At 45.4% G+C, this 288,358-nt stretch overlaps 5 protein-coding genes and 1 pseudogene across 5 annotated transcripts in view; 2 read left to right on the top strand and 4 right to left on the bottom strand.

The window, feature by feature from the left end:
• AKNA (AT-hook transcription factor) overlaps positions 1-28,660 on the top strand; it is a 47,444-nt gene extending 18,784 nt beyond the window's left edge. Inside the window, exons 9-21 of the mRNA XM_054997227.1 lie at positions 47-201; positions 2,597-2,806; positions 5,994-6,249; positions 8,048-8,154; positions 9,698-9,945; positions 11,397-11,550; positions 18,003-18,173; positions 18,831-18,943; positions 21,193-21,306; positions 21,821-21,961; positions 24,455-24,571; positions 25,475-25,652; positions 26,635-28,660. Coding sequence (XP_054853202.1) covers positions 47-201; positions 2,597-2,806; positions 5,994-6,249; positions 8,048-8,154; positions 9,698-9,945; positions 11,397-11,550; positions 18,003-18,173; positions 18,831-18,943; positions 21,193-21,306; positions 21,821-21,961; positions 24,455-24,571; positions 25,475-25,652; positions 26,635-26,926 — 2,256 coding nt within the window. The 3' untranslated portion in view covers positions 26,927-28,660. The remainder of the gene's footprint in view (positions 1-46; positions 202-2,596; positions 2,807-5,993; positions 6,250-8,047; positions 8,155-9,697; positions 9,946-11,396; positions 11,551-18,002; positions 18,174-18,830; positions 18,944-21,192; positions 21,307-21,820; positions 21,962-24,454; positions 24,572-25,474; positions 25,653-26,634) is intronic.
• A 3,077-nt stretch (positions 28,661-31,737) lies between these two features.
• Positions 31,738-103,771, bottom strand: LOC129342305 (syntaxin-binding protein 1). Its single transcript, XM_054998002.1, has 19 exons — positions 103,648-103,771; positions 74,604-74,653; positions 72,027-72,108; positions 70,050-70,126; positions 68,944-69,022; positions 65,690-65,793; positions 63,457-63,605; positions 63,030-63,114; positions 61,459-61,589; positions 60,059-60,166; positions 57,124-57,184; positions 56,401-56,466; positions 55,097-55,177; positions 54,167-54,305; positions 53,322-53,431; positions 52,956-53,057; positions 50,889-50,974; positions 48,508-48,662; positions 31,738-34,937 (listed from the first exon to the last, which is right to left on the bottom strand). Exons 1-19 carry the CDS (start codon positions 103,682-103,684, stop codon positions 34,855-34,857), a joined length of 1,785 nt encoding a protein of 594 aa, XP_054853977.1. The 5' UTR covers positions 103,685-103,771; the 3' UTR covers positions 31,738-34,854.
• A 14,365-nt stretch (positions 103,772-118,136) lies between these two features.
• Positions 118,137-138,914, top strand: SLC31A2 (solute carrier family 31 member 2). Its single transcript, XM_054998528.1, has 4 exons — positions 118,137-118,671; positions 128,700-128,766; positions 134,161-134,350; positions 136,410-138,914. The coding sequence occupies exons 1-4, from the start codon at positions 118,663-118,665 to the stop codon at positions 136,576-136,578; spliced, it is 435 nt and encodes a 144-aa protein (XP_054854503.1). The 5' UTR covers positions 118,137-118,662; the 3' UTR covers positions 136,579-138,914.
• A 373-nt stretch (positions 138,915-139,287) lies between these two features.
• On the bottom strand, positions 139,288-240,895 carry NIBAN2 (niban apoptosis regulator 2). The gene is made up of 14 exons (XM_054998527.1): positions 240,499-240,895; positions 195,494-195,624; positions 168,666-168,794; positions 166,433-166,538; positions 162,154-162,321; positions 154,490-154,605; positions 153,568-153,672; positions 151,394-151,556; positions 150,517-150,704; positions 148,644-148,799; positions 146,322-146,438; positions 145,746-145,853; positions 143,883-143,994; positions 139,288-142,674 (listed from the first exon to the last, which is right to left on the bottom strand). Exons 1-14 carry the CDS (start codon positions 240,551-240,553, stop codon positions 141,950-141,952), a joined length of 2,379 nt encoding a protein of 792 aa, XP_054854502.1. The 5' UTR covers positions 240,554-240,895; the 3' UTR covers positions 139,288-141,949.
• LOC129342652 (ubiquitin-conjugating enzyme E2 C-like) lies at positions 184,649-185,171 on the bottom strand (annotated as a pseudogene).
• Positions 240,896-269,168: 28,273 nt separating the features above from the next.
• LOC129342618 (collagen alpha-3(V) chain-like) lies at positions 269,169-285,464 on the bottom strand. Its single transcript, XM_054998476.1, has 12 exons — positions 285,449-285,464; positions 285,247-285,300; positions 284,963-285,016; positions 282,311-282,364; positions 281,266-281,283; positions 279,539-279,592; positions 278,457-278,519; positions 276,221-276,386; positions 274,494-274,600; positions 274,281-274,361; positions 272,398-272,586; positions 269,169-270,241 (listed from the first exon to the last, which is right to left on the bottom strand). The coding sequence occupies exons 8-12, from the start codon at positions 276,339-276,341 to the stop codon at positions 270,092-270,094; spliced, it is 648 nt and encodes a 215-aa protein (XP_054854451.1). The 5' UTR covers positions 276,342-276,386; positions 278,457-278,519; positions 279,539-279,592; positions 281,266-281,283; positions 282,311-282,364; positions 284,963-285,016; positions 285,247-285,300; positions 285,449-285,464; the 3' UTR covers positions 269,169-270,091.
• Between the last annotated feature and the right edge of the window lie 2,894 nt (positions 285,465-288,358).

Raw genomic sequence — 288,358 nt, 5'->3', positions numbered from 1 at the left:
GGGAGGGCTGTTTTCTGTGCTCAAGTTGTTCTCACCTACCTTTCAGGCTCCCATTCCTAAGGACTGCCCCGGTCAAGTCCAGATTGCGGTAGAAGTGAGCTCCATCAGCGATGAGGCTGAGGAGTATGAGGAAGGCCTCCCGGAGCCCCTCTGCCTCAAGCAGCTTCAAGTAGAGAAGGACTTTGACAACCTCCTGGACCAGTAAGTGTGTGTATTTTGCGTACATAGGCTGATTCCGCACACGTTGGATAATGCACTTTCAATGCACTTTATCAATCGTTTGAGGTGGATTTTTTGTTCCGCACACAAAAAAATCCGTTCCAAATGATTTATAAAGAGGATTGGAAGTGCATTATCCAACGTGTGCGGAATCACTCATAATGAGAACAGTTAACACATAGAACACATTGCGCAGAAGTTAAGCTCGATGTGTTTTGTTAATCTAGACTGGCATATATTTCCTGCTGCCCGTATTTGACACAGAGTTCAGCATACTGTATGATCTCAGCCTTCATTTAAAAAAAATGTTTCTATCCCTTACAGCTGCAAAGATGGTATGGAAAGCTTGTGGTCAATGTCTTGAGAAATCTAGCAGGCAGGCAGAATGACAGTGCAATCCTAAGAAGAATTATTTCAGTCTAAGTCCATTTAAATCAATTGGCTTAGACCGGAGTAACTCTTTTTAGGATTGCGTTGTGATTGTTCCAGCTGGTGGAGGAGGCAAGACTTCATTGCCCTATATCAGGGGTGGCCAAACTGCGGCTTGGGAGCCACATGTGGCTCTTCTAGACATATTGTGTGGCTCCCAGAGGTCTCTGAGTATTGCCGTGGCCATACATTTTATTTTAGTTTATTTCCCTCTCTCCCTCCCTTTCCTCCCTCCCTTTCCTTCTTTCTTTCTTTCCATGTCTTTCACAGTTTCAATAAAAATGTTGGGGTTGCCAGGTTTGACTCAGAAAATACCTGAGGACTTTGGCGATGAAGCCTAGCAAAGACGTGACATCACTTTTGTGATATCACTTCCAAGTCAAAAAGATCAGGTGATGGCTCTTCCCAAGCTCCACCACTTCCAATGATGTCACTTCCAGCATACTGCACCAAAACCCTACGCCTTCCTGTGATGTCACTTTCAGGAAACTCCCCCAAACCCACCTCTTCATCTGAAGTCACTTCAGTGCATCATGTCCTGCGGCTCTCAAACATCTGGCATTTATTCTATGTGGCTCTTACATTAAGCAAATTTGGCCACCCCTGCCCTATGTAGTCCATCCTATGATCAGCAGAAGTACAATAAATTAATACAAATATGCTCTATTTGCATAATTTCTACAGCGGGTAAGATTCTACTTTTGACTGGTACAGTATTCAGGCTGCCTTGTTGCAGGATTTGGATTTTTAGAAGAAGTGTAGTTCTGGACTTGTTGATTCCATTGCAACCCAAAGAGGTTTGCTATAGTATTTCAGGGTTGGCTCATACATGGATGTACAGCTCTTACATTTCTCATCACCAAATGCTTGATGATTCATATCCAAATGTGTGAATTAATTCAACTGAAGAATGCTGCCTTTGAAGGAACATAGAAGTTCTCTCTGTTGAGGATGAATTGTGTTAGTTTGTTTACACATGCAAATTGCCACCTGATGGCTCCGTCAACAAGCAACAAGTGCGCATGTGTGAGCCAGCCTTTCCTTTTCTTTCAAGCTCCTTTGATCCAGTGATCTTGAGCAGTGGATAAGGAGTCTTTATTTCTTTAAGGAAAATATGGTGGAGAGATACTTGGCCACAGCCAATGTAGTCCTTGGGTATCCACCAACAGTTAGGGGAGATTATCTTTTGATACAGTAGAAGATAATTTAGTTAAAATAGGGGCAATCCATAATTTATGATACAGTTTATAATGGGGGCATTCCAATATCATATGGGATAGGGAACCAACCTTTTTCAAAATGCATTGGCAGAGTATATCTGAGTAAGGTAAATTACAGTTTCTTAATAATTAGTAAAGATTTGCCTTTCCCAAGTCTCAGTATATCATCTCTTGGTAGTCTGAGACTAGATAGTTTTTTGTCTATTTCTTGCATTCAGCAAGAGTAGAATTGGTCTTGATTTAGCTCATAGAGCAGACCTTCTTTCTTAGTGGAGAAAAAGGACCTTTAGCCTATGTTTAAATGCATGCAACCATGCTTTCGCTTTGATAGAGCCCTGGCCCAATCCTAATCTTAAGACTTTCCTATACATTTTGAGGTTCCCATAATACGTCTCAGAAAATGGCAAAGTAGGTGATCTAGGTTCTCATTCACTCAGAGAATCCCTATTGAAGCCCCATAAAGGAGCTGTGGAATGACAGTGTGTGAGCCAGCCTTGAAATTACTTGTTTCTGTTAGTGAACCATAGTCGGTACATGCAGTGCCATTACAATGGATTAGCTGGCACATGAAAACTTCCACTCTGTTGTACCATCATTTCTTATTTACTGTTTCCTGTATTCTCAGTTTTCCATGGGAGTGTCCTACTTGCAAGACCCTTGAAGGGACATTCCTAAAATCCAGGACTAGCAAACCCTTGTTTGTGTAACCCTTAATATCTTTTCACCAGTTACAGCAGCTTCAAGTCTTTGCCAGAAGCTATGAGTTTGGAACAGCTGCATCTACACAATCATAGCTTGTCCCCAGATGCCCAGATGCCCCAGATGCACAGTCATAGCTTGTCCCCAGACAGCACAACTGCAAGGGATGCTGGGACAAAGGACAAACATCACAGAAAGGTTTCTGAAGATAATGAGACCATTCGCATCTCATCCTCCAAGTAAGTCATGCAGGAGAGGAAACCAAATCTGAAATCCTGAAGTAGTGGATGGCAAACTGTGGGATGTTTCCTGGTGGGGCAGAGGCAGGGAGCGCAGGACCTCTGAATACGGAAGAAGGAAGTTGAAAGAGTAAATCCCAAGGTAGGCATGACTGAGATTTATTAAAGTATGAATGGTTGGGAATGGAGGAATTTTCCCTCTCTCATAACTGTCAAACTTGGGGTAACCAAATGAAATGGGTGGGTTGGAGTTTCAGGATACACAAAAGGATGTGCTTCTTCATGTCATGCAGAATTAACTTGGGACATTCAGTGCCACAAAACATGGTAATCGCCTCTGACTTAGATGGCATTAACAGTGGATTGGACGCATTTATGGAAGCAAAGGTAGCTATTGGCCACGACACTTAAATGGAACATCCATGTTCAGAGGCAGCATACAGCTGAATGCCAATTGTTGGAGGGCAAAAGTGAGGGAAGGCTTTTTGTTCTACTTGGCATCTTTGAGAGAGCATCCTTTGGGCTGCTGTGAGAGACAGGATGTTGGGCTAGATGAACCTTTGTAGTGATCCATCTGAGCTTTTCTTATGTTTTTGTATGCCAGGGGCAGCTAGGAATCACAAGTTTTTCAACTCCCCAACTTCCCTGAATTCACAATCACAACACAGGATCAGGAGAACCAAAGCTTCTATTAAATTTGAGAATCAGACTTCCTCTTACAAATTTAAGAACGTAAGAGAAGCCATGTTGGATTAGGCCAATGGCCCATCCAGTCCAACACTCTGTGTCACACAGTGGCCAAAACCCTGGTGTCCTCAGGAGGTCTGACAGTGAGGAACGGACACTAGAAGCCCTCCCACTTATTGCCAAGAATACCAAGAATACAGAGCATCACTGTCCTAGACAGAGAGTTCCATCTATACCTTGTGGCTAATAGCCACTGATGGACCTCTGCTCCATATGTTTATCCAATCCCCTCTTGAAGCTGTCTATGCTTGAAGCTGCCACCACCTCCTGAGGCAGTGAATTCCATGTGTTAATCACCCTTTGGGTGAAGAAGTACTTCCTTTTATCCGTTCTAACCCGACTGCTCAGCAATTTCATTGAGTGCCCATGAGTTCTTGTATTGTGAGAAAGGGAGAAAAATACTTCTTTCTCTACCTTCTCTATCCCATGCATAATCTTGTAAACCTCTATCATGTCGCACTTCAGTCGTCATTTTCTCCAAGCTAAAGAGCCCAAAGCACTTTAACTTTTCTTCATACCATTTAGGAAGGTGTCCATACCACAGTATGAAAAGTAATGTGAGAATTGGCTTACAGATGCAGGCATTCCGGATGTGACTAAAATTAGAAACAGTGCTTGTTTTTAGCTCTTCTTGTTCCATCAAATAAGTTCAGCAAACAAAGAGATCTTTACTTGTTTTGCTCTCTCTGGCTTTCCCTGAGTAGGGGAATTTGGACAAAGGAGCTGTTTTGCTGTTCTGTGACCTGACTGGTAGGCTGAGCTGGCAGGCAAGATGGAGGGGGGGGGGGAGTTCCCAGTATTAGGAGGGTGAGGCCAAAGAAAATCAGAGAGAGAGAAGAGGGGAATTCGAAGGGAAATAAAAGCAAATCTCAAGGAGCAGGAGAGAGAGGAATGAAAAGCTTGCTTGCTTTTTCCTTTTCCACAGTGCCCCCCCTCCCATTTATTTTTACCTCCATGGTATTTTGTCTGGGCTTTATATAAGTTTTATTTGTTATTCTCCAGCTTACATAAAATCTGGCTGTGATTCTGCGCCCTTGCAAAGACCCCTTTGCTATTCAGGCAAATTGAAATACAACTCTGATTTCAGGGGTCTGGAATGCTGCGGAAGGGTTTCCAAGCCTTCAGATGGGAGCAGCCTTTCTAGACTACTGGAGGCCCTGACTTTGGGAGCTCTTGGATGCTCCCTGAGAGGGCTATTGAAAACCTTGCTGGAGGCAGAAAGGGCTGCGGTGTGCTGAGGGATTCCAGAGGCAGGTTGAGAGAAGCACTGGGGCCCCCACTAGGGTGATGGGTTTTGTTCTCAGTTGGGGATCACTCTGAGCACCAAGCTTTCCATCCAGGGTTGCCAGTTATGTTTTTCTGGCAATCTCTTGTACCTTTATGATGGTATCTCTTAGTCTTCTGGGCTCTGTAGTGGCCTCCAGTAGACAGTCTTGATAGCTGTCGTCTTTACCAAGCTGCTAAGAGCATGCCTCAAACCAGTGAAAGGAAGCTCTCTAATGGACTATTTCAAGAGCTGCTGACTTTGTCACGACAAAAGTGTGGCTCAGGTCAGTGAGAGGCAGTGAGAGGTCCCTGGGACCACCTCTAGTAGCTTCAAAGCCTCTTTGACTCACCCGTTTTGTCAGAGGACTGAAGAATGAAGATAAGTGTTTATGTTAGGTGAACCTAGGCAGATCATGAGAGGGAGGGCAGGAAGGGTTACATCGGTGCTTAGTTGGCCCCTTCTTACATGTCCAGGGTAAGGCTGTTCTCCACTTTAGGGTTAGTTAGCAATTTTCCCCAGGCCAGTTTGGCTAGGGATCCTGATGGTGTTTTGCCATCTTCTGGGCATGGCAACAGTACAAAGGGAAACACTCAGATAGTCCAAGCTGCAACACCATACAAGTCCAGGAATACACATTCAATTAGAAACAATATTAATATCAAAAATTTTATATTGTGCAAAGTGTAAAGTGCGAGTGAATAAATATGAACAATATGAAGAATAAATACAATTTTATAAATAGATAAATAAATGATCAAGATTCTGTCTGAGTCCAAGTCTTATTTAACATGAATTCATCTTCCAATAAGGAACTTCACGAGCATATGAATGGAGAACAATAGGGTGACTTTCAGTCCAATGGTGGATGAAAAATGGGTGTGCCAACGGGCTTATGCGTGCATATTAAACAGTCCCGTTTCGTATCTCATACTTCTTCCTGGGCACAAATTAATTGGAAGGTCACCACTATCACAGTTCCCTTGTGTTCTTCCTCAAGCCATATGCATTAGAATTTACAAACGGACAAGTCTTCTGGGCATGGAACAAGAGTCACTGGGAGGCAGTTGTGAATTTCCTGTATTGTGCATGGGGTTGGACTAGATGACCCTAGAGATCCCTTCCAACCCTATGATTCTATGTTGAAAACCCTGACCAGCTTTTCCTCTCAAACAGGCAGTTGCCAAAGAGGATGCCTCCTGAGCTGTCACCAGAAAAGACCATCCCAGTGTCCTCCATCCAAGTGGAGGAATCCATTCCTCGGAGATTGGCTGAGGAATGCAGACCCTCTCCTGCAGTTCCCAGGAATTCTTCTGGCAGGCAACAGGTGCCACTCTCGCCTCAGGGAAGCACGGCAAGCATCAGGGGCAGCGCCACTTCGGAACGTGCAGCCCGAAAGTCCTTTCAGAAGACAAACGTGGCATTATCTGAGGTAGGTGCTTATGGATTAGGTGCTGGTTCTGGGGAGGGTGGGGTGTAATGGAAGGCTAGGCACAGACCCAGCACATTGGTAGTCCTCTACTGCTGCTGATTCTGCAATCTCAGAATCTGTGATCCCCCGTGAGGCCTTGAATCTTGAATCCCTGGTTTGCAGCTTTTCCTTGCCATCAACCGGAGATTCATGAGAAGGCATGCATTTGCTAATCCCATCCAACAGCATATTTATCAAGCCATCACTTGAACGATGTATTGTCGAAGGCTTTCACGGCCGGAGAATGATGGTTGTTGTGGGTTTTCCGGGCTGTATTGCCGTGGTCTTGGCGTTGTAGTTCCTGACGTTTCGCCAGCAGCTGTGGCTGGCATCTTCAGAGGTGTAGCACCAAAAGACAGAGATCTCTCAGTGTCACAGTGCCAAGACCACGGCAATACAGCCCGGAAAACCCACAACAACCATCATCACTTGAACATTCTGGCTTTAGAAGCATCTGTTCCAGTGATCCCCAGTGGGGTGCCCGTCGATTGGTTTCCTGGTCCCCACTTGCTTCTTCCCCGTAGCATTTGTTGCCAAACTAAAGAGCCAATCCTGGCTTTCCTCCACTGGATTAGGAAGAGCTTCAGAAGAGCCAAGAAACCTCATTTTTTGTCTGCAGGCAGCGTCCATTTGTAAACAGATGCCTCCATCACAGAAGGGCGCTTGGATTGGAAGCCTTTAATGTGTTGTGGAATCATCAAACATTTTGTGGGGTCAGAGTCTACTGTTTGTGTTTATACCCATTGTGTCCATGTCAAAGCACCATAGTCTATACTTTCTGAGGCTGATGTCTGGAGTTGGGAGACGGCTGCCCAGATCATTATGTGAAAACGGTTCTAGGGACTCGGACTAGATAGTAAAATGTGGGTGAGGGGGGAAGGAATAATGTAACAGTGTAAAGTAATTTTATAAATTATCTTTTTGTACCTTAGGACACCAAATTGTACAACTTTTGTATATATAAAAGCTTAGGAGCTTTCTGTGTAGCAGAAAGAGAACACATTCCTATACTTTTAATATATATGTTTGTTATAATGTCATATAAACATATGCCTCATGTTTGTGCCTTTTAATTAGTTTGTCTGAATAAACATAAATTTTAAAAAATCATTTTGATCGAGCCCAGTCCCTTCCCTGGCAGCCATTTCATTGTGGTGCCCATCGCCCCCAGATGTTAAAAGTATCTACAAGTTCAAGGTAGTAGTTTAATTGTATATGGACAAAGGCCGTCACAATACAAAGTTAAGAACAGTAAAAATAGAAATCTATCTTACAAGCATAAAATACAGTTATTAAAATAATAAAAATAAAATACAATTAAAATGGGACCTTAAGTTCACTGTTAGGTACCCCTGATTTACTGTGTCCCGCAGTGGCTCTCCAGGGTCTAGGGTGGAGAAAGTTCTTTCCAAGCCTTCTACTTGAAATCCTTTGGCTAGATTGAACTTGGGACCTCTGCAGGTGCTCTGCCTTTGGGCTCCAGCTCCAGGCAACATATAATGATGTGCATGCGCGTGACAGCTTTGAATATGTGAATTAATCATCACAGATGGGACTTTGGGGCCAATGATGGCCACTCACACTGCCCTTATTGGCTGATAAACTATGGAGAAAGGAGGACAACCTTGAACTCCTTAGAGGAATGTACTAGGTAGATGGACTTGCTTGTCCGAACCAGCACGTTGGCAGCCACCAATTGCTTGGAATGTCCTATTCCACCTGTTGCCATCTCTATTTAGGTCTTCCCTTTGTTTTTCAGGATTTACGCATTGTGTCCCCAGAGACAGACAGTGGATTTGTGGGGTCCGAAGCCAGCAGGGTCTCTCCCTTGGCACAGCTGCCAAAGCCACGTTCATCCCGCTGTAGGTATGAAGTTTTTGCTTTCCCACCTGTTTTTTTTCTTGGAGCTGCATCAGTTTGGAGCTGTGGCCTTCTTCTTTATGCCCCCTTCTACTTTATCATAAGCAATGTATAAAGAATGTTCTCAGATTTTGTACTGATATATGCTGTTTTGTGCTAAGAGAAAAAAAATCACCCAACACAATAAAACTACAATCACTGAAAAAAATGAGTAACAATTCATGTCTATATGGAATTTATCTGTTTGGCAAATCACAGTAACAGTCCATCACAGGATATTTTGTAAAGAGAGAAATGGGACAGAGATTTTAAAAAAAATGTTGGTAATCAGCTAATGCAAAACATAACCAGCTAGGCATCATGGTTGATTCTGCAGAAGTGGGAAAGCACTACACCCATTTTATATTTCTTTTTGTGCATTGTTAAACCCAATTCAATATTTAGATGGCTTTTCAACAAGTGAATAGTTGTTTGTTTGTTTAAATTATACCAGTTCCTAACAGAGATGTCTCTCTGTGTAGCTTGAGATGTGATGCCACCTTGGTGGACAGAAATAGAACTTTCATACTCAGAGACAATATACCACCAAGTAGCAGATGCTGGAGGCAACCAGAAGCTAATAGGTGGCATCTTGCAGTGCTTTGGAGCTTCTCTGAAGAAACTGTCTGGCCACTGATGAAGCAGCAACTAGATGAGAGGCTCTTAAGGAGAGACCAAAATAAGTACAGAAAGTAAAACACGAGCTCTCCAAGTAAGCAATTCTTGCCAATGTTATCTCAGTATTGATGGTCAATACGCCTGCCCGTCAGAGAGTGAAAGCAACGTGTCTGAATTCAAATACTGTGATGGTTATTTCCCTGTGCTCCTGAGGAAGCTGAGACACATATGTGTCTACGCGAAACAAACATTCAAGCTGGCCGTTTGTAGGGCCAAGGGGACTTAATATATTCTTGTGACGCAGAGAAAGCTGGAGGAACACTATTATCTGTCACCCAGTACCTTTGGAATTTACAAACTATGATGGGACAATATTTATTTTTGAGGCGTGGAGAAAGCTGGAAGATACTGTAATTTGCTACCCAGCACCTTTAGGAATTACCTACCCAGTTACTATAGAAAACAGACCAGAACTATTGGTTTATGTAAAACAGACCAGAACTATATTGAGTATATTGGTTATGTGTTGTGTTTAGACCAGAACTATCGGTTCATGTAAAACAGACTAGAACCACATCGAATTGAGTATATTGGTTTATGTGTTAGATTACACATTGGAATTCTACATCATTGTTTTTGTATACATCGAAATGCTGTACTATTGTTCACATTATATTGAGATAACATTGGCAAGACTTGCTTACTTGGAGAGCTCGTGTTTTACTTTCTGGCCACTGATGAAGACAAAACACCAATTTAGTCTGACCCAACTTGACACTTCTTAAGAGATTTACTTGGGGTGGAACCAATTAGAGCAATTGGAATGTAACTCTCAGCTGAGTCAAAGCTTCAGAGCACACTCAGTGATGCCATGTGTCTGTTTCCTGCCCAGGTCCCATAGCATGATAGGAAAACTTCCTCCAAAGATGCCTGATTCGGATGGTCTCCTTCAGCTGGCATCTAGGAGGACAGAATCTGCAGCAGTGGAGCCACCGGTGACTGATGTGTCAGCCAGGCATACCCTGCCAGAAGGAGGCACACAGAGACACAGTGTTCACAGCGGCAGCTCCTTCCAGATGGGCTCACCTCCCCAGTGGACAAACAGCATTGCCAGTGAGACAGAGCCAGGCACAGATAGCAGTGAGTATTTAGAAGAAAAAAGAAAATATCATGTTAATATTGCTAGGGAAGTCCAATTTCAGTGTTGGCTTCTGTGTTCGTGCTGATGTCATCACGCCACCCCGAGAGCACTCTCGTGCTTTGCAGCAGGCTGATTTGGGCCCCAAATGGGCCAAATTGGGCCTGTTTGGGGCCCAAATCAGCCTGCAGCAAAGTGTGTGTGCACCCCCCAACCTAGCTCAATGATGTCACTTCTCAGAAGTGACATCATCACGTGCGAGGGACGTCCCAGACCATCAGAAAGGTAAACGCTGGGTCCTCTCCCACCCACCAGGAGGGTAAGGGGACCTGGCAGCCCTAGGCTGCAAGTAGCACGTTTATCTTCCACATGTGTGTTTAAGGATAGAATCTTTTGCTGGAAGGGAATTCAGTCGAATACCATGAGGTGTACTGATGAGTAAATGTGTATTAGGATTGCCCTTCCTGTTGGAAGGCATGGTTGCAAGCGACTGGAGCTGCTGACGTTTGAACGGTAACCCTGTAACAAGTGTAAAACAGAAATTCAGTGGCACCTTAAAAAGCTAACACTTATTCAAGCATTAGTTCTCGTGAGTCAGAGTTCAGTTAAGCTCATGTTGCAATAAGTGCTGTTAGTCTTTGAAGTGCCACTGGACTTTTGTTTTACTTTGCCCTGATAGACTAGTGTGGCTACCCTTATGGAATTATTACAGTAATGGTGCCTTTAATAGAGGCCCTGTTTCCCACATTTAGCCTGCCTCATTGCTGAGATTCCTTTCTAATGCTCTGCTCCATCTGCCCCTCCGTCTGAAGTGAGGTGTGGCCATGGACAGGATCATTTTAGTTGTGGCACCTTGTATGTGAAATACCTTCTGCCTGGCATCAAACCTGTTTCCCTTCCATCCCAGATTATAACCTGTTTTTTGTGTGTGTTTATACTGAAGATTACCTGATTTGGATAGCCCAGGCAAGCCTGATCTCATTAGATCTCGGAAGCTAATCAGGGGTGGCCTTGGTTAGTAATTAGATGTGAGACCTTCAACGAAGGCCAAGGTTGCAGAGGCAGGCCATGGCAAACCACCTGTGTTAGTCTTTTGCCTAGAAGGCCACCACAGGTCAACTATGACTCGATCACACTGTCTACCACCACCACCATAGTGAAGATCATTCAGCAGTTTGAGTCCTCGTCTGACGTAGCTGAACCCAGGTGCAGGTTGATCACCTCACTGCGAACTAGTTTGATGACTTACACAAATCACAGAATGGTTGTGTTCCCTGACAATACCTTGGGTCTACTGCCTTGTAAAAGATGTGTTCCACATGTTGAGCTGGGGTGACTCCTCATGGGTGAAAGCGGGTGCATATATCCATGTGAATCAGCCAGCCCTTGGGATTACAGAAAGTGTCCCAAGAGATCCCAGATTCATTGCATATCCCTGTTTGCCTTTCACCAGCTCACACAGACTCTGAAGGTGAGGTTCACGGCAGAATCAGCACTTATAATGCCCATCCTGATGAGATGAGGCATTCTCCAAGTTTCTCTGCCACTTCACTGTCCCCAGCCACAGCTCCGTGGCACAGCCTTCTAGATTCCCGCTTGGAACGAGAGTAAGTATACCCTGAGGTGGGTTTATCTCTCGGGGGGGGGGGGTCAATTTGTGAAAGGGGCAGGGAATCCCAAAAGATTAATTTAGATGGGAAAATATAAACCAATCTTTCTTGCCCAAGTGTTTCCTTCTATCTTTAAGTCTCCCTGTCTTTTTAACCATTCCATTTTTTCTTTTCTATTTTTTTCTTCCTTCCTTCCAAGATTCATACCCTGCCTCTTCCATTCTATTGAACTGGCAAAGCAGCTATGCCGAACTCCTCTTCACTCCCCCTCTCTGAGGCAGATTTTCTCACCCAAATCTAAGTTGGCCTGCTTTGGCTGAGCAGCCCCAAGTAGCGTGTCTCTATTTGTGGTTTTAAAGTTCTTTTGTGTTCCACTCTGATAAGCGGTTATAATTTTGGCTTTTTAGCCCAGCCGAGAAACTTGATGGGGGAAAAGCAGGAGCCCTCTTATTCTGTATGGGAAATGGCACTGGAAACTGTATAACATTCAAAAAAATCAACAACATTATTGAATAAAGTGGAATAAGGGTAGTCAGGGAATGAAAAAGCTAAGGTAAAATTTGTTGGTAGAACAGAATACTCTTTAAGACATAGGCAAAATAGTTTCCTTTAAGTTTAATTTCTTGTTCATAACAGTGAGACACGTTTTGTTTAATACTTTGGTAACAACAACGTTTCTTCACAGAGTTCCCTTTTACAGCTCAGGTTTCCTGACATTAGTTCAAAGTATTTTCCCTTTACAACAGACCCAGGGTCATCCTCAGAGCCAAAACTCCCTTTAGACACTGGGCAGGAATTATTCTTTTTCACCTAAGAATAATTAACCTTTCTTCACTTGGCTTGAATGGGAGCCTGCACTTACTATCCAATCACTCTTTGCCAAAAACAATTTTGACACCCCGTTCTATCACGGCTGTGTAAACAGATTGTGCTGGCTTTTATACTTGGAATTCTTAACTAGAATTCTCCCTCAAAACAATGATGTTACAGTTAGGGCAAAAGATTTCTTTTTCCTCTCTCCAGAGAGGAATCTGTCTGACTTTCCCTGTCAAGACTGTCTCACACACTCTCCACAAAATCCTGTCAGCAACCAACTCTCATCTTGAATGCTGGTTCTGACTGGCCAGTCAGAGGGAAGGGAGAAGCATGCCAATCAAGTTCATATTCCAGGCAATTGTTAACCCCTTTCCTTCCAACTCTATGAGTGCTACACTTAGGAAACCTTCTTTAAAGTGCATTCCATCACAGCAGCTAACAAAAACTCAATATAAATACCAAAAAAACCCCAACCAATAGATAAGCCTGAAAACAAACCATGGCCGTCGTCACACGGGCATCTCTTCCGTTAAATTTACAGCATATAGCGTCCTACCTGTTATCGGCACAGTAACGTTTCTTTGGGTCACCTAACGGCTCTTCGCGCCACCAGCTGTCCACACCGAAGCACTCTGTTCTGTTCTCTCTAACCGTGCAGAAGCAGCTCCTCCCCCCCTTTTTTTTATTATTCTGGCGTTTAATTCCGCTATAACGGAATAACAGCATATAAACATTACGACCCTTTTGTTTTTCCAACTTTGAAATTATATAAATAGCCCTTTGCCCGCAGAAAACTCCCTGTCTGACGTGATCCCCATCGCTGAAGACTCTGCCATGGTGACTGAGTCACTTTTACTTCAGCAGAAAGTTTGCATTGTGTTATGTTGTAATGTCGTTATAAGGACATAATAAAATTTTAAAAAAGGGGAGTCGCAGGAAGAAATGGATTCTGGGATTGAAGGGAGGGCATAGGACGTTGCGAGGCGAAATACATCGATGTGAGGCATTCACACTGAGGCGCAAAATATCTCAACTATCAAGCAAAAAACAGCAATGAGGAAATCGCATCAGTGTTGGAATAAGGTAGGTGTTTGCCGGGAAATAGCGCCATTTTAGCGCTAAAAAAAAGCCCGTGTGATGACGGCCCATGTTTTAAATCCACAAGCAAAAGCCATGACTTTTTATTTATTTACTTTAATTTTCTCCCCAGTGGGGATCCAAAGTGGTTTACCTCATTCTCCTGTCTTCCTGTGAGGTAGTTTAGGCTGAGAGAGTGTGACTGGCCCAAGGTCACCAGCGAGCTTCTATGGCAGAGTGGGGATTTGAACCTGGGTCTCCCAGATCCTAGTCTGACACTCTAAATTGCAATTAAAACTGTAGCAGAAGCAGTGAAACTAACTCTTGGGAGCTGAAGCAATAGAAGTAGAAATAAGACACAGTGAAACAGCAGCAATCCGTCTTTACAATGCATTTGACTTTTGTGCTGACCTTGTCAGTTTCATACTTGAGCAGAGTCTGGGGCAGTGAAGGAAATGGCCGCGATAGAGGCATGAAGGATACCTATGTGATTGGTTCCAAGAGGAGGCAGATGGTCAAAACCTCCTCTAGTACTAGTGGGGGTGGGGGGAAGGAAAAGCATAATTTGTGCATGGTTAATCAGAGGGAGCTGCCTGAGTAGTAATCATTTGAGAGCTATAATGTACCTATAGATAGCACATTGGCAGGCTCAAAGCCGAAACCTGTGCTGCAGTTCATACCCAGTTGTAGGTAGTGGGGTAGAGGAGGTTTCTAGTGCCTTGTGTTTGGCTGTTCTCTGCTCATGTAGGGAAGAGCAATACAATAAACTATCTACAATGCTACTTCCTCTTATAGAGATAAAAGTAAACCCTCCCAGAGGATCAAGACCCATCCATCCATTTAACATTACTATACCAAACTGAATAACCAGCTTAAATAACAGGGCCCCTGCTTGATTGATCTTTTGATCTAATTCTTCTTTCAGAACATCCTGATAATTTAAGTTCAGTTGATAGCTGTGGAATTTTACCAATAAGAGTCTCATCCGAGGGACCTGCTCTAGCATAAAAATCCCCTCCTAGAAAAAACTTAGCTCTAGGGAATTTTATAAAGAGTCCTTCAAGTAGATGGTATAGTTCTGCCCAGTTAGAATAGAGAGATTGAACTGAGCTAGCTGGAAGGATGTAGGTAGAAATAACTACAAAAAACTAGACTATTATAATTAAAAGGACTGGTAAGGCCAAAGATGACTGCCAGTCAGTTTCTAAATCCTTGACATCAGGGGAGGTAGCTACTAAGCAAGCCAGCCCAGCCTGGGGGCGTCCCCCTCCCCTAATCCTTAATGTAACTGGATGTGTAATCTTCTTATATCCAGAAAAATAAAAGGGATGCTGCTCCCAAGTTTCCTGCCAAAGGATCACTTGGAATTCCCTTAGCCTATCTACAGGCTCTAAGTCCAACAAGTGACCCTTCCACCTCGCTAGATTCCAAGAAAGTACCTTCAGAATCCCATTCTCATTTTTCAGTAGTTAATTATCTAGGAGTGGTAGTGGGTTGAGTAAAGTTAGAAGGACACTTAAGGGTAAGCACTTGTGAAGGTGGAGACAGATCAGCTGCTAGGGAAGGCAGTGGATGTACAAGAGTGAATGAACATCTGGGTTGGGGACACTTGTGGGGATGTAGTCAAATCAGCTGCTAATTCAGAAACACCAACCAGTTGAGAAGTCTGACTGGAGCCAGTGCTGCTGGCCTTTGAGATTTTCCTCAATTAGCACCTGCAGCTAGTTAAATAAACCCCCACTGGAATCCTTAAATCATAAGCCTTTATCCACTTGCTTTCACATTGCTATCACAATGTGGAGTCTCCCAGCCTAACAGGCCTTTTTGCCACGGGAAAGAACAGCAGGGTTGCTGAGACTCTGTTACTAGGATACTTACTTCCTTAGATACAATCTGGGTAACAAGAGACAGAAGAAGGAAAGACGCTTCTTTACTTTACACAGGAAGGAACTGATAAGTTTACTGAGGGTTCCTGAGGAGCCCAGAATGGAGACACACCCCTGAAATGTCTTTCTGGTTATTAGAACCCCTAGATCTTTCCCCTGAATCTATCAGAGGCAGAGACTAGACTTAAACTTGCTGCAGTAAGCTGGGGTGATGGGTGTTTTGAAAAACTAGAGAAAGCTCTGCTTGTGTGTGCATGCCACAAACTCAGGGTGGGGGTACACTGAGGAAGAGTTCTCCCCTTGTGAAACATACTCTCATTTTGGTAATAGCTTAAGGGAGGGGCTATGACACAAGGCAATAATGTTTAGCTATGCAGAGTGACAGCAAGAAGCCTTTACCTCCCTCTGATATGATGTTACGTGACCATTATGTGCCCCAAACTGAATGGCTACAGGGAGCTAGATGTCATTGTGTTGAATCATGTGGTCAAGAAGAAGAAATCGTTCTCTTTCTGGGTGGGGAATGATATCTTTGATGCCCCTGCAATCTCCCATCCAGATTCAATATAAGCCTAACATGTGGACCTTTTTTTCTGTCTGAGACCTTGGAGACTCACCTGCATTCACAGAAGGCCATCCTAAGCCAGGAGGACCAGAGATTTGATTCAATACAATCAGGTTTCATATAGCCATGGTTTTTCAGGCCTGTCTTCCTATATGGGAACAGCCTTCCCAGTTCCAGTAATAATCTTCACATCCTCCCCATTCATAAATGGGGCTTGATTTTTAATTCTCCAGTAAGACTGTATTTGGCCTGCTCCTGAGGGCCCACTGAGCACTCCTCTTTATAAGTAACTATCCCCCCCCCACACACACACACCCTGAAATCCTGTGCCAAATATATTTAACCCTTTAAGGGTCATTCTCCATACTCTGATAAGCCTGTGCTTATCTCACCCTCTTAGAGTGAATGCCTGCTTGTCTCTCCAAGGAAGAGGGCATTCTGGCTGTGGCTGGCGGTGTAAGAAGCAAAGGAGTTGTTGTGAGCAAGCAATGCATGGCTAAAATGATCTGGGAATTCCCTGAGTGAAACAGATAACACCAAATAAATGGATTTCTGCCATCCCCTCTGATGGCTATACTTCCAAGTTGGCGATATACTTGGAACGGGAGGCCTGTTATCTCGGAATCAGATGGTTAGCTTAAATGTGTGTTGCCGGTTTCTGATATGAAAAGGGGCAGGACTCTCATGCCTTTAACTTCTCCAGGAGAACAGAAACGGAGGTTGTGCCCCTTACAAAATGGCACTTGGGGCAAAGTACACACGCACCATCTAAAACAAAGCAGGTGTGAGCCTGATCCTTCTGCAGTTTGATTCTGGTTTAACTCATGGTTTCATTAATGGAAGGTGGCTTATTAAAAGTGTGATGCTGGGAGGAAGGATCTAATGAGGTCAATCTGACCCTTCCAGTTTGCCTCAAATGAGGCATAATTGCCCTGATGCTCAACCAAACGGCATTTGCATGACATCATTGGGTGGCACCAGGAGGGGATAACCTAGCTGCTCTTTAATAAAGTGTTTCTGACTTTCTAAATCCAAAGGAGTTAGCTGTGTTAGTCTGTAGTAGCAAAATAGTAAAGAGTACAGTAGCACCTTTAAGACTAACCAACTTTACTGTAGCATGAGCTTTTGAGAACCACAGTTCTCTTTGTCAGATGCAACTGATGAAGAGAACTGTGGTTCTTGAACGCTTATGCTACGGTAAAGTTGGTTAGTCTTAAAGGTCCAGAGGAGTTAGCCGTGTTAGTCTGTAGTAGCAAAATCGAAAGAGTCCAGTAGCACCTTTAAGACGAAGAGAACTGTGATTCTCGAAAGCTTATGCTACAGTAAAGTTGGTTAGTCTTAAAGGTGCTACTGGACTCTACTATTTGACTTTCTAAATGTATCTGTTTTCCCTGCATGGATCTTTGCATTTGCTGAGTGATAGAGTCAAATTCAGAGAGATTCTGAAATAAATGTGATGGGATCTCCAGTTTTTTCTAATTGTTAAAAATCAGCCACTGGAACCTTGATTCAAATTGAGGTCACAGAGAGAGGAGGAATTAATCCCCCATTCACTATTTTCCTGATCTCAAATGGCCCCTCTGGCTGTTTTGACTATTCAGGGAGACATATAGGCAATGTAAAGCATTTTGGCTGTTTTTTCTCCGGTGGAGCGAAAGAGTAGCCCTTTAAGACCATTTGAAATCTGGGCAGTGGTGTAGAGAGAATATGAAGCATTAATCTTCCCCCTGCACAAAGTCCCCAGTCTAAGTAGGGATTCCACCAAAACTAATAAATAGGCTGAACATATTCCTCACTACCAATTTCCCCCAGAAACTGGGGGAAGGAATTATGAGAATTGTAGGGGTCTGATTACAAAGTAATCAAAAGGAGTTGCAGAATAAATTATCTGGCATAAAAGAGCATGCCGATGTTCTCAGTTCATGTAAGTGATCCAGATTCTAGAATTCAATATTATTATTATTATTTTTCTTCAGCACAGAAGTTGGAATGCTTTCAGCATACTGGGGGCAGAATATATACAGTTGTGTTCATGAAATACATGTCACATTCTAGCAGTCAGCTCTGGGTTTGTATTTATCCTCACTTTTCTGTCTCCATCCCAGCCAAGCTATTATGGCTTTGAAGAATGAGGTCTCGCAGCTGCGGCAAAGCCTGGAGGAAACTCTCCACCAGCCTCACGGCCATCCAAAGCAATCATCCTCCCCCCGTGCCTCTGTGGCCCGACTGCCGTTCCAGGGCAGCACTCGCATCCCCAAGAGTGCCAGTCAGATGGGGTAGGCAATTTAAGATTTTGTACTTGTTCTCTCTGCTGTTGTGCACTGTGAATGCTATGTGGCTTATGCCAGCTTTCAGAAAAAATGTCTCTTTTATACTTAGATTTTTGGAAATACACATTGAATCCCTATGAAAAACCGTGTTTTCTCTCCCTTAAGGATTGTGGGAATTGTAGCTGTTGGGTGTAGCAAAGGGAGAATTCTTTGAGAGATCTCTGGGAGAATTCTCAGAACTTTCTGCCAACATATGACAACCCTGAAGATTCTTTGCAGGGAGCCATGAGTCCATTAAGCTGTCATAAAACTGATGTAAGGTTGTAGTGCAGATATCTCCTTTTGGTTGAGGTAGTTCTACTGGAATTACATGAGAGTTGCATAATGGGCAGAAAGGCGTCTGTTGCAAACACAACATTCTGGGCATTTGAGCATGGCAGGAGTGGGGGAGTCGCAGTGGGAAATTAGTGGACAAAGAGAACACTAAGCACCCCCATCCCACTCTCCACTTCATCCCTCCAAATTGCCCCAGTCTCCTGCCACTCTGCAGTGGAGGAGCAGCCCCTGGGATTTTGAGTCCTGAGTATGGAACCACAGACACCGAGAACAGTGTTTACATATAAAGTGATTCCCCTTGTTCTGACTCCCACTGTCTTCCTGTAGCAAAACTTCAGGGAAAGATACTGTTGGATCTGAAGAGCCATGTTTGGAGACCAAACCAAAAAGATGGGAAAGGAGATCATCTTTTCCACCAAATGAGACCCAGCTGGATCTCAGTAAGTAGCACCATCCTGCCAAGTCCTTAACTGCCTGTTGCTTCTGAATCCACGATGACGAATGGAACCCAGTCCTGCTTCTGGGAGAGTATATGGAATCTTTAATTGGAAAGCTCAAAATTCTATTTTGCAAAGTAGAGAAAGAAGATGTATCCACCGACTAGTTGCAGGGTCCCCACTGTGGTGCCCATCAGCACCACGGTGCCTGCCAAGATCTTGCGTGATGCCCACCAAGTGTTGCTAGAAAGTGGGCAGGACCCGATTTTGCTCAGCAGGGCTTCAGATTGGCCATGGGAGATCTGTTTGACAATACAGTTTTTAAAAAATTGCTTCATCAACCACTGCCACCATAGCACAATAAACTTCATTGCATTACTGTGTGTGGGTATGCAAGAATATATTTGTAAACAATGGGGGATTCCGCATGATCAATTTTGATCGGACTTTCTGAGGAGTCATGCCTCGGTGAAGTCCTACGAATCCACTTCTCCCCGATTCCACATTAGGCTTTTGTTTCGCACATTTCATCGGCTCAAAGTCCATCATGTGGAATTTTTGACAGGATAAAAATCGATTCCTCATCGCTTTTTCCGGGGGAAGTGTTGAATGATGCACATCTTCATTTTTTTTTAATTCCCCCCCCCCAAAAAAAACATTGCTACACATAAATGTTGCATCAAACCAACACATTAGAAAAAAAATTCTCATAAAAAAACATTGCTATACATAAACATTGCATCAAATAAACATATTGGATAGGCCAGAGCACTTCCCGCCAATATTGTGGAAAAGTATTGGCTATTGACATTTGGAGGGAAAATTGTTACCAATGACCCCGCGTCTATCTTTCCCGCTTTCTTCGTGAGTGGTGTGGTTTAGTGATAGGTGTTGTGTTGAGGACGGTCTCTTTCTCCCTCCATGAAATGCCTAGACCACTAGTTGAATGCTGAAGTCCCTCCATCACACTTTCACTCTACCTCAGAAGCTGTCAGCTGTCAGCGAGCAACAAGTAACAAATTTGGCGTTGTAAAATGGACCCATTATTGGTCAGCTGTTGTCATGTGACACAGGATATGTTTCTGCATAGATTTGTAGAAACGTTGCAATGTTTTTTTACCTTTTTTTTAAAAAAAAAAGAGGGGAAGGGAAAGGGTAGTGGGTGTAGCTTAGAAAACATGATTGACCAATCAAATTAAGTTGATTCGAAGGGCGAAAGAAAAGAGCAAGGGTGGGGAGAACATTGGATAAAGAATTCCGCATGATTAAAATCCCTAATCTGCTGCGCATGGACAAATAAGTCGGGGGAAAGCAGGATGCAAAAAAACCGGACAAAACATGCAGTGACTTCGAATCTGCTGCTAGGATTGCCTTCCCATGTGTGGAAACACAAGAAAAAATCGAGGTCATTTAGAAGCTGAAGCAGGGAAAACCATTCGTGTGGAATCACCCAATGTGTTTGTTTAAAAAGACATCCTGTTAAACAGAGATTTTGCGTAAATGCTGAACAGTTATTATCGCAGTTATGCGTAATGTCACTCCCTGGCATGTTGTGGTTGTCTCCGCCTCTTGCAGCACCCATTTTGTGGTTGGATCTGCCTGTGTCAGAATTCCAAAGGTGCCTGCAGGCTCAAAAAGGTTGAGGACTCCCATATTAGTTTAATCTGGCATGGAGACCAGCTTTATTCTCATGGTGTATACAGATACACTTTTGAACAGGAGGCACTGTTCCCTCATGGTACTCGCTCACTGTTTCACTTATGGAACGAGGCTGGCTCCCTGATCCTCATGACACATTTTGACAGATGTAATCAATTCTGATTTGTCGCCTACCTGCCCATCTCTCTCCCTGGAAAATCATTGGAAAAGCTGGCAAGTTTTATTATTTTTCTTTAAAGCACAGCACAAATATTCATTTAATTTGTCATTTTTAAGAAAAATTAATTTCCAAATATCTGCAGAATCATGCAGCTGGGGTATTTGGGTTTGTGATGACACAGGTACTAGCCAATCCATGCACTACACAGCTAGCTTCTGCTGCAAGTTGGCTGAGCCTTTAGTGATGACATGGATACTGACCAATCAATGCACTGCACAGCTAGCTTCTGCTGCACTTTGGGTGTGCCTGTTTTCCTTTGAGCTCTGTTCTAGATAGATTATAAATCTGTAGACAATAGGATGAGTACGTTTCCAGACTAGACACACCTGAGGCTGAGGATCTGTGCTCTCTTTCACTTCCCACTTACTTACAGGCCCTTCAGAATCGGACTGCTCTCCACCAAGGCCTCAGGAAAGTAAGTCCCAGGAAGCTGCCTCTTCTAGGATAGAATCTCAGAAACAGTCCATCTTAAAAGGACCTTATACAGGTGAGAAATGTTGTTCAACTCTGCTTTGTATTTCTCAATGAACCCTAATTGCAAAGGACCACAGAAGTAGCAGTAGGGGAGCATCGAACTCGGAAAAGCATTCTCCTCCTCAGTGGTGCTTTCTGTAGGGGAATAGTGGCTAAGAAAACCATTGTGCCTCTGAAAAGAAAATCCTGTCCTTTATAACAGAACACATATGTGCCTTCTATCCTTTCTAAGAAGTGTAATTTTTGTGAAGGGCAGGGGCTAGAGATAGAACCATTCTGCAATACCTTGAGGAAACTGTGATGGTTACATAGGTATAAATGTTGTATGCTTGGGGCTAACTGTGATGAAGGACCACTGCAAATCCAACTCATCCCCTGGATAAACAGCATTCCTTGTGGCCCAGACCCTCTATGGATTGTGCAGTGGTCTTCTTTGCGAGATTGCTCCCCCTCTTCTTGCACTGGATTGGGGCCTGTGGAGTTCTCTGCCAAGAGTACTCATCAAGTTTCTCGTTTTGCTTTCCTAGGAACACGGTACCCCTTGTCTACACCTTTGTCCCCAAAACCAAAGGTTCAGAAACGTCCTGACTCCTGCCCCCATTGCCAAAAGATCAGATCGCAGCCTGTAGAAGAACCCAAGAGTGAGCCAAAGGCTTCGGAGACGGAAGGTAAAATTTGTCAAATCTTTATCCTGTGTTTGGGTCATATGTAGTAACCCCTTGGCATTTACTAACAAATGGATGGTGTTGCTTCCTTAAACCATTCTCAAAGGACCCTGAACGGTGTGTTCCAAACATTGGCTGAATAAAAACAGAAGGCATATTTGACTATTAACACCTGAAAAGGAGAAGGGGCCATAGCACAGGGACAGAGTACCTGCCTTGAATCATGAATGTCCCAGATTCACTGAGAGGCATCTCCAAGAAAAGGAATCTTGAAAGCAGGTGTTGGGAGATATTTCTCTGCCTGAGACCCTGGAGAATTGCTAGTTATAGAGGAGACGGTAATGGGCTAGATGACTTTCTCTTGTTTGCATAAGTTATTGCTGCAGGCTGATCGGCTTCCTGTGATGTGGGCAACCTTGCCTCTGTATCAACATCAGAAAGTGATTGACTTAATCACATCTAGAGGCTGATTGGAAAGAGAAGGGCCAGAGTAGTAACTCATGCAGAGGTACAATGGGCAGGCTCTTCTGTGATCTGGTAATTCTGCTGAGTCTCCTTACCCGGCGTGATTGAATAATGCAGTTATATCCCAAGCGGCTTAACTCTCCAGCCCTCCCAAAATCCAGGAGGATTGGCAAGGCTGGCTCCAGCATCGCCAGCACCTGAGGCAGCTTAAGGGCTGCCTCTGTGTGTGTGTGTGCACGCACATGCATACCAGACTGCATGATGATGTCACTGCGTGTGATGTCATCACGCAGGGCTGGTGCACGCACGGACGGGGGGCCTTCCAGCCCTCCCGTTCAGTTGCTTTGCGGGCCAGGAACAGCCTGGCCCTCAGAGCAACTGAACAGGAGGCTGCCCGCTCAGCTGCCCCACGCTGCCACCGCCAGCACGCACTCCTGGCCGCCGCCAGTAGCTATGTGGCATGCACCCCTGAAGCCTTCAATGTCTTGCTTATGCCAGCTATTTCTTGGCAAACTATTTTTGGGATTATAGAGAGGGTTGAAAAATGGTTCCTACATTATAGTTATGATGCATGACTGTTAAGCACTTCTTCCTGGAGGAAAGAAAGTCTGATCCTGCTCTTAACTTTTCTTATGGATTCTGTTTTTTAAGTTGCAAGAGCCTAGCAACGGCTGAACTATGGGAGCCGTGGAAAAATCCTTGAACAATTAAGCTCTGTTAATTAGTAACTACTTCTGGATTGCTTCCTGATTTCTTACTTACAAATCAGCTCAGTTTGAAAGGAACCTCTGTCATCTATGGAAAGTGCTAACAGTAAAGGGACTTGCAATGGCTCCTGCTTTTGAATACACCAATACTTTGAGCATGGCGCAAAACAAAACAAAGACATTTTGCTGGAAGCACCTTTTGAAAGAAGAAGCATTTTAAAATAATTTCTAAATTTATCTCTAGCCTCTCTTTATTATGAGGAAAAGAGTTCTGTTGTGTTTTCTTGCTCCTGGCATTGAGAATTCTCTGATCTGCTGTGTAGTCTGGATTTGATATCATTGTGTACTTATACTTCCCTTTCCCCATCATGAATTCTGTGGTTAGTCATGGTTGGCTGCAGACAGGTGGACTACTTTTCCTTTGTGTAAGTTATTGATTTGAGTGATGCTTAGAGATTTTATCACTTTAGTGGCTGCCAGTTTGCTTCCTGGCAAGTGTTGGTTTTTAAAAAGCTTTGTTAACACGGGATCAGGCTTAAGGCTATGGCCAAAAGAGCTGTGCCAGGAAAAAAGCTTTAAATGGTCTGCCTTCACCTATCTCAACTTGCCTGCCAGTCCCTGTTCTCAGCCCATTTTGGATGCCTCCCCTCAGTCAAAAGTAGAGACGGGTTCTTTTGGTAGTGGCCCCTCTTTTATGGAACACCTTCCAATAAAGAGTACTGTTAACAGCTTTTTAGGCAACAAGAGGGAATGGTTTTGATTGCTTAAGTTTTATTTTTGGCTGGATCTGGTTTTATGCCATTTGTGCCACCTGTTTTTTATAACCTTTGTGTTGCCGATAAGAGAGCCCTGTCACTTAAGTGGATCATTTTGTTGGGGTGATTTTATTTCCAGTTGTGAGCTGCTTCAAGCAAATATTGGAAGAAGTGGCCAACAAATACTCCAAAGAAAGATATGGTATAAAACTGTGGAGCATTCATGTTGAACCTCAAACCAGAGAAAGGAAAGGTTGAAATGAACCAGATCAATGTGCAACCAATCTTTCTGGACTGTGTCATCTGTACAACAACCCTGTAAAGTGGGCTAGTATTATTCTCATGATATGGCAGATGGGAAAGCTGAGAGCATGAGGCCACCTTGTGAAATTGCAGCTGAGGAGAGATGTGAACTGCAGATTTCTTAGTTCATAGTTTACCATTTCAGTTACTACTATCCTGGCTCATATTGCTTTTTGTTCTCTCCCCAAGGCTTTGATTTTCCTTGGTTTGGGGGGATGGGTGAAACAGAGCTTGGTGTATTGACTTCCTCACTCTGCATTTTGTAGGCTATCATCTCCCCTCCACTGATTCATCCAAATCCAGCCAGCATAGCACTCAAAAGAAGATGGGACTATGTCCGCTGTGTAAAGATACCAAGAATCACAGGAGCAAACTGGTGAATGGTGAGAGAATGCTTAGAGAGAAGGCCTATGATGATTTTGAACACACATTCTCTGGGCTGAAAAGAAATGCCCGAGTGCAGCAAATGTGTGTTAAACTCACTTTTGCCATACTTTTATTAGTGTCTGTCTTCTCCCATTGTTTTACCGAACCTTTCCTTTCTCTGATAGGGAGGGGAAGTTTTGCCTGTGAAAGCATTTCTGGAAAAGGCAGCAGGCTGGTTCTAGCAAGGCAGTATGGAGCACTTCCTGCTTGCCATGCCTTTAAGCAAAACCCACTTCACAGTCAGTCTCTGTACGCATGCTATAGACATGGCTTTTATCCGTATGGGAGTAACTCTATATTAATCTTTTTATCACAGGCTTCTTTGAAGAGCTTGTTCAAAAAGCTGGTAAAAATCCAAGTTGGGGGTCTTTAAGAAATCAACAAAGATCAGTCTTTCTGTTGCAATCAGCCCTTTCCTTATATTAGCGATAACTCCATACCAGGCTCCCAGTTTCCTTTCTTACATTCTTCCGAGAGGAAAAGTGTCAGGGAGACCCACAGCATGATTGTAGGGAAGGGTTCATTTGCAGGTGTTCCAGCTGGAGAAAGGTTGTTTGCTGAGCCATGACCCATGTGGTGGCAATACTGTATAGTGGAACAATGTGGTGTGTATGTTGGCGAACCTCAAACCCCCATTTCTAGAGAAATTCTTACCCAGTGCTTAAATTACTTGGAGGAGAGGTAGGGGGCCTTAGTGAAACCCCAAGATCCATGCCTGAGTTCCCCTTGCCTTCTAAACAGTCTCAAAAGAAATAGGGCAATTCAAGCACTTCCTCTCATTTTTGTAGGTTGAATCTCAGTTCCATTCAGGATAGTTTAGTTCATGGGTTTTTTTTAATTCTGTTTCTTGTTGCCTTCAGGGGTGGACCACAGCAGAGAATTCACCTCATCACAAGGCCACAGTGAAGAAGAAAAGCGCTGTAATCGACAGCAGCCGCAGCAGCCCGGGCTGTGGTATTGGGCTCTCCCATCCCCAGCTGCATCAGTTGGCTATGTCCCCACCGTTCCCTTGGCAACCTATCTCCCATCATCTGTAATGTAAGAACGGCTCACTCACTCTCAGTCAGAGACTTCTGTCAGATTAGGGCCTTTCCACCCCTTGAGGTGCCTGCACTGCACATACCAAGAATTGCTAATTCCTCTTGTTGTGGCGGATTGTGTAGGAAGCAGCATGAGGTGCCTAGAAGCTGGCTGGTGTACCTCCTACTATCAGGGTTCATGCCCAGGTTGTGGGTCATACCAAGACCACCACAACCACTGTATGTTTTCATTAGATGGGGTGGGATAAAGGGGGGAAAGCCCACCAAAAGATGAGAAGGAAATGCTAAAGGGGGAGTCTGACAGCTAGAGGTAAAAAAAAAAAGGGGAGAAGTGGAGCACAGACTGGAGGATGGAATTTATCTGTCACATTCTTATCCCAGCTTTCCTCGAGAGAGCTTGAGGTGGGTATAAAAGGTGTTTCTTTGAAATTTTATCCTCACAACACCCCTGGCCGATTCCGCATGGCTTACCTGAAGCCAGGATGTTCTGCAACATCCCGGCTTCAGGTAAGCCATGCGGAATCAGCCCCTGTGGCTGCCTGTGACTCTGCAGGGAGATTCCCGGATGGGTTGGGGCTCCCGTTTTGGTCTCACGCCTTAATTACTGCTACAAATTGCTCTCAATAGGGGACCAAACAATCCGAGACATTATCTTCAAAAGCTGTTTAAGAAGATCATTTGGCTTATTTACTGAAGCCCTCCAAATTATTTTGCCTTTAGAGCTTTTGCCTTGCTTTAAATGAGTCTGGAAAGAGAGCAGTTGAAGAGGGTAATGGGGAATGCAACAGTTTCTAGCAAATTCCAAGCATCTGCTTGGAATACTGGAAGCATCCTTGCTTCCAGTATCAGGGGACAGGGAAAACAATCTCTCTTTTCCATCAGACCATGGTGGGACCATGGATCCCATCACTACTGTACTAAATATAGTATTGTTGTCTGTAGTGTGAAGTTCATGGAATGTTTCTTTTTTCCTCTCCCAGCTACTGTTCACCACCAGCACCTACCTCAGCTTCCTCTCCAGCTGGTGTTCCTGTGAACGTATCCACCAGGGATCAAGCTACAGCACCAAGAACTTGGTCCTTGGGGATGCAACCCCAAGGCCACTCCTGCTCCTTGATGCTCAACTTGGATGAGATGCAGGACCTCAGCTGGGCTCTGAACCATGCCATTGAAGCCGCCAAAGGTGTGAAGCTCACCACCAAGCGGATGAGCAGGTCTCTAACATCAGAACTGAGCAAAACTCGAAGCCTGCGGGGGTCCTGCCTCTTCTAATAGCAGTGCACAATGGGACCCTGTCCCCACCCCTTTTACCAAGGAAACGTGGACCAAGATGCCCAACTTACAGAAAAGAAGTCTTCTTCAGGAAACATTTCTTATGTGTTTAAGTGCCAAAGAACAACACCACAACCCCTTAACCTTCCAGGAGGACATCCCCTTAGTTGTTGGGGGCTAACAAGGCCATGGGTATCATGGAAAGCTGCAACCAAATCTCGGCTGGAAGGCTGGCCGTTTCCACACGCTCTTACAGGGATGGCCCACTCACGGAACGCTGGCAGCTTTTCCCCAGGAATCCAGACGTCTCCATTTTCAAAACAGTTGCGGGCTGTTTGGCTTCCATTTTGTCACCACCTTTTCTGGGTTCCTGGAAAGTGCTCCTTGCTTTTCCACAGAGGAAACACACACACACACACACACACACACCCATTGGGAGTTTTCATTAGGTTTCAAAGGCACGTTGCCTTCCCACCACATGAAGAAAAAGCACAACCGTTTCCCATTTCTTGCACTACCTCCTGTCCTTGCTTTGTGCTGCTTCCACACAGAAGTGGGAAAAGGCCGAGTGTCCCCCTGATGTAACTTTCTGGTACAAATCACAAACTAGGCAGAATTTTCTAGGGCAGCAGAATGGCACCACACTTCCCCTGGCATCCCTGTAGGTAAAAACTTTGACATTTGAAGGTTAAAAAAAAAGACAATGCAGGATCATCTCAGGGATGCTGAAACCGACTCATGGCGTGTAATGCTGATCACTTTCTACCGTGTAGAACAGCAGGATTTGAGTCCAGTGGCACCCCTCAGAGATCAACAAGATTTTCAGAGTATTAGCCTTCAAGCATATACCCTGAAAATCATAGTCTCTAAAATGCCTCTGGATTCAAATCATGTTCTACTGCAGATCAACATGTCCAGGGCTTTTTTTCAGCAGGAACGTGGAGGGCAATCAAAACTACCCTCTGTCTGGAGATCAGGGGGTGGGGCCACTGGCCATGTGACCATTTTTGCCGAGGGCGATTTAAACTTTCCAGCTGACCCAAAGTGACATCATTGTGTGGTCCTGAGTCCCACCACTGAGTTCCACCACCTCTTTTTCCAGAAAAAAAGCCCTGAACATGACTAGCTACCTGAATCTACCCCTATAGGAAGAGGCGAGCCCAATATGAATACCTTCGGAAACTGGAAGCAAGGCCCTTTTTGTGAAGCAAGGGATAAGGGGGGATTTTTTTAAAAAGGGGAGGCACTTACCTTATTTTTTGCCTGTGAATCCTTACTGTAGCCTTAGAACTTCCCCTGTTGGGAATATCCTCTTCAGACTACTCTTGGTTTCACCTTTACCGCCATCATTCTTTGCCTTAAGCCCTTGGACTGCTCAGCAACAGCCGCTTTGTTCAAGTTCAGAGCAGACCCTGTTGCACAGAGGGTAATGGACGTGGCTTCTCTTTGTTGGCCAGTCAGTTATTTATTTGTAAGGAGCTCAGCGACCACAAAGGACACTCTTAAGGCACCAAGGAACCACTGCTGGTTGCCTGAAGGGAGAACATCTGCACTTTAGTTTGCATCAACTTTTCTCTTCACCGAGCCATACCAGAAACAATGGCTGGCATTTGTGGAGCAAGACCTATCTTGGGCCTGGTGCATGCATCCCTGTAAAGAGCAGGTCAGAAGAAGGTCCTAGAAATGCTGTTGGCCTGCATCTGCTCCCGCAGTACTTACCTCAGGACTGTTAAGCTATTGTGTGAGAAGGATGTGAGACAGAAGAACTGTTTTTCAAAGGGGGAGGGATGGGGGCACATTCTTTTTCAGGAGGGCTGTATATTTTTCTTAATGCTGGTTATGCCTGTGGGGGGTTAGCATCACAGTTTGGTACAGCCGAGCCTTCGGGGAGAATCTTGATCCAGCAAGAATGGGAGATTGTGGTAGAGGCAGGGAATGGGACCTAGAGTGGATGAAGTATTCCTTTTCCTCTTGCTGGCACCCCTGAGCTGACAGCAGTCTGCAAAAGTTCTGTGTGCACACCAAAGTAGGTGCACTGAACAACATCACTCCCAAACTTAGAACTACCCTCCTCCCCACACACACACACACACTATTTGGTTTAGAGAAAAGAAAAGAAAGCAACCAACTGGTGTTGTTTCCACCCTGGGCAGACTCTGACCTTTTTTGTGTGTGTTAGTATCACGGATTCCTTTCCTTCTTCAAATGCAGCTGGTGAGCTCAGCTCAGTTCGGTCCACTTCTTAACTGGTGCCTTCACAAAAAGGCTCTCTCCAAAGTTTTTGATGTCATCATCCTTGTTCCAGGCGCTGCTTATCAGGCCCTAAAAGAGTGTATCCTATTTTTTTTTTATTTAAATGAGATTTCCTTCCTGACTTTTCCGCTCCATATCTTAGAGCTAAACTACATGAGATGAATTACACAAGGACACTCAAGTGAAGGGAGATGCAATGCTAGTTGGGAAATGTAGTTTGTATTTTGCCTCTCTCTACAGAGCCAGCAAAGATCACTCCTCAGAGGGTTTGTTAATTTCCTCTTTGCCTGGGGAAGGTTCTGTCCATTATTAATTTAACCCTCTGAGGAATGATCTTTGCAGGCTCTGTAGAGAGGTGAAATTAACAAAAGCTCTGAGATGCGATCTTTGCAGATTCTTGTACAGAGAGATGAAGTTCAAACTACATTTTCCGGCTAACACTGCGTCTCCCTTCACTTGAGCATCCTTGTGTAATTCATCTTGTGTAGTTTCTCTCTTAATTGGGAGCTAAGCTACATGTGACGCCTGACACAGGTTGGACACTTGTTAGCTTCCCTCAAGTTTTGATGGGAAATGTAGGCATCCTGGTCTTGCAGCTGTAATGGAGAGCCAAGCTGTAAAACCAGGATGCCTACATTTCCCATCAAAACTTGAGGGAAGCTGACGAGTGTCCAACCTGTGCCAGGCATCACTTGTAGCTTGGCTCTGAGAGACATTTAAAGTTACAGGAAGGTTTATGCCCAAAAGCTTGAAGACTGCAAAAGAAAATAATGGTACTCTTAAGTTGTGTTGATTTCAATAGTAGATATGGAAGGTATCGTTGAACTGAATGGGACTTCTAGGTACTTAATTTTGACTGGATCATGTCCCCATTTTCTACTAACTTTTTTTCTAAAGGGGGCTTCTTAAGAAAAAGTCAAACCCAAAGGCCCAATAGCAAATTTCAAAAGATTAGATGAGCAGGGTACAGATTTTAAAGTTCATTTTATGATGGGCTGCAGAAAGCTTAATAGTGTCTATGGCAGCCTAGCAGCTACAAGGATGCCATAGAGAAAGCATCCTTTTCCAGGCCCCCAAAAGATTGTGAACGTTTATTTTCCTCTTAATAATTATGTGGTGTTGTTGTTTAAATAAACTCAAGGAAGATCTTCCATTAGACAGAAACCTTGAAGCCTCTCTTGGTGAGAAAAGCAGGAAAATGCCTAAATCAATCAATCAACAGCTGGCTAATTAAGACTACACCGCATAGGGAAGGGGCTCTGAGCAGTTTTAAGCAGACTGTAGCATATCAGCCATTTGATCAGTCGACTGCTGGTTTATGCCACAGCTACTGGCTTGCCAATCTCGTTGCAGACCGTTTTCTCCTGTGCTTGCTGTTGGGGAATGAAGTGGGCCGCTTGTGTCTAGGGCATTAAAGCACTTTCTTTTGCCTCGTGCACTTCTGGCTCCTGCTATGAATGAAAGCACCTCTCTGTGCCCTGCACCAGAGAGGGCAGCAATCCGTCCGGAGCTACTGGCTGCTAGGTGCTTCGTTCCCCAACAGGAAGCGGCAACTCAACAGCCAGCTAATCAGTGTAGCCTGTAGTAGCATGAAGGCTGGTTTGTTGACTAGCTACAGTCACATTTTTAGCTTTCAGTCAAGACTGGAAACCGCTTTTTAGTGGACGAGATTTTACCCACTCCTCATTTAGTGGCTGAACATATTTTGGGCCCCTGGCACCAGCTTCACCCAGCGTTCAGAGTGCTGTGCATGCAACTGGATCTGCCTCTACTCTTTCTTGAGCCAGCCAACCTGCACTGTTGTTGTTTTTTAAACCCAGGATGTTTGCACTGTGTGTGTGTGTGTGTCTGTGTTAGGCAGAGCCATAATCATGGAATGGTACCAGCTCCACGCATCATCTTTTTCTTTTTTGAAATGAAGAAATAGCAACCTAACCCCTTTCCTTTGAGAGGGAGAAGGGGCTATTTGTTATTTTGCTTAATAAATAATTTGTGTGGTTCTTTTTTGTAATAGAGCCATTGCTGCATTTATTTGGGACTGTATTTATGCATAGCTTGCCTGCCTATATTAAATCAAGCACTCTCTTTCCACCTATGGTCACCAATGGAAGCTCATAGCCACACTGTTGCTTGCCAACATCCCATATACAGTGGTAGAGTGCTTCTGAACCCGGAGGTTCGATTTAGCTATCCTGGCTAAAAGTCACTGCCCAACCAGTCTTCTTTGAAATATCCTCAGTCCTTTTAGAAACCCACTTGAGCTACAATAGCTTAATCTTGGGTACAGCCAATTCCAGTAGAGAGGGGTTCCTTTAATTCAGCTTCACTCCATTGCAGCACCCTCCCATCACCGTATCAAGTCCCGTTTTGAAAAGTTTTCCAAATTAAATCTCAGTCCTTTCTGTGCACTATTGCAGACATACATACTACAGCTTTTGGTCTGTTCCTACAGTTCTGCTGTTTCTGACTTGCATTACAATGTGTTTCTACCTGGCCTTTCCCTCTCTGCCCCCTTCCCCTATCCAGCATGAGCTACAGCCAAAGCTCTTCACTTCATGGACGGGACAGCAATTTTTTATTGACCAAGTGCTTTTTTTTCTTTAAGTACAGAAGGACAGCTATACAGAGATGATGCATTTTGTGCTTCAACATTTCCAATTAATTTCAAGGTTAAAACGAAATTCCATGACAATAGTAGTTTTTTTCTTTTAGTTTTTAGTTTTGTAAAATATAAATAACTGATAAAAACAAAAACAGATCTAAACAAAAGGAGACCCTGAAGCAGTTGCATTGATAAACTAAAATTAAAAGGGGAAGGTGGGTAGAGTGCAGGAAAAGAGAGCAAGTAATGAGCGACAACGACCAAACAAATCATCCGTGCAAATGAATTCAGCCTTTGCCCTAAGGGAATATACATACAGAAATATAGTATCCTGGGCAAGGAAGTAGGGAGAAATGATTACAAAGAAGAGAGAGAACATTTGTGAGTAGGGAGCATTTGTGGGCGGTTGCCTTTTAATTCTCACTGCCGGAGGATTTGAAGAAGAGAAGGGAATACCCATGTACCGGGCAGAAACAAAACAAAACAGAAAAGGAAGAGAGTTCAATCAAAACTCAAATCACAATAAGCTCAATGCAGCATTTGTGGAAGAACAAAAAAACAGACTCCAGAAAAACACTACTTCCAAGTTTGCAGTGACATCACGAAATATAGTTGTTTAATTCACAGACACACCATCGGCTGCAACCAAAGACACAGAGAGGCTCCGAAAGAGGAAAAACTCCTCCCCCGGCCATTGTGAAAACAGCAAATAATCCCCATAAAATTCGGAAAGGATGACATTTCAACTGTGCTAGTGCAGGAAAGGATCACACGGCTAAAATCAGTAAGGCAAAACCCATTCTGAAAGGGGGTGGGGGGTCACCCAGTTTTTCAAAACCCTACTATTTTTAATAAAGCAGGTACCCACTTCAATCTTCCCCACTTCATTTGCTGAGAGTTATTCAGCTTTGGGGTCTGCGCAAAGGTTGGCAGGTTTTTCCACCTTCATTCACTAATGAAATGTTTTTTTAAAAAACAATCTGCTTTCTTGGGGCAACCGCCCTACATTATTGATTCCCCCCCCCTTTCCTGCTTTTAACACTTCATAGCTGTTTGTAGCTGCAGGGGAATTAAAAACAAAAATCATCAGGAGACAAGAAAATGCTCACAAAATTCAGCATCGTGCAATCAGCAAAGCATCCTTTCGGGGAGTGCCCTCAAGATTATGAAAACTGCATAGACCACTCAGTTGATGCCACTGAAAATACAGACCAGCTTCCCGGTTGTCTGATCTTGAAAGCCCTTCCGCCTAACGTGCAAAAAGTACATATCCCACTATTGATTACTGAGGACCTTGGTTCTTCCTTGGTTCTGCCACATACACTGCAAGACCCCAGCACACTCGTTTGGCATGGGTCACGAGGATCTCCAGGTGGCCCCGTTTGACACACCAGAGGGGGAAAAAATGAGGCTGGAGGAAGAGAAAACTTTGATATGATAGAGAAATCACTGACTTAGGTGTACAAACACATTTTGGTCCTCCTGTCTCTTGCTCACACAAGTTTGGCAGGTTTTTCAAATAAGGTAAAAGCTGGACGTGCCTATACATCACGAGCGGCAGTCCATTTTTAAACTCTCCCGTTTGCTGTCTGCAACCTCAAATAGGTAGTTCAGACTACACGAAGGAAACAGGTACAACAGCACCTTGCAACATGATCTCTCTTCTACAACCTCAAGTCACGTATGCACATCCAGAAGTCCTCCTTCAAATGTGAAGGCGCGAGCTGCATGGAACAGAGCCTCTTGTCTTAAGATATGCAGGAGCAGAACTGGAGGGGGGAGAAGGGAATTAACTAAAGACTCTTTGAGATGGAAGCAGGTTTTACACTAGCTAATGTCAAATCTGCTCCCTTCCCAAGCATATACTGGGGATTGTATCTGAGTGAATTCTCTTAGAGATCTCTCCCTGAATTACAGTCCTCCAGCAGGAAGGAGGAAATAAATTATGCACTGCACATCATATCTAACTGGTGCCTCCCAGTGGGGAAGGGGCAGCAGCCGGGAAATCTGAGGCCCCTGCAGATCCTGTTAGGATTAATGCTTCCAGGATGATTGACATGGATTCTGCCTTCTGCCACCAGCCAGTGGAAGGAGCATCCCAAAGCCCTTCCACCAGCCAGTGGAAGGAGCAGAATACTCCTTCCTCTCAGTCATTCACCAGGAGACAATTCAGAAATGCTCCCTCCTCCCTTTTATGCTGAAGCACTCACTTGAAAGCTCATTTGCTAACATGCCTTGGGCCTGTTAAGAAGCAGGATTGGCCGCTGAAAAATGCCAGCAAGGAGAGAACTGTTTCTTTGTCAAAACAAGGCTTAGGGAAGGCTAGTCCAGGTATGCTGGAGCTGCAAACACCACTCAGTTTAACACAGTCCTCTAAAAAAGAGAGGAAGAAAAACACAAAAACAACAAGGGGGGAAAAAAACCACACACGCACGCACAAAAGCCCAACCATCTACACTTTTATGAACTCAAGAAATACAAAACCAAGACGACAATCCCAACAACAGCGGCAATGGGGAGGGAGAGAAAAGGAAAAAAAATAGATATAATCTATTTCTAAAATGCAAGCAAATTCCAACGCACAGAAGAGAGCATTCACAATTTGCAATCTGAGTTTAGGTACATGAGCACATAACCATAAATAAGTCACGAGCATTCATCCATCCAGGCAGAAAAATAAAAAATACACTATTTAAAAAAAATACTATAATTGCCAGGGATGAATCAATGGGGATCTTTGAGAAATGAGTTCGGTTTGGTGGTTTTATTTTATCAGATACATACGAAGATAATAGATATATTATAGAATATATTATTTTTTCCCCTTTAGACACAATGCATATTTTTTTTTGTTTCCTTATTTACCTTTGCTTCAAATGAATGATGAAAGAGAGATGAAGGAAAGGGAGGGGAGGTCCATCAAAAACACAGGAAGAGGGGTGGAAATGAATCCAGCGCTGGCAAATTAAAACCAGGGACAGCAATGACACCAGGAAGGTGGGATACGCTGAAAGGGGGTTGCTGCTTTTTTGATGCGAGGGAGGTGGGGAGAAAGGAAAGCTGGGCTCTCTTTTTAACTGCTGCTTTCTTCCTCCGTTTTGTTCAACTTCTTCAGTGTGTCCAGCACTTTCCGTGGGGTGAGGATATGAGTGGAGCCTGCAGCCGAGTGGGAAGACAAAAGAAAGGCGTTACCATTCCAAAAAGAGCATCAAGGGAGCAGGGAGGCGGTTATCAATCTACGGGGCTGGCTTTAGTGACCCAAAGTAGACTTTAAGGAGGGGGCTTGGAAGGGGGGCCGTCCCACCTATTGTCCAAGTGAGTGTGCCCACATGTACCCCAGTCACACCACACCCCTCGAGGACCAGCTGGCCCCTCAATAGGTAAAGCTTCTCAACATTTGAGATGGGGGCTATTGGCCACAGTGGTCACCCACGCCACAGGGACTATCACTCTGCATGCTACTGGCCCAGAAGGCAGAGAAGTGACCATGGTGCAGGAGGATTTTGTGAATACCCTGACAAATAATCCCCAACAACCCTCCCACAGAGATGCGCAAGGTTGCTGCCTTAGATACAATGAGAGGGGGGAGTCCACCTCCAGCTCCTGGAACCTTACCTGATGACACAGGGTAGCAAAAACATACTGCATTTTAATTGGAAGAAATGCTTGCCAACAAAACACAAAAAAAGTAAGCCTATGGAGCTACCAGTAGTAGATCTAGTGTAGAAAACTAGAAAGGAAATTTAAATTAAAAGCAAAATGTTACATGGAGGCCTCTCTGAAAACCAAGTGCAGTGAAGGAATGAGGTATGGGGCGTGTGGATTGCTGGGTCATGGTCGCCCATGCTGAGTGTGCAGAGAGGCAGGGCCGAGTGGAGCATGAGGCCCACGCATGCAGTGGCAAGGGGCAGCCTCCCAAGAAAGGAACAGCCCCTTTACCTCCCGTCTCTGGTGGGAAGTAAGAGCCAAATCAAAAAAAAAAAAAAGTGTTGTTCAGACTTGAAAATGTGCTCGTTTAAAGAGATGGAAGGAAAGGGGTGGAAGGAGTGTGGCAAGAGGAATATTGCTGGAAGCCAGAATTTAATGCATCTGAACAAAACTTGCATCCACAGAAAAAAGATCTAGGGAAACAAATTCCTTCAAAGACACCCAGTTGTAGCCCCTAAGGCAGTAGGACTCCCTCCACGGCTCACAGAGAGCCGCACTTGTCAATTTACATCGACCAAAAGAACCACGATTGGTGTATGCCCCGTATGCCATCTCCCCAAACATGCACATCCAGTGAGATATAATCTTAATAACAAATGTGTATAACTATAACCTTTTGGATGTCCAGAGTACCTCTGAGTATGTATGGTTGTCTCTTCCCACTACTGTTGAACCTTAGCCAGTCTTGTGTATCTGGACTGATGGGAAAAGCTTGCCAGTCAGACTGATGACACAAAACAGTGTGAAAGTGTCCATATTCTCTCTGTTAAAAATGCCCTTCCAGTTAAATTCTAGTGTTGCGAGAGATGAGATGGTTAGAACCTCTCTCTCTCTGCTAAGTGAGAACCACCTGCCAGCCACAACCCCCACGGAGAAATAGCCTTGCCCAATTTTCTGAAAGACAGGGCAGGCGCTATGTGGGGGAACAGTGCTCTGAAAAGCCACAAGTGACCTGTCTAAAAGGCACTTGGAGTTCTTGAGCCATGGAGTATCCCTGCCCTAAAGACCCCTCAGTTGTCTTACAGAAGTCAGCAAAACACTAAGGAGATTAAGAAAAACACTACAGCAATGCATACCTTGATATTCTGAAAAAAACCCACCAAAACTGCCCCTGGCCATGGTGCTCTTAGAACAACAGATCATTGTCCTACCCCAGCATCTTTGTGATACAAATCCAATATACCGGGCATTGGTAATGAAAGTAGCAACCAATGTAATGCTAGAAGCGTCAATCTGGACTACAGTGGACTGTTCCAACTTGTAAAGGGGAGACACAGCTCCATGACCTAGGTTCTGTGTATTATGTATTCAGACAGCATTTTTACAGAGCATTTTCCCTTGGTAAACAGTAGCCTAGGAACACTAAAATTGGTTTCTGGTAAGAGTCAGGGGGCGAATTCTTCCTCTCCCCAACCATTTTCCCAACTTCAACTAGTCCTGCTATTTGCCCTATATTAAGACAGTATTCAGGAACCTTGTCTGTTTTACCTGACAAGGTATATAACAACAACAACAACAGTAGATTTATATACCGCCTTTCAGGACAACTTAACGCCCACTCAGAGCAGTTTACAAAGTGTGTTATTATTATCCTCACAACAATCACCCTGTGAGGTGGGTGAGGCTGAGACAGCTCCAAGAAGCTGTGACTGACCCAACGTCACCAGCTGGCTTCAAGCGGAGGAGTGGGGAATCAAACCCGGTTCTCCAGATTAGAGTCCTGCCACCCTTAACCACTAGACAAAACTGCAGCTTTGGATGAATCCTCCACCAACCCCATACTATAGTCATGATCTTAACTGGAGCTGCCATTTCTGCTATTTACTGAGGAAAATAGTCTTGTTTAATTCTACCCCAGGTCACTCACGTATAAACTTAAACATGACTGGATGAAAGCAACCCCACAGCTGCTCGTGGCTCTCAGAGTTGATTAGGTCTTCTTCCAAATCTGCTTAATAAAATTTGGTGGTCCTTAACCTCCAACGATTCACTTGCCTGCATGTCAACTCCTCATCTGTAACCAGAGGGCTCTCAGAAAAACTAGAGACAAGGTTATGGTATCTTTGCTACATGCCCTATGGTTACAACTAGAACTAGGAAAGACAGAAGAATGGAGAAAAATTCTAGCACAACCATCTTGGAGAAGAAATGCAGCTTTTATTTTATTTATTCTTTGTCTGATTCCCTGATACAATCTGTAAATCACTGAAGGCAATTCTCACATCATTTACAACATACTCCCTGTGTGAGCACATTCTGCATTCTATACCAAGCATGCCATTGGAGGAACCACATGGGTGGACTTCACATGGACCCCAAGTTGCAACTGGAGAGTCAGAGGCAACTTCATTGTCTCAGGCTGTGAACACAGGAGGTCTAAGCAGCTGTCTGATATACAGCAGGAACTACAACTCGATGGTAAATACATACTTTGTATGCAGAAGGTGCCTATATTTCCACTGCAGAAACATCTCCGGTAGCTTGCCTGAGAAAGACCTTTAGCTAGGCCTTTTTTTCTGGGAAAAGAGGTGGTGGAACTCATTGAGTTGCCAGCACAGGGGGCAACTCCTGGTGGGAGGTGGTGCCTCTGGTACCATGTGCACACGCAAAGTGTACACATGCTTCTCGGACCGTGCAATGACGTCACTTTGGGTCAGCTGGAACAAGGGGAGGAGTTTTTTAAAATTTAAATCGCCCTCAGTGAAAATGGTCACATGGCTGGTGGCCCCACCCCCTGATCTCCAGACAGAGGGGTGTTCAGATCGCCCTCCGCGATTTAAACTCCCCTCTGGAGATCAAGGGGTGGGGCCACTGGCCATGTGACCATTTTCAAGAGGTGCCGGAACTCCATTCCACCGCGTTCCAGCTGAAAAAAAGCCCTGCCTTTAGCCAACATCTTAAAGAGATGCTGCCAGTCACGTTATTGGATGGAGACTTGGCACAGGTTAGCCATGTATGCTATATAATAAATCAAGCCAGTAAAAAGGATTGGGAGGGTGAGGTTGAAGGGAAGTCTTAATGGTGATCCATAGGCAGCAGTAAAGAAAGACGAGCCTTTGTATCAGCTAACTTGATTATGCCCAGGTATTGATAGGAAATACTCCTGGCTACAGCAAAATAGTTTGATCAAAGACCATGGCAGAAGAGAAGAGAATATGAACGGGTGTGCCACAAGGAATGACAACTCTACCATACCACCACGGAATTGCGACTTTCTGAAATGCTCTTTCTTGTGTCAAATCATTAAAACAAGCCTGCTCTGGAGAAAAACATTATTTCCTCCAGCTCTACAGGTCGCAGTTGAACATAATACTCAACATTTACCTGATCATGCATGATGCTTGCTTTTTAAAACGTCTCCATCCTTTATATTTCCTTCAATATATCCACTCCTCTTTATCCACTTACATGGAACATCTAAACAAAACAAACCTTCTTTCTGCTACAATGACATCGCCAGTCTTTTGCCCAAAAAGCAGTGTACAGTTGACAGCATATATGCACAGACTCACAAGTTCTGCCTAATGGAAAGAGCTCAGCAAACTTAGTTGCCCACTTTTTGCGCATAGCAGCAACATGCCTCTTAGTGTCTGGCAGAAATTCAGAAGATGCATCCCCTCCCACCAGCTGCATATATACCAAGTTAAAGGCACAGAAGCCCAGTAAAGCAAAATGAGTCAACACTGTTTCCTTCACTACAGCACCATCTTTTCATCCAAAGATGCAATTTTTTTAAATGATGGCTTTTTAAGAGGGCTGTCCATATTTTTCCACTCACCAGCTTACCATCTCCTTTTATTTCTCTGCCTTCGTCCCCTTGCCAGGAATTATATTTTAGGCAGCTAGGAGGAGAGAGACAAAAAGGATGGTAGAGGCAAAGGAAATAGTGGAAAGGAGGCTGGATTGCAAAGCAATCCAGTTTGAAAAGGTGTATAGGGGTGGCATGGCCTGATCTCCAAGGTCACAAATATGGCTTCCAGGGAACTGTAGTTGCTGACAAAGAGTGCAATTTTTTAGAAACAAATAAATCCAAGAGTGAGCTCCCGGGTTTTCGTTTTCTTTTTTTAAAAAAATAAATTATTTAATCATATAAACAATAATACAAAGAGCTCCCTGGTTTTCAAGCAGATGAGTGGTGCACAGTATAGGGGAACAGAGGCAAGAGCTGCCTTCTACTATGGTTACCCCTAACTTCCCTCTTGCCAAAGTGAAAGGAAAGACCAGATAGAGGCAGGTCTTCAGACTGATTAAATCAGACAGCAAGTAACACATTGACAAAAGAGAAGAACAGCAAACGTCTAGCTGTGTTTGCAGTAATGCATCTCACACTTTACATGACCTTGAATACTCTGAGGCTGCTCCACATTTTGAGAGAAAGCAAGACCACATTTCAGGTGCAAAATATAGCACATCCACAACTGAGCTGGTGGGGTTGTTTTCATTGCAATGACTCTGGACCAAGGATCATCTCAGAAGTTCAAACATGTGTTCCCATCAGTGGTTTGTACTATTGGTTTCTCTGGTCACATCCTACTGATGCAGGGTTTGTCTTTAACCAGCTGTGGTTAAATAACAACTGGAAGATCCAATAGCCATTGACAGCTCAGAGATAAAGAGCCAGTGTCACTAGATCTGGAATAGAAATAATCTATTTCAGGTTGTCCTGGCAGAAATAGATGGTTAGAGTGCTTTTTTTCAAAAGGCCGCAGTTTCCTCCACCCTTCTTGAAGGGACTTCAAGATAGCTACATGTCTTCTAAGCGAGGAGTCAAAGCAAAGAAGAACAGCAGCCCTTCATTGGCCAGTGAAGTGAAAAGATGCAAACAGAACAGAACAAGTATTTTCGCATCAGCTTTCCTCGCCTACATTCTACGTATGGTCCGGTCAACACAAGCAACTGAATGAGGTGGTAGAATGAACAGCACAACCTCAGACTGCACAAAAGGGAATCCAGTTTTTGTTGCTTCTCTCAATATATTTTTAAAAGAATCTTATTTAGAAGTAGGAAACTAGCACAACTGGGAGAAAAGTCCTACTCGGCCCCTTTACATGATTAAAAAAAAAAACTGAACAAGCGTTTTAACACAGGGGAGCGTTCAAACAGGCAGCCCCCACCTGTGGGACAATCCATTCTATTACCTGAGCACTCTGATCAGAATTCTGTGGAGATCAGCGGACTGCACTGGGAGGGGCAAGTCAGGAAAGTTCCATTCTGTCTCTGGAAAATGTAGTCTGGATCTAAACCATTGCATAGATTTCAATTTCCCCTCAAATATATGTTTTCTTCCCAACCCCCTTCCCGTCAGAGCTAAACTACACGAGACAAATTACATGAGCATGCTCAAGTGAAAGGAGATGCAATGTTAGCCAGGAAGCGTAGTTTGAATTTCCCCTCTCACTACAGAGCCAGCAAAGATGGCTCCTCAGAGGGTTTGTTAATTTCATCCCTCTACAGAGTGGGAAAGATGGCTCCTCAGAGGTTTTATTAATTTCCTCTTTGCCTCCTGGAAGGCTCTGTCAATTATTACCAAACCCTTCCAGGAACTATCTTTGCCTGCTCTGTAGAGAGGTGAAATTAACAACAAACCCTCTGAAGAGCGATATTTGCCAGCTCTGTAGAGAGAGGTGAAATTCAAACTACATTTCCCAGTTAACATTGTGTCTCCCTTCACTTGAACGTCCTCGTGTAATTCGTCTCGTGTAGTTAAGCTGTCAGAAAAAAATTGTGCCCCCCCCCATTACTTCAACATTTCTGGAAATTCTGCATCTCTACACCTGATATCATTCAGAACATGCAAGGACCAAAACACCTCTTCATTGGTCCCATAGTCCCCCTCTCCACTAGCTTAACCCTGTCCCATCACCTCTTTCTCCAAAACCTAGCCAATGAAGACAGGACAGTTGCAAATTCATTCTGGAGGCTTTTCTCACTTTTCCTCCCTTTTCACCAGTGGCCCTGACACAAGGAGCCCTAAGTAGGAAAACATCCTTTGGAGTATTAAGGACTCACTGTGTCTTGGAGACAGTTTCCCCAGGTTCCCTTGTGCCTAGGACCTAGGTGTTGCAATATTCAAGGTGCCAAAGGAAGGGAGGGAGACAAAGGTCTCCAGAGATTCACGTCCTTTCCCTGCTTGCTAAGTCCGTTTAGGAGAAGGGAAGCAGCAGCAGCAGGGGGTAGTCTTTCAATTATGAGCCAAGCTTGGAGAAGTACTCTTAAGGTTGTTGTATGGGCTGAAGGTGAGCATTCCAAGCCCAGAAACCACACATTTTGGAAAAGTAACAACTCCCATCCAAGGGACTATAACTCTGTGAAGGACCCTAAGCTCTCCAGCATAATTCTCAGCACCAGGCAAAACTACAGTTCCCAGGGGAAACGCCAAAACTCAAACTAGTTTAATTCTGCAAACAAGACTGCAAACTGGAGGAAGCTCAACAAACGAAAGTAATAATAATCATCTCAAAATGCTTTTTAGCAGGCCAAATAAGTGTTTCTCCAAATTTGCATTTTTTAAAAAGTGGGCTGCCATTTCCTTTGGAAACCGGTAGCTGATGGCATGAATATTCAGTAAGTTCTGGCTACGAGAGATTCATGGTATAGAACTTGATGGAAGCAGCATTAGACACATTTTCAAAAACTGTTATTAAAAATCCGCAAGCATTTTCTCACCCAAGAATCGAAAAAGAAGGAAAACAGAGAGAAGGAAGAAAGGAGAAAAAGAAAAGAGAGAGAAAGAAAAAGGTGACGTAAAAATCAAAGAAGCCCTTCCACACGGGAAAGGGTTTCTTCTCTATAGTAAGCTGCTTTTACTTTTGGTTTCTTTGGCTCTCATTCCATTGTTGGAGCCTGTTCCTCAAAAGATACCCTAGTGGAATCCCTGAAGTCGGGGTGCCTCAGATCCATGAGAAATTTGGTGGGAGTGAGAATGTGAGTAGAACCTGTGAGAGAACAGAGCGCGGGCTGACGTCTTGCACAGAAAGAAATCAAAGGAACATGCCAAAAAAGATTTAAGGCCTTAAAATATTATTTCACTGTCAAAATATTGGTACGCCGCAGGTGAGGATGTGGGAGGAAGCAAAAATGAGAAGAGACAGAGAAACGCATGGAAGGAAATGGGGCACGGTGGAGGTGAATGAACGGTCGGCAAAGCATCGCCATGCACTGAAACGCAACAGGCTGAGTTTTGGCAGTCACTATTGGGCCTCCATCATCAGCATTTTCAGGGTTGGTGGGCAGGCTTCTCTTGCTTTGGGGGCTCTGTTTCACGGTATCCAAGCACTGCAGGCCATCACCCAGCTATCAGTGGTTACGTGGCTGCGAATCAGCACTCTACTGGTTCGAATCTACTGGTTCGAATCAGCACTCTACTGGTTCGAATTCGCAGTGGCTGCGAATCAGCACTCTACTGGTTCGAATCCCACTACTGCCATGAACTCAGTAGGTGGCCTTGGGTAAGCCACCCCTCTCAGCCCCAGCTGGATTGTGGGGATAATAATAACACTAACTTGTTCACTGCTCTGGGTGAGGTACTAATCTGTCTAGAAGAGCGGTATATAAATGCAGTTATAATAATAATTATAATAATAATAATAATACGATTTATATACCACCCTTCAGGACAACTTAATGCCCACTCAGAGCGGTTTACAAAGTATGCCATTATTATCCCCACAACAAAATACCCTGTGAGGTAGGTGGGGCTGAGAGAACTCCAGAGAGCCGTGACTACCCAAGGTCACCCAGCTGGCTTCAAGTGGAGGAGTGGGGAATCAAACCCAGCTCTCCAGATTAGAGTCCCGCACTCTTAATCACTACACCAAACTGGCAGTTTGATGTATTATCATCATCATCATCATCATCATCAGTAGTAGTAGTAGTAGTAGTAGTAGTAGTGGTGGTGGTGGTGGTGGTGGTGATTATGATGGAAACGAGCTGTTCAGAGTCTGGAAATATTTATGTCAAGCTAATTAATTTGAGCATCAAGATTCAAGTTCAGTAAAAGCCAGTTTGGTGTAGTGGTTAAGAGTGCTGGACTCTAATCTGGAGAACCGAGTTTGATTCCCCACTCCTCCACTTGAAGCCAGCTTTCACTGCTTCTAAGAGCTCTCTCAGCCCCACCCACCTCACAGGGTGTTTTGTTGTGGGGATAATAATAACATACTTTGTAAACTGCTTTGAGTGGGCATTAAGTTGTCCTGAAGGGGAGTATGTAAATCAAATGTTACTATTACTATCACTATCACAGACCAACAAGATTTTCAGAGTATAATCGTTTGAGAGTCAAAGCTCTAAAAAGCTTATACTTTAAAAATCTTGTTGGTCTTTAAGGTGCTACTGGACTCGAATCTTGCTGTTCTACTGCAAACCAGCATGGCCACTCACCTGAAACTAATTTGAACACATATGTCTTTTTGTTCCTATAGCAGCTTAAATCAGCCATGAGGCATTTTCAGTTACGGAAACAGTTCAGGAAGAAATAATATATCCTCCATAATAGTACGACTCAAGTGGGGAGGGGGAGCACAACCCCGGGAAAGGAGCTACAGTAGCCTTTATCCAGATACCCCCCTCTGACATACTTCTATGGAGGACATATTATCAAGAACCAATGTGGCACAGCGGTCAGGGTGTAATACTAGGATCTAGGAGACCCAGCTTTGAATCTCTATTCTGCCACAGAAGCATGCTGGATGACCTTGAGCGAATCACACACTCTTAGCCTAAGTTAACTCGCAGGCTTGTTGTGAGGATTAAATGAAGGTATAAACTGCTGATAATTGAGTTTATATGCTACTCTTCTAGATAGATTAGTGCCCCATTTAGTGCAGTGAACAAAGTCAGTGTTATTATTATCCCCACAATGCAGCTGGGGCTGAAAGAAGTGGCTAATCCAAGGCTACCTGCTGAGCACATGGCAGTAATAATAATAATAACAACAACAACATTCGATTTATATACCACTCTTCAGGACAACTTAATGTCCACTCAGAAAGGTTTACAAAGTATGTTGTTATTATCTCCCAACACCCTGTGAGGTGGGTGGGGCTGAAAGAGCTCTGAGAGAGCTGTGACTGACCCAAGGTCACCAGCTGGCTTCAAGTGGAGGAGTGGGGAATCAAACCTGGCTCTCCAGATTAGAGACCTGCGCTCTTAACCACTGGCTCTCCAGTTTGGTGTAGTGGTTAAGAGTAGTGGGATTTAAACCAGCAGAGTGCCGATTTGCAACCCAACCTCTTAACCACTATGCTACAGCAGCTCGTTGATGTGAGCCACTTTGGGTTCCCACTGGGGATAAGGGCAGGGTATAAAGGAAGTAAATAATTAATAAACTATACAATCACTGAATGCCAGCAACGAGGCTTGCTCCCAATTAAAATAAAACTGGTAGTGGGTGGCCCTAGTTAGGCAGTTTGATGTATATTCTAGCCAATTTCTATAAACAAGCTGGCTCAAGCCATACTGATGTCTGCCCTTCTTCTAGATTTGGCCTGTGGGTCTGAGTGGGTCTGGGATATTGGAACATGTTAGAATATCCTCCTTTGTTACGGTCTAGTCTTGTGAGGCAAAACCTAGAGAGAAAGTACTCTAGTGAATGCAGCAAAGACATCTCTGTTGTCTTAAAAAGAAAAACGAAGTGGCAACAGTGAACTCCTAAGTCTGGCAAAAGGAGGTCCTGAGGTGAACTGCCGCCACCCAGAAAGAATGTGAGACACAGCACCTGGTCTTTGATGAACATTAAACACACATGCACCAATTGCAACCACAGAGCAAAGAAAAGCATTGTTAACATTAGAAGAAGCTACGTTTAGTTTACCTGACATAGAAACACACATAATTATAAAGTGAAGTGACGGACCAGATGTATGAGTCGTGAGACAGAGAAGGAAAGAGAAGGTCAGGGAAGACGGCACCATCTTGGCATAGGGAAAAATCCAATGAGCAGATGAGGGGCTAATTAGACATTAGGATGGCCACAGGCAGATGCTCGGTTAGGGAAAAGATGGATGTTTGTTTAATCAGCTCTAAGTACAAGTGAGACTGACATCAAGGGCCTCAGCATGGTTGGAACTTCTTGTCAGCACCCATGAGAAATTCAGCGGGCTGACTCTCGATTGGAGATGTTTGCTCTATCTCTCATTTCCCAAATGGGAGACGCTCCTGGAAATTGTGGTGACATCAGGCACAAGAAAACCGCATTTTGCTGCTGTCTTCAGGCTGCCTTACAATGGCCCACAGGCCTCTTACGAGAATATGGATGCTCTCTCAAACCAGTCTCCCATTTCCAGGAGGAAGAGGGAGGGAGGTGGGGCAGGGATGCAATGCCAACTCTTTCATGATCCAATTAAATCGATTGGCACTGTTGGTGGGTGAAGAGCTAAAAGCAGCTTAAGAAGGTCACACTTTGCTTCCTGACAGAACTGAGAGGGAAGGGATCCACAACTGGGAGGGAGGGTGAACAGAGAAGGAAGCCACAATTTGGGGAGGGGGATGGAGTGCCAAGGGACAGTCCCACACCTACCATGTCCATAACAACTTTCATGCCACCTTGTGCATCAAAACTGTGAAAAGACAAACAGCCCTCCCAACTGCTCTGTTTTTGTGAAGCCTCCATTTCCATAAACCATTGCAGTCTGGGCAAGATGACAAAATGAAAGGACCCTGCTACAGTCATAGTATAAACTCAGTTCTGGTTTTTCGGTCCACTTCTGGCTTGTTACCTCCTTCAGACATAGAAGAGAACATGGTGCACACACTCACCCATTTTGGCAAGTGCATTTATCTCAATGGGAAACTTTGGGTTCACATATCAATGAAAACCTACCAAAGCCTAAACAGAAATTAGCTCAGTTATTTCTCCATCTATTAGTAATTAAATTTGGATAATTCTGCATATTTTCATTATGGTTTCTGAGATATTGTTGGGAGGAGGGTTGGTGATCAGTAAAATTTTGATTGAACAATAGAACTTAAATTTGGGGTGGGGGAAGAAGATGCAAAGGGATCTCAGAGCCTTGGCTATACCATGAGAGCTTTGCCTGAGAACTGTGATGGCTGCCCTGATGGGGAGTTAAATATATATATTTAACTCATATATTCATATATATGAGTTATATGAGTACAATTCATATATATATAACTCATATATATGAGTTATAATGAGTACAATTCATATATATATGAATTGTACTCCCAGCCAATGGCTCTTGAAGCAGTTTAGAACATAAACTGAATTCAAAAACCAAGTAAAAAAGACAATAAAACCACCACCACCCTCTCTATATATGAACACAGCAAACAAGTTTTGAAATCCTTTGGGGAAAAAATTCAAGGCCAGCCCAATGGTAAAAATCACCATAGATCAGCAACCTTGAAGTAGAGGAGCTGTGGCTCAGTGGCAGACCATCTGCTTGGCATGCAGAAGGTCCCAGGTTCAATCCCCAGAATCTATCATTGAAAGGTTCAGCTTTGTAGAAGACATCTACCAGAGACCATGGAGAACCACTGCCAGTCTGAGTAGTCGATACTGACCTTGATGGATTAGTCATCTTATTCAGTGTAAGTCAGCTTCATGTGTCCATGTGCAAATCAGGTAAAAAAATTACATGTACAGCAAAGGAGAAATGGCCAAGTGCACCAATTGCCTCAAAAGCAAGAAAGGGAATGCTTTAGCAGCCATTTTGAATTAGGGCCCTCACTAAGAAAGCAGACGACATGGTAACTTTCCACTGCTTTTCCCATAGCACACTAATCAGAAGACAACAACTATGGTATATTTTTCGCATCTATGCCAGCCCTTGGGCCTATGATGACATATTTCCCTTTATCTGTTAGCCACTAAAGGAAATTTTCCATAGCCATTAGATAAGAGAAGGGCAGGGAATGATAGCTAGGCAAAGAGGCCGCTGGTCTTCATCCTCTGGAGCACTCTCGGGTGAATATTGCTTAAAAGTGTTAATTATACTCCTTTGCCCTCTCTTCTGCCTTTCTCTTCCGTCGGATATTGGACATTTCAGTTCCTACTGCTTATCTGGCTGTTGAAAGTCTCTGAGTCTATCTGCTGCTAGGCAAAGAAAGTTGGAGAAAGGCAGGGTTTTTTTCTGGGAAAAGAGGTGGTGGAACTCAGTGGGTTGCCCTCGGAGAAAAAGGTCACGTGGCTGATGGCCCCACCTCCTGATCTCCAGATGGAGGGGAGTTTACATTGCAATCTAAACTCCCCTCTGTCTGGAGATCAAGGGGTGGGGCCACAAGCCATGTGACCAGAGGTTCCGGAACGCCGTTCCACCACTTCCCAGCTGAAAAAAATCCCTGGAGAAAGGTAACCACAGATTCCTCCTTCATTGTATATGTGACAGAGATTTCTCCTCTTCCAGCTTCCTCCCATTGTTTGGTGGGAAGCTCTTCGCAATTCTCAACAGAGCTTTCCCATGATGGGACATGGTGACAGCAGGGTCTCATTCTCCAGGGTCAACTACCACCAACTGCCTGAAGGACAGGGAGAAATCTCCCTCACACCTTTCTGTAGCATAGGCTACCTCTCAAGATGTACTCAAAGGACACATTCACTTAAAGAGACAGTGACTTGGCTGACAACATTTCTGAACATCTCCAGGTCCATGTAGCGATTTCATCAAGTCATTTTTCTATAGCAGTACACATTTGTGTGAAAAACATCATCGTCTAGAGAACTCCACAAATTGCCCTATTATAGAATATGTGGTTTCACACAAAATGCCTCATTGAGTGATAATGGTATAGTATAGTCATTCACATGAGGGCAGAACATGTAAAAACACACACAAGGAGTTGGGAAGGAGCGTAGTGGGTGGGAGAGGAACAAATATGTGTTATGTGGAACTTTCTAGAACACTCATCTAGGGACTGGATTTTTGCCATGGTTAGTATTGGGGAGGAGGGAGGGGAGAAAGAGAACACACAAAGACACGGAAGCGCAAGATGCAGTTTGCGGAAACAAGATGCAGCAAAGCACGACTCCGCTTACAGCAATCGCAAAATGACTCACCTATTAGCACCTCCCACTTCCCACTGGCTTGTGTCACCTCATAGGCACAGCGCATCTCATTCAGGCCCACACCCCCCAGGATAAAAATGATGAGGCGTGGGCCACTCCTGTACTCCCCAGGAGCCTTGTTCTTGTGCCAGTGTCCGTAGCGGGCACTGAATAGAAGGAAGGAAGAAAGATGGTATTACTACTATTACTACAACTACTACTACTGTTATCTCAGTCCAGTAGATGTTTGGGCTGGAATTTTTGGTCCCTCACTGACTCAGATTTTATCCAAGAGTCAGCACAGTATTGTCTTGATATGTGGCATGTTTCAAGTAGAGCAGCAGTTTGCAACTGTCCAGCTGTTATCCTGTCTGTGCCAGTATCACCCAGATGTTTTGTTAGTTCTTCTGGAATCCCCTCCAAGCACTCCTATCAGTACTAGAATAACCACTGCATATTTCTCCCAGAGATGTTGAACTTCAAGTCATAGATCTTGATATTTCGTTCTTTTTTCAATCTCTTTTTTCTCATTTCAACTGTCATATGGGATTCCCACATCAATCAGTTTGGCCTTCTTACTTACAAGCACGTACCAAACTTTTCTTTGGCCCCAACTCCTCCCTTTCCTCTTCTCCTCTTCTGTAATTTTCCTTATACAAATGTGATTTCTTCTTCATAGCATCTGAATAAGAGAGCTGATTCCGCACATGTTGGATAATGCACTTTATCAATCGTTTGAGGTGGATTTTTTGTTCTGCACACAAAAAAATCCATTCCAAATGATCTATAAAGAGGATTGGAAGTGCATTATCCAATGTGTGCGGAATCAGCCCTCTGACTCACAAAAGCTCCTGCTGGAACAAACACTGTTAACCTTTTAGGTGCTACTGGACATCTGTTTTATCTTAGCGGCACAGAAACATTTCCAGTAAATAAAAGCAAATAATTAACTGCCTGCTTTTGTAAACACAGAAACTTACAGCTAAATGGTTGTTCCAAAGAAGAAATGCCCAATGGCCTTCCTTCTGTACTACTGTGCCTTTGCAATAGACACAAGAATTCCCCCTTTGGCAGTTGCCTGTCCTTCTTCAGGAACCAGTTCCCATGTGCAGTAGACTTGAACCACACTCAAGTGTACTGCAGTACAGCCTGAAGTTGTTCTTCTGCCTTATCAGTTACTTGGTGCTGTGCTTTAGGGAGAAGGTGTCAGGGCTTGCTGCAGCTGCCACTGGGTGTGGCACTGGGCAGTCTGCTCCTGACGTCACAGGGGGGCCAGGGACTCTGCAGGACCCTGCTCTGTGGAAGGAGGGGCGGTATACCTCACCCAGACTCCCTCTCAGTCCACTCGCTGGCCTGCTCAACCTGGCCTGCTTACCCTCTGCATCCTCCTTCATCTCCTCCTTCCAGAACTCTCCTCCAAGCCTCCACCCTTGCATCCTACTGCTCTCACTCCACATCATCACTCCTCACTCACACCCACCACCTCAGAGCTTTTCCTAGCCACCTTATATAGGGCTTCCTTTCCTCGCCCCGCCCTCCTTCTAGGCTTGTTCCCTCTCCTGACTTGGCCCAGCTGTGCCTTCCCTCAGGTGTTTCCCTCCTACCACTAATCCCTTCTTGGCTTCCTTGCCTTGCTGGCAGGGTGGGGTTGAATGCGAGCCATCCCCAGCTGAGGTCTCCTTGGCCTTGCTCACGAGGAGCTGCCCCAGCCGGCTTCTGTGCTGCTGAGCCTGCCTGGCCTTGCTCACGAGGAGCTGCCCTGGCCAGCTTCTGTGCTGCTGAGCCTGTCTGGCCTTGCTCGCGAGGAGCTGCCCTGGCCAGCTTCTGTGCTGCCTGTTCATTGATGCTGGGAGGGGCTACCCATCTCCTCCCCCAAAATGCCTGTGGCAGCTCCACCTGGAGGGGCTTGGCTCCTAGCACCTCCTGAGCCAGGCTGCTGTCCTCTAGCCAGGGTGTGGCTCTGGGCTGTGGTGGCTGCTTCTCCTCCTTGGAAGGTAAGGGCTCTGTCTGGGCTGTTGCTGTGTCCCTATTCCCCTTGCCTTGGCCCTTTTCCTCTAGCCTGCTTAGCCCCCTTTCTCCCCCATGGTGGGTGGGACTAGCTGGCTTCTCCCTGCTCCCTCCAGCCTTCTGAGGCTTTGGCCTTTTGCCCCTTCCCCCTGGAGTAGGCAGGGTCTGGCTCTGTTTGCCAGACAGAGCGGCTGAACTGCTGTCTCCCGGCTGCCCCCTGCCACTGTCTGTCAGCAAGTCCGGGGGCTGGGCTGCTGACCCCGGACAGAAGGAACTACAATCCTGGCCACAGCTATTAAAATAGACAAGAAACCAGGGGATGGTATCCCCAGGCATGCCTTACAGTTAATGTTGTCTCTGGTACAAAGTGAGCTGCTTCTTCCTACCTGACTGCTGTAGTGCTGAAAGAGGCTGAGGACCGGGTGGAAATATAAGGGTAGTGTTTTGTATCCAGTTTATCCTCAATGGCATCCTGGAAAAAGAAAGGGAAGTGAGCAGCATATGGAAAAGTTCTGCACGTGCCATGTGTTGTTTCCAACATATCTTTAAGAATGTAGGCTAAAAGCCCACCTGGATCAGACCCAAAGGCCTGTCATCTAGTCCAGCATCTTGTTTCCTTCCAATGGCTAACTGGAAACTTCTAAGATCTTCAATACGTAGCCCAGAGGTATACTGCCTTTGAACATGGAGGTTCCATTTAGCTAGCATGGATAATGGACTTCTCTTCCACAGATGTGTCTAATCCCCTTTCAAAGTAATCTAAGCCAGAGATCATCACCATGACCAGTAACAGCAAATTCCTTCAGTTAATTCTTCGATGAATGGAGAAGTACTCCCTGCCTGTCCTGGACTTATTGCCTATGAACTTCATTAGCAAGTCCCAAATTCTCATATTGCAGTATTTTTTTTCATTTTAGTTTTATTATTTTACTTCATTGATACACCACCATTCTCCCCAGGGGGACTCAAAGCAGCTTGCATCATTCTCCTCGCTTCCATTTTTAACTTATAATAAACCCTGAGAGGTAGGTTAGGCTGAGCGTGTGTAACTGGTCCAAGGTCACCCAGCAAGCTTCCATAGCAGAGGGGAGATTCAAATCTGGATCTCCCAGATCTTAATCTGATACTCAACCTCTACACCATACTGGCTCTCTATAAGAGCGCAACATTAAACAGTACAAGATGAAAACTCTCTGTTCGTTTTCTCCACACCATACCTACAATTATGAACCTCTGTTATGGTCCCCCCATTAGTCAGCTTTTTTTCTAAATTAAATTAAATTCTAAAGTCTTTAGCCATTCCTTGCAGGGGAGATTCTCCACCTCCTTTCAGCTTTACAGATGACAACCAACTTTGTTCCTTTAAGTTGTAGCCTTCTCTTCCACACTAAATGAAAAGATGCTCTACCCAGAAAACTTCCACTTTCGCTCTTCTTGAGCTAACATGCAAGGTTCCCTCCCTGCACAGAAAAGCAGGGCCTGTTGCATTTTCAAAACAGGAAAACATTTGTGGTTGAACCTTTGCAACAAAAGATGGTCTGATGTCCTAACAAGGAAAAGAAATACAAGAATATTTTAAAGAGTCTTGAAGGGTCAAAGCAGCTTTGAGTATGGCAGTGATCTGCAGGTCAAAGGAACTGCCTATCACATCCGCAGAAGTCTAGTTATAAGCCATTCTGTGTCCCCCCCCCCCCCATAGCGGAGAAAAGCAGGGTATAAATATCTGAATAATAACAAAATATCTCATTACTGTATCTAATAGCAAAAAAAAAGATAGTTCATTCAGGCCATTCATGAAAACAAGACAGACAGACCACCAATGGACACGGTGGGGATTTCTACATACTTGAGGGGCTTCCCAGGTACACAGAATGATACAGCCTTTATAAATTAACCAAAACAAGGAGAGAAAACAGCCTGCCAAGGACTGAACATGATGCAGGAAGCCTGATGGAATCTTGAAAGTAGAACTTTGAAAATAGCTAGGTCAGTTAAGAGGAGAGGAAAGAGAATAGAAGGAAGAAGAAATTGGCTTGCTCCAGCCCCTGAGAGGGTTTAAAGAACTTCACAGGGGCAGAATTCCTCAAGTGTTTCTCATTTCTTACAGATACGTGAATGAACAGATTCTCAAAGAACAAGAAGGTCACTTTCATGCCTTGCATAAGGAAATGGACCTTCAGTCTGATCCAGCAAGGCACATTATTTTTATGAACTTAAGAAAAGGTAGCCTGATTTTATCAGATCTCAAAAGCTAAGCAAGGTCAGCCCTGGTCAATATATGGATGGAAGACCTCCAAGGAAGGCCAAGATACCACCTCTGAACATCTCTTGCCTTGAAAATTTCAGCAGAGGCTGATGTAAGTTAGCGGCAACTTGACAGAACATGCACACACACAAGAAGAAACCCACCCACCCCAGCTCCATACTCCTGTCTCCTTCCTCCCCAGCCTCACCTCCATAATGTCCTTGACCACTGGGGTCCATCGGGACAGCTGGTAGGTCTGTTCACTGATACGCTCCTTCCGCTCGGGTTTACTTCTGCGGCGCAGGGTGGACTGTACACAAAGGACAAACCAGGAGAATTTTGAACAAGACAAATTACTCGTTTTTACCGTACGGGCAACCCTTTTGCTTCAACAGCAGGCCACTTAGGAGTATCTTCTCTCTGTGTTTCAGGCACAATTCAAATTGCTGTTTTTTATCTTAAGTGGTTGAAGACCAGGTTTCTTTAATATTATCAACTGTAGCTTCTCTCAGGCACTGGGTGTTGAACCCCGTGGCCAATGTTAGATGTTCAGGGACCAGGTTGGGAGACTCACGTCCGTGATTATGGGTACTCCAAGGTGGGCCATATTGGTAATGATCTCACTGTCTTCAGGTGGGATCTGGGCATGTTGAATCAGCTTGTTCAGGTTTTCCTCAGTGATTCCTAGAAAAAACAACAAAGGAGAGCCATTCTCCAAACTTAAAATCCTGTCCAAAAAGTCAGACTGTTTAGAGAGACCACAGGCTTTCCTAAGTCAAATGTGACTTCCAAAAATCCAGCAACATTTTTGCCCCAGAACTCCAGTTATGTGGGTGGAGAACCTTAGAGAATCACAGCTGCTTTGTATGCACAAGGACTAAGGTTCAGTTCTCCACATCTCCACTGGAAAGATCACAGCAGGGAAGACCTTTCTCACCCCAAACCCTGAAGAGCAACAATGAATAAGAGTAGATGAAATTGAGCTAGATGGATCAATAGCTTGACTCCATATAAGGCAGCTTCCTATGCTTAAAACAAAATAGCTACATGGATGCATGCAGGGACTGCAGCTCAGTAGTATAGCACATACTTCATATGCAAAAGGTTCCAGGTTCAATTCTTGGCGTTTTTAGTTAAAAGGGGGTTGATTCATTGATAGTTAAAAAGGGGTTCTCCTAGCAGATAAAGACCCTTCTGATTGAGATCCTACAGAGCAGTTCATAGTCAGAGAACACAAAACTAAACTTGATGGACTAGAGGTCTGCCTTACAATAGGGCAACTCCATGCCTTCGGAACTTTTTCAGGATATTTCTTTTGAGCTGCTATTTCAATCTCTTCTTCTTCTGTATCTTTGGCTCTCCTGCCTTTATTTCCACATCCAACTCTACCTACCACAAAGCTGCTGCTGTTCCACCTACCATTCTTGAGGAAGATGTACAGCAAGATGATACGGATCTTGTCATAGGTGGTGACATTTGCATCGAGCAAGATCGGGACAATGGCCCGCATGGGGTCCTTGATTTTCTCACCCTCTGCATCAGTACCCATGGCCAGGTCCTGCAGGGAACATCAGTATCCATGAACATTTCTTTTTTTCTCAACTTCATTTATAGCCCACTTTTCTACCCAGCAGGGACCTAAAGTGGCTTACAACATTTTCCTCTCTTCCATTTTACCCATAAATTTACTCAGGAATGAATACTCGAGAGCAGAAAAGGACTCTTAAGATGTGTGAATGCTCAGCACCTCCACTTGAAGAAGTGTGAATTTAGTGTTCCTAATCCCTCTAAGTTCAGATTTCATGGAGGGGCTGCAACTCAGTGGTAACATATATGCAGAAGCACCATGGGGTCCAGGTGAAGAAAAGAACTTTCTGCGCCTCTGACTCCAATCACAGCGGACATAACAGAGCTACCTAGTCTAATTGCCAAAGTCAGAGCTTCATAAGTTAATGATTTCATTTGTTATTTATTTTATTTTCTAGCCTATTGCACACCTCTCTCCTTGGAAAGAAAGACAAGCATGTTGTAAACCTTCCCATAATTTCTTTGACATGACTTCAAAAGCACAAGGGCGAGCCCAGCAGGAATTCATTCTGCCTTGAAAGACGGAGAGGGGAAAACGCAGCCCTCAGCAAGGCAGCCAAGCTGCTCGTTCAAAGCCTCCTGCAAAAATCTGTCAAATTATGCAGAGATTTACAATTCAGAGAAAGCACATGTGCAGTCAGAAGAGCCAGCGAGCACAAAGAAGATGCTTGCCATAAGGTGTCCCCGTCAGCACGAACTGTTCCCACCGTGCACACAAAACACATTTGTCAGCGTTTCCTTTTTTTTTTTTTGCTGACTTACCTGTTCTACTCTGCAAAGCTTATCTACAGTGCCTTGGTAATGTTTCATGCAGTCCTCAGCCAAGTGAAGGTGAGTGGAGTACTATGGAGACAGAAAAGAGGCAAAGTTGCTCCCATCCCAGAACAATTAATAAAAACTTCAATGTGAGGACTCAGAAGGACCCATGCAAGTGCCTGGAAGATCTGCTAAGCCCAGGTGGGCCTCCCAAGGTGATACTCATCCCGAGGAACAACCCCGAGAAACAGCCAGAAACAGTTCTGATTTCACATGGCCAAAAGTGCATCTTTCCAATGGGACTAGCAGTGACTCAGAAGTAAAGCACAGGCTTTGCATGCAGAAGGTCCCAATCCACTCTCCAGCTACAGTATCACATGTAGCTGGGGTTACGGAAACCCAAAATCCTGAAGAGTTGGTGCTGACAATGGAGGTAAATAATACTGAGCTAGGTGAACTAATGGGTTGACTCAGGGAAGACTTCAGAAGCATGGACAAGCCTAAGCTATCCTCTCACCAGTTCCCAGTTCATTGGTCCCTCAAGAGGATGCAAGTCTTGAAACCTTAGGAAAAGACCTCCTGTGGGTCATCACACGTTTTGAAATCCCTAAATCAGGTTTATTTTATTTATTTAAATATATATGTATTTCTCATCCTGCCACCAAATATGGTCTTTAGTTAAAAACATCATCCATTTAAAAAAATAACCAGAAAAATAAAGCATTTTTTAAAAGCAATCATTCTTCATTAGGTCAAGAGAAAATTAAACACAGATGCACAAACCCAGTCACAACTAGAGATGGGCACAAACCAAAATACGAACCAAAGTTTGTGACAAACCGGGCTGGTTCAAGGTTTGTGAACTGGCAGTTCGTCAGAGACCATTTCTGATGAACCGCCAAAAACTTTAGGCTGGTTCATTTGGTTCGGTTTTTGGTTTGTCACTGCAGACAGCCTGGCGCCGATCAATCAGTTTCCTAGGCAACAGGGGACGGACCTCCTGCAGACCTTCCGCTGACCCGGAAGTGGCCTTCTGCTGGCCCAGAAGTGACAATTTGCTGACCTGGATGTGAGGTTTTCATGAACCAAACGAACCGGTTCGTGAACCGGGGAAGGTTGGTGAAAGTTCGTGGTTTGTGAAATGCGACGAACCACAAACCGCACAGTTCAGGTTTTTTTCGGTTCGTGCCCTTCTCTAGTCACAACTCAGCGCACCAAAACAGCAATTTTGGAGCACAATGGTGAATACAACATGTTTTGAACAGTCTTTTGTAAGGGCGATTCAGTCCTTGCCCTGCACAGGAAGTTACCTTGCTGAGTTCCTTCTGATATTGTGGCATCTTCTTCAGCATCTGGGAAAGGTCTCTCATGGTTGTCTGCAAATTAAAAACAAAAAAAGGAGGTGAACCTTACCTACATGCCCTCTTCAGGTTGCCCCTAACTGGTTACTGCTGGGTTTAGAATGATGGAAACAACGGACTTTGGGTTGCAGTTTTTGATTAATACTGCAATAGTAACCAAACCGAAAATCATTTAAATGGGCTAATGTAAAATATTAGTATATCAAACTTCAATGGTATCCATCTCTGGCTACTTCACTCGATAATCAGGATAAGTGAACATTCCCCACCTTGCCTCTTTTTATGCACATTTTTAATTCTGCCAACAGCTTCAGTCCTCTGTTCCATTTTGCTTTGTAGACTCGTTTCTGTTGTGTATGCATACAGTACAATTTTGAGATTTATATAAATTTAGGCATATAATGCATGTCATTTGATAATGCTGAAAATGCATTTATATGTTTATTTGATAATGTTGAAAATGCATGTGTGGGGGTGGGATTTGGGCGGAAGAAAAAGATAGCAGAAAAATAAAACACTGTTGCTTTCATTTGCACAAGGGAGAAGCAAAATCAAAATGGGAATCAAGACAGAAGGGAAGAGGAATCTGAAATCATCTCAACGTAATAAGCAAGCACCACCAGTGGAAAAATATTCATAGTACCCATTAGGTATCAAGTCGTGCTCTCTTACCTTCTCACCGGTGTTCATCCGTTTGCTGGAAGAGAAGTCCTTCAGAGACCGGGTGACCTCCCTGGAACAGAAAGAGGTCCAACTCAGCCAGAAAAAAAACTCCTCCCTATTCAAATTTCTTTTTCTTCTCTTTCTCTTTTTTGGGGGGGGGGGGAGGCATCAAGTTACAGGCATCATATGGCAACCCATTAAGGCTCAACACATTCAGAGGTGGTGTGCTATTGCTTGTCTCTGCCTACTGACCCTAGACTTCCTCGGTGGTCTCCTATCCAAGTACTAACCAGGGCTTCCAAGATCTAATGGGGCAAGCCCAATGCATGCAAATTCCCTAGGAAGAATGAACTCACCGGGGGGGAAGGGGGGCTGCCTGCAGCTGCCAGGCACTGTACACTGTTACAAACTATACAATTTTCAATTTAATATTCCAGAGACCTCTCTGAATTTTTAACATGTAGACACCCAAATATACTTTAGGGTGACAACACAGCACAGACATAAATCTACTTACAGGCAGGGCCGGATCGAGGGGGGCAGGGGGTGTAGTCTGCCCCCAGCACCACCAGGGAGGGGGCGCCGGGAGCAGCTGCCAGCTGCCAGAGGGCGCGGGCAGCAGCGCGAGCAGCCTCACAGCCCCCTGCGCTGCCTTTCACCTGCCCCGCAGGACAGGGGCGGCTGGCTTGCCGCGCACCCCCCTGTCCTGCAGGGCAGGCAAAAGGTAACACTGGGGGCTGCGAGGCTACCGGTGCCATTCACCTGCCCCGCAGGACAGGGGGTTGCTGGCTGCCCCCTCTCCTGCGGGGCTGGCGAATGACATGGGCAGCCACACTGCCCTTTGCCTGCCCTGCAGGACAGGGGGTGTGTGACAAGCCAGCAGCCCCCTGTCCCGTGGGGCAGGCGAAAGGCAGCATGGGGGGCTGCGAGGCCGCCCGTGCCATGCACCTGCCCCACAGGACACATCATTCACCTGCCCCACAGGAGAGAGGGCAGCCGGCTGCCCCTCTCCTGTGGGGCAGGTGAATGACGTGGGCGGCCACACTGCCCTTTGCCTGCCCTGCAGGGCAGGAGGTGTGCAGCAAGCTGGCCACCCCCTGCTCTGCAGGGCAGGCGAAAGCAGCACAGGGAGCTGCAAGGCAGCCCGCGCCATTCACCTGCAGGGAGGCGAATGGTGTGGGCGGCTTCCCAGCTCCGCACACTGCCTCCACCGTTCTGCCCTGCGTGATGATGTCACCGAAGTGACGTCATCACGCAGTGCAGGGAGCGCGCGCGAGGAAGTCGGCCTAGGGTTGCCCCGGGCACGGGCAACCCTAGATCTGGCGCTGCTTACAGGCATCAATTTCATACATGTAAGGGAGCCCAAAGATCAAACCAGATGTGAATTGAAAGCATAGTAGTTAGGATCTCTTGTGTGTGTGTGTGTGTGTGTGTGTGTGTGTGTGTGTGTGTGTGTGTGTGTGTGTGTGTGTGTGTGTGTGTGTGTGTGTGTGTGTGTGTGTGTGTGTGTGTTTAAAATGCTAATTAGACACACATCCCTTTGCTTGGAAGGAAGCATTTAAGTCTTTCCTCCTAGGCCACTTTCACGATTTCAGTAGCTTCTTTCAAGGGGCAATCCACTCTGTGGGAGAAAAGCAAGAGGATCTCTCTCTCTCACTCACTCACTCTCATGCACAAAAACACACACATCGAGGACTCTTCTCCAATCTTAAAAGCAGTCAGGTAAGACTGCTAATTAGCTTTTCCAAAAAGGTCAAGTTTTGTTATGCTGAAAAATGGCCTGGGCCACGTTCTGACAGAGAGGGAGAAACATGCAGGCAGTGTGCTTTCAAACTACCTCATGAGAAAGAAACACAGGGCTCCAGGGGTTGGCCTCCTGGGCATTTTGCCAGGGGCACACAGCCACTCACTGCCTTTGGAAGAGCCTACTGCTGCCCACATGAGCTAGCAAGGATTTTGGCCACCTTCCTGGGAAATAGTGGCTCAGCTTTTCCTTATCCAGGAACCCACCAAAGGGAAGAAACAGTAGGTGGATGCTGCTGTCCCTACTGTAGTGGAAGAACACGCCAGAAGATACTTTGCAATCCATTCCACAATGTCTCAAACTAGTCTTGAGTAAACACTGTAAAGAGGCACAGGATCTGCACAGAATTCCAGTGAGTTCTTGTAAGCAGGTGGATCTAGACTTGATGGTCCTATGGCCTAACCACTTCAGGCAGCTTCTGCCTCCACCCCTTTCTTAAAGTCTATTGTAAATTTCTGATACATATGACCTATAAAACCTATATAAAGAACGCTAAGTACATCCTTTAGTCACAAGACAGGATGTTGCAATACACCAAGAAATTTAGGGTTTCAGCAGGTCAGCCGAATTGAGCAAAACCCGAGAAACATATCGTGCATTATGTATATCCTAGAGCTTCGATGCTTTATATAACTGTTAAGATGACTAAAAAGACCACTTACTATTTATTATTGATGCGTATCTTGCGTGCGTATGGATCTCATACTTTTAGGATGTGTCAAATTTCTTACCTGAGCCAACAAATTATAAAATGGGAATCCATTTTCTATATTAGTTTCAGGTGGGTAGCTGTGTTGGTCTCCAGTAGAACAGCAAGATTCAAGTCCAGTAGGACCTTAAAGACCAAAAAGATTTCCAGGGTATAAACATTTGAGAGACAAGCTCCCTTCATTAGATACCATTATCTGACAAAGGGAGCTTGACTCTCAAAAGCTTATATTTTGTGGGTCTTTAAGGTGCTACTGGACTCAAATCTTATTTTTCTATATTGTTAATTACAGAAGAGGAGTTTCGTGCAGCTTAATTGGCACAATTAACTGGCGCAACTATTAACATTTCCTATATCATTAGGCAACTTCAGAGATACGGTCATCTCCGGAAGGAAAAGAAGGAAAAGAAGTGACGGGAACCAGTTCTTACTGGGACACCTCCGCAATGTGTTTGTGGCGCAGGGTTACCCAGAGATCATCATCTTCATCCAGCAGCACCTCCTTCACACGGGCCTCCCCGATGCCACTTGTCTCGTACCTGCAGGGTGGCAAAGAAAGGGAAACCTGGTCATTTTCAGTTCTGCACCTTTGATCTGCGAGGGCGTTTTTTTCATCAAGCAATGAGAATGTATCAACCCCCCCCCCCCCAAAAGAGGAAAGAATCCTGGTGCACCAGATCACTTTATCTATCACCATGTTTCACACAGTGGCCAGATACCTTCACAATGCCCCCAAACAAGACACAAAGGTAATAAACTCTCCTCTTCATCAGCAACCAATATTCAGAGATTGACCACTTTTGTACACAAAGCTTGCATTTAGTTCTCCTGGCTAACAGTCATGTTTAGAACAATCCTTCCTGATTTTGTCTGTCACTTTAAAAAAATTATATCTAAACTACAGGATGTCACCACACCTAAGAGATGCTTGTCCAAGGATGCTCTTTTGCTATTTCAGGTGACATCAGTTCCCCCACATGACTTACGCTGGTCCCTAGCCACTCTACCAAGAAGTTGTAAATAGTCTGCCTCTCCCATCCCTCAAGAAAGGAAAATGGTTTTCAAAGCCGTATGAAACACAGAAAGATATTCCACACATTGATGCTATTGCTACATCTCTGTTTGTGATACTCCAGCGATGCCAAAAGGCCACATGCTGATAACAACTTCAACTATTATAATCTAACTGGGGAGCTAGTTAGATGCACTACTGACACTGATGGGAGAATAGCCTAGTCCTCAGGAATACAGAAGTCTGTCACTCCTGAGAAATCCTTTCTCAACGTTATCCAGAGTAGACCCGCCACAGGCTGTGGACCTCTTAAAGATGAGTCTCAGAATCACAGAAACAGGATCCTGGAACTACATCTTTGAGCCATGCTCTCATCTTGAAAAGGGGACTATTGTAGGGAAGAGTCAGTATGTGCAAACCCTACATACACAATATGTGTACACAGGGCAATGGGAGCTGGGGGGACAAACACACTGGTCCCACCTCTTGCCTAGAATTGAGTTCCCAGGCCACACACCAGGTACCACACATTCCGTAAACAGGTATGTGTACAGGTGCTGCACTCACGGTGAAGTGAATGCCTGAAACTGTGAGCCAGTATATTCGAAACCAGGAAGGGCCAGGATCTCACTCCATCCTTTTTAAGAATTCCCCTTCCAGTGAATCAGATGGGTGCTTGTGCACGCTGGCAGCTGAAACTATTTATATATTTGAAAGTATATGACATCCCACACTCCTGGCACAACGTTCTCAAGGCGACTTTGACATAAAAATTAGAAGCAAAGAACTTCACAACTCTCAGCATGGGAGGGCTCCTACTTGTAGACGTCATTCTCGATGGGCAACAGGTCATAGCTCATGGCTTGGAATGTCAGTTCGTGCAGCACTGGAGAGCTGGGGTCAAAACCACGGTCCAAGATGACGAGCTGGGAGCGAGCTTTGTCTGGACCCTGGGGGGTTGGGGAGAGAAAAATGAAACAGAGTTGTCCTTTTGGACCTCCGGGAGGTTGTAAAGTTTGGCTTCATGTCAGCTGGAAGACTGTACAACACATTAAGGGGTAAACGACACATAATATTGGTTTTCTTCCGATATTTTCTGGGCTTTTTTCCTGATGCCACAGAAGCATTAGGAAGGCAGGGGAAGAGAGGAGGTAGTGGCAGAGAGGGATTCTTAACTGTTTACTAGGGGTGTGCACTTTGGATTTCCAATTTGGGTTTTTAACCCGACTCAGACCTGACTCAGAATGATTCGGTAATACTGAATTGGCCCCAGCATTGCTGAGCCGATTCAGAAATACCGAAGCAAAGCTTTCCGAAAGCTTCAGAGTGTTTCGGAAAGCTTCAGGTAGAGCAACAGCAGCCGCGGCACTTTTCTTGCTGTTTCAAGCTTCCCACTGCCTTTTTTACCCGATGGGAGGGGGGAGGGGGTTATAGCGAGTCACTCACTATAACCTCCTCCTTCCAGCGGGAAGCTTGAAAGCATCACTTTTCTTGCTGTTTGCAAACCACTGGCAACTTTGCTACTAAAAGTCTACATGGATATGCCAGCCTTTTCCCCCCTCCATGGAAGAAAACATGCAGCCACATTTGCTGGAAAAAAAGAGAACTTGGTTAACATAAAAAACATGCAAGCATGCTGTGTTCAGTCTGTTATTTCTAATTACTTGTTCATAACACACACACACACATCATTTAAAACTAGGTTTGCTGTTCCCAATGAAACGTGGCAATTGGTGATTTCTCATGTTCCCATAAAATTCTAACAAAGCTCAGTTCCCAGCGAAAGTCCTGACAGTTAAACCAGCTCCAAGCTAGTTTAGCTCTGATGCTGCCTCCTAGAATTGATATTCAGAATATTTCTGCCTTTGAATATAGAAGTTCACTTCAGTCACCGTGACCGGTAGCCACTGATGGATCTTGCCTCCCCAAATCTGTCCGATCTCCTTTTAAATCCATCTATGCTCACGGCTATCACTACATCCGCTGGCAGCGAACACCAGAATTTAACTACTCATTGAGTAGAGAAGTATTTCCTTTATTTTAATTGCATTTTATGCCATACATTTTAGAACGTTTCTTTTAATCATTATTCTCATTTTAACCTGGTGCCATTTAGGTAATGTTTATATCACCTCTGTTATTTTACCTTGCTAGGATGTTCTGGTGTATTGTCTCACAGCTTGTATGGTCGATCTTGTTGACTGCTTGTTGTAAAACACGTTGTAGATATTTATATGACAAGGAGATCTACAGAGACTTTAAATAAATAACTGTGCCCTGTTGGATTCAGTGTTACCTGGTTAAGGAATGGTCTCTTGGTCCAAAATTCTGGAGCCAGTACCACCAAGCTAGATTGACTGTTCCATTTACACTCAGAAGACCTCACTCACCTCGCCCATGGTTGGGTCATCAGCCTTGTAAGCATCCAATTTATCCTGGATCAGCTGGGCCAGCATGGCATTATCTTTGTAGTCTCTGCCAAAAGGGACATAAATTATATATTTGTGGCATCTCCAGTTGGTATTACTTCTTGGCTACATTAAGGTGACCTTTAGGCAATGAACAGAACCAACAAGTAAACTGCATTTAAAGAATGATGAACCACCTTGCTGGATCTGATCCAAGACCCACCTCGTGCCCAACTTGCAAAAGAGGCTATACAAATCCCTATACAAATCCCTACAGGAAATTCAGACAGAAGACACGAAGATATTATTCTTCCCCCATTTGTCCAGCAAATGATTGGCTGCTCCTTTACATGGCGGTTTCTTGTAGCTGTCATGGCTAACAGCTGTAACTCTTTGGTCTCCAACGTACCCTCTGTATCGGACCGCTGGGTATTCCTTCAGAGTAGCACAGAGGGTTGCAATCTGCTCTGCCAGGCGCTCCAGGATGGGGTTTTTCATCTGAGCCTTGTGAGGGCTGTAAAAGCTCTGGAAAGAGTCAGCGGAGTCCAGAGAGTAGACCTAACACAGGGTCCAAAAGACAGGGAGGAAAGATAATAAGCCTAGATGCTCTGGGCTTCAAAGAAGAGGAAGTAGCACAGCTGCCAGCAACCTCTCTGCCACATTGACCTATGGTGGATGGTCTTGTTCACCCAAAAAATTAATTTTTTGACCCCAGACACCACTAGAGGTTACCAGAATTTACTTCCTAAAAGGTATGGGAGCTCCAAACAAGCTAAAAATATCATGCTTTTTAACTTAGAAGCTAGTTATTGGGGTGGGGGATTGAGCAGATGAGGTTATTCAGCAATGAAAAAATCCTCTGCATGTTCTAAGGCTTTTTGCCCCTTCCCCCTTTTGCACATATCCCTGGGCACAGAAAAACAGTTCATAAGGTCTGGCTCAAAATGTTCCATGCTTCCCACTTAGGCCTGCTCCACGATGCCAGAACACACATTTCGATTAAAGCAATACAGAAAGTGAAACATTAGTCCATCTAGGTTTCCCCTCTCCATTTCTTTTACCAATCCTTTTTAGTGATCAACATACCAGGCCAATGATCAACAAGACAACAAGCATTAGGAATGTTTAAAGAGAAAAAATAGACATAGATTGCACCTAGCCTTATCCCCACTGAGTTATATATGCACAGCATATTTAAACAAAGAAGTATTCTGCCTTGTAACTCAATCCACTGCACTCTGAAATGGACCAGTCTAGTAAGAGTTTTCCTGCATTGTGACCAAGTCAGCTCAGGCCTGGATAGCTCAGGAGAGCCTGATCTCATCAGATCTCAGAAACTAAGCAAGGTCGACCTTGGTTAGTAATTGGATGGGAGACCTCCAACAAAGACCAAGATTGCAGAGGCAGGCAATAGAAATCTACTTCTGTTAGTCTCTTGTCTTTAAAACCCTACCAGAGGTTGACATAAGTTGACTATGACTTAAGGGTATGATTTCATTGCATTTCATGACCAAGTCGAGGTTGCTGCATTGAAACGGACCCAGGTTCCTAGAAGCCAGCTATGAATAGGGGCTGTGGCTCAGTAGCAGAGCATCTGCTTGGCATGCAGAAGGTCCCAAGTTCAATCTTTGGCACCTCTGACTAAAAGAATCAGGTAATAAGTGATCAGGTAATAACCCCAACACCTGCAGCCTGAGATGCCATGGACTGAACTTGGTTCCTCCCTGCATGTACCATGGCCCTTCTCCAGTGCAGCTGAATATGATTCTGCCCATGACCATTAGTCCATCTAGCATAGCATTTTCCCAGAATATGATCCGTAGGCACATAACAGAGTAAGCAGCAGCCACAGGCCCGAGAGTGAGAAAGTTTGATTCATTTCTGCATCAACGTCCTCTGCTCACCGATGAGCGTAATGCTCACTCCAAGCAACAGAAGCATCAGAGGGGGTGTTTGCTGTGGCCAGCAGGGGGGCAAAAGCAACCTGTTGCATTTGGTATTTACAGCTCTGCACACTGCTCCTGCCATCTGTTCCCAGTCACAGTCCCCACCCACCCCTCGCCCCAACACAGGAGGGGGGGAGGTTGTGCAGCAGATGGTTGAGAAGCTTCTTCCCCTGCCCTGTTGAGCAGTGATGGGCCAAGGATCTAGCCAATGGCAGGAGAGGAAAAGCAGAATGGATGGAAACAGGGCAGCTAAGCACAGAACAGAGGAAAGGCAGGGAGAAGAAAAGGAAAGCAGTTCCCTCGTACTAGAGCTATTAATTTTGTCTGATATTGCAAGCTAAGACATAACCCCTTTAAATCTCCCCCTTTGCCTTGAAAAATATGAAAAAATATGGGGACCCTGAAAAAAATATGGGGTCCACAGCCAGGCAGGATTCCCAAACCCATAATTCTGTAGCATTGTCTCTTTGCAATTTGTGGGGGGCTCCCAGAAGATTGCTCTCTCTCTCTCTCTCTCTCTCTCTCTCACACACACACACACACACACACACACACACACACAACATTACTTATTCAGACAAGAACATTACTGGTAATGACAGGGTTTAGGCAGACCTAGCTTTAAACAGCTCGGCCCCCTGCCTCCTGACTAGCTTGGCCACAACTGTTCATGTTCTCCCACCCCCTCAAGCTCACCTGCGACTCATAGGGCAGGAAAGCAATGTTGATTTCCGTCAGGGTCTTGATCACTTTCGCTGCACGGGATTTCACCAGCTCGTTGAAGAGTGCATCAGGGCATGCTGGAGAGGGAGAAGACACCATCATTTGGATACTTGCACAACAGAGCAGTTCACTGTTACCACCACACCTTTGAGAAAATCCACAGAGAAACGGTGTCTGCTAAACATTGCCATTGACTGGAGAGAGAGCCAATGGGAGTTTTCTTCTCCCCAGAGAGCTGGAAGTGGTTCCTAAGAGCACTGCTGGATCAGATCAGTAGTTCAAGCAGCCCAACACCCTCAATCGCACAGTGGGCAGCCAGTTGCGGGGGGCCAGGGGGAAACAGAAAGCCCGATAAACACGACATAGAGGTCAAGGCCTTCTCCTAATGCTGCCTCTGAGCAGTGGAAGTCTGAGGTTTATTGTCTCTGAACATGGAGGGTCTCTTCAATCATCTCTGCTAGTAGCCTTTGATGAACTATCCTCCATGAAAATAGATCAAGATGGGTAGCCATGTTAGTCTGTCTGCAGCAGTAGAAAAGAGTAAGAGTTCAGTAGCACCTATAAGACTAACAAAATTTGTGGTAGGGTATGAGCTTTCTTGAATATGTGAAGCAGTGAGCTGTATCTGAAGAAGTGAGCTCTGACTCACGAAAGCTCATGCCCTACACCACATTTTTTGTTCGTCTCACAGGGGCTACTGGACTCTTGCTCTTTTCTGTCCATGAATCTGTCTAACCTCAGTTAAACGCCAGCAACGCTAGCTGCCATTGCTACGTAAACTGACATTGAATGCCATAATTTACTTACTCATCTGGAGTAATACATATTTAAAATAAAAAATAAAAAAATTGGGAAATTGCTGCTTCCTTGTCCAATTTTCACCTCCGTTAAAATATTTTTTTTCTTTTTTAAAATTGATTTTCCACATAGATTATTTAAGTAATTAACCTTGATCTAAACAGGTATAAGCTCTTAATTAATAAACACTACTGCAAAGTAAAAAAGAAACCCCTCAAACTGTCAATACATGTTTACATTACCATAATGAGTTAGCCAAGTAATATAGATAACAAGTACCACAAAACTCAATAAATCAAACAGTCCAGAAATAACAAGTACCTCAAAAATCTTAAAATAAATAAATGGGAAACTACTGCTGTTTGCTTATCCAATTTTCACCTCTGTTAAAATGTTTTTTTCTTTTTTTAAATTGATTTTTCACAAATGTTATGTAAGTAATTAAACATTAACTAAACATGAGGAGGGTTAATAAACACTATAGCAAAGTTTAAAAAACCTCAAACTATCAATACATGATTGTATTACCATAATCAGTGAGCCAAGTAATATAGATAACAAGTACCACAAAATTCAGTGAATCAAACAGACCATAGATAACAAATACCTAAAAGATCAATAAGCTGAACAGACTACAAAACATATGTAAAGCAGTATCTTCAATAAACCTAAGGTAAAGTCTAGACTTCTACCCCCAACTCCCCAAAAAGATTCCAGGAAAATTTATCTCAATTTTCCCAAACTACATAATTATACACTGTTTAAAGAGAGTATAAATAGTCCAAAAAAGAATTTGTCTGGGAGGACAGAACATTCAAGCATAAGCATCTATACTAGCTCAAAGTAAACATAAGGTCAAACACCCTCTTCAAACACAATGAAAAAAAAGTTCATTTTCAAGAAACTTATCAGCTTCTGAACTCTTATTGCTTAGAAAGTGTTTATAAGAAGTCATTTTTGTCAAATATATAAATACTTTAAAAATTTATTTAGGAACATTCATGGCCTACCATTTCTACCAATATTGTCTCCCAAGACAGCTTATAACATTTTATAAAAACTAGAATTACAAAGAAATCAAGATTAGACATGGGCACGAACTGCATTACAAACCAAAAAAACCCACGAACCGCCTGATCGTCTGTTCACAATCCAGCGGTTCGTGAGGGTCCATGGCCAATGAACCAGCATTTGTTGGAAGCCCAGTTTGTTGCGTTCTCCTGCGGTTCGTGAAACCAGACAGTCAGGCACCATCAATCAATTCCCTTGGAAACGGAGCTGGGGGAATGCCTGAACTCTGTCTGCACTCCTTCTGTCGCCCTGGAAACCAGAATCGAAGCCCAGCTTACCTTGATCGGCAGGTCTTCCTTCCAACCATGGAGCTGCAAATTGGTTACAATTGATTACATGGGAGAAGACATCCGGGGGAGGGAGGGGGGTGTTCTGTAGCCATGGACACTCGAATCTCATCCCTGCAAACCCTGATAGGCAGTTCTGACGGCCAACCCCTTGTACACTGGGCCAATGTCAACTGGTGACTCTAATTGTATTGAGTGGGAGTTTCCTGAGGGCCTTGGATTGGAGAGGGTATAATTCCAAGATCCCTGTTGTAATCTTGACCAAACTTGGGTGCTGGCTGGAGGAGAGCCTGCTAAACACTCCCTGTGAATACGGGCTCTCTAAGTGCAACAGGGGCCGTTCTGAGCCCCACGAACCGCGAACCAGTTCAGTAACAGGAAATGTTCGTTTTGGTTCATTTGTTCGGGTTCATCGGTGGCAGCGAACCACGAACCACAGGTTCATTAATTTTTGTTTGGTTCGTGCCCATGTCTAATCAGGATAAGAAAACTTGGTCTGACAGCTCCTTTTCCTCTCCAAGATGAACTATCCATACAATGGAAGCGTAAACTGGATAGACATCAACAACTAGCCCACAGGTATCCCGGTCACTTTCCAGACTGTTGCATAAACTCCACACTGCGCAAAAGCACTGTGCAAAAGCAAAAAAGAACACACAAGAGCAGACTGCAATGCTAAGCAATAACCTCTAAGTTAACAGAGAAAGTTCCAGGAAGAACCACTTGTAATGAGTCAGTTAACGTCAGCAGGCACAACATTGCACATTAATGACAGCAGATGCTGCGTGAGGGAAATGAAAAGGACTGCTCTAGGCATCACTCACAAAATAACGAGACAGACGTTTGGTCTGTACCACTTCAGTCAGCAGGAGGAGGCAGTCACATTTTTAATCCACCCCTGCCCCTCTCTGAGTACTGTGAAGGAGCACATCAGAGAAAGGCCTCCGTTTGACTTCTCTCCTGGATGTATGTGTGGATTTGTGCCTTTAAAAACACAACAGTGGGAACACACAAAAATATAAACAGGAAGACGACAGTGGGTGGACACAACTCAATTCCCAGCATACATACAGTCGGTGAAGAAGACGTGGGCAGCCCGGTACTTGGCAGCTGGGGGATCTTTGAAGTCATTGATGAGTGAGCGGACAGACTAGAAGACATAAAGAGTAGTATTAATACATTATTCATGGGGCTCTTACCCAATTAAGGATCTCTCAAGTGATTCACTGCATGAGGTTTAGCTGATTAATTGATTAACTCCACGTACAATTGCAGATGAACAAAAGCATCTGGTGTGGAAAGCATCCCTTGTTGTTTGATTATCCATGAGTTAGTCATACTAGGCCACGGCAGCAGAACAGAGCCCCCATGTACAGAGGCAGTGTATCTCTGAATACTAGATATCGGGGAATGGCAGTGTCATGTCTGTGTGCCCCTACATCCATGCCATTGTTCTATGTGTTGAACCATTGCTAATGCTGTACCTTGATTTCATTTTGCAAATTCCGTAATCACTTTTGTTTCTCCCTCTAGCAGCCTGAGAAGAACGCAGTTGTCTTATCTTTTTGTTCTTTTAAAGCTCACAGAAGTGACCTTGTACTGGCCGTTTCCACACGGCTTACCTTGTTCCGGAAAACAGCGAAATCTCGCGCAAAATCGCACGAGAAGATGCTGTTATTGTGTCTTGTCACGAGATTTCGCTGTTTCCCGGAACAAGGTAAGCTGTGTGGAAATGGCCACTGTCTGAAATGTTACAGTTTACTTCCATGCATTCCCAGACCCTTTCCCGCGCCTCTTATGCTCTTAAGGAAAAACTAGGTAGGTGAACCTTTTCAAACACATGCATGTACAATAAGCCATCCCCATTCATAGAAAACTAGCATGGGAAGCAGGCTGAGCAAGAGCCATTCCCCCTAGGGATTTATCCGCCGCACTTGCAGGGAGTTTTATTAATGTGCATTCAAAAGTGGTACTTCGCACAAGAGGGTTTGAAGGGCGAGACAGGTTTCTAAGGGCCAACTTGCCACCTGTATCTTACTGGACTTGAAGTACAGTGCATCAAGGAAGCTGAAACCCTCGAATTGCCAAATGAACAGGCACCTCCTAGACTCCAGGAAAGTTCAGTAGCCATGCCACTTCTCCTCTCCCGCACAGAACTTTACAGGCAAGACACCTACCGTATCCGACGGGGTGATGAGGTACACGGCCTCCAGACTGGGCAGTGGCTCTCGGCGCTTGTTGATGTCTTCCACAACTGAATAAGAAATCACAAACAGGTTGGATACAGCAGATGTCAACAGGGCTAAAAGCCAGGAAATTCAAAGGCCTGTAATTAATTTCCTCCAGGGATAGGGATCCTGTTCCCTCACTTTCACCCTCCACTCCCTTCCATCTCTTACCTGGACATGGGGGGGAGGTACAGGAACAGGCCTCCTGGGGCAGTGCGACGTCACTTCCTGAGAGTGGTGTCATTGCACCAACCCAAGAGTGCTCCCACACTTTGCAGTGGACCGATTTGGGCCCCAAATGGACTGAATTGGGCCCATTTGGGGCCCAAATCAGTCACCTGCAAAGTACACACACCCATGGCCCCATAATTATGTTACTTCTTGGAAGTGATGTCATCATGTGGGGGGAGCCCACGCACGCACTTTATGTACACACAAGGAGCATAATAGGACCACTGCCCCCCCTTTCACTGGAAGAGTAAGGGGCCCTGGTAACCTTATCCAGGGACCAAAATCTTACAGCCTGACTGAAAGTCTTTTTGCCCATCCACTGCTCTCCTCCCTACCCCAGCCCAAATCTAAGGCTGACAAGGTCAAACAGAGGAGGGGAGAGATATAGCTCATTGAAGAGGCCCACCCTTCAGGAGTCTGGTCTGCCATCTTGGTTCTCTCTCAGCATGGGGCCTCTCCAGACTGGAAGCAACGTATGCTGTTTTCATCACACCCCACAAGATCCCCCTGTGTCATTGCAGAGGATTCTGGGATGCAACTTGTGCTGCATCTCCCCACATTCTGACAAATTCAAGTGCCTGGGGGCAGGAGGACTCCTGGACTCATGAGCAGGGAATGCATTGAGGCAGGGGAAAGGTCCACCCCAGCAGTCCACCTCTTTGAAGAGCTGCTGCCCCCACTACAACTGGTTAGCAGTGTCAGGGGTGAGAGGCTTAGTGAGAGGCAAGCCTCAGCTCTGACCAGTGATTGGTCAAGGCCCTGCCTCTCACAGGGAGATGAACGCATGGGAGAGGACGGGGTGACTATCAGGCTCCCTTTAAAAGTGGACATGAGATGGCTGACAAAGACAGCACACAGCTACCATACCCAGGCTGTGAGAGGCAGCCTTGACAGGAAGAGGAACAAGGTGCTAGAAACCCCTTCAGATTCTGAGGCCAGTGAGCAACATCAGGAGGTGGGGAAAGCCTCCAACACCCCCTCTCACATTAAGGAAAGGCCTCTATGCCAAGTACGGCTGCCAAGCCTCTTGCTATGGCAGGAGAACTCCCACTGGCACCTCGTGTGGCCCACTGCTGCTAAGAGTGGTGGAAGGAGAATTTTTTTTAAAAACATTGGTGTCACACATGGTGTGGGGAAAACCTGGAAGTGATATTACATTGCTCAAGGAAGCACCAGAAAAAAGTGTTGTCACTCTAGGCATCACCAGATATCTTTATGGTTTTACTATAATGGTCTCTGGCAATTCTTAGAGCAAAATGACATCACGGCTGGGTTTTTTTTTCTGGAAGTGATGTTAGGGTGCATGCAACTTCCGTGACCAACCCCCCCCCCCCCAAGCTCCTACCATTTGCCAGGCAGAGCAAGGCACATGGTGTCTTGGTGTCCCTCAAAAAACTAAAGCTATGTCTGGCATTACATAGATACACACATGCTCAGCGCTCATGGCCATTTTGGGGGTGCTAGTCCAAAGAGCAGAAATTAGGTAGCGCAGGCTTAAGTGATACAATAAATGAAGCAAATTGATCAAGTGGTTCAGAATTTTTTTTTAAATTGTGCTACTGTTTCTGGGGAGGCTCTCTCTCTTCCCTGCACCTGTTCAGACCATCTTTGATGATTTCCACGAAGAGAGGAAACTGAGGGACACGGACAATGCAGTGGGAGCAAGACGGGGAAGTCTCTGATTGCTCCACTCACTTGTTATCCCCTCAGTCATGATGTCAGTCATCTTGCAGCAGGAAGAGAGCATGCGCATGCTCAGCTGATCTACCACGAGTACCTGAAAGAGGAAGAAAGGCAGGGAGGGAGCTCACAAAGAACAGGCCAGTACTTGACTTGGTGTCTAAACTAGGATTTCAACAAATCCGGACTCAGAATACCGAATTTAAAAAAAAAATCAGAATTCCAAATGGATTCTCTAACCTGGTTCAGTTATATTAGAGAAATTCAGTAAAACTCGGAGAAATTAATCTAGGGGCTATCTGCGTCTGGGGGTCATTTTTCAAGCAAACTTCACCAAATTTGGAGGGAACCTACTCCCAACTATCCTCTAAAGATTTCCTCCTGCAAGTTGCATATAGATTGGACCCCAGGGGTCAATTTTATGGGCCCCCAAAGAAGGTGCCCTGGGTAAGCCTGACAGAACCAAACTGAAAGGGCCCCCCTCAAGCACCAAAGAGCCCCTGAGCAATCTGCCCGGCCACTTTCCATTGTTCCCAAAGATGGGAAATTTTCCAAGTTGTTTCCCAGGGGCACAAACACACCGATACAAGGCTGTCACAGCCAAGGCATACTCCCAAATGCAAGCTTATCCCTAGGAAAGTGTAACAGAACCCAACTGAAACAAGGGAACAAAATCCCCCAGAACCAAAGTGAAGCAAGAGCACCAACATCACAACAGAGAACCACATCCATTCCACCTAAACTGAACTAAAGCAAGGGACACTGTTGCAACTTAACCCAAAGGAACCAGTGTCATTCACAGCAGCCAGGCACTGGGTTCAGAACTGAACAAAGCAGTACTCAGCCACAAGCACAAGGCAACAGCAGGCAAGCACAGTTGTATAAGCTGGATCCCACTTGGCCTCAGGCTGAAAGTGAGGGCCAAACTACAAGTGACCAATGACACAGGTTGAACACTTGTCAGCTTCCCTCAAGTTTTGATGGGAAATGTAGGCAGCTTGGCGAAATGTTGGACAAGTGACAGTTGAAAAGTCCCTTGGACAGCAGTCGGAGAGCCAAGCTGCAAGACCAGGATGCCTACATTTCCCATAAAAACTTAAGGGAAGCTGACAAGTGTCCAACCTGTGTCGGGCGTCACTTGTAGTTTGGCCCTCAGAGTGAGGAGTACTTTTGTGAAACCCAAGTTATCCTCTCTCTGTGCAGCACCACACTGGCTCAGGGCCTCGAGGTGCAAGATGCGCAGCTCTTCATCACCGGCCATCCCTCCCACCCCTGTAATGAGGAAAGTTAACATTAGAACAGCGTATTACATAGTACATAACACAACAGCCTTCTCTAGCTTCATTTAGGTGTTTCTGTGGGTTTGCTTCTGCACATGGAGGCTGTTTTCACACGGCCACACCCCTGGAAGATCGCACGAAACAGCAGAAAAGCGTCTTCCTAGCGCAATTTCCCAGCACAATCCCATTTAATGTCGCTTTTTCTGACATCATCGAGTTATTAAAGGGGATCGTGCTGGGAGATCGTGATAGGAAGACATTTCATGCTGTGAGTTTGCACAATCTCCCGGGGGACGTGTGAAAACGGCCAGAGTATCACTCATATTTCTACTTTCCTTAACTCTCTGAATCTTTCTATCCTGTCCCAGTGGCAAGAACAACATTTCTGGTGCCACCGTTCTCAATTTTCTGCACAGATTTGTGCCAACATAGGATAGTTTGGGGCATGTGGGGGCTGGGGGAGGGGTCCAGATTGGAGTGTGCATTTTATGTTGTACAAACTGGATCAGCTGTCCATCCTGCTGGCTTTCTACCTAACTTTTAAGTCTTGGGAAGAGCATTTGGACCTCCCTAACACTCCAAGCACATTGCCTGTGCTGTAGTTTGGTTCTGTTGGGCTTTCCCAAAGATGGGCTTGCCTTTGGGAACATGCCTTGCACTGGTGGTTTTGTGCCCCGAGAACTGCCTTGGAAATAGTCTCATCATAGGGGAAGAAGGAAATAGTCTCATCTTGCCCCAGTGTGTTTCTGCAGTGGGAGTCAACTGTGACTTTTCCCCATAGGAAACAATGGAGTGGCTGGGGCCCCATAGCACTGGATCCCGGGGTCCAACCTACATAAAACTTGGGTGGTCTTTAGAAAACAGTCAGGAATAGGTCCCCTGCAAATTTGGTGTTTGGTTGAAAAATATCACCCCCCAGCCCCCTGGATAGTCCCAGATAATTTTCTCTGTAGGGAATGATGGAGAGTGGCTGGAGGAGACCTTCTTTGGGTGCCAAATCCAAATTTATTCAGTTAAAACATTCGGAACACTGAATTTGATTCAGTATTTTCTAATTTCATTCGGAAAAGCCAAATCAGCATAAATTCATTTTTTTTCCTGAACCTGAACCACACACCTGTAGTCTAAAATGAACCTACATTTGGCATGGCCTCCTTCCTTGTTACCCCATAAACAGACAGCACCTTCATGTTTAAACAACAAGAGAATATTCTCATGACCAACCCACAATTGTGATGTTTTTTTAACTCAGTCTGAAATGGCCGTCATATTTTCATACTTTTACCCATATCCCTAAGGGCAAGAAATGTACCTTCCATTCTCCCTTCTTCTTCACCTTCTTTATCACATCAGCCATTATTTCTGCAAAAGAGGGACAACAAAAATAAAAAAAATTAAAATAGTATAATTAAAAAATATTCAAATTCACATCCGGCAGCACCATTCATCCAGAGAGTGGTTTTGCCCCTTGGCCACTGCCCTTCGTCTTCTGCTTACAGCACCTCCCAATGTTAAAAATGCCCAGAGAAAAAGTTTTAAAAGTTTTGTACAATGCAACTATGGATGTCTTCATGAGATTCAAAGATGGAAATAAACATATAGGGCTGCAAAACAAAAACCTTACTACAGCCTACCTCAAAGGCAACGAATGAATCTTCATCCGCTATCCTCTCTGCAAAGAATATTCTATAGTTGCATGAACGTTCAGCGTTTGACATTCAAATGATTTTACAGAAGCAGACAGTAGGCTATACCACCACACTTGTAGTATCAGCCAACATTTCACAGGATACATGCAGAGGAGCCTCAGAGACTGCACTTGGCTCTTGTTACCATCATTCATGTAATCAAGTATTACATTTTGATACCTATGCTTGAAATCAAATTTGGTTCTCAAAACCAAAATTTATAAATTTGAAGAATTTCAACACTTTTGCAAACTTTTGTTTCAACACTATTTTATCCATTTTTAGGATAGCGAACCGAGCAGCTGGGGAAGCTCAGATAACTCTTTGCTAAAATATCCACAGCTTTTAGTAATGCTGCAATCCTTATTCACACTTACTTCATTATTAAAAATATTTAATATGTTGCTTTAGGGTATTGACCCCCCCCCCATCCATGCACAATAGCTCCCCAAAACCATGCAAGCTAGACAAACGGAGGATGGCATGATCCAAACCCAACAGTCTCACATACACAACAAACCAGCAACAAAGTAAAATCAAATTGGATCCTATTAAAATATTCTCACCAATAAAAAGATCAAACTGTCTCACAATCCTCATTCAAAGTAGCCCAAATGCTTGCAGAAAAGGAAAATTAGCAGACAAAGATCCAGGCCTGGCACAGGCGAAGGCATTCCACCATCTTGGAACCAATACCAAGACGGCCCTGACATATGCCACCACATGCTAAAACTCTGTACACATAAGAAAGTAGGGTTGCCAGGTTGCTTAAATCCCCCAACGGGAGACTGGGATGTTGGCACTTACCCTGCACCGGCTTTGGAGTTCTCCCTCACGTGTGCACACAGCATGCGCATGCTGCTGGCATGCATGATGATGTCACTTCTGAGAAGTGATGTCATCACGCGAGTCAAAGGGCAGCCCAGGTGTGCATGCGCAAGCTCCTCAAAGGGCTGGATCACCCCCCTGCGGGCCTGATTCGGGCCAAAACGGGCCCATTGTGGGGTGCAGGAGCGCACCGCGGTGGGGCGCAGGAGCAGCAGGGCACGGGGGTGCACCACGCTGCCCAGGGGTGCCCCCCCCACTGGCCAGGTAAGTGGGGGTGTGGCAAGGAGGTGGGAGCAGGGGATCCCCTGCCCCTGGTGGAGGAATGGCAAGCCTATAAGAAAGACTAGTCTAATGATCTTAGCATCCACGCTGACTAACATGTAAGAGCCCCTGAGTAAACAAATGGTATAACAAGGTATGGGAACATTTAGCTCTTGAAAAGATCTCAGATAGCTTGGCAGATCCAGAACCTCATAAATCGGGTTCCAGCTTCTTTGACAAGTGGTTTCCTTTAATTGAAAAAATGTCATTCAACTCAAGTGAACCAAAGTATTGAAACAACCACATTCTTTGTATGATATTATTGTATTACTAAATCTTTGCTGTTTTCTTCTCATCCATCTCTTTCTAGTTTGATATAATATATAAATAAGAAATCTGTTATATTGCCATATTATTAGTTAATGTTTATATATTTATTTCTATGTATATTTACTTTTTATATATGATTCAAATCTGTAACAATCACTTAAATGGTTAAATTTGTAATGTTCAGATGGTATCGCTAAATAAAATGGTTTTTAAAAAATGTAAGAGCCCCCGAGCAAAGAAAGTCTTACTTCTGAGTAAGCATGCACAGATCACACGGTAAAGGCTTTTCCAGCTATGACCGGATGGCAAGGGAACTGTTTTATCAGTCACAAAACGAACACAAATCAATAACCCACACAGTAAGAGAACACTAAAAACTGAGTATTAAATAGCTACAGAACACCCAAGATATTACATAAAATCAGCCGCCAGTGCCACTACAGGAAATATGTCCACTGTGCTTTATACTCAGAAGGCTTCCTTGATATCATTTCTAATATTTCTATTAGTCTTCATCTGAAGAACCTCTCACTGACTCCAGCGTTCTCCATTGCCTTTTCTTATTTCTGGGACACACCTGATGCATTAGGAATTCCAGTTTTATTATTCCATTATAATTTATTATTTCCATTATTCTAGTTTTCTATTTCATACAATCCATATGCATTTTCCTCACAGCTTTTTAGTTACCTCAGTCCACATGCACCTTTCTCTCTCTGTACACCACTAAGTATTTTTGCTTTGATAAAACCTGGGCTCATTCAGAGGGGGAACACACAGGAATGCAGTTCCAGCAGTTCCCCAAAGAGGACACATGTCAGGTGGCCCCGCCCACCTGACTCTTGGCCATTTGGAGCACGTTTCGGCCTGCATTGGGGCCAAAATGGCCTGGATCGGACCTCTGATGGGTGGTGGATCAGTGTCCTGGTCAGCAGCGGCCAGATCCTGACCATTTTGGGCCCCTTTTCAGCCCCTTTTTGCCATTTTGGGCCCAATATCGGCCCTGAATGGCCAGGATTGGGTCCAAAACAGCCAGGATAGGTGATGTCAGGGGGTGTGGCACATGCAAATCAGTTAATCTAATGAAACACTTCCGATGATGGCAAGGGGTGTGGCATATTCTAATGAATTATGCTAATGAGTTCCTCCAGCTCTTTTTCTATGAAATGACCCCTGGATAAAACACTGCAAAAAAGCAATCTTGGGGCAATGTTGGTTATATTTATATTCTTTGTGTGTGGTATTTCACTAATGAGCAGGAAAACATACACACACTGGTAATTAACCACCAGTGATGGGGTTGGAAATTTTTCCAATGCTACATTTTTCCATGGAAATGTGTCCATCCCACATATATAAACATAGTTTGTTTATCTGTAAATGTCAGGGTTGTTATGCTACAAATCAGTCATGTCAGATATGAGTCAGGGACTAACTCCAGTGCTTATATATGGTCCATGATTGTACATGGTGCATTTGCTATCTTTGGCTAACATTATGTAAGTTTTGCAGTATTTAAATATTTAAATCTGAATAGGCAAATTTTCAAGAAACTGTTCCTTGGAAACCCCACATTCCGGTAACTAGGAAATGGAGACTGGGAGAATGTTGTATGCCACTTTGGGTCCCCGTGAGGGAGAAAAATGGGGTATAAATAAAGTAAATAAAAGAAATAATAAAAGAAAAAGATGTACACGACTAAAGAGGAGCAGCACTTCATCAGAGAGAGAAATTCCAGAAGAATAAGTAAAATGGGCTAACTCCTATTGACGGCAAGCAGGCAGAGAAAAGGCTAGTGAGAGAGACTGTTCACAAGTAGGTAGAAGGTTATGGCCCACTGGCATGTTGCACCAAATGTCAGAGAACAAACAGGAAGGGAGGGAGAAAAAATGATAGAAGGAATCCACAGTAGAACGTGCCCAGTGTAACTGCGGTGCCATCCTCCAAAGCTTGCCTGAAGCCACACATCAGTGCGCTGCCTCTCTCGTGTTCAGTACAAAGGCTCTAATCTGACAAATGAAGGAAGACATTAGATCTTCATTTAGAAACAACCGGCTTGAAGTGGCTCCTTATAATCCCAAGCAAATCACATTTCACCTCCCATTTATGGAGAGTTTACGTAAGCAGAGATGGGAACCTTGCCCCAGGCCTGGCTAACTAGATTCATGCCACTTGCACCCTCTTCTTTGGCCTCTGACAGGTGCTCCCAGAAGGATAACTTCCAAACAGTATTTGCTGCTGAAAAGAAGTATTTATAATTTTTCCTCAGGATTGGGTTGTAGAAGAAGTTAAGATGGAACAAGAAAGATTCACAACAATGTTCCATTACATTTGATAGGCATCACAAAACAGCACACACAGAAAAGGAACAGTGGGAGGGAGCACACATGCCCCAGATTAGCTAACATCAACGTTAGACACCAGAATTAAGGCACAGTCTCTAAAAATATACAGAACTGGCTATGTCATGGTAAGCATAAATCAAGTGATCACCTCAACAAAAAAAAAACCCTGATAGGTTTTAGTTTGATGTTCCCAACTGCTACAGCCTAAAGTAGTCTTTTTTTCTAATCTTAACTTCAACAAGAGACAGCTTAGATTTTATCTTAGCTGGACACATTTTTATCTGAATCAGGCAGTGATCAAAAATACTCCTGACATTTTAAGGAACTTGTACTTGGGGTTCCCATTCCCTTGACAGGGGTGAGAGATCCCTCACTCCCAGCCTCTGCCACCCACCACCTCTCACCTGGCCAGCGGGGGAGGGGGAGAAGGTGCAGGAACGGATCTTAGAACCCCACAGTGTGCTCCAGAGCACTTCCGTGTTGCCATGGGAATGGCATCATTTTCAGCACAACGTGGAAGTGCGGGGTTGCACCAAGGAGCTGATTCAATAGAAATTGGCCCCCAACACTTGATTGCGGGCCGATTTTTACCAAATAAGCCCCTAATGTGACCCATCACTTCTGTGTCTTGCTGGGAATGACGTCTTTCCCAGCATGATGCAGAAGAATTCCAGAACATGAACATGAGAGAAGTACTCCCGTCATGCCCCCCATGTCCCCCCCCCCATTCCCCACTTTGAGCCCAGGGGGACTTGGCATCGCTACTTGTATTTCATGCACCTTACACTACCTAATCTATTTTTCACAAATTCCAAAACATGCCCCCAGATTTTTATCTGTCTCTTCTTGCAGCCTTCTTCTTCCTCTCTAAGTGTTTTGCCAACATTGCTATGCCAAGAACAAACGTACACTTAAAAAGCTGAGCAAAAGAGATGTGTCTCCAAGACTGTGTTTCAAGAACCAAAAAGTCAGGTATTACCATGAACAGCTACTGGATAAATGGACTAGTTGCATAGAAGAGAACTGGAGAAATTGACTAGAGGTCTCCATGACTGCTGGACTCTGGTGCACAAAACCATCTACCTGGAGCTACCACCATCTATACAACTACCATAACCTAAGCTCTCAGCCTGTCAAGAGATTTTGTTTGGAAACCTCCGATACTTAAATGACTACGTATGGTGACATCAATTCTGGTTACACTGGAAGCGACATCATTGTGTGGGGTTGGGAGTGCATGAGCCCTTCACACCAAGGCTGAGTCTTAAAGAAATGTAGCCCTTTGGAACAATTCTTAAAGAATTGGCCCTTTGCACAATGCTATTACTTCTGGTATAACCAGAAATGATGTCATCGCATGGGAGACTGTGTGCAGCCATTTGCTTAGGCTACCTGGTAATGGGGGGTGATCTCTGGGCAGCCTAACTCCTCCTACCAATCTCCAGTGATCACTGGGCAGAGAGGCCAATCACCAGAAGTTTGCCTAGTACTGGCAAGCACCTAGCAAACCGAAGTTCACCTTGGGCCAGTCACACACACTCAGTCTAAACTACCTCATGGTGTTTTGACTATAAAATGGACGGAACCTATGGTGCACTGATCTCCTTGGAGATAGTGAGACAGAGTCCATTCCAGATCTTTTCAGATGGACAGATGCACTCTTGATTCCTAAATCCTGCGTACACTCTACCACTCAGCACTGCTCTAGAACAGAGATGGGCACGATCCAAAAAAAATTAACAATCAAGCTGATTGTGGATCGCCACCGGCGACGATCCCAATTTAACGACCCGCACCAAGCATCTCCTGTTCCCGATCCGTGGATCGTGGATCATGGAGGCAAAAGCGGAGGGGCGCCCCGCTGTTCCCAGCAATACAGGAACGGTGGGTGATGCCAGCGGCATCTGTGTTTGTATTTGGCCGTCTGTGTTTGGCCGTCAGAGCTGCCTATCAGGGTTTGCAGGGATGAGATTGGAGTGCCCATGGCTACAGAACACCCCCCTTCCCCCTCCCTCCCCTGGGTGTCTTCTCCCAACTGGTGACTGCTTTGCTGCTCTGTGGTTGGAAGGAAGCCCTGCTGATCAAGGAAAGCTGGGCTTCCACTGGGGTTTCCAGGGCGACAGAAGGAGGGCAAACAGAGCTCAGGCATTCCCCTGGCTCCGTTGCCAGGGAAATAGATTGCTGGCACCTGAGTGTCTGGATCCCCGATCTGAGCCCAATCGCCCTGATCTAGGCCCCTCCCGATCGCTGGATCGTTGGCCGTGGACGATAACGATCCGCCGGGTCACGATTGCACGATAGCCATTATCGTGGGTTTTTTTCGATCGTGATGCGGATCGTGCCTATCTCTACTCTAGAATCTTCCAGATCAACAAACTGACTTTTGATTCTATGGATATGGCCTAGGGATTAGGGTTGCAACTCCAGCTTGGGAACTTCCTAGAAATTTGGGAGCAGTGCCTGGGGAGCGTGGGTCTTAGGAAGTGGCAAGAGTTCAGCAGGGATATGATGCCACACGGTCTGCCCTAGGAAGTTGCCATTTCCCCCCCAAGGGAGCGTATCTCTGTGGCCTGAAAACAGGGATCCCAGGTGCCAGCCAGTGGCAGGAAATCTCCCGGTGGTTTACCTGCCTGGGTTTCCAGCTGCCTGGAGATCACCCACCACTGGAGGGCACCCTGGGAATGCGCACAGAGCGCACCCTCCCAGCAGCCGCGGCAACATCACTTCCAGAAGTGATGTTGTTGTGCCAGCTACAGAAGTGCTCCTGCGCTTCATTTGGGGCTGATTTCTACCACAAAGGGGCTGGTTCTCAAAGAATCTGTCCCACGCAGAGCGCAAGACCACTCCCACAGCTGGTATGATGACATCACTTCCGGAGGTGACATCATCTCATCGATGTCGGGAGTGCATGTGTGAAGAGTAGATTCTCGGTAAGTACCGGTCCTCCCCTCCCTCCAGGAGGGTACAGGGACCTGGGAACCCTACTTGGAGATCAGCTGTAATTCTAGGGGAACTCCAGGCCCCACCTGAATGCTGGCAACCTTACTGAGGGCATTTTCACAGAAGAGCAAGCTTTTAAAATGCACTTTGAATTCTTTCTGTCTATTTTGCATTGTTGTAGTTTAATAAATCTTTTAAAAATACCCCCCAAAGAAAAACAATGTATGAATTCTGTTACTGCAGGACAAAGCCAGAAGGGAGCTTTTTAAGAACAATAAACATAATTGTAGCCACTGTTAAGTTTTTTGCCTGGCATTCTTTGTTCTCCACCACTTTGTAATGCAAACCTTTCAAAGCAGCACCCGTTATATAAAGGGTGGAAACTCCTTTCTGTTCAATTCAACAAATACCTTCCTCAGCCAGAACTGAAGAGAAACACTCCCTCCCTGCACTTAGGTCTGTCAACCCCAAGTTGGGGAATTCCTGGAAATCTGGGGATGGACTCCAGGGAGGACGGGGTTCGGGGTGAGACGTCGGCAAGGTATGCCATAGAGTCTGCCTTCCAAAGCAAGTCCTCTGTGGCAAATGTCTTCTAGGCCTAATCTCCACAGGCGATAGAATGAGGATAGAGGACCCCAAGATGTCAGAGTAGACTGTGCCTCCTCAGATTGCTGAGGAAGGGAGACACGTGCCATCCTTTAGTGTAAGGAACCAGGAGTCCAGTGGCACCTTAGACACTAACAACTTTTACAAAAATACAGCTCCCTGCAAATAGAAAACTAGGACATCACGGTTCTCAGCTCAGCCTTCAGTCTGCTTTGCTCATTTTCCACTTTCAGGACAGGAACCTTTTTTTTATACACAAGCAGACGTTCAGAATTGTCTCCCTCCTCCAGTTGACAGATGGCAGGAGATAAATACAGTAAAGAAATATCAACATGTGATGCTACTGTACAGTGAATCAGCCCATTGGTCCACTCAGGTCTTTATTTATTGACTTCATTTATACCCCACCCTTCTCCACAAAGGGGACCCAAACAGTTTACCTCATTCTCATCTCATTTATTCTGATCTGCAACAGCCCTTGGGGTCACACACAGGGAACACTCTTTCACCTGAGATCCTTTAACTAAAGATGCCATGGACCTACTGCATGAAAGCAGGCACTCTACCGTGGAGCCATGGCCCCAACCTGCAGTTGGAAGTGGTACAGTTAGGGGTGCCAGCCTCCAAGTGGTGACTGGAGATCTCCTGGAATTACAACTGATCTCCAGGTGATAGAGATCAGTTCCTGTGGAGAAAATGGCTGCTTTGGAGGGTGAACTCTATGGCATTATACCATTCTGAGGCTCCTCCCCTCCCCAAATCCTGCCCTCTCCAGGCTCCACCCCCAAAATCTCCAGGAATTTCCCAACCTGGACCTGGCAACCCTAGGTACAGTCCAGTCAGTGATCTCAGAACCACCTCATTCTGCATAGATCTAGCTTCCAAAGAACAACAAATGCTGCCAATGCTCCTTTCCATTTCAAACACTACTGCAGGGCAGGGCTTTTTTTCAGCGGGAACACAGTGGAACGGAGTTCTGGAACCTCTTGAAAATGGTCACATGGCTGGTGGCCCCACCCCCTGATCTCCAGGCAGAGGGTAGTTTAGATTGCCCTCCGCGCCGCTGAGCGGTGCGGAGGGCAATCTAAACTCCCCTCTGTCTGGAGATCAGGGGGTGGGGCCACCAGCCATGTGATCATTTTCGCCGAGGGCAACCCACTGAGTTCCGCCACCTCTTTTCCCAGAAAAAAAACCCTGCTGCAGAGTATCAGTTTTGTATTGCAAGGGTGCGAGGATCTGTATCCTCTGCTATGTCAAGCAAGAAGAGTTCCACTCCCCTGCATAACAGAGAAAGCTACAACAGCAACAACCAGACACCTAAAAACTGAGGCCAGTTCTGAAAAAAATGGAGTTCCAAGTGAGTCTTTTTTATGATGGTCTCCTTAGCTATCTTTTTCAGAAGCTGTCAGGGGGTAGGATTGGGCAGGACTCCCCCTACCTCTCCCCAGTATTTAAAAATTTTATATGATCAACTCTTGGAGGCAGAAAGGGGGGTGGGGAGGTATCTGCTTCTGCAATCCTACCCTCCTGTGTGTGTTGATCATATGCCATTTGAACAGCCATACAGGACTGTGTTCATCCGAAGTCCTTGGACATAAACCTACTGAGTGAGATAGTGAGTTTCATTATGTCTGGTGAATACATTACATTCTCCTTTTTCTAGGCCAGATTCTTGCACTTTAACAGCCTGAGGGGCAGATGTTCAGAAGTACTAGCAAAATACTACATTTGCAATCCTGTAAGTTTCAAAAAGGCCTTAGCCAAGGTTGGAGGAAAAAAATCAGCTGTCAGAAATGAGAAGTTTCTCACCCCGTCTGATGTTGATTCCTACAAATTCTCAGGCTGCTGGGAATCTCTCACAAGCTTACAAATAAACCCAAAGTGATTAGACAATCAAAGCTTTCTGTAGCTTGTCCATCCTCATACACTTACATTACTCATTTGCAGACATGTAAAAAAGACGGTTTAAAGGCGACCCGGTCTGTCGCAATTAACAAAATTGTTGCTTCCCCTAGTCACCTGGAGGAAACTCCTAACTCACCCCTGAGGACCAAAGGAGTAGGTATGTATAAGCTACTCTCTCAAAAGAGGAAATCAAGAAACTGCACAGCTGGGAAGACCACCTCCATTGCTCCAAGAAGTCCCACCTCCCATGCAAAAGAAGATCTATTGTTTTTGTAGGGGAGCAGACGGGGAGCCTTGCTGCCCTCATCTAGCAAGCCAAAACTAGAAGGGCTACCTAGAGTACACATTTGGGTAACGAAGTATGTTCATTAGTCACTGCATTAACAACGTAACTTGAGAATTCCTGAGGAGACATCTATAGCTACTTCCTATTTGCCTACTCAGGGGAGGCTTATTGGGCATCTCTCAAGGCCCTATGGCCATTGGAAGGTGCCAGCAATTGCATCCCCCTCTCCCCACCAGGTGGTGGCAGTACATCTATCTTGGAATCCTCTGCTCTGCCCTCTTCTCTTCCCACCTTCAGCATGCACATCACCCACCACAGGTGGAAGGATCAACTCCGCCTCTTCCTTCAGAGATAATGAAACGGATCTAGAGATGCATCAGCGAAGGCAGATGGATTGTGAGTTTTTGCAAAATTTCTCCACCCCTCAGCAGAACCTTTCATTCCTGAGAAAGTTGGTTATCAAAGTCACAAGACAAGACCGGCACAAATTAATTCCCACATGGGTTGAGGAGCTGAATGAAAGAGGAGAAGGCCTCCCTCTTCAGAGCAGCTAAGCCAGTGGAAACTACAAAGTAGAGATACTGCCACTAGGCCCCCATACTCAATGGCTGTGAGCGTGTTAATATTCACAATTACCACAGAAAGCTTCTCCTAAGCAATGTACTTCTGGCTGAAGCAGCATCCGAGGTAATAGAGACCACAAGTTTTACTATCTATAGTAGACTATGAAATCGGCAGAGTGGGAAGAAAAGATCAGGAAACAACAAGTGCTGGAAAGGAGAGGTCAACCATATATTCCTCTGGACAGAGCCCATTCCACATTCCTTCCTCCCCCACCAGCCAGGTAAATGGAGGTAAGGGGTGGAGGGTGAAAGCAGGGAATCCCTGCCCCCACCAGGGGCAGGGGATCCCTAGGTACAGCACGTAGCCCCACTGGTTAAAATTTTATTTTCATGTTTAATCCTAGCAACCTGGGAATTTGAACATTTTCTGTCTAGCCCCCAGTCAGGACCTGCCTTGACCTAGGAGGAAGTTTCCTCAGCCAAAGAGGAAGAGTCCTCAAAGGTGAGGAGTCTACATGGTTCCAGAAGCTCCCTGTCCCCGAGAGCCTCCATTGGAGGACAACTTTTCTTGACCGCAGAGGACTCTTTGACAAGAATTTGTGGAACAAGCAGATGAGGGACCTCTTGAGTGGGCCCATCCACCTCCAGCTCCCCCCAGAGTCTCTGCCAGAATCCCATGAACAAAGAAGGCAGAGAACCGAGCCAAAACCTGGATCAGGGAGAGGAGTACATGCTTGCAGCTTCAGGCATCCGACGCGCTCTGTCGCTTGCAGGAGGGCAGCACCACTTTTTAGAGTTGTTGATTTATTAGATTCCTATGCTACCTCTCCAGAGACCTGCCTGAGGCAGCTAACAATTAAAACAACAGAACATCAATATAAAAACAAGAAGCTATTAGAAGAATTTTGCAGTGGTCCCAGCTACAAGAGCCAATTTGGTGTAGTGGTTAAGAGCAGCAGGACTCTAATCTGGAGAATCAGGATAGATTCCCCACTCCTCTGCTTGAAGCTAGCTGGGTGACCTTGGGTCAGTCTCAACATTCTCAGAGCTCTCTCATCCCCATCCACCTCACAGGGTGATTGTTGTGAGGATAATAATGACTTTGTAAACTGCTCTGAGTGAGTGTTAAGTTGTCCTGAAGGGTGGTATATAAATCAAATATTATTATAGGAACAGGCAAGGCAAGCAGCTCCCTTTTAAAGGTTTTCAGCTGAGCTCTGAAAAGAGAAATCATGCCCTCAAGTCATAGTTGGCTTATGGTGACCCCTAGTGTGGTTTTCATGGCAAGAGACTAACAGAGGTGTTTTGCCATTGCCTGCCTCTGCAACCCTGGTCTTTGCTGGAGGTCTCTCATCCTATTACTAACCAAGGCTGACCCTGCTTAGCTTCTGAGATTTGACAAGATCAGGCTCTCCTGGGCTATCAAGGCGCAGTTGAGTTCTAGACTTTGCTAAATCAACAGCTCTCCAACTGGCTCCTACCAGTCCTGGAGAGCTCCCTGCAGCGAGGTGCCTGTTACCCAGCTCCGACCGCAAGGGACAAACCTGGCTGGGCCTGTTCTTCCTCCCAATTCCACATTCCTGCAACTCCTCCCAGGCCCTTGCAGCACTGGTTCAATTCTCGCTCCTTTTAAAAAGACTACACGAGCCTATTAATCCCCATCATAACCCAGCCACAGCAAATCAGCCAGAGGGTTCCCATGATAGGCAACTGTATAAAATGCAGAAGTAGATGAGAGTAAGAGATTCAGTTCCTCTGCAGCAAACCCGACCTGGCCCAGTCAGCCGTCTCCTGTGCTGCGCTCGTGAGCCTCAGAACTGCACTGCAGCACCACTGGAGTCATTCACAGCTTCCGGCTCAGCAAGCCCGTTAAAAATTCACCAAAGGGGGATGGGGGGTTGGGTTGGAAATTTGGAGGATGAGATTATAAGGAACAGCTCGTTCTATGTATAAGTTTGAAGGCATGAAAGTAGAGGCTTCAAATCTTTTCTCTCCCTCCTCCCAACCAAAATTCATTTTAGGTGTGGGGGGGGGGACTCTTTTAAAAGGGGGGATTATCTTCTCCTAAAGTAGTGGAGGATAAAAACCAGCTCAGCCTTGGTGGGATACGGAGAACGTTCAAGAGCAACTTGATACCAGATTGATTGAAGATACTTGCAAGGAAAGGTAAAGGGGACACAGGTAAATTTTAGTGGTGTTAATGAATGATGCTTTTCCTGCACTGAGACCATGGGAATGTGGGAACAGTACTTGCCCCCCCTCCCCAACCACCACCATCATAGGGTACAAATGGTTTAGATGACAAGTGGCTTTCAACATCACGTACAAGTCATGTGCCAATACTTGTTGTGTGGTGTTGTCAGGCTTTTTGTCTTAGCACTGGTTCTGACATGCAATGCAGAAAAAAATATTGTTCTCACATCCTAAGGCTCTGGCCTGGATAGCCCAGGTGAGCCTGATCTTGTCAGATCTCAGAAGCTAAGCAGGGTTGGCCTTGGTTAGGAACTGGATGGGAAACCTCTAACAAAGACTAGGGCTGCAGAAGCAGGCAATGGCAAGCCTCCTCTCTTAGTCTCTGGCCATGAAAACCCCACCAGGGGTCACCATAAGTCTGCTATGACTTGAGGGCACTTCACACACACACACACACAGCCTGAGAGTGTACCTTCCATTTACTGTACAGTGCACCAAAAGCCGTATAGGATCCTAAATGCCTTTTCTGCTCACGGAATAATAATACAATAATAACATTCGATTTATATACTGCCCTTCAGGACAACTTAATGCCCACTCAGAGCCGTTTACAAAGTATGTCATTATTATCCCCACAACAAAACACCCTGTGAGGTGGGTGGGGCTGAGAGAGCTCCAGAAAGCCATGACTAGCCCAAGGCCACCCAGCTGGCTTCAAGTGGAGGAGTGGGGAATCAAACCCGGCTCTCCAGATTAGAGTCCCACACTCTTAACCACTACACCAAACTGGAAGAGGGACACTGTGTTTTTTGTGGATTCCCCCTTACTGCAGCCTCCCACCCCACAGTTTTCCCCATTGAGTTTATATTGTTTTTCCACATAGGATAGTACATATAACAACAAACTTCAAGATTTGAGTCCAGTGGCACCTTAAAGACCAACAAAATTTTATAACCTGGAAACCTTGTCAGTCTCTTAGGTGCTATCAGACTAAAATCTTGCTCCTCCCCTGCAGACAAACACAGCCACCCACCTGAAAGAAACTCCAAGTAACTCTACCACTCACCCTTCCCCACTCACAACATAGCCCATCAACAAGAGAAGAAAGTAAGAGCAGCACAAATACAGGCAGAGGAGAGATGAAAATATAAAAATAAACAAGTAGAGCGATAATGGAGGGGGGAGGAGACAGTAATGTGGGTCCAGCTAAGCAAGGAGTGGAGAAGGTTCTCTGCTCAAAGAAGTACCAGAAAACTTGCCAGATGGAAGTGGAGGTCTCAGAAGCTTCACGTTTGTTGTATGCAATTCTTCCCCCTATGTAGAGATCTAGAGTATCATTGACCCAATCATCCACAGAGAGAGGAATACGAAATTTCCAGTGCTGCAAGATAATTAGGCTGGCAAGCAGGCTGCTCTTTGAATCCATAATGTGTGATCTTTGGGAAATGCCCATGGAGATGATATATAGCCTAGGATTCAATTATTTTTATTTAATTATTTATTTATTATATGTATAGTCTGCCTTTCTCACTGATATTCAAAGTGGATTACACTGTGATGCACAATTTGGTAGATATTGCACGATTAATCCAAGATGTAACATCTTGCCAGAAGTGTGCACTGTTGGGGCACCCCAAGAGCATGTGGACCAGATTGGGTCTAGGTGTTTCTAAGATTTGTGCACATGTAGCCTTTCCTCACACATGAGTGTTTTCAAAATTACTGTCCTTTAATGGCAATATAATGTGGCACAGACTCTGTTTTCAGAAGGAAAAACACTTTAAGCCCCAGAGAGGGTGTGACTTAAGTTCTAGGTTCACACACAGCTCATGATGGTGACCAACGTCTATGCAGAACTCCTGTCCATACAAATAGGTTGTCAATCCAGAATGGTACAACTGCTCCATTCATCTGAATTCCAGCACTAAGTGGCAACATCAGGGGAAGGCCATGGCCTCTAACAGTGTGATCCTAGACAGAGTTATACCCTTCTAAATCCACTGATGTCAACAGGCTTACAAGGGTATAACTCTGCTTAAGATTGCATTGTATGTTGGCCCTCCAGGGCAACTATTTTGGCCAGTATATGAAATAGGACACCAGACTAGATGGACCACTGGTCTGATCCAGCAAGGCTCTTCATCATCATCATCATCATCATCATCATCATCATCATCGTCATCAATAATAATAATAATAATAATAATAATAATAATGTTGTTTATAGTTTGCCTTTCTCACTGAGACTCAAGGCGGATTACACAGTCTGAGATTAGTACAGTCAATATCAAGGACGTTTCCATAAACAATGCCATAGGGAAAATAAATACACGTTTACAAAGACATAGCATTAGCAGGAATCCAATACAGAGTTGAAGAAATGCTGAAACAGATCATAAGCAATACTAGGACTGACATTGGACAACATGAAGCACAGGTAGGTCATAGGAGCACATATTTAAAACAGATAGTACTTAAGGCATCATAGTGGTGAAGCATCTGAGTCCCCCTCCCTACAATACAAAATGCAGACTTTAAGTCATAGGGAGATTTTTTTTCAAACTGGCAAGATTTTGGGGGCGCTGAGTTCAACAACCAACTTTCCATCGGTGTGATAAGTTGGTCAAACTGCAGAATGCATGAAAACCATTTGAACAATCGCTGCCCCCATTTCCTTTCCTTTGAGGGCGATACCTTGTTAAATGCTGGTGATGTGTTTCTACTTTCTAGCATTGCCATTCTTCAGAGTTCAGCTTCCTCCCCAGCATCTCTACAATGTAAATCTCAAAATGAGTGGATGGATGTATCTCGTACCTAAGAGCCAAACCAGAGGAGGTGCCTGCAAGCTCCTCGGCTGCAGCTACATGACAACAGTTTTCCATTTGCAGCAGCAACAGAACATCTACTGGGGGGGGGGGGGGTTCTGTGCTTTCCTTGGTATCCCCTTGTGCCCACCATGGCCAGCCCCTGCTCACCGCCAGAGGGCTTCTCAAAAACTGTAAGTATATTGCTACAGCAATATAGGAACTATTTTTTTTAAGCCAGCAAAAAAGGCCACAGATGACACAGTGGGGGGAATGGCATGGAACTAGGAGATTTAATAGTGAAATGGCACCAATGTGGTTGGGGAGCTCCAAAAATCTGCACTATCCTACCCCCATGTACCACAGAGCAAGTTTAGGAATGATTTCAGGAAAGCAAAGGAAAAGCCATAAGGTGGACAATTGCCCAACAATGCCATCCTGACAAGACAAGACAGAGACGGTGTTGGTTGGGAATGCCAAGATCCTGAAGGGCATGGTGCTGCCCACTTTATAATGTAATGGTGTCCAGCGGCCTCAGTTGAGATTAGGGGTGATACTGGATCCAGCTTTACTGCTGGAGAAGCAAGCTGATGCCGCCGCAAAAAAAGCCATTCTACCAGTTCCACATAGCTCAGAATATGGCCCTTACTTTCATTCAGCCGATCTGGTCCACATAGATCCACGCAATGGTTACCTTGGAGCTAGACTACTGCATGCACTGTACATGGGTCTGCCCTTAAAGACAATGCAGAAACTCCAGCTGGTAGAGAATGCAACTGCTGGGGTACTGTTTATTTATTTATTTTATTTGACTTGTATCCTGCCCTCCCCACGAATGGGCTCAGGGCAGCACTAGGCGCCATCTGCACATCACTCCCGTTCTGCAGATAACGCATTACTTACTGATCAGTAACTGGGAAGAATTCAAGATTCTAGCCATCACCTACAAAGCCCTTAAAGGAACTGGACCCACCTACCTGCAGAAGTACCTCTCCTGCTATGCTCATCTGGGCAAAGCCACCTGAAGGTGCCACCATTTTCTGTAATGGCTCCCACATACTGACTCTTGAGAAAGCCCCCACACTTGCATCATTTCAGAAAATGGGCAAACCATCATTGTTCAAGAGGGTATTCTTGTAAAAGGAGTGGAGCTGCAGTGAAATGGATCAGCACTGGAGGTGACTTCTCTTTGAGATAATGTTTTCCAGCACTGTCCTGTTGCCTTAGACAGTTATGTTGGTTTGATTCAAGTCCAGTGGCACCTTAAAGACCAACAAGATTTTCAGGGTATGAGCTTTCAGATACTGTTTCCAGATTCAGATACTTTGTTGGCTTGTGTTCTTGCTGTTGTTTTCCAGTTCATCAACCCCGCCCCACTGCAGCATTTTGTTTTTATTAAGAATATGTCATCATCATCATCATCATCATCATCATCATCATCATCACCACAGCCCAAGTTTCTAGCTCTCATGATTTCAAGGGCCAAGATGTTCTACCTGCGCTTCACGTTGTCTAATGTCAGCCCTAGAATTGCTTATGTTCTGTTTCAGCATTTCTTCAACTCTGTATTGGATTCTTGCTAATGCTATGTCTTTGTAAACTTGTGTTTATTTTCCCTATGGCATTGTTTATGGAAATGTCCTTGATTTTGACTGTACTAATCTCAGACTGTGTAATCCTCCTTGAGGCTCAGTGAGAAGGGCAGACTATGAAGGAAGGAAGGAAGGAAGGAAGACAGACAGAGGCTCCAGAACCTTTGGACTGCATCACTACCCACAAGAATGGTGAGTTTCTGGCCTTTTGTAAAACAGGGGATTACCACCAGAACACCCTTCCCAATGCAGTTGTGATCTCTTGTCATAAGACCAAATTCCCAAAATGTATCATATACCATAATTTCTTTAATTTTTTTATTTATGTTATTTATACTCCTCCTTTCTCACTGAGACTCAAGGTAGATTAGACAGTGCAAGTAAATACAATAAATGGCTAGGAGATTCAATAAACAATACAGTAGGTAATTCCGTTCCAGAATGCTGGGGGAATTATGTTGTGGAGCTATTTTTTATGCCGCTGAACTTGGATTGGATCTTGTGATTCTATGATTTTATTGTTTTATTGTATTTATTTGTATGCTGTAATCCGCCCTGACCCCACCCGCGGGGAGGGCGGGCTATAAATTTAATAATAATAATAAGCAGAAATCTGACGCAGAGCTGAAACAAAGCATAAACAAATTGACATGACCTATTAAATGACATGGAGAAACTATCCTTTAGAAGCATAATTATAACAAAACACAATACGCAGTAGTATATTCAACAGTCCCTCTCCCTACCATCATGTCATGCATTCTCTTGCCAACTCCTGCCAATAAGGCATCTCAAGGGCAGGAAATGTATGATGAGATTGGACGTTTCAGGAACTGAAAAATCACAAGGGAAGGTTGGACACAGTGTTGCTATTTGTGTGCAAGAACCTGCAATCTCTGCCAAAAGATAGACAGCTTTTGACCTCGCTTTATTCATATACCTATCAGTTACCGTCCTCAGTTCAGGGTAATGGTTATTACATACAAAGCCCTTCGCAGCCTTGGTCCAACATACCTACGGGACCACCTCTCTCCCTATGTCTCTCCACAGCAGCTTCGCTCATCTGAACAGGGTCTCTTGCAGGTGCCGGCCTGCACATGGGCGAAATTAACAGCAGCCCGTGCACGGGCTTTCTCTGTGGTGGCCCCTACCCTATGGAACGGCCTCTGCCTGAGGAGGTCAGGAGAGCCCCCACCCTCCTGGCTTTCCTCAAACAATGCAAAACTGAATGATTCAAAAAGGCCTTTTTTCTCAGCTAAGAGGGTGGTATTGTAGGAAAGAGGTTCCAGATGTTTCGCTAATGAGTTAGGAACCATAGATTTCACCATTATGTTGCCTTACATATTATATGTTGCTTTAAATATGTACTCCTATATAACCTATAACAGATGGACATCCTCCATCTGTTGAGCTCCACTGTAAATGCTCTGGTGAAGTTGAAAGGGAGGTGCCTTGTGTATGCATATAGTGCATTTTATTATGCCGCTGAGTATACATGTATGTATACATATATGTATTTTAAATGTTGGGATGTTTATATATTTATAATTTTAAACTGTGTAATTGTTAGATATATTTTAAATGTATGTAAATTGTAATCCACTCTGAGCCTGCTGGTGTGGGGAGGGCAGAATATAAATCTAATAAATTAAATTAAATTAAATTTTAGGCATGTGTACCCCATACCAGCAGCCAGCATGTCTCTTCAGAAAGCTTGCAACAAGATAAATCAACAAAATATCAAATGCATACTCCTTTGGGGGAGGGGCCGTGGCTCAGTGTTTTAGCATCTGCTTAGCCTGCAGAAGGTCCCAAGTTCAATCCCGGGCATCTCCAGTTTAAAAGGATCAGACGATGTAAAAGGCCTCTACATGAGGCCCTGGAGAGCTGCTGCCAGTCTGAGTAGACAATACTGACAGTGATGGTCCAAAGGCCTGGTTCCGTATTCAGCAGCTTCACGTGTTCATGTGTGTTCTTCATAAAAACTGCTAATGCCGGACTTTTTGTAATTGAGCCATTTGGGTCTACATTCCATGCTCCTTATTTCCAGAAGATAAATACAAACATCCCATTTGCAGATGTTCCTAATTATGAAGACGTCTTCACGATTTCCTTTTCACGGGGAATCCTCTAATAATTTTGCTCTCTCTCTCCTGGAAAGAGAGCCTCCACTAACATCTTTTAATATAATTCCTCTCTTTTTTACAACTAGGCTCACAATAGTTACTTAATTAGGTCATGCCCCACTCTGAAAGGTGAACAAATTACTTTGAGAGTGGCCGATGATCCTGTTTGTCCATGATCAAAACCCTAATTATATTTCAATAAAGAATTGCAAAGGAATCAAGACAGCTCAGACCTCTAAAAAACCAGAACTATCCCATTCAAAGTGAGACAAGCAAATTTTCAAAGGGTCACCAATCATCAGTTGTTGTTCACAGCATTTTTGTCATTCTTGGTGGTTACTCTTTTATGCCACTGATGCCAAAATAAAGCTGAAACATCATTGTAAACTTAAGAAGGACAAATATGCACAAAGAAAAAGAAAAGAGGACAAATTTCAGGAGCCGTGGATGATTCTCACAAGGGATCAAAAGTCAAAATGGGAATATTCAAATGGAACAAAATTCAGCTTCATCACCAATATGAATATCATTTCTCTGGGGGGGGGGCAGAATCCTTCCAATGACCTTTGCCTTCAGCCTCTCTTAGAAAAGGAAGCCACACAGCCGCAAACGGAAGTGAGGAAAGAACAGCGGGTGAGTGCATGGAGGGGAAGGGAAACCTGCACTCTGAGGATGCGGAACATCAGGAAGCCGCAGCTGAAGGGACAGTGATGGCAAATCACATGGGTAAGGCCAATGTCTCAGAGAAGTCCCTACAATCTACACACATCTCCCTGAGGCCATCATCAAACCACAACATAAACTGCATTTCAAAACAGGATGTACACAGGGGTGTGTGTATCTATGAGCACAAAGAGGAAGCTTTGAATGGGTAATTTAGAATGCTTGAAACAAATCATCTGAACATACAGGGACCTGCCATTGGAGTTTGATTTTGCATTTGAGGTGCCATGCAACCAAGAAGTAAATCTGCATGGCAACTGCACTACTTTGTACAAGATTCATGTGGGAGCTCATGTTACTGCATGTTCATGCATGCAAAAAAGGCCTTGAATGGAGAAAGCTAGCATGCTGGGGGGAAAGGCCAGGTTAGAGCTATGACATGCTAGCTTTCTATATAGAGGAAATATTTATTTTTGGATGGAGCAGCATCAAGTGATGTGTGTCCTGATGTGCAGTCTGAAGCAGTATAGTGCAGACAGGGCTTTGCCACTTTCGCTGAGAATACTACCTAAGTGCAACTGGGCTAAAATCCTGCTGTCTAGGGTCAAACTACAAGTGACCAATGACACAGGTTGGACACTTGTCAGCTTCCCTCAAGTTTTGGACTTGGCGGAATGTTGGACAAGTGACAGTTGGAAAGTCTATTGGACAGCAGTCAGAGGGCCAAGCTGCAAGACCAGGACGCCTACATTTCCCATCAAAACTTGAGGGAAGCTGACAAGTGTCCTACCTGGGTCAGGTGTCACTTGTAGCTTGGCCCTTATAAGGCAGTGTTTCCCAACCTGGGTTCTATGGAACCCTGGGGTTCTTCAGGACATCTTCAGGGCTTAGGGTTGGCATGTCCTGCAGGACCCAAACTGGGGGATGAGGGTATTGTGGGGGGGGGGCACATGCAATGATGAGCTTTTCTCATACATGCAGAGCACAGGTGCACTCCAGAACACTTCTTTGTCACACACAGGGCAGATTTGATAAAAATCAGGCTTACCAAACTAGTGTTGGGCCCAATTTTTATCAAATCAGCAGCCCCACGGAAGGGCCTTCACTTCCTTGTTTGCCGGGAATGACATCATTCCCAGCACAAGGAAGTGCTCCAGAGTGCACAGGAGCATGCTGCAGGGCTTCCGGGCCTGTTCCCTGTAACCTCCCCCCCTACTGGCCAGGTAAGCAGTGGGGGAGTGGAGGCTGGGAGCAGGGGATCCCCCACTACCACCAGGGGAATAGGATATCTATCAGGGGTTCCATGAGAAATAATAAAGATGTTGATGATGATGATAAATGCACTTATGTACCACTCTTCTAGACAGGTTAGTGCCTCACCCAGAGCAGTGAACAAGTTAGTGTTTTTATTATCCCCACAATACTGCTGGGGAGCTGGGGCTGAGTGGAGTGGCTTACTCAAGGTTACATATTGAGCCCACGGCAGTAGTGGGATTCAAACAAGTCAAGTGCTGATTCCCAGCCAAACCACTGTGCTACAGCAGCTCACAGAATAATTTTTTTAATACCATAAAAAATTCCAAATATCTCTCAAAATATCACAGTTATCTAAACTGACATTTGCCGGTGTGTAACAGCTCTTTACAAATAAATTTCCTTTATAACTTAGCAGTAACTGAATTGTACTGAATTGTGCACTCCGCCATCAAGTTTTTCTCACCTGTAAAAGTTTTTCTGGCCTGTAAAAGTTTTCATAGGTACGGGTTCCTAAGGATCTGAAAATTAATTCAGGGGTTCTTCTATGGAAAAAAGGTTGGGAAACTGGTCTAAGAAGCATAACGCTGTGTCTTAAAGAGGCAGACAGAACTTGGCTTGAACTGGGGCTTAGCTGCTGAGCCTTGCCAGTTTGGTGTAGTGGTTAAGAGCGCGGGACTCTAATCTGGAGAGCCGAGTTTGATTCCCCACTCCTCCACTTGAAGCCAGCTGGGTGACCTTGGGCTAGTCACAGCTCTCTCAGAGCTCTCTCAGCCCCACCCACCTCACAGGGTGTTTTGTTGTGGGGATAATAATGGCATACTTTGTAAACTGCTCTGAGTGGACATTAAGTTGTCCTGAAGGGGGGTATATAAATTGAATGTTGTTGTTATCGCTGAAAAAAATAATAAGTAATAAATGCTCAGAGTACTTCTGAACATAGCTAGAACGCAAAGCCCTTACCAAAGTCACCTCCAACCATCATTTACCAAGAATTACAGGGCAGAGTTTTTAGGTGGGAGATGCGGCTTACAACAAGTTGACTTCAGAGCATGTTCAAAAATTAAACACTGGTAGAAAGTAGCTGGATATTAACCAAGGTGGTCCCCTCACTATGAAACTTGGAACTTGAAGGTATCTGCCTCCATTTCTACTACCTTGTTGTTTTAATCAGTGTCTGGGGGAGTTTTTAAATGAACATTTCATTCATGGTGAGAATGGCCACATTTTCTGAGGAGCAGAATACAGCAGCCCAAGAAATTTTACTAGCTTTGTTGCTTAAAATCAATCAAGTTTCTAGTTCTTGAGGAACTGAAAGCAAGCTTTGAAATGCATTAATAGCTCTTAGTGGAATCTCCAGAAACCAACTGAGAAAGACTTCGAGAAAACAGAGGAAGGAAACATCAGCATTAAACTTAATGGCACCGCTGGATCAGATCAAGGTAAAGGTGCAAGCACCAAGTCATTACTGACCCATGGGGCGACGTCGCATCACGATGTTTTCTTGGCAGACTTTTGTTACAGGGTGGTTTGCCATTGCCTTCCCCAGTCATCTACACTTTACCCCCAGGAAACTGGGTACTCATTTTACCAACCTTGGAAGGATGGAAGGCTGAGTCAACCTTGAGCCTGCTACCTGAACCTGGCTTCCGCCAGAATCGAACTCAGGCCATGGGCAGAGCTTGGGCTACAGTACTGCAGCGTACCACTCTGCGCCATGGATGAGACCAATGGTTCATCAAATCCAGCATCCAGTGTTCCACAATGGTTATCTCAATCCCCGCTGAAGGCCTAAAGCCAAGATATGAAGGCCAAGGCCTCCCCCCCCATCACTGCCCCTCCCCCCCATCACTGCCCCTACAGATGCTGACATTAAGAAGTACAATGCCTCTGAACCTGGTTCTATTTAGACATCACAAGTAATAGCTGATGACTCCTTCCTTCATTAATTAATCTAACTCCATTTTTAAACCATAAATACTAGAGGCCATTGCTACTTCCTGTAGCAGTAAGTTCCATATGATAATTTGGTTGTGTACTCCACAACGTGATTTTAAAAAGGCAGTGTTTCTCCTTGATAACAGGATTTTTTTTTTCGTAATGTGAAAAATTCATAGTTCAGAACAAATGGTAGATCACATTTTCAACATGTGCATCTTTCAATCAACTCAGGACAACTTATTCTGTCCTTATAATAACAGTGCAGAGCCCCGTGGCGCAGAGTGGTAAGCTACAGTACTGCAGTCCAAACTCTGCTCATGACCTGAGTTCGATCCCGGTGGAAGCTGGGTTCAGGTAGCCGGCTCAAGGTTGACTCAGCCTTCCATCCTTCGAAGGTCGGTAAAATGAGTACCCAGTTTCCTGGGGGTAAAGTGTAGATGACTGGGGAAGGCAACGGCAAACCACCCCGAAACAAAAAGTCTGCCAAGAAAATGTCGTGATGCGACATCCCCCCATGGTTGAGAGAGAGAAAGAGAGCCACTGGCCAAAGTTTCACAAATGAATGGGGAATTGAACCCAACCAATCCAAGCCATTACACCACACATATATACCCTCTCAGCTGGGCACACCAAATCAGAAACCACAGTGCAAGAACCTACACAACAAAAGTTTGCCTAAAAATTGCCCTGAGGCAGTTATGCAATAGATTTCCCCGATTGTATTGCATGCCTAGCCTGGCCGTTACTGCTGTGCCATCCTGCTCTGGAATGCCACCATGGTCATGATGAACTCTGAGGTCTGTTTTGAGAGCGTCCAGCTGGCACGGGATCTCAACTCAGATCTCTAACAGAGACATCTTTGCAAACCAGAGGGACACTGGGACTGATACATCAGTACCGAGGGCGAGGCTTTGCATGAGAAAGCCCTGGTAGCTTAGTTGCATCCCTCCTTTGACCAATCAGATGAAAATTTGAAAAGGATGTTCTATACACATCAGCCTCAGAGGAGAGAATCAAGGGCAAGGAGGTTGTAGCGGAAGGGCTCTCATCCTCAGATAAAGGCTCCTGTTCTAGTAACAATATGCTCAGCTAAGCCAGGGTTTTCCACAATTCGGTATGAAAGATAGAATGCCCCTGAGCATACACAGAAGAAAACTGTTGGCTTAGGCAACTGAAACAAGTGAAATACATCTTTCTAAAAAAATAAATGATCCAACTTTCCATCAGAAAGTCTTCGGCCTCCATTCTGAATCCAGGTCTTTCCTGTCCAACCCTCATGTACTGAGTGAAGCCAGGATGTCAAATTATGATGGTCATAGATCCAGAGGAGTTAGCTGTGGTAGTCTGTAGTTGCAAAATAGTAAAGAGTCCAGTAGCACCTTTAAGACTAACCAACTTTATCGCAGCATAAGCTTTTGAGAACCACAGCTCTGACGGAGAGAGCTGTGGTTTTCGAAAGCTTATGATGCAATAAAGTTGGTTAATCTTAAAGGTACTACTGGACTCTTTACTAAATTATGACGAGGGATTCGAACCCAGGTCTATCTATTTTGCTATGAAGCTCAAGCCAGCCCTTCACTCTGCTGCCATCTCCTAGCCTAACCATTTTAACAGGGTTGTTGTGAGGATAAAATGGTGGGGAGGCCACATACACCACCCAAGTGGGGTAAAAATCAAATATATTGCGAGATGATTTAAAGCAAATGAATGAAGGGGAGAGACTCCAAGATCTAAACAGGTGCAACAATTATTACAAGACTCAACTCATAACACTTGTTTTTTTAAAAATTATTTCATGTACCCATGATGAAGAGTTAATCATTCAAAATATGCTAGAATCCCTAGAATAAAGAATTTGTCTCCTGGCACCTGCTATAAATTTTCATTTCTTGCTTCCTTTCATTGCCTCTATGGGGTATTTTGTCACTTCAAGGCAAAATAGCATAAAAATTAAGATCCAGTAGCCTACAAATCTGGCTAGACCCAGCATTAAATAGTTTTTTTCCTAAATACAAAGTTTCTAAGGACAGCAGTATAAATTACATATTGTGTACATAGACACACAGCAACATATATCTGGGCAGAAGCCTCCAAACTCAAATCAACAGAGAAAAAGACAACAAGTCTACAACTTTACTACCTTGAATGCATCCTTTGCAATGATACAACAAAACACACAAACACACACATTGCTACACTGGTAATAATAAAACCAGAAAGCTGGAAAGGGCCAAGGGCCATGTCACTCGTATTCCCCCGCCCAAGGCACCTCTATCTGCCAGACCCCAACTCAAGTTGACCTAGTTAACTGGGCAGAGACATCGTGCCTCAGAATACCAGTTGCTGGTGTGTATCTGATGGCCCTATGGCATACTAATAGGGTTGCCAGCTCCCAGATAGTGGCTGGAGATCTCCCGGAATTACAACTGGTCTCCAGGCCACAGAGATCAGTTCACCTGGAGAAAATGGCTATTTTGGGGGGTGGACTCTATGGAATTATGCCATGCCGAGGTTCTTTCCCTCCCTAAACCCCACTTTCTCCAGGTTTCTTCAGGTTTCACACACACACACACACACACACACACACACAGAGATCTCCAGGAATTTCCCAACTTGGAGCTGGCAACCCTATATACTAAGCAGTAACATTGTTACTGGCATACTAAATAGTAACATCATTTCATAATTTTTAACCCGCCTTTCCACTCTCAGGTGGGTTACAATGCAGTATATAATATTTCTGTGTGTTTTTAAAAAACAATCAGTCTAAACACAAACAGAAAACCCTTAGCTAATGTAGCATCCACAGCAAGAAAAAAAGCAGAAAATCATGTTCCTAACCAAATATAGTAGAACACATAGTAGAAGACTGGGTGCTAGACCAATATTTCCGTCACACAATGAAAGTCCCACCACAAAGAAGACCCAATCAGCAATTAATATCTCCTAAACTCCAATGCCAGGAGCAGGGGCTCAGGTGACAATATCAATGAATGGGCAGATTAATCCAGGGATCAGAAAAATGGCCTGCAGTTACCATTTGTTCTCATCCCACCCCACCTTAAAAAAAATGCTATTGAGAAATAAAATGCAGTCGATTAGAAAACTCCAGAGAACAGATCTTCATGTTTGGTCCTCTACCAGCCGGCATACCTGAGGGGTTGTCTCTCCCCGTACGTGCCCCGGAGAGCGCTTCGTTCAGCGGGAAAGAACTTACTAGTGATCCCTAGCCCTAGGGAGGCTCGTTTGGCCTCGACCAGGGCCAGGGCCTTTTTGGTCCTGGCCCCAACATGGTAGAACTCTCTGTCTGAAGACACCTGGGTCTGCCAAGATCTTGTATCATTACGTCGAGCCTGCAAAACGGAGATGTTCCGCCAGGCATATGGTTGAGGCCAGCGTCAGGACCATCATCCAGCCTCCCACCGGTCTCCAGTATTCGACTACAGCTCGCCTGCCTGTCCTTCTCCTCTTTGTATGCGGGGGTAGGGGGGAGGCAGGAATGTGTAGCTGACCATCTGAGGTTTTCGGGTATTTAGTATTTTAATTGCTGGATTTTATTGTAAAATTTGCTATGCAAATGTATTTAATGAGTGTTGTACCCTGTCCTGAGCCCGCTTGTGGGGAGGACAGGTTAAACACCGAATAAACGAAACGAAACATAGTCTTTTAGGAGTAAACAACCAAGCCTCATCTCTGTTTTCCTTTCATTGTAGAGATTTATAATGGAGACTGAACTACTACAGCAATCCCACTTTTCCCCCATTAAGGTACAGAATGTCCAGGCACAAATGCACACAATATGCTGATGCGTCAAAGACAGCAGCCATATATAACCCCATGTGCTGCTGGCTTCATGGTCACGATCACCCATTTGTTTCCAAGGCATCTCTCTTTTGCAAGCTCTAATGAGGAGCATTTCTGAGAGAAGAGAAAGGGCAACACTCTTCCCAGTTCCTTCCCCGCATCCCAGATTCCTCAAATATAAATACTACAGCATAAAAGCAGGGGAGATTCTGTCCTGCCTTGAAGGGGAGGGATTATTTTGCTCGTCCTCCTTGTAACACCTGACTACCATGCAATCTGCAATCCTAAACAGAGTTTCTCCAGTCTAAGCTCATTGAAATCAATGGGCTTAGACTGGAGTAACTCTTCTTAGGACTGCGCTGTTCAAAGCTGGAAGAAAGAACAAACAGAATATGGTGTAGCGATCTGGATTAGCTCTCTGGGCAGGTGATGTCCTGGAACAAAAGAGGCCATAAATATAAGAGGATCATTCTTCCCACCCACCCCTGTCACAAGTCACATCACGACACTCTTCCAAGCTCTAACCACAACTGCAGGGCTGAGCCAGAACTGAAAACACAGGAGATGCTAATTCCTGGTTGCTGAAATCCTCCCATACCGTTACATTTAAATCTGTTTCCATCTATATTTTGCTCTTATTTCTAGAGCAAAGCAAAACAAATAGTATTAACCAGACGTTTAAAGAAAAAACCCCTCAGGAGTATTTTGTTTACATCTACCTATTAAATAGGATTTAGCAGAACTGGTTTAAGGGGGGGCATAGAAAAACCACAGTAAGCAAACCTCCATTAAAAGTAATGACCACTTTAGCCAGTATTCCTTCCTTCCCCCACCCCTATTTATATGCAGATCCATCATAAACAGGGAGGATGCAACTCCATCGTCTAAATGAAAGGATTCTGCACTCTTATTTTCTCACCTGACCAGTATAAACTTATAATCTAGCTATATTTTTTTATTTTTAAGATTCCCTAAACAATAAAACCATCCCGTATAGTAGCAAACAAGCCCTCCCTGCCATAGATTATTCCCTGAACATTTTTAACACACAGTGATCACACACGCCCCCAAAAGAAGCAAAACACTGCTATATTTTCCTCCAGAACCGTGTGCAAAGCCTCCCCCCACCTCCCAGTCAATCAGAGTAATCGTATGAAGAAAACTAGAGCTTCCACTTGAAAGAAGCCTTTCTTGAAATGTCTGTTATTTTCAATTCTAGTCCATTTCACTGCCGACTTCGCATTGGCATTTCCCTCACCCCCAATTTGGGCTGTGCACTGCTTGCTTTATGGGAGGAATAAAAGAAAGGAAAGACAGGAGATATTATTAAGAGGCGGGCGGGGAGGGGGAGGAAAATAACGACCAGAATCCTTTGCACTGACACTGCAGGATTTGGAATAGATCTTCTCCAGAGCGTGTGCATTGGGGAGGGGGAGAAATTGTAGCGTGGATTTCTGCAAGCGGCATCAAAACGAACCGACAATGAGATTGTGATGATTTCTCAGCCTGAGCTGAGAGCAAAACATTCTGTATTTCAGGGTGCCAGGTATAGGCTTCATGTTGGAATATGTTTACTAACTCATAAATCCCACCCTCGCCATTCTCTTTCCACCAGCACCTTTTACATCCATACAAGTATACAATTTCACGTCTTCCAATGTAAACAGGAAAATATACTGTAATCGTGTCTCTCCTCTCTCCCCCTAAAAGATCAGGCAAAGATCCAGAACTGGGGGACGACAAGGACAAAACAAGGCTGCCCCCTCTCGCGCCTTAGCTCCTCCTCTACCCAGCATACTGCAGAAAAATGCCAACAGCAGCCACCCTCCGTCTACCCTCCCCCCCCAACCCACCAGGGGGTTGCATGGATTTCCTCTTTGGCTATCCTAGAGCTCCGGTAGGCTCTCCGCTGCCCCCAACGAGGCGTTGATGATTTCTGTCCATATTCAGATTTATCCATCATTCTCTCTGCTCTGCCCACCCCCCTTTTCCAACCCATTAACCGAGCTGATCGTTAACAACGTTGCCATGCAATGCTTCGCAGCTCTGGGGTTTTCATGTTCGCTTTCCATAGCAGAAGCGGCTCTCGGGGAGCACACAAGCAGCGACAGACAATCCTCGGCGCGATCCAGGCACCCATCGCTGCAATCGCAACGGAGCGACCCTACACATCTTTTTTTGCCAAACCGCCATTAAATCAGGGGAAAATAAAAGGGTCGAGTCTTACTTTCCCCCACGACAGCCTTCAGCCCGGCGGGGGCCATGGCGCCCCGGCTGCTCCTCTGCGGGGCGGGAGTCCCCTTCCTGCTGCCGCTGCTTCTGCTTGCTCAGATCCCCGCAGCTGCGCTCCGGCTCGGCTCTCAGCTGACTGCAAAGGGCGGGCAGCAGAAAGGGATGCGGAGGGAAGAGGAGGAGAAGCCCCGGGCAGGGCGTGGCCGGATTGTGATGCTGATGCTGATGCTGATGCGGGAGGCTGGTGGTGCCGAGGCGACGTCACGGCGCGGCGGGCCAATCAGCGAGCCGCCTGCTCAGCATCCCTGCCTGGCCTCTGGCTCTGCCCATCGGCCGGCGCCGTTAATGGGAGGAGCTGCCGGCGCGGAAAAAGGGAAGGGAAGAGGGCGAGCGCCGCCAGCCCTCTGCGGGACAGATCGGCGGCCCCGCCGCGCCGGAAAAAGAAGAAACCGGGCGTAAACAACTTTAATGTGATCGTGCAGCCGTTTGCACCGGTCTGTTCTTTTTCGTCGCAGCTGTCTTACATACGTCCGCTAGACATTTAAAATATAAACTTAAAAAAAAAAGAATGGAGATAAAAGGAAAGCGTGTGGGGCTGCAGCTTTAAATTATTTTTTAGAAACTTTAAATCGATGGCTTTAAGGAAAGGTTAGACAGATTCCTACAGAATAGGCCTAAGGTCCGTCAAAGGCTAAAAAATCATTATCAGCAGGGCTTTTTTTCTGGGAAAAGAGTAAGTTTTATTCATGCACCCGTTTAATTAACTTAATTATTATTTATTATCTTGTTTACTTACAAAGTGTATATCCCATTACTCAGCCCAATTGAGGCCAACAAGATGACTAACAATGAAAAAGAAGAACATTATAAAATACATAATAAAACCAATCATAATCAAAAGTAAAATGCATACTTAAAAACACAGAGCCTTAAAACATTGGGCAAGAAAGAGGGGTCACTGAGGGCACACCCAGGGAAACAAAAAAGTCACCTGTTGGTAAAAGACAGTGATGGAAGGGGACATATATCCTTGGGGAGGGGCTTCCATAATTTTAGAGCTGTGATTGAGAAGACCCTCCTTCAAGTTCTCACTCACCTCACCTCAGCAGGCAAGGGCAGTATTTTCATCAGACAATGAAAATACTGTTGCATATGTGGTCCCTTAAGGTATAACGGTCCCAAACTTTATAGGACTTTAAAAGTCAGCACCAGCTTCTTGAACTGGGTCTGGAAAAGAAATTGGGATCCAATGGAGACAGGCCAAGGCTGGAGTGATATGCCCCCAACAACCCACTCCAGTCAACATCCTGGCTGCAGCATCCTGAACCGAATGAAGTTTCAAATGGCAGGCCCATGTAGAGCACATTGCAGTAATCTATATGCTACCAGGGCATGCATCACAGTGGCCAGATCTTTTCTGCCCAGGAAAGGCTGCAACTGGCTCACTAGGTGAAGTTGGTAAAAGGCGCTCCTGGCCACAGGTGCCATCTGCTTATCCAGCAATAGGCCCAGGTCCTGCAATACCCCCAAGCTCCAATTCTGCTCCTTCAGGGTGAGTGCAACCCCTTCCAGAACCAGAAACAAATCCCAGGTCAGTGTTACTGCTCACCAGTAGTACTTCCATCTTGCCAGCATTAAGTTTCAGTTTATTAGTTCGCATCCACCCCAAAACTGCCTCCAGGCAGTGGTCCAGTCTCTATAGCTTCCCTAGGATTCATTGGAAGTACAAGATAGAGGGGAATGTCATCTGCCTTTTGGTGACAGCCCAAATCTGCAGATGACCTTACCCAGCAGATTCATGTAAATGTTAAAGAACATAGGGGACAAAATAGAACCCTGCAGCATTTCATAAACCAAAGGCCAAGAAGCCAAGCAGTATTCCACTCCCCGCCCCCCAAGCACCCCCCGAATCCTATCTTTCAGGCAGGACTGAAACTTCCGCAAAATGATGCCTCCCAGCCTCACCTCCGAAAGGCAGTCCAGAAGGACACCATGATAAATAATATCAAGAGCTGTTGAAGGTGGCCAGGAGCTCAGATAGGCAGGGACATGGCTTTGGGAGGGGGGGAGGGATTGTCAGCTAATGGCATTATGTCATTTCTAGGGAAAATAGTGATGTCACTCCACTCTAGGAATCACCAGAAACTCTGGCTATTTTTTAAATTTTCCCCTACCAGAAGCAGTGGTGGGCAATAGGAGCTGGGGGTGACTGATTTCCCACTCCCAGTGGGTGTATGGCATCCCTAGCGAGAGGTCCAAGGGAATCAGTAGGGTCGCCCTCCCCCTTTTCATCTTGTGCAAATTATCCACCAGGACAACCAAGTGTTTCAATCCCATGTTCTTGCCTGAAGCCATACTGGAAAGGATCTAAATAGTTCACTTCATCCGGGAAATCCTGTCCAGTCAACCACAAATTCAATTGCCTTGCTCAAGAATGGCATCTTTGAGACTGGTAGATAATTATTCAAGTCTCCTGGGTCCAGGGTAGGTTTCTTTAGTAGCTGATGTACCACATCCTATTTCAAGGCTGGGGCAACCACCTCTCCTCTCAAGGAGGCATTAACTACCTCTCGTACACAGTTGGCTGGCCAGCCCCCACCCCACTCCTACAGATTTAAGCCCAGGAAGGGCTAGGGTCATATGAACAGGTAGTAGACTTCTAACATCTGAATCTTATGCATAAATTACCAATCCTAGGATTGATCAGTTATAATTTCTTTAATCAAGTGACAGCCTGAAAACCTATAATAAACAAATACACAAATAAATACCTATGGTAAGATATAAACAGACATGGTGGAGGCTGCAAATGTCTATGCATTCCAACTGTTCTTGGTCTGGCCAGTTATCGTATACATCCTTGCTTCAGGACCACAACTGCAGTGTAAATCAAGGGCAGCCAGAGAGCTGTCTCCAGCTGCCTGTAATCCTGAGAAAGAGCAGGTTTAGGCAGTGATCTATGCTACAAGAAAAGTCATGCTGTGAATCACTTGGGAGGAGTTGCCAGCCCCTCCGAATGCAGCTGCAGCTAAGGGACGCACGAATCTCTGCTTCCTCCAGGATGCTTTAGTGAGCTTGCTGCTTGAAGGCCCCTCGGATCATAAAGTAGGGAGGGAAGTGGGGATGGGGGGTGGGGGGGAAGGATATTGAATGAATGGACAGAAGGAATGTGAGAGAGCCATACAAACAAAATACGGACATGCACAGAAATGTAGATGAATAAATATAGGAACCGGAGAAGGCAATGGCAAACCACCCCATAACAGAAAGTCTGCCAAGAAAACGTCGTAATGCAACGTCCCCCCCATGGGTCAGTAGTGGCTTGGTACTTGCACAGGGGACTACTTTTACCTTTTAAAAAAAATAAAGGAAAAGGTACTTGGAGCAGCCCCTATTGATGCTCTGGCTTCTGGGGGAACATGAAATGGCTGAAATGGGGAGAGGAATCAGTATAATTTGTACAGGCACAGATCAAAAAACATTTATTAGGGATCTGCAGCATTTGACTAGGCTAAAAGCACTTCCCATTCATTCTGCCAGGATACTTGACAGCCCCTTATGCTGTCTTAGTAATCATTACAACCACATACCTGTAAGGCAGGACTGCATTGTATGCCTGTACTGGGGAAGAGGAAGCAAGATGGAGATCAAGTAAAGGCTTCCCCCAGTGCTGTTTTGAGACCCTGTGGATGTATTCCTTTTTGTCCTGCTTTAATGATCAAAAAGCAAAAAGCCCCATGGCGCAGAGTGGTAAGCGGCAGTACTGCAGCCCAAGCTCTGCTCGCGACCTGAGTTCGATCCCGGCAGAAGCCAGGTTCAGATCACCGGCTCAAGAATGACTCGGCCTTCATCCTTCCAAGGTCGGTAAAATGAGTACCCAGTTTCCTGGGGGTAAAGTGTAGATGACTGGGGAAGGCAATGGCAAACCACCCCGTAAAAAGTCTGCCAAGAAAACGTCATGATGTGATGTCCCCCTCCCCCCCATGGATCAGTAATGACTCGGTGCTTGGATAGGGTGCTTGCACCTTTACCTTTAATGATCAAAAAGCAAACACAGGATGCAAGGGAAGGGACAGTTTAACCCATCTCCCTCCCCTCCCATTTTTGCTCATTGAAATGCCTCCATCCCATGCTGTTAATAGTCCTGGCCGGGGGAGGGGGTCACCCTGACTATCGGGAGCACCAGTGTCTACAGCAATAGTTCCCAAATGGTGTGACTCAACAGAACTGGAGCCCAAAGCAGTCACCCCGCATGGAGGACAGGAGCTGTCTCTCTGCATGATTTGCTGATCTAGGCTTGCCTCCATTTGAATCAGCTTCCAGTAGGGGCGGTATATGCTAATGTGTTTTGTATCAAATGGGTTTGGGGTGGGGGGCATATTCAAATCCTCCAGCTGCCATGGAAGCTTGCTGGTGATCTACAGCCAGGCACTTTCAGCATTAACCTACCTCGCAGTGTTGTTGTGAGGATAAATGGAAGAAAGGAGAATGGTGTAAGCTGTTTTGGGTCTCCATTGGGGAGAAAGTTGGTATAAAAGAAGCAAATAAATTAAAAATGCAATCAACTTACTTAATCATACTCAACCAACGCAGGTCTGTACAACATCCATCCTCAAAGGAGGCAGCCACTGCAGCCCTGAGTGAGTCATTGCTTGGGCCAAGGAGAATGCAGGCCCAGATCAGTGACTCATACAGAAACACTAGTTTGTCTTTCGGTGGGCAATTCTTTATTACAACAATTAAGAATTAAATGTACATTGGCAATATAGGAGTGGATTCAATTTTAAGTCAAAAAGAAAGTTAAGACATTTGGGGAATTCTGTTATATAGTCAGCACAGACTCTCTCAGGTGCCACAATAATCATAACTCCAGACTGCACTGCAGTAATTATTGATGGTGTAGCTGCTTTTTTTTAAACATCACGCTTCCAACATTCACATAGGGACAGCCAGAGTAACCATCATCCATGGGAGCAACTTGGAAATTTACCAAACTGGAGCACATAATTAAGAAAAGAAACAGTACTTTAAAGCAATATATTTGGCAATTTGTCATGTATATATCCGTGGTCATACCTGCACGATGAGTTGCCCTACCCTGTAAAAGCAAAAGTAAACACCATACTGCTGAACAGGAGAGAACAGATAGCAGCCCAGCCTGCAAACTCGATCTCAAAGCCAAGATTTCCTTATTGAATGGTAGAAAAGCAATCTCGGATCAGACCTCTGGTCTGCTGAATGTGATATCCTGTTTTCTAGAGTCCCTGACTAAATGCTTCCAGGAAACTTATGCAACACCCTCCCCCCACCTCACACTGTTGCACCCTAGCAACTGGTATTCAGAGATATATTGCTTCTGTACATTGAAATAGTGAGTTGGATCCAATTAGCTTTTCTGCTGGTGAAAACAGAAGGAACCGTCCTCTTTGACTGGCCAAAAAGGCTACGCTGCAGACCATAGGACCTGCATGTGCAAAAGCCACAAGCAACAGAGACTTTAATAAGAAAAGTAATTGAGCAAGGTTGAGTGAAAAAGCAGGCTGAATCCAACCCAGTTTTTGTTGTTTTTAAAAGGCATCTAAATTAAGGGCTGTAAATTCAACAGTATAGCAGGAAGATCCACAACTGCATTGTATGAAGGACTATCTGAAGAAGAGAGATCTAACTATTGAAAGGTTATACCCTGAAAAACTTGTTGGTCTGTAAGGCTCCATTGGACTCACATCCTGCTATTACCTTTTGCTGTCCCAAATTTACTGTCCATCAGTTTCATTGGGTGCTCCCCACCCCAACCCGCATGGCAAGTTCTACCATGATAGCTTTCTATCTTCTTCCTCCACACCAGGGCTCATTTCAAGGGGGAATGCACCGGAACGTTCCAGTATTTTCCCCAAGTCAGGTGGCCCTGCCCACCTGACTTTAAAACATTTTGGGCCATTTAGGCCTTGATTGGGGCCAAAACAGCCACAATCGGGGCCAAAACAGCCCGGATCGGGTCAGTGCCGGGCAGGGTTCTGCCGGGTTCTGCCATGTTCCAGGCCCAAACGGAGCCCAAATGGCCCCTTTTTGGCTGGGATCAGGACCGAAACCACCAGGATTGGGTCGGTGCCTGGCGGGGGACCCCTCCCCTGCCTAACACTGACCCAATCCGGGCCATTTTGGGCCTGATGCAGGCCAAAACGTGCCCAAAATGGCCATTTTGAGCCATTTTGGGCCTGTTTTGGCCTGGATTGGGAGTAAAACAGCCCTGATCGGGCCACTGCCCAGTGGGGGAACACTCCCCCATCTGGCAGCAGCCGAATCCTGGCCATTTTGGCCCGATCAAGGGGTGTGGCATATGCTAATGAGTTATGCTAATGAGTTCCGGCAGTTCTTTTTCTACGAAATGACCCCTGCTCCACACGATGCACAATTTTATACAACCTCCATCACATCATTCCCTGGGTTAACCCTGCGCTGAAACCAAGACATACACTTTCTCAGCTAAATTGACCATCTGGAATTTTCCTACAGGGCCCCTTTGCCTTGCATTTGGGACAGGGCAGAATCTCCAAGAGACGCAGCTTGTTCATGTTATTGATGGCCGGCGACAGGGAGTGGGGAGGGAGCAACCCTACTGGATGGGAAAGCAACTGGAATCAGCAATAAGGCTCCTATCCCTTTCTCTAAGCTCCCCCCCCCCACCCACTCCTCACCATACTGTTCTTGTCTTTTTTCTTTCCTTACTAGGGCAAAAAGCCGGGCAGGAAGGGGCAGCTTTGATCAGGGAAATGGGATTTGGGATTAAAATTTTGATAGCTTTGTTGACGTAAAACAAAATTTGACTGAGATTTTCTGAAACATTTTTTAAAAATATATGGTTTTAATATTTTGAAAATATTTATTAATATTTAAAGGTAAGACAACAAACACAGGTGTACCCCCAGTCACACACACACCATCTCTCTTGCTTCAATTTACCCTTCCCGCTCCCCCATAACCCCGTTCACCCTCAGCACTATGTAAATTAATCTGAAATCACTACCACCCCCTAGTGGCTGAACAGCACACCATCGAAAACATACACGGGGAGAAAAGGCAGTTATTATCAACCCTTAGTAACTTATTTTGGCTATGTCCTTGGCCTTGAATGAGCTAACCCAAAACTAAAAGCTGCAAATACTTTCATGAATGTGGGAATGTCGGCATGAACTGAGGAAGTCCCCACTTCAAACCTAATCTCAGCCACCAATTCTCCAGCTAGCCTTTAAGCAGGCCACAGTTCTTTCCCCCTTTGGGTTGCCAACTTCAGGTTGGAAAATTTCTGAAGATTTGGGGGTGGAGCCTGGAGAGGGCAGGGTTTGGGGAGGGGAGGGAGCTCAGTGGGGTATAATGCCATAGAGTCTTCTCTCCAAAGCTGCCATTTTCTCAAGGGGAACTGACCTGTGTGGTCTGGTGATGTTGTAATTCCAGGAGATCTTCAGCCACCACCGGGAGGTTTGCAGATGTATGCTGCCCCCCTCAATTTGCTGTATGCAAAAGGGAGCTAATCATAGATAACATATTTGGAATACCTGAAATGCACTACATCAGTGCCATTATTATTATTATTATTATTATTATTATTATTATTATTATTATTATTATATATGCAGATGCTGTGATACGTGGACCAGGAATACATTCATTTAACTTATTTATAGCCCACCTTTCTCACTAACAAAACAGATTACCAAGTACAGAAAAAGTATATGTATACAGCATAGGACATTCAATGAAAAATGCAGTAGGATTAGGAATGCAAAATTAAATGACCAGCAGACTGCCCAGGCCAGCAAAGTGTAAGCAATGCAGAATATGAGCTTATAAGAGTACAGGGCAATGCAGTATCCATTCCGCACTGCCTTATGAAGGCACCCTTCTGGACCATTCTGTCCCACTACAGAGATAATTCCATTACAAGAATGCCTTCCTGAACATCCATTTTGCACTTTTTGTGGAATGATAGTACTGTGGAAACCTATCACTGTGCTGTAATCATTCCTTGGAAACCCCCCTTACTACAATCCTATATGATTATCCATTACAGCACAGTGGAAAAGAGCAAGAGTCCAGTAGCACTTATAAGACTAGTAAAACTAGGGGGCACTGCTGGCATCACTCTCTACATTGGACAAACTGGCCATTCCCTTCAACAAATAATTAATGGACATAAGTCTGACATCAGGAACCAAAACATTCAAAAACCAGTGGGGTAACATCTTAACCTTCCAGTACATTCAGTTGCTGATTGAAAAGTAGCAGTTCTCCTGCAGAGGAATGTCAAAGGAAGATTAGAAAGAGAAACAGCTGAATTGCAACAGATAACGAAGCTCAAGACAATGCATCCACCTGGACTGAATTGAGACAAAGGCTTCCTGTCTCATTACCAGTGCTAATTTCTCCACACCCACTATGCCTTTGCATACCCCAGGGGTGGATTTAGGGTTGCTGACGCCCAGGGTAACCCAAGTCCGGCCCCCTGCATGCATGCACAGCACGTGCACGCTCCCAGCGCTGCGTGATGACATCATTTCTGTGATGTCATCACGCAAGTGCGGAGCGTGCCTCCAGCGCAGCAAGCCGGCTGCCCCAGCGCACGGTGCACTGCGGAGCTGGTGGTGGCAGCGTGGGCAGCTGGGAGGCCACCCTTGCCATATGCCTGCCCCACTGAGGGGGTGGCCGGCTTGCTGCATGCTCCCTGTCCTGCAGGGCAGGTGAATGGTGTGGGCGGCCTCCCCCCCCTCCACTCGGCTGCCCGTACTGCTGCCAGGGCGCTCCTGGTGGCTGGCAGCTGCGCCTGGCGCCCCCTCTTTGGCGGCGCTGCGGGCAGACTACCCCCCCTGCCCCCCCCCCCCCGTCGATCCAGCCCTGGCATACCTCACCCTATTCAATCATGCCTGCCTTTGTCATTCACCGGCTATTATCATTCAGCTTCTGTAATCACTCCACTCTGCAAGATATAAGGACAGATGGACGCACATTCTAGCTGTATCTGAAGAAGTGAGCTCTCTCTCATGAAAGCTCATAATTTTGTTAGTATTGTAGGTGCTACTGGACTCTTGCTCCTTTCCACTGTGTCATAATGGATAGTCATACAGGATTGTAGTAAGGGGGGAGTCCAAGGAACGATTCAGCAAGAGCAGTTGTGAAAGAAAAACCGCAGGAGAGATGGCAATTCAGTTAATGCTGGGGTACAAAGACACATGATATTTTATTTTTCATTTATTTAAGGTTGCTGCCCGGGGGGGGGGAGAGCTCTCCCATGTGGCAGGCTGTTCCAGGCCATTTTGGGCCAATTTGGGTCTGAAATGGTCCAGATCCGGCCACTGCCGGGTGGGGGAGTGCTCCCCTGTGGCGGACCAGCCCATTCTGGGCCGAATTGGACTCCCCCCTGGAGCACAGGAATGCTCCCAGGGTGGCCACACCTGCGTAATGACATCACTTCCCAGAAGTGACATCATCATGCAGTCCCGGGAGCGTGCACACACGCATGTATTTAGAAGTGCACTACCTCCTCCAGGGAGCTGCTCCAGGTGAAATTCCCCCAGCTCTTTCCCCAGAAAAAAGCCCTGCCAAGTATGCTGTTATTCTCCTGGGGCTGCCAGCTCCAGGTTGGGAAATTCCAGAAGATTGGGGGGTGGAGCCTGGGGAGGGCAGGGCTTGAGGAGGAGCCTCAGTGGGGTATAAGGTTATGCAGTCCACCCACCAAAGCAGCCACTTTTCTCCAATGGAACTGATATCTGTAGTCTGGAGCTCACGTGTAATTCTGAGGGGACTCCAGGCAATCCTACCTTCTCCTCTGGAAAAGATTCCTTGTTCACCTTGAGGTCACATTTGGCTTAGGTCTCCTTGGCCTCCCTGTGGGAGACTCCCGTTAGCAAAGAGCCACCTGTTTCTGCTTCACTCATGGATTTCCTGGAGCTGAAGGCTAACCGTGCACTTTCTCCTGGTCACAAAGGGTTGCCAGGCCAAATATTACACAGAACAGGATAGCTATGCAACAAAAGAGGTAGAACCATCTTTCTTAAAGCAAGGAGATCTGGGGTATCTGCTGCCATAAACACAACCCAGTATCTGGTTCCCCATAGTGGCCTTCCAGATGCCTTCAGGAAAGCCTGTAACCAGGTATGGGGCAAACTGTGACTAGCACTCACAGACACACCATTGCTGACCATGGAGTAGGTTGCAAACTTTCAGGCAGGGTCTGGAGTTCTCTGAGAATTGCAACTGATCTCCAGAGTCAATGAATCAGTTACCCTGGAGAAAAGGGCAACTTCAGAGGGTGGGCACTGTGGCATCACACCCCTCCTGAACAACCTCCCCCAAATCTGCCATCCCCAGGCTTACCCCCTAAATCTCCAGGAATTTCCCCTCCTGGAGTTGGCAACCCTGTCCTGGAGGTTTCCATGCACATTACAGTGTTCACTGCTGGCTCTGTCAAGTGTTGCTTCACTCCCCCACCCAGCAGTGGCCTCTTTCATTATATGGTGACAGCAGCAAGAGTACTATATGCAGCGAAATGGAAAACAGATACGAGCCTTGATGTGTCAGAGCAGATAGATAAGATCTATGAATATGCATCAATGGCCAAATTAACTACTTATGTATGTACGTAATAGACCAATAGCTGAATTTGGAGGAAATGGAAGGATTTCTTTGACTATTTAGGCTAAAATTAAGATTAATTAAGGTAACTCGATACAAAATAAGATAAAACACTGAGAAATGATTAACTAAAATAGTTGATATTAAAGTTTGAGCATAAGTAACCAAGGAGATGGAAGGACAGCTATTACACAATTAAGCTTTGTCATTATATATATATTCTGATTGTATCTTTTTATTAGTTAAATTTAATTTTAAATGTAGTGCTTGTATAAGTTTTTATGCACTTTCTACTCTTTTATCTTTTAAAATAAAATCTCTATATCAAAAACAAGCGTTGCGTCACACCTGCATTTGAGATTGTAGATTTATGGATATATGTTGCTGCTTATCCTATGAGTCCATCTAACTCCATATTTCCTGTTCTGACTTACAGCAGCTTGATCTTCTTCTGCATGATTTGTTTAAAATGTTGTTCCAAGCCATTTTCCAGATTCGTTCACTGAGTGAGACATGCTTGCAAAGGTCCTTATGCAAAAAAGAAATAACAGCAGCAGCCCTGTGAGATACATGAATATACTCAAAGGCTTCAAGCTGCAAAAAACAACCTGGACTGCTCCTGGTGTTTTGTTTACAGATGGGGACAAGCGATGCAGCATCAGGTGGGCTGGCTGCAGTCTGCTGCAAAAGGCTAAGCTTCCAGCAGCTGCGGAGGGGGGGGGGCAGGGCTGCCGCATCCCTTGCCTTTTGCAGAGAAATCAATCCGGATGGACAAGAGAGCTGGGAGAGAAGCTGAGGAAGCACCTTCGCCCAGGATGGGATGCTGAAAGAGGAGGCCCACAGGTGTCTGGGTGATAGGGTTGCCAGTTTCAAATTGGGAAATTCCTGGAGATCTGGGGAGTGAAACCTGGATAACGTGGGGTTTGGGGAGGGAAAGGACCTTGGCATGGCATAATTCCATAGAGTCCACCCCCCAAAGTAGCTATTTTCTCCAGGTGAACTGATCTCTGTGGCCAGGAGACCAGTTGTAATTCCGGAAGATCTCCAGCCACTACCTGGAGGCTGGCAACCCTACTGGGTGAGGCTACTTAATTCTGAAGAATTGTCAGGATCAAAAGAGAAAGGAACCCCATATCCACAAAAGCATAATGGACAAGAGTCTAGGGTTGCCAGATCCAGGCTGGGAAAGTCCTGGAGATTTGGGGGGGGGGGGAGGTTGAGCCTGGAGAGGGCAGGGTTTGGAGAGGGGAGGGGCCTCAGAATGGTATAATGCCATAGAGCCCCCCCTCCAAAGCAGCCATTTTCTCCAGGGGAACTGATCTCCATCACCTGGAGATCAATTGTAATTCCGGAAGATCTCCAGCCACCACCTGGAGGCTGGCAACCCTAGACAAGACAGGGACCACTGCTTTACACAAACTGGCATAGCATAATTGCTAAGAGAGTGTGCTGTGATCCAGAAGCCCCCTGGTTCAAATCTCACCCCTGCCACTCACTCTCTAGGGGTTCTTAGACAAGCTATGGCCCCTCTGGCTAAGCCCCTTTGCCATCCTTAGTACACACGTTTTCATTTGTTAGCCACCTTGGTGAGGCTATGAGGTCAAAAGGCATGATATAACTTTTTAAAAATAAAATAAATAAATACAAGAGGGAGGAGGAGTATTCTGGCCTACCTCATAAGGCTGTTGTAAAAATTAAAGGATAATGTTCCCTGAAATCTGTAAAGTGCTATACAAATTGCTAAATATTATTAGCAGGTGTGCAAGCATTCCATAGTACACTGCAAGTGGGCCCCGTGTTAGCAAAGCTTTTGCTGCCTAGCTTGGAAAAACATTTGGGTAGATACAGGGGCATGCACCAAGAGCAAATGATGTGGCAGAGTGACAAAGAACCAGTTTTGCATGCAAAAGGTTCCCAGTTCAGTCCCAGCCATCTCCAATAAGAAGATCTTAGGTAGCCGGTACTGAGAGAGAGAGACAGACCCTGGAGAAGCATTGCCATTCAGTTCAGACAGTACCACATGGACTACAGTCTTCCATGCTCAAGATCCAGTGCAGTAGACATTGTGTTGGAAATGATTCTAGGAGCCCCAGCTTGAAATGCCCTCCCAGGCACAAAGTTCACAGGGTGACGTAGGACTAATTGCCTTCCTTCCACATTAGTATACCTTGCAGAGTTGTTGTGAAGATAATAGGAGGCCAATGGTAACTCCAAGGAAACGAGGAATATCCAGATGCAATACTAGTTAATGGTAGCTTTGGTGGTGGTGGAAAGTGCTATCAAGTCATCGCTGACTTAAGATGACCCCTGCTGCCGTTTTCAAGGTGAGAGACTAACAGAGGTTGTTTGCTATTGCTTACCTCTGCATTGGGTCCCATGGAGGTCTCCCATCCAATTACTAACCAAGGCCAACCCTGCTTAGCTTTTGAGATCGGGCTTGCCTGGGCTATCCAGGTCAGAACACTCATAGCTCTATCCCACATGGGATCTCATTTTCCTTACAACAACTTGACAGACTACTTAATAATGAAACCAATACCCACCCTCGCTAGGTTCCTGATAATCTTATACACAAGCCATTTCCACTAAAGCCCAGTATGCTCCTATGTTCTCTCCATCTCTGTCTTAAAACGTCTTTATGGGATAAATCCCTGAGAGAGATTCAGTGGTCCAGCCACACAACATTGTAAACTGGAAATTCTAGATGTATTGTTGCCATGTCAGTCTCTGGCAGTCTAGGAGTTTCTCTACTCAAGACATCTTACATGGGGACACTCAATTGAAAGATTTTACACTTGTTCTCGCATTGTGGATACACATGCACTGCTAGGGAGACACTTGAAGACCCTACAAAAAGTCGGTCACTCGAGCATCCCCGTGTAAGATGTCCTGTATAGAGAGAATCTAGTACTTTGAAAGTTAACAAAATGTATGCCAGTTTCAATGAGTGAAAGATACCTATTAGTTTTAAAGCTTTGCAAATTTGGATTTATATACCAAATTACATGGTTTATTCAAATGTCTTTGAAATTGACTATACTGACAAAAACTGTGTAATCCGCCTTGAGTATCAGTGAGAAAGGCGGACTATAAATAACTTAAATAAATAAATAAATCAGATGCATGCAGCAAACATCCACAGCAAATGTATTTATGCTTAAAGTCACAAGTAACAGCATCTGACGAAGAGAGCTGTGGTTCTTGAAAGCTTATATCTCAATAAAGTTGGTTAGTCTTAAAGATGCTACTGGACTTTTTACTAAGTAACAGCAGTAGCTTGAAACTTTAAGTATAAATATATATCTGCTGTTCACTTCATGCATTTAATGAAATGAGCTCTGATTTCCCGCACATTTGCTGGACTATCCATAGCTACCTCTTTCATATCCAATGGGTTTCGAAGGAGGAGACTTGGTTTTAGGATTACACAGTAAATTTTCAGAGGAGTTAGCCGTGTTAGTCTGTGGTAGCAAAATCAAAAAGAGTCCAGTAGCTCCTCTAAGACTAACCAATTTTATTGTAGCATAAGCTTTCGAGAATCAAGTTGTCTTCGTCAGACGCAGTAAATTTTGTTAGGTCTTGAAGCACCAGTGGACTTCTGCGTGATCTGAAGACAGCAGGTAAACGCAGCTACCCTTTGGGAATTCACATACTTGCTGATTTGCCCTCGGGTAAGGTCCAAATTCAACGCGCTGAACCAGCAAATACAAACAGCTAAGGGCCCGCTTTGCATTGCACGAAAAACTAGAAGGCCAGCAGCCACTATTCCTTCAAAGTGGTCCAGAGGCACCATCCGGGCTTGCAGAGCAAAGCGCTCTGGGAGATGTAGTTCGCAGGGGGCCATTGACCCCTCCCTCTTTTAGGAGGCGCAAAAAGCCAAAACAATCGAGCCGAACTGTCAGACTGCAAGGACCAAAACACCGGATCCTGCTCCTTCACGCCCAGTCTCGGCTTGGTTACGTTGCAACATCTCGCAGACTGTAATTGCCTGCTGGAAATCCTTAAATATAGGGAGTGAGCCGTAGGGCAGTTGACGCCCCCACAACCCACTTACTCCAGAGCAGACTGTCCAGAAGGCTGCATTCAGCCCAGCGCATCTTTAGCAAGAGGGTTCTGCGGGTTGCTTGCCTGAGGAATTCACCCTCTCCTACGGATCTGCGCTCCAAATCTGCCAGGAGTGGAAAAAAAAGAGCAACTACAACGCCCAGGATCCTCCCCGCGCTTCCCACGTGGTTCCTCGAAAAAGACACACTGTATCTTTTCATTGAGACATACGTTTGGCCATAGGAGGAACTCGGGCGTGGGGAGGAAAGTTGGAGCGCGCTGGCTGCTCGGCAGCGGGCCTTTGCAGCGCGGCGGAGGGGGAACGGGGCAAGACAGCAAGATGATGCCGGTAAGTATGTTTCAGAGGCGAGGGTTCGAATGGCTTCAGCTGAACAGGGCGACCCTCAAGGGAGTTACGCCTAAAACCATTGAGTGCGGTGGGTGTAACTGCACAGTAATTCTTGCCAATCCCACGTTCAAGCTGATGACAGCTGTCAGCAGATCTCGTAAATGTTGAGTTCAGCCATTTATTTTAATTTGCAATAAAATAAAGTTGGGATCCAAGCCCTCTGCTTTCCTGGAAGTACCTTCCTTTGAAATCAAAGCGGTTTTGAAGAAACAACTTGATCGGTTCGGTACAACGTGACCTCGATCGACGTTCATCTTTTCTAGGGCCGCCTTGCAAACCAAAATGATACCAATGGCTTTTAAAAAGGGCAAGAGTCCAGTAGCACCTATAAGACTAACAAAATTTGCGGTAGGGTATGAGCTTTTGTGAGCCGCAGCTCACTTTTTCAGATACAGCTAGAACGTGAGTCCATCTGTCTTTTTATCTTGGAAAGGGGAGTGATTACAGAACCTTTAAAAAGGTTTGTTGGTTTTTTTTTAAAAAAACCCTAATTTTAAAAAAGCTTCCCAAGTTTTTGTTTATTCCCTGATTGTCATGTCAAAGGAGCTTTCCTTAAAAAAAGATTTGAGTTCAGTAGCAGCTTAAAGGCCAACTTGATTTTCAGGATATGAGTTCTCTAGAGTCAAAACTTCTCATCGTCAGATACAAGGAGAATCTGAAAAAGGGAGCCTTGACTCTCAAAAGCTCATATCCTGGAAATCTAGTTGGTCTTTGCTACTAGACCTGAATCTTGATCTTCTACTGCAGACCAACACGACTACTCACCTGTAACTAACTTCCTTAAAACAGTTTTAGAAACTTGGTTTAGCTTCTGAAAAATGAATTATACAACCCCATGTTTTGTGCATTCACGACAGAGCTGTACATGAATGTCTGTAAAACTTACCCCCTTTTAAGGGTGTATCTGATCACATTGTTAGCATACCCTGTAGTAAAAAAACCCCTCTGGTCACAGTCCAGTTGAACAATTTAAAGTTCCTTTGGTTTCAGTGAAAGAGATTTGCATATGTACCTGTTGATTCTGACGAAGGGAGCTTTGACTCTCGAAAGCTTATATCCTGGAAATCTCATTGGTCTTTAAGGTACTATTGGACTCGGATCTTGCTCTTCAACAGCAGACCAATACCTACCTAAAACTACCTAATAGCATTATTAGAAAGTGATATACAGGGATGGGTTCAGGTCTTCCTTCTGTCATTGCACCCAGCGATTTACTTTGAACTGACCATGCTCTAAGTACTGTACAGGAGATACAAGAGTTGTCCAGAAGATTTTGTTTATCTATTATTTAAACCTTGCTCATCCTTTAGAAGATGTAGAGTAACTGACATGGCAGGGGGACGCTTCCAGTCAGAAAACAGTCAGATCTTTGCTTCAACAACCCAACGGCACCAGACACACCCAGCCTATTCTCTGGCCCAGCTGTCTTCCTTAAGAATTTGCGGAAACAAAAGTTGTTTGTGCAAACAGATGGCAGCTGGGTTCTTTTTCGGCCCGATTCTATCCATGTAATTAAAATAGTTATATGCCACCTTTCTCACTGACCCCAAGGAGGCTTACAAGAAACCTGACCCACAGGAAGCAAACAAAACAGGAAAAAAGAGGGGCCATGTTTCAGTGGTAGAATGCCTGCCTTACATATGGGAGGTCTCAGGTTCATTTCCCAGCGTCTCCTGTTAAAAAGGTCAGATAGGAGGTCTCTACCTGAGACCTTGGCAAGCTGCTGCCAATCAGAGTAGACAAGCACTGACCTTTGTAAACCAATAATCTGACTCAGTGGCTCTGTTCACATGTTACCGTGAACACATTTTTTGCTGGGAAGGGGCCGTGGCTCAGTGGTAGAGCATCTGCTAGGCATGCAGAAGGTCCCAGGTTCAATTCCTCGCATCTCCAGTTAAAAGGATCAGGTAGTCAGTGATGTAGAAGACTGCTGCCTGAGTTGTTGGAGAGCTGCTTCCAGGGAGAATAGACTACACTGACCCTGATGGATCAGTGGCCTGACTCAGTAGCCCTGATAACTAATGACAGTGAGCTCACGTACGATACACCACATACATTTGGTTTTTCTTTATGCACGCATCGAGTAATTCTCATATTACATTCAACGCAGGTAACAGCTCAACAAGTGCTTCAACCTCCCCAGTTTCTTTTGCAAAATGAATGCACATTACTCTTTCTTACAAACAGATGGACACATGCACGCACAGGTTTAAAATGCTTTCTCTGTAATGTGAAGAGGGCCAGAATAAGGCTGCTGCCTGACAAAACCAGCCTTATGTTAAATATTAAATTACATTAAAATTATATTTAAATAATAGTGATTGATTTTTAAATTCAAACAGGCATTAGTATTCAGGAATCTTGCTCTTCTTGACCCTTTTGGAATATAAAATGGGTTATGAAACCAAAGACATAGGAGTGAGATCATACTATGATTTTGGAGATAGATTGACAGGAAGAGAGAGAATAGCTGATTCCGCACACATTGGATAATGCACTTTCAATGCACTTTATCAATCGTTTGAGGTGGCTTTTTTGTTCCGCACACAAAAAAATCCGTTCCAAATGATCTATAAAGAAGATTGGAAGTACATTATCCAACGTGTGCGGAATCAAGGAGGCATCCACTAGTAGAAGATTCTCTTGGGTCAGTAGAAGGCTGTTTGTGACAGAGCAAAGCACCACTGTTAGTGGAACGGAGATGGGATCATCCAACCATTTTTATTTACTGATTAGATCCAAGGGTTGCAATCTTAATGGCATACAGCCTAGAAGGATCAGCATCTCCTGTGTAAGTTTTCCTGCCAATTAATATCTGCATTTCAAGCCATGCTTTTGGGTCCCCCCAGTATCAAAGTAGTAACTAGAGGAACAGCTTTCTCTGTGGCGGCAATTGGACTGTTGCAATACTATCCCCCCAGTTGACTGACTCGTATACTTTTTGTTAGGTGCCAGATAAAAACTGTTTATTTGCCCTCTTTTTTAAGTAGCATTTATGATGATCTTTGCCTTGACCTGAATAGCCCAGATAAGCCTGATTTTGTCAGATCTCAGAAGCTAAGCAGGGTTGGCCTTGGTTAATAATTGGATGGGAGACCTCTAACGAAGAAGACTAGGGTTGCAGAGGCAGGTAATGGCAAACCACCTCTGATAGTCTCTTGCCATGAAAACCCCACTAATGGTTGCCATAAGTCAGCTATGACTCGAAGGCATGATACACACACACACACACACACACACACACACACACACACGATGATCTCTGCAGAGATATCTATTAAACAAAGTGTTTTCTTTGCTACTGCTTTGTTGTATTTTTTTCTGCTCCTTTGTTTATTTTAGGCTGCTAATCTGGGTTTTAATTGCCATTTTAATTTTCTGCCTTGTGAATTATTTTAATTGCTGTTTTATTATTAACAATTACTTTTTTACACTTTTGTTTTATTGATTAATTGCTGTTTTATTATTAATAATTACTTTTTTACACTTTTGTTTTATTGATTATTACAAATCGCTATGCATATTTTAGAGAGGGAAGCTGCTAAAATGTTACTTAAAAGAAGCACACTTGGATTCTTACAATAGGCCTGGAAAGTAGACCAGTATTATCATCCATACTGCAGATGAGGGGCTTGGGTTTAGAGAGAGGGTTCTGTGAAAGGCCACCTATTTAAAACATTTATATCAACATTTAAAACATTTATATTAAAATGCTTGAGGCATCTTACCACATTAATTTTAAAGAATGCACAAAGAGAGCAAACAGCATAAAAGCAATCCAAGAAAAGTGGCATCCAGATCAGAGACTGAAGAAAGGAAGGAAAGAAAGAAAGAAAAAGAAAAATATCAGATTTCAAACCCCTTTATAAGGAGCAGAAGGCATAAAAGAAATACCCCATGGTAAAACCAGCAATTCCCAGGAGGTCTTAAATGGAAAAAAATAAACCACACTCTTGGAGCAACACCACAAAGGCCTGGGAGAAGAATATTTTTTCTCACTGTGTAAAATACTATAAAATGTGGCACCAGGCAAGACCTGGTGGGGAGGGAGTGTCAACATCTTAGAGTTAGAACTGAGAATGCCCAGTGTCTGGGACTCACCAGTCTTGCTTCTGATAATGGGGGCACACAGAGCAGAAACTCCAAGGATTATCTTAACCAGCAGGCAGGTTTGTGGTTGATGAGATTTGAATCAGGGGCATCTCTTTACTGTGCTAGCTTTTTCTCTTGGTACAGGCATTTGGCTTACAGGTTCTTGCCAATCAACTAGAAAAAAGAGCTGTAAAATTATTTTCATCTCACCCTGCACTCATGGAGTGGTTGAAAACCACAAGGGGAAAAAAAATCTTAGTTCACTTTTTTCTGCTCAGCTGATCTGCTTGCAGTGTTTACACAATTATCCTGCTGACCTTAAATCACAGCTTCCTGCACTTACCTCATAAGGGCCTCGTTGTTCATGCTGAACACCCACTAATTTGGCACCACACCCAAGCCAATCCCATCTTGCATGCACACCTTGCCAACTTCCATTGTCATTCTTGGTTACTTGGGATCATAAGAGCAGGGATTAATCAGTGCCAAGGTTTGGCCTCAGAGTCATTTTGGTACTGAGGCTCAGGAACAAAGACAGTCCAAAAGACAATACATAGTTAACATGTGGAACACATTGCTGACAACCACTAACTCAAATGGCACTAAAAGGGAATTAGACACATTCACGGAGGTAGATAGACCTATTAGCAGTAATTAGCCATGACAGTTATATGGGAGCTTCCTATTCAGTGGCAGTATACCTCTGAATATCAGTTGCTGAAGTGCAACAGGGGGAGGCTGTGGCCAATCTTCCCCATTGGTACACCTTCCATGAGCATCTGTTTGTCCTGTGTGGGGAACAGGTTGCTAGATTAGAGGGTCCATTTATCCAGTCAGGTCTTTTCTTATGGCAAGTAGTAATAAAGGCTGCCTGAGCATGTGTAGAGTCTGCTTTGTTAATTACCATTCCACAACAACTTCCATTTGCCCTGGCTACTCAGATAGGAATAGCTGCCTGTTTGATACCTGATTTAGCTAACAAGCACCTTTCACTATAACAACATTCGATTTATATACCGCCCTTCAGGACTACTTAATGCCCACTCAGAGCGGTTTACAAAGTATGTTGTTATTATCCCCACAACAAAACACCCTGTGAGGTGGGTGGGGCTGAGAGAGCTCCAGAGAACTGTGACTAGCCCAAGGTCACCCAGCTGGCTTCAAGTGGAGGAGTGGGGAATCAAACCTGGCCCTCCAGATTAGAGCCCCGCGCTCTTAACCACTACAGTGGCTCTTTGCAGCATACACACAAAACAGCATGTGTGAATTTAGGACTTTCTGGTCAAAAGGCAAGCCAAAGGCATCAAGTCTAGTCTCTCTTTTTCTGTGACCGAACTGTAGTCAACATCGAGCCTTGTTCCTTAGTTATGCAATGGTTTAGTTCCCCTATTTTAAAGTTGTGTTTTTAGTCAGAGTTTCAACACTGTATGGGGGGGGCAGGGCGGGGCAGTGAGGACTTCTGCTCCAAGACACAACAGGAGTATGAAATTCAGCACAAGGAACCTGTGGCCTGCTGGAATTTCTGCTCTTTGAAGCAGCCCTGGTGATTTGTAAAGATGCCAACCTGATCCTGAGGTCAAGCCCATAGCTAGGCCACACAGAAGCAACAATTGCTGGGTGGATCAAGATATCAGGTAGACACCTGCTATGATGAAAATGCCACCTGCCCTGTTCAGAGTTAGATGACTTGTTCGGAATCAGATGACTATGTTGCCTACTCGGGTTGCCGGAGACTCTCCAGGGTTTCAGGCTGAGCAAGGTCTTTCTCAGCACCTGCTTTGAGATCCTTCAGTTAGAGAATCCAGGGACTGAACTTGGAATCTTCTGCATGAATAGCAAGTTCTTTGTCAGCTCCAAATGTGTATTCCCCCAGATGGACACTCCCCAACTATTCCTGAGCACCCCCCTTTTCCAAACATCCCTTCTGTCTCAATCTAGATGTTGCAGAAGTTGAGACTTCTGATCTCAACCATTCCAGTAGCTGGGAAGGGCCAGGAGATGGAAACTAGGGTGGAGCTTGACCAGCAAGGAGCCATATGAAAGCAAAAGCTTTCGGTTGGTTCCTGTGCCTGGAAGTCATCATGAGCCAAACCCATACTTGGGAACTAACATGAGGTAAAGAAGCTGAGTAGGGAAACAAGTATGACAACAGTCTCCTACCACTGCCACCACCCACCATTCCTCTGCCATCACAATGCAGTGTGTGGGAAAGTAGCTATGGAAGAACCATAAACATTTCTCATACAAGAACAGGTGAAAGCACATTCCATAAGGTGGTATCTTAACATCCGCAGGTGAGACAGGCAGTTAAAAGGATACTGTTAGCTCCTGAACAATAAAATCCCAGCAACTAGCCACAATGTCTTGCTTTCATGCAAGAGAATGTGCAACCTGCCTACATATCCAGTCAGCTGACAACTCTATTCTCATGTCTTGAGGAAAGCCCCATGTGAGGATAAGCTTCCCTTTGCAGCTTGATTCTGTGTAAGCTTACTTAAAACTCAACTTTCCTACTGAGTTCTTTGGGACTTATTACCAAGTAAGCATTATTTATAAAGATACCTTAGATCTATGCACTGTCCAAAAATAACAGGTATCCAGTCCCAAAATAAAGATGTATTAGGAGGAAAGGGTAAGGAGGCGGAGGTACAATCAATACCCCCCCCCCAAAAAAGAGACAGGATAGATGCATCTTAAGCGAGACTCAAATGCACTAACCAAAAGAATTGTGTCAAGTAAAGGACATTCAAGGAGAAAGGAGGTGCAAGAGGGAAGACCGGAGCTGCAAGTCATCAGAGTAAAGGTAGTGCTGATAGCCAAAAGGGTCATGCTGATAGCCAACCTGGTGGGGGGGGGCAAAAAAGTAAAGAGAGCTTATTATTCATCCCCCAAGAAACTCATAGTTCAATAGCAGAGTTCCTGCTTTGCACCCCAGTGAGATCCTGAGTTCTGTCTTTGGCTTCTCCAGTTAAGGATTTCCACTAGCAAGTATTGCTTCTCTTTGCTCTAGGGGAACTGCTGGCAGCCAGTGGATAACCAGGTGGGTTTGAGCCCCTGTAAAGGAAGCTTGGTATGTTTCTGAGGAAAAGGCCTCCAACATTAAGGAGGGAAACTTGAAAGCTAAATTCTGGGGAAGGGTGATGATGAAACCCATATTTAGGGCGCTGATGGTCCCCCTCCCAGCTGTTCTGTGATCACATGGAACAGCTGGCCAAGACCCCAGAGAGCTTCTGGTGGCCTGAGAGCGCTGAGCACTGTCTTCATTCAACAGGACAGTAGGGCAGTTTTTAATGCTCAGCCATTAAAGGAAACATTCAAGAGGTGTGCTAAAAAAGGTATGATTGGAACTGTGTCAAAGTAGCCAAGGTGATCTAAAAGCTAATGGATGCACAGGACTGCAAGCTCTGCCTCCTGCACCATTAGCTGCTGACTTGAAAGCTGAATGGAAGCAAGAGAGGACACAATCGCAGGGCCCCTCTGGCTAATGGGAGGGCAAAAGAGATGACAGAATCCATCTCTCTCACCCACGAGATACAAACCATGGGCCAAGCTACAAGTGACGAATGACACTTGAACGGCAAGTGAACACACTCACATATATTCCTCCCTGTTCACTTGCCCTCCACTCGATCAAGTGAACAGGGAGGAATACATGTGAGGGCGAAGCTACAAGTGACGAATGACACTTGAACGGCAAGTGTATTTCTCCCTGTTCACTTGCATTCCACTCAATCCACTTGCCGTTCAAGTGTCATTCATCACTTGTAGCTTGGCCCTGAGTCTGTTCATTTGCCGTTCAAGTGTCATTCGTCACTTGTAGCTTAGCCCCATAACTTGGTGAGGGCCTGGGGGGGAAACTAGGAAAAATGGTGATGGGGAGTTATCTGTCTCACCCCCCCAGACCTTTTTTTCACTTTTTTTTCTGGCAAAAACTTTGGAAGATTCGGGAGAATGCTGAAAAGAAACTCTTGTGAAATACTTTCTCATTTAAAACAAGTAAAATGCTTAACACAAGGGTTTTCATATTCAAAATGTATAGCTTGAAAAAGTCTAAGGAGTTTTTCCAGTGGAAAGAAATGAGAAATTTGGGTGAGCACTCTGTGTGTGTGTGTGTTTGTGTGTGTGTGTGTGTGTGTGTGTATGTGTGAAGACATACTCTAGGCATACACAGTATTTGCAAATTTTTTTGTTTAAATGTAAATAAATTTTGGTAGTAATTAATATGCTATAATGTGTTTAACTGTATTTTATTGAAGAGTTTGGTGTTTTCAATGTTACAAAGTTTAGATTCATATCCAAACATGCAGGCAGTCTTACCTATTGTGACACTATGAAAGAATTCGTCTAAATAATACACTTTGTTTTTGTTTACTACTGTATTTGTTTTCTATCTTCAACTTTATAATTTTTTTCCTGTCATATGGCACGGCAGTTTGTAACTCTCTCTCAAGTATTGGTTGTACTTGCAATTTTTGTTAAAGAAAATGAAGATATTTATACTTTTAAACCTCACAAATATGCCAAATAGTATGATTTTATATGCTTGTTAAGTTATAATAATGTATTTCATGCTGTTAAATCATTAGAATAAGTTTTGGATTGATAGGTAACTGAATACTGTATATATTTTAACCCCACCCCCCGCCCCAATTCAGTTTTTTTCAGAAAGATCCTCCCTGAGCCCGCTGGAAATGTGGGGAGGGTGGAATATAAATTGAAAATAAATTAAATAAATAAATTTACCCCCCACCCTGACTTCAAAATGTCCAGAAATTTTACATCTCTGCCTGGTACGCTGTAATAACCTGAGACACATTCTCCTATCATAAGAGGAGCTAACTGCTCATATGATGTAACAAGCAGCAGACACTAGCCTCCTGTTATTGGACCTTGGTTCGTACTAGAGGCTTATCTGTCATAGTAACTACACATCGGCATGTCTGTGGTCCTCACAGTGTTCTCTTTCCAAACAGTGCTATCAGTGTCTCTTCAGAGAGAAAAATCCTTGTAGTTATTCATGTTTTCTTTCAGCCAGAGAAACTGGTCTTTGGAACATTCTGTAACTGAAAAATACTGTGGTCTGATGCATTTCAGTAAGAATTGTACCAGAGAATTCAAATTATTTCCTGCTGGAGCAGGAAATATTATAATGCAATCCCCTAAAAGGCTTTAGTTAACCTGTCGGATCTTACTAGAGTGATAACTTTCACTAAAGGAACTAGCAAATTGCTAGCCTCAGTACTAGAGCCAGTGTGGTAGAGTGGGTTAGAGTGTCAGATGAGGACATGAGAGATCTGGGTTTGAATCTTCACTCTGTCATGGAAATTTGCTGGGTGATTTTGGGCCACACATTGTCAGCCTGACCTACCCCACAAGGCTGCTATGAACATAAAATGGAGGAGAGAACAAAGTAAGCCGCTTTGGGTCCCTACTGGAGAGAAAGGTGGGGTATGAATGAAGTAAATAAAGAAAAATGACTGTTTGAAAAAGAGGTGATTTGGGAAAAAGTATGATGATGATTCTCAAATTTTAGAAAATGTTAAAGATTAATTTTGTGTTTTAAAGCAACTTTTGTTACATTTAATAAGCATACACTATAGAGTTAAAGTCATTTGAATTTTTTTTCCACATTTGAGGTTATCATTATACCTGATGACACCATCTTGGCCTCAGGCATGTTCTGTGAAAATGATATGAAAATTAGCTTCAATTAAAATATTTAAGTCTGCCTGGGTGCAACAGCTCAAGATATGGTTTCCCAGTGTTTTTTTTAAAATTTACATCCTATTACAGAATGGGAAGAGAATGAATAAGTAGCTAGCCAATGAAGACTGGGATAATTAGACTCTTATGTTTGGTCTTGTCTCTCCTACCAGATGTATTTCTTTTTCTCTGACAAAGTGGTTCTTCTGTTTGACTTTTGGAATGTCCACAGCCCTGCAGGTAAGAAAAACAATCTTATCTTAAATTGTGTAAGTGGATGGGTCCAACCAGATATATCTTGAGTACAAGATTAGGTGTAACCTGAAACTTCCTTCAGTTTTCTGAAGCTATGAAAGGTCTCTCTGTGTGGCTTCTTGAAGTAACACTTGAGTGCTTGAACTTCACTTTTTTTATTTTTGCCAAGGGCAAAATATGAAAGATTAGAAAAAAGAACAAGACCCATCAAAGTGAACTTTACTTACAAGTAAACACCTGAGATTGCACTGTGTGCCTGTGTTTTAAATATGTGCAAGTTCTATTAACGCTCCTGCTTTCCTTAGGACTTATGTGCCCTGTGCAATTATATAGTGCACTAGGGCCAAGCTACACATGACGAATGACACTTGAACGGCAAGTGGATTGAGTGGAGGGCAAGTGAACAGGGAGAAATACACTTGCTGTTCAAGTGTCATTCGTCATGTGTAGCTTGGCCCCTAGACTCCACCCCTAATCTAGTGAGCCAATCAAGGATCTGAGGGGTGGAGTCATATCTATTTCAGGGCAATGTCCAATTTAGCACATGGTGGTCTCTCTTCCTTAGTTTCTAATAGATTGGTATGACTATTCCCTGATACCAAGGTCTTTGTCAATTGACTGAGCTTATATTGCTGACCCCCCCCCTCTATTTTGTGGGTTATAATTTGCGCAGTGCATTGTACTAAAAGGAATGTGCTGCTGGGATATACTTTCTAAACACATGTATATAAGCCTGCCAGTTTGGTGTAGTGGTTAAGGGCAGCAGGACTCTAATCTGGAGAGCCAGGTTTGATTCCCCACTCCTCTGCTTGAAGTCAGCTGGGTGACCTTGGGGTAGTCACAGTTTCTAGCTCTCTCAGCCCCACCCACCTCACAGGGTGATTGTTGTGGGGATAATAATGACATACTTTGTAAACCACTCTTGAGTGGGCATTAAGTTGTCCTGAAGGGCAGTATATAAATCAAATGTTGTTGTTATACAATTTGTTCTTTAAAGTGGACTGCAGAATTATGGACATTTTCTCTTGCAAGTAACTTGAGTTCATAAGATAACCAAGTGGGGACATAATGGAAATTTAAAATTGTGGTTTGGCTCCTATCAGCTTTTTCACTTGACTTCACCCAGTTCCCTTCCTTACTTCAATTCCCATCCACACGAGTTAGTCACCAGCATTGCCATTTTAGTGGTCAAAAGGAGCCCCATCCTTCTTTTTTTTATCAGCGGAAAAGTTGGTAGGATCCAACTGCATGTAGGGATGGGGAAAGGGAATTGATCATTCCCCCCCATTCTTTGATCCCCATTGGCTGGGGTCACCCCATGACCTTGACCGGCAGTAGATTCAAGTCCTTCGCACAATACAGAACAAATGCATGGAACTCACTGGCCCAAGATACGGTGATGACTTCCCCTTCAGATGGCTTGAAAAATAGATTGGACAAATTCATAGAGGAGATGACCACCACTGGTGCACCAAGCTGGCAATAGACTGTTCCTTCTTGTGTGGAGATGCTGCCCATTATGTGGTACAGGGCTGGTGAGGAAGTTTTCATTTGCTGCTAGGGCTGGGTTGGATGCCCTCCAGGCCAAGGGGCAAACAACTCTTGCTAACGATATATTGTTGAAGACTCTCATGGCCGGAGAACATTCATTGTTGTAGATTTTCCAGGCTGTATGGCCGTGGTCTTGGCAATGTCAATTCTCTCATTGACACTGAGAGAATCCTGTCTTTTGGTGCTGCACCTCTGAAGGTGCGAAACGTCAGGAACTGCAATGTCAAGACCACGGCCATAGAGCCTGGAAAATCTACAACAACAGTGTAGTCTTGCTAACAGTGGAAACCAGGGCTGTTTCCATACTACTCACCTTCAATCAGAACTCTGCAGAATGTTGCGAACAAAACCCGGAAAACAGCATTTTCTCGCATGAGTTTTGCGCAATGTTGCACAAAACTCGCACAAGAAAACACTATCTTCCGTGGTTTTTTCGCAAAGTTCCAAAGCGTTCCGATTGAAGGTGAGTAGTGTGGAAACGGCCCAGAAGGAGCTGAAAGGGAGAAACTGTCACCTACGCAAGGGCTTTCCTAGCTTTGCGGCATATTTGATTGATTGATTTGCATCCCAGCCCTATTTATATTGTAAGAAGATAAATGAGTGAAAAAGAGTGTATGTGCGCATATATGTGTAGAGTTGCATAACTTAGATTGCATGCCTTTGGGACCCCCCCTCCCCCCAATTCCCATTTGTGTTAAGCTGTAGGCCCAGGGCGGGACTCGATTGGAATGTTCAGAATAAGCCAATGAGAGAGCAGCAAGTGGGAGAATGTTGGGGAAAGGAGACAGTTGGGCTAAATCAAGAGGGGAGGGAGCCAGGAAATTCAGCCTGGAAAAAGTGGGAGACGATTTGGAGCACAAGGTGGGAATTTACCTTAAAAAAAGAAGTGAATTAATTAGTGAAAGGCTGGCCTTGATCAACACACAGAGGCCTTTGTCACAGGGCAACTCGTTGTACCTGTTTAAGCCATCTGGAGCCATTTCCCCTGTGGGCACCATGGCTTAGATCCCAGAGATTTATTATTTCAATAGTGCCACGTTTCTCTGGCATAAGGCGCTTTCTGCTGACACGTGAGGTGGCTATGGAAGGGTCCTAGTTAGGGTTGTCAGCCTCCAGGTGGTAATTGGAGAAGTCCTGATATTACAACTGGTCTCCAGGCAACAGAGATCAGTTCCCCTGGAGAAAATGGCTGCTCTGAAGGATGAACTCTATGGCATCATACTCCACTGAGGCCCCTCCCCAAATCCCACCCTCTCCAGACTCCCCCCCCCCCCCAAATCTCCAGGAATTTCCCAACTTGGACCTGGAAACCCTAGTACTGGTGAAAAAGGGGTTAGCAGAATGGCTCTACAGGAGTCAGACCTAGGGTTGCCAGCCTCCAGGTGGTAGCTGGAGATCTGGAAATCCAAATGGTCTCCAGGCAACAGAGACCAGTTCCCCTGGAGAAAATGGGTGCTCTGAAGGGTGAACTTTATGGCATCATACCCCACTGAGGCCCCTCCCCTCCCTAAACCCAGCCATATCCAGGCTCCACTCCCCAAATCTCCAGGAATTTCCAAACCTGGACCTGGCAACCCTCTGTGTTGAATGAAACAAGGGGGAGGTGGTGGGCAGTGGTGGCATTTGCTGGAGGTTAGATCAAGGTATTTGGGGAGGGGTTGTGGGGGAGTGGAACAGAAGATCGCCTAAATTTGGAAGACGACTTGGAGGCTGGTAAGCTTGAGGGACGCCACTTGCGCCCTCCAATTGATCGCAGAACCCACCCCCAGCTGTGATAGCACAGCAAGGGGATCCAAAGCGAACGAGACTGGCATTTCATTTGCTGTGTGCGCTTTTGGGATTGAAAGGCATCATTTCTGAGAGGCGTCTGCCAGAGAAGCTGTGGGTAGGCCATCTTCAAACAGGGAAGCACTCTCGCAAAGAAATCAATCCAGAAATGCAGTTGCTGCAGTGATTCAAGGAGGCAATAGATTCAAGGACCTTGACATTTACAGTCTAAAGGAAGTATGCCCCTTCCCAGGTTAAACAGAGCAGAATCTGCTTGTGGAACAGGCCCTGCCTGCCATGCCCTCCCAAATGCACATTTTGCTCTACGTAAACAAGACCTTGGAACGGTTGTCGCCAGAGTAGTGTTTGTTAACCACACACAGGCAGCCACAACCAATCCCCACACGCCGAATTAACAACCACATTGTGCAAGCTCTCTGCATAAACAGTGAGCTATGCAAATGAAAACCATATCTGGAGTTTCTGAACATTAGAGACAAAAATCTCTACCCCAATAAATGACTGCAGACTAGGGTTGCCAGCCTCCAGGTGGTGGCTGGAGATCTCCTGGGATTACAACTGATCTTCAGGTGACAGAGATCAGTTCACCTGGAGAAAAAGACTGCTTTGGAGGGTGGGCTCTATGGCATTATACCACTCTGAGGCCCCTCCCCAAACCCCACCCTCTCCAGGCTCCACCCCCCAAATCTCCAGGAATTTCCCAGCCTGGACCTGGCAACCCTACTGCAGACACAAAACTTTTGTTATACCAAGTCAGGCAGATTGGTCCACATAGCTTAGTACTTTCTACTCTGCATGGCAGCTGCTTTTCCAGGATTGCAGGCAAAGAAAAGGCTTTCCAAACACCTGTCTTTTAACAGGAGATGCTGAGGACTGAATCTGAGAAATTCTGTCTGCAAAACAAAGCTACCGCCCCAAATATCTTCATGTAGGCATAGCTGAAATGTCATGCCTGTATTTCTGCAGCATCCCTCTCCATTCCCTTTGTATAAGAAGAATGGGACTATAAGAATCCCTAGCTAGAAGTTAGGGAACAATACAAATTGGGAAGAGGCTGAGCAAATATGTTAGGTGGTTATTACAACATAAAGCTTTTCATTTTGGAATACTTAAGTGCATTTTGCTCTAACATAAACAAGACCATGGAACGGTCATTGCCAGAGTAGTGTTTGTTAACCACACACAGGCAGCCACAACCAATCCCCACATGCCGACTTAACAACCACATTTTGCAAGCTCTCTGCATAAAGAGTGAGTATGTCAGGTGAAAATGCAGATCCTAGCTTGCTTTGAGGCTTAGAGAGGGCAGCAAGGCAGGCAGAGCAGCATCTAGGCTACAGCCACAGAGCCAATGAGAAGCTGCCATGACTTAACTGGTACACCAACCAAATTCTGTCATTAGGGATCGTTGGGGGGAAAGTATGATTGCATGGTTGATTGGTGGTACAGTATCACAAACTGTATTCAGTGGTCATGGCCCAAAACACATGGGGATCAGTTTGAGATTCTGCCCTGAGGGACTTCATGTAGAGATGATGGTATGATTGCATAGTGGCTGGACAGCTGCCCCCCATACTAGACAAGAAGATCTCAGCATTTGGGAGGGCCCACTTGTATCTAACAGGTGGCCACATACACAACATGCACGCAAAGTTAGAGCATACAGCCTGAACGCTGCATTACTTACAGCTGAATACGGCTTCTGGGAAGGTGACATTAGTTGACAGCAAACCTCTAATAGCTGAAACGTGGTCATGGACAAAGCAAGACGTTCCAGTTCAACCCCCCAGAGTGAACATTGTTGATGTTTGCTAGATTACTTTGAAAGTGCACAACCACAACTCTTTAAAATGTTGCCAGTCACTCTCAGCCTAAACTGACCTCACAGCCTTGTTGTGAGGGCAGAAATGGGGAAAGTGAGGTTGGAAGCCACTTTGGGTCCCCACCGGAGAGAAAAGCAGGGCACAGCTCTCTCTCAGCCCCCCACGTGCCCACCCACTACAGTAGCTGACCGCAGCTCTTGGTCTCATTGCTTCCCAGGGATGGCGCTTTCGGTGCTGGTGATGATGCTGCTGGCAGTGTTGTACGAAGCCATCAAAGTGGGCAAGGCCAAGCTGCTTCTGCGCACGATGCCGGCCATGGCCCCCAGCCTCAGCCAGGAGACCTTAGAAGAGCCAGAGAGGGCATCCATGAACACAGGCGTGGAACGACTAGCCGGCACCCCCCAAAAGTAAGAACATATGAGTGGGGTGGGAGTGAAGAGATGATTTCCTGCCCCCCCTCTGCGGCACCTAATTAACCATCCCTCTGAGGAGGCTGCCTGTTGTGGCTCTGCATGAGTCATGGCGTTGCTTCCTTCTGTTCATGAGGAACATCCAAATCAGCAAGTTATGCAGAAGCGGAGGGCGACCAGCTCCTCACTGGGCAGGAAGAGGGCTAATGTGCAGAACACAAAGTAAGAGCGAAGTGGGCTTCAGCCATAACAGGCGGAAATGTTTGCTTTCTGCATAAATAGAGCAGCCATCTTCAATCTCTGTATGAGCCAAACCAGCGGTTTAAGTAGGGACGGGGGAGGTGCCTAATAGACATGGAGACGCCCAAGCTTTCAGTGGTATGGGACCATTGCATTCAGAAAACGGAATCAAATTCCTGTTTGAAACAATCAGCCTCTTGCTCCACTTCATTCATATTTGCCTGCTCTGTCCCAAAGCCAGTCAGAGAAAGGCCTGTCCTGTCTTTGCATCGCCAGGGATGGGCTTGAGCCAGGATCTCCTGCGTGCGAAACACAGGCTCTGCCCGATGAGCCACAGCCTCACCCCCAAGACCGTAATGGAGTTTTAGTTAAATAAAAGTGATACTTCCTTTTCTTTTTTAATGCGGTGGACCTTTCTGTGGAGGATGGCTGTACTTTGGGCCAAGTTCAGCCAAAGAATCTTGCAGAAGGAGACCAGTTGAATGTTAAAGGAGCCTCAGTTGTGAAGTAATGTAATGCTGTTATGATGGCCTAATCTCCTAGAATGTCCAGTCCCTTGATAACTTTTGCAGCATATTCAAGCTGCAACCAGCGGGATAAGAACTCCTGCCCCATTGTGGTATTCTACTAACCTCCCCTCCTGTTAAAATTAGAATATCGGGCAGAAAAAGGAGGACGAACAAAGGACCCTTCCAACCCCACAAGCTGGATGGCGCACACCCTCCCCTCTTAGAGCGTTCAAGTGACAATTAGCAGATTAGATGTTCTTAATGCTTTCAGCATCAAGAAGTGGCTGGCATGTTTGAGGTTGGCATGTACCCATTCCTAATAACAACAACAACAACAACAACAACAACAACAACAACAACAACAACAATAAACTATTTTTAAATTAACATGATCCATTACAAATACAAAACTTGCTCTTGGGTAATTAGCTGTTTAAAAAAATCTGAAGAAATGTATGTGGGTAGGAAATGTCTTTTGCCACCAGCTGCTTGTTTTCCTGTCTGGAGACGCCTGCCGGTGACCATGGAAAGCAGCGCTCCTCTGCCGGCAGGTATGGCCCCCTTCCCTGGCCTGTTGCAGGGCTCAGGAGTTTTGCCCTTACTAATAAGGACATTGGGCTGAAATTAATAAATGAAGCTGCACCCACACACAGGCAGTCTAGGATTCATACAATATTTAACCACAGTCCAAAAATTTATAATATTGGGAACCCATCATGTTTGTAAAGAGTCCAGTAGCACCTTTAAGACTAACCAACTTTATTGTAGCATAAGCTTTTGAGAACCACAGCTCTCTTCGTCAGATGCATGCATACAATAAAGTTGGTTAGTCTTAAAGGTGCTACTGGACTCTTTTACTATTTTGCTACTACAAACTAACATGGCTAACTCCTCTGGATCTATAATCATGTTTGTGAACTGTGGCCATCACAGATGAAATGTCAGGATCACTATTAGACATGTAGACTGCTTGCTTTCTCCTCATTGGGGACCCACAGCGGTTTATAACACAGTTCTCCCTTTCTTCATTTTATCCTAACAACCATCTGAGGTGGGTTAGGCTGAGTGAGTAGTCCAGGGTCACCCAACAAACTAGCAGGTTAGCATTAAGATTTGAACCTGGATCTCTCAGACCCTAGTCCGACACTTAATACCCCTGCTTCACGCTGGCTGTCACCTACAATACTACTCATAGTTCACATGTTCTACTGCCAAGTCATCAGCTGTCAATTTAAACGGGGATGAACTCAAGCAGGCATGAACCAAAATCAAGATAAGGTCTAACGCTTGGTCTTTTTTTTAAAAAGGTGGTTCCTGTGGCACAGCATCCAGACCCTGCTTCACGTAGTCCAGGTGGTCCTCGGGTACCTGGTGATGCTGGCTGTGATGTCTTACAACATGTGGATTTTCTTGGGTGTGATTGTGGGTTCAGCCATTGGGTATTACATAGCCTACCCACTGCTCAATGCAAGATAGCCTGGGTTGGCTCGGCTCCATACAGAAGCTTCAAACAGCACAGATTCTGTGTCAGAAACTCTTGATGAGGTTTGGTGTCTGCTGGGGAAAGGGGGACGTCTCCCCGACGTAGGGTGTTATTCTCTCACCTTCCCTAATCTCCCCCTCCAACCTCCACCTTCAGGGTACTTACAACTTCTGATTCTTTAAAATGATACTATTCCCCTTTCAGAGTGATTTAAATATATGTATTTTTAAAAAACTGAAGGCGTCTGTACGGCCACATCAATGACATTTGATGGCTAGGAGAGCAGCCACCTGTCAAGTTAGCAGCTCAGCAGCTCTCCAAATTTTACAAAAATTTTACAGCCTTCTGGTTGTTGTTACCAAGAGTTGGCAGGATTTGAATCCTGGGTCTTGCCTGCTTGCAAAGCACGTGGCCATCCATTGATCTGTGTTCTTTTGCCCCTTCCCAGCTTATACTGGAGGAAAGATGCACCTGCGTTTGGCAGGGAGAGAGTGGCAAAGAGCCTCACCACCTTGCTTTGTGGTGGAATCTTTGGACTCGATTGGACAAGAGTCAGCAAAATATATGGGAAAGGTAGAGCCAAGCTAATGTGTGCAGGATGGGAACAATACAGACAATCTGGCTTTCAGCTAATTGCAGACCTCAGGTTCCAGTAAGGATGAGGTGCTAATAGGGGGAACTTATAATAATATACAAAAAAGCCCAAATCATGGTCTGAGCTTTCCAACTAGTGCTTTCGGGAGTGTGAGGAAGCAGTATACGTTGCATGTTGGACACGCAATATCCCAAAGGGCTATCCCAAAGTGCCATAAGCCCTTGAGTGTGGCTCTTTGCTTGCACTCAACTCTTTAGTGGGGAGGAAGTCTCATCTTGTTTCTGGCATGGATTTCAGCCTGCCTTGAGAAGATAACATGAGATGCGCTCACTCGAGATATCCCACTCTAGATACCTTCCATTTTAGTCACAACTGGAATCACAAAGTTTATTGATCTGCATGACCAGGCTGCAGTGAACCTGGAGCAGTTTGGGGGCGGGCAGGGAGTGGATGGGATTCGAACTGGAATTTCCCTAAAGTCTGTACGGTGGTTCCGTTTCAAGGAGGACAAAAATCAGACAAGATGCAGGAAGATGCAATAAGATGTCCCAAGTTTTTTTTTAAAAAACGCAATTTGAACTGGAGCTTCATCACAAAAAGTCGGATGGTTAACCCATCCACCCCTGTGTGTTTCCCTTATTGAAATACACCCCTCGGAAGTAATTTGCTGGGGGTGAGGGGAGGCCGGCATACCCTCATTTCACGTCTTCTGCCCCTGCTACGGCTAAGAAAGCAGAATGGGGAGAAGTCAGAATTAGTCTAGACCAGCTAAATCAGATTGCAGAGATATGTTAATAGAAGCAAAGCTCCATCTGAACTGGGGCTCTGCATGGCATCTATGTCAACCTTTTAACACTGGTGGAAAAATCTGCCCACAGAACTGTCAGCGTCTCACCTATATGGGGCTGGTGTGATCCGAAGATGTTTGCTGCATAAACATCTGCCCTGCTTTCGGCTTGTGTGCAGAATCAAAGGGGGGAAGTCTAGCCATGAGGACGGTAGCCCTTTACAGTTGTATGCTATTCCCAGATCACCCGATCAATTCATAAACTTCATCATGCCCAGAGATAAAAAGAGAAAAGGGAAAGTTTCCACCTCTGAACAGGATGAATTAGAGGCCAGTTTTAAAAGGAGAAACCAGAAAGAAGACATGAAAACCACCCCCATCTGATAGGCACACTCTTACTGGGCATCAGCAGCTCGTCTCCAAATGGGCATCAACTAAGGTTGCCAACTCTGAGTTGAGAAATTCCTGGAAATTTCGGGACAGAGCTTGGGAAAGGCAGAATTTGGGGAAGAGAGGCAGTTCAGCAAAGATACGATGCCATAGATCCCACCCTGTAAAGCTGCCATTTCCTCCAGGAAGAAATGGTTACTGTAGTCTGGAGATGCCCCTTTGTGGAGGTTGGCAACCCTACGGGGTGGAAATGGTAGGTTTGGGCAATAGAGAAAAGAAGGAGGCTGGTCTAAGAATGAGAGAATTCTTAGGAGAGTGACAAGATCTTTGAGAAAGCAAGGTTCTAAAAAGAATTAGAAGTATGGTTTATATCTTCTAAGTCAAACCCATTGTTTTTAAAGTTATGTATCCAGTTGAAGTTATGTATCCAGTATGAAGTTCTCTTGTATCCAGAAGTTCCGGGATTGGATAATTCCTCCCTATTAGGAATATTGTCAAGTCTCCAAAGTTGTGCCTGATGATATAATTAAAGCGGAAGAGCAAAATGAGGCCTTGGATTAATGTGTCTGGCATTTTCATGAGATTAGGGTGAAAACTCGGTAAAACCTAACGAGAACAGAGTTTCAGGTTTCCTGCTGGAACAAAGCACAGGCTCTGCTTACATCATGTCCTGCTCTGCTTGGATGAAAAGCCTGGAAGAAGAGTGTTAGCATTTGGCAGCAAAAGGGAAATGTTTTGATCCTGGAAATGGCTGAGCAGCAGCATTAGAAGCAACTGTAAGGTCACCTGCCGATACGTTAAACAAGAGATGGTACATCTCAACCATGAGTCTTACCTGCCCCACCACCAAGCATTATTGTTTTAAAAAACTGCAGCTGCTGTATCAAACTACAAAGCTATCAAAAAAAGACAAGATGGAATTTGCTGACATTAAATAAAGCTGGGTTTTTATTATTAATATATAAGCACTTTTTTAAAACATTTGGTATAACATTTGCAATAAACTATCTCAGAAGAGAAAAAGAGGCTTTGGTTCTCAACATTAAGGCACTTTTTATGGAGATCAGAGCCCAACTGGGCAATTTTTTCCCCTCCGCTCAGAGCCCCAATAATTTTCAAAACAGAAGATTAAAAACATTGAAACAGTTACCTGGAAATTGGAACACTGCCATAGTTTGAAGGGAGAAAGCAGGGGGGGGGGGAGAGAGAGAAAGCAGCTTGGCTCACGGCCTGCTTTCCGTATCACCAGAAGGTTCTACAAAACTGGCACGCGGATATACTTTTACGAACGCTTCAGATTTTGTTTGCGATCATTTTCAGGCCTGCGCCCCCAACACTGCAGAAGCCAGGAGGTCTATCCATTTTTGAAGTTTTTAAATTCATGGTGGGGAACTGGGCCACAACACCAGGTCAATCTGCAGCCATCCAAACCAAACTGTTTCAGAAAAGACCATACATTTGTCCTGCATGGCCACCTTCCCGTTCTTTGCTTTTCCCTCATGTAAACAGAAAAATGTAGACACAAGAGCCACTGCTTCAGCTGTCAAGGCTAAACTGACTGGCTGGCTGGCCCTGCTTCAGTCTCTACTTTACAGCTTGGTAAATCCATCCCCCTACTCGACTTCCAAACATGCAGCTCCACATAGGGCTGCTTCAAGTGTGACTCCTTCCCATCTCACACAAGTGTAGAGAGAAGTGGTACATATAAATGGTCTCACCTGTGTACGCTTGCAGTTAAGTCAGCTATTATCACCTTGGGTCAGACACATGTTACTGCTCTGAAATATAGCTGGGTCATATTCAGATGGTGATGTCAGAAGTAACTCTTGAAATGAGGTTCCGTGACTGATTTGTAATCTCCTTCCACTACCCCACTTACTAAAACCTCTAATTTTTGCTTTATTTGCCTCAAAAGTCAAGAGGTGTTACAAAAAAAAATGGACCAAGCGTAACAGAAAAGCAAGTCTTGAAAATGTAATGGGGGAGACAGGTCAGAGCTAGTTGTATCCAGACGCCCTGCCCCACTTGAGGTAAAATGTGAATTACATGATATTTGCAAACTTAGTGCTATTCAAACTGTAACCTTTCTCCCAAGTGAAAATCCATTGCACAGAACTGGTAGGAAAGAAAGAGGGTCTAAGTTGCACCGAATAAGGTTTTATCCAAGGATGCCAACAAATATCTCTAAGCTTACGCCTCCTTGTCAAATATTACTGAAGTGTTGAGCAGTAAGCTTTCAGCATCCCCAAGTATGTTCCCAGTGCAAGGAGAGGATCCCTTCTTCCAAAGTAAGCCAGCATCAATAGCACCGCAAATGTGCACAGGCGAATGCAACCCAACAATCTCATCAGGCTAGAGTTTCATATTCAACAATCACATACCCGCACCCTGGTACATCATCTTAGTGGGCTGCTTTGAAAGTGACACTTTCCCCCACAAACACCTATTGTATTCATGGAAAGGTTTGAATACACACATTCCAAAAGAAGTTACAGAGAACCTGCCGAGTTTCTAGCCAGAAAAATATGCATTAACAGAGTGGGGAAAATCAACACCCAAGTGTCCTCCCTGAATTAACCAGTAGGTATCATTTTGTTACTTGTACATATGCAAGAAGTTGCAGAACACATTTGCCTCCTCTGCAAACCTAAGCCCAAGATGCTCGCCGGTATAATAAAAATTCATTCTTCAACAACCTCACAGCTCCAACTCACCTTCCAACATCACTTCCTGTTTCAACCCCTCATTTAAACCTAAACCTCTCCTTTCAACGTTAAATTTTACTTGCTGTACTTGCTAGTCCTTTGGCTCCTGCTCACTCCTGGGACGTTTGAAGGGGAGACAGAACCATTGCCCCACTTGCCACTTCCAAGATGCCCAAAGCTCCCAGACAAAGCACGTTGATTTCACGGCCCAGAGAAAACTGAGGTACGAGATGGCAGCATCCGTACTAACTAGGGAAGGGTTAAGGGGAGAGGGCAGAGAGTTTCCCCATCCCTGTAATAGTTCAAATTGGGTGTGCTTGGAGGAAAGGAAATGAGAATTGTTTGCATAAAGAAGCTTCTATCATCAATAAGAGAGCTACCAAGGAGAAGTTACATAGGACCATTTGGTTATGGGACCAAACCAGATTGGTGCAAACATTCAGCATTGGCTGTACAGACAAGGATCCGGCTGCTGCACTCTGCTCTGCTGCTGCTCCAGGCATTCTCAAGCATCGGGGAGGGGGAAGACTTGAAGAATCAAACTGGTAAAACAAAGGTGCAAAGAAGGGGGTGGGGGACAGGAAAGCAATCCATGCAGGGCTACTGCGGCCCAGAAGGGTGAGCAACAGCCGGTTCCCAAGTGGCAGTTGGCGCACCTTGCCGCAAACAAGATCATTTGTGGGGGGGGGACTCCATCCCACCTTCCTCCAAAAGGCAGCATCCCTCCAGGAGGCTCAAACACATGACAAAATAGGGATGCTACTGGACCAGCCGAGGCACAACTCCACTGCCTACTCTTGCCCTCCCACCCCCCCAGGGTCACTGACTCCAGTCTGCCTTTGGTGCTAATGTGGCCAAGAGAAAGCCCTCTGGCAAGAGGGCCTGGCTTAGAATTCAGTCTGCACCCCCTCATTGTCTTCTGTGGTCCCGTGGCTACTTGCTGCGGGAGGCTCTACTTCCTCCTCACAGGCCCGGGCTGACACCTCCTCCCCCGTCTCCTTGTCGCTGGGCTCAAGGCAGTCCTTCTGGACTTCCCCAGGGGGTGCTGGGGATGGCAGTTTGGCAGGAGAGGCTGGTGTGGTGGCAGCAGCGGCCTCCCGTTCCTCATCCTGTGGAGCACCAGGGAATCCTGCAGGGCGATCCTCCTCCGCCGAGGCTTTTTTCTCTTTCTCCTTCACGGTGTCTTTGCTCTCCTGAATGATGGTGCCGTTGCTCAGCTGCTCCTCAGCCTTCTCGCTGACGGTGACTGGAGCTTCTACTTGGAACTCCTTCACCAACATCCCACGAACCTCCTTCACACTGCTGGGAGAGCCCTGCGTCGGAGGGCTAGGGCAGCGCTCTGATTCTTCTGGCTCCGTCACTTCTTGGGACCCCTCCAGGGATGTAACGTCATAAGGCAAGGCCCCCTCGTCAACATGAATGACGGATACCACTTGCTTGGCCCGACGCTGTTTTTCGTCTGAAGGATCTGAGTCCGGTTGGCCTCCGAACTCCTCTCCCCAGTCAATGGGTGTCCCTTCGCTGAGCAAATGCAGGTTGGGGTCGCTGTTGTGCATCACAATGCTGTCACGGTAAAGATTGTGCTTCCTCTGCACAGCTGCCTCCTTCACAGCTACAAGGGTCAAAACCAGACATATATGCAGAACATTAATTTGTGGCCAGGCAATATTTCCATATCCTTAAGAAGCCGGTAGGGTCTGGCCAAGAACCACTTTCAAGAACCATTTAGTACCAACAGCATTCATATAATCCTTTAGAGAAAGCCAAGCCTTTCACGTATATTGGGAGCTGGTACAGCATAACGGCTACAAGAATGAGCTTTGGTCCTGGAAGTTACCGGTTCAAATCTTGTATCTGCCACAAACTCATTAGCTAGCCTTAAACAAGCTAAGATCTCCAATCCACTGCCCCCTTCCTCCCCAACAGTAGTTTGGGGATATACTGGCCTACGCTACATAACTATTTGTAGGGATGATCATAATAGAGGGGAAGGACATTGAACTCTGAAAGCCCTCAATAAATAGCAAACTTCACTGTGCTGTCATGACAACCCTGCAAAAGAGGTCAGTATCACCATCCCCCACAAGCTGGAGGCCACGGTCTTTAAGGGGCCAAAGAAGTTGGTTTCCCTCTCTTACTCTGCATGTTATCTGCCCACCCATCCCCTTTCTGTGACTGATGCTCAACTGCCCTCAATATTTCATGACTCCTGGAGCATGCCCAGTTCTCAATCCCCATTCCACCACAAACTCACCACAAACTCTAGGCCTGGCCTTGGGTGGCTGTTAGGATAAAACAGGAGAGTCCAATGTAGTAATAATAACATCATTCGATTTATATACTGCCCTTCCGGACAACTCAATGCCCACTCAGAGCAGATTACAAAGTGTGTTATTATTATCCTCACGACCATCACCCTGTGAGGTGGGTGGGGCTGAGAGTGCTATGGAAGAGCTGTGACTGCCCCAAGGTCACCCAGCTGGCTTCAAGCAGAGGAGTGGAGAATCAAATCTGATTCTCCCGATTAGAGTCCAGCTGCTCTTAACCACTACACCAAACTGGCTCTCATGTGTGCCATTCTTGGAGAAAAAGCAGGTATTTATAATGTGTTTTTGCTATCTTGTCCAGCTCAAGCTGGGGGTGGGAAGCAACATTTCCCAGGTAAGAATCCATCATTAAATCGTCCACTGCATCCTTCTTCTGAGTGCTAAACCTATATAACAAGACAGTCCCAAAGCTGTATCTCCCCCTCTACAGCTGTTGCTCAGCATCTCTCCTGCATGTAATTCTCAGGAGGATGAAGGACGACTCTGGCCTCACCCATCATGATGTCCTTCATGACCGACTGCAGCACCACCTCCTCATATGTGTTTTCCACCAGTATGAACTGGGCAAAATCTTCAAAAATCAGCTCTTGGAATTTTGCTAAATCCTGCCAGGAAAAAAAAAACATACAGGCATTGTTAAGAAACAACAGTGCAGAAGGGGAGCACAGGCTGTCTAGAAAATGAAGCCGGTAATAGAACAGCTCTCCCAAAGATAAGAGGAAAAAAACCCCAACATATAGATATATAATTGCCTACCTTATGGGGTAGTTTTAAAGTCTACAGTGATAATGTACATGAAGCACTTTGCACATTGAAAATGCTATGCAAATCCAGCTGTTAATATAGTGATAAGCATCAGCTCTAATGATGGATCATTTACAGCATCATCTGTACAATCCAACTGTTTATAATTATTAGAGACGGGCATGAACCAGCAAAAAAATGAACTATGCGGTTCGTGGTTCATCATGTTTCACGAACCACGAACTTTCACGAACCTGCCCCAATTCGTGAACCGATTCGTTTGGTTTGTGAAAATGTCACTTCTGGGCCAGCAAATCACCACTTCTGGGTCAGCAAAAGGTCTGCAAAAAGCCCAACCCCCGTTGCCTAGGAAATTGATTGATTGGCACCAGGCTGTCTGCAGTGATGAACCAAAAAATGAACCAAACGAACCGCCCTAAAGTTCATGAAGGTTCGTCAGAAATGGGCTCTGACGAAAAAAGAGGGGGTTTGTGACTAACTTAGAATAAGTGGGACTCTAGAAATGATATATACTTGTGGCGGAGAAAATCGGAACTCAACTTGTAGTGTAATCTAGGTGTTTTTATTATTTTTATTTTTTTCTCTTCCTCTCAATCTTATAGATATATGTATTGTTAGTGTGTTATGTTTAGAAATGTGTTTTTTTTCTTGTTCTCTGTGTTTGTTGTTTACTGTCTTGTGGTGTGTAGTTTATAGTTTAAATAAAGAAAAAAAATTGCATGAAAAAAAGAAAAGAAATGGGCTCTGACAAACCGCTGGTTCGCAAACCACGAACCGGCCTGGTTCGTGATGAACTTTGGTTCATATTTCAGTTCGTGCTCATCTCTAATAATGATTCATATATACCAATATAAACAGTAGAGTTTATAGAGTTATTAAACCAGTATTATGAATCAATATAAATCTTTTGTTAATGGTGAAATGAATTGACATATTGTCAATGTTTTTTAAAATACTGTTATTTAAACTTTTAGTTGTTATGCTGCCAAATGCAACTCAAAGAAGCTCCTAAGTAAACAGCAGCAGGATAGCGTGTCTACATCCTTTGCATGCACATGCATGCTCACACGCATGCACACACACACACAATTTAAATTGTTCACAGGTCTTCAAAATACATTCTCCTGATGTTGAGTCAAGGGGAAGGGCAAGAAGCTGTGGGGGGAGGGCAACAGGGGCCCATCCTCAGCATCCCACTTAGCAAAATCCTGGCTTCTGACATTTTGCCCTTAAGAGCTAGAAGCTCGGCTGTTTCATTCCCAGTTTAAAATGAAAAGAAAGGATTCTCATTGTGCTGAGTTCCTTCACTCCAAACAAAGTCATGCCCTTGTTTGCAATCTAACCACAAGTAGTGCTTCTGAGCTCTCAGAGGTGTCTTTGACTTCCCACCATTCAGAGACTCAATGGATCTTTGGGCTGGGCCAGCAAGGCAATTCTCAAGGAATCAGGTGAAAGGGAGGAAAATGGAACCCTGTACATTAAGACTCTTTTCTGTCCGCAAGCCCTGTCTGGGGGGTGGCTCCAAACCACCCTAGAAAGGGGGCTTCCTTCACAGCTGCACCCTCTCATCTAGCCAGAGACTTCGCCTTACCCCCTTGCAAGTGGGAGCCAGTTTCTTCAGCAGGAAGGGGATGGTGATCTGCAGTAGGGCTTCCCGAAAGAACTTCTTCCGCACTGTGCTGCTGTCGTAGTCATATTTCTGGGGAAAGAAGAAGAAAGGAAAGCCATTTCACTACTGTGGACCCAGGTGGGGAGAAAGGAAAGCAAGCAAGACTTCTCCACACAGGACATCATTAACAACAACAACAACCGCAGCAGCATCAACAGCAGCATCAACTGATTTATATACCGCCCTTCAGAGTGGTTTAAAGTGTGTTATTATTATCCTTATGACAATTACCATGAGGCGGGTCAGGCAAAGAGAGCTCTGGAAGAGCTGTGACTGACCCAAGGTCACCCAGCGGGCTTCAAGTGGAGGAGTGGGGAATCAAACCCAGTTCTCCAGATAAGAGTCCTGCTGCTCTTAACCACTACACCAAACTGGCACGGAACCTTTGCAGGCTTCCTAAATGGGAACACCATGTCTTGGGGAACGTCAGCAGCTAGAACGACTGTCTGATCCGGTACCAGCACAACAATAGCTAAGGCCTGGCAGGTAGAGCCTAACCTTGAGCACACGCTCTAGGATGCGCTGGATTGTCTTGCAGAGCTCTTCCTTGTTCTCTGTCTTCCCCAGCTCCTGATGAAGAAGAGTCTCAAAGGTGTAGACAGCATCATCCATTTGCTACAATGTGGGAAAAAAAGGGCAGTGGTGAAGAGCGGCCATAAGGTAGCCCCACGGTGCAGCTGAATACGAGTATCGAAACATCCAGAGCCAATTCCTGAAGTGTTTAGAGGAAACCAGCAGAGCAAGTGGGATGTTGCATTCAACAGCTGCATCATCATATACCCGGCTCTGGGCAAATCCTTGGTGGATTAGCAGCAGTAGCTCAGAGCGAAGGGCTCTGGAGGAATTGGTAGACTTTAGGGAGAAGGCCCGTCACTGTGGAAAAAGCATGGCTGGAACAAAAATCTCACCCTCCAATGCATGCTTTTCAGACCACGCAAGCCCAAGAGGCTGGGGCTGAGGCCTCACGTGATCTAAGGCACAAACTACGCACAGCTGCCATCAAAAAATGCAGCCCCATATCCAATTCTCTTTTTCATCTCTGCATTATCTAATGCAACTGACCTGTATCCAGATGTTGCAAAGTTGCGCATGCATTTCCCTTACCCCTTTGCCAGTGGCAGCCAATAAAAATTGCAGGGATGGGGAAAACACAAAGTAGCGAGACCACAACATGGGTATGTTGCACGGAATGTTATGAAGGGTGTGTTGCAGGGGATGTCATGAAGAGAAGTGGTTACAAAGGTCCCACTTTTGGCAACTACTTCCTCCCACCACATGGAAGGGTGAATAGATACAACTGGATCCTCTGGATCTATTCTGCTAAAGGCAGTGGATGTCCTGTGGCAAAAGAGGAGCAGCTCTTGTACCAGGAGAAAGCCCCTTGCATTGAAGAAAAGGCGCTGGTGTTAGCAGAACAGATCCATAAGACCCAGCCCAGAGAATCCCTACATCTTCTCGCTATTTCCCCCATGAGTTAAAAGAAAAGTGTTGAGAAGGCAGAGATAAAAACTACCAGAGGGGAAAGAGTTAAAAGCAACCACTTGCCACCTACGCCTGCAGTTTGTCCTCGGTCCCCTTGCACTCCTCCTCAAAGCATCACAGAAAGGTGTTGTACACAAGTTGTATGAACCCCTCCCACCATTAGGGGGTGATGGTGGCACATTCTGTGCACATTGCAGGGTGAAAGGGAAGGCAGTTCAGTGCCAAGTGTTTGCCCTTATCAGTCAATGAAACTGTTCTTGAACTGAAGGGTATTTTTGTGAGGAGGAAGTCCTCGCAAAATACCCGCACCCCAGTTAGGCGCAAAGTAGATTCTCCCTAAAAAGGTAAAGTCCTGGGACGTCCAATAAAGCCAACACACAGAACCCTGGGTCATACAAAGTGCAATTCAGTCCCTGCAGTGGGTTAAGCGACTGAGGCTCCTGCAACCTTGCTGAAGGTAAGCAGGGGTGGCATAGGACAAACCCTGGCAGGGAAGCCCCCGTGAGTTTCATGAGGGAAGAAAGGCAGGATACAACTGCAAGAAATAATATTTGCAATCATGTTAGTAGAGCCACGTTTTGAAGCCAGTAGCACCTTAAAGGCCAAAATACTTTTCCACAGTACAAGCTTTCGCGAGTCAACGTTCACTTCATCAGTAACAGGTGCCGTATCTGATGAACTGAGCTTGGACTCGTGAAAGCTTCTACTGTGGAAAAATATTTTGGTCTTTAAGATGAGACCAGACTCATATTTTGTTCTACTCTTACAGCCTGACTCGTCCCCACACCTGAAACTACTACCATGTTAGCAACGCTCAGACTACTACAACTAGCAATAAGACTACTACAACTAGCAATAAATCAGTTGTGGTGTCAGGCACCAGCTTCTAAGGGGACTGGGATACATTCAGAGGCTGAGAGCCAAGCTACAAGTGACGCCTGACACAGGTTGGACACTTGTCAGCTTCCCTCAAGTTTTGATGGGAAATGTAGGTGTCCTGATTTTACAGCTTGGCTCTCCATTACAGCTGCAAGACCAGGGTGCCTACATTTCCCATCAAATCTTGAGGGAAGCTGACAAGTGTCCAACCTGTGTCAGGTGTCACTTGTAGCTTGGCTCTCAGTTTACTGGCAGCTATTAACCATGGGTGCTAAGTGGAGCCTCCATGGGAAGAGGCAGAGTACTAAAGACCAGTTTTTATGGGACAGGCAAGGGAGGGCCCTTGCACCATTGCCCTGCCTTTGGGCTCCCCAAGGGCCATCGGGCAGGCAGCAAGATTCTGGACAAAATGGGACTTTCAGTGAGATCCAGCCAACCCGTCCTTCCAGCGTTCCCTACCTGTCTCATCAGGATCTGGGCTCGCTGCTTGAACACCGAGGCGCTGGACACATCAAACCGCTGCTGCAGCCCTTCCAGCTTCAACATGTCCATCTTCTCGTAGCCGGGCTGCATCTTGACCGGGTGGAAAGCCAGCTGGGAAAGCTTTGCCATGTACTGACGAGGTTAAAAGACGTAAGGGAAGACTGATAAACCTTCAGCATTCAGAGGCAAGTCCCACGTACCCAGAGCCAGGGACAGGCCACAGCCAGCTAATGCGTAAAGACAGGCAAGCGAAATGGGAGCTCAGGTAGCCCTCAGAGCGAGCTTGCAAAACGGCCAACTAGAACTTCCGTCTTCAGAAGGAGTCGACCTCTGAATAGCAGTTTCCGGGGCTAAAGCAGGGAAGGGCTGGCGCCTTCATGGCATCCGCGGGGCACGGGAAGCGTGGGAAACAAGATATGGGCCGGGTCTTGGTCTGACCCACCGAGGCCCTCAGGATGTTCTTAATGTGCCAGAACTTCTCTCTTCTATGCAGGTGGAAAGGTGGGGCAACTAACGATTTAGAGTTCCTATGGGAATTTTGATGCAAGCGCTCAGATTCCCCCTTAGGCAAAAATTCCACGGGTTTTCACAGTCAGGGCAACAGACCCAGTGCAACTTCCAAAGAATTTTTGCACCGAACCAAGGTTCACGCTGGATTCTGCATCAGGCAAAATCTAGAAAAACGTTTCTTTTTCTCTTGCAAATGGCCCTTCAAAATTCCTTCTGTTTTTACATTTAGGAAACAGATTTCTGAGGTTCCTTCCCTGGCTGAACATTTAAAGGCTAGATATGCCTTCAGACAGCAACACCTCTCAACTTTGGGGCAGGATTGCACATCCCTAAATTTGCCGTGGTGACTTGGGAGACTCAGAAATCACCCGGTCTGCTCAGAAGACCTCCATAACCTCTGGCTCCAACAGTTATCCCCAGTCTCAGAACTGAAAAGGAGGTAATGCCAACCATCTCCAGACCCTCCCTCCTCCTCTCCATCTCCCACCCATGTCGCAGTGAAGTGCAGACAGAGCAAATCCTTCCCAGCCTTCTCCCACTCCCCAAAATATATCACAGCAGGCAATGCATGAACCCCAAGTGGCAACTCTCCTGAAAGCATTTAGTCCCTGGAGGGGAGGCAGCCCTGTTGTCCTGGCAATGCATTTGGGTGGTTTCTCTTTCTTGGCCACTAGTGGCAGCAGGGGCACCCCACCAGCAAACTGCTGCCCAGCTCCACCAACAAGGGAAAGTAGCTGGCCCCCATTGTTGCCGGCCCACAGCTGCAGCCAGTCAGGGGTTCAGAGCCTGGCGTCCCCAGAGACTTTGCCTTTGCAGTCCTTTGGGAAACTAGGTAAAAAACAATCTGGAGAGCCAAAAGAGGAGTCCAACACCAATACATTGTTTATACAATTTTTGTGAGCACGCACTGGCTTCTCATCCTGACTTGATTACAAACAAATGCCCAAATCTAACAGTCAATTTTGAAGCGTCTACAGAGCTTTTTTGGGTAACCAGAGAAATATGACCAAGAAGAGCAACATAGTGATTCCATACACTCCAAGCTTTGAGAATAAAACCCAATACCATGGGCAGAGTTTGGAAAACAAGAGATTTTCAAGATCCTGAGTAAAACACCTACATGCATCCAGCTATAATGGATGAATTACCCATCCCAACCAAAACACACAAATGATCGTGCCTGTACTGTTACTGCACATTCAAGAGTCTCACTTCCCTTTCCTTTTGATGTAGGCTATCTGGCCTGTCCATCAGTTCCACTGAGCAAGACTCTGTCCCTCTGGGCCACTAGTCCCCATCTTGTCCTCCCCCACCATGATCCTCTGGTAAAGACCCTTACCTCCCCCAGCTTCTCCATGCCCCCTTCATTGACGATGTTCATGTTCATGTCGGTGACCTCCTTGAAGAAGACCTCTCGCACCTCGGCAAAGCCCTGGCTGGTGGGAATCATCAGCGCCTCCAAGATGGAAGGGATGTAAGGCTGGACGTGGTTTCGCACACAGATCTCAGCTTTGGAAAGGACAGAAGCTGGCCAGGGAAGGAAGCAGCAGGGAGGTTAGGAAGGAGCTGGCTGCTGAGCATGCCACGCGCAACGCATGCCTAAGCAGCTCCCAACTCTCTATGGCAAAGCCGGGTTGGTGTTTTGCGCGGACTGTGAAACAGATTTTGCTCAGTTCTTCTTTACATCAGAATGCACACATGTTCAGGGGAACCCATGAAGCTGCCTGACGCTGCATCAGACCTTTGGTCCATCAAGGTGAGCACTGTCTACTCAGGCCGGCAGCCGCTATCCAGAGTCTTATTTTTTAAATACTGTTTTATTGAAAAGAATGTTTCCAAATTAATAAAATGACAGCAAAGAAGAAAAAAGGAAAATCATATCTACCAAAAAAGAAACAAACAAAAGAAATAAGGAACAATTACCAATTTTCTCCATGAAAAGATATGTAATTATTACATATTATACCCTAACTCCAAATTTACCCTTACCATTAATATTATACCTTAACTCCAAATTAATCCTAAATGACTACATCTCCTTCCTCTCTAAAACATTTTTCTCCACCTCCTAATCTTCAAATGCACAAACCATCAGTTCATTTCTCTCTGTTTCCCACAAAAAGTCTGTAAGGCTTTTCCCGGTCACAATATATTTATCTAGGGACTTTTCCCCTAATCAAAGATATACGTTTGGCCATCTCGGCATCCTTCCCTACCTTTAATTTTGCTGGCCAAGTGCTCCTTGGATTGGATGATTTGGTCCATATCTGTGCGGATGGTGCTCTGCATACCGGGACGCTGATGCTCGCATTTCGACACAGCCGCATCGTAACTGGCTTTCGTCTGGTCATAAACCATCCTATATACAGCATCAGAGACCTACGGGGGTGGAGTGGAATGGGGAACACGGGGATAAAAGGGAATATTTCTCTGTGAAACAGGGAGAATCTCCAACTGTCTGTACAATGCTCTGGATTCTAAGAAACTCGAGTTTTGTTATGGCTTACGGCCACAACAGGACATGAGTTGAACCAAGGGCTAGCTGGAATTCTGCACCTGATATGCAAATCTGCCTGCCTACTGAACCAAAGCTTGTAGTTGGAAACAAGGTATGTCCACACACACACACACACACACACACACAAGAAGCCAGCCCAAGGGAGAGTTCTCAATTCCAAGACAGTAAATATGAAGACAAGAAGCTGCCCTATACAGAGTCAAATCATAGGTCCAGCTAGTCCACCAGTGTTCACTCAGCACCTCCAATGCTCTGGGGTCTCTTTCCCAAGTCCTGCTCCCAGAAGTCTGTTAACTTGACATGTCAGGTACTGAACCTCAGACCAGGTGTGTGGAAAGAAGGTGCTCTGCTTCCCGGATCTAACCCCTCTGCCAGAATGCAAGTATTTATTTAAAGGGGATTTTCAGCAGAGCTATTTTTAAAATCAACTCTTATGGAAAGACCATTATTAGTTTTCCAAATAAGCTCCTGCTCGAGGTTGACGTTCTTTGCTAGAATTATCTTCAGGAGGGCTAAAAAAGTTTTCAATAAACAATCTCTGGGAGGGACAGGCCACAGCAAAAGGGCCAGCTCCGTACTCTGCATGCTGGCACCATGGAATCTGGCAGGTTGGAGACAGACGGATGGTTTGCGCTGCAGTGACAGCCGAGCTCCAAGAATCAAGGAGAGCTTTGTTCAATCCAGTCTTCTGGGTAACGTGGGATTAAGGAGGGTGTGACTCAGTTGTATTAGTCAGCAAGACAACCAAATCAAAAGGAGGGCAGGACAGACATTGCACAGAAAAGGAGGAATGACTGTGTGCCAAGGGATGTCACATCTGAACATCCAGACTATGCCACTTAACACCACCCAAAGTCTTGTTTTACATAATTGATTCCGCTTCTCCAAACCAGGGAAGACCAAGTACGGACTTTGCCTCCAGGAATCCTCTGCCTCTGGAGACATTTCTACACACTGCCCGTGCTGGTGAAGCTTACTTCCATAGATAAGAGGATTAGGGACTCATTAAAAAATTTTTTAAAATGTTTTTAAAAGTAAAGTTATGCAGGATGCTGAGAACGCACAATGTTGTCAGTAATACAAGACTGCTGTGGAAAGTGGCAGCGCTACGCTGAATTCTCTCTTCAGACTCATACAATACATCTTACGTCAAGTACCACCACCGTTCCACCACGTGTTTCTCCAACACATGTGACTAGCTGCCACTAGTAGCCACTCAGCAAAATGATAAAGTAGAACTAGAACAGGGGTCCCTAACGTGGCACCTGTCGGGAACCATGGTGCCCGTCAACTCCTTTCCTGGCGCCTGCCACTTAGAAAGTGGGCGAGGCCAGGTGAGACTTTTGTCCAGCAGGGCTTCTGACTGGCTGTATAGATTTTTTAAAAGCTGCCACTGCAACACAAGGATCTTCACTGTATGACTGAAGGTAAGCTGTGTATTAAGCAAGAGAATATTTTTAAACAATATGTTCATTTTAAAAGGCATCCCTTTAAGCAGAACTTCTGCCAGAAATGAGGAAGAGTTTTGCATGACTTCACACCGGAATGTTTTGTGGTTGACTTTGCCTCTCGTAGCAGCCACTTTGTGGTTGCGCCCACCACCTTATGTCATTATTCCAAATATGCCCACAGGCACAAAAAAGGTCACAGACCTCTGAATTAGAGACTCTGCAGAGGAAAAAGACTAAACAGGGTTGCCATTTTCAGCAGCGGCCCCAAGTTTCTTACTGTGTGTAGCTCCACCCCAAATTGTATACTGAATGGCAAACTTTCTGTTATACATGTTTTCATTGGGACTGTGAGTATTGCACAAATCCAAGCAACTCCCCAGCAATGGGCTCCAGCACATGCACAGCACACACACACACTCACCTGGATCCACACTCTGTGCCTCTCCTGGGCTTTGCCCTTCAGCCGAGGGCCAATCATGTTTTTCAGCTCGGGAAGGATTTCCTCCATCACCAAGTTGCTCAAGACCTGGATAGACAAATTGCACAATTTTAGCAGGTGCACAGTCCACAGATACCCTTCTGCCTTACCCAAGTCTTCCTTTCCCTTTTGTTCTTCTCCCCAGCTACTGCTTCTTTACTGATTTCCCCCTCCCTTTCCAAAGCATGACATTGGAGCAAGCCAGCTTGTCCCAGGACAGACAGCAAACCAAGCAGGTTTGCCGATCAAAGCTTCTGCATGCAAAGAGGGGATCTTTTAGCATTTACAGCTGGCAGCTAAACACACACACTGGCTATAATTTCAATGGAGTAAGAGCCAGAAGACTGGCCACTGACTCACTCGCAAAGGAACCAAGGCACGGCCAGAATGCCTTTAACCTTCTCTCATGGCGTAAAGAGAAAAAGGCTCTGGCAGCTCACCGGATGCCTGCCATTTCCCTCAACCTTGGCTTCTGCCTCAGCATGAAGAAGGGAGGTTTTGGCTAAAGCATCTCCAGCTGCCCCCTCACCTGGCAAGGAAGAGCCCTTTGTCTGCACCTCCACTTGGGAGAAAGGGGGCCAGGGGCCAGATTAGCCTCTGGAAGCCAGGTTTTGCCTTCAGAACTCTAGCTGCCTATATTCCAATTCAGGGATCCTCTCGTGGGCAAATGACACATTCTGGTTTTTTTACGAGTCCCCACTCCACAAATGTCTTTCACTGCAGCTGCTGTGCGACCCACGGGCTATACAAGCTTGTTACTCGTTTTGTTTATGGTTTGCTTGTCAACATTTGTCTCCCACATCCCCTCCTTTCTAGGTCTGGCGTGCCCCGGCCTCCCACTCTCAGGGCTCCCTCCCAGTCTCACCTGTGCTTCATTGCCACAAAGCATGTCCCAGGTACCATACTGCTCCTTGGACTGGCGGTACATGCGGACAGCATCTGTGAATGCCGGAGCTTCCACCTTGGAGTCCTCTGGAATCCCTGGAAGAAATGAACAGGTGGCTGAACATGCTGGGCTGGGGAGAATTGGGATTAATCCAGAGGTCCTATTAAGACTGCCAGAACTTCAGGCCAATCTGCTATTTCCATTACGGGGCACTAAAGGATAAAATCTTGCCTGCACATTGTGGCGGCTGCCACGTTAAGGCTATTCTGCATCATGCCCCTTGGTGGCATTGAACTCACAAGTAAGCCCTGCTGGCACAGGGGAACTGTGGACAGGGCACATATTGCTACAGCAACAAACACCCAGAAATGCAGAGCCAAGCTAGAAGTGACGAATTACACTCGATCGGCAAATGAACATGTGATTGAGTGGAGTGCAAGTGGAGCGCGAGAGAACAGGGAGGAATACTCGTGAGTCTGTTCGCTTGCCATTTGAGTGTAATTCGTCACTTCTAGCTTGGCCTGCCATTGTCAAAATCTACATGGGAACCAGGGCGCATCACTGAATGCTCAACTGCCTCGTGGTGAGATTTGAAGGAGCAGCTGCATGGCAGTTCCAAGCCACCGATCCAGTAGAGCAAAGGGTTTGCAGCAAAAGCGAGAGCAGCCAAGGAAAGAGTTAACACAAGGTCTCTGGCAGCTGCTTGCCCAGCTCAGGAACTTTGCCTTAAATCCACAAAGGAGCCATCTGGAAGCACAAGCTGCCGGAAGTGAGGTTTGAAAAGGAAATTGCCACATTTTGAGGGGTGGGAAGGGGAGAGAAAGTGACTAAAAATAATAAGACCGGATGAATCACAGACAGAACATGATTGCTCAAATCTAAACACCCCCATATGGAGGAAGGAATCGTGGTATGTGCCCTCACTGCCTTCATGGCCACCCAAGATTCTCTCAGAGTGATTCACAGGAAAAGCAGATCCCAAAGAAAGGACAGAGTTGGAAGCTGGGGGGATACAGAGAGAGATTTCTGCAGAATGACTCTTTTTCTGGGGTTGGTTTTAAGCCAGGCGACTGTCAGATCCCGCAGGGGAGCTGGAGAAGGGACAAGGTTGCAGCAGCGAGATTTACAGCAGAGGAGGCGTGACCCGCTCTGCATAGTTCCTCACATCAGGAGAAACGCGAGGGGCTGACTTTTCTGGCTTTGTTTTTTACGACCCGACAATTCAAACCCAGAGTTGGCAGCAAGTGCTGTGGAACTGGAAAATAAGGAGGGGAGGAGGGCAAAGAAGACTCTCGCCTTTGAGAACGGGGCCACAGCACGCCTTGGCTTCTCTGCAAGATGGTAGGGAAAGAAACGCGCACACAGGCCACTGTCTTAAAGAACAGAGGAAAGAACTTGGGGATGGCCTCTGGAAGAGAGGCGCCACAGCCCTCAGAGAGAGCAAATCTCTCTCTTCCGTGGGGAGAAGGAGTAATGCAGGATGTGACCAGGACTCCTGGGATTACCATGCGATTGCCTGCCAAGCAGACTCCAGATGCTGCAGCCCAAGCGTGCATGTGCGACGCATTAAGTTCCAGGTGAAGCCTTCCTTCAATTCTTCTACCCCACCCCTCTCCCCAGTCCATCATCACTTCCTCCAGCTTCAATCAACGCGAGACGTGCAGGGGAGGAAAAACAGCATTTCTTTTAGAAATTGCTCCTGTTTTGGCAGGTGAAAATATGGATCTGCTGCAAAACTCATGTGCCCATTTCTTGGTCATCAACTGGTGGCTGAGCACACACTCAGCACGTACAAAACTCCCAGCGGAAGTCTCTTTTTCAAGAATGTAGGGGGAGGGGGAGAGATTCTAGAGCCATCCCAGTGAAACCCTGCACAAGGCTTCCACTATTCCCCAAAGGCGCCTGAAAGAAGCTTGAAAATGCTGAAAGAGGACCACCACCTTCCTTAAATGATACCTTTTCACGGGAAGGGAGATTTCTGACCCATTTCCACCAAGAAACACTACACAAGTCTTCTGAGAAGGTATAGTCCCTGAGTAGGACCCTATGACAGATTATTCTCAATGGCTCCTACAAGATTCCAGTGCAGAATGATCAACTCTCTCATACAGGTTGTAAGATTGCTCCAGCCAAGAGGCTGCCATAGATTAGATGCAGGACAGTCTCGCATTGCTTAAGTGGACTGCACCAGGCACAGTATCTGGCAGCTTTCACTTTCAAAAAAGTCAAACAAGATTCTACTCCTACAGGCTGAGGAAGGCAAAGCTGAAAGCCCGCAGGCTATTCCTGCAGTCCATGCATGACATGCTTGGCTTCATTCTACCACTGGTCTCTAGGCATCTAAGCATGGGAAGACAAGGCCCTTGATAAGAGAGCCACAAGGGTGTAGCTGTTGACCCTTCTGACCTCAATGGGTTGTTTCAGCCTGGGATAAACTGGTTGTCCTAGTCTGGGATGTCAGCAGAACAATGGACCCCTATACTCAGAATCTGCAGGCCCCCTTTCAAAGTGCATACTAAATGGTTATTTCTTGAATTAGAAACTAGAGCTCCAGGCCTGACCCACATGCCTTGCGTGCAAAAAGTCTTCAGTTCAACCTCCAGTTAAAAGATCTCAGATAGCAGTTGTCAGAAAAGACCTTTCTCTGCTCAAGGTTCTGGACAGCCACTGCCAATCAGATAACACTGAGCTAGAGAGAAAGAAATGATCTGATGCTTTAAAGCAGCACGGTGTGCAGTTTGCTGCAGAATTTCAGTAGCAAGGAAGGTCCCGCCACAGAATTAGGTGAACTCGCATTTAATATGTTTGGGGGCCAAGATCTCACATACTGGAGCCCCAATAAATCAAACTGAGGGTTTACCTAGTCCAGAGGACAAATGTGGCTTCCCCTTGTTCCTGCACCCCAGCAGCTGGCAGTCTAATGTAGACTGCCCTCTGACATCAGGTTCCATTTAGCCAATGTTAATATCCACTGACAGAGTTATGAATTTGGCCATCACTACACCCAGTCTCGATGAGTTCCACGAGTCAATTGCCTACTGTGATGCAGCAAGACAAAGGGTGGCCCCGGCTATGCAAGCAGCCCCCTCCAAAACCAGCAAAGCTTTAAGTCAGAAAGCTGAAGAGGCACAAGCACTCCCCTTCTTCATCAAGAGCAAGGCATCCCTGCTCTCTCTTGCAGCCGACGCCCGGGGAAGGCAAGGCAGACCAAGCCTGGGATTATTCTCAGACACCTGACGTTCGACCTTGGTTATGCAACAGCCAGCCGAGCACCGGGCTCCGAGAGGAGAGTGGCAAGAAGCCATCCCAGCCAAGCGTTTCATTAACCTCGATGGCAAAGACAGGAATTTTTAATTTAAAAACACAGCACTGAAGAGGAAACACCCAAATGCTACAGATTGGGAGGGGAAAAAGAAAAAGGACAGGCTGGTTACTGTTCGCTGGGCGGAGGGCTCTACCCAGCTGGAGGTAGGAGAGAAATTCCAGAGGGAGGCTCCCCCAAGGGACAGGGGAGGGTGGTGGGTGACCTTTTCCTCAAAGAGCCATTTTAATGCTCCCCCTCCAACATTCCAAGCAGGCCCGTGAGTGGGAAGCCAGCCAAGGGAGGGATCCAGCAGGATGGGTGGGACCCCCGCCCCCCCCCCGACACACACAATCGATACCCTCTGCCAAAGAATACCCCACCCCAGGCAGGGCAAGAGGCCCAGCCTGCAGAGGGGCTCCCCATCGTCTGAACAAGTTCTAAGGCCCATGAAAGCAGGGGAAGGTTGTACAACCAGGTAGGGCAGAGTTACTTTGAGAGGAGGTGAAAGGGGAGGGGGCAGCTGCCGGTAAGGAGGCCTGACTGTTTGGATTCTACTGGAAGCTCAGGTTACAGGAAGCTGAGGAAATTGGCCCAGGGAAAGGAGCACTAACAGTGAATGGGGATTCTTCAAAGTGATGAGCAGCAAAGTGATTAGCAGCATAAATCAAATGTTATTATTATCAAAAGCATTTGTATGCCACCTTTCTACCCAAACAGAATCCCCAAGGCAGTGAACACTAATACATTTACGTGCATGCAAAGAAAAAACAAAAGGCGGACTAGGAGGCAAAGGAGAGGACACAAAGGTAAACAGAGATGTTCAAAGGTCAGTTCCCACACAAAAGTCCAATCCCATAGGTGACCTGCCTCTTTCTCTTCTATGCAACTTGAGGTAGCAACCTTGTGGGTTAAGTGGTTCTATTCTCAAAGCCACTGAAAGATCACGGCTCAGTAAAAATTTTAATCTTGCTCTCCCCTATTATAGTTAGAATAAGAACTGTAGGTTGGGGTGACTAGCATTCAAATCTCTACTCAGTCACTGAGAGCTAAGCTACAAGAGACAAATTACACGAGGACGTGCCCATGAAGGGAGTCGCAATGTTAAGCGGGGAGGCTGGATTTTAAGAGATCTGAAGGCTTTGTCAATTTCCCTTCTCTACAGAGCCAGGGGAGATCACTCCTCAGAGGGTTTGTTTATTTCCTCTTTGCCTCCTAGAAGGAAAGATGAAATTGACAGAGCCTTTGGGAAGCAAAGAGGAAATTAGCAAACCCTCTGAGGAGCTCTCTTTGCTGGTTCTATAGATAGGGGAAACTGACAGAGCCTTCTGATCTCTTTTAAAGCTCAGCTTCCTGGCTAACATTGTGACTCCCTTCACGTTAGGGGTGTGCACCCTGAAAATATTTGGGTTCAGAAATATTCAGAAATACCCCAAACCCAAAGCAGCAAGCCGCTTTGGGTTCGGGTATTTGAATCGCTTCGGAATGCTTCATAAAGATTCAGAGCATTCCAAAGTGATTCAGGGGGCTGGGTTTTCTCCCAGCACCCCTCATCCCCCCCCCCCCCGCATAGCCCCCGTCCTCTCCAACCCACTTACCTGGTCCTTTAAAGGACCAGTTTAAGCAGGTCCCTTTAAACTATCAGCTGTCAGGCGGTCGGGGGACACCCCCCCCGCCTGACAGCTGATAGTTTAAAGGGCCCTTTCCTGCTGCTTACAAGCAGTAGGGCCCTTTAAATGGCCCAAACCTCACAAACCCGAGCCCCAGCCCCCCTACCACCTGCCAGCTGATACTGTAAACGTACCTACCACTTGCAAGCATCAGGGAAGGGCCATTTAAATGATCAGCTAGCAGGCAGGGGGGCTCCCCCTGCCGCCTGCCAGCTGATAGTTTAAAGGGACCTGCCGCTTGCAAGCAGCAGGAAAGGGGCCCTTTAAAGTTGCCCAGAAGCTTCCTGAAGCAACTTGAATGCTTTGGGGAGGCTTTGATTTGGGATTTCCGAATCAGGGCCACCATGCTGGCCCCGATTCGGGAATCCCGAATCTTTACAAATAGGGTCTGATTCGGGTATTTTATCAGAATCGGAAACCCGAAGCGCACACCCCTCCTTCACGTGCTTCTCCTTGTGTAATTCGTCTCTTGTAGCTTAGCTCTATGTGATCTTGGTACAGCCATATTCTCTCAGCCTAGCCTGCCTCATAGGGTTGTTGTAAGGATACAACAGAGGAGACGACGACCTGTGGCTGCCTGAAACGCCAGTGCTGTATATGTTTGAAGCAGAGAATGAAATCCTAGAACTATTACTCCAAGCATCTAGTCCACAAGGCATGCAACAGGAATACTTTCTGAATTGGGTCAAGAATGGGAAAAACAGTTAAGCAAATACAGGAAAAACTTCATAGCTGTAGCAAATTATAACCAGACTGTTATAAATTTTTTCAAGAACTTGGAAAAAGTTCTTGAGCTGAGCTCAAAAACGCTACTTAAATAATAATCCCACCCACACCTTCTAAGTCTCCCTATGATACAACTTAGTTCTCGCTATTCTCACACCCACCACATTAGAGAAGGTTAGGACAGAAGGGGGCGGGACATCTTCACACGGTGCAGAACTTAAAAGAATTCATCGCCACAAGATGTTGGGACAACAACTACAATAGATACACTTTAAAAGAGGATTAGACAAATCCATAAAGAAGAATTCCCTGGCTAGCTAAGCCTCATAATGCCAGTTGTTGGGGGGAGGCGGTAAAAGCAGGGGGATGCTTGCTCTCTAGCTTGTGGGCTTCCCCATGGTATCTGTGGCTGGCCCCTCTAGGAGACAGGATGCTGGACTAGATGAACCTGCGGTCTGATCCCGATGGGTTTCTCTCATATTCCAGGATGCCCTATGAGGTTGGCGGCGGTGCAAGGAGAGTTAAACAAATGCCTCTCTAGTCCAGTGGAGACTGCATCCAGCCTGCAGTTCTCCCTACAGCCAATTTATCATCACAGGGCTAAACCAAGGAGGGGGGGGGGGGTAAGTTGAAACCCACTGGCATTTCCCACAGGCATCACTATTTCAGATGTTCCCACCCCCACTGACCTGGCCCAGTCCCGGCCGCCATACGGGCCAGAGGAATAAATGAAAGGATTGGCATTCCTCCATGGGTATCTGGAACAGCCTGCTGAATTAGCATGGTCAAGCTTGGATACAGACCACAGTTCGCTTTTGTGCCATCTTTGAACCATCAGGGGTGCATGATGCAAACCCCTGGAAAAGAAAACCCCGGGGTGTGAGCACAAGACATTCCATGCCCAATGGGTAATGGTTTTGGCCATTGCCCTGTTTTCTTTTAAACTGGTTCCTTAAAATAAGCAGCTGGCTGTTTAAAAACAAAAAACTCACACACAACTTGGGACATAGCCATGGAAAAAACCCCTCTTGCTTCACCTGCTGCTTAACTCCCACCCCCAGCCTGTCAGAATTCTCAACCTGTTGCATCAGACATTTTTTCCATACAATTTTTTTTTAAGAAAGGGCAGCCAGACTTCATTGCAGCCGGCAAAAAGTAACTCAAAGCCCACAGCAAGTCGAGGTTCTTCTCACATGGAGCCATGTGCCAGGAAGAACCACTAAAGCATGTTCAAATGTCTAAAGGGAACTTTTAAAAGGGGCAGCGTGGTGTAGGGGCTGGAGCAGAGGACTGCGACTGGGAAGACTCAAGTTCGAAACCCCACTTTAGTCACAGAGTTCATTTAATGACTTTGGGCCAGATTATTTCAAAGGATGTTTGGCAGAGTAAAGTTGTATCTTGGAACCATCCAGGGCATGTGCCTCCAGCTTTGGCACACACCCACACTCAGTCAAAACATCATGCACATCACTGAGATCCTTGAGATACTTCAACATACAGCTTCACATGAGTTAGCACAGTAACAACAGCCCTGTTGGGCAGGCTAGGATCACCACCACGATGTGGCTGAGAGTGGCTTGCTCGAGTCCATCTGGTGAGAGTTTGCAGTGGAGGAGAGATTTGAAGCAGATATCTCCCACATCGCATCCTGTTCTCATAATCACTATCAGCTCCCTAGATCTTTATGCACAAGGGTGCGACAAAAATCAGTGCAGGATTGCCGCACAGCACACACTGCAAGTACAGAATTTAGAGTTAACCACAGGCTAGTTTGCATCATTTCTGTCCAGAGAGAGTTGTCTGAAGGGTAAGCCCCTTACCCCAAGTCCTCCAGCAGGAATTCCAGATATGTTTCCTATTGAACAGAGAGCTCCTTGAAGGAGAACAGAGAGAAAAAATGGAAGCGCTGCAGCTTTCGTAAGGCCTGGGCACCACCCCGCACATACCATTGTTGCAGTGGCGCACACAGTCCTGGAAGACCGCTCGCCATTTCTCATGTTCCTTGCCAGTCATCACACAGAAGTAGTAGTGCCGGGCAAAAGGGTGCCAGAGGATGAGAGGAAACTGGGTGGGGCACTTCAGTAAGGCGGCATTGCCAGATTTGGGCGCAGGACCTGGAAAGACAGAAAAAGTGAGTGGCAGGAGGTAAAAAAAACCCGCCAGGATTCCAAACAATTTATTCTCATTTTCAAAACATATTACACAATTCAGTCCATTCTGGAAAAAAACAGACAGCAAAACAGAGCCTGGCTACGGGACCAAAGCGCGCACACAAATGCACCCTACACACACAGAGAGGTTGCCTGCTGTCTCTCAGAATAATTCACTGACCCAGCCTTGCTTCATTCCACAGCCAATCAGTGACTTCTCCTCCTGCATCTCGGCATCCTCTCTCCTGATGAAAGATTAGCAGGATGATCCGGCCTCTACAGAGGCTAACAGTTTCATCTCCGCATGTCACTGATTTAGGAAACCAGCCAAGGGCAGCAACTCAGGCAGCAGTACAACAGGCACCCCCCTCCAAGGGCAAGCAGCTCTGCCATACCTCTGCATCAGCTGGAATCAATCCAAGGACTGTCATTGCAGAAAGGTGTCATGACTTACTAACCCTCAGAGGAGGGTGCCTGTTGCTTCACTGCATGAGTCACTGCTCTGGGCTTGCCAATTAGGAGGCACCATGCAGTCATAGATTTAGGACCCACCAAGACAACATTAAAGTAATTGACCTGATACGACCCTCACAAAAAGTTAACAAAGCTCTGAAGGACCTGCAGCCAGAGGTGCAAGTAACTCAAGTAGCATTGTATACTGACAAGCTGCTGGCCTATTTCTACAGCAGGGGAGGCCCAAGATGGTATGCCATGTGCCAGGAGACACGCAGATGGGCAAGCCATCCCAAACATCTGGATTTCACTACTGGTGGCACATTTCCAGGAACAGACACATCTGGAAGCCTTATGGTCAGAGAGAGCCAGACACTGCAATAGGAGCAGGTGAGGGAGCTTTGCTCAGGGTTGCCAGACTGCAACTCACAGACACGATACAAGGTGGTGCCAGAGGAAGAAGAGATGAACGATATTGCCCTGAAAATGAAAGAACCCGAGACTAGACAGGCTTCTGGTCTGGTCCAGTCATTTTCCACGCGAGGTAAAAAAAGGCAGCTGCTTCCTGAAAGGCCTGCAAACATCTGCAAGAGATTAACATCCCTTCCGCACTCCAGGGCAGCAATTGTCAACACACTGACCATAAATACAGAGGGGTGCTTTGCCGTACAATCCAAGCTTAGGGTCAGGCTCAGCATTAGCATTGTGCCCAGCTGCCCCAGTCTCTAACTATCCTGCTACACCAGTCCCCCCTCTCCCCCCACACCCTACTCTTCTACTTGTTGGTCCAGCTGTAATGGCCTCATCTAGGGACTCTCATCTTGAAGTAGGGATCTCATTTCAAGTGGGAACCAGCTGTGCCTGGACAGCTTTGCTCCGACAAGATGTTTCACCGTTTTGTTCGTTTGTTTTGCCATCAAGTCACAGCTGACTCATGGGAACTCCTGCTGGGGTTTTCAAGGCAAGAGATGTTCAGAGGTGGCGTGCTATTGCCTGCCTCTGCATAGCAATCCTAGAGCTTTTTGTGGTCTCCCATCCAAGTAATAACCAGGACCGACCCTGCTTAGCTTCCGAGATTTGATTAAGATCAGCTAGCCTGGACTGTCCAGGTCCGGGATTTTACTTTTATCTCCTGAGAATTGGTGGGGGGGGGGGTGAGGGGAGAATACCCACACCCAACATTTATAATAATACTAGCCAAAAAAGCCCACTGTAGGAAAAAATACAATGGGCTCTAGAAAGCAGGGGAGGGGTGGCAGGTGGGACAGGCTGGAGAGGGCTGAGAAGAGCTGACAGGTGAGGCAGGCTGGGGAAGGCTGATAGATGGGGGCTGAGGAGGACTGACGGAGGGGGAGCTGGAGGGGCTGAGAGGCAGGGGCTGGGAAGGGCTGGCAGGCAGGGGAGGGCTGAGGAGGACTGATGGAGGGGGAGCTGTGGATCGCGGCTTTGGAGGTCAGCAGGTGGCTCGCCCTTCTCTCCCCTCGCTGGCTCAAACAGGCTGCTGAGGGTGGCCAGTAGCTCGCCCCTCCCACCTCCTGCCCAGCTCAAGTGGGGCTGGGGAGGGCTGACAGGGGGATCTGGGAATCGGGGCTTTGGAGGTCGGCAGGGGGCTCACCCTCCCCTCACCAGCTCAAGCAGGGCTTCAGAGGGCAACGGGTGCCTTGCCCTTCTTGCCCGTCCGTGTCTCAAGTGGGGTCGGGGAGGGTGGCGGGCGCTTCGCCCTTCCTGTCCCTTGCCCGGCTCAAGTGATGCTGGGAAGGGCGGCAGGTGCATCACCTTTCCCGTCCCTTGCCCAGCTCAAGCGAGGAAAGGGAGGGTGGCTGGCGGCTTGCCAAGGCGCTCTTGCACTGGGTACCCAGAGGTGCAGGGATCGCGGCAGGGAGGAGGTCAGGTGGCAGGCCAGCCATGAAGACTCATCTTTCATCCCTGCTAGGGGCGCACAATTGGGCCTGTGCTGTGGAATCAAGGTGAGTCATCGTAAACACGCTTACAGAATTACATAGTAAGATAATAATAACATTTGATTTATATACTTCCCTTCAGGACAACTTAACACCCACTCAGAGCGGTTTACAAAGTGTGTTATTATTAACCTCACAACAATCACCCTGTGAGGTGGGTGGGGCTGAGAGAGCTCTGAGAGAGCTGTGACTGACCCAAGGTCACCCAGCTGGCTTCAAGCAGAGGAGTGGAGAATCAAACCCAGTTCTCCAGATTAGAATCCTGCTGCTCTTAACCACTACACCAATGTACTCATGCTCCAGACAGATATGCATCAAAACTTGTTGATGCGCTAAGAACTCTTTTGGCTGGGTCATTTCTCCCCAAGAACGAGGGTTGTGAAGCTCTGGAGCCCCCCCCCCTCTCCACAAAGCCCCCAAGCCTAGAGTGGGTCGCAGCTGTCCTTCCCACCAACACTGCTCTGCTCTAGATCTTAAATCTGCTTAAAGAGAATCAGACGCTTTTTTGCAAAGTTCATTTGAAGCACGAGACGTTCAGAAAAGCAACACCCTTAGGATGCCCCTGTTGAACCGATATAGATAAAAGCACATGACAATAATCAATACTGAGCAATACTAGGCCAAGCACTTGTATTCTAGATGAACTTTCAAACTTTGCATAAACCGTCTGTGTGTTTTTTCTGTGTTAGGTAATTCTAACAGGTGTGCTTTAATCTTTTGACAGTTAATTAAAATAGTGGACTCTATTGAGATTAATGTTCCTCTATAAGAGATTCAACCAATAGTGATCTCTCAATTTAACTTTTTCTGACACTTCTCAGAGAGTTATAGTTTTGTTTTGCAAGTTTGAGTAGAACGTCATTTTTTACTAATCGGAAGATTATACAATAGAAACTATGAATATTCAATGAAGCTTCAGACCAATTATTGTTTGTTTGTGCTATCATGTGAATAGACCTTAGATATTTGCATATGATGACTTATAAAATTGCAAATTCAGATAGAATGTCAGAGCTCTGATGAAAGAAATCTCTTGAGAGATTTTAGGTGAGAACTTATTTTTACCTATGCATTTCATAGAAACTTTGATTATGTTAAACCTGGAATTTATTAAGAAATGTTAGCAAACTTATTTCTTATTGCCTTTTTGTGTTCTGTTTTTATAGGATTTATATTAATAACCATTTATATTTTAATTACTTGCTTCATTAAAAAACTAGGGTGTATTTTCATTAATGTGAAATAAACTCTAGACAGGTGTCTGTGTGTTTGATAAAGAGTTGCAAAGCAATATTGAACCCTATATAAATAAATGTACTGATAAACAGGTGGTTCAAAGAACTTAGCTGTTTGACAGGTCTGAGAACTAATTGCTGAAAGCTTTCCAAGAGAAAAGATACATCTTTCTTTTGGCTAGCAGAAGCTTAGTTTCATACACGGGCAAAGTCTCGTTACACCCCTAAATCCAACTCTCGCCAGAAAGAAATCTTGACGCTGCTTTAGCAACAGGAGACTTGTTTAGCCACTTCCTGCCTGGAAAAAAGGTATTTTCACCAATTGCTTTACGGCAGCTTGGCAGAACTAAGACAGCTGACCCAAGCTGCTTTCACGGCTGTAGCCAGTTGACCATGATTATCTAAAGGACTTAGGAGTGCCCTTACCTGGCAGGCTGTTGTTGATCAGTTCCAGATACTGGTCCACGGAGGTGAGAACTTTGTAACCAGCACTGTTGACTAGAATTCGGGGCTGCAGCCCCCTCTCATAAGCCTGGAGGAGAGGAAAGAATCCACACATGTTGTTTCATGATTGGAATAGATCCAGAGGAGTTAGCTGTGTTAGTCTGTAGCTACAAAATAGTAAAAAGTCCAGTAGCATCTTTAAGACTAACCAACTTTATTGTAGCATAAGCTTTCAAGAACCACAGCTCTCTCTGCAGATGCATCTGATGAAGAGAGCTGAGTTTCTTGAATAAAGCTGGTTAGTCTTAAAGGTGCTACTGGACTCTTTACCATGATTCTAATGTCTCTGAAAAGGAAAATGTTCATGACAAAGTGACCTTTATCCTACCACTGCAAAGTCTGAACCCTTTCTACTACTTAAAGAAGCTCTTCTGCTGAAGGAAGGCCTCAAACTTTACTAAGTGGAGGGGCAGGATACAGGCCTCAGATTCTCTAGTCTAATGAAATCTGGGCCCTGCACTCTACATCAATTGTAATTTGTATTTACATCCGACTGTTAGCCAAGTTAGTCCACTAGGGACTGATTTAGCACCATGAAGAGCCATGTATCATTTGGTTAGGCATATGCAATGCCTGTTTATGTGTATTATCTGCTACAGCCATATACATCTCTCTGGGGGTTCTACAGCCATGCCTTCTACCATTTATGTTTCATGCAGGGCTCATTTCAAGGGGGAACGCACAGGAACGCAGTTTCGGCAGTTCCCCAAAGAGGTCCCATGTCAGGCGGCCCCGCCCACCTGACTCTCCGCCATTTTGGGGCCGTTTTGTCTTGGATCGGGGCCAAAACGGCCCGGATCGGGCCTCTGACGGGTGCTGGATCACTCTCCCACTCAGCAGCAGCCCGATCCTGACCATTTTGGGCCCCTTTTCGGCCATTTTCAGCCCCCTTTCTGCCATTTTGGGCCCAGTTTTGGCCCTGAATGGCCAGGATTGGGTCCAAAACAGCCAGGATAAGTGATGCCAGGGGATGTGGCATATGCAAATCAGTTATGCTAATGAAACATTTCCAGTGATGGAAAGGGGCATGGCATATGTTAATGAGTTATGCTAATGAGTTCCTCCAGCTCTTTTTCTATGAAATGACCCCTGGTCTCATGTATTTGATTGTTGGCTTTTGCAGCATATTGTGCAATAGCGCGTTCTAATAATCCTTTCAATTCATATCAGTAACGTCCAGGAGTCTGCAATTTCCTACTGACATTCCTGTACCCACCAGGGTGATAGGAACTTGTAGCTGCAGAGGACTTCCATTTAGGAGATCGAATTATCAGCCCCTTTCCTTTCAAGAAGCTTCTATTGAGTCCCTTCATTCCACTGATCATCTAGCTCAAAAGGGCTGCAACTGACAGCCGCTCTCCTGCAGACAGATAAGACACCTTCGCCAGCCTCATTGCCTATGAATCCTTTGAACTGGAGATGTCAGGAATTGAACCTGGGACACAGGGATGTCTTAACCACTAGGCAAACCTAGATGATTGCCTAGGGGGCCAGATTTTGAGGGGTTTCCAAAAAGGCAAGAGGAGCCTCTGCTAGTGGCTCAAAGGGAAGCTCAGTATTAACTGGCTTCTACAGTCTCCGTATATATTGACTCTGGTCTTCTATAGCCACCATGATGAACCATGGAGGGCTTTTGAAGAGCTTATCTATATTTACTTTTACATTGCTCTTTCTGAATGCCCAGTAAGTCATTCATTACAGACTTTTCTCTCTCTTCTCTCTTGAACAGAGGTTGCCAAAGTCATAATTTGTCTAAAATGCCAGAAAACTTTGGCCTGGCCCTGCAGGGATCATATACGCATTTAGCTACAGATTTTTTGAGCACTTGCCTTCAAAAATGGGAATGTTGACGGAAAAACCATGCAAGATGCTGCAGCCTGCCAGCGCCTTCCACTCTGCGGTGGCAGCCAGGCCAAATTACTGCACTGGAGAGTTCAAAGCAAACTTCTCCCCAAGTGCTATTCACTTACAGGAGGACCTCTTTGAGCAGCTATCACTGGAGTCCTCTTTGGAAACACAAGAGCACTCAACAAGTACTCAAGGACCATAGCCGCTGGTTTTCTGATAGACGGGCACCTCTTGGCACACAGATTCCCTCCTCACCCCACCAGGAAGCACAACATGCCCTTTGTCAAGAAGAAAGGGAGTGGCTCACCAGTTTGTTTTCATAGAGCACTAGCCCATAATTGTGTGGCACAACACTGTAGCGGTTTCTCCACTTCTTGTTTTCTTCCATGTACTGGAAAAGGTTTCCTGAGAAGATGGTGCGATCTTCCAGAGGAACCTAGTGAGAGAAAGGGGGGGGGGGAACAAGAACACTGTGAGCAAAGAGCAATACAGGTGTAGCAAGGAGAATCCAAGATGGCTTTTAGGATGCTGCACAGAATTTATCACTAAACAGGACTGTTAACATTGTTGATTAGATGAATTCAAAAGCTGTTCTGCTGGCTCGAAAATGGCAGCCTCCATTAAATGGGTAACAGCTCCCCTCTCCAACCACCTCCCCTTTAATATCTGAAGAGCTGATGCTTGGTGATAAAATGCCTTCATAGAGCCAAGCTACAAGTGATGAATGACACTTGAATGGCAAGTGAACAGACTCACATGTATTCCTCCCTGTTCACTTGCGCTCCACTTGATCACTACATGGAGCGCAAGTGAACAGGGAGGAATACACGTGAGTTTGTTCACTTGCCATTCAAGTGTCATTCGTCACTTGTAGCTTAGCCCTTAAAAGAGGCATTCCTTCTGGAACAAGGTGATGCCTCTTACAGGAGGATACCTGTTGAACATGCATCATCTAAAAAAAAAAAGTGTGGGTAGTTCTTCGAAAGCACCGATTTATTCACACACTAATGTATGCAGATGCCATCATGACAATGTTGAAACGAAACCCCTCAAGCCTCATGATTAAAATAGACGGTGACTGCTTTAAACTGAGCGACAGTAGCAGTCACCCTATAATGGCAAGGTTGCTTCCTCACCCAGCAGCAATGACCTTTACTCCAAGCAACCTTCTCAGCTCTTAAAATGGGATGACCCAAGCTCTCCTAGAAGCCATGATGGCAGTGCTTCCATGGCAAATGTACAACCTGCCCCTGAGCACCTATGAATTAACACATTTCGGCCCCTCACCATCTTCTCATTCCTTTTATGATGTATAGTATACATCAGCCTTGCAAGAAATTGTTTTTAAAAATTATTAATATAGTGGCTTGGTGGGGGAGAGTTAGAGAACCAGTTCTCCAGTCTGCAGACGCCTCCCTGCCTGAAGAAGACTGTTGCCGACAGTAATCATCCAAATGGCTATTTTAATAGCCTAAAGGCTACACTCTGAGGGCCAAGCTACAAGTGACGAATGACACTTGAACGGCAAGTGTATTTCTCCCTGTTCACTTGCCCTCCATTCAATCCACTTGCCATTCAAGTGTCATTCGTCACTTGTAGCTTGGCCCTGAGTAGCTGTGTCCCACACAGGATGGCAACAGACCCATAAAATGTATGCATAGACTTAATGCAGCGGTCAGGCTAAGCCATGGTTTGAGCATTCAAATGTGCATGGTTTTCAGCCATGTTACTTTCCATCTTTTTCTGAAGTTGGGAAGTCCAGTTTGGGCTGCAGCACAGCAACTTCTGCAAGCGCTACAACCAAACACCCCTGAAGGGTACAGCAATTTGAACCTGACATGGATGCATGGCAGGCAGAAACCATAGTATACAACCCCAGTTTGTCAGGGCTTCCAATTTTGCCAGTTAAGTATGAATACTGGTTTGCCAACCCAGATACTATGACAAATATGCCAAACCAGAGAAGCAAATGAACGAGCTGGGTATTTTACCAAATCACAGTCAAACCTCCTTGATACAGCGGCTGAATTTAGACAAAAACATTGGTTGCACTTTGGGTCAACGTTACTTGTAGCCTACTAGTATACTACATCTGATAAATCTGTAACAACCAAGGACAGATAATACTGTCCTACCTTATAGGGCTGTTGCAAGGATGAACATGCAGGCTCCCAAACACCTGAAATAGCAGTGGAAAAGAACAAGAGTCCAGTAGCACCTATAAGACTAACAGAATCAGTGGAAGGGTATGAGCTTTCGTGAGGCACAGCTCACTCCTTCAGCTGTGGCTCATTAAAGCTCATACCCTGCCACTAATTTTCCACTGCTAGAGACAGATTAACACAGCTACCTATCTCGATCTACCTGCAATAGTGTCATAATTCTAGCTACTATCAAAATATCCCATGGCAATGAATTAAGTGAAGATTGATGTAATTTGTTGTAGTTTTGCCACCCACTGATTTCAGTAGACAATATCATGAATATGATTTCATATTCAGGTTGCACTAGAATTAACTGCCTCCTGATATTTACTACAAAGCTGTTCTTTTTTTTTTTGTTAAAGCAGTCTTAGGAAATTCTGGAAGTCTCTACCCATGCCTCCCCATGAGTCAGGAGAATTCACTTCCTAGACTGGCATGTATGACTAAGGAGCATGAACAGGAGCAAACCAACCAACACTATAAAAATCACAAACATCAATCCCAAGCCACATTGTCAAAAATAGAAGTCGTCCAATGGACTCCCTTCTGTTCTTCCCAGTTCCCCTTTTCATACATGCACAAGGGGTTTTTTTTTTAGTGGGTGGGGGGTTGCCCTAAAGAAAAAAAACTGAGAAAAATGGGGGAGAGGGGAAATAAGCCAGAGGCGAAATCATCAAATATATTAGATTTACAATGCAATCCTAGTAGAAAAGAATAAGAGTCCAGTAGCACCTATAAGACTAACAAAATTTGTGGTAGGGTGGGCACTTCCATAAGCCACAGCTCACTTCTTCAGATACAGCTAGAATGTGAGTCTATCTGTCCTTATATCTTGGAGGGTGGAGTGATTACAGAAGCTGAATGATAATAGCCAGTGAATGACAATGGCAGGAGTGATTGAATAGGGTGGCTTACGCAGAAGGGTGGTGGATGTTGAGAAATCAGCCTTGGTAATGAGACAGGAAGCCTTTGTCTCGATTCAGTCCAGGTGGATGCATTGTCTTGAGCAATGCAATCCTAAACAGAGTTATACGGTTATTTTCAGAGGCCCTCTTTCAGACACCTCTGCCATCTGAAATTAGACAGACAAGTACAGGCTTTCTCAATCATGGCACCAAAGTGACAGGATTCCCAGGCCAGGGAGAGCCATTTGTTCTCCCACCAATGGATGAAGACTTCTGTTTTGCTGCTTCGTTGGGTGTTTGCTCAGTGACCCTCCTTCCTGTGTACGTCAATGTGTTTTGTTGAATTGTTTTTATATATGCATTTTAAAATTAATTTTAATGGGTTGACTGTGTGCCAGCTTGGGGACGCTGAACTGGATGGAAAGGCAGCATAAGAACATTTTAAATAATACATTCCTAGTCCACTGAAGTTGGTGGGCTTGGAAGCGTGCAACATTACTTAGGATTGGACAGTTACTTTGAAAGGCAGAAGAACATGCTGGGCCTCCTCCCAACAAAGAGCCAAGAACCAACCCAACATACTGTAATCTACATATGATAGGTTTTTTGCACATGCACACATACGTGTGCGTGTGCACGCACACACACACAGGTGCATTCTGACCTACAAGAACAGAAAAATCTGAAGCCAAGACCATTTGTGTTGGTCTTTGGTGGCTTGGTGAGTAAACCACCTCATTGCACAGCAGGGACCGAATACTTCTCCCCCATACAAAATTTAGCATGCCAGGGAAAAGGAACGATAAACCCCTTCCAGTGGCAGGCTTCTGTTCTATACGCAGAGATTTAAATGGGCAAACACTCCGGTGATGTTCCTGCAGCATGAAGTGGTCCCCAGCCCAAACACAGGTCCACTTCAAGGAGAATTATGAATTCTTCTTTCCCCTCATCCATCCCTTCTCCCCCCCCCTCATACTCTCTTACACACACACAAGAGAGAGAGAGAGAGAGAGAGAGAGAGAGAGAGCAACACTCACTCAGTAATAAGATGGCATACACAACATCTGCCCGGGCAAGGTTCAACCTTATCCATAAGGGCAGGACACCCAAGAGTGCTTAAGAAAACATGGATGTTTCTTCGCTGCAGGTACCCTGCAACACAACACAGGCAAAGGAAGAAACAGGAAGGACACCACGCATAGGTACCCTCAGCTGTTTATGCACCTCAAAATTAAAGCATCTGTCCCATGCTAGGCACATGCATACAGGCACACGCACATACGCGTGCACAACTCTAGGTGGCAACTCCAGATTAGCCTGTCAGGAAGGAGCTGCAGGGAAGACAGAAGTCAAGAGAAACACGTTCGAAGCTCAGAGCATCAATTCTCCCTTCGCTATTTGGATCCTTTGCCAGTCACAGCTAGGAGCACATTGCAGACAGCAGCGTGTATCCAGCTATCCATGGACATTTCCCCACATTCCTCTGTTTCTGACAGAGCATTCCTGGGGCCGTGGGATTCAGGCAGAGGAAAAGTCATACGGGTTGGTGGGCTGGAGCGAGGATGGACAAGGGGATGAAACCCACCCCTTGCCTCAGCAGAGCTGTGTTTGCAGAAGTGGAAAGAGGCGTGATTTCACCCCCTTGTCCTCCCCCTCAATCCACCTCCCACTTACCTACCGACATATTTCTCCATGCAGGTCCTGCAACCCTGGGAATGATCTTTTCAGGAGTCAGAAGTTGCAGGAACAGAGGGGAATGCATGAAAGCTCTCATTCCTGTGCGCAGAAGTTGCAAGATTCAGCCCCCCTGCCCAATGATGCATATATAACAGAAGCGCTGTGGGGAGGGATGTCTAAGATCACCAAATTCACAAGGGTCTTTAGGGAGATTCAAAAAACTGCAAGAGGCTTTTCTGACACAAGTTTGCCAGAGTCTAACAGTCATGGGATCACACCACCTTGTGAAAGCATCACGCATCCAGCAAAAGTCTTCAGAAATATGGGGAAAGACCAGGCTTGGCTGTTTGCAGTGGTAGGTGAAGGTTTCCCAAGGCATGAAAAAGCACAGTCTTGCTTGGGAGAGGCCTCACAAGCCAGTCCTTACAAATCAGCATGAAGCAGCAAAGGAGGGCTGTGGGGAGAGGGAGGGGGACCAAGAGGCCAGCAGGTAGGAAAATGTGGGTAAGTAGATTTTTCAAACGTTCAAATGTGGTTCAAACAGCTGCAAAAGAGTTTCCATTGTTTAGGAGATTTTCAGAACTCTTGCAACATATATATTGCTCTAAAGGGAGCTTTGCTTCCCTTTCTGAAAAAATAAAGAGGGCAGAGCCTCCACTCAACAACAAAAATATTTTAAAAAGCACAGACTTCTCTTCCATTTATCCCCAATGGAACTGGAAAACTGGGGAAGACAAAAAAGGAGAGAAATAAAAAGAGAAAGACGTCTCCTATAAAATATTCTTGGATGGAAATGCTTTTTTTTTTTTAATTTTTATTGGTGAGTATACTTTTCAAATTCAATACATACATTCCCTCAATATCTAATTAACCCTATCCCCCACCCTTTTCCTCCCCCCTCCCTATCGACTTCCAACAGCTTTCCAACCCTTACCCCCTCTTATTACTTGATAATTCCCTTAGTCTAAGCACATTCTAATTTTTTTTCCAGGTATTCTATCATATATATCAAATATCCTATCAATATAGCATGCTTCTATCAATTATACTATCAAATATTCTATCAGTATAATATACATCTATCAATTATACTATCAATATAGTATAAATCTTATACCCCTCAATATAGACCAGTATGATATAATATAATATAATATTATATTATATAACAAAAGTCTTAGTTTAAACATATTCTATTTCTTTTAAACATATATTCTATCAAATATACTATTGTCATTATAATATGTATTAACACCCCTACTGTGCACTCTGCCACCTATGTGGCACCGCACACAGCACCATACTGCACATTCATTATATAATATACAATCTAATCTACCAACATAATAGTATATATAATATGCCCCATCAGTATATTTGTTTAACTATTCCCTTATTCATATACTCTGATAAAGGTATTACTTATCATAACCTCCCTATCTTATTCTTTAAAAAATCAGTTCTAAATTTCATCCCTCTTCTGCTATATTATAATCCAAGCTTAGATTAAAATAGATATAAATTCTTAATGGTAAAGTCACTTCTCTCTTCTGTTTATAATGTCTTATTTCAAAAGTTCTCAAACTGCCACAGTTCTCCTTTCACATCCCATTTTTTTTCCAAAAATTGTTTCAGTTTCGCCCAGTCCGCCAAATACTGTCCCGGATCTAGGTCTTTAAGTTTTCTTGTCATTTTATCCATCTCTGCCATGTACAGCAATTTGTAAATCCAGTCCTCTACAGTAGGTACTTCTTGCACTTTCCATTTCTGCGCATACAGTAATCTTGCTGCAGCTGTCATATAAAATAACAATGTTCTATTTTGCACTGGAACATTCTCCATTCCCAAATTTAGTAGCAGCAGTTCTGGGTTCTTATTTATTTGGGTTTGTAACACCTATTATATCTCCCCAGTACTGCTTCGCTACTTCACAAGTCCACCACATATGGTATAATGATCCTTCGTGCTTTTTGCATTTCCAGCACTTATCTCACTTTTTAGCGTTCCCCAGCGCAATTTTCTTCGGTGTTAGGTACCATCTGTATATCATCTTGTATACATTTTCTTTAATATTCGTACACGTTGTAATCTTAATTGTATTCTTCCACAAGTGCTCCCATGCCTCCATTGCTATTTCTTTATGAAAATTTATTGCCCACTTCACCATCTGTACTTTCACTGTTTCATCCTCAGTGTACCATTTTAGAAGTATCTTATAGATCTTTGAGATTTGTTTCTTGCCTTCTTGTAGCATTACTTCTTCCAATTCTGTATTTTCCATTCTTATTCCTCCCCTTGAACAGTCCGATTTATAAAGATCCCTTATCTGTCTGTATTGAAACCAACTATAGCAAGGAGACAATTCTTCTTGTGACTTTATTCTTAATGTTGAATATTGTATTTGTGTTATCTCCTTATAAGTTAAACGTTGCTGTTCGTTCTCGACAGTTCTCGGGTCTATTACTTCATACGGGACCACCCAAGAGGGGATTTGATCTTCCAGATACATCTTATATTTCTTCCAGATTGTGAAGAGGCTTCTTCTGATATAATGATGCAGAAACAGAGAGTCCGCTTTTATTTTATCATACCATAGGTATGCATGCCATCCAAATATTTTCTTATAACCTTCCAATCAATGCCAGAAGCTTGCGATTTTTCAACGTTATCCAATCCTTTATCCATGCCAAACAGACTGCTTCATAATACAGTCTTAGGTTGGGCAGTTGCAAGCCACCTCTTTCTTTCACATCCTGTAACACTTTCATTTTAACACATGGTTTCTTGCCTGCCCCCACAAAATTTGAAATTTTTCTTTGCCATTTTTCAAATTGTTTAGAGTCTCGAATAATCGGAATCGTTTGTAACAGAAACATCACACGAGGTAGAACATTCATTTTTATTGTCGCGATTCTGCCCAGCCATGATAAATTCAACTTGTTCCACTTTATCAAATCTCTCTCTATTTGTATCCACAATTTCTCATAGTTGTTCTTAAATAAGTCTATATTTTTTACGGTTAGTTCAATTCCCAAATATTTTACTTTGTTTGTTACCTCGCAGTCCGTTAATTCCATCAGTTCTTGTTGTTTCTGTTTGGTCGGGATGGAAATGCTTTTATTCCTTCACTCAACACATGTAACATGAAAATTTTTATGGAAGACAATGTACAGCGTTAGATAATGGTAATCCCCGTATATATTGAGACCAGTAATCGCCAGGGTGGCGCCTGTGGGTGCCTCGGCACCTGCCTACGTGTTTCTTGCTTCTTTCTCAAAGCATCCCTTCCTCCAAGCAAACAGCCAACCCTGGCTTTCTTCAGCATCACTGGAGCAAGAACTGCTTCAGAAGGCATCGCCTTTGTGTCTGTGGGGAGCACAGGCTTGGAGACGGTTGCCTCCAGCATAAGAGAATGCTTGCCCTGGAACCAGCTGCCATTATGATTCCCTCCAGCCCTCAAGGCAGCCAATTTGTGTGGGTACCCACTACCTCAGGGGGTCTCCAGCTTTGCTAAACCTGTGGACATTTTTTTAAAAAAACTGAACACCGCATAGTGGATGCAACAGCCAAATGGCTGCCATGAGGACTGAAGCCAGCCAAAAACCGTTGAGAGAGTCTAAGCAATGTGTCATCTTCTAATGGAGACAGTTGCTTCCCAGTAAGTCTTCCTGTAGCCCCAAAGGTGAGGCCGCCTGAAGCATATCCTGCTCCAGTGAGGCGGGGAAAAGCCAGGATTCCTTAAAATAAAGGGCCAAGAGATATTTTGGATAAGATGACATCCGAGGGCACCATGGGACCAGCAGAAGCCACAGTGGGAGGGAACCACTGCGTTACCCTCTCCCAAAACTTCCACAGACTCAACAAGTGTGGCACTACAACTTCAGATTGAGTTCAACTGCTCTCTTGCAAAATTGCTCTGATAGAGGAGATACTTTTCTTAACTTTGCTATTTTATTTAAAGAATATTTGGTCTAGATAGAAGACCTTGCTTGAGGGCATACTAGCCAACTAGGCATAGCTGCTAATCAATTTCCTGACTGGGCAGCCTCCTGCATCTGTATGTTCATATTTATATTTTAAATGCATATCCTGCAATCGGACTGATGTACTCCAGTGCAAGAACAGAAACTGAGGTCAGAGACCTGGTGGGTTGTGTGCATCCTCTGCCCCTGTGAACCTCTTCAGATAAACTGGCCTACTCTCTACCTCCCTTGCATAAAAGGAGTTCTGTGCTTTCCCAGATACTTACGGAACATGCTGCAATGAAACAGATGCCCATAGAGCAGGGGCGGCCAAGCTTGCTTAATGTAAGAGCCACATAGAGTAAACATCAGATGTTTGAGAGCCACAAGACATGATGCATTGAAGTGACTTCAGATGAGGAGGGAGATTTGGGGGGAGTGACCTGAAAGTGACGTCACAGAAAGGGGTGGGGTTTTGGTGCAATATGCTGGAAGTGACATGATTGGAAGGGGTGGAGCTTGGGAAGAGCCATCACCTGACCTTTGACTTGGAAGTGACATCACAAAAGTGACATCACCTCCTTGCTAGGCTTCATCCCTAAAGTCCCCAGATATTTTCTGAGTCAGACCTGGCAACCTCAACAATTTTATTGAAAATATGACAGACATGGAAAGAAAGAAGGAAGGAAGGAAAAACGGAAAAGGGAGGAAAGACATGGAAAGAAGGAAAGGGAGGGAAAGACATGGAAAGAAAGGAGGAAAGGGAGGGAAATAAACTAGACTAAAATAAAATATATGGCCACAGCGATACTCAGAGATCTCCAGGAGCCACACAATATGTTTAGAAGAGCCACGTGTGGCTCCCAAGCCACAGTTTGGCCACCCCTGCCCTAGAGGGTAAACGAAGTAGACAAACATGGGGGAAAGGACTGTCAACAGCTGCTAGCCACAACAACTCGGCAGAACCTCCAGGAGAAATCAATGCAGCACACCAGATATTGGAGGTGCAGCACTGGGTGAGGGCTTCTCCCAGCCCGGCTTGTGAGCTGGCTAAGGGCATCAGGTCAGACACTTCAGGGAAAAGGAAACTGAAGCTGAACTTTTGGCATAATTCAGCCAAGCTCAACTGGAGAGGTGAAGACGGTAAGAAAAATGAACTTTCCTCGTTTTCACATAACTCTGGGCCAGAGACCACAATTCTTAGAAAACTCTTTGCCCTGCCATGTGAAATAAATACATGTGTGAAGGATTCAACCTCACTTCATCTCAAGTTGCCCCTCAGTTACTCTGTACCAGCAATAACTAAATTGTATATTGGCAGGTGACTAGTGAGGTATGCACACTCTCTCTTTCAGCCCACCACATTTTCTCAAGTTACATCTCCCATGCAGGAGGCTATGGAATGGCTTCCAAAATGAACACTTCTCTCTGCTCCTTAAGCTAAGCAAGATCCCTTCTACATTCTGATGCAGTTGCGCCAAATGCAGAGACATTTGTCAGCTGAGACATAGGACCACTCTATAAACCGACCAACAAAGAGCTCCAGGACGTGGAAGGTGTGCAAAATTTAGCACTACCAGCTAGTAAGGACTTAGTGTTTTCTTTAGCCTGTACGCCCAGTACCAAGTAATGTGTTGTGATAAACTTACCAAATCTGCAAAATGAACTATATAATAATAACAATAAAGGAAGAATATAATCAATTCAGAAGTGTTGTTTGTAATTAATCACATTTTCTTTAGCCTGTATGTTCAGCACAGCTGTATTGGAGTACCAAAGGAATGAAATGCAAATCTGCTCTAAAAAAGCTGTCGGCATTTCCCTTCCATGTTTGTTGTGGTCTTATGCGCCAATTGAAAGCACATGACATACTATGATGATGCACAACCTGTATGGTCCTATGCATTAGAGGAGCATTGCCCTTTATAATCCTGCTTTTGCACGTCCCTCTGGTGACTCAGTGAGCAGACAGATTTCCAAGAATCTCTACCTGCGACACCAAGATCCAATTCAATCAGGCAACCCTGACGGTAGGAATCAATGCACACTGGTTTGCACCACGGCACAGTCTGGAAAATGCACTAGAGGCCCATGTGCTGCCAGCTCCCGATCATCCAACTGCCAAGGGTGTCACAGGCATGCAAGCACTTGGGGATCCCTCTGGATCAAAGGCTCAAAGGAACACTATGCATTATTACACAGACTGTCTGCATCTAGGCGTCGCTTGCCTCTCAGCAGACAGACACAACTGCAATTAAGCTCTTAGGGTGTTTACACTGAGGAAGGACTGAAGATCAGCTGGAAATAAACATGGCTTTTAAAAAAAAAATGGGATGAATTGGCCAACAATGCAAACAGAGAGGAACTGTTCAGCAGCTTCAGGCTTTCATTTAGCCTGGCAAGATGAAGACTACAAGCTGCTATTCCTGCAGGAGTATTTCAAGCACATTTTGACACACAATCTATCCTTGCAAGCCAATAAGAAAGAACTGCCTATCTGCCTGAACACACCTATGCTAATAATCCGGTGCATATTAGTAAACTACGAGCCCCGTGGCACAGAGTGGTAAGCTGCAGTACTGCAGTCCAAGCTCTGCTCACGACCTGAGTTCGATCCCGGCAGAAGCCGGGTTCAGGTAGCCGGCTCAAGGTTGACTCAGCCTTCCATCCTTCTGAGGTCGGTAAAATGAGTACCCAGTTTCCTGGGGGTAAAGTGTAGATGACTGGAGAAGGCAATGGCAAACCACCCCGTAACAAAAAGTCTGCCAAGAAAACGTCATGATGCGATGTCCCCCCATGGGTCAGTAATGACTCGGTGCCAGCACAGGAGATTATCTTTACCTTTTACCTTTATTAGTAAACTAAATGAGAGGACCAGACTCTTTTTAACCTTTCTGGTCGCCTGGAGGCAGCTGCCACACACCACATGTAATCTAGCTACCTACCAAGATTGTCCTTTAGCTGAGCTTGCATGAGCATCATTGGTTTTTAGGGATTACTCAGTAAAGTTTGCCTTACTCCTGTACAAGTCTCTCACAATTAAAATATAAATGCAGGAGAACCACATGAAACTATGGCTGATTCCGCACATGTTGGATAATGCACTTTCAATGCACTTCATCAATCGTTTGAGGTGGATTTTTGTTCCGCACACACAAAAAAACATTCCAAATGATCTATAAAGAGGATTCGAATTATCCAACATGTGCGGAATCACTCTGTGTCTTTTTCCGGCAATATCCCAGAGTTCTCCGGGCTGTACATATACAGTGCATGTAGCAATGCTCTCTGTAACATACAGCATCCATCTTGGGAAGGTGAAGTGTGTATTCTACTGAAGGTTCACGCGTACCTCAAAAGGTCAGGAGCTAGAAGAGTGGCCCCAGAAGCACAGAAAAGTAACCAAGGGTGATTTATGTATAACAGCTTTCATGAAGGAAGAAAAAAATCAAGTTCCTAGTAGCCCTGATTACAGATATTGGCTGCTGAGCTTTGTATCAGGCCTTATCCTCATGTTTTCAAGCCTCTCCCACCCCTGGGGGTGAGGAGACAGAAGCGGGTTATAATTCATGCTGAGATGCAACAGTCAGTCTCCATTAAGAGGGTGCAATTACAGTACAACTCTACATGAGGCGTGACCTAGTGTCCCAATTATGCCCCATGCAGAAATGGAGTAGGAATACTCGCCCTGCAAGATAGACAAATGGATATAGGTGTCAGGGCTTGCCGCGGCTGCCACTGGGCGTGGCACTGGGCGGTGTGCTCCTGACGTCACAGGGGGGCCAGGGACTCTGCAGGACCCTGCTCTGTGGAAGGAGGGGCGGTATACCTCACCCAGACTCCCTCTCAGTCCACTCGCTGGCCTGCTCAACCTGGCCTGCTTACCCTCTGCGTCCTCCTTCATCTCCTCCTTCCAGAACTCTCCTCCAAGCCTCCACCCTTGCATCCTACTGCTCTCACTCCACATCATCACTCCTCGCTCACACCCACCACCTCAGAGCTCTTCCTAGCCACCTTATATAGGGCTTCCTTTCCCCGCCCCGCCCTCCTTCTAGGCTTGTGCCCTCTCCTGACTTGGCCCAGCTGTGCCTTCCCTCAGGTGTTTCCCTCCTACCACTAATCCCTTCTTGGTTTCCTTGCCTTGCTGGCAGGGTGGGATTGAATGCGAGCCATCCCCAGCTGAGGTCTCCTTGGCCTTGCTCACGAGGAGCTGCCCCAGCCGGCTTCTGTGCTGCTGAGCCTGCCTGGCCTTGCTCACGAGGAGCTGCCCCAGCCGGCTTCTGTGCTGCTGAGCCTGCCTGGCCTTTCTCACGAGGAGCTGCCCTGGCCAGCTTCTGTGCTGCCTGTTTATTGATGCCGGGCGGGGCTACCCATCTCCTCCCCCAGAACGCCTGTGGCAGCTCCACCTAGAGGGGTTTGGCTCCTAGCACCTCCTGAGCCAGACTGCTGTCCTCTAGCCAGGGTGTGGCTCTGGGCTGTAGTGGCTGCTTCTCCTCCTTGGAAGGTAAGGGCTCTGTTTGGGCTGTTGCTGTGTCCCTATTCCCCTTGCCTTGGCCCTTTTCCTCTAGCCTGCTTAGCCCCCTCTCTTCCCCATGGGGGGTGGGACTAGTTGGCTTCTCCCTGCTCCCTCCAGCCTTCTGAGGCTTTGGCCTTTTGCCCCTTCCCCCTGGAGTAGGCAGGTTCTGGCTCTGTTTGCCAGACAGAGCGGTTGAACTGCTGTCTCCCGGCTGCCCCCTGCCGCTGTCTGTCAGCAAGTCCGGGGGCTGGGCTGCTGACCCCGGACAATAGGCAGGGCTTTTTTTCAGCTGGAATGCGGTGGAACAGAGTTCCAGCACCTCTTGAAAATGGTCACATGGCTGGTGGCCCCGCCCCCTGATCTCCAGGCAAAGGGGAGTTTAGATGGCCCTCTGCGCTGCTCAGCGGTGCAGAGGGCAATCTACACTCCCCTCTGTCTGGAGATCAGGGCGCGGGGCCACCAGCCATGTGACCATTTTCTCCGAGGGCAACCCACTGAGTTCTGCCACCTCTTTTCCCAGAAAAAACGCCCTGGATATAGGGAAGGACAAGGTAGGAGATCATGCAGACACAGAAGGCAGACTTAGCCAAGGGGCTTAAAAGGAATTTTACTTGATTCATTTCTTGGGGAACACCGGCAGTTCCCAGGAACTGCTGACAGTTAACACTTGACTCAGAGAGATCTGGCCCGCCAAATCAGTGTGCTGCACCCACCCACAGTTTATGACAGCACTTGAGAACAGAGACATCCCCTGATCTTCTGGAACTGACAAGGGGAGAGCAGGTACAAGCGAGCAGTTTAGCCCCCGATTTATGGCTCCTCTCAGTGATTCCCCAAAGCGCCGAGAGGCAAACCCTTGGGGCAGCTTGATAGAGAGCAATTAATTCCAAGTATTTTTCCCATCTCCTCAGTATCTATAGAAGTGTTCAATTAACAAGGTTCCCACCTTCTACCTCCAAGCTACATTCCAAAAATTCAGATTCACAGATGTCTGTCTGTCTGTCTGTCTGTCTGTCTGTCTGTCTGTCTCTCTCTCTCTCTCACACACACACACACACACACACACACAGTTTGAAGAAGCATTCAAGGTTTGCCACTTCTGTGGTTAGAAACAGAGATGGGCATGAACCGCATTACGAACTTCAAAAACCCACGAAAATGGCGATCACGATCCGGTGGTTTGTGATTGTCCACGATTTGGAAGCAGAATAGGACAGAAGTGTAATGAATAAACAGTTCAATAATCCTGCATCCTACCTACACATTGCTGTGGCAAGAGAAAGAGAGAATTCTTTCTAAAAAGCTGCTGTAAGAACATTTCCATTCCTCCAATTTTAAGGCATGGAAACTCAGGACAACTTAACATGCCCTTGACTTTCACCAACCCACTCTTCTGTAAGTCTCTCCAGTTGCCCCAAGATACCTGAAAGGGTACCCTAATCTGTGTCTCATCAGACCTGTCTGGCATCATGGGAGGAGCCTTTCCCACACCTCTGAAATGTATCTATCACCATCGCTTCTGTCTCATGAACAAGGGATTGGTTCCAAATCTTTCTCCTCAAATATCCCAGTTGAGCATTCAAGGTAGGGGAGTAGGGTTTTCCCCCGCTAGCAGAACATGCCCTTGACTCAATTCCCAGGAGAACGCCACAAGTCACCTCAGGATAACTCTATCCCCCTCCCTCTCACCATTGTCCCAGAGGCTGTGTTTATACTACCACCATAACCTCTCTGATTCTCATAGCAGACATGACAGCTCAGGTTCATTCCACCCTCTCCCTTCTTCTGAATGCTATTTGGAGAAGCCTCTCTGTAAAATAAACTTGAGGATACTTCAACATACAATGGCCCATTAAAACGGAGACCTTCTGCCAGGCTGCAGTGAGGGAGGAAAAGAGAGCACACACCAAAAGCAGCCCACAAGAAAAACAGGGACTCCCCAGCTGGAGTGTCACTAAGGAGACCAGGTTCAAATGTTGACTGGGCCATAAAGATCACCTGGCGTCCTTGGACCACTGACCCTCAGCAAACATCAGTCACCTGCCACGGATGGATGCCAATAATGCTGCTAATCTAATGTTCTTCAATGTGGATGAGTCCAGTGGTCCACCTGACAACAAAAACAACAACAACAAGCAAAAGACGGTGTTACCTGGAACAGTGTACATATTGCACTGACACCTGGCTCAGGTCTCTGACGGAAACTTGTATCAGCTCAGCAAGGCCAATCAATGATAACATGTGATCTTTATTTATTATTGATTGTGTTGTGTGTAATTTGAATATAACAACAACAGCAACAGCACTTATATGTTGCACTTCTAGACAAATTAGTGCCCCACCCAGAGTGGTGAACAAGTTAGTATTATTATCCCCACAATACAGCTGGGGAGCTGGGGCTGAGAGGCTTACCCAAGGCCGCCTACTGAGCTCATGGCAGGAGTGGGATTCGAACCAGCAGAGTGCTGATTTGCAGCCAAACAGCTTAGCCACTGTGCTACAGCAGCTGTAATCCAGTATTCAACCAGCTACTCTAGACAGTCAACAACAGGGCACAGCAGACAAGGCCTTCCCCTGATGTTGCCTCCTGGCACTGGTATACAGGTTCTGAATGCGAACCTTTCCTGTAGAAACCAAGGCTTGTGGCCACTGAGAGACCCCCATGCATCTGTCTAATCCCCTTTTAAAGCCGTGTATGCCCAGAGCCATCATTGCATCTTCTAGCAGTGAATTCCACATTTTAATCACTTTTGTATAAAGAAATATTCACTTTTGTCCATCTGGAATCTACTGCTCATCAGCTTTACAGAATGCTCTTGAAGTCTAATATTTTGGGAGAGGGAGAGAAAGTTCTCTGCCCACTCGTTTGACCCTGTGCATAATTTTATAAACCTTTATTTATTTATACATTAAATGGCGGGTCTCAACGCCAAATAAATTTAAAAGCAACCTATAATACTAAGTGGCATTTGTAAGAACGTACAAGGAAAGAAGGAGAAAACAGCCACCACCAGGGTGGAGACGGGTCAGGGGTCCTGGCTTTTCGCATGCTTTGCATAGGATTCATGGAGATGTTTCTTGTAGGCTGCTTGGTTCTTCCACAGCTCTGATGCATCTGTTCAAGGGACTCTCAATGTTGGGTTCCCCCAGCAGGCTCTGGATGGACAGCAGGATGGTCCGGACATCGTAGAGCGCTGACCACTGGTCCTTCAAGATATCCAGGCAGATATTCCCTTGCAGATCCGCATTGGGATGGTAGCAGGGGGTGAGGAACTTGACGGTGGGAGCATTGTAGGGGTACCCGCTGGGGAACTCCAAAGAGTTTGTAGCACAGGTCTTCATACACCGTCCCAGGGGCCCCGTCGACGGTCCCGATCCACTTGAAGAGGTTGTCCGATTCAGGGAAGTCCGAGATGCCACGGTCGCCGGAGACCATCAGCGTCATGAGCTCCTTCTGCAGCCTGCTGCAGACGGACCCGCAGGCGGTGCCTGCTCTGGGCTCGGCGGCCTTGTGCGGGCGGCGGTGGGGTTGGCGTTCTGCAAGGCCATGGCTGCCTCCTTCCTGCCTCTATAAACCTTTATCATGTCCCCCTTCAGTCATCTGTTTTCTAAACCAGAAAGCTTCAGACTCCTCAGCCTTTCCTCCTAGGAAGGGTGTTCCAACCCCTTAATCACCTCGGTTGCCCGTCTGTACATTTTCTAGCTCTGCAATGCCTTTTTTGAGATGGCCAGATGCAAGGGTCTCATCAAATGCATGCCCCAAATCTGTTTATTCTGTGCACATAAATGAAGTTGCTTTGTCTGGAGTGCTGTGTTCATGCTGTAGTTTTCCCACTTGTGGGGCATTTAATGATAGCGTTGTATACTTAGTGGGCAGTCACGGATTAAAAGTTAAAAACCACCAATTTATATAGTGCTTTAGATTAAACACACTGGGGTGAATCCAACCAGCTTTTCTGGCAAAAAAGAGTGTAAAGGCCCCACTGAGCACCCAAAAAGGTTGTTCTGGGGCTCCTGAGGATGCCCTTCCGCAGCTGTTCGGTTCTGTTTAAAAATATTTTCGCCAATGATGCAGTCTAGACAATTGGGGATCACTCAGCCAACATAATGACACGAGGATGCCATGTAACACCTCCTTTTACATGTTCAGGGTACAGGTAATTCAGACTGTCGGGTCATTCCCACAGCTTCTCTTTCACACAGACATATATGTGATTTGGGCCCTGAATTTTTCAGGTTACTGATCCTTGGGAACAAAATTGGAAGGAATGCATGTCCACACAACATGAACACATATGTTGCTAAGCAACATGTGAACTGCCCCAACTAGATAAAGTTGCATAACATTGTCATGACGCTGCGTCAGTGGTAGTAACATTTCTTGCCCACGCTCTGAATGGGCAAATATTAGCTGAATTTACCAAAATGAATTGCAGAGCTCAATTCTCAGCCCAGAAGCAAATCTCTTGGCCTTCCTTGCTTCTTTCTCCTCCAGCCATGTTTGCAACTGAATGTTCAAGTTTCCATCTCCAAGCTTTGCTTCATTTTCAAATTTACTTTCTCTTATCCTGAAAGGGGAGTGGGTTTGAGCCAAATCTCTAATTTTGAGCCAGCAAAGAATCGAAACCCAAACAGACACACCTTGTCTACCCCCGAGGCATGCCAACTAACAAGCTGAGAAAACAGCGACACCCTAGCCAATTTGAGATTGCTTAGAATTTGAGTTGGCCATCAGCCAAGAGGAGTGGGCATGGCCTTGGTAACTGTATCCAAGCACCGACAAACACTCAGTAGGGTGTCGGCTGGCACTAGGTAAAGGCCAGAACATACCACCACCTCCTCCTCACTTCTTCCAGAATAGTTCAAGAACACCAACTGAGCAATGGCCTCATTTTTTAAAAGCCACTCAGTTTTTTTCATACTAAGTTAGAGCTAAACTACAAGAGACAAATTACACGAGGACATGCACGTGAAGGGAGTCATGGGAAGCTGAATTTTAAAACAGATCAGAAGGCTCTGTCAATTTCCTCTTTCTACAGAGCCAGCATAGATCTCAGAGGGTTTGTTAATTTCCTCTTTGCCTCCCAAAGGCTCTGTCAGTTTCAACTCCCCTTCTAGGAGGCGAAAATGAAACAAACAAACCCTCTGAGGAAGGATCTTTGCTGCTCTGTAGAGAGGGGAAATTGACAGAGCCTTCCAACCTGTCTTTTAAAACTCAGCTTCCCGGCTAACACTGTGACTTCCTTCACATGACTGTCCTTGTGTAATTCATCTCTTACGGCCAAGCTACACATGACGAATGACACTTGAACAGCAAGTATATTTCTCCCTGTTCACTTGCCCTCCGCTCAATCCACTTGCTGCTCAAGTGTCATTCGTCATGTGTAGCTTGGCCCTTAGTTTAGGAGACTCACCAGCACAACCAATGATAGCTCAAGGCCAAAGCTGAAAGCCACAGCATGGTCCTAACAAAGGGGCACTTCCCTACAGAGTTGCAAATTATGGCCAATCTGGGACTCTAAAGAGTGACACGCACAGGCTGAACTCACAGGTGCGAGCTGCCATTTATTTATTTGGAAAAATTATATGCCCTCTCTCCTGAGAGCTGCTCAAGGTAGCTTACAACAAACAATAAACGAGAATAATTAAAACACAAAACAAAGCCATTCAACACAGGATGGTAGGGGTGTGCAAGCCAAAAATTTTCGGCTATAGCCGAAAGTAGAAAGCCGAAAGAAGATTCTCTATCGTTAAAGCCGAAAGCCGAAACAAGAATCTCTTTCGGCTTTCGGCTTTCGGGATTCTTTCGGCATTATTTCGGCATTCTTTCGGCTTTTTTCTAAGGGAAAATGCCTCCGTCTTCCAGGACGCCTGGAGGAGGCATTTTCCCACCGAATAAGCCCAAAATTGGTGGGGACCTTCCTCTAACCCTTCTCTAACAACCACCCAAGTTTCAGACAGATTGGACTTTGGGGGGCCATGTTATGGCCCCCCAAAGCAGGTCCCCCCATCCTCCCATAAGAAAGCGAAGGAGCAGCATATTGTTAGCATGCTGCTGCTAATCTTTCTTCATTATTTCCTATGGGGAAAAAATGAAGAGGCAGGCTTCCTTTGCCAGGGGTGGCATTATTTCGGCATTCTTTCGGCTTTTTTCTAAGGGAAAATGCCTCCGTCTTCCAGGACGCCTGGAGGAGGCATTTTCCCACCGAATAAGCCCAAAATTGGTGGGGACCTTCCTCTAACCCTTCTCTAACAACCACCCAAGTTTCAGACATATTGGACTTTGGGGGGGGCCATGTTATGGCCCCCCAAAGCAGGTCCCCCCATCCTCCCATAAGAAAGCGAAGGAGCAGCATATTGTTAGCATGCTGCTGCTAATCTTTCTTCATTATTTCCTATGGGGAAAAAATGAAGAGGCAGGCTTCCTTTGCCAGGGGTGGCATTTTGCATGCAAAATGCCCCCTTACCCTCAGGGGCCCTTCTCCCACCCCTCCTCCCACCCCCCACCAAGGCTCAGCCTGCTCCCACTTGGGGGGGCCATTTCATGGCCTCCCCAAGTAGGTGCTCTAATCTCTACCACTGACAGCTGGGGGAGGCTTGTGTTGCCAGGGGTGGCATTTTGCATGCAAAATGCCCCCCAACCCTCTGGGGCCCTTCTCCTACCCCTCCTCCCACCCCCCACCAAGGCTCAGCCTGCTCCCACTTGGGGGGGGGCATTTCATGGCCTCCCCAAGTAGGTGCTCTGCTCTCATCTCTACCACTGACAGCTGGGAGAGGCTTGTCTTGCCAGGGGTGGCATTTTGCATGCAAAATGCCCCCCAGCCCTCTGGGGCCCTTCTCCCACCCTTCCTCCCACCCCCCACCAAGGCTCAGACTGCTCCCACTTGGGGGGGCCATTTCATGGCCTCCCCAAGTAGGTCCTCTCAGCCCCTAAAGTCCACCCCTTACAGCCCCACACAAACCCAATTCCCCCCCAGCTGCCACACACAGACCCAAATCCCCACATTAGCCCCTCACAGACCCAAATCCACCCCCACCTGCCCCACACCCATAACCCCAGGAACAGGCTGGCAAAGGCCAGCCCTCTCCCTTTGTTCCCTATGCTGGGAACTTCTAAACTCTCTTTCCCTGGGCAATTCTGCACAGCCCAGGGGTGCCACAATGGTGGGCACACTTCTGAGTGCCAGCTGGTCCCTGTGAAAGAGCACCTGAACCACAGACACCCTCCCTCAAATTCCCCCACCACCTACAGAGATGGCTGGCCAGCCAGCCCCATTGTTCCCTATGATGGGAACCAACTGCACAACAAAGAATAAAACAAGAACAACACAAAATAAAGTTTTAAAAAAATTATTTTCTCCCTTCCAAAGTACAAGTAGGCAAAGCATTATGACACATTACACCAGCAGTCCCCCACACAGAAAAATTAAAACAAAACTCACTTAACATCAGAGAATCACAAAACACGATTCCTGTCAAAAACACTTTATTTCTTGAACAGCTTTAGGTTACACAGCAGGGGGGAACACCAAAGGGCATGGCAGCACTATCTTACACAAAAATAACACAACTCACTTAACATCAGAGAATCACAAAAGCACAATTCCTGTCAAAAACACTTTATTTCTTGAACAGCTTTAGGCTACACAGCAGGGGGGGGACACCAAAGGGCATGGAAGCAGTATCTTACACAAAAATAACACAACTCACTTCACATTAAAGAATCACCCCAAAAAATTGCTGTCAAAAGCACTTTATTTCTGTAACTGCTTTAGGTTACACAGTAGGAAGGCACCACAGAGCAGGAAAGCAGTGTACTACACAAAAATAACACAACTCACTTCACATCAGAGAATCACACAAACACAATTGCTGTCAAAAACGGTGAAGTGGGTTGTATCATTTTTTGTAGTACATTGCTATCATGCCCTGTTGTGCCCTCCTACTGTGTAACCTAAAGCTGTTCAAGAAATAAAGTGTTTTTGCCAGGAATTGTGTTTTTGTGATTCTCTGATGTTAAGTGAGTTGTGTTATTTTTGTGTAAGATAGTGCTGCCATGCCCTTTGGTGTTCCCCCCTGCTGTGTAACCTAAAGCTGTTCAAGAAATAAAGTGTTTTTGCCAGGAATTGTGTTTTTGTGATTCTCTGATGTTAAGTGAGTTGTGTTATTTTTGTGTAAGATAGTGCTGCCATGCTCTTTGGTGTTCCCCCCTGCTGTGTAACCTAAAGCTGTTCAAGAAATAAAGTGTTTTTGACAGGAATCATGCTTTGTGATTCTCTGATGTTAAGTGAGTTGTGTTATTTTTCTGTGTGGGGGACTGCTGGTGTAATGTGTCATAATGCTTTGCCTACTTGTACTTTGGAAGGGAGAAAAAAAATTTAAAACTTTATTTTGTGTTGTTCTTGTTTTATTCTTTGTTGTGCAGTTGGTTCCCATCATAGGGAACAATGGGGCTGGCTGGCCAGCCATCTCTGTAGGTGGTGGGGGAATTTGAGGGAGGGTGTCTGTGGTTCAGGTGCTCTTTCACAGGGACCAGCTGGCACTCAGAAGTGTGCCCACCATTGTGGCACCCCTGGGCTGTGCAGAATTGCCCAGGGAAAGAGAGTTTAGAAGTTCCCAGCATAGGGAACAAAGGGAGAGGGCTGGCCTTTGCCAGCCTGTTCCTGGGGTTATGGGTGTGGGGCAGGTGGGGGTGGATTTGGGTCTGTGAGGGGCTAATGTGGGGATTTGGGTCTGTGTGTGGCAGCTGGGGGGGAATTGGGTTTGTGTGGGGCTGTAAGGGGTGGACTTTAGGGGCTGAGAGGACCTACTTGGGGAGACCATGAAATGGCCCCCCCAAGTGGGAGCAGGCTGAGCCTGGGTGGGGGGTGGGGGGAAGGGTGGGAGAAGGGCCCCTGAGGGTGAGGGGGCATTTTGCATGCAAAATGCCACCCCTGGCAAAGGAAGCCTGCTTCTTCATTTTTTCCCCATAGGAAATAATGAAGAAGATTAGCAGCAGCATGCTAACAATATGCTGCTCCTTCGCTTTCTTACGGGAGGATGGGGGGACCTGCTTTGGGGGGCCATAACATGGCCCCCCAAAGTCCAATCTGTCTGAAACGTGGGTGGTTGTTAGAGAAGGGTTAGAGGAAGGTCCCCACCAATTTTGGGCTTATTCGGTGGGAAAATGCCTCCCCCAGACGTCCGGGAAAACGGAGGCATTTTCCCATTGAAAAGCCGAAAGAAAGCCGAAAGAATCCCGAAACGTTTCGGCTTTTTTCTTTCGGCTACCCGAAACGTTTCGGCATTCCCCGAAACGTTTCGGCATTCCCCGAAAGAAGCCGAAACACTTTTGTTTCGGCATTCTTTCGGCATTCTGAATGCCGAAATGCACATCCCTACAGGATGGCATAAAACAATGTGGATAGCACAGTCTTTGGGGCCCAAAGGAGATCATAAGACAACTAAGAGATAAAACTCGTTAGTTAAAAAGCCTTGGTTAAAGGGAACATTTTGGCCTGCTGCCTAAAAAATAGTAAGGTAAGTGCCAGGCAAGCCTTAAGGAGGAAAGCATTCAAGGTGAGGAGCCATCATTGAAAAACCACCCACCTGGTGGGTGATTGCCATTTCTAGATTGGGAAATTCTTGGTGATTTTTAAGATGGAGCCTGGAGAGGACGGGGTTTGAGGAAGGGCCTCCGTGGGGTATAATGCCATAAAGTCCACCCTCTGAAACAGCTGTTTTCTCCAGGGAAACTGATCTTTGCCATCTGGAGATCAGCTGTAATTCCAGGAGATCTCCAGCCACCCTCTGGAGACTGGCAACCCTACCTGCCAAGGGGATAATAGTAGTTTCTTCTTGCTCCTGACTAGCAAGTCCTCAGTTAAGGGCTGAAACCAGGCAGTGCAATGTCTAGACTGGATTCTATGCAGCAAAAGCTGAGCGAAATAAAGTTACACAAATCACACACCCGGCCTCAAACAAGTTCAGCCTCCCCGGCCTTCAAACTAGCAAGGGAAGGCAGATTCTCACTGGAAACACAGCTAGAAGCTAGAAGTAGGCCGAAACTGGGAGAGATCTTCTCTCGAAACTCAAGAGCAAACGACTCGCATAGCCTGGGCGATGCAAGAAGAAGCAGATAAGCGAACAGTGATCCAGTTGTGAAACACAGAGAGAGTTCAAATTGCAGGGACCAGACACGACTTCCAAATCACAAAATTGTGCCAATCCTCAAGAGAGAAACTAAGGGGAGAGGTTGTGGGTCAGTGAGGGACGGAACCTGCTTTGCATGGAGAAAGTTCAGTTCCTTGCATCTCCAGCTAAAAGATCTCAAATAGCGGCTGTTGTGAAATACCATTCACTTCTCAAGGCCCCCAGGGAGTCATTGCCAGTAAAAAGAGACAATTCCTAGCTAAGGACCAGCAGTCTAACACAATGGAAGGCAGCTTCACAAGTTTGAACTTCTGCCCACTGTACAGCCATCTGTTGCCAGAAAATCCACATCTCGCAACAGAGGCCAACCCTCTGGATTTTATGATCCGTATATACATAACATAGAGCCTGTATTCTGCTAAATTTAGGTTTCTTTAGAACAGAGGCTGCGGATGACTGGGGGGGCGTTGTTTGTTTGTTTACAGCCTTTACCACAGTCAAGAGCTTAAAGAGACCCATACTAAACAATATGATCTCAATATGATCTAGCACGTTCCTTAACGTTTGGGCAAAACCAAGCGCATTCCCCCTGCAGGATACAGCGCAGCCATCAAAACGAGTACACGGGATCACAAGAGACATTTTATCAAACCAACTGTTCGGCCAGGATCCAACACCTTGCCTAACAGGACATTCTAGTTTCTGAAAAGATTTCAAAAGCTACCCAATTCCAGGAGAGAATGGGTGTGCACACAAGCCAGGCATATTTGGAACCAGTCTCTCCTGCCACTTCGTGCCATTTCCACTGGGGGAGCTGCTTGAGACAAAATGCCTTTAAACGCCATCAGATGTGCTCAGAGGTGAATCCAAACATTCCACATGTCAGATTATCCATTACAGCTGCCAGTTGCAGCCTCTCCAGTAGCTCACCGTGCAGATTTGGGCAGCTCACACAAAGGCACAGCAAAGAGGATTCATCCATACCCCCTTGGTGAACCTGCACAAGCGACCACTTCTCCCCAGCTTTCTTCTTCTTCTTTTTTTTACTTATTACTTACATCATTTCTGCCCTACCTCTCCACCAGCTATGCTTTCAAGGCAATTATGCTTCTCCATATGCCCGATCTCAGAGTTAATCATTGAGAAACTAGATTAAAAAGGAGGGCCTAGTTATAGCAGAGGCCTTGCCCACAGGTGACAGTGAATGCTTGTACATCCTGCATGTACATGCATACGTCCGTTTGCAAGAAAGCACCAACATGTGTTCAGTCTGCTACTGAAACCAAGGACCAGGACTTGGATCAGTGTGAGGTCTGAATCAGCCGTTCCGCTGTACGTGTGTTGAATGTAATATGAAAATTACTCAATGCACATGTTTAGGAAACAAGTATATACTGTACATAAGAGCCCTGTGGCACAGAGTGGTAAACTGCAGTACTGCAGTCCAAGCTCTGCTCACAACCTGAGTTCGATCCCGGCGGAAGCCGGGTTCAGGTAGCCAGCTCAAGGTTGACTCAGCCTTCCATCCTTCCGATGTCGGTAAAATGAGTACCCAGTTTCCTGGGGGTAAAGTGTAGATGACTGGGGAAGGCAATGGCAAACCACCCCATAAAAAGTCTGCCTAGAAAACGTTGTGATGCGACATCCCCCCATGGGTCAGTAATGACTCAGTGCTTGCACAGAGGACTACCTTTACTTATACACTGTACATAGACTATACCTGCATTCCTTGTAACTTGTCAATAGGGCTAAATTGTACTTGCATTCAGTGCAACTTGTGAAAAGAGCTTAAGATTCACTTTACACATTTACTGTATGACAGTCACAGTGCGTCAATTCCAAATGGGTCTCCCAAGTACTTGGTTCTTTAGATGCTTTTGCACTGTGAATACTGTTCGATTCACCTGTCAATCTGTCAATCATACCTTTCCCCACTTCGGGGACACAAGTTTTAGCTTGATCCTTGGTTTGCATGCTCTCTCTTCTTCTGCTGTTCAGTTGGTGGTCTGTACTATCTTAAAGGCAGTGACAGGCAGCCATCTCCCCCACACTTCAGTAGAAATGCTCAATACTATTTAAAACTTAAGATGCACTCCCTCTCTCATACCTAGAAAGTGGACCCTGGAGCAGAGATTTGTGTCTACTTCAACTACAGCTCAAATTTTAATTTTACAAAAAAGTGACACACAAGACAGTATTTACATAAATACTGTTACTATATGAAAATGAACAGACCCAGAGACGAGGCTGAAGTGTGAAGTGACTCCACACCCTCCCAACACTTAACATAAATCAGTAGAACTGCAATGTCCTTGCAAACAGAACATTATATTATGAATAACTGCATTGACTTAAGAGATGCATTGAGTTATGACACTGGCTTCTGATCTCTCATCACCCAACGCCCTTCCCAGAAGTGTCAGTTGTATTCTCTGCAATTTGGTTGAACAGATAAACGCATGAATACAGGATAAGACAGCCTAATGTGAACCTCTCCCCACCCCCATCAGAAAAAAACCTGTTTATTTAACCAAAAGGTTAGGCTTCTATAACAAGAGCAAGGAATGCAACAGTTGTGGTGAAAAAAAGATTGACAGTAGAACACTGTTCCTAAGCTTCATTGTGTGCCCTGGCAAGCCTAGCCAAGCAGTTACTGCAGGGTTTCTGAAGACATACAGCAAGAAATCATCTGTCCTGCTTGATGGAAGCTGCCAAGTGGAATTCAGCAAACAGCTTCTGCTGATTCCAGACTGAAGCCACCTTGCAATAGGCGGGGGCTGAATGCTTCTGAGAAACCTAGACTGGGAACCAGTTGGACAGTCCAAAGATGTCAAAATGATGTCATAAGGGGCTCTTCAAGGGAACACTCACAAGATAGAGAGCATGATGGGGGAAATGGCTTGCTAAGCAAAAGCGGTGCTACATCTTGTCCTGTATTGTACATTTGGAGGGGGATAAGTGCACATTCATCCTAGCTAGAACAGACACACTGAAGTTTCAGAGAATGTCAGAAAGCACCAGAAAGAAACAGAGAGTTGGCACCAGACCCCTTATGCAACGGAGGCACTACGGCTCTTGCAAGGGTAAGTGTCACCAAAAGTAACTCAGAGAATTAACATACTGGCTCAGTTCAAACATCACACCAATCCATGCCTAAAGAAGTTTAGATACAGTTTCACATGATGTCAGAACTGACAAGTCATGGAGACTGGGCAGGCAAAACAGAACCAGATGCTGTAGTTGGAAGAGGCTTTGCAGACCATGGTTCTGCAGTGTGTAAATTCAGATGCACTCTAGTTCTTGATCTCTTTGGAGGCCTCTCTGCCTTACAAAGATGACAAGGAAAAGCAGAAAGCCTACTATGAACCATGGTTTGCTTGTTCATTTGGAACCTCAAACCATGGTTTGGGCACCAAGCATAAACTACAGGATATCCAAGCTGAATTTGTATATTCTTATTCAATGAAGTTCGTCTGTGTATGTATCTCTTTGTGTGCACGCATGTGTGCATGTGGGGGAGGGGGGATGCATCAGGTACTTTACTATGCAGGCTTCGCAATTTGTGCTATTCCCACATCCAAAATATAGGCTGGTTGGACGATGTCTGCAGAACAGAAGTAGAGAAAGTATAGATGGGTGCTGAATGCATACCCGTCTTACAGGTTCTAGACCACCATCATAATGAACATGAATCCTTCCTGCCATCAACTCAAAATCTTCAAATCCATCACCCTCCTTACCTTGCGGTGCAGTAGCTGTGCCTGGGGCCCCCCGCCGCCTTCAATCTCATACCGGACACTGTTGAAGAGTGCGACGCCATATTGTTCCTCGTAGAACTGAGAGAAATCTGCAAGGACTTTGCCGGTCTTCTCTGCAAGATGGGGAAAAAAGGACGTAAAGTTGGAGATATGGTTTTAAAAGAAAAAGATTCAATAATTGGCAATATCACCAAACAATCTGGGCTTAAATGTACTGTTCTATTATCTGTTGGTAGTTTTACTTCTGGTTTGAATACATCCCTATCAAGGAGCCTTGAAGTCAAGGGTTCACATAGCCCATCATCCTGTTACAATCAAACTAGATGCTTCCAGGATGCCCACAAGCAGGACATGGAGCCTTTGCCCTGGTTCCCCCACTGGAAGCTGGCATTTAGGGGGTATTACTTCCACTAAATACAGGATGGCAGGATCTGAGTCCTGTGGCACCTCAGACACCAACAAGATTTTCAGAGTGTGAGCTCTGACTCTTGAAAGCTTACACTCTGAAAATCTTGTTGGTGTTTAAGGTGCCACCGGATTCAAATCCTGCTGTTTTGCAGACCAACATGGCTACCCATCTAAACAGAGGATGTTCCATCTTACCATTTTGGCTAATAGCACTCCTCCATGAATTGGTTTCATCCTTCTTTGAAAGGCTAAGCTACTGGCCATCTCCACAATCTATAACGATGCATTCCACAAACGAAGGCTACATTGCATGAAGCTGTCCTTTTTGCCTATCATGATCCTATTACTGACCAATGGTGTATCTTTTGGTACAGAAGGGCACCAGTTCCTACACCCACTACAAAATGCTTAATAGCAACAGCAGCCCACTTAGCAGAAATAACTAGCCCAGTAGCACTTGTTAATGAGACAGGGTGGTGGCTTAAGGTTAGAACACATCGCTTGCATGCAGAAGGTCCCAGGCTCGATCGCAAGCATCTCAGGTAGTTTTAGAAAAGGCCTCTCTCTGCCCAAGATCCTGGAATTGGAAACAACAAGCTAGATGGACCAGTAAATTGATTTGGTGCAAAGCAGCTTCATCTGCTGAGCCGTAGCAGTCAACTAAGACCCGGACACTGAAAATTTGTTTACAAGCAGCTCTTAGACACACGCCATTGGCGCCACTTCCGTTTGAGAGAACACACAAAAACAAGCAATTCACCTGCACTGTGGAAGGAAGCCATCAGCACCTTCACAATCAAATATTTATTTCAAGGCTGAAAGAGCCAAACCCTCACAGGCATGTTGGATAAATCTTTCTGCAGCTCATGATTGTGGGTGTAGGCAATGAAAGCCTTGTGACTTTGGGCGCAGTTCCCTAGGAATCTCAGTTGATCATTTTGAAAAAAGAAAAGCCTTCTTTGTGTTACACAAAATTTCCTTATTTAGCATTTTGGATTCTATAAAGTCAAAAGAGCCCCAAACTTGAATTGTGGTATTAGATGAGCATTTCCCCAAATTTCTGACCAAGGTGCACTTTTGATCAAACTGGAAGCATCCTTTGACTTGCATCACCACGTAAGTTGCTGATCTCAATGCATCTTCCAGTTAGCAGGTTGTGAGCTAAGAGCAAGAACTCCCACAGAAGTGCAAGAAGTAGCCTCTTCTCAGAGTGGCAATTCTCCTGCGTGACTGCATCAGGAATGAACACGACAGAATTGCAGCCAGAATAAAGACATGATAGAACTACCTGTCCCTATGAAAGCACAGTGGAAGAAGGCAACTCCAGAGCAGTGAGTGTAGCTAATTCTGCTGCAACAGGAGTAATTAAATCACACCCAATGAGGTATAGGGGGCATATTCTGGGAGCAGCTGAAAGGAGGGGCTGACTCCCTGGTAGTTTTAACGCACGACCTCTTTCAATCCAGATTTTACAGGAATCCTAACTTACAGTTGGAGCCAATAAACAAGACATGGTTCAATCAGAAGCTAGGTACATCTTTATTGCTCTAGATTTATTCGTAGACTAGCGGTGAATTCATGATAGCCTTTTCATCCTTGCTTGATGGAGTACGTTGTCGAACAAAGGGGGGAAGAGGGACCATAAAACTACACTTTAACAGGAAGACCTACAATAAACTTCTATGTTGGAGGGGGAACTACAATTCCCATGAGTACCAATTGTTAAAGGGACAGCACATGGTTCTGACTACACAGATACAGAATCAAAAAGAGTCCAGTAGCACCTTTAAGACTAACCCATTTTATTGTAGCATAAGCTTTCGAGAATCAAGTTCTCTTCGTCAGATGCATGATACAGAGACTGGTCATACAGAGGCTTTCTAAGCTGCGGTTACAGTACAGGGCAGGACAATCCAAACTCAGCAAAGACCAATTAGGAAGGCACCAATTGATCGTGCCAATTGCAACAGATGCTTCTTTCTGGCAAGTTTGGCAGAGTCCAACACCTAGTCTGGTGCTGTCAAGATCCGGCTTTTAGAGAAAGCATTCAGTGAGCACCTCCCTTCCTCTCCATTCTGCAACAAGGTATCTCAACGCAGACAGAAACACCTAGCGTTAAATGATAAAATGTTTTGCTACAGGTCCTTCCTCACCCAGCTTTCCTCCCAGGAGGGATTTTAAAGAGGTTTGGTAGTGATATCAGGCATATTAATATTTTCTGTAGATAAGGAGGAATAACATGGAATAAGGTGGGTGGGGAATAGAAGGTGGAACTCCAAGCAGTTTAAAGGAAGCCAGCAATGTCCTGGGAACACCAAACCTACACAAGCGAGGCTGGGGGGGACAAAGCCATTCAAGAATGTCTTTCCTCCCACTTACTTTCCATCATGTGTGATAGTAGTTAGAGTGCTGGATAGTAGTTAGAGTGCTGGAAAACCTGGGTTCAGATCTGCTCTCAGCCACGAAGCGTTACCGGTGACCTTGGGCAGGTCACACAACATAGTTACTTCCCGGGGCTGCTGTGAACATAAGGTGTGGCAAAACGTGCTCTTCTGGCAAAGAGGAGGATAAAACTACAATTCCCTTGCAAAACAGAGACTGAAAGCATGGTATGCAATGGACCTGCAAACCATGGGGATGATTCATAGTCTTTATTTACCACGATCAAGGCTGGGCAGAAGGGGAGGGGGCTGCTCCAGAATGAGGAAGAAAAAATAGTCAACATTGCTAAGACCATTCCAGATTTTCAGGAAGCCAAGCCCGAAGAGTTTCTCTTTTAAAAACATATTCACAGGCTCCAGTTACAGCTCTCCCTGGAGCAATTGTGAACTGCTCCAGAGAAGGGAAAACATGCAGGCTGTGGCGAAAGTCTCTTGAACTGCTGTGTGCGTGCACATGATCACAAGTGCATGCAGCAAAAGATACAAAACAGACTGGAAGCAAACATGAAGACGCAGGTAACTCACAACAAGAAGAGGCGAAAGGATGCTGTACCCACAGTAGGCAGGCAGGCACAAAAACTCACTCCAAAATGTTGCTTTGCCTAATCTCTTTGGGCATCTCATCTATCACATCCACCAGATGAAGCCTAATTCTCATAGTGGTCAGTTTGCATTGGGGATGTCCCATTTCAGTCCACAAATGGAAACCAAACATGACTGAATTTTCCTCCAAATAAAAAAGTTAAAGATATTCCTGCTTCCAGAAGGCTAGCACACCAGGGAGAAAGTTATGCTAGATGCTCAATGCGGATTTCCTATGAGCAAGGCTTTTTTTTAAAAAAAAAGTTGAGGGTCATTCAATTGATTCATCTGGGGTTATTAGCCTCCTGATGGGGGTCGGTATTCCCCATTCCCAGCCTCTGCCACCTCTACCTCTCCCCTGGCTGGCAAGGGGGAAAGGTGTAGGAATGGGTCTAGGAACTCCACAGTGTGCCCCGGAACGCATCCAGGAATGATGCCATTCCTGGCATGATGTGGAAGCGACAGGTCACATGTGGGCCCGATTTAGTAAAAATCAGCCCCAAACACTACGTTGGGGGCTGGTTTTTATCAAAAGTCCGGGTAAGTCCTCCTGTGACACCTCAATGACCCCTCACTTCCACTTGTCTATGGAAGCTTCGCTACTGAACAGTTACCGAACTCTTTGGGCCACACACACACACACACAGCAAGATCGCTCAAACCTCACTGCAGTGGTGCTTCAAGCACAATACAGAGCGAAGTGTAAGGCGAGAACACCTGGCCCAAGGCATGTAACTCCCACAAGCCGTTTTAACTCAGGCATTCCAGGGTCAAACAGATCAGATGCCCATGCAGGATTACAGCCATTCCGACCAGATATCAGGAGGACAGATTTAGGAAAACAAAGAGCCGTCTTATATAACCGGGTCAACTTCTGACCTACCTAAAGTAATACAGCCTGTTGCAAATGGCAGTGGCCATCTAAGGTCTCAGGCAGAGGGAGTTTCTCCCAGGTCTGCTACCCAAGATCTTTTAAAAAGAAGAATCAGATGAATTCGCACAGTTCAATCACAGCTATTAGCCATAATGGCTAAATGGAAGCTCCATGTTCAGAGGCAGTCTACCTCTGAATTCTAATTGCTGGGGAAGGGGGGGTGGAGTCCTGTTTTTTTGAAGCTTGTGGTTGGACACGTTGGGAAACAGGATGCTGGACAAGGGGGACATATGGATTGATTCAGCCATGATCCTCTCTCTCTCTCTCTCTCGCCAGGCAGCTTATGACCCAATGCCAGTGGTGTAGTGTGGGTTGCGAGCGCCCGGGGTAACTCCCGGCAGGAGGTAGTGCCTGTGGCATCACACACGCAAAGTGTACTTGTGCTCCCAGACCCCCATGCAATAACATCACTTCTGGGAAGTGACAGCATCATGCAGGGTTCAGCCGCCCCCTTGCGAGCGCTGCTTGTCTCCCTACCCCTTACCTCTCTGCCACAGCCACCTGCGCTGCCGCTGCCCACTTGGCACGCTTCTCGGCCAGCAGCCACAGAGGGCCAGCCAGCTCGGTGCCCAGCAAGCCGGCTGCCCCGTTGGCACAGTAAGTGGCCAGGATGGTGTGGGTGGCCTCCCAGCTCCTGCAGATGTGGCACAGGCTCTCCTCAGTAGCTGGCACCCCCTAGTAATTTTGCACCTGGTGCGGCTGCTCCTCTGCCCCCCCCCATGCTATGCCACGGCTCAATGCACGCCAGCAAAGCATCTGCATCTCTCTCTCTTTCCTCCTGGACCCCCAAAAGACAGAAACCTGACATTTTACTTTCGGCTTTTCCACTTAAAAACAGACTTAATAGCCTTCCGCTTTAATGTTTCTGCCACATGCACACATCCCGTGTGGTGTTGTGGCCAGCACTAGACTAGGATGGGAAAGACCCAGGGTCAGTCCCCAGCTCACCAAGAGAGCTCAGTGGGTGACCTTGGGCCACTCATGTTCTCACTCTCACCTACCTCACAGGGCTGTTGTTGAAAAGATAAAATAGGAGGGGAAAGCAACACCGTAAACTGTTTTGGGGCCCCCTTGGGGAGAAAAGTAGTGTATAAAATATCTAAATAAATAAATGCTTGACCATTTTCCAATACTGCATGCAAGAGCTTCTTTGGAGAAGCGTGTGTGCGACCGTGCGTGTGCATGCATGTGTGCATTGGAGGAGATTGTTAAAGCCCCAAGCACATGTGAGGATCAAAACCCAACAGCTTTTGGAACTGTTATATAGGGCCCTGGAAGAAAAAAATTAGACTAGAAAACAGGCATATGATGCACAGCAATTGTTTTGCAGAAATTAGATGAGAAGTGTCATCCCCAGGTATCATACATACAGTGGAGCAAGTAACACTGAGGATACCTTGAGCACAGAACTGGAGGGAAGGGGGGTATTGTACAGGTCATCCCTGCAGCCCAGATGTTTAAGTGGCCCTCCTATACGTACGTGCACCTGACAGCCATTTTGAGCAAGCAGGGAACACATGACTAGCATTTGGCCATCAGCACTGAATAGTTAATGGTTAAGCAGGGCTGCCTTAGGGACTCTGTCAGGAATCCGATAGCCTGAAGCTGGAACTTAGCCTAGTTAAGTGCACCTATTTGATTTAAAACAGCTTCCTAAAGGAGAAAACACCAAAGCAGTCGGTCACACTCACACTCAGTCATTTATTACGGTCAAAACTCAGCAACATACATTAACCGAGCAATTCAAAAAGTGTAAGTACAATAAGAAGTACAATAAAAATAGGAAATGTAATTCACCGAATCAGCACTGTACCTCAGTAAACACTGGATGATTAAATAAACAATGTAATAGGGTATAAACATGCACATTTGCGGAGATTTAAAACCAGCAGAAATGTAACAACAACAACAACAACATTTGATTTATATACCACCCTTCAGGACAACTTAATGGCCACTCAGAGTGGTCACAAAGTATGCTATTATTATCCCCACAACAACAATCAGCCTGTGAGGTGGGTGGGGCTGAGAGAGCTCCAGAGAGCTGTGACTAGCCCAAGGTCACCCAGCTGGCTTCAGGTGGAGGAGTGGGGAATCAAACCCGGCTCTCCAGATTCGAGTCCCGCGCTCTTAACCAAACACCAAACTGGCTCTCATGGTTAAAGAATGCTGAAACAGAGCATAAGCAATTCTAAGACTGATACATTAAACAACATAGAACTACTCCGTATGATCGTTCCTAAAGCAACGGATAGCACATAGATCCAGAGGAGTTAGCCATGTTAGTCTGTAGTCGCAAAATAGAAAAGAGTCCAGTAGCACCTTTAAGACTAACCAACTTTACTGTAGCATAAGCTTTCGAGAATCACAGTTCTCTTCTTCAGATAGCACATAACAGTAAAGTCTATGGTCCCTACCCCTCTACTGATGCAACCCTCTGAGACCACTTCTTCCAGTACAGCCCTCCTATTTGAATAGGATTATTCGATTAGAATTATTCAAGCTGTCTTGAATAATTCAGTTTTGCATCACTTGTGGAAAGCCAGGAGAGTGGGAGGGTTCTTGGCCTCTTCAAGTGGGCCATTCCATAAGGTGGATGCCACCACAGAGAATACAGATGTAAGGGCAGCTGTTACACACCAGCAAGTCTGTTTCCTAACTTGCTAAAGAAAGTGGTGCTCTGAGATTTAAAGTCCTGGGTGGCTTGCTTGATAGCCAATTCACCCATTAACTGATGGGGATACATTTGGAAGGCTAAGTGGATTTAAAATAAAAGCAGGGAGCTTATCCAAGTAGTGACCCATCCATGTTTCACCACAAATTCCTCTATCCACACACGTTGGATAATGCACTTCCAATCCTCTTTAGAGATCATTTGGAACTGAATTTTTCGTGTGTGAAACAAAAAATCCACTTCAAAACGATTGCTAAAGTGCATTGAAAGTGCATTATCCAACGTGTGCAGAATCAGCCTGTCTTCAACTTCAGACTCCCTCTGACATCTCTTGTGGAGAGAGGTGGGCAAGACATGCTTGCCCTTCTGCCTCCATCAACAGGGAAGTGTCCAGGACCATGCCCAGGCTCCTTACCGTCGGCATAGGTCCCAACGGCACCCCATCCAGGGCTGGGAGCCATATTCCTAAACCTGCTGACCTGCAATCCAGATACAGGCCACAGGATGTGCAAAAAAACACTTGCCCGAGGCTAATGACCAAATCCCGGCAAGGTTGTCCTTGAACTGGGGCTTCCTGCTTCAGAGCCTGGCCTCCTTGTCACTGCAGTCATGCATTACGTGGGCAGCCCAACGTCAGTTTCCAAAGAATGACAGATTGAATGAGCAAGTACATAAACAGCAGCATAGTTATGTTCCAAGTAAATCCTAAAATGCCATCATCTTCATTCTGTTCCATACTCAGACCACCAAGGCTGGGCTCAGACATTGCAACAAACCATGGTCTGCAGCTGATGCTCTGCTTTTAGGACAAGAAACAGTTCATTACTACATCCAAACCAGCAAATGACCGTTTACAGGATTCATCTTGAAAAGAAGAATTACAAGGCACGGTTGGTTCCCTGCTTGGGACCCAGGCTGGCAAGGCAAGTCATGTAAACCATGGTTTGCGAAACCACCGATTAATCAGCTGACAAGCTATAGCGAAAGGATCACGACAATCCGAGAACCCTCAGGCTTATCTGCACAGCATCAAACAACAGTTTGCAGTTTGGTTTGAACTGAGCTTCAGTATAGACTTGATCCCCATTTCATAAGCATTGCAATGAAGAGAGAAGTCCATCCCAACTGTGAACGCTACGGGAGACAGGAGCATGCAAAACGACCTAATCCATATGAGGTCATCTTGAACCTGCAACCCTAGCAACCATCTGCTCTGCTTTGGGGGTGAGAGGAAAGCAAGCCCCGGTTGTTAGTCATAGTTTCTTTTCTTTCTCAATTGGCCTCACAAAAGCATATTTTCCAATGACAGCAGTCGATGATTCACAGCTCAGACGCATAAACCATGCTGGGTGTAAAAGCCAAGAGAAAGCCTTGATCCGCCTCCAGCCTTGCTTACGCAACAGCCAAACACTGCACAACCCCTCCAAGGAGGGATGCCTTCGGGAAATCTGTATTCCCTGCCCAGTGCATGGGAAAACTAGCAACTCACCTATGGAGAGAAAAAAAGCCTGCAGGCATCCAGTGAAGGAAGCTTTAATAACATATACTCGTTTTTCCCTTTTGTAACATAGCTTTATTTATTGCTGACAGCCAAAGACTGTTGTAGTGTTAACATAACAAAAACAGAACTTAAGGTGGGGGCGGGGGGATTACAAAGACCACACAGATTTTAAAATACAAGAACTAAGCAGACCCCAGAACATAAAAGAATGCAAAAGTTCTATTTTTCCTTCCCATAAAACAAGTTAAACTACAATGAGCAATTTACTACCAGGTCCAAAACGGCTCTGGCCCGGATTATCTTAGCTGCCATGCACAGAGAGAGCCATATGTCAGATAATAGTGGGAACAAAGGTGGAGAATTAATGAAGTAATGAAGTTAAAGATAATATTGTAAATTATTTTCCCTGCCTCTGAGTTTAAACAGGTTAAAACAGCCACATTTTTTTTAATAGACGTTCAAAGTAAAGACGGCAATACACAACACGATGTGGGAGACACTCCGTAGTTTACAGACATGAATCTTGATGCCATTTGGGGAGGGGGGGTAGGCTTGCTTAGGTGAGCCTCAGATCAGTACAGTTTGTGCTGCCAGATACCTGGCATAACTTTTGTTTCGTTCCAGTAAGAAGCAACATTTCTGTGCACACACCCAGACATGCCTACAGAATTGCACACCATCACGGACATTACAAACTTGATGGTAAACAAAACTATGAACATTTCACATGTGCACACACACCTCTCACATGGTAGAAGACTGCTCATTGAACGCAGCATTTCCAGGCTGAATGCTAACTACAACTGGCTCAGATGTTTCCCACCTCTGCCTGAAATTTCGGTATATGGTTCTACATCAAGAGATCCCCACATTTCAACCTGGAAGAATGATGAAGATGGACAAAGGTGGGGGAAAGGACAGCACAAGAGCCCTGCGTGGGTTCCAAAGCCAGAAGTCAAGATGTGCCGCTTATCAGATTTTAATCCCACCCTTCCTCCAAGAAGCTCATGAAAGCATACATGGTTCTCTCCTTTTCTGTTTTATTCTCACAATAATCCAGTGAGGCAGCTGAAGCTGAGCCCAAAATCACCTTAGAGACCTACATGGTAGCATGGGAGGGTTTGAACCCAGATCTCTTCTTAATCCAACACTATCCATTATGCAATGGGACCTTTTTATTATTCCAGCATATGTTCAAGAAGGCATCCTTACTGTTCCTAGCAATGGAGCAGGCAGAATTGAGGATGACTGTAAAATAAGGGTTTTGTGGGTGGTAGTGGTTTGGTTTAACTCCCAGAACACCTATGCAGTGATGCCTCTTCCATAAAATCTTTTTCATACCTTCCCCAAGAGAGGTCAGAACACGGAGATGCTATTATGTTAACTCACATCTATCCCTCAGTACATTTCCTTAACCCTTTATCATCTTGGGCCAACATCTCAGATTTGCAAACTATCTTGGGCAAAAACCTGCCTCACTTTCCATTTGCTTCTTTGACAAGTGGAAGGCCTGTGGATCAGGGCCAAGCTAAAAGTGACGAGTGACACTTGAACAGCAAGTGAACAGACTCAGGGCCAAGCTACAAGTGACAAATGACACTTGAATGGCAAGTGTATTCCTCCCTGTTCACTTGCCTTCCACTCAATCCACTTTCCGTTCAAGTGTCATTCGTCACTTGTAGCTTGGCCCTCACATGGATTCCTCCCTGTTCACTTGCACTCCACTTGCATTCCATTCGATCATGTGGAATGCAAGTGGAGTGCAAGTGAACAGGGAGGAATCCATGTGAGTCTGTTCACTTGCCGTTCAAGTGTCACTCGTCACTTGTAGCTTGGCCCTTAGTGGAAGAGCATCTGTGTGGCATGCAGAGGATCCCAGGTATGTCTTGGAAGGTTTTTTTAAAAAGATCAGCTAGTAGGTGAAGCGAAAAGCCTCAGCCTGCCACCCTGGAAAGCCACTGCCAGTCTGAGTAGACAATACTGACCTTGATGGACCAAAGGCTGGGTTCGGTATAAGGCAGCTTCATGTGCTCTATGTGACATGGTAAAGCATCATTACCAAAGCCATCATGTGCATGCGCACCCACACGCAGCTGCCTTACTGGATCACAACATCAATCCTCCAAGATATTGAAGTACCCTTTACATTATGCAATTTAAAGGTATTTCACCACATCCACAAGTTCACACAAGCATTGCCTGCACGCGTGAGCAGTTCTGAAGGGAGAGAGAGAGTCGTTTGAGTTTGCCTCTTTAGAAGGCACCTTGTGCCCATGCATTTTTATGGACCTGCATTACATTTAGACAGGGCTTTTTTTCTGGGAAAAAGAGGTGGTGGAACTCAGGACCGCATAATGACATCACGTTGGGTCAGCTGGAACAAGGGGGGGGGGGTTAAAGTTTAAATTGCCCTTGGTGAAAATGGTCACATGGCCAGTGGCCCCGCCCCCTGATCGCCAGACAGAGGGGAGTTTAGATTGCCTTCCAGTGGTGCGGAGGGCAATCTAAACTCCCCTCTGTCTGGAGGTCAGGGGGCGGGGCCACCAGCCATGTGACCATTTTCAAGAGGTGCCGGAACTCTGTTCACCATGTTCCCACCGAAAAAAAGCCCTGCATTTAGAAAAAGCGCAGATTGTTCAACTAAACACAACAACTTGTAACCTGTTAAAAATACCTTGATATTAGCCAGCTAGGCCGCTCTAATCAATAATAGAAGAGGGAAATTTCAGCCGACTATAAGCTCCTGGGCCCAGGATTACAAAGACTGGCAACTTTAGTCTTGCAGACCCACAGAGGCCCTTGCAGCACGCCTGGATGTCAAACCCAGTAACTAGCCTAGCAGGTTTGGAAGAATGGATGGCTGCCAAGAAAGGAAGGGGAGGGGAAGCCACCCCCGCTTCTCTCTGCTCCCAAAATCATGTGAAAATGAACATGCTCTTTAAATAGCCCCCAAAATGGCTCAAGGCAGTCAGCTGACCTGGCAGAGAGGAGCCGGAGATGGAAAGAACCAGGATGCTGTGGCTGGTTGGACCGAAAGGCAGGCAAGGGAAAGAGATTGCACCCAGCAGAAGCTGAAGGAACAAGCAGCTAGTCGGCTTCCTTCCTGGTTTAAAGTTGAACACTACCGGGGGAAAAGATTTCCCAGACAGCCGCCGATAGCCGGGTGCAATACTGAGAAGCAAAAAATATACCTCAGTTACCAAACCTCCACTTTGCAGGACAAAGATTATTAACCAAGCCTGTGTTTCCAGCTAAGTGATCTCCCAAAGCAGCTTTAAAATGAAAATGTGGTTCCTTGAAAAGCTAACAAATTATGACACAGGGCAATTCCAAAATTAAAGTTATGGAACTAGCCAGGGCAATGTTGCATTGCCTCTCAGCACATGGCCGATCCACTCCAACCTGATATCTATCCCTTTCTTTTCATCACCCTCATCCCCCCGCCCCCCCACACCCCGCACCAGCTGCTTCTCTGGCCTGTCAGCTTTTCATTTGCAAATCTGGAAAATAGGGACGGGGCAGAAAAGAGGTTGTGCCTCATTTGCATTTGTGTATGGTTGTCTGCCACTTGGATTGTGCCCTGAATTTTAATTGCCGTGTACAGGAGGGGAGCGCATTTGTGAAGTGCACCCAGGAACAGTGAAAAGGTAAGTGCTGGGGCCCCAGCCCTTCTGCTGGCACCCCTAGCCACACGTCGAACATTTTGGGTCTGAAAAGTGGGATAAAAATATCCAAACACTCCTTAAAGTCATGCAAATGCATTTTTAAAAGGTCAAATCCATAAAAAGCAGCAAGATTCATAAAATGAATGCGGCTTGAATCCAGGGCCCCAAAGCCTTCCTGAACATTAGCTGATCTTTGAACGGTTACAAGAAGCCTGCTGGGTGAATCTCCCAAGGCGAGACACTCCAAAGAAGGGCCTTCTCCACAATGCCCCCTCAATATTTAACAGCTCATGATGGAAGACATTCTTCCAAATATTGTCAAGGGATCCAGGACCTGAACTGGACACATCTCTGGATCTAGACATATAACCTAGTGAGCTGGTGAGGAACAGGTGAGTGGTTTAACATGAACCTGGGTGCCCAACGACAGCCTCCTGGGATAGGCAAGTAACAAGAGGCCCCTAGATTGGCCAAACCAAGCATAAATTCCAGGTGTCTGGCTTATGGATCAGAACAGCTCCTACTCTCAACATTTCTAAGATGTCATAGCGACCCTGGCTTGCATATCACTTCTGCTGTCATACATTTTCCGAACGTACATCTATTGACAGCTTTCCAGAAATACAAGTCAGCAAGACGCAAGTGGCTTTCAGTTTGCCGTTTCTATAGGAAAGACATAGGAGAAACTAGAGTGGACAAAACAACCCAGAAATAGACTGGTGTTTATTTTCACAGTTCCGCTGGATTGTTGCGATTTATAAAAAGAGTGCTCCTAATACAGAAGTGTCATACTTTACAGGGCTGCTCCCACAACAACTCACCTCCAGCCTGGGTTCCAAGAGAAACCTGCTTGGCTTACCCTCCCAGCACATCCAGAGAGTTCAAGGGAGACATCTCCAGTTTGAGACCACCAAGAATATGCACGTGCATTCGCCTTCCATACAAGCACTGGAAGAAGGGTCAATGTTACAGCATCAAGATTTTTCCCTTATGTAGCATCCAGCCACGAAGCCAGCAGGGACCAAACCTCAACCATGCCCTGAGCATTCACAACAGAAGCAGAACAGGGGTTTTGCAATCACAGAAGACTTGTACAGAGTTACTAAGGGACAATTATGTGTGCTCTCCAACATCATTTTTCCTTCTCCTTTCCATCCTTTTCCTTCTCCATTTTTTCTTCTCCCACCATCACCCATGAACTTGTAATGCCACCCTGCATTTAAGATCACAGCAGTACTGTGGCTTCTGCCTGCCCAATTCTGACCCTTTCCATCTTGGAGATAACTAGTTCTGAAAACATTGACAGCTACCCTACAGAGTCAGCTCAATAGTCCCTCTTGTCAAGAGCTGTCTGCTCTGCCTGGGAGTGGCCACCTAAGGTCTCTGGCAGAGGACAGCCTTCCCTCTGCTATCAGGGACTGAACCTTGGGCCCTCTGCATGCAAAGTAAGTGTTCTGCCTTGATCCACAAGTCCTTGCTTCCTGCATGCTTGACTTAAAGAGAAGCAACTGCTGATTATTCCCATCTCCAAGTTTGGACAGTCTTGGGAGTTGCTTTAAGAAACAACAATGGTAAACAGAAACTCAAGCAGCCAAAGGAACCTTTGGTGTGCACGTGAACAAAAGATACTCCATCTATGAAGCAAACACAGGAGTCACCTTAAAGACATGCAGCAAGCATTTAGTGGCTCGGAGGCCACTTTGTCAGATGGCTCTCAATTTGAGTCACTGCTTCCACTCAGTTCTGCTCTGCCGAAAATTCAGTATCTTTAAAATATCCTAAAACACTTAGCGCTTACAGAGCTTTAATTGCAGCCGTCCGCTCTCCACGCCTGACCAGAATTGTAAATTGCAACAAGCATTCCCGCCTTCCAAATTATTCCATAAATTACGATAAAAGTGGCATGGGCTTAAGGTTCCTAGTCCCCCAGCGGGGGCAGGGCACCCCCAGCTCCCAGCATGTGCTCCTCTATCGCCTCTTACCTGGCTGGCAGGGGGGAAAAGGTGCAGGGAACAGGCTCAGGAGTTCTGGAGCACTGAGGTGAGGCCCCCGAAAGTTCTGTTAGTTAATATATATTCTTTAGTCTCCCTTCTTCCACTTGAATCAATACATCTCATTACTTGAAAGTTAAACTGGGAATTATTTTAAGATACTTGGGATGCAGTCAGTGTTAGGCAAATACCCCAGTACCTTCTGGATCTACCCCAGTACATGATTTATAAAGGCCCGTGGTCACTCAGATTTTTCAAATCTGGATCTGATTCCAGATTTTAGTAATGATTTGGTCAATGGTTACTACCACCAAAACCAAGATACACAGCATAGGATGCTGCAAATAGCACCACAGAGTGCAATTCTCCGAGGCAAGCAAGTTATAATCATAATCGCAACAACAATAACACTTATATACCGCCCTTCAGGACAACATACCGCCCACTCAGAGCGGTTTACAAGATGTCATTATTATTCCCACAACAACAATCACCCTGTGAGGTGGGTGGGGCTGAGAGAGCTCCTAGAAGCTGTGACTGACCCAAGGTTACCCAGCTGGCTTCAAGTGGAGGAGTGGGGAATCAAACCCAGTTCTCCAGATTAGAGTCCTGTGCTCTTAACCACTACGCCAAACTGACTCTCAGTTTTCCTCCCATCACCATTTCACATCAAAAACCTTGATACTGGTCCTTGGGCAACCCATCCTCACCTAGACGGAGATGACGCCTGCAGGCAGAACTGACCTGCTGCTGCTGCTTTCCTGGAAAGGGGTGACAGCCTGGAAAATGACTTTTTTCCTTGCAGGCAACCTAGAAGATTGACCTGTTCCCCTGCACGAATGCCTGGTTTTTGGATGTTCAGCATGAATTACTGGGGGGGGGGGTGCCCACGGGGATAGAAAGAAGACACGGCTAAAGCCAGAAGGCATGCAGATTAAGCAAGAGCAAGTCAGACCTATTAACTGAACAAACAATCAGAGAAGGTCTACACAAGACTCTCGGGTGAAGATTACCCGCCAACCCAAGATTCTTTTGAAGCATTGAAAGATTTGAAATCTGCCAATTTTTGCCATCCGTTGTTATGTTGTTTATCCGTTGTTATGTTGTTTCCAAGCTTGATCAGTTCGTGGTGGCTGGATGGGCAGGAACTGGTGGATAGAGAAGGGAGATCACCTATGGGTCAAGAAGACTATTGCGGGGGGGGGGGGGGGAGGCTGTCCACCAGAGGTAGAGAATCAAACAGATTTCTTGCTTAGTGAAGACAGGAGAAAGTTGGATTGGGCTCAACTGTTTTCCATGCCCAAGATCACTTTGCTTAGCTTGGGATGCCAGCTGGTCCTTCCCCCTTCTCAGCCACATCCAGATTGTAAGATATTTTTTTCCCTGGTCCTTTGACCCCAGCAAACACAAAATAAGACCATAAGATGAGAGCCACCCAAGCTGTCTACCAAGTACACAGTATTTATTTAATTTAAATTATTCCTAGCCTGCTCCCGTCACCAATGGTTCTCTTATTTGATGCTCGTATTTGTAATCACCTACCCAGACAGGAAGCCTGGATCAACAAATGTGTCTTTAGCTGGCAAAAGAAACTGAACACACTTAGCACCAGCCGAATCTGTGTGAAAGTGTTCCATAGCTCGTGTGTGTGTGTTATCTGCCGTCAAGTCGCCTCCGACCTATGCTGTCCCTATGAATGAAAGCTGTCCAAAACATCCTATCATTAACAGACTTGCTCAAATCCTGTAAACTTGCGGGCGTGGCTTCCTTTATTGAGTCAAGCAATCTCATTTTAGGTCTTCCTCTTTTCCTACTGCCTTCCACTTTTCCTAGCATTATTGACTTTTCCTGAGAATCTTGTCTTCTTATGATGTGACCAAAGTATGATAGCCTTAGTCTTGTCATTTTAGCTTCTAGGGAGAATTCAGGCTTGATTTGAACTAGTACCCACTTATTTGTCTTTTTGGCCGTCCATAACTCATAGCCGCAGCAAAAGCACATGTCATTCAGACCTCCACCAACTTTGATGCAGCTATCCGATCACGTGCATCGGTCACCAGGATACAGATTGAGCTTTCAGTATGCCTCGCAGCTGGGTATCCAAACACACTCCAGTGGCTGCTAGCATGGCCAGCTCATGTGTGTGACATCAGCAGGCCCACTTCACTGGTTAGCCGTGAGCAAGAAACTGGCATGCAACATGCACCAACTGGTTGCATGGAAAAAGGCTACCCCAGAAACCCCGCAATCTCATTTTACATTTCCTGGTTGAAAGTGTGAAATCATTTTCATAATTAATTATCTTTGGGCAGGATGTCTGTAAGCCAATCCTTCCCAACGTGATCTGTATGCAACTCAATAAGCAGTTCCTGTTCAAAGCTTTCTCGGTATTAATGCTGAACAATGCTCAGCATAACTGGGTTCAAGGGAACCCACAAACACATTCTAATTTTACTTTGAGCATCTACACTTCAAGGATTTTGCATAAATCCAAGCCTCAGTATCTGAAATGCTGCACAGTCCCATAATAGCACCATCTCAACTCGCAGTGTCAGGTTTATCCAGAATGCCATGAAAACACAGACCTCTGCAAAGTTTCACAGAAAACTGCCTGACACAGCATCGAGCCATCGGCCCATCAAGCCCAGTATTGTCTACTCCAGCGACTACCAATGGTTCTCTGACAGAGAAAGGCCTTTCCCCAATACCTGCCACCCAAGAGCCTTTAACTGGAGATAACCCTGGGACCTTCCATGTGCAAGCAAGTGCTCTGAGCCATGGCCGCTTCCCTAGTTTCCACATCGGAAAGATTGGAAGCCAGTCAATAGTTCTGCCAAGAGGTCACATCACAAGCCCGAGCCACCTGCAGCAAGAGCTTGAAGGGGATTGGCACTTCGCTCCCAGCAGAAGCCATAAACTGCCACATGCTTGTTGCCATAGGCTAAGAGTTGCCTTATACAAAGGAGTCAACAAGACTTTGTTTACCTTGGAAGCCAGTCAACAGTGTGGGCTCGCCACAACCCTAACTTTTAGAACCGGGTCTCATCTCCAATGCCTTTACCACATGAAGTCTGGTGAGCGGATGGGGGCAGCATAGGAAGGAAAGCTTGTCACACTGGCCAGAGAAGAAAGCAAGAATGTATTTATACCCCAACTTTTCCCTCAACGGGAGCTCAAAGCAGCTTACATTGTTCTCTTCTCTGTTTTATCCTCAGAACAACCCTGCAAGGTAGGTTAGGCTGAGAGAGTGAGTGGCCCAAGGTCACGCAGAAAGCTTCCAGGGCAGGGCAGAGGTTTGAACCTGGGTATCCAAACACACTAGTCTGACACTCTAACCACCACACCACACCGGGTCTCAACAGGTGGACCTCTGTGTGAAACCCCACTCCATCTAGCCCTGCACTGTCTAACCAGAGGTCTCAAGCAGAGATCTGTCCCCAACTCTCCTGACTGCTGGAAAGGAAAAGAAGTACAGAAGATCGGGCTAACAGCAGCCAAGTGTCATCAGGGCCAAGTTGGTTTCTCCTCCACTTGTAGGAATTAACCTGGGTGTGGCCAGAGGCAGGAGCCAAAGGGCAAGAGAGACAGAGCTCTTGGCACGTGACTGACAATCTAGGGCTTAAAATAGACAGCCAGTGGATGAGGGCTTGCCCAGAACTTGTTTAGAAGTTTCGTTTGGCTCATTTGATTTGGAAATTCCCATAAGCTGCTCTGAGTTCCTTTGGGTAGAAAAGCAACAAATTCTGAAATCTTTTTACTGAACCTTCTGCATGTAGAGTGTATGCTCTGCCACCAAGCTCTGGATCCTCCTGTTAAGCAACTACCTTATACCAAATCATACCAACAACCCATCTATGATCCCCATACAATCTACTCCAATTTGCAACATCTCTGCAGATTCTCAGGCCGAGACTTGTTGGTTTATCATTTGCCCATCTGCAGTGGGTAAACTCCCTCCCTTGGCCCCAATCTCCCTGCCTTTGAGATATTTGAAGAACAGTAGGGAAAACAGGCAGGCAAAAGGGCTTCCATAGCAACGCTCTAAGAAATTCTGTGTCTATGGTCTTTTACCATAGAGATTAGGGCAAATTTCTAGTGTGTCACCCAAAAGTGATGTAATATCCTCCCCCAACTTCCTTGGCATTGCCGAGGCACTACTGTAACCCTAAACACTACTCAAAAACTTTTCACCCAGGACTGAACCTCAGACTTTCCATATGCAAGCTGGAGAGTAAACTTGGAGCTATGGACACCCCCAGCACCTATTGCATCTTTTAGGTGTCAGCACTGATTTGACCTTTGAGTTTAAGTAAACAATCAAAAAAACCCTCTATTTTAGTACCAGCAATTAAAGGTTTGTTGACATGCAAAGAGGTGAAGAGATAAAGGAGCGAGGCACATGGTTCATTCCCCAATTTTACAAAACATGAATGTTTTAACTTACAACATGTTTTTTCATTTCCTCCTGACAATTTCCACCCCCTTTCCCTTTAAGGGAGAATAAAGAGAGATGCATTGAGAACACACATTCTGGATTCCAGGGGGGGGGGGAGGGGAGAAAAGAACCCAGCGATAAAAGATTTCCAGCCAGCTTCAGACATCAGCTATTCACAGTATTTCCTGATTTTTTTTGCCTGCCCGGAGTGGAATGTCTCTGTTCCGAAACCTCAAGATGTAAGGACTATTAACAGCAGCCAGCTATGGCGGGAAGAAAAACAAAAATAAATTCATAGCTAAACATTTGCTTAAGGGCAGAAACTCGTTTGCATCACTCTCCAAACAACCAGACAGGTAAGAGGCCCTGAACTGGAAGTTTCAGGTTGCGAGAGAGGATGTTTAGGAACATCTGGCGCATGCTCAAAGACTAAAAAGCACCTGGGCAGGTGTGATTCCGCAAACAAACAAAAAAAGGAGGGGGACTGAGAGAGACCCAATGGGAATGAAACCAGAGACACAGGAAAGCCACTGCTGCAAATAATATTGCGGCTATTGGTACCATAATCAATATGAGGAGCCCATATGTCCCTTGGTTCAAATCTTGCTTCCACCACAAAGTCATTGTAGTCAAAAGCAAGCCACAGCCCCCACGCACACATTTGCAATGTGGTGATCCTACTACTAACTGATTTTATAATCATTACAACTGTCCTATAATGTAGTGCAGTGCCTTGAACACTAGAAGTGCAGTATAAATAGAGACCTACAACTTCTGAAAACACTGAAGCCACCCAAAGAGAAAAATCTTGGTTTAAAAAAAAGTTAAGAAAATCGAAATATACAATATTCACTTCCTTATCAAACCTAAAGCTTATTTTACTGCTTTTAACATTAAGTGCCTTTTTAAAAAGCACAAGGTTTTACTGTGCGCAAGCAACATCAGGGGTATGGGTTGGAAGAAAAGGATGGGTAGAAACACATGCAATATCGACTACTCTTGCCATGAAAGGTCCTCGTGGCAAGCAGCAGGTTTGAAAGTGGCACGCATATTATCTCTGGAGCTTGGAAGAAAGCAAACACTTGCTGGCTCCCAACCAGCACAAATTTATGGAACCCAGATGATAAATGCTCAAAAACTGGCAAGGAACCCCACAGACTGCACATACCAGGTCCCAGGAGTGAGCAAGGTTAGAAATTAGCTGACTGAACATGTTTGGTATGTTACCTCTCCCACTGGCCCTCAAATACTTGATATTTATTTTTGTATTGCCAGGCTGGGATCTATCCTACCGCTGAGGATCACACAAAGCTCTTATGCTAGCCTTGCAGAATTAGCTTTCCTCCGATCAGCCAGCCTCTCACGCTGCTTTTCAACTCCACAGTAAAGGACAGTGTTGGTTAGAGCGTTGACCTATGATCTGCGGGACTCAAATCCCCAGTGAGCCAAGAATGGCAGCTTGCTGAGTGATCCTGAGCTACTGTTTTTCAACCTAACCCATCTCACAGGGTTGTTGTTGTGAGGACAGAATCATAGGCTTGGAAGGGACCTCCAGGGTCATCTAGTCTAACCCCCTGCACAATGCAGGAAATTCACAACTACACCCCCCCCGACACACACACACCCAGTGACCCCTGCTCCATGCCCAAAAGATGGCAAAAAACCATCAGTATCCCTAGCCTAACTGGCCTAGGGAAAATTGCAACCTGACCCCAAGGTGTTGACTGGCATTACCCTGGACATGTAAGAAGGGGCCACGAGCACCAAGCACGGATGTGCCCCTTCCTGCCCTCCCTCTCATGATCTGCCTAGGTTCACAGAATCAGCCCTGCTGTCAGATGGCCAGCTAGCCTCTGCTTAAAAACCTCCAAAGAAGAAGAGCCCACCACCTCCCAAGGAAGCCTGTTTCACTTAGGGACCACTCTAACTGGATAAAAATGGAAGAGAAGAGAATATATAGGTTTAAAAAGTACAGTTTTGCCATTCAACATTTGACTTGTGGGGAGGCAGGAAGAAGAGAAGGTATATGAGAAAGGGGAGTTGAATTCCTGCTTGCCTCACTATACTAGTTTCATCACTTTTTGAACCCCCCACACTTCCAGATCAAAGTACTCTGGTCATACAGCTAGAATTTTGATACACTTCTCAGTTCCAGAATTAAAAATTAATGGGCTAGCCCAGACCATTGATATGATACACATCATGTATTTTCCAGACATTCAAAAAGGTCTCAGAACAACTACCAAAGCACCCACTCTAAAAAGGTTTCTCCCCGAAACTGCAGGGGGCTGACTATTGTCCACAAGAAAAGAGTACAACATGTACCAACTGCTAAGCTCTGCAGTCTTGGCTAGCAATTAAGCCCAGCAAAGTGTCCCAAGCGCTTCAAAATTGTTAAACTTGCCAGTATGCCATTTCCTTGCTGCCCAGAACACACCCAACTTCACATTTAATTTAATCTGTAGAAGTGCACTTTGTCATTTCGCAGCATTCTCAGCCGCAAAATATTTTCTCACAATTCAGCGCACACAATCCCAGAAGTGGCAGAGATCCAGTGGACAGTTTGGGGCCAGCCAAGAAAGGGCACAGACAAAACTTCATGTATTAGGCAAAGGATAATTGATGGCTGTGTACTAGTACACATAAACCAGCTTATAAATTCATCCTACAAACATTATAAACTGTGTAGAGAGAAATTATTCTTCTCACACAGAAATATAATTTTAAGCTATGTGGACAGGCAGCAGATACAGATTTTTTTTTAAAAAAGCACCTCTCACAAACACATCATTGGCTCACAGAATTGACAAGATGCAGGCGTGGTCAAAAAATTGGGCTTCTTTTACAAGGATTGGCCAAGTTCAATTTACAGCGAATAGCCACGACTGCTAAACGAAACCTCCATATCGAAATAGCAAAGAGTCCAGTAGCACCTTTAAGACTAACGAACTTTATTGTAGCATAAGAGCAGAACTACAAGTGACAAAAGGCACAGGTTGGACACTTGTCAGCTTCCCTCAAGTTTTGATGGGAAATGTAGGCAGCTTGGTGGAATGTTGGACAAGTGACAGTTGAAAAGTCCATTGGACAGCAGCCAGAGAGCGAAGCTGCGAGACCAGGATGCCTACATTTCCCATCAAAACTTGAGGGAAGCTGACAAGTGTCCAACCTGTGCCTTTTGTCACTTGTAGTTCCACTCTAAGCTTCCCATCCATATCGAAAGACAGTGTTATCTCCAAGCAGGAAATACTGAGGACAGAAGACCAACATTTCATGTGTGTGCTTCTAGAAGCACCTTGCTGACTTCTGTTGGAAACACAATGTTTGGCCTGTGATTTGCTCAACCAAGACAAATCCAAGACTTAAAGCACTGAGAGCCAAGTTACAAGTGACGAATGACACAGGTAGGGCACTTGTCAGCTTCTCTCAAGTTTTGATGGGAAATGTAGGCATCCTGGTCTTGCAGCTTGGCTCTCCGACTGCTGTCCAATGGACTTTTCAACTATCACTTGTCCAACATTCCGCCAAGCTGCCTACATTTCCCATCAAAACTTGAGGGAAGCTGACAAGTGTCTAACCTGTGTCATTTGTCACTTATAGTTTGGCCCTAAGTTTAGACAAATGCCTACTGCCATTCCATCAGTTATTATTTATCTGTCATAAATTATCTGTCATGATGTAATCCCATCCTTCCCTAGGGCAGCAGGAACAATCCTCCCCACTCAATTTATCTTCATATCAAACCCTGTGGAGTAGATTATACAGTGATAAAGTAACTGCCTGAAAGTATCACCCAATGACCCTCATGGTTGAATGTGCATTTGAACCTGCTCTTTCAAAGACAGGAAACCTTCTTGGCCCCCCCAAATGCAACATCTGCGCCAACAAAATGCAACATCTGTGCCAACAAACAAAGTGGGGAGGGTATAAGGATTGCACATGCTTGGAACAAGCCAAGCCCAAGTGGCACTTCCTTGGACTTGGCTGGTGGCTGTAAAGGTCTGGAAGGTGACAGCAGTCATAAGCCCTGCCTCTACCTTCTACTGGACTGCTGGTCCAAGCAGTGCTGCCAGGGCCTTGGTTGCTTGGGTGGAGATCTGGCTCTCGGTGCCAAACAAAACGGTCTGGTGAGTCACTGTCAGCACAAGCAGTGGGGGCTGCCTACCCCTCCCCTAGGCTGACACTCTTAACTACTATACCACAACAACTTTAAGGGCACAACTCTACACACCCTTTCTTTTGAGGAGCGGTGCTTCATGCAGAAAGTGTGTGTGCGCGTGTGCGTGTGCGTGTGTGAGAGAGAGATGCATGGGAAATTTGTGCTGCAGGAAGCTCCTATTTAAGTGTCCATGTGCCTCTGCGAAACCAGACTGGGGCCTAACTTCCAAACCAGTATGTTACAGTGTTTGTGGTGGCTTACACCAGGGGACATACAGGACAGTATTCGTGCCTAAGAAGTGTGGTGCTTCTAATCATCACCAAATATAGTGCAAATTTTATGAAAATGTTCTTAAATTTAAGCTGCAAAGACCATTTTGTACAAAAGGCATTTTCACCAAGGAAGAACAATCACTGCCATGCTACGCTACCAAGAGGCATAGATCCCATGAAAGGGAGCACCCAGCAACAGCTGTTATCAATGGGCCCTGCTGGCAGCCACCCTGGGATTCGGTTAATCTATAATTCAGTTAACGTTTAACACCAGTCTCTACAGCTCCCCAAGCTGGAGTGAAAGCAGCAGAGGAGGAGGAACCCGGGAAATATGCACAGTGGAGGTCTGCCAAGTTTAAGTCTGTAAGCTTTATTCAGAAGGAAAAAAAGTTAAAGGCCACTGTTACCCACCCCTTTTACAGTTTATATACAGTGCCAGCTTCATGAATAGACGGAAGCCTATTTCCATCTCTCTGTGCAAACAAAGCCGCCAAGCCTTCTCAAATTCACGTCGGAGTAGCCACTGCAGCAGTGCGATGCCTGTGCGTTGTAACACCAGCTAAGTGGTACTGCAAGAAAAGTTTCCTCCCCCCACCCCCCACAAGCATTTGCATTTATTTATCCCACTTTTCTCTAATGGGGACCCTAAACTGCATACATTATTCTTCCTTCCTCCATTTCTCACAACAACCGTGTGAGGTAAGTCAGGCTCAGAGCTAAACAACAAGAGATGAATTACATGAGGACGCTCATGCTAGCTGGGAAGCTGAGTTTTAAAAGACAGATCAGAAGGCTTTGTCAATTTCCCCTCTCTACAAAGCCAGCGAAGACCTCCTCAGAGTGTTTGTTAATTTCCTCTTAGACTCCGAAGGCTCTGTCAGTTTCACCTCCCCTTCTAAGAGGCAAAGAGGAAATAAACCCTCAGAGGAGCAATCTTTGCACTCTGTAGAGAGGGGAAATTGACAGAGCCTTCCGATCTGTCTTTTAAAACTCAGCTTCCCAGCTTAACATTGCAACTCCCTTCACGTGACCGTCCTCGTGTAATTCATCTCTTCTAGTTTAGCTCTCAGTGTGTGATGAGCCCAAGGGCACCCAGAAAGCTTCCATGGTAGAAATGAGGATTCAAACCGGGGCTGCTCAGGATTCCAATCCAACACTCTGTCTACTATGCCACTCTGGTTCTAGGGGAGAAGATGCCAAGGGGACTATCCCCTTCCAAGACCCAGGACTCATCTGAGAAAGCTCTTTCAAGTACCAAAGCCCTTAGAGTTTTTTTGATGGGGCACACAGTGGAGGACTCGAGCCCTTTCAGATAGAGACTCTCACCCCGTTCTAGAGAAGCTCATCCCGTGCTTTCACTCTAGATCAACTTGCTTTTTAGTTAATTCATTGGCACAGCCCAAGCTTTATCTGGGCACTCCTATTTAATGTGGGGAGGTGGCTTTGATCCCCGTGCATTAACCGTAAGAATGAAAGGAACATATTTAAGGATGCAAAAAAAAAAAAACCTGGGAAGGCCAATAAGGAGCTAAAATGTTTATTCAAGTTTTCAAAAAAGGCACCTATGTAAGCACACACGTGCCATGTCAACTGATCGCTCTTTGGATTGGACCTTGTTATGAAAAAAGCAGGTGGGTTCCAAAGTAAAAGCAAAAAAATAAAAAATCCCCAAAATCCAGAGAAGTTAGCCGTGTTAGTCTGTAGCAGCAAAATAGTAAAGAGTCAAGTAGCACCATTAAGACAAACCAACATTATTGTACCATAAGCTTTCAAGAACCACAGCTCTCTTCGTCAGATGCACATAACCCACGTAATGCAGCTTATTAGGACCAATCAAATGGCACATAACTGTGTGTGCCATGTAGTTCCAATCCAATTATTTGGATTGTGTACCTTGTTTTGAACAACCTGCCTTTGTGACATTTTCTTTCTGTTTCACATGCAACTCGGCCAGATGGATTTACACTCCTGTACATCAGAGGAAGTGAACTCTGACTCACAAACACTTATGCGGGTTGGAATACATTTTGTTAAGTCTTTTAGGTGCCTTTGAACTTCAACTTTATTCTACTTGATTTAAACTAAGTCAATTTTAAATTGTGACTGCGGAACACCTTGAAGGGATCAGGAGGAAGAAGAGGTAACCATTTTAAAAACACAATAAATGTTTGAAGTGCCCATCCTTGGAGTCAAATACTAGAATCCTGTCTTTCTAAAGGAAAATAAAAGCTTTGAATTCTCCACTCCAGTACCAAATGTCTATGTTTTTCATTCATTCATTTAGTGTTGCAGTCCTTAGACCAAACATAAAAAGAAATAATACTTAAAATCCACATTGAGATATAATAGTAAGAGTATAAAACATATACATTACAATCCAAATACTATAAAATTTCCTTAGCCATACAGAAGCTGTCTACTTGGCATCTCTATTGGAAAGAAGAAATTCAAATCCAGCTTTTTCTGAGAGGTCGGGTTTTTTTTCTGAAGGGCGGGATAATGAGCTCAATGTCTATGCTTGTATATGCATCTAAAGAAGTGGCTCATGAAAGCTCATACCATACCACAAATTTCGTTAGTCTTATAGGTGCAGACAGACTAACACGGCTACCCATCTTGATCTATGCCTGTATAGTTCCGGTTCATACTCCACAAAGCCCTGTTAAGTGTTCTGCTGATTTCACACATCATCACCACGGTCAAAGCTCGCCAGCACAGCAGGCTCTATGGATCACACTGGTGCCTGCAGGGGAGCTCCCCTTCCCCAATATGATAGGCTTACCAAACTGACCACCTCAATCCATTATCAGTCAGAGCAAGAAATCAGTGGCAGCCCTCACAGAGCTCCAGGGCAATGAATGCAATGCCAAGGAAAATTATACGTAAAACAACCAGCTCTGCAGGGGCACAGCCAAGTCCACCTTCTCCTCAGCTGTAGTGCCATGCCTACAGTGAATCACTGAGAATCTCTATTGCTCAGTGCAATTCTCCATCACCAAAACCGCAACCGTGGTCATTTCTGACCATGCAGAGGGTAACACTGCCAAGTCAAAGACACGGCAGCATCACCCTTATCACTGGCTCAAACCTTCTGGTGGCAGGGGAACAGGGGAAGTCCTTTGACAAGCTTTTGTGGAGTACATCATTTTATAGCAACTGCTTTCAAGAACCAATTTGCACCAATCTTTCTGGGGGGAAATGTATCTGTGGTCAGTAGCCAGATTGGTCAAAGGGCCGATGTACAGCAAGGGACAGGGGCCAAATTGTTTCTTCTCCCTCCCTCTAACAGAAAAGAGGTGGCTGAAAGCCCTAGATGAGCATTCTTCCATTTCTATCCAAAAGGGGAAGCTGCAAAAGCTAGGGGACAGCACCAGCAGACTCCAGCAATGCTTCTGCATGACTCGATTAGTTTTCATTGGAGCTCAGACTGGAAAGGGCATAAAGGTTAGTTCTGGCCTTCAGTAATGAAGCACTAAAATTCCTGTTCTTAATTAACTGAAGGAAAAAGTTCAAGTTATTCTGTTATTTTTCCTTTTTAAAATATGGGCTCTTGGTCCTTATTACTCAAAAATAGAGACTGTCTCTGGTAACTATCCACAGGGGATCACCAATTCCATTTTGCCTTGCATAAGAGGAAGTTGCTAGAGCAGTCTTCAGGATTCTGCCCTTCTCTACAAGGTACATTTTTGAATGGAGAACGCCATGCATCTAAGGCAAGTGCATTAACGCTAAGGCGCCACAAGGTACACAGACTGTCCCGTCACACCCTGCAGTTGCCAAAGCATGCTTGGAACTGCTGAGTTACAGTGGGGGTTTTCTAAAGGAAACACACCCTCTCAACTTTCAAACTTGGCAGAACAAGCTAATACATGTATGTAGCAATCCATATATAGTAGAAGTCCTGCTGGATCGTACTAAGATTTCAGCATCCCGTATTGTACGATGGGCAATCAAATGTCCCCAGGTAAGTAGGGTACAAAAGCCAAAAGCTTCCCTTACTCTTGCCTCCCAATGCTGAGGTACACTGCCTCTCAACATGGAGGTTCCATTTAGCTAGGCTTGCCAGCCTCCAGGTGATAGCTGGAGACCTCTCAGAATTACAACTGATCTCCAGGCAACAGAGATCAGTTCTTCGGGAGAAAATGGCTGCTTTGAAGAGTGAACTCTATGGAATTATACCCCATGGAGGCCCCTTCCCTCCCCAAACCCCACCCTCTTCAGGCTCTGCCCCCAAAATCTCCAGGAATTTCCCAACCTGGACCTGGCAACCCTACATTTAGCCATCATGGCATTAATACCAAGTTCGGAAGCAGTATATACAACACAAAGGAGGTGGATTAAAGCTTCAGAAACAAAGGCACAAGGGAACCCTGAGTGAGGGCTCCTTAGTATGAGAACTGGAATGTTACAACCGTGTTCTGCTTTTTTCATACAGCAGTGTAGGGTATGCCCAATGCTAACTACAGAGGAAGTAAGAGAACCACGAGGAATGCTTTTCCAAACAGCCTCGTACTTTTGCCTCAGGGTTTCACAGGGTCTTCACGCCACAGTCTGGGAGGCAAGACCAGCACCGTAGTTGCTAGGTAACCAGTGCTCACATGTAAACAGTCCCAGGAGTATGAAATGCCATTTCCGGCTGTGCACCACACCCTTACTTCCCCAAATACCAAAAGGAGGGATGTTTGGGTCCCTTGGGTGGCCAAGGGACTCAGACACTAGCTCCAGAACTTTTCTTGCTATCTCCTACTCACCCAATTTTGGCAATCCTACAAGGAACAGAGCCAATTTATGTGAAATGCCAGGCCTGAACCAAGGGCTCAACCATGAAAGTCTAACCAAGTTTCACACCTTGTTGTCACTCTCCCCCACCCCAGAGTATTAGCTTCTTGCTCTACTGTTGTCAGCCCAGTACAGTCTCCTTTGTCAACCCACAGCTGGCCCACAGCTTGCCAATAATGTACAGAGTGGGGCTGGCTAGGCTTGCCAACCTCCAGGTGGTACCGGTAGATAAGATTAATGTCCCCTGTAGGTAAATCACAAGCAAAAACACAATAACAAACATCATTATAATAATTTCTAAAGTGCAAAGTGCTCAAGTGCCAGAACTATAAATATCTCAGCTCTGACAGAATGGTAAGACATAATGATTTACATTGGCATTGAAATTGTACCAGTTTTCATTGCTTATAATTAGAATGGATGTATGCATGGACTCATAACATCATTATATTGTGCATAGGAGTTTATTGTTGTAAATTGAGAAGAAACTGTTGATGGGAAAGACCTGAACATTATTTATTCATTTGTATAGTATTTATTCTATCGGTCACTGTACCCAGGGTGGCTTCTTTAAATACGCAGCACAACCCCCAGGTGGTGGCTTGACATCTCCTGGAATTACAACAGATCTCCAGGTGAAAGATGAGTTCCCATGGAGAAAACGGCTGCTTTGGAGGGTGGACTCGATGGGATTATACCACATTGAGGTTGCTCCTATGGTGCAGCTCCAAGTCAGGAAATTCCTGGAGATCTAGGGGGCAAAGCCTGGAGAAAGTGGAGCTTGGGGAGGGAAAGGACTTTGGCATGGCATAATTCGATAGAGTCCACCCCCCAAAGTAGCCATTTTCTCCAGGTGAACTGATCTCTGTGGCCTGGAGACCAGCTGTAATTCCAGGAGATCTCCAGCCACTACCTGGAGGCTGGCAACCCTAGTTGCTCCCCTTCCTAACCCCCACCCTCCCTGAGGCTTTAACCCCAAATCTCCAGTTACTTCTCAAATGGAAGTTGGCAACTCTAGGGCTGGCCCATGGGTAAGATACACTTCATAGAGGATACGGAATGGTCTGGAATCCTGAATGAGTGTTTTACTGTTACTGCGCACCAATATGTCAGTCTTCAATGTCCCCACCCCCCCGCGCCACTTCTTAAGAGGAAAGGAACCAAAGGCCAAGAATGTCCAAGCATGACGTAAACAGCGTATACAGTAATGAAGAAACCATTTCAAACTTCACAGTAACTTAAGATGCCTACAGCATGAAGCTGTGAGCATGGAGTACATGATTAACTGGATTTCTCAGAATGAGGAAGTCTCTAGAAGGGGGAAAGCGTCAAAACATGTACGCACGCACACATACTCACTGGGCAGAATTTTTTTTTTGCAGTAAAAAGGAAGAGAACCTTCCTGAATGAGAGTATTTTGCACTCAGGCTTTGGCCCTTCACACTCGACGCAGAAGTGATGTTTGTGAAAGCCTGGAGTGCTCACCAGATGGGGCCTTCCAGGCAGGGCTACAAAGATTTGCCAAGATCACGGCGACCAAGGCACAGGAATGTTCGGCATTTCCTGCCAAAAAAGATTTCTCTTGGGGTATTTCCTCTGAGCATCCTACAATGCAGGCTTCAATACAGAATGCCAAATTATACATCCCCAACAGCGTGCGCGCACACGCACACACAAAGAGTTGCAAAAGAGATGCTCTCTGGCCCTTCCTTATTCTCAAGACCCTGATATGTTTACCTTAAGGCGGCTTTGTAATTTGGCACTTGCCTGAGGCAAGTAACCGGAGCGCACCCATGCAAGAAGCTATGTGGTAGTTAGTTGTATACCAACCTACTCCCTCACCGGCAGGGAGATAATACCCACACTGTGCTGTTCAGTGCTGCCCTGTCAGGCCAGACAGTTAAATGAAATAGAGCCATGTGTGGAGCTGCACAGCGCAGTCTTGTGTTGAACACTAGGGATTGTTCAACTAGCTGCAGGCACAGCTTGGCATTTCCTGCAAGGGCAGAATCCACAGGGACAGATGCCTTGAGTAAACAGTGCAGGAGAAATAGCCCTGTTTACAAAATGGAAGCAAACCAGACACTTCTGACACCCTAGTTGAAATGAGCAGGAAGCCAGTCATTTCCCATGCAAATAGTCAACAGCTACCTGCATGGGTTGTGCAGTGGTGCTGCGGTGTGCATGCGCGGGGGGGGGGGGGGGGGGGACTGAAGGCAGTTCCTCCAAGATATGTACTAGCACTACCAAATGGAATCTCATCATGACTTACAAGAAGATGATCCAGTCAATGTGACCAATTTGATCTTCGGCACCCAAGCTTGAAGGGTTAGTTTTGGTATTCGGGTCCTTGGACGGGGCAAACTTGGCCGTTTTCATGTGTCTTACCGGCCATGCAAAATCGTGCACAACTCCCACAACAATGGTGTCTTCCTGGCACGATTTCCCATCATGACTCCGGTTTGTGGTGCGATTCGCGCCACAAACCGGAGTCATGATGGGAAATCGCACCAGGAAGATGCCGTTGTTCCGGGAGTTTTGAGCAATTTTGCATGGCCGGTAAGACGTGTGAAAACGGCCCTGGACCTCTGCAAAGGTATTGAAATGCTTCCTCCTGGAGTTTACTTAGAAATCAGGCTTCCTAGTCAGAGGAATCAATCCCACATACCTCATACTCCTGAAGGGCCAACTACAGAACAGGTGAGTAGGAAGGAACCCACAGGCCTATCACACACAACAGACTCAGAGGTCTCTCAGTACAGGGAATTGCCTAAGGGAATAGCCTTCCAAAGTACAAAATTTAACTGTACTTTGGTCAAAAGAGACCAACACAGAACAAATCTTTTTGGTTCTACCATACACAGCCCTTGAAGATGGGTGCAATGTTTAAGCTTGTCTGTGGGTTATGGAACAAGGAAGAACTGGACCTAAGATGGTTTCCGCAAACTTCTATACCCCAATGCTGCCATTGCGGTTAAATGAAACCTCTCATCCACCCCTGTACATTGCCTGTGGAGTTTGAGCAGGGGCAAATCCACACACCCTTGGTGCGTCCCAGTGTTGCGCTCAATTGTTTTAATGTTATTTGTATACTGCTTTATCTGTTTTTAACTGTATTTATGTAAATTGAAATGTTGTACTCAGCCCTGAGCCCACCTGGCGGGGAGGGCGGACTACAAATATAATAATAATAATAATAATAATAATAATAATAATAATAATAATAATAATAATAATGTTCGCTAAACACCCAGAAGTATAGCATCTTTCTAGCATGATTCAGCTAGAGAGACGCTATACTTCCAGGTGTTTAGCGAACATTTAGAGCAATGCTGGGATGCTCCGGGGGCATGTGGATCCAGCCCAGATCTCTTCCTGGTATTCACACTGAGAGTTGCCTCCCTGGCATTCTCAGAGACAGCTCAAGACAAGTCTCAACTGTTCTACAGCTGTGCAGGTGCCAAACATCCGGAGGCAAACAGCAGAGCCAAGATAGAGGCCATTATTCTTCTGAGACTTGGCAATGGCTTTACAAACACACACACCCTATCAAATCAGGGATCAGCCATTACATAAGTTGTCCAACTTCCCAAGAGGTGCAGAGGTCTCTCTTTTTGAATCTTCTTCCCTGCTGTCCAAAACATCTCCCTGAATCACACTTCTGTTCAGAAAGTGTTTGGCCTGCATATTTTCTGGGACAATCGGGAAGAGTTTCAGACCAGAATTCAGGAGGTTTTTTGAGGCAAATATTATAGGCCCATTATTCCCATCCCTTTCTAGGGCAGCCCCCCAGCCTGAACTAGATTTTAAGCCAATCTCCTATTTCCTTTGCGGGGCCTCCCAATTTTCTGTCACATTTCTGTCCCACGTTTTCCTCCAAGAAATTCAGAGCAGCACAAGGGTCTCTCCTCCTCCATTTCACCTTCATGACCACTCTGTAATGTAGGTAAAACCAAAAGAGAGAGAGAGAGAGAGATACAGACAGGTGCTCTCTAGTGAGCTTTGTGGTCAACTAGCTATATAAACTCAGGTCTCCCTAATCCTAGCCTAACACTACACCATCTCCGTATTTGCCATGAGCAAACCTTGTCGCGGTTGTCTGTTTACCAGGGGCTGTTCCACAAATGATGAAAAAACTGCAAAAATCCAAAGGCGTGTATTTTACTTTTCGGCTTTTAGTCCTTCAGGCAATGGGGAGAGATATGCCAACTCCACTTTATACATTACCCAATAGCAAGCAAAACCCAATAGTAAATCATCACCTTCTGGTCTCTTGCAATATGTGAAGCCGTCCCAAGTCTTATTTATTTAATATATATTTTTACAGTCTGCCCTGAGCACAAAATCCAGCCACCTGCTATGTGCTTCATTATTTTAAAAAGGCAAGTGTCTAGTGGTTACAGCTGCATGAGGATCACAACTCTGGGGCAGAGTGCTCATTTTGCAAACAGATGATTCCAGGTTCAGCCTCGGGTACCTCCGGCTGTTAGGTGATAGGGAAGAATTGCCCAAGAGGAACTGCCAATCAAAGTTCTGGGTCTGCATACGGCAGCTTCATGCAGAAGATATATTATAAAGTGTATCGACAAAGGCTTACTGAAAACTCAGAAAGCAAAGAAGAACTCTTTTTTTAAAATGGAATTTTTCTTTATTTAAACTATAAACATTAACACAAAAGCTATAGGCAACAAACATAGAGGATAAAAAAATCTAAAAAGAAGACACTAATAATACATAAACAAGTGAAAAAAGAAAAAAGGGGGGGAAAGAAACCCTTAAACTAAACTACAGATTGAGTTCCAATTTTCTCTGCCACAAATATAGATTATTTTCAGAGTCACTTAAACATAAGAGCCCTCTTTTTAAAGAAAAACTGTTATACGCAACAGCAAGAGAGAATATATTAGGCTAAGAGATTATGAAAGTTTCCTTACTGCACCTTATTCCTACCAGTCAAACATTCTATATTATTTAAAGCCACTTACACACATTACCCTATTAAAGAGTCCTTTGCTTTGAGTGGGAGAAAGTCCCTGCTGTGCACAGATATGATCCTTGGGATCACAGACTTCACTGGAGGCCAGACAGGAGTCCTACCTCCCGCCCACCTCTGGGAGCCCACAGGACATCAGTTGCAGACCCCCAAAGTAGACCAAGGAAGTCCACAGCCCACACCAACATTGTGTTTTTCCCCCCTTTAAACAAGGCATCTCACTCCACTCAAATAACTGGATTGCAGAGCTAGAACATGCCAGGTCTCAGTTAACCACGCCCAGCTCCAAACAGGTTTCCTGCATTTGCAAACGCTGTCTAAGACTTAAGAGTTTTCCCAGACCTGCAGACAACTCAAATCCTCTCTCAGGAAACGTTAAGTATCCAAGAGTTGTGCAAACGAGTCCCACAGAAAGGCTCCAACATGGCCAGTTTAGGATACCCAGGGTTTGCGGTATCAAAGCTCTAACCTGCCGGCAAACCTTGGTTGGGGCAGAGAGGGAAAGGCTCCAGCGAACTGGTTCTCTTCCGCTGTAATTCTAGGAGAACTCCAGTCCCCACCTGGAGGCTGGCAACCCTAAATTCAGCCAAGGTGGTAGGCAACTCAAGGATAAGCTATTTGGGACACACCAGCCTCCTGTTGGCTGCCATATAGGCTCTTTAGTCTTTACGCAACACATTTTATATTCAGGGACCCCCAAAGCAGAAAAGCTACTGTGTATTATAAAAAGTCAGGCACCAGAACACTTCTAGTGCGGAAGAATAACCTGCAAACAACCAGCTTGGGAAGCTTTTGCTGAAGTCACAGAAGCAACTCAGTCCCTTTTTAAATAAAAGCACTCAATGTTCCACCTATGAATCACTTAGGTACAGTCAGGCAAGTTGAGTAGTAAGAAGGTTTACAGATGTTAGTGATTTGTTCTCATCTTTTATTTCTTCATACTGCTCAGATGGCAAAAATGAACATACATGTGTCAAAGTAGTTTCGGAGAGAATTGTAGACTGCTGTATCCTACATTAAAATTTTTTTATGAGAGCATATCTACATTTCTAAATCGAAAAGAGTCCAGTAGCACCTTTAAGACTAACCAACTTTACTGTAGCATAAGCTTTCGAGAATCACAGTTCTCTTCGTCAGATGCACATCTGACGAAGAGAACTGTGATTCTTGAAAGCTTATGCTACAGTAAAGTTGGTTAGTCTTAAAGGTGCTACTGGACTCTTTTCAATTTTGCTACTGCAGACTAACACGGCTAACTCCTCTGGATACATTTCTAAAGTATGCCAAGAAGTAATTTGATATGTCAAGTTACGTTAAATCATAAGTATAGACCTGAGAAGTATTGCACCTCTTCCCACATTTTACTACATGGCTTCAAAACTTCTGGAATATTTATCTTTCCACCACTGGTCCACCTAGCTCAGCACTGTATACTCTGATTTGGCGCCAGGGTCTCAGGCAGAGAACGGTTTTTATCACCACCTGCAATCTCATTAGCTGGGGATACCAGGAATTGAACCTGGGACCTCCCATGTGCAAAGCAGGTGTCCTGCTATTGAGCCATGATCCCTTCCCACAGCCCCTAGTCACAACAGCCATCTCTTCAATATTGCACAACATGTACACGCTCCAAAATTTCTGCTCTGCTTTACAGCCAAGTGCCTCTCCATGTGGCTTATAAAACAAACAAACACCGCACAACGAAAGCAACGTTAAACAGGAACCGAACAAAACAGCCATTAGCAAAAAAACAGTTTGTAACATCCTCAGCAGTTTAATTAAGCAGCTAAATGCCTTACTAAACAGCCAGCTCTTTTTTTTAATTAACTGCCACATATTTCTCCCGCCTTTCCTCCAAGCAAATGCTTCTCCCACCACCCACCACCTTTCCTCAAAACTACTATGCAAGGTAGATCAAGATGGGTAACTGTATTACTCTTAGCGTTGCCAGCTCCAAGTTGGGAAATTCCTGGAGATCTGGGGGGTGAAACCTGGAGAAAGTGGGGTTTGGAGAGGGAAAGGACCTTGGCATGGCATAATTCCATAGAGTCATCCCCAAAAGTAGCCATTTTCTCCAGGTGAACTGATCTCTGTGGCCTGGAGACCAGTTGTAATTCTAGGAGATCTCCAGCCACTACCTGGAGGCTGGCAACCCTAATTACTCTGTCTGTAGCTGCGGAAAAGAGCAAGAGTTCAGTAGCACCTATAAGACTAACGAAATTTGTGGTAGGGTATAAGCTTTCGTGAGTCACAGCTCACTTCTTCAGATACCAAGGTAGGTTAGCCTGGAAGAATGCAAATTTGGGGGAATTACTTAGCAAACATCCTGGTCAGTCAAGGATCTGAACCCAGGTCTCCCTGATTTAACCTCCTGGCCTCTACACTGGTTCTCTCAACCAGATTTTGACAATTCAGCCTGAAAGGTATTCTCAGGACGCAAATTCATCCAGGAATGGGGGAAAGCCCCTGAATCCCAGCTTCCAAAATGCCCCCAAGGGAGGCCTGTTGATCCCTCACCCCAACCGTGGAGAAGTAAGCATCCCAATCTGTGCCCCCACCCATCACTAAACAGGAAGACCCTCCAGTACAGGACCAGGGAGTCCACAGGGTTTCACAAACAGGCAGGGAGAGGTTTCAAACAAAATATTGCCAAACAAGGACCAAACGGTCTACTGAAACCTGATAGGTAATAACAATAATGCAATGTTAATGCAAGTGCCAATGCAATGAGTGCAAAAAGTGCAAGGTAAGTATTCCAATATATATACTCCAAAAATACTAGGGACTATCCATCTGCACGCAGGTAGCCCCAATGCATGGAATACGGTCCATACAACACATGTATAGTAACATGCATATAAATACACAGTTTGTCTTTCCAAATGTACAGTTCCAATGGGTTGTTTCTTCTTTCTTGCAGGCAAACCTGCCAATGAAGGGCGAAGAGGGTCCGACGGGAGCCAGAAGGTCGAAAAGGAAGCTTCCGGGCTCCCTGATTTAACCTTCTTTCCTCTACACTGGTTCTCTCAACCCGATTTTGACAATTCCGCCTGAAAGGTATTCTCAGGAAGCAAATTCATCTAGGAATGGGGGAAAGCCCCTGAATCTTAGAGCCAAGCCACACGTGACACCTGACACAGGTTGGACACTTGTCAGCTTCCCTCAAGTTTTGATGGGAAATGTAGGCGTCCTGGTTTTACAGCTTGGCTCTCCATTTCAGCTGCAAGACCAGGATGCCTACGTTTCCCATCAAAACTTGAGGGAAGCTGACAAGTGTCCAACCTTTGTCAGGCGTCATGTGTGGCTTGGCTCTCAGCTTCCAAAATGACACCAAGGGAGGCCTGTTGATCCCTCACCCCAACCGTGGAGAAGTAAACATCCCAATCTGTGCCTCCACCCATCACTAAACAGGAAGACACTCCAGTACAGGACCAGGGAGTCCACAGGGTTTGCCAGACCAGTCTTGGAACCCTCCCTGTCCCGCAAAGGCGGGAAGGAGCCGCTTCCCCCAGACATGCCTGGTCACATTCCATTTCAACTCTGCCCTACAACCACATCCACCGCACCCAGCACACGTCAGAGCTCCATGTTCTCTCCCGTGCTGCAGGTCTGCCCCGCCCCCCCACATGTGTTGCTGCTTCTGGCAGGACATCTTGCTCAGAGAAGAACAGCACAGACCTAATGAAAAGCCCCCCCCCCCCCCAAGAAAACAGGCAGGGCCGTTTGAGGATGAAAATTCAGCTTCTGTTCCAACTCGCTTCTAGTTCCTCACGGCACGTTGTTTCATCTCCTGAAAATTCTCGCCGCCAAGGAGATCAAGACCCGGTTTACACATTTAGGGGAATGAGGTGGCAGAACCCACAAGGCAGTCGAAGAGATTACATCATTTGAGGCTGTGGGTACAAATGTTCTTCAGCATTTACTTAAGAAGAAAAGAAACTTTCGGCAAGGAGTTGGTGCAGGAAGCAAAGAGATGGGGTTGAACGTCTTTCCCTGCAGCTTTCTTTTTGCAGGGAACAGCTTTTTTTAATGCACTTAAAGCCGGCATCACACCCCTGTAGTCTGGTCGGTAGTGCAAACTTTTCTATTTTCCATGTGTGAATCAGGCTTAAAGTGAATAGGGGCAAAATGCAGGGCCTTTTCTGCAGCAGCTCCAAAGCTGCAAAATGCAGTGAACCTGAAGTTCAACCTTGCAAGCTGACCATCAGAACCTATCTTTGAAGGAAAACTTAAGAATTGGGTTGCAGATTGGTATGTTTAATATCAACCTTATTGATATTTATGTTAACAGTCAAATTAAAAAAAAAATATTGTCAGTCCACGATTTTAAGACTGCAAGCCACTGGAAAATTCTTTTAAAATCAAGTAGATGGTGAATAAAAAACTGCATTAACAACCGGAAGAGTTAGAAGTCACAGCTGTCAAGCAGATACAGCTGCTCTTAATTTAATAAAGGTTGCCATCTCTTTCAGCATCCTCTCAATGAGCCAAGGTGGTACAATGGAGAGAGTAACCGCTTAGGAACATGGAAACTCCAGCTCAATCCCCACTTAGCCATGAAGCCTGCAAAGTGATCTGAGACTAGTCGCTCCCTCAAGTTAATAATCGGAGGATGACTGTGAGGAGATGTTGGAGGAAGGAACACCATACGTACCACCCTGAGATCTTTGGAGAAGTGTGGGTAAAAATGTAGCAAATGTACAAGGCACATGCAGACACATAGATCTTTGCATACACAAAAGAATTATTGCAAATTAAGAACCACTGCCAAGCTATGATTTACAAATTAGCCATGTTTTTTTTTTTTGGTTGTGAAACTGGACTATCATTGAGTCAGACATAGATATCATCCGTCTCTCCCCAGCTTTTTTTAAACCAGAAAGGAAACATATAAACACGCATCAGCAAGTTGGCTAGTACATGATTTGCAAGCTAGTAATCTGGGGCTGGTAAATTCTGATGGCTCAACAATACCCCGATGGTAACAAACGGGCCAGTGTAGCCAAGTTTAAACGGTGAGGAAACTAGTATGTCTTGCATACGATGCTTGTTTTCTAGAAAGAGGTATATAACTGGGGGGTGGGGACTGAAAAGAAAAATCAAACCTACCTGAAAGTCACAGCTAATTGACTTTATAAATATTTATTCAGGACATCCATAGCCTAACTTTCATGATGTACACAAAGGCAGCTTCGCAAGACACTACAATTTGTGAGATCAAACAAAATAAACATGAGAAATTCAACTAACAGCAACAAGAAGCTAGAATGGCACAAGAAAACCAGAATTTAGCCCATTACAAAGGCCATGCAGGGTAAAATAGCAATTAGAAGACTGTTGGATGGGCATGAGGGGCCAGGGGAAATAACCCTATAGACCTGGGGGCCACTACTGATAAGGCCATGTAGTAAGGCATGCCTACAAATTTCATTTTGGCTCATTTGGGCTTATGGTGCAGGGGACCAACAGTTAACCACATGTCTCAAGCAGGTTCATATATGAATGAACATATGAAGCTGTCTTGAATCAAGTTGGACCGTTGGGCAATCTGTTCTGCCTACTCCAACTGGCTGCAAGTCAGATCATGGGCTGAAACAGGTCTCCCCCAATACAGTCCTCCCACGATTCTTTAAATGGTGATCCAGGGACTGGAATTCAGGAACTGACATATGCAAAGGAGGTAACAATCCCTCCTAACCAGAGAGTTGTGACATTCTTTATCCAGACATGCTACAATTAATCACTACAGAAAAGTGTTCTTCGTATGCTCAGAGGCACTACTTTAAATGCCCCACAGTTACACTGTATCATTGGTAATAGGGCCAGGAGCTGACCACCCCCTCCTTCCAATTAAGCATGCATAGCTCCAATTTGCTTTTATATATCTGAAGATGCGTTTCAGGAGCTCGGGCATAAAAATAGCTCATGGGGGTGGAGGGGGAGCTTAACAATTTTTGAACAGTGGGAGGTATGAATACGGTGCAGAAATTACCTCTGTGGAGGCCTTCCAAAATACAAAATCCAGGCCCAGTTAGATGCCACCACCTATACATTTGTAGACTTAGGGAGGGGAGGAAGAAAAAAATTCAGGACACATACGGGGAGGGAGAGACCAGGGTTTTTTTCCTCCAAGAATTTCTCCATTCCCCTCTCTGACAAGCTTTCATCATGACTCCAGGCTACCTGCCAACCTAACCCCTAAACCAGGATCCAAGACAGCCCAAGCCCAGAATGAAAAACAAACCCGCCAAAAGCATCAAGAGGCAGGGTTTTGTTCCTGCACCAGGGCCTCCCTTTAAGAGCATATTTGTTTTCATTTGTTTAGAGAGAGAGAGAGAGAGAAGCCAGGCCTCCAACCAGCAGTTCACTGCACAGCCGCTGGCACAGAAGTCGATATCCGATGCCAGCCTGCAACGCCCTGCCCGTCCAAGACCAGCAGGTGAAGGAAGAGCCAGAGCTGAACCACTAACTGCAAACAGGCCGCCTCTCGGGGCTCTCCTGCAGGCAGGGAGACTGGGAGGGGGGGATCTAGCTACACTCAAAAAGCAAACCTCCCTGCAATTCAGCTCCCAACAGGAGACAAAAAGACAAGTGTTCCATTCCAGAGTTCCTCCCTCCTCCCTGGAGGCAAATCAAAAAGGGGGAGGTTTTGGTGTGTGAAGCCTTCAGTGGGCATTAACCCAGTCTACCAGGCCTACAGTGGAGGTCAAAGCCATTCTGGCTGCTTTTAACAACCGAGGAGTGGGGGGGGGGGGAGAGACAAACTACCATTTGAGAGTCACCATGTAGCTTCCAGGCAGCTAAAGCAAAGCTCATGACCCACTCCAGTTATTACTACAATGCCTCCATTATACAGGTCAGTTTACAAGGTAAATGAAGAAAGAAAATCAGGTCTCTGGCCCCAAGGAGGTTACAGCACAAAGCTGGCCAGTAGAGAAGACAATGGGGACGGTAGAAAGAGATTAAATAGAAAGGGATTGATGTGAATAAGGCAGTTTCCACGTCATCCAAATCGGGGTCTTGTGCAGCTGTGACTCCCCTTTTAAAAACTCAGGAAGATCCAATCATGGGTTCCCCCAGTGCCTCATCTACTTAAAAGAGTCTCTGTCAAATCAAAGTAACTGAGCCAAGAGAGAGGTCAGAGTCTGTACCAGATTTTATTTTATGTACAGAGTATAGCTTAGATGCCCTGACTTGGATTGCCCAGCAAAGACTTAGGGCCATTTCATACATTACAAACATACTAGTATGAAATATGTTTGCAAACCCTCATGTATGACACAGGTGCGCACTTAACAGGTAATGTGTGAAAAAGGCTCCAGAAGGAAGAATCAAGCAAGATCTCTCTCTCACACACACCCCACAATGTAGTTTTCTTTCCCACCCTGCTTAGACTCTTAAGCATACTAACAGAGGCTAGCAAAAGCAGAGCCTGTTTGGGCAAGGAAGAGGATCAAGGAAGAATGAGTTCTTAATGAAAAACACCAAAACCACAGGGCACAGTACCCATTTCTGGGATCAAGCCTCTCCTAAGCTTGGGCGGGGGGAATGTATGCGCTCTCAGGTAAATTTATGTAGCAAACATCTAAACAGCTGCAGTAGCTAACTGATGGCAGCATGGCCCTCGCCTCGGTTGCCCCATTAAACCCAGCCAACAGGCCAAAAGATCAAGTCACTTCTCACCAGAGAATTTCGGGCAAAAGCTTCCTTGTCACATGCTAAACCAGCTCACATTTCAACTGGGAAACACCCTTGGCCTTCCAGGGTTTGCAAGGGGGGGGGGGACAGTTTTGATTGCTACTCTAACAATAGCACTCACTGCTCCAATAACAAAGATGCAGCACAGATCCAAAGCAGAGGGAAGAACTTTTCTGCGGACTAGAACTATCAAGACTCAGCTGTAAGTTCCTACACCACCTAACCTGCCACATAGGATTGTTGTGGAGAAAAATTAGAGGCTAGAGAGTACCATGTATGCTGCCCTAAGCTCTCTGGAGACAGAGGGGGACACAAATATAAGAGATCACTCGCCTTATCCTTTCCAGAGCTTTAAACTAATTTGACTGGGCTCAAACAAAGACTTGTCCATAGAAAAATTATGCATGTAATTTCAAGAAATCAGAAGGACCTTTTAAATTGATTTTGTAGGGTCTCCCTGATATTGTATGCAGTCCGTAGCATCTCATGGGATTTCTGAAATGTGCAGCTTTCTAATTAAGTCCAGCTAAGTTTCTTGTCTTCAAGATTCCAGAGAAAATTATGAATACCATGATGGTCACAATATTTAAGGAGCAAAAACATTTTTTTTTCTCATTTGAAGTCAAGCATCTTACATTTAAAGGACACATAAAAACTTTAAGTCAGTTCAGGCTTCATACTAAACCAAAATTAAGAGAGATCAACTACGGTTTGGTGCAAAATCCAAATTGACACAGCAGCAGCAGCATCACCAGCCAGTAACTAGAATTAGAAGTCATTGCACTGCAGTAATGCAAATGCTCATTTGACAGGGGTATGCCATTCAAGGAAGCAAGCCTTTCCCAGTATAGTTTGTACAAGTTGTTTGAAAGCTCAAGCCATGGTTTGGTTCCCCACTACGGTTAAGTACAAACCACTGTTTGGTCTATAGTGACCAAATCACTATAGACACAACAAATTACATTAGGGTAATGACAAATCTTTCCCAGTGATGGAAATGGTGCAGGAAATTAGGCAATCCCCATGCAACTAATAAAATCCATTTAATTCACAAATGCAGGCAGCAATGCCTCTGGCTTACCACAAGGTTCCCTAAGAAGCCCTCAGGGTGAGCAAGTTAAACACTAGAGATGTAGGACTTCCACAGAAGCCAATTGCAGCATGATTCACAGATCTTCAAGGAGTGGGTGATAGAAAAGAAAGCCTCACTGGACAGACCAGTTCTTTCCCGCAAAAGGGCGACTCATCCCTTCCACTTGATCATGCAGCACCAGTCATCACATGATGACCCTTTGGGTAGCAGGAACAGACTGGCTTTTTGGAAAGGTCTTGGGGATGTGAGTGGAAGAGGGCTGATCCTGCACAAATGCAATTCCTACGCAATTTTTTTGGAGGGGGGAGAGTAAAGTTCCACTAAAATCCATGGAGGTTTTTTCTGGAGAGGAATGTGCTTTTAAACATTTTTCAAGGGATTAAAAGTCCAGAGTCAGAGGATGTGAAACTCAGATATGTTGAGGTGTGCAGTACTCCACCTAACTGATGCCCACACCTGTATTTAGTGCCCCCCCTGCAAGTAAGCCCTGACCTGGAAAGCCCAGGTGAGCCTGATCTTGACAGATCTCAGAAGCTAAGCAGGTTTAGCCTTGGTTAGTTATTGGATGGGAGCCCTCCAACAAAGACCAGGGTTGCAGAGGCAGGCAATGGCAAAACACCTCTGTTAGTCTTTTGCCATGAAAACCCCACTAGGGGTTACCTTAAAACTCTGACTTGAGGGCTGTTTCCACCTCCACCCCCAAGTAAATCCCACTTGAATTTAGCATCAAATCATCCATTTCTACTTGGATAGGAATTGACACTGTAGGAAATGTTACCCCCCCCCACACACACACACACACCTTGTGGCACATGCATTTGTTTTGCTAAATCCTGGACCCTAGAAAAATAGCACTCTTGCACTTTAAACTATAGCAGCCATGGAAAGAAAGGAGCACTCTTCTTCACCCTCTAGATTACAGTCTGCCCCCTTTGTTTTACACTGACCACCAGCTTCCTGTATGTAAATACAGTTGTAACTGTTTGTGGCAGAGATGGTGAATACCACATTGGGGGGGAGCTTAGGTTTTTTTTTTAATTATCCCATCCCAGATTTATGAATCTACCCACACAAAGTTCTTCTTGGGAGGCCCTGTGCCCTTGGCATCTGAAGAGTAAAGGGAGGTTACGCAGGACTGGGCCTTCCCTGGAGTGGAGTCAGGACTCTGGGACTTCCTCACCATGTAATTTTCCTTTCTTCTCTACTGGCATTTCAGTGTTGAGCCAAAGCAGTTCTCCTCCGGAGAGCCTTCGGGGTGCTCTATTAGCCAAAAACCTGCAATACTACTACTGGTATCTGTTTCAACATACTTTCATTTAAGTTCCATTGTTTTGAATTATTTGACTAGTTTCTATTGCTGTCTTTCATTCTTGTTAGACGCTTTGAAGACCACAAAGCAATAGGGGCAAAATACAGGTCTCTAACAAAAAAATAAGCAACCAGCCCTTCCCAAGACAGATGAGGAAACGTGAATCAAACTTGCTAAGGCAGCAAGAGAGCAAGTCTGAGAACTGGCAAAGCCTGGGCTTGTCAATGACTTGAGAGAGGAGACAAAGAAGAGAAGAGCCAGACAGAGTAGACTTGCAGCCTCTCTGGCCGCTGACCTCTCCTCTGCCCCCCCCCTTATTAGGGTCAATCAAGTATCTGCAGGCAGCAATTAGCAGTGTGTCACCCCCCCTTCCCAGTCTATAATCAGGCCAATACCTCCGGAGGCAAGAGAGCAAATTGTACAGCAGACAGGATCTTAGCTAGCTCAGCCCACTTACAGGGGAGGGGGAAGAATTCCCTTCCAACAGGGAGCCATATATCCTGCTCCTGCAACGACAGGGAGAAAGATCCCTTGGCATCAGAGAGATTCTGCATGCCAAACAAAGAACACTAAATCCTCAGGCTGCTCCAGGCAGCACCACTGCCTACCAAAAATCTTGCCCAGCCCATCATTTTTCTAAAACTGGCAAAAGCATCCCTGCTGGACGCAGTCTCTCTGCCATGCTGGACAATATTCTATGCATATTCAGAGGCATTTCTCATTACTTAAACCATTCTAACTCCACAGGCACGGTTCTGGGACTCCAGCTCAGCGCAGGTTAAGTCTGGCTAAAAGCAGCCAGCTATGAAGACACAGGATTGCCATTAAACATTACATTTGCTTTTGGGGTCAGAACATTGCCAGGAGCTGGAGTATCGAAAGCCAAAGGGCCAGTGAAGAATTTTTAGACAGTTGTTAACTCTACTTAGGAGCATTTTAGCTGCTCTAATCCTCAGCACCTTGAAAGCAAACCGCATTGCAAATCAAGCAGGCCAACTGCCAAGCTAGAACTTAGTAAACAGGTCTCCCACACTTCAAAGGCTTAATCGATTTATGACCACTTCTGACACCGTTCCCTATTAATGGATCCAGAACGGGTGCCACTCCCCAGTTTTACAATCAGCATCCTGAAAAGCAGATTTCAGTCGCGGTTCATGAGCTTGCCTTGGAGCCGTCTCTAACAGGGCTCTTGTGTCTTTTACAGGCAGAAATCTGATAAGTGACTATCCCCGTGGAAAAACCTACACACGCTGGATAGCTGCCTGCTATAGTGCTTAGAAGACCCATTTCGCTCCCCCAATCTCAAACACACGAAGAGCACAATCCTAAACAGGTCTACTCAGAATCCTACTTAGGTCTGTTCAATTAGGTTTACTTCCAGGAAAGCGTGCTTAGGATTGCACGGAAAAGCACACCTTAGGCAATAAATAGGACGGGTATGCCAGACGAAGGCATGAAGAGGTTACTAATTCGCATTAACTCATGCACATCTGGAGTGGGCGCTGGGAGCAGAGTAGCCACGCTGTCTTTTACCCTAGCAAAGAAGGACGGTTCTTCCTCCAGCTACAAACCCATAAGGACCCTCCTCTCCCATTCCCTGCAAAAGCCTTTGCAGAGGCTTGCCTCCTAAACAAGGGACACCTTTCCTCTGCTGCCCCCCCCCCCGTTTCCAGAGGTAAGAAGAGGGCGTGGCCGATTCTACCCCAAGAACTTTGAAGCTTGCAACGTGGAGGTTGGGGGGGGGGAGTAAAGAAAGGGGAGTTGGCATTCTCAAGCTCCGGCCGGGAACAAGCCGGGGGGGGGGATTAGGGTCTGACCCTCCCTTGAATATTTTTAAGCGATTCTATAGCATTTTACAGCCACCCAGCCTCCTGCCTCTTCTCACTTAACTCTGCATACTTCGGGAAGCACACACACAAAAAAGGCGTCCAAGCAAGGGGGTGGCGGCACAAAAGCCCCTCCCCGCGCAGAAGTGAAAGTTCTCCTCTGCAAAGCCAACCGCCCCCCGGGCGTGGCGGGAGGTATCCGGCTGCGCCCCCACCTTGTGGCTTACCTGCGATGAATTGGCGGCGGCTCTCGTCCAGGTGCGCGGAGATCACGTCCCCCATGGCGGAGAGGAGGCGTCGGGAGCGAGCGAGGGAGGAAAGAAAGCAAGCAAGCAACGGGCGACTGCAGGCGAGTCCCGGCTAGAGGCGAAGAGGAAGCCCCCGCCAGGCGATCAGCTCCATGGGAAGGCGACGGAGGAAGGAAAACAGGCGAACCCGAGCCGAGGCAGCCAGCAAGCAACTCCCCTGCCTTGCGCACGCCGCGCCCGCAGCTCTCCCGGAGACACGCCTTGCTTGCCTGCCTCTCTTCCCTCCCCTTTCTTATATTTTCAGCTCTTGAGCAAAGAATTCTCCTCTTCTGCAGCTATCGCCGCCTTGGTTCAGCCAGCTTTGCGGGTTTCCCTTGGCCACCAGCTCCAAAATGTAAGAAAGAAAAGCGAAATCAAAATAAATGAGAAGTCAAACGAGGTTCCGCTCACGAGTTGCTGGCACAGGCTTGTGCCCTCACCCCCACCTCCAAAGAGCAGAAAAGAAACGATTGCTCGGCAGCGCAGAAAGAGAGAATTGTTGGGGGCGGGGGGGGGTTGATATGTTTTACCAGCTAGTTTTAGGCATGTTTACTCTGAAGTAAGTGCCAAGGCCTACAGTGCAGCAAACTTCCAAATAACTGTGCCTAAACTGGCAGGTTTAACTCTTGAACTGCTCCAAAGTAATCTCAGCAATCCTTCCAGCAACCCTGTAAGGTAGGCCAGTACCATTATCTTCATATAGGAAATGGGTAGCTGACAGTGGCTTAGTTCAAAGTAGCAGTAAGCTCACAGCAGCAACAAAATTTGAACCAAGGAGATCCCAGTCCACCAGTTTCCCTCAAACAACTTGATCCCTACCTGTTTGGAAGTCACAGCGGTACTGAAATCAGGACTAGTTGTCACCTATGCCATTCAGTCCTTACCTGGGCTGCACCACCTCAAGACTACAGGTGACGACTTACAAAGTGCAATTTACAAAGACTTACAAAATGTTTTAATCTTTCAGATTAAAAAAAAAAACATGCCATTTCACATTGAAAGCAGCATGTTTGGGACAAGACTAGCCTGGATCTCTTTCCCCTGACGTGCTAGCCTTCTATATGCAGGGGATTTTTTGCTATGTGAAAGATAATTCAAATGCATAAACACACGAAGCTGCCTTTATACACAGTCAGGTTGATCTATCAGGATCAATGTTCTCTCATGTGACTGGCAGCAGGTCTCCAGGGTCTAAGGTTGAGTTCTTTCACATCACCTATTGCCTGAGCCCGAGATTGAACCTGGCACTTTTTGCATGCAAAACAGGTGCTCCACCACTGAGCCAAATCCCTTCTCCTACCATGTGATCCTTCACCTTCAATATGAAGGGTATATTTCATGTGCCCTGACTTGGATAGCTTAGGCAAGCCTGATCTTGTCACATTTCAGAAATTAAGGAGGGTCAGCCTTAATAATTGCATGGGAAAACTTCAAAGGAAGACCAGGTTGTTATGCAGAGGCAGACAATGGCAAACCACCTCTGTTAATCATTTGTTTTGAAAACCCCAGTAGGGGCTGCCACAAGTCGGCTGCTTTCCACTGCCACCATATCCTATGCACCCCTTATCCCCCATGTTATTCAACCTCTACATAAAAGCCTTTAGGAGAAATCATTTGTAGCTTTGGAACTGGACATTATCAATAAGCAGATGATACCCAGCTCTATATCTCGCTATCCAAATCTCCTGGTGATGCAGTAGACGTCTTGAGTCACTGCCTGACAGCTGTGTGTCAGGCACACACAGTTTCAGTTTGTTGGCTGAAAGCAAACAAACAAACTAAATCCAGACAAGATGGAAATGGTGCTGGTCAGGAAAGTGGAGATCCTGAAGGACATTTTATTTTTATTTATATTTGATTTATATTCTGCCCTCCCCACACCAGCAGGCTCAGGGCGGATTGTTCTCCCCACTTACGATTGGGTTCAATTGACCCTTGCTGCCTAGGGATTATACTGGATCCAGCACTGCTGCTAAAGAATCAAGTTAATGCAGCTGCAAAAACGGCCTTCTCCCAACTCAGTCTAGTCTGGAAGATAGCCTCCAATCTTGACACTGATGATCTGACCAACTGGATCCATGCCATGGTAACATTGAAACTAGACTACTGTAATGTACTCTGCTTAGGTCTCCCCTTGGCGTCAGCTCAGAGACTCCAGTGGGTGCACAATGCTGCAGTGCAGTAATTAACAAGTGCTAGGCAGAGTGTGCATATTACTCCCATTCTGCAGCCACTCTACTCCAGCCACTCTTCACGGCCCTTGGTCCATCATTTCTATGGACCACCTCTCTCCCTACACTCTGTCATGTTAGTTTCACTCATCTGAACAGTGACTTCTGAAGGTACGACCCTGCAAATGGCAAAATCAACAACTGTCTGCACATGTGCATTCCCTGTTGTGCCCCCCACCCCTTAGGGAATGGCCTGCCTGATGAGGTCAGGAATGCTCCCACTCTCCTTGCTTTCTGCAAACTATGCAAGCCTGAATTATTCAGGAGGGCTTTTTTATACAGGTAGGAGGGCTGTACTATTTTGAAGTCATTCAGAGAATTACTTTAGAGAAGGGACAGGGAGTCTGCAGACTGTGCTTCTGTGTACTGACTGTTGCTGTAAACGATTGCATTGATTATGGGACATTCCAGCAATTGTTCATATTGAATCACACAATAAGTCTCACTGAGACTGTTAATAATGTAAATAAGATATAAAAAACACACCTTTACTACCTCATCTACAGTGATGGGGAAAGGAAAGTTTCGGAGCAATGCTTCCTGACTCTGAGAAGCACCTACAAATTAATCCAGTGTATGTAAATCTACTTGATTTTCATAATGCATGCAAGTCAGAGAAACCAGCCACTTAATATATCACTGATCGGCTAGTTAGGGCTGTGTTAAAGATGAGATAACAAATAGGTAAAGATATTTCTTCAACGGGCCTTGACGGCTGAAAGCTGCTTGCTTAAATGAGCGTTGATAGGTGATGGCTGCTTTCTACTACCAGGAAAATAGTAGAGAGTCCAGTAGCACCTTTAAGACTAACCAACTTTATAGTAGCATAAGCTTTTGAGAACTACAGCTCTCTTTGTCAGATGCATGGGACGAAGAGAACTGTGGGTTCTCGAAAGCTTATGCTATAATAAAGTTGGTTGGTCTTAAAGGTGCTACTGGACTCTTTACTATTTCGCTACTACAGACTAACATGGCTAACTCCTCTGGATCTACTACTAGGAGGGGTTGAAGGCACACAGCAGGAATTCCGCTAGCAGAGATGATCGAAGTCTGAGTTTCTTCATCCGACCAAGAGTTCCAAGGAATGGCTGTTTGCTCGGGGGTCAGCTGATGCTGCTTTAACGATGAGTCTTGTCCGAGGGGGGGGGGCTTGCCTGCTCCTCCGCTCCCCTGCTCAGCTCATAAGTTTGTAAATAGATATTGCAAAAACACCGTTAACTCTGCAGCACTAAAGTGACCTTATAGCGGCTGTCCCTGGAACTCCCTACCCACACACGGGGGAGCAAAAAAACAATACTCATCAAATCCAGTCCTTTGAGTCAGCACTTACAACAGATCTGCATTTGTCTAAAGTGGAAAAAATGTACTTCTGAAAAAAGCAAAGGCCACCATAGAACCGACAGAGCTTTTAGTGAGAAGGGATCATTCCCCTAAAACTGGCTGTTCCTCCTTTTCCTGGTGAAGGCTGACTGTGGGTAGTTCCTCCTGCTAAAATCTGTCTCCTAGGGTTCCAAACTGTTTTTCAATTGTTGCACAAAACCACCGAAACATCTTAAAATCGTGCACGAAATGAATAAAATGAACTACTTAGATATTGCTCTTCTAGACAGATTAGTGCTCTACTCAGAGCAATGAACAAAGTCAGTGTTACCATTCCCACAATATAGCTGGGGAGTTGGGGCTGAGAGGAATGGCTTGCCCCAGGCCACCTACTGAACTCGTGGCAGTAGTGGGATTCAAGTCAAACCTATGAGAGGCTGTCATGGGAAATATGGATAGAAGCCAACAAACAAGATCTCCCCCACATTTAGAAACGTGTACAATCTTTAAAGAATGAATTTCTGTTATTAAGTGCATAAAGTGTGCAAAGTGCTCAGTGCATATAATAAATACAATTAAATCAATTCAATAAATATATTCAATAGAGTTAAATATGTACATTCATGAAAAAGCATACAACAAACATTCAGCTCAGAAAACGTAATGCATCAATAAATCATTTAACAACACTTCATTCATAAAAAGTCCTCAGTACATTCCATGTATATATCACTTATTTTATTTATGTGATTTATAGTCTGCCTTTCTCACTGAGACTCAAGGTGGATTACATAGCGTGAGATTAGTACAATCAGTATCAAGGACATTTCCAAACAGTGTCAAGGACATTTCCACAACAATGTCATAGGATTTTACAAAGAGGCAGCATTAGCAAGGATCTCTGCATGAATTACTTCTCTTGACTTGTGAACATTAACAGGTTGCTTGTTTCAAAGAAGTCTCCATCTAAGAGAACTGCTGTGGTTCCCTCGAACTCCTGTGTTGCAAATACACTTAGAAGACAGAAGACATAATATAATTTCCACTTGTATAATAACATCTTGTGCTGTTTAACAACATTCCATCTTCTCCACAGGGAATCACCTTGAGCACTTTGCACACTTTATGCACTTAATAATAGAAATTCATTCTTTAAAGACTGTGAAAGTTTCTAATTGTGGGGGAGATCTTAGTAGTGGGATTCAAACCAGCAGAGTGCTGATTAGCAACCCAACCACTTAACCACTATGCTAGAGGGGGTCCATAGAGGGCTGGTTTGCAAAAGCAGAACTTAATTGTCTTTACTCACTTCTGAAATAGCACATGATATAGACACTGAAGCCCTGTGTGCACAATCCCTTTTCCTGGAAAGGCAGAGCAGGCATCTGTGTCCTGGCCCCACCCTCACCAGTTCATTAGCTTGCCTCCTCCAAGCAGAGGCAATATCCTCCCTCCGTGTGATCATTTGGAAAACTGTGTCTCCAATAACACTTCCTTGATGTGTAGACATCATGCTTCCAAACCAGCAATCAAGTAGGGGAGGGAGCACTCCCATGCCTGTACTAACTCTCTGTGCATTCAGTCAATATGCAGAGGGGTCACGTGCATAAGGCTTTAATGAACAACTTGTAGGCTAAACTCTGGTGCAGCTACCAAGAAGGACCTGCTTTGACAGAGAGAGGACAATGCACTCTGCATATGAGGTAGAACTTGAACCTGGACTTCAGTGGTAGATCTTAAACTTCCGGAAGGTTCATGTGGAGGAGTCATGATCTGAGATAACTCGCCACTGTTAAGAGCTTTATCGGTCAAAATTGCCATCCAAAGCCAGGCCTGGAAATTAGGCTGAGCAGAATAGCCTGAGGATTCAGTTTGTAGCAGAAGGAGCTGTTTCAGGGAGCGTACATTTTTTTCCCTCCAAAAGAGCAGCACTGCCCAAGAACAACGAATTGACATTCCAAAGCACTTGCCAAGTGGAAGGGGTACACTGGTTCTACACACAAATGTGATTTAGCTCTCTTAAAGCGGCTGTCGCAGAAACTTTGAGAAAGCAAATTTCACCACAGTGTGTAGAGCTCCGTCTCATCTTCCCCCCACCCAGCAAAAGAAGAGATGGGGTTTGACACCCCTTCCCATGTCACTCAGTATCCTTGCAGCCGCTTTAAGGTAGATGAGCCACACCTCAGGAGATACAGGGGGGATGAGCTTCCCCCTTTCTTTTAAAGGAGGAGGGGGTTACTGTGTTCTAAAGGTGAAGTGTGCCTTCAAGCTGTAACCAACTAGGGTTGCCAGCCTCCAGGTAGTGACTGGAGATCTCCCGGAATTACAACTGGTCTCCAGGCCACAGACATCAGTTCACCTGGAGAAAATGGCTACTTTTGGGGTGGACTCTATGGAATTATGCCATGCCAAGGTCTTTCCCTCCCCAAACTCCACTTTTTCCACATTTCTCCAGGTTTCACCCTCCAGATCTCCAGGAATTTCCCAGCTTGGAGCTGGCAACCCTATAACTAACTCATGGTGACTGCATGAAGTTTCACCTCATGGGGTTTTCAAGGTAAAAGATGAGCAGAGATTGTCGGCGATTGCTATCTTCTGCCTAGCAGCCCACGTCTTCCTTGGTGGTCTCCCATCCATTCACTGAAAGGAGATCTCTATTTTAGCACAGCCTTACTGGAAACAAAGCTCAAAAATCACCTCGGGGAGCCAGGGGCAAACTGTTCCATAGATACACATCTCGGGAAATTGTATTTTATTTTCAAAAGGAGTCTAAGGACCTTGAAACAGACCATATCATGGTAATCAGCTTACAGTCTAGCCTGGGCTGCTCTGGACCCCTGAAGTGTATGCAAATGCCCGCCTCTGAGCCCTAGATGCACAAGAAGAGCTGTGGGGGACCCATGTCAGCCCCCAGGAAGAAAGGAGGAAGAAGCACAGACCACCAGTCACAGCTCTTCAAAAAAGAGCGTCCTGGTTACAGGAACCTCAGTTGCCTTGGCAACTGTGAACCAATCAGGGCTCACTTCAGGTAACTGTGCTCGCTTTAACAACAGATGTCTCCCACAAACAAAGTCGCAGGAGGGATGGGGCCAATTTAAAGCCCTGCCCTCTGAAACCTGGAGCCAAGCTACAAGTGACGCCTGACACAGGTTGGACACTTGTCAGTTTCCCTCAGGTTTTGATGGAAAATGTAGGCATCCTGGTCTTGCAGCTTACAGAAGTTTACAGAGCGGCAGTCTATGGGAGGGAGAACATGCGGTCGGGAGGGGAGTGCAGGCGTCGGGCTCTTGCCAGGTGCCCCCCTTCCCCTCCGCTGAGTGTGTGTGTGTGGGGGGGGTTCTGTAAACTTTAATTAAATGGAGAGCCAAGCTGTAAGACCAGGACGCCTACATTTCCCATCAAAACTTGAGGTAAGCTGACAAGTGTCCAACCAGTGTCAGGCGTCACTTGTAGCTTGGCTCCTGGTGAGGAGAATAGAGCATGAGGGCCAAGTCAGAACCCCACCTCCAAAGAGAGGAGGAGGAGATAGGGCATAGATTCATCCCCCTCCCCTCCATAATTCTGAGGTTGATCATGGAGCTCCAGATGGCTGGGAACTGTCCTGCCATGGGAGAAGCCAGCTCACCTCCAAACCTTTTCCAGGTGGGCCTGCCCTGCGAACCTCCTTTAGGGCTGCTCCTTTGGAGTAATCAGGGAACTAACCTACCAAGCAAGTAGTTTCAATAATAGGTGTCACATGCAGATGCCAACGCTAATTTATGATGTTGTTGCTCCATTTCTCAGTAGGAAGAGCCGCCCAAAGTCACCTTGAAGTCACTCAGTACAGAAACAAACTGTGTAAGACAGCAAGGAAGCAGTCTGGGGCCTTCCTGTCTGGGTATCTGCAGAAGAATCACTCCAAAGGGTCTGCCAGGAGCATAAGGTTGCCAACTATGGGTTGGGAAATTTCTGGAGATTTGGGGGGTAGAGCCTGGAGAGGACAGAGTTTGTGGTGGGACCTCAGCAGGGTACAAAGCAGCCGTTTTCTCCAAGGAAACAGATTTCTATTGTCTGGAGATGATTTGTAATTCTAGGAGATCTCCAGCTGCTACTTGGAGGATGGCAAACTGAGCACCAATCAGTAGAGTTGCCCCATTTGGGGTTCAGAACCTCAGAGCGGGACCACAAGTGACGCCTGACACAGGTTGGACACTTGTCAGCTTCCCTCAAGTTTTGATGGGAAATGTAGGCAGCTTGGCGGAATGTTGGACAAGTGACAGTTGAAAAGTCCATTGGACAGCAGTCAGAGAGCCAAGCTGCAAGACCAGGATGCCTACATTTCCCATCAAAACTTTAGGGAAGCTGACTAGTGTCCAACCTGTGTCAGGCGTCACTTGTGGTCCTGCTCTCAGACCAGCAGGTTGTAATCACAGATTTGTCAGCTAGCCTAGGCATGTGATGGCTCCTTCCATGCCTTCCTGTCTGTAGAAACTATATGAGCAGCAAAAATCTGGCAGTAACTTCTCAGCTACATTTTGCATTTAGCATAAAGCTGATTTCGACTTTTTTTTAGCATGGGGAGTACATCATCTCTTCAAAACCACATGATCATAACTTCTCACAATCATTGATAACACGGGGTACTGTTCCTCGTCATGTCATAGGTTGCCAGCTCCGAGTTGGGAAATTCCTAGAGATTTAGAGGAGGTGCCTGGGGAAGGCAGAGTGTGGGGAGGGAGCTTAGCAGAGACTTGATGCCATAGACTCCACCATCCAATAGCTTGCCACTCACCTCCCCCCCCCCTCCGCATGGGAAAGTGGCAAGCTATTTAGGATGCTGGGAATCTGGCAACCTTACCAATCTACTAGGACATTGCACACAAATCCAAGCTTCCAGACCGCATGAAACTATATATTAGGAACATCTAGGGTTACCATCCTCAAGGATGGGTGTGGTGTTCTCCCAGAATTACAACTGATCACCAGACAGAGATCAGTTTCCCAGGAGGAAATGGCAGCTTTGGAAGACTCTATGGCATTACGTTGAGATCCCTCCCTTTCTCAAACTCCGCTTTCCCCGGGAATCACCTCCAAATTTCCAGAAACTTCCAATGTTGGATTTCGTTTCCTCAGACACACCTATATAGTCAGTGCATTCTCCCCACCCCCCCCACCCCACAAAGTGCTGGTATTCATGATATTCATTGCCTTGGAGGCCCAAGCCCTCTGATAGAAAGAGGTGCTAGTACTGCAGAAAAAGGTGCCAATACTGTGTACTACCAGGAGAAAAGTCCTGCATATATTTAGTCCACTTACTAGTTCTACACAACCTGTAGAACCTTTCATTGGTCCAATGAAATCCATAGTCTCTCACTGTCACCGTTTACTGTGGACAGTCCCTGTTCTCTGATTATGGCCCCCAATAAATCAGTGTCCCATTGTGTCCCTCCCTATATGATCTTTTGGGAACATCTAGGCCCCCTTTCAACATTCTCTGAATGTTGATGAGTTGCAGTGGTTGTGTAATAAGCATCAGTGGATCTACTCTTAAATATCCTTCAGCTTTAAAAGAAAGTGTTGTGGTTACTCACGCAGCTGTTTCAGAAACCAGTATTGATTTTTATCCTGCCCTTCCTCCAAAAAGTTCAGGACAGCAACACAGTTACCACTAGCCTAATTTTAACCTGTGGGGTAGGTTAAGCTGAGAAATGGTGATTAAGAAATGGTTAGCCGCTATGGGAAACAGGTACAGTTGTCAACTCTGGGCTGGGAAATTTCTGGAGATTTGAGGGTGGAGCCTGGGAAGGGCGGGGCTTGGGGAGGAACCATAGAGATGTATAACGCACAGAGTTTATCATCCAAAGCAGTCATTTTCTCACGAGAACTGATATCTGTAGCCTGAATATCAGTTGTAATTCTGGAGGTTGGCAGTTCTATAAATAGGATGCTGATGCCTGTAGATCTGATCCAGTAGGGCTGTTGTTATGACTGGACTAAAGCCACACAATGTTATGACAATGCAGGGATTTGAAGTCCTGGGTTTAAATTTTTTTTTAAAAAAAATAATTTTTAAAAAATAACTTTTTATTTCTGAATTGTTAACAATAATAAAACAACAATAATACAACAATAACAGGATTCCAAACATGAATAACATATACATGGATTAGATAGTTAACATAGTTACAGGTCAAACAATTAATAGAGACAGATGTCAACATATTTGTTAGGTACCATATATTCCTAATAGGATGTTCAGTAATATGGTTTAGAAGGGGAAGCCATCTCACCATGAAGATCCATTGATAACTGGGATTCTCTGATGAGGCTATTTGGTGTGTTATTTTGTCAGATATGAAGAAATCCCAGACTTTTGCTATCCATTGACTAATAGTAAGTATACTGTCACTTTCTCATTTTTGAGCTATGGTTATCTTGGCTGCTGTTATCATTAATGAGACAAGATCTGTTCTATAGTAGGTACATCGGTTTTATTCCATAAGTTCTCCCTGGTCATATTCCGATAACCATTGTGCCACATTGACTGTTATGGCATCTATTGCAGAGTACATCAATTAAGAATAAATAAATATGACCAGCAGAAGAGAACCATCATGCTGTGTAAGGGGGGAGGGGTGCTCAGGTAGTGATCCTCAGTGTGGAAACAGAGATGTAAACGCACCTACACCAAAGTGTTCACATCGGGAGATACGAAAATAAACGTAGCGTCATGTGGGGATGTGAAGCCCTTTGGGATTGCCACTTACAGCGGCAGCATCTGTCACTACACCCACTTCTTTATGATCCCCATATATTTTGCTCTTCCGCTAGGCTGTGTCTGTGTCTGAGAGAAGCAAAATAGGTGGGGATGTGTGTCTTTGTGAGAAAGGTTGTAGCTATCTGGGCTGGTCCACAGAAAGATTCCAGAAAGAGCAGTCACATATATATATGTTTATTAGCACTGACCAAAGCAAGCTTTTAAGTTCACCAGAACTCTTCATCACCCTGAATAATCAGAACACACGGGGAAAGAGGGAGAGTGGTTGTTTTAGGACATAATATCTATCTATCTATCTATCTATCTATCTATCTATCTATCTATCTATCTATCTATCTATCTATCTATCTATCTATCTATCTATCTATCTATCTATCTATCTATCTATCTATCTATCTATCTATCTATCTATCTATCTATCTATCATGTCATTTATAGTCCACCTTTCTCACTGAGACTCAAGGCGGATTACACTGTGTGAGATTAGTACAGTCAATATCAAGAACATTCCCACAAACAATGCCATAGGGTAAATAGATACAAGTTCACAAAGACATAGCATTAGCAGGAATCCAATACAACATAGTAGTGAAGTCTATGATTCCTAACTCATTAGTGGATCATCTGAGATTCCCCTCCCTACAATACAGCCCTCCTATCTGAGTAAAAAGTCTTCTTGAATAATTCGGTTTTGCATCCTTTGCGGGAAGCCCAGTTTCTGAAAAACCCAGTGTCTGAAGTCTGTAGTCTTAAAATGGAAGACAAGCGGTGGGAACAAAAACAGCAGATTTTATGATACACCAAAATCAAAGAGTCCAGTAGCACCTTTAAGAGTCCAGAAGCACCTTTAAGACTAACTTTAAAACTAACACGCATCTGACGAAGAGAACTGTGGTTCTCGAAAGCTTATGCTACAGTAAAGTTGGTTAGTCTTAAAGGTGCTACTGGACTCTTTTCAATTTTGCTACTACAGACTAACACGGCTAACTCCTCTGGATCTATGATACACCAAGAACTACTGGGACAGAGAAGTTCAAGAGAGAGAGGACACATCTTTAACCCATATTTTTCCAGAACTCGACTCCAAATGGGTTACAACGATAATAAAAACAACAGGCAATTAAAAATCTTTAAAAACTAACAAATATATTTAAAATGTATATGCTTTTGAATCCAAGGTGTGTCCTCCCCAGAAACTCTTCTCAGCTACAACCTTCAAGCTAAAAGCACTTTGGCACCTGACCTTTGGTGCTTGCCCTTTGGCTCAGCCTCTGAGCCTCCTATCATAAAAACAAATAAGCGGCAGTGTCAAAAGTCCTTCAGAATAATTCTGCCTTACACAACCAGAGGAATCATGGCAATGTGGAAGCCTTCCTAACTGCTTCAGGGAGACTATACCATAGAATAGTAGCAGCCACTGGGAAAGTTCTAGCACTGGCAACAGCCAACCTGACAGCCGTACGATAAGGAACTATTACTCAGAGGAGTGGAGCTGCCACGCACGTTGATGCTGGGAGAGGCAGTCCTGCAGATACATAGTTCCACAGCTATGAAAGTTTTAAAGGTAAAAACCAGCACCTTGAACTGAATTTAGAAACAGGCAACTAGTGCAGAGGTCTCAAAAATAAAGATATGCTCCGAGGAGCTGAATGCAGCACGTAAGCAGATTGCTGCATTTTGCACCAGTTGATGTTTCTGAATTGTCTTCAAGGGCAGTCCCATGTATGGTATGTTGCAACAGTCTAGCCAGCTGTTAACCAGACATCTCCCCTGCACAAATAGGAACACATTGGTCCTATGGGCCCTTGTAAGCAGAAGATAAACGTGGTGATTCTTCTATTTTAAAAAAGCTAGAGATTAATCTTAGGTGAAGCACTAGGTAATAGAATTCAAATGTGGGTGATATTACCTAGCTGGATGACAGGATGGGGTGCAGACAGTTCATTCCTGGAACAAGACACTCTTAACTTCCCAGTTCTGGCAAATGGTAAACACACAAGGAGGGTTTGCTTAACAATTGTCAAAGAGTGTTTAGGATTCAATTACCCAAGAGAGTTTATTAAACGCACATGAATAATCGAAGAAGGTAGGGAATGATATTTCAAAAGACAGTAACATAGAGTTTTTAACTGAGCACCAAACCTGAAAAGATTCCTTATCCAAAGTTATGAGTCTTGTCCGAGATAGGCTGCAGAAGAGAACGTTTGTACCAAGAACTGACCTCTTCCTGACTCTTTTCAGGGGCACCAGGAGAAGTGGGGGTTGACCGATCAAAAGTGTGTGGGGCAGAGGGGGCAGTAAATGGATGCCAATAAAAATCTTTTGCCAAAGGACCAGGTGACAGGTTGCATTAACTCCTTGGGCCAGCGGGCAAAGCTCTGATCTCATCTGTGCATAGATGCTGATTTAAGCAACTGACGATCAACGGATGGCCCTCTTGCCAAAAGAGACTGTATCTATGGGTTAAAGTAAAGGAGGCCAAAATCACAAATTATCCTTAAAAAGGACTGTGCCGAGGCCTGATTTGTCTTATGGGAGGGAAATGGTGTTTAATTCTTCTACTTCTGGAATGATCTTACTGATCAGAACTGTTCCTTGAATTGCTATTAGCCCTTTACAAGAAGAAGGGGATACATCTTTTGCCTTTAAAGGGCATGAGCCACAACACTGGGTGGGTAGAAATGTTAATTCTCTCTCTCTTCCCTACACAATCCCAACCTGAATCAGGGCCCATGGCTGCTACAATTTTGTTTTTTAAAGAAACTGCTGAGCATATCCAGTCAGGAATCTCACCTCTCTGCAACATAGCTGACTCAAGAGAATTCCCTGGGCTGCACAAGAGAGACAAGGTAAGTCTAATGAACTTTGGGCATCTTGCAATCCTAAATCGAGTTACACCCTTCTAATCCATTGACTTCAGTAGATTTAGAAAGGTGTAACTCTGTCTAGGATTGCACTGCAAGGCACAAACAGTGTGGTAATGATTTTAAAAAAATACCGCAAGGGAAGAGAATGTTCTCCGTTATCCCTGTGTCTGTGGCAGACATGCCAAATACACAAATCCCTTTGCTTAACGAGACAAAGCTGAGGGGGCTATGACCTGGGATGATTCAGTTCTTTTCGTTACGATGTCAGCCTATAAAAAGAAAGCGCAACCATTACTATTGAAGGACCTTGCTTTATTTTATTGTAATTCTTGTAGAGTGAAATATTCCCAAGAACAGACGGGGAAACAACTCTTTCTGAGAATGGCATGTCCTGTCTCCCCACCATTTTAAAGGGTAGCCCAAGGATGTGTCATTTCGGTAGTCCCTACCACACAACCAGTGTAGCCAGCAGCTCCTTCTTGGCACCGAGTTCCATTCCTGACATTGCTTCAGCCGCGATTGCAATCTGGCTGCCCATCCCTTCCTGGCCCGAGCTATTCTCCCCAGAAACTTGTAGGGCAGGCTTCATCCTTCCCTAATCCCCAGGTGTGTCTCACTGGGGAGGAAAAGAGAAGGTGTGGGAACCTCAACCCAAGCAGAGAGCTAGTGGAGGAGCTTATCTGAGGTGGGGAGTGGAGAGAGATTCCTGGCTCAAAGTTTCCTCCCTCTCTACATACACCTCTCCAAGTATCTCTGTTCCTTCCCTTCATCCACCTCCATAGGCCCAAGGCAGCTAGCAAATTAATACATGGTGCAGGAAAGGGAAAAAACGAAAACAAAACAGCATTGCCTTTGCAAAATGAATCCCATTTACTCTTGACTTGGCATCTCTTCCATACAAGAGGCAGGACAGGCTGGCTATTAAAATTACAAGGAAGATATTTCCCAACTTGACAGCCCTATCTATATGCTGATTCCGCACACGTTGGATAATGCACTTTCAATGCACTTTATCAGTCATTTGAGGTGGATTTTTTGTTCCGCACACGAAAAAATCCGTTCCAAATGATCTATAAAGAGGATTGGAAGTGCATTATCCAATGTGTGCGGAATCACTAACCCAGTGAGATTCATGGCTGAATTGGGGTTGAACCCAGGTCTTCCTTCATGTAAACACTCCAAGGGCTGTAAGCTCTCCCATTAATAACAGTTCTTATGAAGTAAAAATTCTCAAGATTGAATGTTTTAAAAAAGGCTGGAGTGCAAGTGAAAAATGAAAAATGTCTCTAAGGATGCTCCTGATAACTGTGAAATGGTGGAAGGGGCCGCAGAGGGCTGTACCTTCTGCTGCCTCCAGAAGGAAAGCACACACAGAAAGCACTCCTCCTCCTGCCCCCCCCCCCACCGCCGCCCAGTCAAGGTTTGTGGCAATGCACCAAGGAGAGAGACAGCGAAACTATAAAATGGTTTCATGGCACCGTCTTAAGCGTCTGTGTCTGTGCTTGGCTGCAATGTTTACCTCGGCCTTAGCACCTTAGGGGAAAAAAGAGAGAGGTTTTGTGGCCTACAGTCTGACAGCGCTGTACACAAGGTAGCCTGTTGACTCTGTCTGGCTTTGCTTTGCTTGGCAGACAGAGATGTGCTGCACCCTACAGACTCTGCCAGTCTTTGGCTGGGAGGTGCCCCTCCTCCCGCATGCTCCCCCCAACACACATTGGGGCCGAAGAACACACTCGCATCAATGCAACTGTTATTATTATTACATAGGTGCTTATTTGTTCTCTCAACTGGGTCATCATTATGCCAGGAGGTGCTAGAATGACCCCATGGAAAGTGAAGGTAAAGAGAGGGGAGGGGGGTTGCTGAACAGGAATCTTTCATACGCTTCAGAAAAATGGGGCGAGCTAAAAATCAGTGTAATTCACCAAGCAACACATTTACAATGAATTAAAACTAATTACGTTGTGAGCAAGAGCTTTGCAAGAGCTGAGCTGCGAGGCCAAAGCAGAACTAGCAAGACCTCATCTATTCTGCAGGTCTTCAGTGGGTTAGACTTTACATGCAGAGAGTTGACTGGAAGAAGCTGAAGCAGGGTTGTCAACTCTGGGTTGGAAAATTCCTGGAGGTTTGGTTGTGGATCCTGGGGAAGCCGGTGTACAGGGAAGGAAGGAATCTCAGCAGGGTATAATGCCATCGAGTCCCCCCTCCAGAGCAGCTGCTTTCTTCAGGAGAACTGATCTCTGTAGTCTCTGTAGTCTGGAGAGTAAAGTGAAATTTAACAGCAACCAGGGCTTTTTTTCAGCTGGAATGCGGTGGTACGGCGTTCCGGCACCTCTTGAAAATGGTCACATGGCTGGTGGCCCCGCCCCCTGATCTCCAGACAGAAGGGAGTTTAGATTGCCTTCCGTGCCATGCGGCAATCTAAATTCCCCTCTATTGGGAGATCAGGGGGCGGGGCCACCGGCCATGTGACCATTTTTGCCGAGGGCGATTTAAACTTTAAAAAACTCCCCCCTTGTTCCAGCTGACCCAAAGTGATGTCATTGTGTGGTCCTGAGTTCCACCACTGAGTTCCACCACCTCTTTTCCCAGAAAAAAAGCCCTGACAGCAACCTTTGTTTGTGCCACTGTATCTTCATTTCCCACCAGAGGAATCAAACACAACTAGATTTGCCAGCTCTTCATATCATAAATGCTGGCATATGGGTGGGGCCAGTCCTGTCAGTCAAGGGCTAGAGACCAGAACAAGTCTGGTGGCAGAAAGAGGAAGCAAAACCCAGTTTTTCTGGCGAGTCCAGGAATCAGGGCCCAGTACAATTTTTTTTTTAATAATCATTGATATTTCAGTGCATGATTTCAGTCCTCTTCTTTTCACAACCAGTTCATTTATCCATTTGTATTGTGTATGCATGTAGTGTATTTTTTATGCATTCTATACAACATTTCTGAAAAATAGGATATGTTTTAAAGAGAATTCCATTGCAAGAAAACAGAAAATGACAGAAAAAGAACAAATGGGTTTGATTTATACTAGGTAAAGGTAGTCCTCTGTGCAAGCACCAAGTCATTACTGATCCATGGGGGGACGTCGCATCACAACGTTTTCTTGGCAGACTTTTGTTACGAGGTGGTTTGCCATTGCCTTCCTCAGTCATCTACACTTTACCCTCTGGAAACTGGGTACTCATTTTACCGACCTTGGAAGGATGGAAGGCTACCTTGAGCTGGTTACCTGAATCCGGCTTCCGACAGGATTGAACTCAGGTCATGAGCAGAGCTTGGGCTGCAGTACTGCGGCTTACCACTCTGCATCATGGGGCTCCTGATTTGTACTAGGGAGAGGCCAAACTGAAATGAGTCATATAGTTAGCTGCAATGAGATATTCAAAATCATTGCAGACCTAAAGCCAGCTCCCAAATTCTTATCCCATTGTCAACTCTAAATCTATATCTTGCAATAGGGCGTGGATAAGCCACCCTTTTCTTAGTTGCCAGAATTCGTAATTTTGGACTGCCAGCTCTGTTCTTTCTACAAATGGCTGCTAACTGAGGGGAAATTAGACGGCTCCTATGCCTTTACAAACAGTTTGCTCTGCTGCCATCAGCTGGGAAACTCAAGCAAGTTTCAAATACTAAGGCACAAGTACCTGGTAAAAATGTTGGCAACTCTTCTTGAGATTAAGGGTCACACTGGAAAGCTGCATCACTTGAGAGTCAATGGCAGCCCACCCCAAATAAACATTTCAGAAGTGTTTGTAGAAAACATGACGCGGAAGAGCAATTTGTGATCTGAACCTAGCCCGCTAGGTGTGTACAGTGGCCCACAAGGGCCAAAATGATCTGTTTTTGCTGCCTCTTTTGGAGCTCCAGAAACACTAGATGGATGTGACGTGTATTCCAAAACTGAAGATTGACAAGGCCTGGTGGAACAAAAGTCAAACCTAGGCTGATTCTGCACATGTTGGATAATGCACTTTATCAATCATTTGAGGTGGATTTTTTGTCCCACACACGAAAAAATCCATTCCAAATGATCTATAAAGAGGATTGGAAGTGCATTATCCAACGTGTGCAGAATCAGCCCTAGTAGCACCTTGGAGTCCAACAAATGTATCCAGGTATAAGCTTTTGCGGGTCAAAGCTCACTCCTGAGACAGACAAAGGCCCGGTGATGTCATGCTGAGTAGGAGTACTAAATGTAGTGCTGCTACCGAGCTCTCGGAATTGCACCTCAAGACATGCAATGCGGCCCTTTTCTGACTTTCAAAGAATGTACAATGAAGTTTCATAGGAGTAGGGGGGTGGGATCACGATGGTAAGCTCCACCCCCAACATTTTAAATCATCGTCCCTATTTTCACCTTCTGGGGACACCTTGTTAAATGTAAGAATTTCTCAAGGTGTCCTCCTTCAGGATTCACCTCCCCAGCCCAGCGTCTCTAGAATTTAAATTTTTGACTATCAAATAGATGCATCTTGTCTTTGCTGTGCATGGAACATAAATATGCACATGACCACTAAGCCCCCTTACAGTGCACAGGCTGACTTCTTGCACACTTCATGCTGAAGTCTGCTTTGATATGTAACTAATATATGGTAAGACAATTATATTTTCCAATATATATTTCACCAAAAACATTCTCTTGTCCTTTCAATTTATAGCGGCTAAGCTATTGTAAATGATACCGCATAAATCAGATGGAGTTTGGCTTTCGGCAATTTGTATTAGAGTTTTGTATGTATGTATATATGTATGCATGCAAGCATTCAGGCATGATCCTTAACTGGGATGTTATAAGCATGTCTTGTTCTCATCTGTAAAGTTGGAGACTATGGGGATAAGAGATGGGCATGAACCAGGAAAATGCTGAACCGTGCAGTTCGTGGTTTGTCACGTTTCATGAACCACGAACTTTCACGAACTTGCCCCAGTTCACGAACCGGTTTGTTTGGTTCATGAAAACGTCGCTTCCGGGGCAGCAGAAGGTCTGCAGAAAGCCCATTCCCCCCATTGCCTAGGAAACTGATTGATTGGTGCCAGGCTGTCTGCAGTTACGAACTGAAAAACGAACCAAACAAACTGGCCTAAAGTCTGTGGCAGTTCATCAGAAATGGACTCTGATGAACCGCCAGTTCGCAAACCATGAACTGGCCCAGTTTATGACGAACTTTGGTTTGTATTTCAGTTCGTGCTCATCTCTAATGGGGATCCCTGGGTCTCCAATCACACACAGAGAGAAGCAGACACGTACAAGCAGTCATACATACAGACATGTAGATTCTAGTGGAAGGGCAGAGCAATAGGCAGAATTTGTTGCTGTGATCTTGCCCTCCATGTGCATGCAATGCATTCTGTACATTTTCAAGGCCTAAAAAATGGTGGCTCGTGTCGCATGCAACTTTGAAGAGGTAGACTAGCAGACATTTCTTTTAAAGTTGCACGGAAATTAAACCATGCATTAAAGTGCCACTGAGTTGCTACAATCAGATCATTTCATCCCATCTTCCACCGGCAGGAAGCCTCAAGGACATGTATGTTTCTTAGAGATGTGCCTCTTCCTAATTCTGCACCAGCATTTAGGAAGAGATGATTTCAAGGGAAAGTTATAGATTAAGGTTTTATTTATTTATGTTATAGTTCCTCTTTCTCACTGAGCCTCAAGGCAGATTACACAGTGTAATTCAATATGGTCAAGAGCAGGGACATTCAATAAACAATACAATAGGGTACACATTGTAGAAATTTGAAAATAAGCAGAAATCTGACATAAAGCTAAAACAAACATTAGCAATTTGACATGACATATTAAACAACATGGAAATGACCCAGTAGTAACATACTAACAGCAACAGATAGTGCATAGTAGTATAGTCTACAATCCCGATCCCTTTATTAAAGCATCTTTTTGAACCGTTTCCTTACAGCACAGCACAACCCTGTGACCTGTGTAGTAATAATTTGATTGTGCACAATTTTCAGAAAGCGAGGAGAGTGGGAGATTTCCTGACCTCTTCAGACGGGCCATTCCACACGGTGGGGGCCACTACAGAGGATGTGTGTGTACAGGCTGCTGTTGATTTTGCCCATTTCCAAGGCGGCATCTGCAGCAGGCCCCGTTCCGATGAGCGAAGTTGCCATGGCAGAGCAGAAGGAGAAAGGCAGTCCCATAGATATGAGGGACCAAAGCCATAAAGGGCTTTGTATGTAATAGACAAAACTTAGAATTGATCTCAGTAACTTTTGAGTCGGGGGGCGTTGCTTGTAGAATTGTGAAAATTTAAAAGCAATATAAATTTGCAACTAAAAAAAAAAAAGACCTAACAGGAAAGAAAAACCTCTGAGTATCATGGAAGAATGGGAGATTGGCAAAGGAACCCAGTTGCAGCTAAGCAAATGGCAAACAGCAGATTCAGAATGAGATCTGTGACAGAAGACAGAAAAACTCATCATATATAGTACAGGAATGCCGCAAGGTAAGCGCCGGGTCTCTGATCTCATGCCAGGGAAGTCAGGGACCTGGCAACCCTATGCCAAAATGTCTACCATTACAAATGGGCAGTGTGTGCGTGCGTGTAGGTTCAGATTTAACAACAACAACAACTGCACTTATATACTGCTCTTCTAGACAGATTAGTGCCTCACCCAGAGTGGTGAACAAGTTAGAGTTATTATTATCCCCACAATACAGTTGGGGAGCTGGGGCTGAGAGGAGTGGCTTACCCAAGGCCACCTACTGAGCTCATGGCAGTAGTGGGATTTGAACCAGTAGAGTGCTGATTCACAACCCAACCACTTAACCACTGTGCTACAGTGTTCAGTGTACAGCACAGAGGCAAACCATGGCAAACCATGGTTTGACTCTATATGAATAAAAGTGTGTGTTCTTTGCCCCAAGCTCTCTTCAGAACCCATTAGGGATTTCCCATTTAGCACAAAGTATAGCTTGCTACAATATCCAAATTGGTAAATGAAGGATTGTGCTTCTACCTTGCAAACCAGGACTGCAAATCTGTTTTAATGTGCCACCTCAAGCATTTTTAATGGAAAAAGCAGCTAACGTATTTCTCCCCAAATAGACTGATATTATGTATTGACTGACAGCCCCTGTAGCATAGGGGTTAGAGCGTTGTCACCTATGTGCTATGTCAGACTGCGTAGAGGCTAAGAATCACACCAGACACTTGCTTGGGTTAGAAATGGCCACAACTTTATTGATTACAGTTGGATGTAGCATTGGCCTGGCATCTGGGCACGGATCCCCATTGGCGTCATAGGCCTGGCTGCCGACCAATGCATCACCCGCCAGCCTCCCGCTGGCACCTCGGCACACGTTGTTCCATTGCCAGCCCTGCCTGGCAACCCTTGCTTCCAGATCCGTCAGGGTGAGCAGTCCTGAAGGCCCACTCACCCTATTGGGATCCAGCCCAATGCCTCAAAAACCGCCAACCCATAAAGTTGTGACAGTGCCCCCCCAATAGTCCCTAATCAGTGGAGGGTGGGAGGGTGACAAGCTGCTCCTGCGGATGCTCGGGTGTAAATGGTGCTGACCATGCGGCTGGACCAGTGCAGGATGGACGCTCCTCCTTCTTCCTTAATCCTGCCTCCACTTCATCTTGCGTTCAGCGCCAACCCAGCTTGCTGGTAAGTCGTCAGCTCCCTTTGTTTCAGGAGACCCAGGTTCAACTCGCTTGGATGACCTTGGGGCAGTCAATCTTTCAGCCTAACCTAACTTGCAGGGTTCTTATGCTGATAAAATGGAGGAGGGCAGATCAATGTATGCTGCCCTGAGCTCCCATAAAGGAAGAGCAGGATAAACATATATACATACATAAACAGGGCATTTAAAAAAATTAAGAAGGCAGATAGCCTGTTTGATGTGTGACTGGCAAGACAAAACTAGCCGCTGATCCACTATTTAATTTGCAAAAATGTACGTCCATTGCATAGTCATGTTGTATAGACTTGGATTGTGAGTGAAAGAACTTGCTCAAAAATAATCTTATCTTCATCCTGAATGGTTGGAATTTTGAAATATTCCTCCTGTCCTGGATCATTAGGGAAAGGAACGAGACAGAGAAAGAACCATAATGGACTCAAGATAAAACTGGATGTGTTTTGAAGGTCGCTTTGCCATTTATTTTCCGGCACCTACAGTGAAATCCTAAGCAAAGTTCCTCCAGTCTAAGCCCATTGAAGTCAATGGGTTTAGACTGGGGCAACTCTGCTTAGGACTGCACTGTTATATGTGCACTAATTCGAGTTAATAATACTCCTTTCCTTGACCTAATGAACCAGGGTAATGATGATTTCCCCCTTCCATTTCCTCCAGACAACAGGAGTTGTTAAATCCAGGGCAGGATGTTGGGTGGCATAAAGAGGCATCTAATTAAATTTCCTTTGTGTTTATTACATTAATAGGTTTTGCTCATGGTATGAAAGATGATGAGATTTTAACACGAGAGCCTTGTTGGATCAGTCCAAGCGTCCATCAAGTCCAGCATCCTGTTTCACGCAGCCAGAGGCCCCAGGAAGCCCAAAGCGCTGGCACAGAGGGCCAAGCCTTGCCCTGCTGCTGCAGTCCCAGCAACTAGCATCCAGAGGGGGGGCTGCCTCTGAACATGGAAGTCACGGCGAAAGGCAAATAGCTTCAGTATGGCCCACTGCAGAGCCTGAAGGAAACAGCGGTCACTGCTGTCACTCCCTCTTTCCCAGCAAGTGGTATCCAGGCACATGCTACCTCTGGACCTGGATAAAGAAAGGAGTTTTCCATTCTGACAAGTACGGTTGCCCAGCTTTGAGTGGGGCCTGGAGAGCTCTCAGAATTACCACTGATTACAGAGCGCCATTCCTCTGTGCAGCATTCTGTGGGACTCTTGCACAATGTTTGCAGCACATTACGGTCTTGCAGGGCATTCACAGGTGGTTGGTCTTGCCTTCCAGAGGTGTGTGCAAAAGGATTTTGATTTCTTTGATGACAAAAGCCTCCCCCATGGCAGTTAGCTGTGCACCTGCAGCTTGCACTGGGTTTGACCACCAGCTCTGAGGCCTGAATCCCAGCGTCCCAGTGCAACATCATCTTTCAGAGGCTCTTTACCTCTCAGACAGTAGCGCCCATGTTCGAGGCTGACCTCTGGATTTGATCTGCCTATGTGTTAAGTGTCATGCTTGAAATCCAAAATAATGGTGTCTGGCAGGATGAATAAGGAGGGAGGTTGCATGTGGAGTTGCGGGTGAAATTCTTTTTATGCACTTGGACATTTTTTAGGGACTGTGCCTGGCAAAGCCCAGAGAAAATACTCTTAGTGTTTTCAGCCACTGATATATACAGTGGCACAGATCTCATTTATCCAACCCAGATTGTCTCCAACTCTTATCAGAAGCACCAAGCAAGAACTAAAACTGCACCATTCAAGCAGGCAAAACCAGACACAGATTGCGTACATGCGTACCATATCATTAAGTACTTAAGCAATTAGAGGACATACCGGAAAATGTGCACCCACTTTGCAGAGGGAAAACTAAGAGCCTCTAGTCTGAAAGGCAAGTGGTGAATCCATTGCAGATTACTCAAAATCCATGTGAAGCAGAACTCTCGAGGAAGGCAGCCAAGCCATAAATTATAACTCAGGTTAATCGATACCGTGCCAAAGAATCCCAAACGGAAATAAAAGCAAATCACTGAAGGAACTGAGCCAGCTCAGGCATAGGAAACAACTTGGCACAACAAGCATTATATGGCTAAAAAATCAAAGAGATTGAAAACATATACCATTGCAAATTCCCCCATCCCCCATACGCTCAGGATACATAAAGGAGAGAGGCAAAGTTTCAGTGGCACAGCGCCTGGTTGGCATGCAGAAGGTCATGGGATCAATCTCTGGCACCTCCAGTTTAAAGGATCAGGTAGCAGCTGATGTGTCCTGATCTGGATAGCTCAAGCAAGCCTGATTGGGTCAGATCTCAGATGCTAAACAGGGTAGTGACAGTTGAAAAGTCCATTGGACAGCAGTCAGAGAGCCAAGCTGCAAGACCAGGATGCCTACATTTCCCATCAAAACTTGAGGGAAGCTGACAAGTGTCCAACCTGTGTCATTCGTCACTTGTAGCTTGGCCCTCAGTTGCTACTTTGCAAGCTGGGCTTATGGCTAGGGGCTGTCTCAGCTAATAGAACATGTCAGCCAGTAAACCCAGGGTGGCTTCTCCACGCTACTGTAGCTGCTTCCAGCCATCTACCCTGGCCAACTGAGGCACGGTGTCGATCCAAGTGAACGTGGCAGCCCACCCAACAACTTTGCAGTGGGCAGAAAGAATGAGACAGTGGCTGGGTTGGGCCATTTGAACTTCTCATGTGTGCACGGACATTGGTTTTTGGGTCTCCTGTTCTGACCCATATGAAAAGGAAACATCTTCGTCAGGTAAAAATAATTTAAAATGTTTAAAAACGAATTGGAAAATTGACTGAGGGACAGTGTTGAGTTTGCCAAGAGCTGAAAATCATTATTAACTTTTAGTGTAGGAACCAGGGCTCATTTTGAGGGGGAACGCGCAGGAACACAGTTCCAGCAGTTCCCCAAAAGAGGTCACATGTCAGGTAGCCCTGCCCACCTATTCTCAGCCATTTTGGGCCCGTTTTGTCCTGGATTGGGGCCGAAACGGCCCAGATCAGGCCTCTGGTGGGTGGTGGATCACTCTCTTGTTCAGCAGCGGCCCAATCCTGACCTTTTGGGGCCCCCTTTCGGCCATTTTCAGTCCCTTTTTGCCATTTTGGGCCCAATTTCGGTCCTGAATGGCCAGGATTGGGTCCAAAACAGCCAGGATAGGTGATGTCAAGGGGCGTGGTAAATGCTAATGAGTTATGCTAATGAGCTATGCTAATGAGTTCCTCCAGCTCTTTTTCTACGAAATGACTCCTGGTTGGAACAGATTATCCCTTGGAGTAGAAGAGGCATTGAGAAGGGAAAGATAAAATGCAAGTTTATAAAGGAGGAACTCGTTTACACACTTTGTGAGTATCATAAACCTAATGAGATTTTAGGAGTTTTAATTTCAAAGGGTTTAGACTGGAGTAACTCTGCTTAGAATTTCATTGTAATTGAAGAGAATGGGCTATAAATTATGATCAATGTTTTATTTAATGTTTAATTTTTAATTGCTATAAGTTGTTTGAAAGATGAGTTGTGAGGACTATTTAACCAAACTCACCAACTATTTATTCAGCTCTGAATCAAAGTGAAGCCAGAAGAAAATAACAGACAAAGCTGTTTTGATGTGTGTTCATAGAAAGACTTTTTGATTATGTTTGGATCATTATGCTATTTAATTATGACTATTACTTATGAATATGCTGATTTTTCTAATCAAGACAGGATAATAGTGTATTAAATGCTAGAATGCAACTTTTTCTTTTAAAAAATATCCCCTTCATCAGTGTAATGATTCTCCAGTAAATAGAAATTACTTAAAACAAAACAGTGTAAGAAACAGATTTATACTGGAAGACTGTTTAATAAATGTGTGTATGTTAATAAGAACTTTCAAAGGATTCAGACTCCAATTAATTTTCAGTTACTAACTGTTAGCCATATATTGTTTCAATGTTGCTTTAATGTTGATAGGAAAATTCATTAATCACAAAACAAAACAAACCCTGTGGAGGGTGAAAACTCAGTTTCTCAATTAATTTTCTTTTTGCATATATCATGACAGCAGAAAGTCACTAATAATTTAATGGGGTTTTTTTTACCAGGAAAATACTGTTCGTGATCTATGTGTTGCAGTTGATAACACAAATCTTACCCAAATGACACCTATCCTGCCCTCTTGGAATGCTGCTCAGGCGATTCTTTACTGCTCTCTGCTGGCTGTGAAGTGTATGACTGGTAAAACGGAGGAATCTCTTGGTGTGTAGTGCAAGGGGATGTGAGTAATAACTTGGCTCAGCAGGGCCCGTGTCAGGACCAAGTACCATCGGTTGGCAGAGGGTACACCTCTGATAGGAGTCACAGGGGCATGCTTGGAAGCAGTGGATAAAGCAGAGCTCAAGAGAAACACGCCTCCAGGCTCCCCTTGGTGATCGGCTCAAAGACCCTTGGCAACAGTGCTGGGATTCTTCCTTGCTCTTTTTTGATCTGCTGGGCTAAAAGGAAAGTGAAAGTCGCATTTTGCTCCCTCCGGTGTGATTGCCTTTGTGGAAGGGGAGGGGAAGAAGAGACCTATGAGGGGAGTGGAAGGTAATTCGGGTTCCCAGGTCCAGGTAGAAAAATTCCTGGAGATTTGGGGGGTGGAGGTTGGAGAGGGTGGGGTTTGGGAGGGGAGAGGCCTCCGCAGGGTATAATGCCATAGAGTCCACTCTTAAAAGCTGCCATTTTCTCCAGGGGAACTGATCTCTGTCGGCGGGAGATCAATTGTAATTCCTGGAGGTCTCCAGCTACCACCTGGAGACTGGCAACCCTAAAGGTAATCACAGATGGGGTGCAAGGGTAGGTAAAATACAACCACAGTTTTGGAAGAAAATGTAGCTGCCATGGGAGGAAAAGAAAAGAGCAAGAGTCCAGTAACACCTATGAGACTAACAAGATGTGTGGAAAGGGAGGAGAAGAGATCGGAAAGAGAGGGACTCCTGTTCTCTATAAAAAAACTAGAGGAATTAGCCATGTTAGTCTGTAGTCGCAAAATAGAAGAGTCCAGTAGCACCTTTAAGACTAACCAACTTTACTGTAGCATAAGCTTTCGAGAATCACAGTTCTCTTCATTAGATGCATCTGACAAAGAGAACTGTGATTCTCGAAAGCTTATGCTACAGTAAAGTTGGTTAGCATTAAAGGTGCTACTGGACTCTTTTCTATAAAAAAACTGCCACCCAGGACCATATTATTCATAAGGCTGGTTAGGCTGAAGCCAGGGGTCCCGCTAGGGTTGCCAGGTCCACGTTGGGAAATTCCTGGAGATTTGGGGGGAGGAGCCTGGAGAAGGTGTGGTTTGGGGAGTGGAGAGGACTCAGTGGGGTATAACACCATAGAGTTCACCCTTCATACAGCCATTTTTTCCAGGGGAACTGATCTCTGTTGCCTGGAGATCAGTTATAATTCCAGGAGATATCCAGCTACCACCTGGAAGCTGGCAACACTAGGCCCCGCAGGGACTAGGGGCACATCAATTTTTTTTTGCTGAGACACTGTTACTTGCACCCTAGGGCTTCAATGGTTAAAGGCACTTTACACTCTGCACTGTAGCAATATGTGCACATATGTATTTATCCATATATATACTCTCATAAGTATGTATGAATAGAATTCTTCAGGAGACCCTCAACATGGATATAGTACTGCCGTCTAGTACCTACCGTACCAGGGTTAGCTGTAGTGGGGTGAAAGATTGAAGTGCCAGAGGGGGCCCGAAATACCTGAAAGCCTAGGGGCCTGGCCATGGGTTAATACGGCTCTGCTGCCACCAGCAATAATCTGAGATCACCATAGCCCTTGGATTAAATTTAAGGCTGCCAGACCAGATTTGTGAAAGTAGATGATATCCACTCAATGAGGATCTAAGGAGCCCAGTGGCGATAGCCCTGTTCCATGGCTTCACAAACCAACGGCTTGAGAACAATCCTTTACCCCTGTGCTGAGGTCACACTGAACCCAATGTTAATATCTCAGAGTGGAACTACAAGTGACAAAAGGCACAGGTTGGACATTTGTCAGCTTCCCTCCAGTTTTGATGGGAAATGTAGGCAGCTTGGCGGAATGTTGGACAAGTGACAGTTGAAAAGTCCATTGGACAGCAGTCAGAGAGTCAAGCTGCAAGACCAGGATGCCTACATTTCCCATCAAAACTTGAGGGAAGCTGACTAGTGTCCAACCTGTGCCTTTTGTCACTTGTAGTTCTGCTCTCAGTGCTCTTGAAATTGCCACCATTCCTTAGCGTGGGGAGAAGAACAGCACCTGGAGGCTTTGTTCTTTAGTGGCAAAAACAGGAGCAGTGGGAGGACAAGAATTCCCATCCTTACCACAAGCCTAGGAAAATACGCCTCTGTGAGACTGCCTGGGGGAGTGGGGAAGGAAGCAGATGCGATTCTAGAAAGCAGAACTGAACTAGACTGGGCAGTTTCCACAATACAGCACTGTTGGGGCTTGGTTTCAATGCTGCAGCCCTCCTATGCTGGATCACTCTACGCTGAGAGTTGGCAGAGCTGCACTATCTAGATTCTCACCTAGGATGCCACTCTGTGCTGAGACAAGGGACCAAGCGAGCATTCCTGTGGTGTTACAGGATTGGCTGTAGCCCAGAACAGGCCCAGGCCATCTCCATGTCTGGGAGTGATGGCAGCAGGGTGCACAGCAGACCAAGGCACCCATGCACCTGGGTAGCCTTCCTCCATTGCTGGATCCGGAAGGGGTGGTGTGGTGCATGGCAAGCAGTAGCCCTAGGTGCTACCATGTCACACCCATGCACATGGATGATCACTCAATCCTTGCCCATCACCGAGCCTGGGAGCAACAACAGTGTGGTGTGCAGCAAGAGACAGGCAGCCCCAGGTACTGTTGTGCTGAAGCACAGGCAGGGCCTTCCTCTATTGCAGGGTTTGAGATTAGTGGAGGAGATGCAGTGGAAAGCTGCAGTCCCAGGGGACGGTTTCCCCACGGTGCAGGGGTGGGGGGTTGACTTAGGGTGCCAAATTCCTGGGACCAGCCTTGAGTGTTGGAATCCACCACGCTTTAAATAAGGCTTCATTTGCTCCTCCCCAGAGGTGTGTGCACATACAAAGGAACCTTGGCTATTGCCTTGGTATTACTTGAAAGAGGAGGGTCAGTCCAACTTTAAAGGTAAACTAGGCAGTTGCTTGGGGCATGTAAATTCCAGGGGCAACCCCGTCAGCCATGTAAGCAGTTTGGGGGGGTGGGCATGGACGAGGCATTTGGATTTACCTTTTTCAGTGCATTCCTAGGCAAAAGGTCAGAGAGGTAGCCTGAGGCAGACAAACCAGTCTTGTGGCAATTGGAAGTCTAACAGATTTATTGGGGCAGAAGCTTTTGTGAGCCAGCGTCCATTTGGTCAGCTCTAACATGGTTATGTTTTTCGGATGAACGAATCTGCCTTATATCAAGCCTTCTTGGTATTTGTTCCAACTGGCAGTGACTCTCTGAGGTCTCTGACAGAGAAAGGACCTCTCCCAACAACTGCTACCCAAGCCCCTTTTATGTAGAGATGCAAGGGATTGATCCCGAGGACAGCCTGTAGTACAGATGAATTTATGGAGAGCACAAACAGTGTGATTGTTCTTACTAAAATGAAAAGAAAAATGAGGAACAGGTTGCCGACCAACCCTTGACTCCCTGTTGTGCTGCAGCTGCAGATAAAACAAGGTGAAGTTGTGTGTATGTAATTGAATAGGGCCGCTCCGAGTGACTCACCGTGGTTTTAAAAATGCACCTTCAATAGGGTGGCCAAGTTTATTGCGCACGGAAATTTGGTGCCTTTAAGAGCTGTAGAGCAGGCTGAAACCAAGAAATTCAGCTTTGCTCATTGCAGTATTCTCAGGCTGCAAACAGTTTCGTGTATATAGGGGAAAGGGCCTACTGGACAGTAATTCCAACAAATGCATTTTCACTGGTTCTTGAGGTATCAGAATGTACATAACTTTCTTTAAATTTTCAGCCCTCTTAACCCAAGGGAGAATACGTCCCCAAACATACCAATATCCAGGGCTACTCTCTTTCAAAAGCACACTGACATTGTATAGTGGCAGACTACATTGTAATCTGTTTCCTTATACCAGGTCAAAGACTTGGTCTGTTTAGTTCAACGTTGTCTACTCTGGCAGTGAGTCTCTGGTAGAATAAGGCCTTTCTTCCAGACCAGCTATCTCAAATCCTTCAGTTGCACATGCTGGGTATTGAACCTTCCACACACAAAGCCATGAACAGAGCCACTGAGCCATGGTCCCTCTCCAGTCTTTGAAATCTTCGCTTTTCTTTCAGCAACAAAAGAACCTCCTTTCTACAACTGGTTATTATGCAGATATTAAAAACATAGAGCTTCTATCCAGAGAGAGAAGGTGACAGAGCCTCACCAAAATATTATCCTTACTACTTAAATTAACTCCTTTTATACATATTATATATATATGTTTCATAAACAAATGGATTTAAACAATAGCCTTGTAAACATAATAGTTCTCCCTCCTTCAAAAGGAAACATTTGTCCGTAGCGTAATGAGGCTGTAAGCAAGGAATTCATAAATAAGAAATACAGCCTTCAGAAGCCATCTGGGATTATAGCAAGAGGGTCTCTTTGGTGTTCTTCCATTTCTTGCAGTTTTATTTCCTCCAATGGAAAAAAGGATCAGTATAAAAACAATCCTAGCTGAAGCAAACGGGCCCGATTGTGAAACCAAACTGATGGGAGGCGTCACTGTTGTGAAACACAGCGAGATCACGCAAGGGCAAAAGGCTGAGATCCTCCGTGGAGAAACGGAATATGGTGTCGGTGATGGAGGATTCATTGTCCAGCTGAAACATAAACACACACACCAAGATTATGGGCAGTGTGCCTGTGTGCGCACGCTGCAATTCCACATGAGCAAAAGAAAAAGCAGAGAATGTGGCACGGAATTTCACTTCTTGAAAATCTCAGCTTTCATTCAGAAACTTTTCTTTCTAGTTCTTATTGCCCAAAAGTATGCTTGAAAGCATATGGGCCATGCCTGGCAAAACACCAGAAACTGTAGAGGTAAACAAGATTTCCAGTGGTTGGAGGCAGACCTTCCATAGACTGCATTCACACTTGCTCTGAGTAAGTTGGGCAAAAAGAAAAATTCTGCAGATGCTACAACTTCCTTCTATTTCATTATGTTTTGTTAGTTATGGGGAGATATCAGAAAAAAATGGGCATGGATCCTCTACCACCAGTCCACGGACAATCTTGTTGACTTTTCTCATGTCACCTCTGCCTGTATCTTCTAATATCTCAGCATGCCCTTGTTTGTCTAGAAACTTGGATGATTTTCTTTAAAAAAATAAATAAAAGGAAGCAGAGATTTCTAGGATATTAATCATTTTGTGCCCAATGCCAGTTGGAAGCTTACTCACTACTACTGTAGGATACACACAGTCCTGTACATCAGGGTTTTAAAGTCAGAATAGCCCAAGCAAGCCAGATCTCACCACATCTCGGAAGCTAAACAGGTTTGGCCTTGGATAGTAATTGGAAAGGAGATTTCCAAGGAAGACCAGGATTGCACAAGCAGGCAATGGCAAACCACCTCTGTTAATCTCTTGTCTTGAAAATCCCAGCAAGGGTTGTCATAAGTCAGCTCTAACTTGATGGCACTTTCTACCACCAACCTCAATCTAGGATACTTCACCAGCAACTGTGGCCCACAAGCCTGTCTCCCCCAGGCTCTGTCTTCCCTTGTCCATTTCCTATCCACTGCAGAACATCCTTCTCAGATTCTAACTTTAGTCCCCGCTCATTTGACCTACAGAACTGGCCTAACTCAGCAGGCATCTTACCAATTCCCACTCCATTGCAGGCCATCACTCCCATCACAGCTCAGCTGTGGGCTAGCTCCAGATGTGTGTGTGTGTGGGGGGGACTTCTGCAAAATACATTCTTGTAGTTCTGCCATCAATCACAGGTCCCTGGTTCATACCATCCACCAACAGGATAGCAATTGCTTCCATTTGTCTCTACAAGCAAGAAGTTGAGCCTGCAAGCAGCCAGCAATGGCAGAGGGTGAGGTAGCAGCCAGCAGCAGGAGGGGGCTGGCCAGACCCAACTCAGCCCAGCCCAGCCCAGCCCAGGATGGGGGCTCAGACTCCTGCTGCTGTCCAAGGATGGGCAGCAGTGATTGCTCACTCCAAGGGTCCGGCAGACATGGTTTCTTTGAGGTTGGTGGTGGGTCTTTGCAAATGCCTTTGAAATGGATTCTAGAACCATGTTACTCATTTTTTTTGGATGTTGTGGCCTCTCTCCAAGCATACTATATTTTTCAGACAGCATGATCTGGGTCCAATAGCACCTGAAAGACCAACTATATTTCCAAGGTATGAGCTTTCAAAGGGAGCTTTGACAAAAACTCATACCTTGGAAATGTAGTCGGCCTTTAAGGTGCTACTGGTCTTGCTTTTCAACTGCTTTACAACTGCAGACCATTGGTCTTGCTTTTCAACTGCAGACCAACACACAAAACTATTTTTTAGAGTTCTTCTAACCCACCAGCAGTTGCCTCTTCACATACACAGAATCCTTGTACATGGCATCATGTACATGGCCAGCTGCTGCTATGTGCATAAGCATCTGTGGGCCAGGGCACAAACCCAATACCAGCACTGGAAGAGAGCTAGTTGTGGGAATCTCAGGCTCCTTCCTAAAACCAGCCAAGGAAAGAAGAAGAGCAAATATACCATGGCCAGAAACTCCCCAGTGTTCCTGTACCCTTCTTCAGCTTCCGTGGTTAGCAGAATAGATTTTGTTGCTGCTCTACTGAATCTCTGCTTCTGGAAAGAAAGGATCTCTGGACCGTTGCAAAGTCTAGGAAAGGTAGTGGATCCTGGACCACCCACCCATCAATTTGAGAACCACTGGCTGCGATGCACAGATTACGCATTTCAGAAAACCCCTTTCCACCACCTCACCGGAGGCTTGCCACTCTCCTATCACTTACCATGCATCCCTGTAAGGTGGCCACGTAGCTGTGTTCCCTGGAGTCCGTGAGGAACTTGATTTCCTTTTCAAGCTGTGGGCCGGACCCATCAGGATGAGGTCTGCAGGAATAAGATACCTTCTGGGTGGCCTGGCTGCTGTGGAGCTTCAGGAAACGGAGCTGCACGGTGGACAAGCCCTGGTACTCCAGCTGCAGCAGAAACAAGAGAACCAATGCTCAGCTAAACATCACATAACACAGACCCACATGTGCACCTCCAAAGCCCAGTCTTCCTTGAAGGCATTGGCTCTATTGCCACTTCAGAATGCAGGTGGGGACATTGGAGAGACTGTGGCTGAATAACAGAGCACAAATGTGTCTTGGAGAGGGTCTCTGAAGTCGAATCTCTGCCACTTCCAACTGAATGATCTCATGCAGGCAGTCTTGGGAAAGACTCTTCTCTTCTTGAGATGCTGGAGTGCTTCTGCCAGCCCAGACCCAAATAAACAATGCTGAGCCAGGTGGACCAATGGTGTGAGGAAGCCCAAAGGACTGAGTGTTTGAACACTCACTGTTGTAAACATCTGCTTGCTTCTAGTAAACTAGAATATTTAAAGAACAGCTGGGCCAGAACACTTTCCCCTGCCAAGCTAGCTTTCTACATGCAAGGAGAGCATCATGCAATTTGCACTGGTATTCTGAAGTGAAACAGGTAGAAAGGACTATACTGCATGCTCTTGGCAAAACTTCTATAGAGTTTTTAATTCTTGTATATTAGAAATAACTGTTTCTATTAATCAGACCTACATTTTCCTCCATAATTTCTATTTCCAACATTGCTTATAACTGTTGGAATTAGAGTGTTTTCCAGTTTCAGGTCCAAGTCATTTTGCTTTAATAAGAAGATAAATTATACGCTCTTTATTCCTAGAAAGATGTTCACATTTTTCAGATATTCCAGAGAAACAGCCCCTGGAGCCCAGTTTTTTTAAAACTTTCTCTTATTTCTTAAACAGTGGGTATCCTATCCATACTGGACTCAAATGGACTCAAATCTGGATTAGAACACATAGCAAGTATTAAGCATTCAGTTCAATGCAACACTTGCGGCCTGTAGAAATTCTTTACATTCTTTCTTGTGTTTGCTCTTGTAACAGTCCTCTGAGGCAGGCTACTGTTATTGCCCTTTTGCAGGTGTGAAAAACAGAAGACAACATGCCCAAAGATGCAGAATGTGTCTGTGGCATAGGTGGGTCTTGAACCTGTGTCAGGAGCCCTCGCTCAACTTTCTTTGCACCAGACTATAGATTCTGGAGAGGATATGGCAAACGATGTGTGGTCTTGCAGGGGCTGAACTGTCAACATCAGAACGGGATTCAGCTTCTGCACAACCTATACCTGCTTAGCTTCAGCACAGGTGCTTAATCATGTGCTCTCCAGCCATACCCCAGGACCCATGTGTAACCTCTGGTCCCAGAACTTCTGGTCCCATGTTCTGTTCCCACACTGAGAACCTGCTCCAGTTCAGACTTCCTTGCTGATCTGAACATTTAGGAGGCTTGGCATTTTCTGCCTTTGCTGGTTATGAATAATCTTGGCTTTTCCTTGCCTTCAGCTGGGCAGCCAGTCTGACAAAGGTACATCTCTAAGGCAGCATCCCTAATATGTCCCAATGCCCCCCTTTCACCCTTGACCACGAACATGCCACATGATACTTGCGGTCATGTGACACATCTTTCCCCTTTTAACACCTTTGATGTTACACCCATTGGTTCAATCTCACCAACTGGAAGATTCCTGCTTAATTCTGGCTTCACCATGGCAAACCTAGCTTGCTATGGCTACCTTTGGTTTATTCCACCCTCATCTCCCATGTGAACATTTTGGGCTACAAAAGTGTTTACCAGGAAGCCGCCAGGCAGGGAACTGAGCCACTGGAAGGTGTCTTCTGAAGTATATGCTTTCAACCAAGCTTTGATGGGAACCTGGTTTTTTAAATACAGAGTTTTCAAGTTAACCACAATTTCTTGCAAGATATTTTATAAAGACCAGTCACATCATTTAAAAAAAATTCTGTTGTTGAACATGTTTCCCCCACACCTGACCACAACTCTTACCTGATTTTGCACAGGGGAAATACACGTTTCTCCCCCAGCAGTGAAATTGCAGAACACCAACAAAGAGTCTTGGGGACTTCCTTGGTTGGGGTCTATATAATAATAGCCTGAAATGAAAGGGAGAAATTAAGTCCTATTTAGGCCAAATTAGACATAGACAGCATTTTCATTTTTTAAACCAGAACCTGCCCTAGTGATGCTGAAAGAGGAGCAGGTTGGTCTAATTTTAACAGTCAAAGCGATATACAAGTACAGAGTGCTAACTCTTCCCCCTGCATTGTTCTTTCCTGGTGCTGGAAGGGATCCCAGTTGTGAGGACAGCAATTGGAAAAGCAATTTGAAAGAAGGGCTGTGAGAGGGTGGAGGGTTCCACGCTCCTAATGCACACACCCCTTTGCTCTCAGAACTGGGGTCCCTTCCCTACTTCACATTTGATTGGGGCAAACCCAAGTTTAAGCATCAACTGGTGATCTGAAGGATATCAAGAGAGGATTCAACTTGTGTACCAGCAGTCCATACTGGCCAAAATAGGGACAAGAAAGCCACTTCATGCCATTGGCCAGAGCAGGTCAGGTGATATGCTCTCTAAAGCCATGCCTGTCCAAGAGTTAAACTACATGAGACGAATTACACCAGGACACTCAAGTGAAGGGAGACGCAATATTAGCCAGGAAGCGTAGTTTGAATTTCACCTCTCTCTACAGAGCCAACAATGATCATTCCTCAGAGAGTTTGTTAATTTCCTCTTTGCCTCCCTGAAGGCACAGTCAATTATTAACAAACCCTCTGAGGAACTATCCTAGTTGGCTCTGTAGAGAGAGGTGAAATGTAAACTATGCTTCCTGGCTCACCTTGCATCTCCTTTCACTTGAGCATCCTCATGGAATTCATTTCGTGTAGTTTAGCTCTGAGACACCAGGAGGAAGGAGCCGTGTCCAATACTAGCCAAGTACCCTGAGCTGTGGAAGCTTCCAGATGACAAAAAGAATCACAAGAGACTGTAGTTAACTCTCAAAGGTGGCTGAATTCAGAGGCACAGCTTCTATTTTTTACTCTAGAGATTACTCCTCAGCACGAGGAGTTGCTATAGTTACAGGCTTAAAGACAGACTGATTTCGAGATGGTGAGAGTCTCCAGCTGTGACAAAGATTTTCCTCAAGTCTTCAGAGGTATTTGGCTCCTGCCTGATTATGGAATGACTCTTGAAAATGGAGGACCAACCAGCACATTCATTTAATGCATAGCCAACATCCCTTCAGGGCTGTGGCCAGCAACGTAGGCACAAGGGCCACTACACTGATTTTTCACAGATTATACCAAAATGTTTTTTCAGACATTTTGCCAAACCATAATGCTCCACGAAGTAGCAGCTGCATATAGCCACAGGCCGGGGGCAGATACAAGGAGGGATTTCAAGCAGATACAGTGCCCAAGTATCTCATCATCTGTTTATGGCCAAATTAGAGGTAACTCTGAAGTCCACTCTGAAATGTCTGAGGATGAGCTCCCATCTCCAGCTGCAAACAGGGCTCAGGGAAGGAGATGAATAGCAACTCCTTCTAGCCTTTTCCCACCTTGTTCAGCAGTCAGTTCTGTCTATTGGCAGTCTGGGGTTTAACCCATCTCCCACTACCACAATAGCAGTGATTCTGTCCCCGGAATGGACACCTTTTGATTCATGTCACAGAGTGTGGCCAGGAAAGGAAGGGCCTGGTTCTTTCTCTTACCATCTGGAAGGTGAGGCTGAGCCAGCAGAAGTTCTTGGCAAGACGCAGCAGGGTAGTCTTTGGTGCCATTCGGGGGTTCCACCAAGAGCTTCAATTCCCGGCCTAGACTATCCATCAGCATCCACACCACACTGTAGTTCAGCTTGCTTGCTGAGTAAATCAGTTGCTGGTACAGGAGAGAATTAACAATTAAAATGGCTTCTATGCTTTTGCTTTGTCCGTCAGCAGTGAGAAACTCCTCTGTTCTCAGTCTTTTGGCTCAACTGTTCACACAAAAGTATTGACGGTATCCAGATGCCATGAACCAACCTCAGTTTGTTTGTGATTGGTATGAGACAGGAAGCCTGCAGATCTCACAGGCTCCCTCCCACCACTCATGTAAATTGAGAAAACTGCTGTTTGGATGTCATGGTATCTAAATTAGGTACATGGTATCTAAACTTTGTACAGAGCCTAGAGATTTGAGACAGGACTATATTAAAAAAAAAAGGAATAGAAAGAAGGGAATTGGGGAAGCCAAGGAAGAAGGAAGGAAACAGTGAACTTAATGCGTAGGTACAGGACAGTCTGTGTGAGGAGTTTTAGAGAGGTAAGGAAGACTGGTTTATGACATACTGACAAATTTTAAAAAATAGATTCAAGCAAACCTTAAGGTTTTCAGTGCTTGAATTATGGGGCAGGAAAGCAGATCCTATTATTTTTGTCCATAGTGCCTCGTGTTAGAAGGCTATGTGGTGGCAAAGGAAGTAAGATTTGGCCTCCCTAGCTATGTTCAAAGGTGGGGGTTAGGGGATAGGGATTGCGTATTTCATTACAAGCCTTTCCCCTCGTAATTTGACCTCAAGAAATGGTTATAATCCACATAAAATATTCTCTCAATATAAAAATTCCCAACAAGCAAGAAACAAAGAGCAGTGACAGATTTGATCAAGAAGGGTATTGAGGACTAGAGGTGGGCACGCATTGCAATACAAAGAAAAAAACCGAACGAACCGGGCTGATTTGTGGTTCGTGAAAACGCAGTTCGTGGGGCCACGTTTTCCATGAACTCCTTGACTTTTTGAGCGGCAGGAGAAGGGGGCCATCTGTTTCAAATTCCCTGTGCTGGGTTCAGCTGATCGGGTGAAGCCAGCACGGGGCATTTGAAAGTCGCAACCTTCCCCGGTTGCTTGCAACCCCCAAAACAGTTTACATTATTCTCTTCTCCATTCTATCCTCACACAAGGTCAGTTATGCTGAGAGTGTGTGATGGGCACACACCTGGGTTTCCTCAATCCTAGTCTAAAATTCTAAGCACTGCACAATACTAGCTTTAGTGGGGTGATTCCTGCTGAAGAGTAGCAAGCATCTGGGCCTGGGTGAGTCATGAAAGTTGTATGGTAATGAGTTGCCTTTCCCCTCAAAGGCCAAAATAGACCGGGAAAGGTCCCCGTCCCCTCCTTCTGGCTTGAAGTCTAGCAATACTGTCTTGGATGCCTAGCAACTCTCACAAGGGCCACTGGGAGGAAATTCATTTCTTAAAGCTACTGGCACAATTTGTATTATTGGGAGGGGGGGTTAAGCCCCTAATGTTTGGTGTTTTTTTTCAGATTTCAGATTTTTCTGCAAACCAGGGTCTTTTTATGGCTTTTCCAGATCTGTCTTGTCTTTTCATAGCCCTAATCCTCAGATTTAATAATCCACAGAAAAAGCCATGTTGAAAATTAGATATATTGATTTCCTATCACTGAGTAATGGCCTAATTCCAAGCATGGCTTTTTTTTCTTACCCAAAGAACAGGCTTGGGATGGGGAAAACATCTCAATCTAGAAATTTTCTATGTCTGAAAAAGTTTCCCCTCTCAATGTCAATAGAGAAAGCAGATCTATGAACTCAGCCCTTTTTTAACCCCTAGCAATATTAATTCAGGCTTGCAAATTGTCACTTTCCTAATCATCTGTGTTGATATGCTCCTTCAGGAGGCCAGGTAAGGAGGTTTTTGCAAACTGTGAGTTTCTTCTTGGTGTTGATGCACCACAAATTATTAATTTAGGGCATATTTGTGGAGTTGGGCAAAAAATGTCAGGATAAGGAACTGAGGTCTTCTGTGCATGGTTGAATTATTTGGGAAAGTAAAGTGCATTAGAACACACTTGGGGCATTGGATCTCCTGGAAGAAAAAAACTGTTTTGCTAACCCAACCCTATGCTCTGTGTGACAAGGCCATGTGCCGTAATGTTCCATTTTTCATACTCACCTTCAGTTCTTCCCTTGAGATATTTAGTGAAGGACCAGGGAGTCCAGGAATTCCAGGTGCACCCTAGAAATACAAGTAAGATTGACCTCTTACCTTGGATCAACTGATGCTCAGCACCATGGGTGTCAGGCAGTTGTCTTTGCAGCACTGAAGTCTGAGAAATGGAGGTTCCAGACAGAGAAGGGTCCACCATGCCAGCTGTGAAATCTAGCACCCTGTCTGCATACTTGATTTAACAGAGCAAACTAGATTTATAGCCCTCAAACATGATGCTTGCAACTAGCATAGGTAATGGTTCATAAACCAGAAGGGTCTCTTGGCTAAGTTTCAACTGATCCAGAGATAAGGCTTCAGTGCTCTGATTCTATTCATGTATCTTGTTGCAAAAGCTTCTTGCTTACACTAACACCAGTCAGCGCTGGCCATCTTAATCCCAATTCTCTTGCCATCCTCACAACTATTTGGCTATTTTTAAAATATGCAATGCACTTTCAAAACTCTCTAATGCTTGACTTCAGATATCCTGTTTTGCAGAGAATAGCTAATGCAAGGCCTCGCTTAAACCCAGGCAAGACTGTGCCCAAATGGGAAGAGGAATGAATGTTCTCCAAACATTCCCCTGTTTTCACTCCTCTATGAAAACCATCCCCCTTTGGTGCTATAATTACAGAGGAAGGCAAGTCTAAAATGTTTGCACATTCAGAGAAAGGGTAGGAAGTATTGCCCTCACTCTCTACTGCCTTAGTTCTCCCTCAGTGATGTCATCACATAGCCAAATATGATTGGCTACATAGCAAAATCACTACTCCCAGGAAGAAGACTTGCGGGTGGGGGAGCTGGATCTAGAGCATGTGCTAACTGGAGATTGAACAGGAATAGGTTACAAAGAAGGGGGAGACTGGGAAGTCCTGTATTTTTGCCCCCAAAACAGTGAGCAAGCATTCAGTGTATCCCTAAATGCGTGTCTCCAATGCTTACAACAGTCTAATTCTTTATGCACTGAACATAGGGTTGCTTTCTAATCCTCATGGAGTAAAGCTTAGAAGTGCACAGTTATAACAACAAAAGTTGGCCTGACTTACTGGTAGGCCTGGCTTGCCTTTTGGTCCTGGGAGGCCTTCTAAGCCTTTGAGGCCCTGGCAAAACAAGAGAGAGGACAAAAGAACCAGAAGATCCCAGTATGCCTATTATGGTACACCACTGGTTACTGCTATTACCAGGTTTTCTTGTTCATAATTAAGTAACTGTTTTATTCTTGTTTTTCATGCATTGCATTATTACTGTTATTGCTATTATCCTCCATAAATATTGTTAATAAACAGTGTTTAAGAAAAAAAACTCTTATAACCTCATATATACATCTGCCTTTTGAAGGCTCGCTACATGCATCTAACAGATTGGGCTATGGTCCACAAAAGCTTATGCTGAAATAAAATTGTGCTAGCCTTTAAAAAAAAAAAGTACCACCAAGATTTTTGTGGGGAAAGGCTAGCATCCAGGTGGTAGCTGGAGATCTCCTGGAATTACAACTGACCTTCAGGTGATAGGGATCAGTTCCCCTGGAGTAAACAGTCACTTTGGATGATGGACTATATGGTATTATATCTCACTGAGTCCCTCCCCTTCCCAAACCCTGCCCTCTTCAGGCTATACCTCCCAAATCTCCAGGAATTTCCCTGCCTGGAGCTGGCAACCTTAAGGGGCATGGAAATAAAACTATCCTCCCAAGAAACTCCAACACAGCTTGCTTTTGACAGGACTGATAGCCTAGAAGCAGGCAGATGGGCCGCCTGATACGGCCACCAGCATTCTGTGAGCAGCTTAGCTTGCAGTGAGTAATAGCTTCATTGAGGAGTCAGATTGGATCCTGAAGTTCTACAAGATGGGGTTCTTAATGTCACGTGATCCACATTGGGTTGAAAGCTGCTATACAACCTCTAGCCACCTGTGGACAGGGGTAGACTTAACCAATGGACCACGGGGCAGCTGTCCCAGTCCCCGCTCAGAGGGGTCATCTGGGTTGGTGGCAGTAGTTGCTCATGCCTACCCTATCTGAGGCTCAGGTAGCTGGCTTGTGGTGGCAGCAGTGGTTCCTGCCCACTTCACAATGGGAGAGGGCCACCCCTTGCTTTGACCCTGGTAGCAGGAGGTAGACATGATGGGGGGTCTGGCAGGTATCCTGTGGCCCAATTCTGGATGTTTGACCAGAGCCTTATAATCACTACAAGAGTCGCTGCAAATAAAAGTGGCACTTATAAGCTGCCACAATGGAGGACAATGTTTGGGCTTCACTATCAGTGTTCTTAGAATGGGGCCACTGGTACCAGCCTTATACATGTCACAACAGTTTGGTGTAGTGGTTAAGAGTGCGGGACTCTAATTTGGGGAACCGGGTTTGATTCCCCACTCCTCCACTTGAAGCCAGCTGGGCGACCTTGGGTCAGTCACAACTTTTAGGAGCTCTCTCAGCCCCACCCACCTCACAGGGCATTTGTTGTGGGGATAATAATGACATACTTTGTAAACCGCTTTGAGTGGGTGTTAAGTCATCCTGATGGGTGGTATATAAATTGAATGTTTTTATTATTATATTATTAACAGTCTTTTAATAAAAGTATTTCTCCAGAGGCTTCTGAGATCACACAGAGCACCCTGATTCAAAGTGGAAGGAAAGAGCTTTGAAGAAATGTCATACTGCCAGAAAATCTCTCACCCAACTAAGGAAAGCAGAAAGATGAGAATGTATGTTTTAAGAGAATTATTCAGTATCCATTATGTTTACAGCACCAAGGGAAAAATTGGAACTTACTTTTTGTCCAAACGAGCCCTGGGGAGAGAGGGAGAAAAGAAGATAATGCTTTGTGAAAATAGTCTAGCTGTGTTCCAACTTCTGAAAAGAATCGCTCCATTGAAATACATAGCTTATTCTGTGCAGGGATGTACCTAGTCTCAGAACAAATAAAATGAATGAACCAGAAAAGCTCATGACAAAAATTTATGGGAATAATAATGAGTAACCTACACACATTTCAACCATTTTGCTCGTTTCCCTGACATTCCAGTTAGAGTTCAAAGGATATCAAACTGAGACGGAGAGACTCAGGAGAGAACAGACAATTGTAAATTGATATCTAAACTTTCCAATCAGCAAAGTCAAACAATATATGCAACAGAACAGGTTCCAGGACATGGGAATCACAAAAAATACAATTAAAATGGTCACTCTTTAGAAATGAAAACGAAACAAAAATTTTACATTCCTAATGATCTGTGACCACTTCATTATCGACCAGAGACTGCCCTAACTTATTATATCCTAGGGCCAAGCTGTACTTTACGTAGATCTGTGACTGGATGTCTCAGTTTGTGTGCTTTTTAAAATGAAATACAGCTGTTTGGGGGGGCATAATTTGATCAGAGCAGCTGGGAAATAGGATGTTCACCACCACCAGCACCCCACCATTTTCTCAATCATTTTCTCAACCAGGCAGGTGAAAGCCAGTATCCCTCAACTCTCGCCCACAACTCATGGCACAAACAGCAGCACTCTGTGTGTGCGACTTAAATCACAAAAAATGGCATGTAGGGAAAGGATGAAGTGCCCCCTGGGACAATTGGCATGAAAGGGAAATGCTAATCTCCCTCCATCATGCCATAGCCCCATTTCTTATCTTGCTCATAAAGAATTTGTATCTTTATACTTTTCACAGAATTCCTGGCACAGAATGTAGCATGCCTGGGTCTTCGAGTACACTCCCCTTTGCCCATAAGTCACTAAAAGCATGAAGCAGAACCCAGAAATTGTATACCATTCAGTTTCTTCATCTCCTTTGGGCTCAAAAGGAAAAGCTTACCGGAATGCCTGGGTATCCAGCACGCCCCTGTCTACCCGGTGGACCAATAGCGCCCTGCAAATAAATGAGAGATGCACTGTTGACACAGGCAGCTCCCATGTTTTGGGGTCCCCTGTTGTGATACCTTGACCCAGCTTTCCATTTTTGTCCTCCTCTGAACATAGATACATCTGGTCCCCAGTTTCCATAGCTGGATCAATTAGCTCTCATTTTTTCTCATATGGGTACAACTTACAGTACCCTGACCTGGAAGGTCCAGGTAGCCCAATTTCACCAGATCTCAGAAGTTAATCAGGTTAGGCCCTGGTCAGTATTTGGATAGAAGATCACCAAGGAAGGCCAGAGTTGCCACACAGAGGCAGTCAATGGTATAAAAAAAGGTACAAAAAGCTATTATTGCACGTAGCCAGAGGCGATTGCAATTGAACATGAAAGAAAACATAAGACAGGCAATGACAAACCACTTCTGAAGGCTTCTTGCCTTGAAAACTCTACAGGGTCACTATAAGTTGGCTGTGACTTGATGGTATGCATGCATGTGCACGTGTGCATGCACACACACAGCAGTGTTCTCAGGCTGAAGGGGTCCCCTTACCCAGCCTTGGATTGAGCAGCTAGTCCCAATCTTGCCAAGAAGATATACCAACACGATATATTGCTTAGTGGTAGAGCATAAGTTTTGTATGGGGATGGGGGGGGACTTCTCTCAGCCGAAGACCCTGTTAGAGTAAAACATACTGGAATTTGGCTGATTCCGCACACATTGGATAATGCACTTCCAATCCTCTTTATAGATCATTTGGAATGGGTTTTTTTGTGTGCAGAACAAAAAATCCACCTCAAATGATTGATAAAGTGCATTGAAAGTGCATTATCCAACAATTCGGTTTCGTTTTCCTGGCCATGTCGGACGTTCCTCTCCGCAGGTCCGGGGGAACTGTCTGAGCAGGCTGACTGGGCGGTTGACCCGCGAGGGTTAACCTCCAGGACTCCCAGGGAGGGAGCCTGGATCCGGGGCGCCGCGGGAAGAACCCTCTGGAAGTAATGCAGGGGGTAAATTGTCCGCTTGCTCCAACAGCCGGCAGACTTGCGCAGCGTGTGCTGCCGGGCCATGGAGAACGGCAATAAGCAGATTTAAGGTGAAGACCTGTAAGTAAGCGAATCCCTTCTGATTTTTAAGCGTATGCGAAGGATCGGTGGGAATTGAAGCTAAAAAGGCGCAGACTTCTTCCCCTGCACCGAGTTTCGGAACTTAGTTGGCGCCCCCCCCTAAGATGGCGACGAGAAAGCAGAGGCCAGCAATGAGTAAATCGGTGATGGCGACGTTACAGGGGAAGGGGGAAACTTTGGAAGAGCTGGTGAGACGAGCAGTTTTCGATGCTGTGCAGCCCTTTGTAGCGAAACTGAATGAAATGGGGCAAAAGGTTGATTCAGTGGAGAGCGAGGTGAAAGCCATTAAAGAAACAGCGACCGGAGCAGAGCAGTCTGCGCACAAGAACGCAGTACTCATGAAAGCAACAAGTAAGGAAGTGAAGCTTTTGGAGAATCAAATAATAGGATTACAAGTGGACCGTGCCCAAACGGTATTGCGTCTTCAAAATGTAAAAGAAGAGCAAAGTGAAAATTTAAAAGATTTGGTGTCTGGACTTTTGGCGCCATTCGCAAAGGCAACTAAAGAAGAGATAAAAAATGATATTTTGGAAGTCCGGCGGACATCTTCAAAGTATGCAATGAAGCAGCAGCTGCCTCGCGAGATTATTATTGACTTTTCATCTAAGAAGACTCGGGACACCATCTTAGACAATTTGTATAATGTGGACTTGGACTATTTGGGCAATAAGGTTAAAATATTGAAGGATGTTCCATTTTTGGCTCGTAAAAGAAGACTCAAATATAAAGGACTTGCGGCTTTCTTGAGGAAATGTGATATAAAATATAAGTGGCTGTTTCCAGAAGGCGTCTGGTTCAGATATAAAGATCAAACTTACAAGATTACATCGGACGCGCAGCTGACAGGCTTTTTGTTCAACCATCAGGAGTTTCAGCAGGAAGAAAGTTCGAAGTCTGAAGGGGAAAGTGGGGGGGGGAGGAAAGAGCGGACGCAGCTGCTCCAGCTGCGCAGAGAGAATTAAGACCGAGACGCAAGGGGGGGGGGAGAAGTTCTGATCCTGAATATAATCTGTATTGTATAAGACCTACCAATCTGACAGCATATTAGAAAGTTAACTTTTAAGAAAAATTGCAGTATGAAGGGAATACAAGACATGTAGTGTAGTGTTTGTTGTTTGTATGTTGATTTTCCCTTTCCCCAGTTCTCCCTTCCCCCCCTTTTTTTCCTTTCCCCTCCCCTTTATACTTTTGTAGTCTTCTGTAGTTTTTTATGTTAGATATTAAAAAATAAAAAACTTTATAAAAAAAGAAAAGAAAGTGCATTATCCAACATTTGCGGAATCAGCCATTATTAGATCAAAGATTAGTGGTAGAGCTTATGGTCTGAATGAAGAATGCAACAGGTTCAATTCCCAGCACAATTCAATTTAAAAGAATCTCGGGTAGCAGATGTGGGAAAGAGAGAGCTACTGCCCCTCAGAGCAGGCAAGATGAGCCAATACATTGACACATTATAAATTACCTTCATTAAAACACTATTACCTGTTCCCCCTTGGGTCCTGTTCTCCCAGAAACACCCACAGGTCCTTGCTTGCCCTGAAATTCATAACAGTTACTCACTGATGATTAGACCGTTAACAAAATTAATTTGGAAATTAAACATACACATAAGCAGAGCTTGCATTGTCAGATGCTTCATCTGACAAAGCAAAAAAATTATGCTGATTCACAAAAGATTATTCTGGGATAAACTTTATTAGTCTGTAAGGTGCTACTGGATGCCTGTTTACTGCTACAGACTAACACAGCTACCCATCTGGAACTACCTTAAAACCAAGATCTCCTTGTGGACCGAGGTATCCCCTGCTGCCTTTGTCACCCTAGGGGGGCAAAAGAAGGAGAAAAGGATTAACAGCTTCCAAAGGTAATGGATAATTTTCATTCCATTTATAATATGAGTAACTGGTTGGAACTGAAGTGCAAATTGCTGCGACAGACTCGAGGAATACATTGGTGGGTGGAACTCACCTTTCGTCCTTTGAGTCCCTTGGCTCCTTTTTCTCCCCTGTGTCCAGGAACCCCCTGAGAATGAAAGATATGAGCAACAACACTCACAGCAGTACTTCATCACTAATCATACTCTAGACAAATCAGCAGCTGGCAAAACCCTCCAAACAACTACAGTTCTTCAAAAAGAAACAGCCTTCACAACAGCCTGTTGCAATGAGTCCTATAGTTTCCAGGGCTTTTTTTCAGCATGAACGTGGTGGAACAGAGTTCTGGCACCTATTGAAAATGGTCACATGGCCGGTGGCCCCACCCCTGATCTCCAGACAGAGGGGAGTTTAGATTGCCCTCCGTGCTGCCGAGCACGTTAAAAAACTCCCCCCTTGTTCCAGCTGACCCCAAGTGACGTCATTGTGCGGTCTTGAGTTCCACCACCTCTTTTCCCAGAAAAAAGACCAGAGTTTGACCATATGGCTCTGCAGAGCTAGCTAGCTAGAACTCATTTATATTCAGGGAAAAGTCAAGCCAGCCTGTCTGCTGCAGACCAAAAAAAGGTTGCCAAGTTGCTTCATGCCAGCCTTTAAGCATAGGGTTGATGAAGCCACGCATCTGGAGACTCAGAAGGGGGTATACAGAGAAAAGCGACTGGATTCAATATTAAATTTAAATGCTTGAATCCAGAGGTCATTTTGTAGAAAAAGAGCTGGGGGAACTCATTAGCATATGCCATGCCTCTTGCCATCACTGGAAGTGTGTCATAAGTATAACTGATTTGCATATGCCACACCTCCTGACATCACCTATTCTGGCTGTTTTGGACCCAATCCTGGCCATTCAGAGCCAAAATTGGGCCCAAAATGGCAAAAAGGAGCTGAAAATGGCTGAAAAGCGGCCCAAAATGGTCAGGATCAGGCCACTGATGAGCGGGAGAGTGATCCACCACCTGTCAGAGGCCCGATCCAGGCCGTTTCGGCCTCAATCCAGGCTGAAACGGGCCCAAAACGGCCAAGAGTCAGGTGGATGGGGCCACCTGACGTGACCTGTGCGTTCCCCCTCGAAATGAGCCCTGCTTGAATCCATGTAGGTACCCTCTACATGGATCATGATTTTTGCCCTATAAACTTGCAAAGCTAAAGGGGTACGTTGCCCACCATATGTAGAGTAAAATCTCTGAACAACAGCCAAGTTAATTTTAATGCTTGTCAGGTTCCATTAACAATAAGGGTGCCAAGAATGGGAAGCACAGAATAAAAAATGGAGACTGTTAAACAAGCACGTTTGCTCTAAAGACCAGGAATCCAATAGCACCTATAAGGGCCAAGCTAGAAGTGACGAATTACGCTTGAATGGCAAGTGAACAGACTCACATGTATTTCTCCCTGTTCACTTGCGCTCCACTTGCACTCAGTCATTGAGTGGAGTGCAAGTGGAGCACAAGTGAACAGGGAAGAATACATGTGAGTCTGTTCACTCGCCATTCAAGTGAAATTTGTCACTTCTAGCTTGGCCCTAAGACTAACAACATTTGTGGTAGGGTATGAGCTTTCGTGAGTCACAGCTCACTTCTTCAGATACCCGAAGAAGAGTCACAGCACAGCTCACTTCTTAAGGTATCTGAATTTCCTGCGTTGTGCAGGGGGTTCAACTAGATAACCCTAGAGGCCCCTTCCAACTCTATGATTCTATTATTCTACTTAGCTTCTGAGATCTGATAAGATCAGGCTTGCCTGGGCTATCCAGGTCAGGGCACCTATAACAGCACGGGCCACATATTCTTGACACAGAGTACATTGTGCTATCTGGTGACAGAAGGATAGTGTTTCACGCTCGGCCCCCATCCTGCAGCTTATAATATGATTTTGTCAGCAGGATTGATTTCATTACAATGTAACAAAGGAAGGGTCCTTCTCACTCTGGGTTTGAAAGGGAGCTTTTTGAGTCTGAGCATGACTTCTCCAAATGAGCCTTCTTTGGGATGGATACTTACATAAGGGCCTTGGGGTCCGTGGGGTCCCCTGAGACCTTGCTCACCTGGAGAACCCTGCAAGGAGGAAGCAGAGAGTTAAGGGGAGCATCTAGTATTTGCTCAGTGCTCCAATTTGGCAAGCAAAGCGGTGGGCAGGAAATGTAAAATAAAACTGGGCTCTTCTCCCATTGCAGGAAGGATACCATAAGTTAGTTTGACAGAGCTCTTCCGCAAGAGCTGGTGCTTGCTGGAGAGCAGAACTACATACCACACTGTACATATCCAGCACTTCGTGCGAAATATGCATGCTGCCTTACTACACATCCTGCCTTTTCATGCCAGCACAGAGGCATGAACACTGCACACGGGGCAGCAGGGCTTACAGTGTAAACAAGATGCTGAGAGCCTTCAGTGTTGCATGGGTAAGCTCTTCTCTCCCGGCAGTGTCCTGTTTACACTAGGCCCAGCGTCGGGAGTCATTTTTGTGAGGGTGTCAGGAGCCATTCCTCAGCTTTGGCTTTCTCCCATGCTGGTACCCTCCTGGTTTCAGTTCCTTTGCAGGGATATCCAGTCTGGGCTTTTTTGTCTTGAATCCTGAGCAATAAACTTGGGGGCACCACATCTCCTCCTGAGAGGGCATTTCAGAGAGACCGTAAGGGAGACAGGTGCATTCACCATCCTCAGCCCCTTCCAGTACCACAGCTGATGGATGGCCTGGCCATGAAAGGAAGGTAGCTGCCTCTGGTTAGTCACTTTCTGAAAATGAACGGACCCTGTTAGGCTATCACTCATGTGGAAACACTGTAGGATGACAGCAAGCAGCCTGCCCAGTTTAGCTGGATGACAAGGGATAGGTTAAAAAATGAGCAATTCAAATGTACTCTTTCGTCTCCTTTGGTGAACTTTGAGAAATAACGTTATTTTGGGGTTTTTTTTCAGAATGACTAACCAGAATGGAAGAAAAC

The sequence above is a fragment of the Eublepharis macularius genome, chromosome 14 (assembly GCF_028583425.1).
Source record: "Eublepharis macularius isolate TG4126 chromosome 14, MPM_Emac_v1.0, whole genome shotgun sequence".
In the NCBI taxonomy this organism is placed as follows: domain Eukaryota; kingdom Metazoa; phylum Chordata; class Lepidosauria; order Squamata; family Eublepharidae; genus Eublepharis; species Eublepharis macularius.
Note: the sequence above shows the minus strand (reverse complement) of the source record. Positions and strands in the feature narration are given on the sequence as shown.

Coding starts and splice junctions, on each gene's coding strand:
- LOC129342305 (XM_054998002.1), bottom strand. CDS start 103,684: ATGGCCCCCGCCGGGCTGAAGGCTGTCGTGGGGGAAA. Junction 70,127..72,026: donor CATGACTGAGGGGATAACAA/GTGAGTGGAGCA, acceptor TTTCTTATTCAG/TTGTGGAAGACATCAACAAG. Junction 56,467..57,123: donor GGATGAACACCGGTGAGAAG/GTAAGAGAGCAC, acceptor TTTAATTTGCAG/ACAACCATGAGAGACCTTTC.
- SLC31A2 (XM_054998528.1), top strand. Junction 128,767..134,160: donor GAATGTCCACAGCCCTGCAG/GTAAGAAAAACA, acceptor ATTGCTTCCCAG/GGATGGCGCTTTCGGTGCTG. Junction 134,351..136,409: donor CTAGCCGGCACCCCCCAAAA/GTAAGAACATAT, acceptor TTTTTTAAAAAG/GTGGTTCCTGTGGCACAGCA.
- NIBAN2 (XM_054998527.1), bottom strand. CDS start 240,553: ATGGGGGACGTGATCTCCGCGCACCTGGACGAGAGCCGCCGCCAATTC. Junction 195,625..240,498: donor CCGCCGCCAATTCATCGCAG/GTAAGCCACAAG, acceptor CCCATCTTGCAG/AGAAGACCGGCAAAGTCCTT. Junction 166,539..168,665: donor TGCTCTATGAAAACAAACTG/GTGAGCCACTCC, acceptor CCTCTCCTCCAG/GCTTATGAGAGGGGGCTGCA.
- LOC129342618 (XM_054998476.1), bottom strand. CDS start 276,341: ATGCTGATGGATAGTCTAGGCCGGGAATTGAAGCTCTTGGTGGAACCC. Junction 274,362..274,493: donor TTTCCCCTGTGCAAAATCAG/GTAAGAGTTGTG, acceptor TTAAAAAACCAG/GTTCCCATCAAAGCTTGGTT. Junction 272,587..274,280: donor CCCTGCCTGGCGGCTTCCTG/GTAAACACTTTT, acceptor TTTCTGCTGCAG/CTGGAGTACCAGGGCTTGTC.